At 37.5% G+C, this 288,358-nt stretch overlaps 1 protein-coding gene and 1 long non-coding RNA gene across 2 annotated transcripts; both read right to left on the bottom strand.

Annotated features, from left to right (window-relative positions):
* Window positions 1-61,801: 61,801 nt before the first annotated feature.
* On the bottom strand, window positions 61,802-63,478 carry LOC149919511 (uncharacterized). Its single transcript, XR_016463621.1, has 3 exons — window positions 63,367-63,478; window positions 62,668-62,754; window positions 61,802-61,937 (listed from the first exon to the last, which is right to left on the bottom strand). It is a non-coding gene; the product is annotated as an uncharacterized LOC149919511 (long non-coding RNA).
* Window positions 63,479-77,598: 14,120 nt separating this feature from the next.
* TRHDE (thyrotropin releasing hormone degrading enzyme) lies at window positions 77,599-285,772 on the bottom strand. Its single transcript, XM_031589702.2, has 19 exons — window positions 284,696-285,772; window positions 279,732-280,005; window positions 247,034-247,160; window positions 201,421-201,575; window positions 195,753-195,866; window positions 185,473-185,610; window positions 168,716-168,781; window positions 151,605-151,670; window positions 149,342-149,529; window positions 125,754-125,842; window positions 118,078-118,211; window positions 117,927-117,982; window positions 100,965-101,112; window positions 98,969-99,066; window positions 98,372-98,479; window positions 84,538-84,705; window positions 83,917-84,057; window positions 78,936-79,017; window positions 77,599-77,910 (listed from the first exon to the last, which is right to left on the bottom strand). Exons 1-19 carry the CDS (start codon window positions 285,511-285,513, stop codon window positions 77,767-77,769), a joined length of 3,114 nt encoding a protein of 1,037 aa, XP_031445562.2. The 5' UTR covers window positions 285,514-285,772; the 3' UTR covers window positions 77,599-77,766.
* Window positions 285,773-288,358: the final 2,586 nt, after the last annotated feature.

The following is a 288,358-nucleotide window of genomic DNA, read 5'->3' as shown; positions in this document are numbered from 1 at the left end:
GACAGACCAGACCATGTTTATAGATGAAATATTTTCTAGTACAATAAAGAACAAAGCAATTTCTCAATGAGAGGTGAGGATTCCATACTCTTGACCAGTATGGAGCCTATGGCTTGCAGTCTATATGATAGATTGAAAGGCCATGCAGGTTTATTGTGATCAGCGTATGCTTGACAACACAGGTGATGCACTGGCTATCTTTATTAGAACATGATACATTGTTATGGATTGTTTTAAATATGAGTATGCATATGCATGCTTGGAACTACAGGAAAATAGTTAGATACCAACCCACTCAGTAAATGTGAGCTAAAGTCTATTCACTGCCTGAAAAGAACAAATTGGAAAAGGATTGTGTCTCTGGGTTGATCATTGCCAAAACACAGACTCCTCCCCTCTTTCTCTCTTTTGCATTTCCCCAGTCACAGCTCTTTTGACAACATCCACTCTTCAGCCTTAACTCACATTTTGAGATAGGTCAGTGAATCCATTTCAATCCCTGTAATCTTGTGCCCTGTTAGTGTCAAGCTGAAGGAAGATGAACAGAAGGAACATGAAGTTTTCCTTCCCCTGGGTTCACTCCCCAGAGAGGATCCCTAGTGAGAGTATCAGTTGGCATCATTATGATTTAATTTTCTGTAATTGCATCATTACATGCATTTCCAAGTATCTGGTGTTCTGCAAATGAATTAGAAACACATCAGAGTTCAACAAAAGGAGCAATACTCTCTCTCCTCTACTTGCCTCTTCATGGACTCTCTTAAATAGACCAGATCAGGATAATAACTTGCTTGGGGAGCACTGCCTAGAATAATCAGATTTCTCAGGGGAAGGTAGTGATAATTATCAGGGCTGGACTTCTGTCTGACCTTCACACATACCAATTGTGCAGAGGAAATCTAGTGGAATCAGTATAATTCACGAGGTTTCTCTGCTACATCAATGTATTTCTAAAAATATTTCATTTGCTTGAAGATTGGCTGGGAGGCTGCTATGCTTTGGTTTTTGTTTGTTTGTTTAGAAGATAAAATACACCTTGTTGACAAGAAAATGTTGCCAGGTCTGAATTAATTTATTAATCACACGTTAAACATTGTCTAGTATCTGACAGCTTAGAAAGCATGCATTGCTGATGCAAATGGAGGCAGGGTGGTGTTTAGAGCCCAATTGGAGCCATCAAAAAGATATGATCAGTACAGACTAAACAGCAGTGCTGACATGTTAGTCATAAAATCTGATAGAATCCAAAAGATCAGATGTAAGCTGATTCCTGGAATTTTTGTTGCATAGGTGCTGACTACAACCCACTTATTAATCCCTGGATCTCTAGCAGTAAGGTCGTGCCTGATCTGGTACACATTTAAAACTACCTTTGTTACAGTTCTTAAATGTGGATTGCTGATTCCATAGACTACAATAATAACCCTTCCTGTCTTGTCAATGCATATGTATAGTCTCTTTAGAGAATTATTGATTCTTTAATAGATCTTGCATGCTTATGAACCCTTTCAAATATACGCTATTGACTCATATGTCTGCACATTGAACATGTGACTTATTCTTAGCAAATATTTAAAACGTTAATTATTGACAACTAAATAGATCACTGTAGCACCTCTGGAGATCCCAGCTTCAGTCAGAATAGTTGCCCTCAATGCACACTGAGAGACTCTCATTTAGGTGACAAATTTCAATTTTTTCAGCAGAATTCTCAAGTATAGGTCATCTGATGTATTCCTAAAACAGTGTTTTAATGCAGTGTCACATTTGAGCTTTTGGTGGAATTCAGTGGGCCAGAAGTAACTTGGACATGATCACAGGAACTCACACACTACCAGTTTTTCCTCTCCATACTAATAACTGATGTGACTCATGGATCCCCCTCTCCCACTCTCTCCCTCCCCCCTCGCCCCCCCCCCCCCCCCCCCAAAAAAAAATAGGCCTAATAACAGTAGGAAATGATTTTACACCTATGCACATGCCACATTCCCCTGACAGGGACACTTAGGAAGCCCTTATCCGTTTTGAGTCCCATGTGTACACTGTATAAACAGTATGAACTGCCTCAGTTGCTTATTCCCACCCATGGCTCAGCTGGGACAGCATATAAAGCCATTCACAAGAAGTATAGGTTTTGGCTAAAAAGGTTAAAGAAGAGATCCCTAAAAAGAAATTAAGACAATTACTGTTATTCTGCAGACTGGAAACATGGATTCTTTTGGTCTCTGATTCTTTCCAGACTTTTTCATCCAAATTTATTTCAAGTTTCTGCATATATTAAATGAAATCTTCCCCTTTATTTTTTTCAAAATTACTCTTGTAAAAGAAAATTAAAAAAAAAAAAAAACAGAAGTGCTGTATGAGCAATTTCTGAATGAAACTATCTGGAAACTTTCTGAAATTTGTTTTGTAAAGACAAAATATTTTGCTATTTTATTTCATGGAAATGGTTTTGGATATTTTCCCTCTCCAGTGATGCATGAATGTTATCTCTTGCTGAAATCAATTATAGAACAGCACAAATTTGGTTACTAACATGAAGAATGCCTTTCATCTAGTAGAGGAGTATAGCAGAAGGGGGTAGTCTATTTTTTCTCTCAGCTCCACATCCATAAATGGGTGCAATGACTCAGAATACAACCTCCTCTGTTCAGCTTCATGAATGGAAAGATTTAATCACACTGGAATGGGGTCCATGAAGACAGCAGGCTTATCATAGGGTGCATTTTGAGAACCACTTAGCTGATGGAACATGTCCTTTAATCAGCCATATCAGGGGAACATTCCTTGGACTTGTACACACTGTTCTGAGCTCTCACTTGAGATTATAAGACAGAACTTTTCCTTTCAAAAATTTATTGTTGTCCAAAGTACATTGCAGAACAAAATAGAGCTCTCCTTGAGTTAAGTTGTTGACCATGCCCATACTCAGAACACGACAGCCTTGAGACATTGTTCGTTTTTGCATGAATAGTTTTAAAATCTCTGAGGAGAACGTCTTAAACGCTATGCTAACACCACACCAGTCCTGCTTAAGGGAAGGTATTGCTGATTTGCAATTTTCCCAGGAGCTCTTTTACTGTACTCTGCCCTCAGGGAGTAAGCTGTGGTAAGCAGTCTCCTTAAGACTTAAGACATACACTTCCATTCTAATGCTTTTATCTACGGATTCTTTGCTGTAAGCTAAGTACAAAGGTTCCCTTCAATTAGGGACTGAGGACAGGTCACCTTAGTCCCACGTCAGAGTTGTATTCCTCAGGATGCCTCAGGAGATTCACCTTCTGATTCACTGATTTTCTACATACAATATTCTACATTCACAGCAAAGTGGACAGACAGACTGGAAGAAGTGGCCATCTGGTCACCCTAATCTGCTCACATGTCCACATGCTGAAGAAGTATACATCCCTTGTAGGAAAAGGAAGATTAGTCCCATCTATCCCAAAATCTCTTTGATATTTTTAGAGAATCCATTTAATGTTGTATAGAACACATAAAAACTAAAAGCTTTGTTTTGAAGGAAAACAGCAAATTCATTTTATGTGGGTCTGAATCTATGAAGTGCATCTGGAAAACAAAAGCAAATGGGGTCCTCCGTATGATACAAACTGAAGACCTCAATACTCTGCCACATGCAGGTAAAAATGCTGAAGTTATTTACTAAAAAAAAATCTATGCATCTCCATGGTAAAGCAGCATTCAAGCCGAAGACTTAGGACTGCAGTTTTAGAGGCATCTAAATCTTACCTACATCCATTAAAATTTTTCAAACAGTTTTGTATGTGCTTACTCTCAAAGAAAAAGTCCACATAAGAGAGAAGTAACATAAATGGTTCTGTCTACATTCACTTTTTTTCACCGGGAATGTAAGCCACAGTTTAATTGCAGTCTCTTGAGACTGGTAGATCCTGCTGCATTTGCAAACAATTTCATATTTCCTCCTTCCTGCATAAAGACTTTTAAACATGTTTCACTGAAAACAAATCTTATCCTTTTTATCTCTTATTGCACCTCAGAAAGCTGAAGCATTTTAGATCTTCCCATGAAATTTAACCCATTTTGGTCATATGCAAAGTTTGTATTATTTATACAAATTTATTATGTAATCTTAGATATGCATACAATTTTACAGAAAATAAAGAAAGAGCACCTGCTCCAAACAGTATGAAGTCCAGGAATGCTGCTTCCTTGATGTCCTCCTTCCAGCTGCTGTGTCATTTTTGCTCCTATGTGAATAGCTCCTACTGGGATTCAAAATCAAATCAACGTTAAGGTTGAACACAATAGTAACTGCAAAAAATAAATTTACCCTGAAGTTGTGTTTTGTTACTGCTGTGTTAGGATTTTTTCCTGTAATTAAAGATTTTCCAATCTGGTAATGAATTCTCTCCTTTGTACCTTGGACAGAGGGCAGGACAGAAACCTGGAATCCTCCCCGTTCTGGAGAATCAAACAAAGGACTGGCATTGAAAATTTTCCCCTGGGACCTTCCAAATTCCTAAGTCCCATGCAACTGACAGCACAGTTAAGATATACTCCAGACCTCTTCTGCTCCTGCAGCACCTGGAGTTCAGGAACATGTGAATTAAACATCTCACATTTTCCTGTTTTCTGTGCCAAGTAGCAAATGGCCAGCAAACCATCATTCACCTCCCACAAGGCCTGGTCATCTCATGGGGCCATGCATGGCCCCCAGAAAAAGAAATACCTCTGGGCATACCCTCTCCACCAGGTGAGCCAAAGCCCCATCACGTGAAGCAAAACCCAGGCCTTCAACAGTATTTATGAAAAAATATCATAGAGCATGAGTAAAAAAAATCAGAAAGGAGTTCCTTTTAGAGGTGCTCCTACTGCACCAATCCCCAGCACACCCTCACAGCTTGCTGTGTCAAAAATTGATTGCCATCACTTATTGTTCCTTCATGTCACCTTCTTCTTTGTGGAATCTGTCCAGCAAATTTCTGTGCAGCATTTAAGAAGAGATAAGAGAGATGACTGTGATTGAGCTTTTCCTTTGTATCCAGATGGAACAAAACTTTCTTTAGAGAAACATAATTATTCCCATGTAAAGAAAAATACTCTGGGAGTTGTCCCAGGGGGTCAGACCAAGGGGTACAGTTCATGCTCAGGCACAGATCATGCAACTCCACTTACAGCAGAACGATGAGCCCTCATCAATATCAGCACTGTGGAACCTGCAGTCAAGTGCAAACCAGTACACAGGTGTCTTGTAGAGCCCTGGGGGGAAAGGAGTATGAAAACAAGGGGAAAAAGTGGAAGAAGAAGAGTGCTTGTAGGAGCCTCCTGCAGCATGTTCACAGAGAGCTGGGAAGACAGTCACATGGACTCTCCAGTCACTACTACAACTAACTTACATTTTTACTCAAATGCCTCTGAAGTGTTACCTCTTCCCTTGTTATTTTTCAGCAGACAGCAGCATACTCTAAAACTCTAATTGTATATGTAAGTAATAACACTCTATCTGGAGGGCATATCCTGTGGATTAATGACCAGCTGGGAAGAATGTGATAGCCAGAAGTGCAGCTAGAGGCTATTGCACATCCTTGATCATTTAACCACTTAAACGCTGCTGAGTACATGCTGTCCATGGGGTAGACATTATCAGATACTTCTCTTTGTACCAGACAAATCACTCTAAGTCAACAAAGAGCTGGAGCTGGTGCTTTAAAGAAATGCTGCTGCATCTCCCACAGCAGCACTGAATCTGTGACAGAGCACAATAAAGATCCCCTGAAAACACCCTGTGCCATACTCATTATTGCTGTTATAAAATTAAAATGTTGGATAGGGGAATAAGTATAGTAGGCCACAGTTACAATGCATTAAGCAGGGAATAACACCATTAAAGACAACACCATCCTGCTGCTCTGAAATCAGAATCACCCATTGTTGATTTGCTTGGTGTGATATTCTATTTTTGCAGTCTGTGGCATATGCGTGCTTTGCTGCTATGGTCCTTGGTGCTGTTGTTCTGGGATTTGTGCACAGAATAAAAGTACAGTCCTTGACCAAGAGAGTTTACAGTAGTTTTAACACGATTTTGCTTGAATATCTCTAAATAATTAATTCAGTGTAATCTACACAAGCCATTTCAGTTTACCAGAGCTACCTTATAGCACTCTACCTTGCTGATGACCATCATTACCTTTTAGAGCAAAATGCAACCAGCAGTAAGTTTGTTTTGTAGAGCTTTGAACAGTCTGAATGTTAAAGAGCTTATAGAGCTTATTAAAGAACAAATTGCTAACAGAAAATTGTATTCCCTCCTATCACTCATCTTAGAAAAAAAAAAAAAAAGATGAAATAACAATGTGTAAGAAAGGGAAGATTTATTTTCCTAGTTCCTGAGCTTAGGCAACAACATCAACAAAAAAAGATCATATAATTAAAATGTCAACTGGAATATTTAGATCTGAAGCTAGAAAAGGAGACAAGAAGCTAAATTCTGATCCAAGCTGACATTGTTTTAAATCCTCATCATCTCCACTGAACTTAGTGAAATCACTCTGGATTAGCACAGCTGGTAATTGGGTCATAATCTGGTCCCTCTGTACATGGGCTTCCTACATGACATTTCAGCAAACTTACAAAAAGCTTTTTACAGATAGATTAAAGATCCCAGGGGCACCTCTAGTTCACAAATCAAAGCCCAAATCAGTACTGGGCTCAGAACTTATCTGACATAAATTCAGCCTTGGAGCAAATGTCTATAGCCACAGCTTGAGACTTAGTGAATGACAGGAATGTTAAGGGTGGCTAGTCTTGCTGTCATTATAAGAGAAGGGAGACTGCAGGCTTTGCTTTGGAACATCTTTAATCCTTTTTAAAAAGTACAGTGCTTTAAACTCATTACTTTGTTACTTTTAAAATTTCATTGAATTTAACATCTTAATACCACAGCCATTCTTGCAAACAATAAATAGTGGTCTGATTTGGCTTTGTTATGTTTAAGCCTCAATGAAAGTTTTGTCAGTTTTAGGGCCAGCTCTCCCATAGCATACAGACAGAGATGAAGTCCCCATTGTGTGCAAAGATACATACACAGATCCTAGCTCCTCTGATTTCATCTCAAGATCAAACTCATAACTGTGTGGGGTTTGCTGTGCCTGTACGCTTTGTGTTTAGTCACATAGAGTTCTTCTGCCCAGGCCCAAGGCTGTCAAAATGTATGAAAAGGTCAGAGAGGAAGAAAAAAATGCTTGCATTCCTTCCTGCTTTACCTGTGCAAGGACCTGTCAGGTCTGTTTCTGCATCCACGCACTGGACCTTGTCCAGTGGGCCATGATGAAAATGAACACATCTCTTGCTTATCGCCTGCCTCAAATGAATGCTGTTCTCTCTCCTGGAGATGTCTAAAGTGCTGCCATGCAGCAAACTTCTTTGGATGTCCTGGTTATGACAGGTGCCTCCACGGCCAGGCAGTTGTTCTTTGCTGGGTTCTCAGTACAAACAAGTCCTGATCTGTCACAGTAAATGCATTCTCAATGTGAGGACCATGAATGTCCTTATAACTGTTCTCTTTTTTTCAGGGCTTTTTATCTCTTTGGGGACATGTGATAATGTCAGTGAATTATATAATTTATTTTATTTCAAGAGAATTACCTTTATCTCCTCAAAGCTAAAATATATTATCGGGTAAGCAGCTGATGTTGAGAGGCCTATACTTTGACAATCTGACATGGTGTTTACGTTCTGGAGAACCTGCTAGAGATTTTGTAGTCCCAGCCCCTCCTTGTGATTTTATGCTATACTATTTCAGCAGTTATTGTTAAAACTTAGAAAATTGATGTTACTGCAATGGAATTGAAAGAGTTAGCAGTCTGGAAAATGGAGGTCAGCTATCTCACCCAAAAAAAAAAAGGAGAGAGAAATATTCTGTGCTTTCATATTGCCACACATTTCATTTGTTTTCTGTTTGTGTGTTTTTTTCTAATTTTCCTAATAAACCTACACCAGCTGTCTGAATACCACAGAGGCCCAAAGAAAATTGCAGTTTCCCTACTACGTACTGACCTGCTACCGTGTTTTAAGTCTAGTCAGTGAGGGAAATGGTAATTGAAATCACCATAAATTAATTGCTCTGTTTTCAGGCAGTACAGAGAAAAATTAGTACTGGGTATAACAGAATGCAGAACAACTCATGAAAAAAGGTGCAGGCATTCTTACTAAGTGACCCTTATCTTTCTCTTTTGTCAGGAGAATTATTCATTAGCAAAGAAAATTTGCATTCATATATCAGTGCCCATAGCTATATTGTGCTTCACCAGCCATCTTCTGTATTGAACCTGATCCCACAGATATGTACACATATGTTTAAATTTACTCACAGAAATGGTCTCAAATAAATCTAATGGGGTCATTGCAGAAGTATGCTTTTTTGCAGAACAGTTTACAATAATGTATCAGAGCTTTACATATTGGGCTCACATTTGTAATCAGAGATTTTTATTCACTAAGGTAGAGAAAGCAGATTCATATTACCTAGAAAAGCCCTGATCTCCCCTAAAGAATATACACCTAAGGAAATCAGGTGGTTTCTATTGCTATCCTCTGTATGAGACATAGAAAACTTAGTTTCTACAGATTTTTTTGTATGTTCTGACCCACCATGCTAACTTCAGCATATGTACTTGCCACCTGTGCCCTCTACCCATCTTGCTTCATGCCCATGTGGAAGAAGGATGTGGCTGTTTCATGCTTTCACTGTCTTCTGCCTGGCAGACACTGTGGTCTTGGAGATATGCCCTGTGATTTTCTCCAATAAAAGTCAGTAGAAATGCAAGATTAATTCAGACAAAGAAGAAAGCTACATATATAAATTAACTTGATTCATCATAATGAGCATGACAGAGTACTGCTAAAATTGGCCTCTTCAAACCAGCAATTAAAGATTTATACTGTGTGCAAACACACTTATTAAAGTATTATGTAAAGTATCCACATTTTACCGATTATCATGATAGATTACATTACAAAGTTAGAATAAAATACCCAACAAAGAGACTGGATTAGTTAATCATTTTGCTGAACTTGTATAGATTAATCTCCTGTGATGGTTTTATCTGGAAATGTAAGGCTAAATTTCTGTATCAAAACTTTAATTTTCCCAAGCACGACAATTAGCTGTGAAACATGGGGTACAATCATAGTCATAACTTTCCCTTTGCCCTGTCTTCTTTTGTATCTCTATCTGAACACAAAAAATACCCAAACACATAATAATAATTAAAAAAAAAAAACAAACCAAAACTGACTCCACGTCAAAGGGATTTTTTGAATAAATAAATGGTTTAATACAATTTAATAATGGAGAAGGACGAAGGAAGAAAATGAAATTAGAGAGAAAAAGCAGAAGCAGTATTAAAACCCTCTTACTGTATTATGAAGTAATACTTCTGCCTCCTGTATTATGAAGTAATACTTCTGCCTCCTGCCCAGGCTGAATGGACCCTTCATCATTTTGATGTTGGCTCCACTTCTAGAGATGGTACAGAATGGTTCTCCAGGTGAGGAGAGCCTTGGAGGAGACTGGGGCTGCTATTCATTCACAGTTATTATCAGAAACTATTCCCAAAAATAGGGCTATGTCAGTGCTGCAGGGTTATATATCAGCTTGTTAGGCTGGGCATTTTAAGAATGCATTTATATTTTCTTAGCAGCTTCTCCCCTGTCACACTGTTTGGAATGTGTGGGAGAAAGCAGGTCCACCACAGAGACATAACAATCTCCTGGGGTTCACTATGCAAGACAGGGCCTCGAACCTCACAAATGGAAAAGGCAAAAAGTGGGAAGCAAAAAAGAAAAGAAAAAAAAAAAAAAGATCTTAGGTTCAATTCTTTGATTCAAACGTAGTCAAGACTTCATTTATCTGTGCACAAATGTAAATATATATGGGTTTATCTGGGTAACATCCATAGGGGTCTTGAATGCAGAGAACAGCATTTTCCTTATTGTGGAAGTCTCTCTAACACATTATGGTACTTCTAAAGTGCTAACAGCTAACGCCCAGTATTTTTTTTTCTTTGGCTAGCACTTCTGAATCTGTGGAATAAATGAAACATGAGCCATGACTGCAGTCAATAAAACAGAAATGTGTGTGCTGTTTGTGGTTTTGTTCAGCACTCTTTAGGATTTAACACAACTGATGATCTGTTTGCTTTCTTTAGGAGTAGCTTTTACTCTACACTCTGCAAGAACTTCTCTGGTAACATTCCGTCCTTAAAACAAACACTGTGTGAATGGAGTGGGGAAAGCTCATTGGTTTTATTATTTGTTTTTCAACTTGTTTCTAATAGATCATCATCTCTTACCAGGACAGAAGAAAACTTATTCTTGCAGCTTACAGGTATAAAACAACGACTTAAGCATTTCAGTTTTAAAGATAGAAGAAAGCTTTCTTTTTTCTTTTATTTTCAGAAAAAGTTACACCCACTTAAGGACCAGCAGATTTGCAAAAAAGAACATGCCCAATGTAAGTTTCTTCAGAGAACTGTACTAGAGAACATTGCCACACAGGGATATTTTAGACTTGATTTTAGACTTTTGTTTGTTAATGTTGCTTGTATTTCATTTCCTGCTAATTAAAATCTGTACTGTCTATTGAATTTGTACTAGTAGCTCATGGAACAATAATAAAAAGTAACTGAATTTCATCAAGGAAAGAAATGAAAATTTCTACTCTGGATCATATCACAAATTCAAAATGTGCTTTGTATAGATTAGGGAATGTGTTGTAGGTTGGGTTTTGGAATGGTTGGAGTGCTTTGATTTTTTATTTATTTTATTTTTTTTTTCAGGAGGGCCAATTTTGCATTTAAATAGAAACTGCTTCAAACTAGAAAATATTTCATTGCAAGCTGCATCACCTTCTGAAAGGCATTTCATGCTTTGTATTAGAAAAGCTTTATTTGAGAGGTTTGTACCCCAGTACCAGCAACAGAGGCAGTGCAACAAAATATAAGGATGGAGTCCTGAGAAAATACAAACACAAATTCTGAACCAGTTTTCCTGCCTGATTTGCTGCCAGATGAACTTACCCCATGTGAACACTAAACTGGCCAACTATAAGTCAAGTCTACTCAAAAACAGAACACCTGCATTTGAAGAGTTCTCAGTGTAATGTTCCTGTCATGAATGTATGGTTTCAGTAGAAAATGGCAGCCAGGTCTGTGGGCATCCGCTGGTGGATGAATTACATTAGTAAAATTTGTCAATCTTTTAGTAAAATGACATGGGAACAATTCACACTGAGTGCTGTTCAATCTTCATACCCCAATCAGTCTGGTATTTTAGATTTAAAAATGCTTAATGAAGGAAAAGATTAAGGAAACAGTGAATCATTACCCCTGCTATGCTGGGTACAGCCTGAGAAAGAGAAATATCATTGGTTATGCCTTAATAAAGCAGTAGTGAAACAATTTTCAATCTTTCTGAAGCTATTAAAAAGACAAGTTGGTACTTATTACTTAGATTTAACACTGTAGTAGCACCTGATGACATCAAAGGTCAGAATCTCAAAGTGCTCTGCATTGTAGCAAACACAATATGAGACAGCCCTTTCCTCAGGTGGTAGCCCAGACAAAAAAAGAATTGTAAGAGGAAAACAGACATTGAAGTGTCCATGCTTAGAGAAGTCAGGAGGTTTGTGGCATAACCAAGAGTCTCTCAGATCTTCAGACGTTGAATGTTGCACTTTTAAAAAATTCTTCAAGTATTATTTTATATATTCTTTATGACTTTCTGGGATGGCCTGCAATTAGCAAGGTTAAAGCTGCCAGAGTCCAACTGTACACATGGCTCCATCAGCTCCTACTGTTTCCATGGACACACTAGTTAATTTCTTGACTTTTTCTTGATGCTGTCTTATTTAGAGGAAATTGGAAAGGAGGTGGGAGAGGAAATTTGTTCTAGAGAAGTGAGCGTTCTGCAAAATCCGGTGGAGCCTGCTGACTTCTATTGGGTTTTTATGCCTTCAAGAAATAGAATTTTCTTTATGTGTCCTAAATATTTTCACCATTTACCTTTTATCTTTATTTTAGTCTACTGTGCATTTGATATACAAGCATTTGAGCTCTTAATCAGCTATGCAAAGTGAGAGATAATCTTGTCATCTCATTTTTAATCTCTTTTGATTCTGCAAATTGCAAAGGCAAAAGTAGTACCTGAAGTAAGCTCCTGGCAGTGGCTGCAGCCTTTTATGGCCCATGTTCACAGCTATACCCACTCTGATTTCTTTACTGTCATCATTTACAACATCAAAGGGACAGTTAGCTCTCTTCTGCTCTGTTAAAAAAAAAAATCAAAGCTAGTTTATTAAATTATATATACATGTACTTGACAAGTTGTTTTAGATGTCTAGCTTTAATATTCAGAGGAAAGTAGCTTGCTTTAGCATAATTAGTGACTAATGTTTTTTTTTAAAAAAAGGAAATATATTTTTAAAATTTATGTTTTGCATCTCAGACTGAAATGTTTTTTTCTTACCCTGATGGAAAAAATGTGAACTCTTCACATCACTCTACAAAGCAAGTACAACACTTAATTCATTTCTGTGCAGCTAGAGCTGCTTTATGAGGCCTTATGAAGTCAAGAGCCTTCCAGAAATCACAATTCATGCTCTGCTTTGAAGAGCTTCCAGGAACAAAAGGAAAATGGAATTACTTGAAGGGTCTCCATGGTCAAATACAAATGGATGTGCATCTGCTGAAGATAAGACAATGCTAGAAGCTCTTGTTGAGCATTTAGTAGAAGGACACTAAAATAAAAATATTCAGTCTCAGGCAAACTAAACTGTAATCCTGCTCACCACAGGTGTCATGTGAATATGGACTATGAAATGACAACATGACTCAAGATGTAAACATTGAATGTAGTTTTGACAAAAGTAGATTGTGCCACCATAGGTCTGGCCACCTGAACTGAGGTACTCTGATGGTATATCCTTTTAAAAGGGTTTCTTTTTATTTAACTACAGATTTTTTTTTCTGACTACAATAAGCATTCCTATCTGAATTAATTAAAAAAAAAAAAAATCTGTTAAATATTGTAACAGGTATATTTCAGATCTTCTTGCCTAACTCCTGAAAAGAAATAATTCATGTCCAGTTCTTGCAGTGGCATCATAAAAGTCTAACATTTTGCCATCGAGTTTCAAACCTAAAATGACACATCTTCAAAGATGAAAAAGTTACTTTTCTTCAAGAAGAAAAATACATGCATAAAGGTCCATCTCTCGTCCCTTATTGTCTTTGGGTATTAAGACCATGACACTTAGATTATTTTACTCACAATAACTATTTTCTTTCAGAATTTTTTCTTTCTTTCATGCACTCTCAGCTGCCTACCTCCTCTGCTATTTCTTGCCAGTGGTATTTGCTTCTATTGACAGCATGAGAAGACTCTCTCAAGGATCCAGCTTGGCCAAGGCCATATTTGGTGGTTAACAGAAACAGAGAAAATAAGAAGACAAGGGTTAGGAGTTGAATTCATGTCTATGAATCAGGGCAACTCAGAAATATAAGGGCACTGTGATTTTTATCAGAGATACATCTCATCCAGGATCAAAAGGAAAACATATGTTATGAAAGCTAAACATAGTGCATGGGAAAAAGGCTCCAGTAAGAAATGACAGGGAATTTTTAATGTCATGAACTAGTTGTTGATGACTATTTTTCTAAGTATAGGACATGACAATTGGAAATATACATTCTGATTTACATTATTTTCAGAAATGCTGTAATTAATGTGTATGAAAAATGGTCAACAATACAGAGCTAAAAGACTGAAGACCCAGAAGATGTCCCGGATGAGACTGTTCTATCTCAAAAAGCAAAAAATACGTGAAGCTGGTGATACTGTATGATGTGACAAGGGAGTTCCACATAGCTTCCATGGGCTCCACTCTTTCTCCAAAGGCTGGCATTTTTGCCAAAACAAGGAATGATAGCAACATGAAAACCGCATTTCACCTGTCAGACAGTGAATAAATGTGCATAGTACTCCAGTGGCACATCAATGCATGCTTCCATTTAAACAACAAAGGAAACAGAAAGTGCAGAGCAATAGTACAGCCTTACACCACAGGTAAATCTGTATCCAACACCAATTCTTTCACTTTATCCCTTTGAGTGATTTAAAGTATTGAGTGGCTTATGAAGAACGGGGAAAGGATGTCCTCATTAAGCGTTGAAAATCAGCAGATGACACTTGACCTGTATGTTATCATTACAGCCATTTTTTATTGATGCAGTAATAGTAGAAGACATCCCTCTAGTCTATGTGCACCTTCAGAGTACTGTCCATTTTTTCTCTGCCCTGCCTTTCCCTCAGCTATGTTTCCACTGATGGAGAGGACTATTTGTTCTCCTTGCATAATTCAGATTGGAAAAAAGGTTTTTATATCACTTTGTTTAGAACTACAGCCTGGGTACCCCAGTGCCACCACCATGCAAGCAGCCAGTGACAAGAAAGCTCACGTCTTAGCTTTCTCCAGGAATCTCTATTGAGAAAGAAAAGTCCAGATGTTGAAATGAGAAAAAACAGTCTACAAAGAAGCACAAAGTCACATTAGGTCAGTCACAGCTTCAGCCCCCTCCCTCCTCACAAATACACACAAACAGAGAGCACCTAAATAGCTCTGTGGTTAAAATAACAGTGGTTTAATGGGATAGGGTTTACAGAAGACTAAAATATGCCTTAATAGGTTGGCTATGAGCTCTCTAGGGACCTTGGATAATTAGGCTTTCCTAAGAAAGCAAGGCAGCAGGATAATTGCATGACTCTTAGTGGAACATTAGCCAAGAAGAATTGACCTTGACTATTTTCTAATACTTTTTCAGCTAGAGCTGGAAACGATTTCTCAGTGCAGATTAGAAGTGAAACCAAGTCTGTTTGTTTTGACAATGATGATTTGTCAACACATTTTAGAATGAGTTTAAAGCTGTATTTCATCTCTGCCAGATGTTCTTCCTTTAGTTGCAAACACAGAGGTTTAACATTAAATTCTGAAAGAAGTAACAATATGAATGGAAAGATGTGTAAGAGCTTTTGTCTTTTAGTAAATCAAGCTGTTTATACACTTTACATTTTGTTATTGGAACTCATTAGCAGTAAGAATATTGTCATTTAAGAGTGTTGTTTTCAAACAAAAACAGATCTTTAATAAAGACAAGTTTTTTCTACTGTTCTACTGCCTACAACTGCAGTCATAGCTATTGCACATAATCAATATTCACCAGTTAAGCAAAAGATTTATTGCATGATAAATTATCATCCTTATCACAGTAACAGTATTTTGCCTATTTCCGAAATGCCTGAATTAATTCATGTCCTTTGGGAAACAACATTTTTTAAATTTATTCTTCCTGTTGCTTACAGATCAATAAACATTTCAGTAATGTATATGATTGCTGATTGTGACTGATATCATTTTAACCACTGTGATAAATATGAAATATAGTCATCATAAGAATAATGAAAATGAAATGAAAGGCAGGCAGACCTGCAATAAAGGAAGGATAGCAAATGCCAGAAGAGTATTCCTATTAGATGTCAGAAATAGTGTCATATAAAAGAGGCAAAGTTAAATGCTTTACCATTACTGTAATTTCAATTCAGAAAATGAAATGAGTTTGCTAACAGCAGCTACTGCTGGAGGGGAGAAGACAGTTAATTAATTTAAACTAGCTAACACTGATCTCACAGGATCACCTGGGGTCCAGTCTAGTTCCCATTGAAGACAGCAACAACAAGGGCAAGCTTTGATGAGGTTCCTGATATCAGTGTGATGTTTGCTCAGTTCTAAGAAAACAAATTATCAAAGCCACAGGAATTTTTAGCCATCACCAAAGCCTGTGTTTTTCTCATAGCTAGATATGAGATCTCTAAAAACTGTCTTTTTTTCATAACTAGCCAGTGTGTAGGAATTATTCACGATACTGCATTGTTAATTACTACTATGTAAAAAACATTTTTATCAAAACTATATTGTTGTTGTAAAATGTATTTCTGACTAATTGAATTTCCTCAGATACTGTTGTTTCCATGGAAATGCACTACTTTTAAACAAAAATAAGTTCTAAATGCAGAAAAGCTCTCTCAGACATCCCTTCACGTCCCAGTTCTCCACCATCCACTCTTTCCATCAGGCACAATGCTTTTCACCAGCAAGAGATGGTCCCTGTGGGATACACAGAAAGAACTCCCTCTGAGAGGCCACTGAAAGAATTGGGTATCTAAGCCACTGCACCAAGAGTTCCCAGTAAACAGTATGATGGATCTCACAGAACAACAACAACAAAAAAAAGTAATTTTCAAGTAATTTTCCAGCAGTTTCCTAAAAAAGAAAAACAATTTTATAATTCTAGCTTAATATGCCTATTAATAGAGTAATTATCTAATGTCACAGTGTTGGAAGGGATTCTAAGCCACTGATCTGGATAGGGTCCACAATATCTGAGACTCAGCAAGAAATTTCTTAAAGTTTAATGAACAACATTATTCAAAATGGTTGCTATCATTATACTGTTGGAATACTGTTCACAATCATTCCTTTTAATATTAAAATACTTAGAATTTTTTTTCATTTCAAACTTACTCTATTTATTCATTTGACAGTTAAAAAACAATATGAGCCAACATTGTGTTCTTGCAGCTCGAAAAGCAAATGGCATCTGGGCTCCATCAGAAAAGGGGTGGCCAGCAGGGACAGGGAGGTATTGTCCCTCTGTATTCTGCTCTTGTGAGGCCCCATCTGGAATACTGCGTCCAGGTCTGGAGCCCCCAGTACAAGAAGGACAGGGAGCTGTTGGAGAGGGTCCAGAGGAGAGCCACAGAGATGATCAGGGGACAGGAACACCTCCCCTATAAAGACAGGCTGAGGGAGCTGAGCTTGTTCAGCCTGGAGAAAAGAAGGCTGTGGGGTGACCTAATTACAGCCTTTCAGTACCTAAAGGGAGCCTACAAACAGGAGGGGAGTCAACTCTTGGAAAGGATAGATAACAGCAGGACAAAGGGAAATGGTTTTAAGTTGAGGGAGGGAAGAGTTAGATTGGATGTCAGGGAGAAGTTCTTTACAGAGAGAGTGGTGAGGTGCTGGAACAGGCTGCCCAGAGAGGTTGTGGATGCCCCCATTCCTGGGGGTGTTCAAGGCCAGGTTGGATGGGGCCCTGGGCAGCCTGGTCTAGTATTAAATGGGGAGGTTGGTGGCCCTGCCTGTGGCGAGGGGATTGGAGATTCATGATCCTTGAGGTCCCTTCCAACCAGGCCATTCTGTGATTCTGTGATTCAGTGATTCTGATTCCATTCCTGTTTTTAAACAGCTCTTTTGCTTCACTGCTGTTTGCATGGATCCTGAAGCAGTAGCACTATGTGGTGGTTTTTATTTTGTTTGTTTGTTTTGCCCAGTAGTTTAAAAAGATCCTGAACTTTTAATCTCCCCTAGAAGTGTTTCTTCATTCTTTCTCTCTTCTCATTCCCATAGTTCCTCACTGTGTTTCATAGAATCATAGAATGATTTGAGTTGGAAGGGATCTTAAAGATCATTCTGTTTCAACCTCCTTCCATGGGCAGTGTTGACCCCCACCAGATCAGGCTGCCAGGGCCCCATCCAGCCTGGCCTTGAACACCTCCAGGGATGGCACACCCACAGTTTCTCTGGGCAGCCTGTGCCAGTGCCTCACCTCCTTCTGAGTGAAACATTTCCCCCTAACAACTAACATAAATCTTTTGTCTTTTAGTTTAAAACCATTCTCCCTTGTCCTATCACTATTTGCCCACATAAGATGTCAGTCTCCCTCCTGTTTATAAGCTCCCTTTAAGAATTAGAAGGTTGCAATGGGGCCTCCCTGGAGCTTTCTCCAGGCTGAACAAACATATCTCCCTTAACTACTCATCATACGAAAGCTGCTCCAGACCTCTGATCAGCTTTATGGCCTCCTCCAGATCTGTTCCAAAAGCTTCACATCTTTCCTGGCCTGGATGCAGTACTCCAAGAATAGAGGGGAACAATCTCCTACCTCTCTCTGATGGCCTCCCCTCTTTTGATGCAACCCACAGTACAGTTGGTCTTCTGGGCTGCAAACACACTGCTGGCTCATGTCCACCAAGAATCCACAAGTCCTTCTCCCCAGGAGCTCTCTTTTCTCAATGAGTTCTTCTCCCATTCTGTACACATATCTGGGATTGTCCTGACAAAGAACAATACAGGCTGCCTGCATCATTTTCTGCTCTTTTTTGACATCTTCGTCAGCAACCTGGATGAAAAGGTAAGATTGTACTGTTAGCAAGTTTGTTGATGATTCAAAGCTGGGAGGAGTGGCTGTCACACCAGAAGGCTATGCTGCCATTTATCAAGACTTGGACAGACTGAAGAGTTGGGAGGAGAGGAACATCATGAGGTTTCACAAGGGCAAGTGTAGATTCCTACACCTGGGAAGGAATAACCATGTTCATCAGTAAAGGTTAGGTCTGACCTGCTGGAAAGGCCTCTGCAGAGGACATAGGTGTCCTGGTGGATGACATGTTGATCACAAGCAAGCAGAGTGCTCTTGTGACTCAGAAGGCCTACTGCAGCCTGGAGGATTATCAGTATTTTTAGAGAGGTCGAGGGATGTTATCATCCCACTCTGCTCTGGTGCACCACATCTGGACTACTGTTTCCAGTTGAATCTTATTAGGTTCATGTATAACCATTTTTTTACCTTGTCCAGATCCTTTTGTTTGGCATCTCTTCTATTTTATCAACCTCACTGCTCATCTTAGTGTGATCTTCAAATTTTTCCTGAGGGTTCTCTCGATCCCACTATCCAGATCATTGATAAAGATGTCGAAGAGTACCTGTCCTAAGTCAGACTCCTGGGAGGGATCACTCATCATCAGCCTCCACCTGACCTTAGAGCCACTGACCACAGCCCTCTGGCTGTGACTATCCAACCAATTCCTTATCCACTAAATAGTCCACCCTTCAAATCAGCCTTTGCAATTTAGAGATAAGGATGTAGACTATATCAAAGGTCTTCACACAGATCACACAGAATCATAGGGGTTGGAAGGGACCTCCAGAGATCATCGAGTCCAACCCCCGTGCCAAAGCAGGCTCCCTACACCAGGTCTTGTAGAAGTTCTTTGTCTTTCTAGATGACATCAGTTGCTCTTCCTTTGTCAACTGATGCTGTCATTCCATCAAAGAAAGAGACTAGATAGGTTACGCATGATCTACTTGCAGTGAAGATGGGCTGGCTGTCTTGGGTCACATCCTTGTCTTCCCTCCACATAACTTCCAAGAGGATCTGTTCAAAATCTTCTCAGACACAGATAGAAGGCTCAGCACTCTGTAGTTCCCTGGGGTATCCCTTTCTTCCTTTCTTAAAAATGAGAGTGATGTTTCCCTTTTTCCATTCACAGGGGACTTCATTGGACAGCTGCAACTTTTTTACTATTATGGAGAGTGACTTGTGAATTTAATCAGCCAGTTCCTTCAGGACATGGGGTTGCATGTCACCTGACCTCAGAGACCCATTCAGCCTCACCAGTTGGTCTTGAACTTGCTCTTTGCTTTCAATGAGAGGGATTTTTTCTGCCCCAACCTCTGATAGAGGTCAGGTTCCAGTTTGTATACATGTATTTCTTTGTACATATTTCCCAAGTGGGACAATGTCCAAACCAGAATCTGTTTTGAGTTCATAGATATACTGAGTTCAGCTATGTCTCTTTGCTCTTTCCTCTGCAAGCTCTCTTCCCAATTCACATCCTTTCTGCTTACTGAGCGTTTTCTCATTAAAAATAAAAATAAAAATCCTCATCATGTCTGGATATCATTTTATTTTTGTTAAAACATATCTAAGTCATTAAGTTCTTTCTATGTGAAATCTTACTCCTCTGTATGAAAGAAGACTCTGAACTTCACACGAGCAACAAATTCATGAGCACTCTGACACTTCTGGTAGCAAGGACATTTCTGAAAATATTAAAACTCAATTTGACGGACTTTTTAAACTACTCCACCAGTAATTTCCTATGAACCTGACAGGTTTTTTTTCTATCAATGCATCTTGTTCTCATCTTCTTTTAGCTAGTTCTTTTAATGCATTACAGTTCTCCTAGTAACCCTCATCTTCACCCTCTAACTCATTATTTCCCATGTGCCACAATGCTGAGAGTTTTCCTAACATTAAAAAAAAAAAAAAAAAAAAAAAGTGTTCTGCAGCATTTTCTCTGTCTTCAAATCTAGTTCTCATAAATAAATAAATAAATAAATAAATAAATAAATAAATAGATCTGTTGAGAAAATCTGGCAAAACTTCTCTAAATTTCAAAGGTTTTTTTTTTTTCCATTTACTTCTGTATATACAATTTAAACAATTTCTTCTCTTTTCTTGAATCTGCCTGCATGATTTTTTTATTCCCCAGTCATATATTCCGCCTTTCTATACAGAATTGGTTTGCTGAAAAATATTTCATAGCAAAACTGTGATCTGACAGAATTTTATTATTAAAAAAATTATAGATTTTTTTTTCTTTTTTCCAGAAGAATTACTTTTTTTCCTTTTAATGTTGAGTGCTTGGGGGAGAACAGTGTAAATCCATTAGTACCACTACAGTCATGGATTCTCCTTCTCCCGTGGCTCGACCTTTCTTTATTATTCATTATGTCTTAGCAAAAGAGGGATTGTTAAAGGACTGTGCTAGACTAATTAAATAAAATTGGATCATATTAAAATTTTTTGCCTTGTGATCTAAGTTTAGAAGTGCAGCTAAGGCTTATGACTACTTTATCTAAAATTGAATGACTCACAAATTCAGATGGGAAAAAAAGTGAAAAGCCAGTGCCATTTTTCAGTAGGCCTACCACTTTGAGATAGCAGTACCTGAAAATATTCTTTGCTTAGTGGCATGCCCTCGGGCCTGGAGATGACTTCTCTTCACCTTCTTTCACAGAATGTCTTGCTCTTACTCTAAAGAGTAAGAAAATCAGATTTTTTGACAAGTAATTTAATGCTGGTGTTTGGTGATTTCTATTTTAGAAAACTGTTCTGAGTCCTGATATATTTGAAGAGTCACCCTGTGTCCCTGAACAGCTCTCATCTTTGCTCCCTCAGAGACTATTTTCTTCTTTAGTGCTCCCACCGATGTTGTGCATTTGAACTCCACAAGTCTGGCCTCTATAACTGTTGGAGCAGAACTAACAGCAGTAAAACTCTTCTACAAATGTTGGCAATTTTTGTTGGATATCTGCAAGTTCTTCAGTTGGGAAGTGCAGCTTCTTAGCCTTCTGGAAAGCAAAATTTAGAACTGCACTACAGCAAGCTCTACAGTTCTAAAGCTGGAGGGCTTTTTACTGAATATATTTCCCCAAGATGTGCATGCGTTTTCTTGTATCAAAGACTCCTCAATTTGTAGATAGGTTAGTCTATAGTTCCAAAAATACAATGGCTTTTTAACCTCGTGGTAACCGTTTTCCATCATCTGAAAGTTCACAATTCTGAACAGGCAACAGATGGTCTCTGAAGGAAATATCTTTCCAGAAACACAGATTTAAGATCAGCTTTGGAGAACACTTTCAAACTTCTCCACACAAAAGTTCTAAGTTAATCTTCTGACAAGTTCTGTCAGAAATCACTAATACTGATTGTTTTTAGGGTCATTTACTTTGGGGTGCAGTGGCTTTTTTGTATAGTATTGACATACTAGTTCTGTTTCTATAGCATTACATAACACCATACTCAACAAGTAGTTTCCTGCTAGCAACTGGTTTCTTGATTTCTCCAACAAAAAATTTTTTTCCTGTTATATCATAGGGCAGTTTTCCAATGGATAAATAATTTTTCTAGAGAAACCTGAAAAACAAAATAAACTCTCATATTTTATATGTTCTGTTATCTGTAAGGTATTTGCAATCCAGCTCCATCATTTTATTTCACTTGATGCATTCACAATAAGCGAAGAGGGTTTCAACAGTACCACTAATTTGGAGGTTTGTTACATTTGCTTAGAATTTGCATAGGGTGTGAATTCCTATAAGTGCACTTTTTTACTGTTGAAATAAGCAAAAAAAAAAGCTTTCCTTTGTCATTTCTTGTCTGCTTTTATCTTGGAAATAGTGATCTAATAATCTGCATGGGCAAAATTCTTTTCTTATCCAGATGCATGAAACTCCTTTTGAAACAAATGAAAGTTCCTAGTGTACATATTAGACTAGAATTCTGGCTACAGAGTTTGAAATGAAAAATATCTATTTGTTTATCTAATCTAGATTTCCTTCAGATCAAGTAAAAGATGTAAAAGTTTGCCTGTATTAAAGAAATACTTCACTGTCTACCAATTTAATTTAATGTGGTTATAATAAGGAAAGTATCTGAATTTAACAGAAAAAGTCAGATCTTAATAATTTTAGTGAATGGCTTGAGTTGGAAGGGACCTTAAAGATAATCAAGCTTCAATCTCCTGTCATTGGCAGTGTTGCCACCACCAAATCAGACTGCCCAGGGCCCCATCCAATCTGGTCTTGAACTCCTCCAGGGATGGGGCATTCACAGCTTCCCTGGGCAGCCTGTGCCACTGTCTCACCACCCTCCAAGTGATAAAATCTTATGTGTAAGCCAGGATTAGAACAATAAGTTATACAAGCCAGTTTCTCAGAAGAGAGCAAACTTGATGCTGAACAAGTTGCACAGCTTATTCAGAGTGAGGTGCTGGACATCTAGATTATCAGATGCTGGAATGAATATACATTGTTTCTATGATCAGAGGAAAGAGATTTTGGACAAAAAAAAAGTGTGGTTTTTTTTTTTTTTTTTTTTGGAGAAATGTATTTTTTAATTCTCAAACTTTATCTGTAACAAAATATTTTTAAAAGATATCTAAATATTGGATAAACCTAATGACTGACCATACTGTTCAAAGACCGTATTTTCCACTGTAAATCTGAGTATTGCTATTTGTTATATTCTTCACAGAAAAATATTTGTAACAAAATTATTTTCACCAACACGAAATCTACTGTTGATTCCCAAGCACATTTTCTAGGCGTTCTTTTGAAGTTCATAATGCAGTTCATATAAAATGTTCCATCACAAATGCAAATATGTATAAAAGGGAAATATTTAGCAATACTTTGAACCTCGTTGCACAAATGACTGTCAAAAAATGAAGATAATGGTACTGCAGCATATCAATAGTGTTACGCAATACTTCAGTCCTACATTTTTTTTCCTGATCTTGAGGGGAAGTATTTGGCATTTCTAAAAGTTAATTAATTCAATACAGAAAAGAAGTTTGGAAGTGAAAGTTTAAGTGAGTTTATAACCAATCCCAGAAATCTGCATATACTAAAGGAGGAAAGAATTTTTTTTTTAATTTTATCGAAGAAAAATATGTCAGTACTATTTCAACAACCCCGAGGTCATGTTGATTTTAGATAGCTCCACTTTGGTCATACTCAAAAAGGGCAAATAAATATTTAATGAAAAACGTTTCAGATGTTACCACAGAGTGCTGTTACTTGAGCCAAATGAGAAAAAAAATGAGGAAGGCAGCCACCCTCACTGGCATTATCAAAGAGAGAGATGGATCACAGCGAATGCCCCAAAGATCAATGACTGAGCTGTGTCACTACAAAGTTCAGCAAAACTCTTCAGGTACCCAAGCTTCCAATTTTTTTCACTTTAAGACCATAGATTACTAGTTCAAATGTTTTTATTGATCAAGCTATCAGGTGAGAAGCCAAGTGCCCAGTCTTATAGTACTTCACAAGTCAAAAAAACTGTAATCAGGAAAATGTACAGCTTTAAACATTGAGATTAACGCAAAATAAATTACTGTCAAGTATGTTGTATTTTCAGTGCTACTGAAAGATGGCTAATGTATATAAGCCAAGCAGAAATGATTGTACTATACACATTCAATTTAGTGAGCCAGTGATGACACTGATCACACAATTTCTGTATGTACTCCTCGTGAATGATTATTAACTCTCTTGAAATCTTGCTTTATCTTTGCATCTTATGGAATCTAAAAACTATTCAAATATTTTGCAATAAATCTTAATGACAAAAGAACACACACACTAACTAGGAAATAAGCTTGTGACCATGGTAGAAATACCAAATGTCTTCAAGTTGCAGAATATACATGATAGAATATTTTACTAAAGCAAATCTCAATACACAGATGCATTTGCAATAGAAATTCAAATAAATAGTGGTCATTAAACAAAATTTAGTATATGCAAAACATTTAGTACAAAATAAAAGTCTGTTTTTAAAAAATCACTTACCTATATTGATTGAGTCTATCGCAGGAAAGGCAGCCTGTCACTACAGAAGCCATATTCAACAGCAATATTTAGAGAGAAGAATATATATATATATTTATGTGTATAAATGGTTACAAAATGACAAGCATTTGCTAGCTCACAATCTATATGTTACAAGAGTGTAGCTCTTGTGCGTGTAAAAGAGCAACAGGAACTGTACAAGATTAAACTGCAAAACATACAGATTGAGTCTGCATGAGGCTGTTTCACAAACACAGTGATAAGTATATGTTCTGCAGGGTTTCTGTCCTTATCAAAAATTTTAAGTGGTGAACTGCACTTTAAAACCTTGAAATTGTTCTCACCCTTCCAGCAGGGAGCATGGGCCTGGTTATTCAATACAGGCTGAAATAGTCCATTAAGCTGTCCTCCTTGTGATCTTTGGCAGAGGACACAACACTGCGTGTAGAGAAGGTTGCATCTTTATTTTTAATTAATTTTCACAAAGCACAGGTTTTTGTTCTAATCCCATGATAAGAACTTGCATTCACCCAGTCAGATTTGTACTTCTCCACCAGAATTTTTAAAAGCAAAATGTCTGTAACTAAAGACAGGCAGGAGCTCAGCTACATCCAGAAGAAAAACCTAGCAAACACAAAAAATACTTTTTGGGTTTTTATTGAGATTGTGGGCAGGCATCGTTTAATTTTTGATAAAATCAAAATATCAAAAACAATATTCTGGTGCTAAATGATGCTTTAGCATCATACAATACCCCCATTTTTGTGCAAGAATTGCAGGTTATCTGGATGTCAGTTTCCAAAAAACACCTTTTTCTTCCTTCTCTATATAGAAAGGAGATATATGGAGTTTGCCTATGTGTTACATGAATTTTATTTATTTGTTGATTTGAATAAATGATCAGACTTCTTAAAGAAGGGAAATATTGTAGTGTGAAATTTTTAATTTAATCATACTTTCTGCCCAAAACCAAAGTAATCCCCCCAAAATTTCTGTGTTTGAAAGCTTGTAGCTGACTTTATTTCAGAGTCAAGCACTTCTTTAAACAACTCAGGGAGAAAAGGATGAATGTTCTCTCCATTTATTATGGCCAGAGAAAAGGAGTTCATTGTGTCACATGATATATGACACAAAGTGTAGTTTTATCTCTGGCTTTTGTGGCCTCTGATATCCACAAATTAGTCAACATTTTCATATGTTGTTTGTTTGTTTGTTTGTTTTCCTTTGGCAGCAAAAATACATGAAATTCTTTCAAAAATCTTGCACAGAACAGTCTTGATTTTTCAGATTCTTTTATTGTTGCTGTTTCAAATCTGGAAAAAACTATATACAATGTAGTATTATATATTATATACAAAAATCAAATTAGAAGACATAAATGAGAAAACATGAACAATGAAATCTGAGGTAAATTATAGATACTGAAGTTAAATTGTTGAAAGAAAATATTATTTTCTGGTTAGTGATAATTATCAGTGCCTGTGTATACATAAGTCACTCTGAAACTAATGCTTCCTATTTATTTGCACAGCAACTACCACAAACACAAAGAGCACAGTAACTCTATTTGATAGAGCAAATTCTCAGCTACAAAGCACTCATGTTCAACAGTCACCTCCATTAGCTATCCATTTTCACCAGTGATGATCAAGAGCCTTCATGCTGCATTCATAAACATTGGCACCAGCAGAAGTGACCCATTGCAACTGTCACCATTGCTGAAACACACCACTAAAAAGTCTATTGCTCATGAGCCATATAAAAATAAAAAATTAATGCCTTCTCAATATATTCATACCTTGCAATTGTTATTTATAAGCTAGTGATTACTCTCCTACAGCCCCCAAAAATATAATGGCAAACTTTAGATGTTTATAATTAGAATACATTGTTCCTCACCACTGTATTCTTTTCCAGTGTAGATTCAGCAGTCTAAGCTGGGAAGCTGAGGGTTCAGTTTGTTTACCTTTACATTTATAGAATCATAGAATCACAGAATCACTCAGGTTGGAAAAGACCTTAAAGATCATCAAGTCCAACCACAACCTAACCATACTACCCTAACTAACAACCCTCCACTAAATCATGTCCCTGAGCACCACATCCAAACAGATTTTAAACACATCCAGGGATGGTGACTCAACCACCTCACTGGGGAGCCCATTCCAGTGCTTAACAACCCTTTCTGTAAAGGAGTTTTTCCTGATATCCAGCCTAAACTTACCCTGGCGCACCTTGAGGCCATTTCCCCTCATTCTGTCACCTGTCACCAGTGAGAAGAGACCAACCCCACTCTCGCTTACTCTTGTAAGCACCTTTCAGATACTGGAAGAGAGCAATAAGATCTCCCCTTAGCCTCTTTTTCCCCATACTGAACAGCCCCAGTTCCTTCAGTCTCTCCTCATAGGGCACATTCTCCAAGCCCTTCACAAGTCTTGTTACCCTTCTTTGGACCTGTTCCAGCACCTCAATGACCTTTCTGTACTGAGGTGCCCAAAACTGAACACAGTACTCAAGGTGAGGCCCCACCGGTGCCGAGTACAAGGGCAGGATTGCTTCCCTGGTCCTGCTCACCACTCCATTCCTGATACAAGCCAGGATGCCATTGGCCTTCTTGGCCACCTGGGCACACTGCTGGCTCATATTCAGCTGACTGTCCATCAGAACACCAAGGTCCCTTTCCATCAGGCAGCTTTCCAGTCACACCTCCCCAAGCCTGGGGTTGTTGTGACCAAAATGCAGGACCCAACACTTTGCCCTATTGAAACTCATACAGTTTGCCTTGGCCCATTGATCCACTCTATCCAAGTCCCTCTGCAGAGCCCTTCTCCCCTCAGGCAGATCAACACTCCCTCCCAACTTGGTGTCGTCTGCAAACTTACTGGGGTGCACTCAATCTCCTCATCAAGATCATTAATAAAGATATTAACAGATGAAATGAAAACAGTTCATGAAAACAGATGTTTTCATGATCTTTTGTTCATCAGTCACAAAAACTTTAATGTTTTCTTTTCTGCTTAAACAAATATTAATGTGTCAACTTGTACCTAAATTTCATCAAACTTCTGCACTTACTTTTAAAGAACTTTGCTGATATAGAAAGATGTATTCCAACCATGAATAATGAATAGGTAATAAAATATATTAAACATAAAGGATGACAAAACTGTGTTTTAGGTATCATTAAGACATCATACAGTCTTCCCTTCCTCTGCTACATACAAAAGGCCACAGTGAACAGCAAAACTTGATAATAATGTCAAAGAAATTCTACTGCTGGTTTCATCTATGTAAAACAATAATGAAATTCTAATGAGTACTGAAGGTTTCTTTGAGTAATACAGTAATAATCAAATGTATTTGTGACTGAAAAATAACTTAGTCTGCATTTATACCATAACAGAAGACTAATTTTTCAATGATTTTTTATTTTATAGATAGATGTATTCCTATATTCCAGCCACTTAAAACTTCTGAAGACTGTGAAAGCAATTAATGGCCCCCAGAATATCAGATTTGAGCAGCTGTAACTACAGAGAATGACTATTTCTTCTTCAAAATAATGTCACCTCTAAAGGAAATTTTAACTGAACATTTGGACATCTCTGGTTCAGATAACACTGTCTGCATATAATTGCTCACATTACTGCAACCTTTTTCACAGGGATGAATTTTGCCCTTAGGCCCTAAGAGAGTGCCTTAAGAGCATATTTTGTATCACAGTGAAAAACTTGTGTGAACTGCCATATAGCAGAACTTATGCCATCCTATTTACATACTGGCTCAAAAATGCTGCAGGGAGTGCTTTTCAGCATGTCAGAAACCACGCTGAATCCATCTCACAGTCTAGCCTGAGCAGTCATCTCTATCAGTATTTCTTAAAAGATATCTGTCAATCTTCTAATAGCCCAATTTATTTTTATTAAGAAAATTACAGCTAAATGGCTATATATGGATGTATATTTTATACCATAACAGTATTTAGAGCATCTACTGAGATACAGAAGAATCTGGGCTAATTTCCATTCATCCTCTGATGAGAGATAAATCTATTTCTCTAAAAGATTAAATATTCATTATAATACTGGTGATTCTGGGTGTGGTATCTCCAGATGTTGATACATTTTTTTATGGCAAGCAAAAATTTTTTTCTGTCAAAGGTGCACACAGAAAACAAGCTCTCAGTTGTTCTATATGGGGAAAAGACAGATCCCAGACTCTAGCAGCAAGTTTCTACCTTGCCCCAGGCACATTCTCCCACCACTTCTGGAATAAGCTCCCCTTATTCCATTCATAGTTGGAAACAACCTGTCTTGGGACCATCTATGTCTGTAAGCATCCCTCATGTTCTGGTACACTGCCACAGTTCAGGATTTCTTTGCCACTTGATATGGTAAAGGAAATGTACTACTACCAGTAATGTTCAAACTAACAACTACTTCTTTCAGCTTTCCTTATATTTTACAGATGTGAGCATATATAAAATCTTATTGATAATTAATTCCAGAGACAAAACAACAGAAGTGATATTAATAAATATTTATACTCCATACCTTTGAATAATTTCAGGTATTCTTATTATCATAACAAAGCTAGAGAATTCTTTAAAACTCTACTGAAAACAGAAGAAAGTGAGTAGTGTATGAAAACTTTGGATTGAGGTCATGCTTTTCAGCTCAATAAAAGCATTTTAAAATATCTCAGATCAAAATACACATTTCAGATTGGATAAAGCAGCTGTTTAAGAGACACTACAATTTAGCATGTAGAATAAGGATCTAAAAGAAAGCATTTTGTGCAACTCCTGCTGTGGGGTAGAAAATTGATGAATAACAGTTCTGCAAATAAAAGTTGAATGAATGGCAAATACAATCTCTACATAGCAGTGAAGACCCACTTGAGCAAGTTTTGGAGAAAGATCAAGTATTAATAGAAATCTAGTTTAGTAGGTGAATAGAACTTAAAACCTGAAAAAAACACTGTGAAAATATGTAGGCAATAGGATCTCTGATATCTCAGTGCTGCCAGGGATAGTCCTTCAAATAGTTGTCTGAGAATAAAAAAATGCTTATGTGAGAAATCGAATCAGATCTCGACTCTGATCAGACTTAAGCATCTTTCAGACTTTCTTCCCCTAAAGACAGCACCAATAAGAGAGCCTACCAGGGGAGGTGCCCTGCTAGACTTGCTGTTCACAAACAGAGAAGAACTGGTGGGAGATGTAGAGTGTAGGAGCTGTCTAGGGCAGAGTGACCATGGAATGTAGTTCTTGATTCTTGTTGAAGTCAGAAGGGAGTCACAAAACTGCTACCTTGGACTTCTGGAGGGTGGACGTGGGACTGTTCAGGACACTGGTAGGAATGGTCCCTTGGGATTCTGTCCTGAAGCGTAAAACGGTCCAGGAATGCTTCATACTCATCAAGAAGGAATTCACAGTGGCACAGGAGCAATCTGTCTGCCTATACAGATGTAAGATGTACGATGATCCAGCATGGAAGAAGATAAGTGTGGATGAACAGGGAACTTTTTCTGAGGCTCCAGGAGAAAACCATGGAAGAAGGGATGGCAACTTGGGGAGAGTAGAGAGAAGCTGTCAGGGATAAAATTAGAAAGGCAAAAGACAAGCTTGAATTCAACTTGGCCACTGCAGTAAAAGTGAACAACATTTTTTCAAATATATTAACAGTAAGAGGACTAAAGAGAAGCCTCACAATATATAAATTTAGTTTGAGTTGCCTTGTCTATAATTCCCTGCGCACAACTGGAGCTTCAGAAGCACCAAGAAATATTCCTAATCAATTCTGATATTGTTTCCAAATGTGAAGGAGTCATTTCTTCTTCTGAACCTCCAGGTCTGATGTGGAGCTTCCGCAGTAACAATGCTCACTATCCTTTCTCATTTCCCAATACTTTTAATACCTGAACCTAAGAAATAAAACAATGGAGTCATCTGAGGTTTATCAGTGATTATCATAGAAAGGTAGCGAATTCCGATCATTCATTAATCTGGCAGTATTTGAGCATGTATGAACATTTTGATATTTGTTACCTGAAAGTTTTAAGAGAAACTCAAGAAATATTTAACAGGTATATGTATAATTTAAGTATAGACCTTCAAAGCAACTATTTCTACAGAAATCATTTCAGAACAGGAGTATTTATTAGATATTTGAATTATTCCTGTTGTGGAAGGGAACAAAATAAAAGCAAGAGGAAAAGATGAATCAGAGCAAGAAGAGAACAGAATGAATAACCAAACAGAATAATTAGAATATGATGATTAAAGGCATATTGTTATTTCTGATTATTGCATAGCATGCTATATATATAATGTATTTTATCAATGTATTAATCAATACATTAATTTATTGCTGTGATAGTTTTCACTTCTAAATATAATGACTTCTGTAAGAATGTTTTATGTGATCTTGTTGTTATCACACCGTATGTCTGCAGAAGCTTGGAATGAGCCTAGTCTTCAAAGAAAAGCAAAGACTTACTGTATCTTTTATCATATTTGCTTACTGGGCCTTTAAATAGCCTGTAGAAACCACATCAGTATAGTTAACTCATGATTGACTAATTAGAGATGTAATATGATTCTGTGCAATTTAGAGATGTAAATGTCTTTTACATTGATAGAGAATCAAATGTTACTCAAAGGTGATAGACAAAGTAAAAAGAAGAGCTGTAAGTTAAAAGCAATTCAAATGAAAAGGTCAAAACAGGATTTTCTACTCTTTACTTAGAATTACATCAAAGAGGAGTAACTAGATCTAAGGAAGCAGTATAGAAAATACAAGCCTTTATTTAAACTTGGCTCAGTGTTCACACTGAACATTTTCCACAAGACAAAATCTCATGTCAAAAAGATAATAAAAAGAGTCAAAATTAGAATATTAGGAGAGCCATTCTATAATGAAGGGAAATGGTCTAAAGGAAACCCATTTTCACTCCTATGACCACTGGAATGCAGATATCTGGTAACCAATAATCACCTTGAAATAACTAATGGGTTGAATATGTGCTCTGAATATGGAACACAGTGGATAAGACAAGAAAAGAATACTAATATATATATATTAGTTTCCAAAGATGAAGTAGACTCTGTAGCCCAATGAATTAAAATAGTTTATGTTGCACATACAGAAGTTTCTTCCCAGAGAAACATATGAACCTTAATTACAAATAGTGTTGTGAAGAACAACTTACAAAACAGTTAGCAAAAAGTCCTGATTTTTTTATATAAGCACTGCATTTTTTTGCTTTTTTAAATTATTTTATGTATATTTACTCTATGATAGCAATATTTTGAAGTGCTACAAAAGTATTTGCTCTAGCAAGAACATAAAGAATATTTCTTATTTTCTGCTGCACCATGGGACACAGCTATTTTGTAGGGATCGTATGGAGGGAAGAGGGTAACATAATTTACCTGGCAGCTTTTTTAAATAGGATATACAGAGAGCAAATATTCCTTTGTTCCCTTCCACATCATTTATATTGAGACAAACATCATAGAGAAAATATTAGCAACGAGTAAAGGTGATTGGAAAGACTTTTGCCACACTGCAGAGGTTCTTGTAATTTTGATACTTTTTCTGTTTCACATTACAATTAAAATAACCATAGTTAAATGTCTGCTTTCACATCACACTCAAAAGTGCTGCCATGAATCCAGACAAAAGGGAGTTTTCTAACAGGGAAATCTCAGCCACAGAAGAGAAATCTTTCTCAGCAATTGTGTCAGTAAAAGCAGTCCATGTTCCCAGGAGTTTAGGTTTCTGTGGGTAGTACATTTAATTCTCAAACAGCTCTAGGAGACCAAAAGTCATTCTGTACCATACAGTAGCTTGCCAAAGATTATTAAAGCACTGAACCAGTGCTTTATACAGTTGTGTTTGAAAGAAAAAAAAAAATACTTTTGTGACTATAGTTTATTTTCTAGGAAGAAATGGAATAAATTATAGACAAGACTTCCCTTTGCTGGCACAAGCTGTCTACACAGAAAACATTGCCACTAGAACTGCACAACCTTACCTACATCAACAAACTTGCTGTACTATATAAAAAACCTAAGACAGGCACAATCACTCTGAGAGCTGCTTCTGCTGCAAAACTGGTCTCCTAGCCCTTAACCTTAAATATATTCTTAATTGCAATCCAGTCTTTATAAAGCATTGTATTATGTGGCACCATCACAATAGGCAAAATATGCATAAAGGAATGCATTCATGGGCACAGAAATTAAAATAATAAAGAAACACAACAGAATATAAAGGCAAGAACAGGTGAGCAATCCAGAGGAAATGCTTAAAGATATGCTTTATTCTTATTAAATTTACTGTCAATACTTGTTATTGTACTGCTGGCCTTTGTACATGATTTGGTCTCTAGGCTCTTTTAATGGAAGAGAACAAAGAATATCTTAGAGAAGACAGTTGAAAATGCAATTTAGAATATTGCTGGAAGACCTTCCTCTTTTCTTTTCCCCTTTAAGATTAACCACTTAACTGCCTTCAGATTATAAGGAATAGGATTTTTCCCTTAGTTTTCTTTGTTTCATAAATGAATACTCCAAATCTAATTGAGATGAATAATGGAAATATGAGACTAAGATACATTCAAAATCAAGTGGCTTGACTTCATGTTAGTGGAAAAAGTTATATGAGTACCATGCAGATCATTAAGTAGTCTCTAGTATATGACCAGATATATTTTTGAGATTTCCATGGAAATGTTTTCAGCTATTGAATAAAAGTTGTTGTCTATTGATCCTTCTATATTTATACGTTCTGTTTAAAAATCTATCAGCCAGTAACTGAGTGGAATCAAAATCAGCTGGACTGAGTTGACTAATCACAAACTATGAGTAACAAGTGTTTAAAATGAAATGTGTGGCTCCTTTGAAAACAACTTGTTTCAACTGTGAGTTGTTAAGAGTTATGGAACATAAGATGATGCTGTGTTCCTAAAAGCCTGAAGCTTTGAGGGTCAGTGTGTTCCTGAAGCATGAGATAAAGTAGTTTTAGTACATAACACTCCTTGGCTGAATATATGTAAGCAATTAGTGCTAGATCTAATCTGCTTCAGCCAAAGCTTGCTTACTGAAAACCATTTTCATAAGGGCCTGCAGGAGGACTACAGTTGCTTAAGGTTTCAAAATATCCCTTGTTGCCCATTTACGTCCAGAAATGCCTATGCTGGCATTTGTGATTCAATTTCTATTTTAATTTTGTTTAGTTTTTAAATGCTATTTGAAAAGACCTAAGACCTCCAACAATTTTCTAGGCATTGTAAATTTTGCTGGCTTTCTAATAATTACAAGAAGTGTAATACTATCTTGGATATGGTAAATATAGAGTCACTACAGCAGCAGTCCTTTTTCCTCAAAAAAAGTTGAGGAAATCTATTTCTAAAAGATTTTTTTTTTTTTTTTTGTAAATTGTGACATTTCTGATAGAAAAACAAGAGACAGCAGAGTATTTTTCCTCTTGTGATTACATCTTAAAAGATGAAAATAACTTTTGAAGATTGAAATAAGTTTCTTATGTGAGACAAACGATCATTTATATTGGGTTGTACCATAAGGGGAAACAAGTGTTCCTCAGGATCAGAGTGTGATCCATTCAAAGAACGAAAACTATAGATAAAATAAATGCATAGTAATTATTTAAGAATACACTAGCCTGCTGTAAAATAAGTCATCTCTTTTAAAGGTATTCATACATTTCTTTCAATTATGTAAACTCTAGCCAAGGATTCCATTAAAGAACTGCTAGTGAGTGTTCTGCCTTAAATCAGAACCATAAAAGTAAATAGATAAATATGCATGATAACACTAAATAAACATTGAGACTTTCAAGGAATTAACTGGAACAGGCACCTTCTTAAGAAATAAATTATTTTATTTACAAGTTTTCTTTTTTTCTACTTTGAGAGAGGATCAGAGCTTGTATACAAGGAGGCTGAAAATGCTTCTTTTTACAATTCCATGTCTCTCCACACTAACTTGCTGTACTTCAAAGGCTTTATGGATGAGATGTGTACTAGCTTATACTGAGTTCTTGCACAATAAAGAGACACCGAGTGTTCTGCAGCAGAAAGAGTCCAAGAACATCTATTATTCAAGGCTACAACAAAAAGAAGGAAAAACCCTTACAGTTCTTGAAGTACATGACCCTAGAGAGGACAATGTCCTCTATTCTGTTTTTTATAGTTTTTTTCTTTTTCAAATCCATGTAACAAAATAGAAAATATGATTGCAGATGAGATTAAACGATCTGCCAATGTAAACTAAATCAGTGAATAGATGCAGAACAAAAGAGTTCTCTTTCTTGCTGGTAATAACATGGAATTGCTGCCAAGTTTATGAAAGAAAAAGAATTGTAACAATTATTTAAATCAGTGAAGAATTCAGATGTCTACAGGTGGCCATAAGCAAAGCAGTTACAAGAGAAACATAAGTTTGTCAGTTCCTTAATGCAGCTCCCAGACAGAATTCTGGAAGGAGATGCTCAGAGGTTCCACATGTTTAAGGAATCCAACTCCTTTCATCTTCTTTATACTGACTTGTGCCTCCAGGATTCTGCAGGACAAAAAAGCAGATCTGGCTTCCCCTGTGCTGGCACCAGCAATGCACTGTCTTCAGAATGAAAAAATAACTTCACTAATACCTTCAGCACTCACCAGCCAATCTATCACAAAATTCTAGATCCCAGCACAGCATTTCTTGCTTTCTTTACCACATGAAACCATATCTGGAATTCATTACAGAAGGCAAATAAAAATCCTAAAATGGCAAAACTGGCTCGCAACTCGGACAACCTGATATCTGTCATTTTTCTATCAGGAATTTCCCAGTTTACACACACACGCACACACAACTTTTTGAAAATGTATTTTCTATTAAATTATTTTCCAAGTTGTTTTCAAGTTCAGATTTGGTTTATGGTTTAAAAGAACATAGGGAGCCCAACTTGTCCTAACAGCTGTCAGAGCAGGGCCAGTTTAGATTAGATTCACATTCTCCAGTTGTCACTCATCAACAGCAAAAGATAAAAACACAAATTTAAAGTGCGATTGATATCTTAAGTGCTGAAAAAAAAAAAAAACCACCACCACCACCAACAATAAGAAAAAAAAAAAAACAAAAAAAACACCCCCACCACCAATGGCAAAAAAACAAAAAACAAAAAACAAAAAACAAAACAAAAAAAAAACATAACAAAACTACAAGCAGAAGAAGAGGAAAGCCACAGAGTTTATCTCCAGACTTAGATAAAGAGATTGTAAACAGAGTTAATCCCCAGATTTAGATAAAAAGATTATAAAAAAGCTATAATATGAATGTGTTAACAAGATGTGCACTATATTGTAATAACAACATCCTTCTGGAGCTTTATGAAAGATACATTCAAAGATGTGGTGGTGTATTTTCAGAACTCTGAAAAGTAAACTGTGTAAAGAATAATATACAACAGAGTGAAGCAGCAGCTGGGGCTGCTGCACATAGGCACATCACATCACAATCACAGTCACATAATGAGCTTGCAATGTACTGCTGCACCTCTAAAACTCAGACTTGTCATCTTTTCATTTAATGTAATAAGAGGACTGGGTAGTTCTTGTTGAAAGTGGGGAGCAGAAGACTTTCTTTGTTTTTTGAAATGTTTGGTAAATTACTACATTTTGTCCACTTTAAGCACTTTACAATGCTGTACTCCATGACTCATTGGGCACTTGAAAACTGTTTGCTGAAACAAAGAAATATTTCTTTTTTATTATTATTATTTTTATGGACATAATTTATCCCTGGTCAAAGCCAAACACTAGGAACAAGAAGTGACTGATAGTAAAATAGTGCATATATGTCTGGTAAAAGTTTTCTGCAAAAGATACAAAAATATGTGGAAAACATTTAGAAAAGAACTATAGAGTTGATCTCAGGTCTGGAATAAAAATACCTCTACACTGACAGATTTAGAGCATACAATTTGTTGAGTCTGTCAAAAGAAACAGGAGCTGGAACTTGATTATAGTATGGAACTGCCTTGACAGGAAGAAAATAGGTTCCAACCACCTTTGTAATCTGTATAAAGTGCACACCAAGGAAAAGCATTTGGAGTCTGGAGCTAAACAAATTAATGAAAAGAAAAAAAGAAAAAAAAAAACCCAAAACCTGTGTATTTTTCATTTGGGTTCCAAAATAATGTGTCTGTAGTGTCTGTCTTGTCCATATGTCCATCTCTACCTGCTTGTTCTTGAACTGCTTGATAAATCACTGCTGTTTTTGCCAAAGAAGCAGGTTTATTATCTCAGAAGTGCTGTTTCAGAAATAAGTAAGTCTATTTAAGCTGCCAGAAAATAAGGAACTGAAGGAGAAAGACTGCGTAGATTCTCCCCAGCAAGAGAAAGATACACTCAGCTCCCATAGGGCAGTAGAAAATCCATACTGGAAAAGCCATTTTCCTTGCTCTCTAACAAAAACTTGCATGGCAGTGTTATCCATGCTCTCACCATAAGAAAAACTTCCATTTCATCTCATACACTCCTAGATACTGGAGAGTCCAACTTTGAAACATTAATCCCCAGCAATACAATATGTAACTTCTACTATTTGAAAAAATAGCAGCTGAAAATGTACTAAGTTAATTAAACTCTGGGATAAAATAAGGAGGAAAGAAAAGCACCATTTTATTTTATTGGCATTTCCAGTAAGATCACATTAGTCATTGTATACACGTGTAACAAGAAAGAGTGTTTCTCCTGAACAGTCTCATATCTACACAGAACAGAGTATCAAAGAGTAGAAAAAAAAAAGAAAACAACTAAGAAGCATCAGAATTGCAGAGTCATTATGTCATTTAAAAAGGTATGGATTTTTTTTCTCAGAAAGTGGCCAGGAAAAATGGAACAATGAGCTATTGCCCATCTCAGTGAGAAAGATAATGCTCTGTTGGTCATGCATGCATTGCAGGAGACTAAAGCACTGCACCCTTCACTCATAAGAGGAAGGCAGAAATATATTTGTTGATATAACTAAAAACAGGATGGTAATTTGAACAACAACAGCAACAGCAAGATTTGAAATGGCTAGATTTCCTTGATTATTAGCTACATAGAGAGTAAGGGGTGAATAATGAATCTAAGATCAAATTTTAGCAAAGCTAATATAGCTTGAAAGCAATGCATAAGTTCCCAAGGATCTGTCAGCAATGCGTTACTGTGTCCTGGGTGAATCTCTGAGCATCTTGAGAGATGTCCCTACTCAAGGGGAGATTCTGGTGTGCAGACAGCTGCTTCCAAGGAGATCTTTGCAAGGGGTTCTTAGGCTGCTTGATGTTTATGGGGTAAGATAATCGACTCATACAACTTTTACAATTCATTCTATCAAACCAGGTGTCTGTTTTCAGGAGTCTAAGCACCAGTGGTGAAAACTTGTTACCAGTTCCAAGAATAAGGTCTTTTGCACTTCATTATATGCACTATGCCTTGGACATAACAACCAGGCTTGTTGGGGAGAGGAGGGACAAGGAGTGAACCAACACAACACACCAAGACTGTGGTTGAGCTACAGTTCATATACTACCCTCACTGTTTTTCTTAAACGCAATGCATACATGCTGAGAGTTATCCACCCAGAAATAGCTACTGATTGTGACTCAGGAAAAACTGGTTCCAACCAATTGAAGTGTTGCCTAAACACTTGTTACAGTGTGTACAGCTAACTAAATAGTCTCTAATGGTTATTATAATAACAAAACATAATGGAGATGATAATGAAAAATAAAAACTACACAAAGAAGAACATACAAAAATGATAGTTTGTTAGCTTCTTTTATTTATATAGTGTATTTTTTTCCCCAAAGGTTGAATAAATTAATCCACTTGGTTCACCACAATGTTTTTTTTCAAGAGCATCAGCTGATTTTAAAATGTCAGCACTGCCTCTTCTCTCTTCAGAAAGATGTCCATAAAATACCTTTTTTTCCTAGTATTTACACAGCCACTAAAAACAGCTTAAAGATTCTTGGTGAAGCTTTAAAATTGTCACTGAGAATAGATCAAAAACCATTGTGCACCACAAAGCAGAGGCTGATTGGAAAGATCCAATGAGCATTAGTAAAGGTTAGAGATTGTCCAACTTACTATTATGATGTAGTCAAAGTCTTATCTCAAATTTCTGTCACAGCTCTTATTTGAATGACAGCAACAATCTATTTCTACACAGATCTGCAACAAGATTATAGCCAAAAAACCACAGAGCATGTGGGGTTTTCTGTTTCTTCTGACTGGGAAGCAGTAGTTTGCTTCACAGACTGCTGATTTCTCTGCTACAGTAGTTTCATTAATACCTGTCTCTTGTTAAAAGGTTGCACCCTCCCCAGCCAAGAACAAAATCAAAAACTAAGGAAATAACATTGAAGATCTGTCTATGTGATTTTTTTTTTTTTTTTTTTTTTTTTTTACAATAACAATGAAAGAGAAGAGTAAAAGTAATTGTTTCTTGCTATCAATTTGACATATTATAAACCAAGCAGTTCTGGAAGAAATATTAGCAATCCAAGAATGGATTTGCCCAGCATGGGCACTCATGCACTAGAAAAAGGCAGTGCACAAATGTGAGCACAACCATTTGAGAATTAGCATGATCTCATGTACATGGATGGGCAATAACGTGGGGAAAAGTAGGTTCAAATATTCATTCAGTATTCTTCATTTTGCTCATCACTCCAGTACAGGGTTCACAAATATTTATGACCCTCCTACACACAAATACTCACAGAAGAAGCTATAGTTGCAAAAATATTCAAAGAAAGGAAAGTGCTAGTAAAAGGCAGTGCACATCAGACCTTCCTGCCTTTTAATAAATATATATAGGACAGTTACAGAAGCCAAAACAGAAGGACAAAGAAAATAGTCATGCAGAGAAACTGAGATGCTGTGGATTTTGTTCCCTGAATGTAAATAAATTATATATTCTCACTTTCATAATTTTTTTTGTACGTATATATTATCTTCAATGATATAAATCAAGTAACACTAGATCTATGCCAGACATAAGTTAGCTTTGGCATTGAAATGGAAACCAGTGGAGAATTTGCCTTTATTTGTCTACATGGGAACATTTTCTTAGGTGTTCATGAATAGATCTTGAAAGCTATTTGTTGATTTCAGAATCACTCAATGAGGAAACAGAAACATCCCACTTCTCTTTCCTATTCTTAGAGTATGATGATATTGCAGAATCTCAAATACTATTGACAAAAGTTGCTAGATACAAGTTCTCCCACGAATGCATCTTGCCTTCTTTCACAGAGAAATTGTCAGCTATCTCTGTGGCATTTCCTGTCCCCTCAAAAGCTGGTAGGTAAAAGACATGCTGTCAAATAAAACTGCTACCATATGATTCCAAGGAAACTTTCTGGTGATTAACTTGTGCTGCACATTCCAGATATGATAAAAAGCAAAGACCCTGGAAATTTTGATCCTTCAAGTAGCCTGGGGACCAGGCTGATATTAATGAGCAAACATCCTTACCTTTCCCTCTCACTGACTAATCTGAAGATCTGCCATGATCACAGAAGAATCCTACAAGCTGTGATTCCTCTGCTTATAGGGTGATAATGAATAGCTGTTATGAAAATGCCATAAACTACTACTAAGAGAATTTTTTACACACTTCGCAGCCAGTTTTGCTAAATGAACCACACCAAATATAATGGGCCTGATTTTAGGTTGCCTTAAACTTTTAGCCACTGGCCACTTTTAGCCACTTTTAGCCACACTTTGCACACAAAACTCCTTGTAAAGCTAGGTTTGTGGTAGATTTCTTTTTTTTTCTATTTAAGTCTGATGATGTCCACTATCATAACTGAAATACATACTAACACAGTTTTGTAAATTTTTCAGAATAACACTTTTGTAAGTACTTGCTTAGTTTTCATAGAGTGGGATGAGTTTTTACAAAACAATTATTTTTCCCTTTTCCCTTATCCCTTCTATGTGAAATCACTCTCCTTTTAGTGAATTTTCTATTAACCTGTGAAGTCACATTAGAATGCTTTATAGAGAAGTCCTGCTTGGTTAGCTATATTGCTGCTAAATTTCTCTCTCCCATGTGATTAAAAAATAAATATTCAGACACTTTATTCCCAAGATAAGCAACTATATAATTAATAGCTCCTCTTTGATAACTGACCTTATAAAAAAAATAGTTGATTTTGTTGTTTCAAATGAGCATAAATAATTCAAGAAATGTTTTTCTAAGTAGGTTGTCATCTATTAAGATGTTGCTTTTAAGACAACCTTTAATATAAAATATGTATAACTGCTATATGTATTATTAACAGGCACCCAAAATTGTTAACATAGTACCTTATTACCAGAAAAACAAATGAGGATTCTGGTACAGTCTTCTGTATCTAAAGAAAGATGTGAAAACAGACTGGTTTTTTTTTATTAAATGTATCTGCTTTCCCTTCATGGGAATTTAACCAACCTCCGTGTAAGAGCTTCGCAATGTTTTATCTCATTATTGCAAGTGTAGAAATAGCAGGAGAATATAAAATCTAGTCTCACTGAAAGGGAAAATGAAAACAGGTCTCACTAGAAGGAAAAATAAACATATTTGCCATTGAGAGGACAATCTGCTATTTCATTCTTTTGATGCAGTTCGTGTTATGATGGTCACAATGTCAGGATTAATTAGACCAGAGGGTGGTGTAAATGCCAAAAGAAAAAGTTGCTGTACATCTGTTCTAATTTATCTCATGGATGTTCCTTCACCGAGTAAGTGAAGAATGTAGCTTGGGCCATCTGTGACCCAGATAGAGAGAGCAGGACAGCATGTTGCCTTGCGGGTGCCAGGACAGGAGTTGTGAAAAGAAGGTCGAAGGACGGTCTGAAGAGTGCTGGAGTATTTCCATTTGTTGTGTGTAAACTGCTCAGTGGAGTGAGGTAGGAGAGACTCTCAGGTGGCTTCGGTGACCTTGGAAGTGTAAGTAAGGGTTGGATCCTGTCAGATAATCCACTCTAGGATAATCTCCAGTGTGTTAATAAAGAAATATACACAGCTGATTAGAGCCCATTTACTGATGTAGCATCAGGAAGAAACCCAGCCAGAAAACCTCTGGGAGGAAGAAAAAATTGCCTCTAACATTCTTTTTAAACAGAACTTGAGACATTGCATAGGAAATAAAGAAAAATGGCAGAAGATGACATTTTGAGACTGAACAGCAGTTTTGTACTTACATGTACGTCCAATATAAACTTTAGAATAAATAAGATGGGGGTGACTTACAAGATACAATGAACAACGTGAAAATACTTGTGTGTTCAGATCAGCTGCATATACATTCAAAAGAGCAGAACAGCCAAATGTGCTAGCAGAAAGGCCACTTCCGATTTTCAAATAGTGAGTGGATCATACAGGAAAACAGTAAAATCACAGTCACCTTGAATATATTTTTCACAAATTTTTCTGATACTTACAGGTATCAGAACAATGTCAAACGGGGACATCAATAATTTGTGGTTTTATCAATCAATGCAACAGATATTTGGAAATAAAAGAGATTAAAAAGAAAGAAAACAAGAAAAAATAACCTATTTGCGAGATGAGAAGGCACTTTTTAAACAGCCAACTGGAGTTGCATTTGTAATAAGCAATAATGGCTGTTAGAAAGTCAGCACAGTTTTGTTTTGAATAAGGGATAACATCCAGCAGTTTTGGTTTTTTTCCATGTGCTAGGAAAGAGTTTTGAGAGTTGCAATTAACAATCATGCTTCTACAGAGGTCAGTCAAAGAGAAAAATAGTACAGAGAGTGAAAGGAATTAGCTAGAAGGGCTGTAATAGTAATGGGAGTAAGCACAGTACTTGGAGAAAGAAAGAGAGAGAGAAAAAAAAGTACTTTAGCAAGGCATCTACATTAATTAGTATAACTACGAAGGGACAAGAAAAAAAAAAAACAAAAAAAAAAAACCATAAAGGACAAAATTATATGAAGCAGCAGGAATTTTAAGTGAATACTGTAAGAAATCGTCCCACAAGTGGAGCCCATGAAAGTGAAGAACAGCCTCTTCAGGAGCTGCTGAACCATATGTTTATAAAAAGATCCAGAGAAAGCATTAAAAAGACAGGCAGATGGAGTTAACAAGTTTTCATTACAGGTAGCTAAACTAAATAATACCTGCCTAGAGGTGATTTCCATCACTAATATTCTATAGTACTTCATTTAATTGAATTAATGAAAAATTGGAACTTTCATTCAAAAGCTCATTGAAACAGACTTAAAATTGTTCCAGGAAGGCTTTGCTTAACTATTAATTTGCTTTACTAGTACTCTTCTGAGCAAAAGGATTACCAAAAGATCCTACTCAAAGAAAGAATTGGGAATAATCACTGAGATCTTCCCACAGGCTCAGAGTTACAAAATAATCCTGACTTTATTTTTCAGAAAGCTTCCGGATTCATTCAAAACACCAACAGTGCTGAATTACTGTGTTATTGTTTTCTTCCTAATGTCTGCTATGCATCAGTGGTTATAATGGAGAGAGATTGATAGAAAGCTGAGATTTAGTAGCAACTCAGCAATTAAATTGAGCAACTAGTCTTTGTTCTACTGTTCCCTGGTGGATGCAATCCTGTTCATTAATCTACATGTTGATTATAGCCACTCCACGATATTGATCTGTGTTTCACAGGCCTGTGGTTGCAAGAACACGCAGTTTCCAGGGGCAGCTACAGCACTGCACATACTCTGAATTAATGCAGAAATATTTAAAACCAGAAAAAAAAAATCTAGTTGTCTTTAAGCTGATTTGAGCTTGTGTTCTTTTGCCACAATGTTTTATTTTTTCCCTCCACTCGCTGTTAACACAAATTAATTTAGACAAAAGAAAAAAAAAAAAAACCACAAACACCTGTAATGTTATTTGTCTCAGTAAATTGTTGAATCAAGATTCAGTCTTTACCAGAACTTCTTCCCCTTGTTTACATAAATTTATGTGAAGAGGCACAAGGAAGCCTGATATTTCTCATTTATTCTTCAGGACATATGAATGCATTTCTCCTCCTTGAATATTCACTCTACAGTCTGAAACATCGTAATTTTTATTTGGATTTGCTCTAATTTAACAAGTGTTTCGTTTATTATTTGTTTATTTAAAGAATGTATGCTCATATGGAATAGTCCATCTGTGGATTCATCCATGCTTGAATTGGATAATTATCCTGCCAGCTGCCTGCTCTGTACATTCACACCACCAGATACAAGACCAGAGGTGGAAGCTCCAGTGTGGAGAAGGCCCTCACACCTCAGATGAAAGAAAATATGAAGAGTCATGTAGGGGAGCAGTCTGAAGGAGTGGCATTATACATATTGTTATGCAAGGAGACAGAGAAGGTGTTGTAGAAGATATGCAGGAAAGTACAAGACAGATCATAACACCAAGGCTTCCTGGGAAAAAGTGTGTAATGCAGTAACACAAGAAAAGCAGCATATATCATCAGCATATGCACCTCAGGAGTTCAGCCCCATCTCTTTGAGGGAAGGACCACTGTGTGGTGACTCACCTCTAGCAAGACAGAGAAAACACTCCTCAACTATTTTTCTTCCAGGTATCTCCTGTGATGGAAAAAGACCCACTGGAAAGAAAAAAGAAATGTTGCTGAAAGGAGAACAGAAGAAAGAAAAATGACTGGAGAGAAGAAATGGTCTGATGGGGGGGGGGGGGAGGAAGGAATTTGAAATGAATAGAAGCAGCAAAGTACAAAAAGTAGAGGAGGGAAAGTAACATTAACCTGAAGATGGAAAGATTTTTTGCAATATTCATCTTTAAGACTAAAGACAAAAAAGGATCCATGAAGCTATAAAATTAATTAACAGGAGGAAGGCTATCTATAATGAGATACCAGCCCAGTGATGAGATATTGATGCATTCATAACCCAAGGATTTTTTCTTTCAACCAACAACCACAAACCATCAGATTTGACAGTATTGGATTTGGGCTCTTGGCTTCGCTGGCTTAGTGCACAGATTTCTACACATCCATCATATGTTCATGTGCAGGTGCTAATAAATGTAGTTCACATGCCATGAGATCCTTATCTGAGCCTGTTTCAAAGATTTTGCAAAGATTCTTCAGTACCTTCTGCTGGTGCTATACCATTTTATACAGATTTCAATTATTTAAAATATGCACTAGGTCAAGAAACATGTGAAAGCTCTGCCTCACTTGCAATGAACTTGCTAATGGCTGAGGTGGTTTAAGACCATCTTAATCACTGTTTAACTCAACATTTCACCAGGGATTACAGATCAGGCTTGATTAAAGTGAACCCATACATTGGCCACTGGAGTTCATAGCTTGACATCTTAATATAAACTCACCTCTATCAAGGAAGTTACATGAATATGCTGGACTGTGAAATGAAGCGTAAGCATACATTTGCTTTGCACTATTTCTTGCCAGCAACATTTGGCAGTGAGACAGAATAGGCAATCAAGGACAGCAGCATCTTAAAGTGGAGCTGGATCCATACAATTCTATTCAAGTATTAAATCTTGATGTGGTGTTAATAGTAGCCACCTGAGAAGTGACTATCCCAAATCACATCAATTCCAGAGAGAAGCAGAACAGGTATTTACCCCTTGCATAGCTCAGAGAACTTTTCTATGTATTGTAGTATTCAGCTCTGTTTTTTTAACAATAGCTTCTGTGAATTTTTGAAAATATTTCCAAAAAAACAGATCAAAATCCATGGTGTGTTTACACTTCAGTGAAGTAGAGTAGATTGTTTTCTGCTTTCTGCTGGGCTTCTGAAGCATATAGACACCTTGTGCAGAACAAAAAAAGAAAAGAAAAAACAACTCTAAATGAGCCAGACACTTTCTCTGACAATATTTTTTCTCTCAAATATTTGGTTGAACTCATTTTTCACTCTCTGTCTGCTTGATTCATTGTCAGTGGTTCTTTGCCAGTGGAAACATCCACCCCAGTGGACAGCTAGTAGCAGCATGAATTTAAACTCTGCCAGATTTCGTGTTGCTCAGCTGGCAGGAATCACCTGGAAAATGCAGGTTGCCATCACATCTCCTGGCCATGGCTGCAAGCATCATGGCCCCCAGGCCCTGCATGAGTTCCTGGGGCCAGAAGATGCTGGGACTCCCACCCTCCACTAATTAGTTTCTTAAATTATGGTGTTTTCACACTGCTGGGCAGCTTATTCCACTTTACTGCTCTGTCACTCCACTTCTTCAGAAGGATAGGGGGAGAAAATATAATGAAATATGGGCTGAGAGAAGGACAGGGAGATCACTCACCAGTTACTATCATAGGAAAAATATACTCAGCACTGAGAAATGAATGTACTTTTTTAGCTATTACTAACAGACTAAAGAGGTGAGAACAAAAAGCAAACTGAAAAAACTGCAACTCCACATAGTACCCTACGGACTGCAGGGGAACAGCCTGCCCCACCATGGCCTCCGTGGCTTGAGCACCTCTGGCCCTCTTCCTGCACTGACCTTGTTGGCTTCAGGGCTGCATCTCTCGCATTGCTTGCTGTTTCTTCCCAGATACTCTTGTACAGCAGTTCTTCTCTTATATCTGCTTTCCAAGAGTGCTCCCAGCATCGCTCACAGCCCTGCTGTGGCAGCAGTGGGGCCCTGATCAAACTGAACAGCGCTGGGCTCCACTCACAGCAGAGCAGCCCCCCACTTGCAAGGTCTCACCATGTAAACCCCACAAATCTAGCTTCAGTCCTCTTTCACTGCCTGTTTTCCCCTTTTTCTAGAAATGGTTGTTTCCATGCCTGAGTTTGCTACTTCTGTTATACATTAGGTTTAGCCAGTTCTTGCCTTCTGATAATTTTCTTCTGTTTTCTGACCTAATATTTGTTTGATGAATCTCCTCTCACTTTTTTATTTATTTTGCTGTTTCCTCTCTCCAACAGCCCTATAGATGTTGACTGTTACTGCCTTTGCCATCAACCCGGCACTTCAGGCTGCCACTTTCAGCTTCTAGAGCAACACTTTTCCTGACTTTGATCCTAAATTACCTCTTTTATGTGAAGCTCATGCAAAAGGCTTTTGGAATTCAGATTTTCTGAGCTCGATATCTCAGGGCACTTCTTGAGAGAAGAAAAGCCACCTGAATTTCATTAATGTCAAAGGGCTTGGACAAGCATGCTGCGGATCATCTGATCCTTTATAGATCAGACCTGCATCACAGTTCCTGCTCCCCCAGCTGGCACCAGTGCCCTTCATCCCACTCCCAGTGGCAACCTCAGGATGCTGAGGTGGTTGGTAGAGTCTGGCCCTCTGTAAACACGAGCATGTGATGTTTGACCTTGACCATCTCCTTGCTCTTAACAAATGCAGCACCTACCCTTCTACAATTAGCCTTAGCTATGCTCTGTGCTTCATATGTGCTCATAAAGCTTCTCTGTGATGATGCAGTGTATCCTTCCTTTTATTTATTAGCTTTAGTCTTTTTCAAACAGTCTATCCAGCCTTACACCCGGAAGGTTGATTCACCATCTGTTTAAAGTGGAAAACATCAGGGTAAATAAGATTTGGGTAAGGAGGCTCAGAGTAAACAGGCCAAATCTTTCTCAAATGTTGGAGATGACAGCACATCTTAATCATCCAGTTCTCTTTGTATTGAATGCAGTCGTTTGCTTTGGAAGTTTTATCAGTCCTTAATTTTGTACCCTTTCTTCCCTTTCAGCACAGACTACAGCAGATGAGAGAGATGACTGAGAGGCAGGAGTAGGGAGGGAGGAGAGTTAACAAGTTGAAGGCAGGGGCTTTACATAAAAGCGAGTGTTACATATTTTTCCACATCAAAACACAAAGAATGGGCACTGAAATGAACTAAATATCTTTTTACAAATAGGTGCCTCAGGGCTAGTGGATTTTAATCTCAGATGCACAATGCACATGGTTGTCTATCTCAGAAAATCTGATGCTCTTAATGCTTGAACATCTAAGGGGATAAATTTTATGCGTTTTTCTGGGGTATAGAAGTGCCTGGAGTTTTGAAACTAAACCCTAATTTGTAGACTAAAGAAACCAAAACTTGCTTTACCTAGAATTGCCTTTTGCTTGTTTACATTTTAGGGAGTGTTTTGGTTCCAGAATTTAGAGGATTAAGTTCTTCCTTTAATTATTACAAGTGACCAGGAATTTATCTTCCCATTGTCGACATATTGAAAATTATGCAATTTACATTAGGATTTTAGAAAAGAAATCATTATGTTCCCATGATAAACATGCCGTCTATCCTTCCTCACACTAGGGAAGCCAGTCAGGGGAAGTTAATTGCCTGGACTCGGCAGTGCGAAGAATAGCATTAATAAATGGGGTGTACTGGCTTGTATAAAGGACAGATGTGAGTTTTCTGCTCCACTGTACGATGAATTAATTCTCTCTCTTTTCTACTTTTTCTCAATTTATATATTGCAGTGACCACTGAAGAGCTGTGTTTACAGCTGGTTTGGTAAAATGTTTCCAGAGCCAAATCCTGGCCACATCTCGGACTGTGTGGCCATATCCTTCATCTTCTGCTCTCACCTCTGATCAAATCAGTCTGGGAAATTACTTGATTCTAAATAATGAGTGACGTCTGTGTTGAAGATGGCATCTGGTGAGCACAAGGATGAGAAAGGTTTGCAAGTCCACCCATGCCTCATCTCACCTCCCATCACCTACACCTCCTCACCCTCTGCCTCTCCTCTGTTACCATGTGTTCCTGGAGACCAAAATTTTTGAGCTTTGTTATAGCCCTCACTGCAAATGCTTGCTTCAGTGGGAAAGATACAAAACAGAAAGTGGTCAAAATGGGTTTTGGCAAACCAATAGCGCTTCAGGCTAGGCCAGCTTCTGGCAAAGATTCCACATAGTCATCATCCGTGTGCTGGAACACAGACCCTGCAGCACTTCTGGCTTTCCACTCAGCTGAGGGAGGGTAAGATGTTGTGTGTGGCTTTCTGGCTCCTCTAGCTCCTGCTCACAGGAGCTTGTGCTTTCGCTGATGAGGTTGAAAGATTAGGGCAATTCAGCTAGTCCAGAGGGAGGAGGCAGCTGGCATCCCAAGCAGATTTGCAAAGCTAACGTGGCAGGAAGAACAAACAGACAACATCATCAGGGACGGCCCAGCCCCAGTTTGCTAAATGACTCCAAATAGCTCTCATCATTGTAGACACACCGCACACCAATAAAGATGCATGTTCCTATGAGTAGAGAAAGTGTTAACTGGCAGCATGCTTGTTCATCATGTGATTATTGGGCAGTAGCTATGAACGCATCACGCCTTCACCCCTGAGGTGAAAGTGGACTCTTTTATGCCCAAAATCAAAGTCATAATCAGGTTTGATATAATTTAAGGTTTAAACTTCTTCTTTCAGAACTTTCCTATCATTTAAAGAGGCAGAGTATGTAATATTAGCCTTTTCCCGCTTGTGTCACTAATAGTTCTTCCCCATTTTTGCAGGGAAATAGCCAGACACTATTTAAAAATACGTAGTCTCATTAAAATATATTTTTGTCAGCAAAAAAAAAATAGCTAAAATTATAGGAACCTCATCGCAGCCTGATGTGCAGAGGATTTGCAAAGGCTTGAGAGTGAAGTAAGCATAAATCACATACCATGAGAGTCAAATCTATATATTTAAACATATACTCAATAAAATTTTTAAGAAGTCCCTTTTTTAAACATCTCCTTTCAAAGTTTCCATTTGCCAGGGACAAAGTGTGCCATTCAGCTGATAATTTCACATTGATTTATTTGATCTGCTGCAGGAGCCTGCAGCTCCCCACATACATGCCATGGTAAGTCTGTGTGATCTTGCGGTACATCCGCAGGCTAGATAAGATGTACAGAATATGGATTGAGGCTTCTACCGTACAGTGCTCTTCCAAATTCTTTCAGAATTTGAACTGAAGCCCAGCAAAATCAGTAGGTCTCTTGAGTACGATTTTAGTGAGGTCTGGATCATGCAAAATATATAGACATTTCAGAACACGTATTCGCCAAAGACATCCCCAGTAGTCTTTTGAGACTAGGGAGTGAAAACATGAAAAAGGTATAGATGTTTGATCACATGTTTGGGGGATTTTTTGGTTGTTTTTTAGAAGAGCGAGAGAAAGATTTGAAGTTCCAGATCTGAAGCCCTAAAACAAAGAGGCTGCCCAAATTTCTTTTGAACATGATTGTTTTTAACGGAGAATGTGACCTGTGCGTTGGCATACTGACCCCCTGAAACAGAATTCTAAAGCAAGCAAGCTTGAAAAACATAGCTTCCACTAGGTGTTTAAGTTTGGGTCAAAAAGCTTTTAAAACCTCCAGTGGTCTTTCCCATCAAGTCTAACTTGTCTAATGCACCATGCATTGTTTGATTAAAATTAAACACATAGCCCACCTCTCACTGTCTCACCTCTTTCTCTTTGCTGCTATGACTGTAGGATTTTCTGATGTTCTGGCTTAAACTCACACCTCCTGACAGTATCAAATTAAACAAGCTGCTGTCACAATTCCTCTTGCTAAAAGTAAAATATGATCATATCACAAAGAACGCTCTTTTAATCCTCTCATTAACACATAAAAACACATATTCACACTAATAAAATTACAAACACTGGCTAGTCTGTAGTGCTTCTTTCCCCTTCCACACGTCCTTTGGGAAAGCGACTGTCCTATTCCATATATTTTATATTGGATGCTATTTCATATTCCATTTACAGTGAGATTGATTTAATCTTTTGCATAAACACTTAGTGCCCAGTATTTTCTCCCTTTGGAGGTTATTTTAGTTTTTAACTTTGTAGCTGATTAGCCCTTTCACACAGCAGAGCATTTTCTGGACATACACACATGCACACACACACAAGGGAGGAACAATAGCTTTACTATAAATTGGTAGAAAAGGAGTAAATATTGACATTAGAGCAAATTCCCAAGTCTCTGTTGAGGACTGTCAAGCTGCCATGACTTGTAATGTACAAAAAAGGAAAATTTAATTGCATGGTACAGAAGAGAAACAAAAGTTATCATTCATCCCTAGACAATATGTGTCTGGACAAATGCATCAGTGGGCTCTTCAATGTTTAGTGGTGCAATTACATTCCATATTATCAGTATGTAAACAATTATGGATCATATAATCCACAGTCTTTTATATATATATATATATATATAAAATATAATATAATATAATAATATATATATATATACATGTTTTAAAATACTAAGAAGCAAATCCTGCCAAAGCCTGCAGGATATTGTCTGCAGCATGGCTCTCTTTTCCAAAATAAGAAGATGGAGTCTTTAAAAAATAATTTTGCATAACTCTAATGTTATGGAAAACACCCTATCTTCTTGCTATGCTATCCTGCTCAAATAACAAAGCAAAAGCTGACCCCATTTATCTTACTCTGCTGTTATTTAGCTGATCACTACATTTGTAGCTTTCTGTTTTGTTTCTAAATCATCCAAGTTGTTATACAACCCACTCTGCACAAATGCTACCAGCCATCTTTGGCTACCTGGGCCCTCAAACACTAGCCCAAAAGCCTTGCATTCTTCAAACACCTTCAGCCATTCCCTGATATGCCCAACAGTATGCAGCACATACCTACTTCTGTGACAGAAAAGAATACTTACTTCGTGACAGAAAAGAAAACAAAATCAGTCTGGTAGACTATTGCACAGCCCTCACATTATTCCAAATACTTTCTTTGAACTGAAGAAAATAACACAGAGAAAAAAAAAACAGTTATTTCCTAGGTCCATCTGCATGCATGCTATGCAGAGTCCAAACAAGGCATGAATGCAGAGCATGAACACAAGGTGACTAACCTTGAGCAATTTAAATAAAAATGTGCTGTGATTTAGTTTGGGATCAAGATACTGTTTCCTGAAGCAGATGTCTTTTAAGCAGTGTAGACATAGCCTAGAGGTGGAATATGTCTGTGCTGAATCATCCAAGACATGAACATCACACAGACATCTTAAAACAGCCACCAGAGTTTGTATGCTGTGAAAGAGATGGGGATTCTCTGTAAGGTCCTTAGATATCAGCAGCTTCAGAAATTGAATCATTGCCCACAGAAGTGATGTGTTTGGAAAACAACAGCAGTCATAGAAATGTCCTTTCAGACCTTAACACCATTTATTTATTCCTGAACTCTTCACTGAAGCAACTCATCTCCTCTATGCCTTCATCCAGGGAAGTACTTGTAATTAGAGATTGTTTCCAGTGGTGAACAAGACCACCTTCTGGCCTAGAGACAAGAATCAAATCTGGAGTGAATTATGCATGGACTCCTGTAATAGCTGCCATAACATACGAAAAGACACAATTTAGATCTGAAGTTGCTAGCTAAGTCACAGCAGGAGAGGAATAGCTGGGATATTATCTTGGGGTCTGTGTGCTCTGCAGCACAGGGCTTTGTTGACTGCTAGCCACAGAGCTCACATTAGAAGCTATAACAGTACAGATAAACGAACAGATAAATATATGAAAATGTGCAAAACACTACACAGTACTCCATAGGTTTGCTATTTCACTTCCACCACATGATCAGAAGTGATTATGGAGATAAGAAGGAGACAGCTTTCCAAGAGCTGTTCACCAATAGTTTCTCACGTTATGACAACCTTGTGCATGGTACAAGATCAGCCACGTGCAAATCTGGATTCCACCCTGGGGTGAGCTGTGAGCACCAAAATGCTCTGAAGTCCCTGACCACAGCAAAACAACCATCTGACCAGGGGAAACAGAGAAATGCTAGGAGAAAAAAGTAAATCATAGAATCATAGAATGTCTTGATTTGAAAGAGACCTTAAGGATTATCAATTTCTAAATCCCCTGCCAAAGGCAGGGTTATCAGCCACTAGATCAAGTTAAGATTGCCCAAGATCCCATTCAGCCTGTCCTTGAAAACCTCTCGGGACAAGACAGCCACAACCTCTCCAGGCAACCAGGTGTTTCAGCACCTCACCACTCTCAGTAAAAAACTTCCCCCTGATATCTCATCTAAATCTCCCTTCCTTTAGTTTAAAACCATTCATTACCCCTTGTCCTATCACTATCTACCAGTGTTAAAACTTGATTTCCCTCATGTTTATAAACTCCTTTTAAACACTGGAAAGCTGCACTGAGGTCTCCATGCAGTTTTCTCTTTTCCAAGCTGAACAAGTCCAGTTCCTTCAGACTATTTTCATAGGAGAGGCTATCCAGCCCTTGGACAATCTTTGTGGTCCTTCTTCAAAAGCTCCATATCTTTCCTGTGTTGGGGGCCCCAGACTTGAATGCAGTACTGCAGCTGGGGTCTCACAAGGGCAGAATAGAGGAGGACAATCACCTCCCTCACCCTACTGGCCACTCCTCTTCTAATGGAACCGAGGATACCACTGGCCTTCTGGACTGCAAGTGCACATTGCTGGCTCGTGTTAAGTTTTTCATCAACCAGGACCCCTAAGTCCTTCTTGCAGGGCTACTCTCAAGGAGTTCTCCCAGTATGTGTATGTCTGGGATTACCTCAACTCAAGTGCCAAACCTTGCATTTTGCTTTGCTGAACTTCATTAATTTCTCCAGGGCCCATCTTTCAAGTTTATCAGGGTCCTTCTGAATGGCGTCTGTTACTTCTGCTGTATCAACCGCACCACTCAGCTTGGTGTCATCAGCAAACTTTCTGAGAGTGCACTCAATCCCATCATCTATGCCACTGATAAAGATGTTAAAGAGTATCAGACCCAAGGCGGATTCCTGGGGGACACCTCTCATTACCAGCCTCCACTTGGACATAGAGCCATTTACTACAGTCTTCTGGCTGCAGCCTTCCAACCAATTCCTTATTCACAGAATAGTCCATTCTTCAAACCCATATCTATCCAATTTAGAGATAAGGATCAGTGGGGACCACGTCAAAGAGTTTGCAGAAGTCCTGATAGATGACATCAGTTGCCTTCCCTTAATCCACCAGTGCTGACACTATATCATAGAAGGCCACTAGACTGGTCAGGCATGACCTTCCCTTGGTAAAGCCATGCTGGCTGTCTCAGATCACCCTCTCATCCCTCAAGTGCCATAACATGTCTTCCAGGAGGATCTGTTCCATGATCTTCACAGATGAAGCTCACTGGCCTGTGGTTTCCTGGGTCCTCCTCCCTCTCTTTCTTGTAAATGGGAGTGATCTTTCCCTTTTTCCCCAAGGATTCTATCTAACAGCCTGTCATGGAGTTAACTAGATCAATCTATGCCCATGACAGAGGGCCAGTAAGCCCCTGGGCCCCCCTGGCCCCACAAAATGGGAAGGAAAAGGGAAAAGGAGTAGGGAAATGGGAGTTGGGCTCAAGGAAAGAGAAAAAAAAAATCAGCAGCAACGATCTCTGGAGGAAAAATTATTTTACTGATTATGGTATCGGAATAATAAATCAAATAAAATAGAAGAGAGAGAGAGTTCCTGAGACCAAGTCAAATCTGAAAGCTAGGAAAAGCATCCTCCAGCACCCACTGCAAGGCAGTAAGAGACCACCCAACCAGGAAGGGCCAGATCCCATGACTTCTGCGATGTACAGCTCCATGAACTTGTACACATAGATTTAGAGGCTTTGTTTATTTGAAAGACAGAGACAGTACATTAGTGGACAATATAAAATGGACAGCAGCTGACTGTCTCACCCTGATTCAGTGTCCTATCCTATATTTACAGACAATTTTCAATGCATTCACAGCATAAATGACTAAATTTATTCCATTAAGATTAGCGGCTTACAGATGTTTCAAGTGTTATTGAAGAAAGTAAGGTTTCCATGGTAAATGCACACACATTTTCTGTGCAGCAAACAAATAAAATCCAGGTAATTTTTTGTGTATAGGTATTTCCTGAACATTCAGAACAAGCACCAATGTTACTTCTAAATATATAGGAAAAAAGATACACACTACTCACATTAACATTTGAAATGACCAGTGATTAAAGTCATTAACATTTTGTATGTCTCATTTCAAGTGCTTGACAGAGAGAAAATGTGAAAAGTGGGTTCAGGGTTTAAATTTGTTCAATTTGTATGTATTTAAGAGTTTTGAGTAATTAAATTACCTCCAAGTAGCACTGCAGTACTTTATTATAAAGGTGATATTCTTAATCTCTGTACTGTTTTCATATTGATTCAAGGCCACTGATTTCAAAATAATCTTTATATGCAAGCCGTGGTACAGATATAAAAAACCACTGTTTTATTTTTTCATAATATTAGACAATTTATATATGTATGATGTATGAAGGTGAGATTCAATAATATCCTGTGTGTTTTAAGTATTATGATCGATATTAATCTCTTCTCATGTACTTTATTGCACCTGTTCCATCTCTGCCTGATTGTCTAGACTTTCTTCATGGACATTACATGCAATTTGTTTCATGATCACCAGAAATATTTTAGATATCTACATTAGAATTTGATGAATGTTTTTCTTCAATAAATTTGAAAAGAGTGGGTGACTTATTCAAATATACACTTATTATTGTCCCTATTTGCACATTATTAAACACTATATTCACCTGAGGAACCTCAGTATGGGAACAGCTGTTTACAAGGATGGATAGTGATAGAACAAGGGGAAATGGTCTTAAACTGAGGCAGGGAAGGTTTAGGTTAGATATTAGGAGGACGTTTTTCATTCAGAGTGGGTGGCACACTGGAATGGTTGCTCAAGGAGGTTGTGGATGCCCCATCCCTGGAGACATTCAAGGCCAGCCCGGTCTAATGGCTGGCAACTCTGCACATAGCAGGAGGTTGAAACTAGATGATCATTGTGGTCCTTTTCAACCCAGGCCATTCAATGATTCTACAATTCTATGATTCTATGAATTTAAGACAACAAAATGTTGATATTAAATTTCTTCTTCCGATAGCACTAAAATAATAACAGTTTTATGGTTTTCATGTGATCTGTTTCAGAGATTTTTTGTGATTATTATGCATATTCTTAAATTGAAAAAAATCTTCAATTCATTTTAGTTTTTTTTTCAATAGTATAACTAACAACAGTGAAAAAAATGGCTCTGTATTCTAAAATAGTAGCTATTTACGGTAGTAGTGCCTTTACAGTTTTACATTTTTTAAGTAAAATATGTACAATATATATATAAGAAATATATTTTTAATCAGCTTATGATGAGAACCTTGAAACAATACTTGTACATTATTACTAAAAAATCAGGAATTGAAGAGAATCTCCCATCATTTCCCCCCAGATTTTAGCACCCTAATTCACAACATGAATCCACACTGGCAAGCTTCAACTGGATTCCTCCTGTAGGAAACTGATCCAGAAGATGCACTCCAGTAGCTAACAGGACTTTAGGCCATGGAAGGAGACCTGAGCTAGGCTAAAATTCCTGCCAAAATTTTCACCATCATCCTTGGTGATGGGTCTTGTTTCTCTCTACAGAGATATTCCTAATGCACACACTAATTGCTGATGTAGTCTTGGCTGGTGACTCACTGTATCACACATGAACATGACACAGTGATGTAATCCTGAACCATATCCTTCTCCTTTGTATATATACACAATTTGAACAACTTTGTGATTCCTGAGGAGACAGTACTGCAGTTTTGCTTTACCATAGATTGAAAAACAGGGACAGCAATCCTTTCATGAAACAAGGTGTCAGAGTTCAACCTGCACTTCCCTTTGGTTCAAGTGCTTTGTGCCATCTGTATGCCAAAGTAAATCATTTAATTACTCAAAATGTGGCACGTTAAAATGCTAATTCTATTACTTCTTAATATACATAATACTTAAAATTCTATTTGCACTCTTCTCTGTCCAATGGTGCATACTGTTGATAAAGATGAAAAATTTATTAATATTTTGACAATATGTAGATACTGTTAGTGTCACTTTGGACTCCAGACTGTAAACTTTTACATTTGCTTTCTTCTGCATCACGTGATGAAGATTATGAAATTTAATTCCTGAGTTTCAACGTGGTAACATTTTATTTTGTAGAAGAGTTAGTTTGGCAAGGGCTGTGTATTTACTTCTAGCTTAATTAGACTCTTTAAATAGTTCATGTGCAGTATTTCAATCACTCATTATTTTGCCTCACTGTTTTCTTCAATTGATTAAATCTCTACTAATCAAAAATGCTGTATTTTAGGCATACTCCTTACTTGAATACATTTAATTGTTAGGACTGATCATTTAATAAATATCAATTGGGCAAGCTCCTCAGAATTCTGTATCTCATGCATAAAAATATACTGAGATTGTAGTAGCTGTGTGAAATTCTGCCCCCAGAGAATAAATATAAATTTGCAGTTAACCTTATGGGAATAGAATTAGGAGAATGCCTAACAATATTTTCTGAAAATGGTGATTGCTTTGTCTGTCAAATTGCAATCCCCTTGAAAACTGTTCTGTTACAGTCCCAGTGTTATGTGGTCAAAGAAAGAGAAGACAATGTAGTGTAGAAAGAACTCTGCAAGATGTACACTTGGAGAGCTTGCAGTGGTTAATAAAAATGTGTCCATAGGCTCTGTAAAATCTACTTGTTTAATTATACTAATAATAGGAACTAAGAGTATAAACCTGAAGTGCTGCAAGGCTCAAGATTTGTTTTCATAGGAGTCCATCTCCAGGGAAGAAGAATATAATTAAAACTTTATTTTTTATTGAAAATATCGAGACCTGAAGAAAAATAGAGGTTTGGAGGAAAGTCATTAGTCTCGACCAAAGTTCTTTGATAGAAAATGACAATCTTCCTTTTCTAAATGTTCCTGTCTACACTGTAAGAAAAATGACTATATTAATGTTTAATTTGACTTTTTTTAAAGATGATCTTTATGTGTATTATTCACAATCAGATATTCTAAAATATTATTCTTGAAGGCAGTTAACATTATTTTGGTGAATATACTTCTGTCTAGTAATGTTAATCACTGAGAACATTTTAATGACAGTAGCCAGAATATCGCCACCATTTGAAGATGCAGTAAGTCATCTGTCATGACTGCATCTACCCTCTTTTTGAGAGTTCAGACTTGACCCCATCATCATTACCTGGTATTGGCTCTGGTCTTCCAGAAGAAAAATGTGAACTAGAGCTTTTCTGCATTTCACAAATAGAGTTTATGTTGTTAAAGATTATCACCAAGGAGAAAATAACTTTGAATTTTCCCTGAAGCAGAAATGACATTCATTGAAATGATGACATTTGCATGGCATGAGGAGAGTCATTTCTAAATGTAAGTCTTCTCTGGAGGCTCCAGAACAAGAAAGATTCAATTAGGAACTCAAAAATGAGCATAGTATGAAATTGGACTATACTAGACTACAAATATGAGCAAAAGACTGTAAACATCAAGTGGGACCTGCCTGTGGGCTGTGCCTAAAGTTTTTGGATCAGAAGCAGCAGGAAAGTATTGGCTTATTTGTCCTATTATGAGAGCTACAAAGTTAGCTTAAAGCTATCTATAATAACACTTGTGTGGTTGCAGTGTAGGCATACACTTTGATAGGAAGCCAGAAAGATTTCTTACATGAAGGAATTATCATAATTTTGATATTGCTTTGAAGTGTTTCTCTGATCAAGCAGTGCTGCTCTTCCCATGAGATCACAAGCTACTGAAATTACTGCTGCTTTGTCAAGACACTCTGGCCTGAAGCAGAGCACCAGAAGCCAGCAAGAGGTGCTCTGCTATTGGATTTCTTTGTCTCCATCTTTCTGAAGGGAAAGCATGTGAAAATATTTGGTAGGAACCTTCTGAAATTGCACTCGTCTCTCTTTCAGGCTGTTGTAGTCTTCCAGTAACTCCTGCAGCAAATCAGCAGTGTCAAGCGTTGGGTAACAGATGAATGTGTTAAAAAAATACTATCAGATATGTTGGACCAGAAGAAAAGGTTAACAGGTGTTTCTACTGTGGAAATATTTATCAGCCACCTTTTACATTGAGATATTTGGCAAATTATGGCTGTTAAGCCTTGATGTTAAGAAACTGGGACACAAACGTAAACAGAACATAGCCCCCCTCACCACGAGCTCTGCGTCAAAGAAAGAAGTTGTCTCAGCTGTCTTCAGGACATACAGAGTCAGGGGCTCAGCAGACGCTGGCATGGCCTGATGGTGAAAGCAAGGAAGACAGAAGTAGCAGAGGGCTCAGCTATGGTCTCCACTACTGCCACAGCAGCCATCTAGTAGTTGTCCTCTACTGCTCCAAGGCTGCTAGGCACTCCCTCCCAGGCAACCTGAAGTTTTCTCTTGCCCTCTGCCAGTGAACAAGAATCCCAGCAGTGGTGCTTATTCCCTACTTTGACTCTTCCGGAGATGTTGCTCAGGATCCCCTCCAACTTCTTCATAAAGTGCCAAGACAATTCCTTACATTAGAAGGCATCTGAGAAGGTCAGCTTTCCAAGTTAATTAAACAGCACCACATTCAGCACAGCTACATACAGCTCTTGTATGTTCCTTTTAACTAGAGTTATATTCTCCAAGGCCAGCACCTCTGCCAGTGATCAAGTATCTGAATTATTTTCATTTTCTTTTGTGATTTCTATTATCCATTTTCAGAAAATATATTACTCCCAGTATGAATTCTTGTTAAAGTGCTATAGATTACAGATCTTTCATAACAATATTTTGGACCTTTAATTCTAAATACTGCATTATTGTAAAAAATAAGAATGGAGATTTGCAAACACAGTGAGGATCTTGTTGAATTCACTCACCACATACCTGTCAGTCCAAACTTGATCAAAAATAAGATATCTCCAGAGTAGCAGCTATTCATCTATCCATCAATTTTCACATCTTCTTTTAGCTTTCAAGTTAGAAACAGTAGTTTTAGCATTCACTGATAAAGACATTGTGACGGTGATGGATGGAGTTCCAGAAACATGTGCTGAGGGTATGACTGATGTCAGAGATTTACATAAGTTAAGCAAAGAGATTCTATTCAGTCTAGTGGAGCCAGTGTCTTGATCTCAGTGCCAAAAGGAATCTCACTAAGCTATGCAGTCATTTATCAGATGATATGGTAATTCAACTATTGTCAGCAAGGCATCTTGGCAGTCACTGCTGAGTACACAGTTCGTAAATTTTTGCAGAGGTATTGTTGTTGTAGCCAGAATTGTTTGTATGATGGCTGGTGAGCAGAAATATACCTCCTGTTCAATCTTTTGATAGAGTTGGAGATAATCCCTAAGATTTCAGACACAAAAGCTCTTCTTTAATTTTGAAACAGAAGAACCTACCGATAAATTGAGATTGCTGCAGTGTTAATCAGTGAGAACAGGAGAACAGAAGTTTGTTTCTGAAGCAGAGAAATAAGCTTTAGATATCTAGCTGCACTGGAATAGTGCAGCCTTAATCTGTCAAGCTGGGTGCAGTGGGGAAGTAGAAAGGCAGCTGCTTCAGGCTGGGTGGTGAGCTGGGCAGCAGGGATCACAGTGTTGTACTGTGTTCACAGATGTACCCAGGGCATCTCTGGAGACTGGGGATCTCATGAAATGTTCTCAAGATAAGCTGTGTTCCCATTTAATAGAGATTGTTACATTCCTTTTGTAGAAAAATTTGTGTTAGAATAAGTGACTTGGGGAGGTATTAATCTTTTGTTCCAGAGATGATATTAGTGATAGCTGGATACAAAAGTATAAGTGACAACCTTGTCTATACACAAGGAAATTCACTAGCAGATAGGAGGAGGAAACAAGCATTAAGAATAGCAAGTAGCAAGTCACCATCTTCTTTCCCACAACGGCTTGCAAAAACAAAGCAACTTCACATAACAACTTTCACAAAAGGCTCTCTCAACTTTTCTTCACCTTTCAATAATTAGACCTCCCAGTATCCCTTGAGGGGAAAGTATTACTTTGCAAAAACTAAATTACTTTGCATTCTTCTATGGATAAATTATTTGCCTACAGGCACAAAGCAAATCAGTGGCTTTGATTTATAGCTCTGATCTGGCCTGACTGTAGGGGAAGACATTTCTGGATTTGCATGGAGCCCCACCAGAGAAAGATCCAGCACAGGGCCAGAATCCAGCAGTCTGAGCCTCAGTATTCTTTCTAGGAGAAGGCATTCACCCTTTTTCTTGCCCAAGCTACTGCTTTCAGGGTGATGTCTGCAATGTCTTTGCATTATGTATTTGACAGAAGAAAATAGAATACAGTAAGAATACTATAATGTGATAATGTATGTTTATAGGCATTGACACTCTTCTTAAAATTGTGTTTGAGCAATCTAGCTCTAATATTTCTTGTTTCTATAGAACTCTTCACTAGTTAATTTTGTAAGTGTGTCTGATCGGGCTCATTTAATTCATCATTTTCGTTTGACTCATTAATCTCTGCCTCTCCTTTGAAAGATAATCTGCATTTAATGGCTATGTTATGTAATATGCAGCAAGACAGGAATATCTTGCATACTTTCAGAGGGCAACATTGTAATGTTTCGCTAGATTTATCTATGCATCAAAAACTCATTTTTAAGATACCCAAAGTACTTTCAATTACCAGTGGGATGATTTTAAGATTTAAGCTCTGCTATAATTTGTTTCTGGGAGAGTCTAAGGATTAGAAATCAGAGTCATGTAAGAGTTTTTCAAGGTACAGCTGCAATTATACCCACAAAAAACAAAGGTGGGAATAAATTGAATGATATATTTTAAATTTTCTTAACAATAACTACTCACTGTAAAACCATCCCTTCTGACAATCACTGTGCTAAGATTTTTCATAGAGTGATATATGATTCAAGGCATTGGCAGGGGGAAGGTGAGCTCAAACCCTCACTTTCCCCACACTCATTGCAGGTCTTCTCAGGAACACAAAGTGCTTGCAGTTCTGCTGTCAGCAGGATTGTAGAATTCATTTCCAGTGGCAGATGTCAATCTGCACACCTTTTAACTTGTGAATGAAGGTGTTCAGTGTTCTTCAAGCTTCTCTTAGAGACACAAACTGACAGCAGCTGGAGAAATTTAAAGACATTGCAGGGCAGTAAATCTGCCCCAGTATTGATTTGGATTCCTTCGTAATATTTTTCCCAGACTGGAGACTCTATAGAATGTTGAAGGAATGCTTGCAGACCTGGATGCTCACCTGGGTCTTCTTCTGATATTTCTTCTCTTAACTTCATCCCATTGCCTTTACTGGAGGATTCACCATATCCATTCTAGGAAATTTGGGATGCCTACACTGTGGTGCATCTTCCTCCTCCTCCTGTTGCCTCTAAAGCCATATATCACTGGAGCTGATGTAAGAATCCCCATACTAAACTTAAAATGATAGAAATAACTAAAGATGACATTGCAGATATACTCTTAATGGCATTAGGACTCATCTTAAGATACAATCGTAGAAACTTCCTATTTTTTAATGAATTTATGTTACTTATTGATTAATCTGTGAGACTGTCTTTCATGGGTCTTTCTTTTAAGATTTTCTCTGTTAACTTATATACCGTGTACATTTATTTGCTTGGATACATTTTATTTTCCTAATCACTTTGCTCAGGATTTCATTTTGTTAACAAATCGAGATGCCTAATTAAAGCAATCAAGTTCCATCTCCTTAAATCTTGTTTTGTTTCTCATCTTGAATTCTTTCCCATTTTAAATTCTGTTGGAGAATGAAAAACGGAATGTATTATTCCAATTGTAGTGAAATCAGAATTGGAAAAACATAGATTATAACTCATTGCTCAATGACAATGTGTATTAGAGTGTGATCCCAAAATGATGCTAGCTCATTTTGCTACTGTAACTCATTGCAAACTTGTACCTGCTTTACTCTGCTAAGTCCTTAGACTATTTCACACTAATGTTATTCAAGTTTCTCCATTCTACTGATTAATTGAATTTGTAAATTATTTTTTCCCAGGAGAACAACCTTGCATTTAGAGGTGAATCTTATTTTATTTTTCTGCTCATTATTCAGCTCTCTAGGCCCTTGTAATTTTTTCCCCATCCTTACTGTTAACAAGTCCATCACACTGTAAATTTCATTAATGGGTTGTTTTTTCTTCCTTTTTGAGAAATCATTAATGAAGATATTAAAAAACTTAAGCAAACCCAGGCATTCAGTAGCATCTCACCCAAGTCTTACAAATTGCCACTTCTCATTATCTTTTGTTAATAGGTCTTCAGCCAGCTTCAGCCCATGCATGTGCTGCTTTGTTCCCTAGACAATTTGAATTAATTTTGAAAGCTGCTGATGAATGCTTTATAAACAAACAAACAAACAAACAAATAAATAAATAAAAATGATAGCCACAACTCTGAATTCATCAAAAAATATTGATATTTTGTATAAAAAACAACCAATCATGTTTGTTTTGCAAGATCCATACTTTGTAAATTCACATTACTTGTTGCTGCTTCTTTCATCATCCTCCAGAATTTTAGAAATCCTTTTTCCGTAGCATTTCTTTAGCATCCTAAAGATCAAAGTCAAATTTCTTAGAGCATTATTATGGTTGCATGTATATAACCACATTGTCTGGATGCCTTCAACTTTCTGAAGCCCAGTAGTAGATAATAATTGTTTAAAATTATTCAATTTCCATTCTTCTGTTTGTATGATACGTAACCGATAGTGGTTTGAAATGAATGTGGAAGGTGTAAAGCCTTAAAACTGCTTCCTGTCTGGTCTTGTTTCTGTAGACAATTTCCAGATTGTTGACACAACACTGTACTTTTTCACTTTCATACTTATATCTCAATATCTTCCTTCATTGAGTTTCCTGGTGCTATTTTCTGTTCCAGTTTCCCAGTACTATGCTAACCTTCTTACTTTCCAATGTGTTTTTTCAAAGCCATAATAGTTTGTGTTATTATTTTATTTTTCTGCAAATTAATTTTTTTATAGCCACCTCATTCATAACTTATTGACAGTTGCCTTTGCTGTGAAGAAGATAGTTGTGCGATCTTCCCTGTATTATTACATAATACCAATAAGTTTTTGTTCATAATAATGTAAGACATTGCAAATCAAAAAGATCTGGAGCATATAAAGTCTATTATATATCAGACAAGAAGATTTCCCCTACCATGACATCAAAGACAGGAAGAAATGGTATTACTCGTGAATAAGGCAGAGATGATCCAAGACAGCACGCAGTACTCCACCAGGAGCAGGTCGTGCCTGACCAACCTGGTGGCCTTCTGTGATGAAATGATGACATCTGTGGACAAAGGGAAGGCAACTGATGTCATATACCTGGACTTCTGCAAGGCCTTTGACATGGTTCCCCACCACATCCTTATTTCTAAACTGGAGAGTTACGGGTTTGAATTATGAACTATTCATTGGAAAACGAGTTGGTTGGAAAGTCGCAGACAGTCAGTGGAGCTTTGTCCTAGAGGAGGCTGGTAGGTAGTGGTTTCCCCAAGGATCCATCATTGAAACAGCGTTCTTTCACATTTTATTGATGACCTAGACACTGGAATTGAAGGTACCCTCAGTAAGTTTGAAGATGACACGAAGTGGAGTGACGCAGCTGATGGAATGAACAGTATCCCAAGGAATATGGACAGGCTTGAAGAGTGTGCCCATGTGAACCTAATGAGATTCAACAAGGTCAAGTGCAAGTTGTTGCACTTGTGTCAGAGTAATGCCAGGTACAGGTACAGACTGGGAGAAGAACTCACTGAGAGCAGATCTTCGGAGAAGAACTTGGGGATTCTGGTGGACAAAAAGCTGGACATAAGTCAACAGTGTGGCCCAGAAGGCCAGCAGTGTCATGGTCTGCATCAAAAGAAGGATGGCCAGCAAGGAAAGGGGCATTACTGTCCCTCTCTATTCTGCTCTTGTGAGGCTACATCTGGAGTACTGCATCCAGGTCTAGGGCCTCCAATACAGGTAGGATGCAGAGCTGTTGGAGTGGGTCCAGAAGAGGGTCAAAAAGATGATCAGAGAATGCTGGAGCATTCTCTTATGAAGAAAAATTAAGGGAGCAGAGCTTGTTTAGCCTGGAGAAGAGAGAGCCTTGTGGCCTTCAAGTACTTAGCAGGAGTTTATAATTAGGAGGGAGACTGACTTTTCACATCGTTTGATAGTGATAGGACAAGTGGGAATGGTTTAAAACTAAAAGAGGAGTAACTAGGGTTAGATATTAAGGGAAATTTTTTCACACAGAGAGTGATGAGGCACTGGCACAGGCTGTCCAGAGAAGCTGTGGGTGCTCCATCCCTGGAGACATTGATGGCCAGATTGGAGGGGGCCTTGAGCAATCCTGATCTAGTGCCTGATTTAATGGTTGGCAATACTGTCCATGGCAGGGGAGTTTTGGTTTTGACCATTAGAGTCCCTTCCAACCCAAGCCATCCTATGATTCTATGATTCTACGAATCAAACAAACCAGAACCTTACACAGAGAATGCATCTGCTCTCTGCTCTTTGAATATTTCAAGAACTTCATTCGTTTTAGTCAAAAGTACTACTCTGTATCTTTTCCTGAGTAATGTCATCAAGAAACAGTCAAACCCTAAATATCAATTTAGGTATTGAAAGTTACTATTCTACATATCGTGTGGAAAAAATTTGTCTTGAAATCAGTCATCAAATTTGCAGCAGTGGTGGACTATTATCTGCTATCTGTAAAGTGTCATAGTTCAGAACAGTGTATATCCATTAGTATACTTATTTTGGATCACATGCATTTTGACAAAAGAAGTTTGCAGAGAAAAAGAAAAGCACTACTGAGACTCCATTGGTTTGATGATTACTTTTTTAATGCATGTTCTGATCTTCTCCCTGAGTTCATCTTCAACTACTAATTTCTTCTACAGTAAATGAAATAACATTTTCCATGAAGTGTATAAATCACTTTGGGTCATGTCTTAAAATTTCCTACTTAAATTAACCTACTACTGAAATTAATTCATGATATTAATCTTTTCTGGTCACCTTACTGCATTAGTTGCATATTTTATGATGTGATACATTGTTTTTGCTCCATATTGAGTAAGAGAACCTTGGTAACAAGCTCAGATTTAGCCATCTATCCAGCAGACATCTAAACTTAGCAAATCTGACACACACTGTAGGAAACAGACTCTCTGGAAGTAGTGCATTCCACTGGTTTGTCTCAACTGTTCAAATCTCTGTAGCTGTGGTAAAATAGGACTGGATAGAACATTAATTGAATCATTACTACCAGGACACATGGAAGTCCCAGTCCTGCTCTGCCTTCAGGCCAGTGGATACAATTCTTTTCTCACTGACTTCAGTACAAATTAGAAGTTGGTAGCAAACACGGAGAGAGTGGGTGTACTTATTCATTAAGAAGACAAACTACCTTGACCAGCTGAAGGTGAGTCCACTTCACTTACTGAAGTCTATTCGCATGCCTACACTTACTCTGCTGCATTTTATAGAATCAGTTCTCAATTTCTTAGTTTTAGCAGATGTTATTTTTTACTTTAGTTTTCAAATGTAACACAGTTAGTATTTTGTACATTTATGCCATCAGGCTTATATCTGGTCAGCAGAAGCTGCTGGTATAATGTATGTAGGAACGAAATAGCAGACTCTTAAACAAATCACTTAGGCACTCAAAATGTGTAGCACCATTTTATATCCTCTTACAAAGTACAATTGCTGAACACAAATGAAATGCTTTTAAAGTCATAACTGCAATTGCACACACAAGTTTGAAACTATGACCTTCATTTCCTCGTTTATTATATGCATAATTTGGAGTACCTGGCCTCTATAGCAGTTCTGTGCAGATATATCAATTAAAAATTTGCCCATTTTTAATTGTGCCATATACTTGCACACAAAAATATTAAAACGCCTACCTCATATACGCCTTTGAAATTTTGATATTGGGCAAGGTCACAGAGGAATGAATTATGTTAAGAGAGAGACAGTTTTTATGAACCATGATCCCGTTTTGTTTTTTTATTCAGCTGACTGTTCTTCCCAGGCTGAACTGTGTTATTGAAAAATGCCCTCAGTGATAAGGAGATTTAAACAGAACAAAAAAATTCCTGAGTCAACCATTTATCTGATACTGAATTCTATGAACTAATCTTAGCTCAAGCAGGAGCTCCCTTAAGCACTTTGTATATTTTAGTATGATACAAGAACTCTCCATACATGGTACAACCTGTGGCTTACATTGTTTTAAAACTAGAGGCAAAAATCTGTACTGCATGGCACACCCAATGAAATCCTCATCCAGCTCCCAGCCTAGACCAGTCACAGTAAGGCACTACTGAAGTCTTCAAATTTTACTGCTTCTCCACACTGTGAAATTTAGTGACAACCATCATCAGCTATTGATCTTAATTTAGACATAGCTTGTCTTGTGTTACTGATAAGTACAGGAAGAATATCTTAAAATGCATGTTTCACTGATCATTGGCCAGTGAAGAATAAAAACTTGAGCTCTCTCCTGTCACACTGGTTCCGCTGGAGATAATCGCAACTGATTAGCATTAAATGGAACATATTGATGCAGAATAACCTTCTCTATTTTTTTTTTTTTCCTTTCTTATAGTCAAAATTTATCCTAAATCCTCTTTTTATTAGCTTTTTGCAGAGCCAGAGTCTCACTTGTGTCTTGTTCATTTGTTCCAGCTTCATTGGTTAGAATTTTCCTCTGCCTGTCCTTTACAGCTGCACAGACTTTCAGAAAACAGTCAAGAAAGACACCCCACTCCCCTTTTCCCATTCTCCCATGTGCCTCTGCTTTTCAAGTTGACGCAACCTCCTTTGGAATTACCTGCCTTGAGGTTCTTATGTGCTTGGGTTAACCTACTGTGACATCAAATATCCAAAAACTTAGGCACTTTGAAAGGGACAGAACTGCTCTGATTTAAACTTATACATATGGAAACACATGCTGATTTTTGTGTTAAGCCTTCTATTATGACACAATTATGCTAACTACAGAAATGTGTTTCAAATTCAATCTGCTAAGCAACTGAGTGGGATGGAAACAAATGGGTTACATCCATGATTGTAGAGCAGAAACAATACATAAAAATGCCATTTGGGATATTAACTATAAATAGTTAATGGATCTAAAAATGCATTTCTGAAAATGATACCATTTATTGAAATCATATTTGTGAGCTGTTTCATCTTTTTAAGGGACTGTCTCACATTTGTGCTTGAGCTCACTGCAACCTTCTGACAGTTTTATCGTTGAAAAGTTCAAGGTACATCTCATAATTGCACCAGGAACATGCATTTATCACTGGCAACAGTTCTGTGCCACATGAAATGAATTAGTGTAATAGACATGTCATGTAATAGCATCTCATTATCCTCCCCCTCTTTCTCCTCTTTCTTAACCTTCTGCAATGAGCAGGTCAAAAATGATGGTAAGTATAACAAACGCGATTCCTGACTAAGTTCCAGAAGCATTACTTTGCTAAAAGTAATGGTGTGGCAGTAGAGTGAGTAATTAGCATCACTGAGAAAGGAAAGTGCAGAAAGTGCCATACAGGGGTTTGAGATGTAATGCTGCTGCTGCTGCGCCTGTAGTTCAACAGATACTGAGGCACTTTGGTGGGACAGGGACAGCACCATGCAAGACCAGGGCCACTTAGAACCCCCTGCACTGGTTTCTTTCTTGCAGCCTTCTAATTACTGCTTAGAGACAAGCTGATACAAAGACAAAAACATACAAAATACACCCAGACTCTCCCAGCTGTTCCTAAAGTTGCTGTGGCCTGAGAAGGAGAGCGGCAGGTCTGTGTCAGAATGAGGAAGTAATACAAAAGAAACACACCTGAGACTTAACTCTCCCTATGGCCCTGTTGATGCAGTTCTCATTCGGCCTTGCCGAATTAGCCCCTGTTCTACTGTATGTCCAATTGGCATAGACATACAGTACATAACAAGCTAGGTTCAGTACAGAGGAGTTTCTGTAATTTGACATCAGCAGAAGATGAAAACAACGACTACAATCACTTGCAGGCATTTCAGTAGTGTGTCTCTTTCTAACTATTCAGCAATTTGTTTGTTTTAATTAGATCGCACAGTATACGCAGCTGTGTATATGGCTGCAAACTCAAAGACTAAGCTTCAACATAATGAGGCTTTAATTTCCCAAGCACATCCTCATTATTTCACATCAAATCAGCCTTACCTTCCTTGCACTGTTTTGACAACTGCCTTTGTTCTCAGCTTCCCATCCTATCCACAATGCAGCCTTGTCCACCAAAATAGGTTGTTCTCAATACCATTCCTCTAAAATGTGGTTTATGCGTTTCATTCTCAGAAGAGCCAGGATTACCACCAGCTCACAGAATGGTTTCTTTCATTTCATGAGGCCTTGATCCTGCTCTGTTCCAGCATGTAGGAGTCAAAGTACCTCTAATAGCAGTCAGGCCCTGCACGATGGCTTCTATCCAGAAAGTGCAGATTAAAAGAAGCTAGATATTTTTTGCTAAGTATAGGAGGAAGCAGGGAATTATTCAGGAAAAACTGATTTTCCGTTATTAAGATAGATCTGAATAAGCAAATACTCAAGTCAATTTACAAACCAAAGTCTCTAACTTCTCTCCCTTCAGCTCAGCTGCTGAGCTTTCAAAGCAAATGAATGTCTTTAAAGTTCTGCTCTGACTGAAGATACTGAGCTGAGAGCAAATAAACAGCTCTTCATTTGGTCTTGTATGAAAATGTTCAACTTGAAAGCAGCTCAGCCACTGACTGAAGTGCTACTGATTGCTGTGGCTGCACTGGGGAAGAAAAAAAGCATGTTCTTTTTGAAGCATGATTAGGAGATGTTCTGCCAGTGGGATTTCAGAGGGAAGTGCCATTTCTCACTTTTCACACCCTGCCTCCTTTGCTAAGGATGCTTCCAGGGTGGCTGTGCAGCTTGTCTCACCTGCTTTAACTCCCACAGAGAAGTTTATGTAGTAGAAAAGGGAAGGACGAGGCCCCCCTTTGGGAGGCAGTACACCCTAGCCTTCCACTGTTCATTCTACATACCAGGATCCCATCTTAATGTCAAGCCTCTGTACCAGCTCCCAAACCACCTCTTCGGATGTCCTGTATTTCTGTGTCAGAACTGAAGTTAGGAGAAAGACATGAAGGATACATTTCCATAGTTCATAGACAGGTGCACATAGGAAGGTCACAATTCTAGTCCCACCGGAACCCTGTGAAGTGTTCCATGGGTAGGATGCTATGTGCTCAGGTAGGACCCAGCTCTGCTTACCCGCACTCAAAGCACCTGTTGTGCTTTGCGAAATCAGGACCATACAGATTCCTATTTATTTTTTTTTTCAGCACACTAAGGTGTGCAAATACAGAAGAAAACATCTTTATTGTAAAAGAAAGAAGACATTCTGTTCTTGAAAAGTGTATTCTGAAAAATACAGTGTTGGCTTTTACTGCCAGTGATGTCAATGTCAAAGCTCCAATTGACTTCAGTGAGAACATGATTTTATCCAATGGGTAAATAATTGCACATATTTCACATCTCACATTGTTACTGAAAACTGTTCTTCAAAAAAGCAAAATAATCGACTGAATTCAAGCACTCTATTAAAAAATCATTTGATTTGCATTCCAGTTGAAATCACTTTTAGCAATGAAAAGATATTTTTGCTTATTCAAAATTTACATAATTAGAAAACCACAAAAGACAGGCACTGCTCTCTATTCCGGTCTCAGCTTAAAAATATTTCCAAGCCTGAATTTTGTATTTTCTCAGGATCTCTGCTTTTTACTAATCTCAGCATTTTAATGCTTTGAAAAATTCCTCTTGTCAAAAAAATACATTTTCTTGCGTGTTTTTCTTTGTAAAACCTCAGTGTATCTATTCAGCATTATTAAACTGTTATCTCAACTGAAATGGGAACATAATCAAAAGGCTGGGTATTATTTATCTTAGCTGTGTCTCCACGTCAGAAAATTAAGACAGTGATGAATTACACATTCCTATAGAAAATTTTATTATCAGAGACAAAATTCAAATTTGTTCTGCTAAAAATACAGAAGATAAAGCTTCTCATTTAAAAAAAAAATCCATTTAGTCAGTTCTTGGTGTGGAATAAAATTTTATGTTGAACACATTCTGGTTTCATACTTATGGAGTCATTTTTGAAGGCATATCATAGAAGAACACTTCTCTGGTAAATTGTAACATAAATTCATATATTTTATCTTGTTAGTGGTTTAATTTGCTGGTTAGTGTTGTATATTCAATAACTAACATTATAAGAATAATTTTGTTCATATTCCCAAATCCTAAGATGTTTCAAACACTAAATGAAAAACGCTATTAAAATTGGCATTTTTAGATAACTGAGAATCAATTAATATCTTCTCTTTATATGCAAAATATGTTTTCCTACAAAAATGAAAAGACAAGAAGAGGAGTTGGCTCAATAAAAAAAAAACTAACGACTCTAAATTGAGCACATCACTATATTCTGAGCTTGAAACCAATGACTACATCACTTGCCAACTTTACATAATTTGAACCACATGATTAACTCCACAGAAATTAGGGGTACTGGCTATCTGCCTACATACACGGCTGAGCTGTGGTCAATTGCTTTCCTGAGCTGAAACTTTTGAGTGAGAGGTCTAACTATGAATAAGCAATGATAGCTTTGTCAAAGCAAATGATCCAGAATTAGAAGCTATATATGCATGTATAGCTGGTACGTAGAGACAAAACTGAGATAATGCAGTGATCTGTGTTTCCTGTAAATGGCATTCTGATCTTGCAAACACTTATTTGTGTGAAACCACCAGTGAATTGTATCTCAGCTGAACAAGCTCCACCTCTTACTTGACAAAGAACTGAACTCCATAAGAGTACAGATTTGAGAAGTGACGGAAAAATATGTTCTTCTAATTACAGTATTCAGAATTAATCTAAGGGTGAGACAGAATTAATAGAGAGATTCATCCATTATAACCAGCATTAATAGCTGCCGGACTTTTTCTTTCTTCTTAAGGTGTCAAAAGATCTTACGTGTGGAGTCTCTTGGGAAAAAAAATGCAATTTATAACCAAGCCTTTATTTTCAATATTATAGTCCATTATGTCATTGACGCATATGTAGTGGCATAGATCATTACTTTTCAGGGAAACAGTTTATGTATGTGTTTATCTTCTGCAAAAATAGAGCAAACAAACACCTTTCAGTAAAACATCAGACAGGAACTGCAATCTGTTTTTATAAGGCTGTATGTCTCATCCACACCAAAGTCTATTGTCCCTTGAACATAAAAACAACATAGCAAAATTACATTTACACATATAATAAAGCTGTCTTTGTACAGGGTAGTTATACAGTAATTACAATGATGTTTCTGTTAGGAACTGCTCGGAATATTTCTCCACATAATGTCCAGGGAACTTCATCGTTGCTCAAATCTACTGTTTGCAGGAAAGAGAGGGTCATTGCCACACTCTTCACAATACAGTATTCTGCAGTTCTCCAAACATATTATTATAAAGCTTTATCACACTGGAATCAATCACAAAGTATTACTCTAACAAAGAAAAAAAAAAAAAAAAGCAAAAGAAAAACAAAACAAAAAAATCTGTCATCAAATACGTGCTACTGAAGCGTACACACAAACATGTGAACCAGTCTGTACACCAGCCTAGCAGGCACCTCAGGGCTGCTCTGACAGCAATGGGTTAGATCCTCAGCTGCAGTTCACATCGGTCACTTCAAGGGATCTGTCTCATGCTGCGCTGTCTGAAGAGCCATGGCCACACGTGTGCCATCAGTTCAGTGAATTTCATTTTGAAATTACAGAGATGAACAAATTAGCTGTATCAAAATGGATTGCACAGAACAGAGACTGCATCTCAGTTCTTGGCCTCCTTTGCACCAGGGACATCCTTATCGGGCAAACCCACATGGTGCTGAGCAGGAAACGGTGGGGCCTTCTGGCTCACAGCCCCTGCTGCACCCCATACTCTTACAGTGCTGCCCATCCACATGCTCTTCACCAACATCACTCCATAGTAAACAGTGTACATAAAATAAGCAAAGTATTCAGCAACAGTACTTTACCACTCCACACTTAATCACTCAGTACAAATCAGCAAAGTATAAACGCTGTTTTCAGAGAAAGGACACCAGCTCCGAATCCACAGCACTTGTGCATGTGGGTGGTTCTCCTTAAACACAAAGCCACCCTGAAACCATTCCACATAGAAAGTGTTTTATACAAGCTGACCTCAACTGGGTTACAACGTAGGGCATTCTGAGATGAAGCTGCCCTCCACTGCCAGCATGAAGACACAAGATGCACTTCAGTTCCACCAGATTCTTCAAAATACACTTGACATTAAAATTCTGCTCCAACCAGGGCATATGGCCTTACTTCAGTAAAAAATCCTCATGCACAGCACTGCCTTCCTCTCCTTCCTTCTCTTTGAAAAATAAATTCCTTATGTCAGCAGGGGTTGCTCACACAAGTCAAGTTTTTCTGGATTTCAGAAGATAGGCAGAAGCTCCCACAGTTGCATGAAAAACAAAATGGCTCATTTTTTAAAGTTTTAGATGTTAAAAGGGAACTGCACAGACACCAGTGCCACACATGTTTGTACAGACACCTGAATTTTTTGGTGGTATTAGTACACTAAGTACTACTAAAGCACAAAGAATTTGTAGTGGCATCTTTCCAAATCCTATGTTAGAAAATGGGCTGAACTCATGGCACATTCTCAATATTAACAAAAAATATCATAAAGATTGTCTGCATTCTTACGCATATTTGAAAATTTAATGTATTTTTGACTGTTTGAAATGATTTCTCAACAACAGACACTACAATATTTGAGATCTTTACAAAGATTTTGGTCACCAGTTTCCAGTTGCAGTGGCTGCAGTGCAGGGATTTGGATTTTTCCATTCAATGCAGACTCACTAGCTGGACTTGTTTCCAAGGTCACACGAGGCAATGATGCTAATCTCCAAAGACCATCCACAACCCATAGCCAGCAGAGACCTTCTGTCCCTGCCATCTAGCTGACAGAAACTTGGATGGAGATTCTTTGCACTCCAGCTGCCCTCCTGATGCAGGCAGGCTCATGGGCAGTGGATGGTACAGCCTGCAGTTTACAGGCTGTTCCACCTAAAGCTGGGAGAACAGCCTGCATTCAGGCTGCTTAGCAACAGGACAGTGCTTTTACTCCTTCATACTCATACTGACACTGTGGCTATAAGCTCTGCTTTAGGACAGGTGGTCTGATATGCTAAGTACTTGTATCAGAAGTGGTGGTAAATATATTATATTACATAGACAGTTTCCAAAGTCACATTGCTTTTCCTCAAAGAGAAAGTTTCACATTTGACTCAAAGTCTATTTTCACTGCATGCAGTATTGGTTATGGTCATGTGGAAAACAAAGATCTTATTACACTGGTACTTAAACAAAGCCACCCTCATCATCAGATATCCATCCTATTCTATCCAAAGAATTAGACTGACTAACATTTTATGGGAAAATTATCTTTACAGAGGACCTTTCACACATATATACGTACATACACATGACATTTTCTTCTTTTATTTTTTTGCAATTTAGATTTAGGTTTAATTGTATGGTTTAAGATCCTTGCTGTGAAAAGTCCTCTCTGCATCAATGGTGATATCTCCTTTGACACTCTAAAGCCCAATGAAATATCCACAACAGCCAAAAAGCTACGTAAAATTCACCTTCAGTTCCCATCGTAGTATCAGAATTCTTGCTATATTCACTGAAAAGATCATCAAAGGTCACAAATTTGAAAGAACTTAATGACATATGAAGTTTTTCCATCTAAATCAGTCAAACTTAATGTTCAAAGTACTTTCAGTAATGGCAGAAGTGACATTTCATTTCAGAAGCAAGCTTCCTCATTGTTCTGCTCTAGTCACAATTAGCAGCAACTATTGTTTTAATAGCTGTCAGCAGAGGATATAAGAATAGTATTTCTACCAGCTACAAAGTAATAAGTTGAGAATTTTTGTAGTGGACAGTGTTAAAGAAGTACAATATGTTGCCATATTATTATGACAGCATAAAATTGTGTCCCTATGCCTTCCTATACGATTTAGTAAGCTGTAGGAATTAATAAGTGCAAGGAATCTCAAGTCACACAAAGGCCTCATCAAATCTCTATAAAATGACTTCTAAGCTTGAATAAGGGCCATATCCACACTGGTTTCACATTTTGCAGCATCTCCTCTCACTAAAAGGAACAGATTTACATTCTGTACTTGAAAATGCTAAGAAGTTTGGGGTATTTGGTTTATTAATCCTAATCCAAATTATAAAAATGTGTCCATCTGTAAATGAGGACAAAGGAAGAAAAGGACTGGTAAAGGAGAAAAAAATATCAATCAGATAAATATATATATGTATATATATATTTTAAGAAGACTATTAGAGTTTCCCATGAGGTATCAACTGTCCTTTTAACACATAGCTGTGTGAAACTTCCTACAAAATAATTCTTAAGACATATGATTAAATACAGGGGGATTGAATATTGTAAAAAAAAACTATTTAAAAAAAAAAACTATAATTTTGTTGGATTTAGTTCATTTAAATTTCATCCTGATTCAGTGTGAAACAGCTTAAATAAAAAATATAAAAATAAAAAGAATAGAAAATTACAATGGAAAGACTAAGTCAACCTTAATTAGAACTGTAATACAAACATCATTATAATACAACAATTATAAGCAATACATCAATAGGTATGTATAACAAATACATGTAGGGCTTAAAATTTGTGATAGACCAGTTGCTCAAGGTCACTACAATATTGATTTGCATCCAAAACCAGATAAATGTGCAAGAACTTAAATTCTAATGAACAACAATGGAAGTTTCTGTGCACTGTGCAGAATACACAGGCTGAATTAAATTTTCAACTTTGAAACACATTGTTAATTTGCCCTTTATCAGTGGAAAGGCCCAAAACTTCTATGTGCAGTCTGGAGGTATGTGGCTTAGTCTGTGGTAATGAAAAACAAAAGTCATCAAAGACAGTCTTGAACAGAATTTGAAATGGGAAAACCATTATTCACCTTTCTTTTCTCTGAAATCCCCAAAGTAACTCACGTTTGAGTGCTTGGCTTTCTGTGCACTCTTTGGAGATTATAACTTTGGGCTTCATTACAAATATAAAGAGTATTTGGCTTGCTTTTTTATAATAACAAATCCACATACAATTTCATTCAGTAGAAATTAAAAGTGTGACACTTACATAGTGGCATTGAGGCTGAGTTTAGTCAACCACATAAAATAATATTCTGCACTTTTAAATGCCTTTCTTTAGAGGATATTCAAGTGCTTTGCTAACATTAGTCAAGCCTCACAACATGCCTGTGAGGTAGGTAAAATACATAGGAGGAGGAGGATTTCATTCAACATGGATACAATAATGTCTCTGGGCACTAGGTTCACTAGTACTGCAACACAGCACAGAGGTTTAGGGATTACTATAAGGCAAAGAGTTAACAGTACAAGAGAACAGGATTACCCCTTCTTTTGGTTATATGTGGTCAAGCTAACGTACCCTGGAACAGATGACCACTCAAGCATTTCATGCACTTAGTCTGCAAACAGTACCTTGGTAATAACACAAAATAAGAGGCTCAAAATGGCCCATGATAGTGGTAGGACAGCTTAGTTATGAGATATTTACCAGTTCTTGAGGGAGAGAGTGCCATGGGAATGCAAGCCCAGAAATCAATACTGTCTCCACACAACTCTGATAATAACTGAAGATGCTGGGTTTTGGTTCTTTTTTGCACTAATATTTCAATTCACAAGCAACTCACTAGAGTTAAGAAACTGATAGTATAAAACATTTTGGTAATTTCCATGCCCTGTGAAGGAAACAGCACAATAAAATGTGCATCCTCTAATTTGCCTGACCACATGTTTTCGGTGTACAGTGTACAGGCAATGATGTGATCAGATGGTTGAGATGGACAGGGCTGGGATAAAGAAACACTTTTATACATCTATAACCACCCTCTGAAATTACTGCAACCTGCCTCCTGTAGACTCAGTAGTTTTATTATTTTTTTTTGTTTGTCTTCCTCCATCGTGGAGAGGAGAGCATTTGACCCCAAGATGAATCAGTTTTGTCCTCATCAAATAGCACCAATGGTGCAGATGGGCACTGTGCAACTAACATTTCCACTGCATCACTGACCACTCAAATTAAAAACTCAGAAAAAAGAAACAAACAAGAAAAGTATCACTCATTTAGAACACTTCTATGTGAAATACAAGGAAAGAGAAAAACCGTGTTTGTGGTATTATCCTATACAAATACATACACACGCACAGATTTCTTTCTCCATATTTCAGTTTTCTAAGTTGGCATCAATGGCACAGTCCATATTTGCACAGACACTGCCCACATGCAGAATATGATTTGTCTGTCATAGTAGGTCACTACTGATGCTGGTCTACTGCATGCGAGACAGTGGTTGGTTAATTTTTGTGTCTTTGAACGGAAGATATTCTCCTCTTTTCCTAATTTCCATTTAAATCCTATGTCTACTTATAATATTTGTGCATTATCAGCTGCATAAGTTATTACTGCACAGGTTAGGTGACCCATCATGAATATCACTGCCTTGTAAATTTGCTCAGAACAAGTGATTCACAGATTTTATAAAATCAATGCAAAGTTCTCTTCATAGACACTATGTTCACAGCTAAAGTTACACAGTTTCACTGATCAGCAGTGAATAAATTTATAATTATAGTGCATGAATGAATGAATGAAGTCCTTCTCTCTCATTTTCTCTCTCTCTTCCCATGTAAGATGATAATTTAAATATGGGAATATGGAAACTGCAGCTACAACAACTGGCAACTCAAAAAATGAGCTGGCACCTTTGTGACAATCAAAAGGCAGTCTAAATGGTGGACTAATTGGCAGCTAGTGAGAAAGCTGAATTTATATCTCATACTGCCCTAATTTGGAATCCTTCTGCATTTCTTCTTCCTTCCCTTCTTTTTGTTCATTGCAACGCTGATTGTCATAGAGAAGTCTTTGTGCTTTGTATAATGCCCATCTTTGATGTAACTGGAATTCACATATAAAATGTGGCTGTTATACATAAGCATGCTAGAATACAGGCAGAGACAGTAAAAGCATGCACAAAATAGTCTTTGAAGGGTTTTTTGTTTGCTAGTTTTTCTTCAACATTTACATGCACCACTTAATATCATGTTTGGTTGTGTACACTGAGGATCAGATTTCACAAGCATTCATGACCTTCTCTTCTGAAAAGCTTATTGACAATTTCACAACAGCCCAGTGTAAAAAAAAAAAAAAAAAAAAAAAACAATCAAACGAAACCCCCCATAATTAAGAAAAAGGAAAAAGAAAACTCCCTGCAATTTTATCTTGTCTTCATGATTTTAATGCTGATCATTTCTTAAACTTCTTTTCCTTTTGTAGTGCTTCTGGCTAAAAGTTCAGCTGGAAAGACAGATTAGTGTGTCAAGGATTTTCTTAACCACTGGAATAGTTCTTCCTTATAAAGTCTTTGCCACCGCACATTGGCTTCCACTGTTTCCACAGCACGAGAGAAAGAGGCAGCAGCTCCCTCCTCATAACTCTTTATAAAGTTCTTTAGCTGGAAATACAATTTAGCAAGTTAAATTTGCAAGAACTAAAGAAAGCAAATATTTCCAGTTCACATAAACAAGTCAGGCATTTAGGACAAATCTGCATAATCACTACTGAAGTATATGTACTATCACATACAAGGATTTAATAGGAAATGTAAAAAGACAGTAGATTGTCAATTATATATGAAGTAAATGCTTCAAATGGCACTGGAAGGTACTGACATGTCAATGTTGGATCACATTAATACCATTTCCTCTTTCTCTCCTGTACTGCACAGATAGCTGATCTGCTCTGAACTTGTATTTTTACCTAGGAAACTTAGCTGGAAGCACTGTAAAGGATTCTAACTCAGGTTTATTTGTAAATGTCAGCAGAATGCAGCCTTGATGTCCTTTTGTTTAACCAAACTTTATACCAAATTGATTTCAAGAGTTTATTTACCAAATTGATTTGCAGAATCCTTTTGATGATATAATACAAGCTGGTTGTTTAGAAAAGGAGTGGCTGGTTACAGTGGGAAGCGAATAGCAACAAAGCAAGCAGGTATGCGTTTGATGAAAGCCTGAAACAGATTCTTTCCCTTATGATAAAACTTTGATCTTTTTTCAACAAAGCGAAAAGGTCTCTGCTCTGTTCTCATGTATACTCAAATTATAGCCCTAGCCTCTGGGCTATTATAGCTGATGGCACTGGTGTGCTTTGAATTACTGTTCTTTTTAAGTGAGAGCTGCAAGGCTGATCTGCACAGTACATTGCCGGTTATATTGACTTGTATAAAATCAGGTAGGTTTAGCCACTGTTATTCACAATTAGTATATTTTTGTTTCCTGATAATGCCAAATTCACCTTGTGTATTTAAAACTTATTTTCAGCAGCTTTTCTATGGGTTAAAAAGTGAAAAAGCCAGTCCTTTTCACACATTTTTTCAGCTTCTCTGTCCTTAGTAGCTGCTGACACATTCTTGCTCCTGCCCTGCTTCATCCTTAAAATAAAAACAGCCTCATGGTCTGGAAGTCATTCAAAAATTACCTCTCTTAGTTCTTCTTCAGTATTAAGGAATTCTGTGACTCCACTGATAAGCTTTGAATTCATAAATAATGCTTCTCCGTACCTGCAAGGGCAAAGAAGATGCATGAAGTCAGTGCAAGAGCCAGGCCAGATGAAACTGAGAGAGTAGTCTTCTGTTACGCAAAGGAGAAGACGTGGGATCAATTCTGGAGATCCAAGACAATAGTAGATAACTTTTAGTCAGCCACTACTAAGCAGTATGGGTTTAACCCCAGTCACAGATGAGACTTCCAAAGGAGGGGGAGGACCAAATTGGAAGAACATCGCACGTTTAACAAAACAGCCTTCCACATCATGACACCAGGCAGCTCAAAAGCACAATTGAAGGAGAAGAGCAGCATCTATGGAGAAATATTCTGAGGAGCCCTCCTAGCTCTACCATCACAAAAGACTTTTGAAGTACTGCAGCTATCCCTGTATTTTCCATTTATCAACCTCATCTGCATTACAATTAACTACTGGATAAGAGAACTGAATGAAATTCCCTTGTTCCAGTACCAGATTATTAAAATAAACAATGTTGATAGAAAATAATAGTGCTAAAATAATCCCCTGGGCTATCATGTAACATCTTCAAAGAATCAACTTGTCAATGAAAATTCAAAATTTTGGGCAAAGAATAATTAAAAGCTGATTTGTAGCTGGGCTGTTCAATAACAATCAGCAATGGCATTCTGTGGGAAGCTGCTTTGAAACTGGCCATTCAAATACTATCCTTCCATCTTGTTCTCCACAAGCTTTTTTCAGCTTCTCAAACATAGCAACTCAAACAGTATTACATCTGAAGTTTTGCATCACATGTTGGAACAGTCTGTGGGTTGTTATTTTTTTTTTCTAATGTCTTCAGTATGGTGAATGCAATTTCATTGTAAACCAAAAGCAATTCTTTTCAAGTTAACTGTCATTCAGCACAGCAAGAAGCACTTCACAAATAGTTATCTTTATCTTTATCTGCACATATATCCAAAGAAATATGTAGCTAATTTGAACATGACTGCTCTGAAGATATGGAATTCAGCTCTCCTGTCAGACATGCAGAAATAATGCCAATAGACCTCAATGCAATTAAGTTTCTCTGAGGGAATAATTCAGTTCACACCTTGCTTTTACAAAATGACTGAGAAGTGGAATTCAAAGTTCAAAATGAAATGAACTAGCAGAGTCACAGCTTTCTGTTCTGCTTCTATTAGCCTGAAATTAATTACTCTTACATACCTAGGTACTGTAAGCCAGACAGTCCTTCCAAAAGGGAAGAGAGAAAGAAAGAGGGACAGCATGGGGGAGAGGAATAAGAGGGAGAGAGAAGGGAAATGCTGTTTTTTGAGAAATTTCTGTTTTGAGGAAGGTATATACCATGTTTCTCTCTGTCTTGAGCTTGTGTGAAGGGAAACACTGGTTCAGGGATCAAAAATCCTATTCCGTGAGCACTAATAATTTAATTCTCATGGGTATTTCAGAAAGTACATGCCTCTTTTTAAAATTGCAGCCACACTAGTGTATAGAGTCATCCAGAGACAAACACCTCCTATGGGAAGCATGGATTTCATGGTCCTTTAAGCAAGTTTAGGCTTTCTAACAAAGCCCTTTATTATTAGGTTCTCAGTTTAGAATCATAATTGACTGCTTGGAAGATTGGAACCTCCTCTTGATGGAGTCTTTTGACAAGGTTACCAATCCACTTTACAGAAGTGACCTCATAAAAACCATTTGGGGGTTTTTATTTTTCTTCAGTTCTTTATTGAATCCACAGCATGAACAAGAAGTAGCAAAATTCCTTCCACTGAAAACTATAACTTCATGTAGAACTGACCATTATGTATATTTGTTATAAAGTCAGTCACTAATAGCAATTATAAAATGGGCTCTATTGGCAAAAATTACAGTAAAGCTACAGCCTAAAATGGCATCTTGCAAGTGTGAAACATAAAAATACACACGTGCACGTGAGAAATCTTGCAAATATCAGTCTTTTTACTCTTCACGGAAAAAAAACAACAGCACTGTAGAAGCAAAACCTTAAACATTTCAGCTCCCGAGTCAGGGGTTCTCCACCTGCTCCTTTACTTCTGCAGAAGCGATCCTCTGATTCCTTACAATTGTACAGGCTCTGCGTTTGCATGAACTGAAACTGAGAGGCAGCATATTCCATCCACTTTGGACAGATGTAAATGGTTTCCCAGTTATTGACAAATCTCCCAAAATTGAGGGAACTTGACACTTGGCACGAAGGAAAGGAGGAATTCTTGTAGGTAGCTGTCAATTTTCACACACAGACACTATGTGCATGCATGATCAAAATAATTTAGAAGTCCAATTGCATGTTCAGGTAATAGGAATTTGAGCATAATGTTTTCAATTCTCTTCTTCAGAATTTTTTAAATCCTTACAGTCTTACTCTCACTGACTTCTCACAAAGACTGGGTACCTTAATTTGTAGGTAGCCTATGTAAAAGCAACATGAGTGCTTTTAAAGAATTCAGACATTATTGATATCTTCTGTGCAATGTGAATACAAGCATAATGTATAAATAAGAAGGGATGACATTATCTGGCTGTCATTCCAACTCTTTGATATGCAGTGTTTTAAAGTTAGAGGAAATATCATTATAGCATAATTCTATTGCCCTCAGCTATTTCTTATTATCTCATACATCAACATCTTCTCCAGTAAATTCAATGGAAAATACCATAGAGATATCACCTTATTAAATTAATGTTTATTACAGAGTATTATAGTTTTACATAAAATTAAATGATTAATTATAATGGTAGAAAAAAAATGTCTTGAGACAGAGTACACTTGAGCTATAATTCAGCAATAAAGCTTGCATTTTAAAAATGTAGTAGTGTAGCAAGCTTAAATCAGAAGTATAATTCTGCATTTTATTATGTGTTTCACTGGATATTTTAAGGAATAAAGTGTTAGAACAATTCCTCATTCTGAAATACTTTCGTAGAAGATTTTAATCCGTAATTACAAATTGAAGTTATTTTCAATAAACACTGTGTAAGTGCAGCTTGTATGAAGCATTTCACTCCACTGCATTGAATCCTTTGGCAATTATAGAAATTCCATTGGACGTCCCTGTCAGAAAAAATGCACAGGGCGAACAGCAACTGCTACAGTCCTTTTGTTGATTCTGAATTGTGTTTGGAGATCAAACTCTTTATGAAATACAAAGTCAGTGTTGTGCAAAGAGATAGACTTTGTTATTTTCTCATTAAAAAAAAAAAAAAAAGGACATTAAAAGATTTTCAATGAGGCCTTGCTGATTGCTATGAGCTCAGATAACAGCAATGCATACAAAGAGAGATAAGTAAAATTACAATTTTAAGCACACATAAGCTATCAAAAATTAAAACACACTAAAAAAAAAAATCTGGCATCAAGCTTTGTTTCTAAATCTTGTCCATTTGTCCACACCGTCTAACTCTGACCATGCCTAATACCACAGCTGTTAGCTAAGTTGTCAGATGAGCATACCCAATGCAAATTTTGACAAATTTATGCCCAAATAGTTTAGGCATAAATCCCTATATCCCTTCTGAAGGAAGAAAAAATACAAGCTGCTACTCTGAGCATATTAAATTGCACTGGGTTTCATAATAATAATGGCTTTGCCATGATCTTTCTGAGTAAAAGTCCAGTTCTAGAATAATCATACCAGCAGTGGAGGACTATTGATTTTTAAACTCTTAGTAGTCTTACAGCTTTCACAAAATATGCTCCTGCGATGTAAACTCCCCAAGCCAAATTTCAGTTCAAACCTGTTTTCCTAGCCAAACTTCCTCTACAACCTTTAAAATATACTATAAAATATCATCCAAAACAGAATGAACAAGTTTTTTAATTTTTAGGGAAGTTGCATAATCTCCGAGTTTCCTTAACTCTTCTTTTGATTATATGAAACACTGCAAGTTTGTGCATCTAGTTAGTAAGGAGAAGGATTTAGTTAATTAAAAACAGCATTTTAAATGCATCATTTAAAATACTCTGTGGTACAACAGAAGGCTTCCCATGGGTCCAGAATGGAACAGTTCTCCTACTTCATCTGGCAATATCTACCAAAACCATGAGGGTGGCCTAGCCTGAGGTCCTAATTTCTTGGACATCTGCTTTTGAGAACTTGAACTTCATCTGAGCTATGGTCCTTTCTAGTCTGTCAGTATGAGTTGTGAAATCTTTCAGACCATCTGGCTGTTCATAAATAACTAAATAAACTTCTTATTCATTGAATTAATATCAAAATCTTCATCAAAAAATGATTTTCAAACGTTGACTATGCATCTGAGTAGGAGCATGTTGCACACGTTCAAAGGATTCATAGTGCTCACGGTATAAGGAACAAACCCATCTTCTTCCTGCTCATTTATATTTAATTCCAAATGTTGCTCTTCGGTTACTTAGAACTCAACTGAAACACAGCACGGAAGAAAAGCATCAGAAATCCTTTTGAAAACAGAAATTTTCAAAAAGAGCTTGGCTTTGTTCCCTACCCTCCACGTCCTCAATGGCAGTTGAACTACTGTGCTTGAAAAGATTTTTTTCTATCAGACTTAAAACCAGCTAAATTCCTTTGGGAACTCCTGCTTTTTTATCTACGTGGAAGTAAAATTGCAGCAATTTGACACAAAGGCAGAATTCATTATCTTAAGCACAGACACAGTACAGCAATAGATATACACACAGATGATCATTAAGAGAGAAATGTTTCTAGGTATGATAAGAATAAATGTATTTGTCACTTACATGTATGTATTTCATATTTAGATACATTTCTATACATAGAAAAAGAGAATGGATTTGGTTCAGGAACATACATAAATACATACACATATATAAATACATACACATACAATACTTACACAAACTACACAGAAACAAGAAAATGAACATAAATTTCATGGTTTTTTTTTTTTTTTTTTTTTTTTTAATATTTACCTGGCATTTAATATTTTCCATTTTTCTCTGAAAAACTTCCAAGCAAGATCTCTTCCATGTGGATTTCGAGCAACATGGATTATCACATCAATTGCATCCTGATCCAGGACAACTTCTGAGTTGAGAGACAAATTCAAAAGTCTGGTAGGAAAAAAAATGAAAAAAAAATCCTTTTTAGTTCAGTCAACACATACTCTAACAACAGCATATCTAAAAACTCTGAAAAAAAATAGCTACTGTCAAATGATTTTCTTAAGTCTCCAAGTAAGTTTTGTGGTTTATTTCTGAAGATCAGACACATCTATGAATCAGATGAATCTTGAGCTTTGGTATTGAATGCTGGTACTCCTAAAGACAGCATAATTGGAGGGATGCAAAATATTTCAGTAAAAGCTGAGTAGAATCTTTCATGTATAGTTTTATGAAATCAATAAAATCAGACTGGTCAATACATTTACAAAAAGAGTATGCCAACAAAACAAAACAAAAAATATTTTAAGATTTCAAACATTGCTAAATGAACTTAAGACAATTCAGAAATAAAATAATGTTTTATATTTCATGCTTATTAATAAAATAACATGAACATTTAAATAGAAATCTGTACATAATTTTTTGTACCTGTTAAGCAAGTTTCTGTCATCACTGCAAGTTAAGGCTTCTAATAATATTTTCTTCTCAGAAACTGCTAATGTAGAATGAAATTTCATCCAAATGAACTCCCATACATCTTCATCCATCAGTGAAACTCCTGTACAGTAGACAATGTCTCTCACATTAAGTGGGATTCTGAAAAAGAAATCAGCAATTGCACTCTGATAAATAAGCAGCCTCCTGATGTTGGAAACTAAGGAAGAACATCGCTACTTTTAGGAGATTCCAACTGTTTTCGTGCAAAACTACATTTATATCTCCAAAATGCACAAAAATTTTCCCAGACATCCTGATGGATTTTCTAATTGATAATGCATGTTTGCCATTCCTTTCATAACCCTGTCATAGTGGCAGAAGAACATAAATCATGGCTGTCCAGTTCATCAACATGTAATGTATCATGTAACCTGCAGGACAGGTAACATAAGCTCTGCAAATTAATATGGGATCTTATCAGCCTGCTGCTGGGCTCTGTGCCAAAACTCCTCCTTCTTTCCTTAGTACTGAGGTTTTAAAATGAGAGCTGATCAATTCTCATTGCTTGTGCTGCGAAGTGCTCCATCTTCGTACAGTAACATACAAATAAAGAAAAAATTATATCAAAAAGTGATATTTTCAGAAGTAAAGAGATGTAGAATTGTGGTCATTTACTCAGCTTATTAATACTAATACAAAAACTACTATGCTATAGGATGGTTGTAAAACAATATGCTACTCCAATACTATAAACTCAGACTACGGTTCAATGAAACAGCCTCTTGAAGCCAAATTCAGAACTTATATAGGATGTGCATTTATACCATTTTCTTCTAACAAGATCTCAGCCGAGGTTTCAATTTCCTACTCTGCTTATGCTTCATATGCAAGCATAGAAATTAAAACAATTGCCAACTGAAGGGTGTTCCTGGAGATAAAGCTAACCCGTTCTCAGAGAAGTATGACATTTGCAGAAAATGCACCCTTCATTTGCTGGTAAATATTGTACCAAAACACCATTCTCTAGTTACTAGAGGCTGGCTTGAATCACTTGTAGAAGTTCGCATGCAAGACCTCTTCAGAGAATCTAGAAGTACAAAACCCTTCTGTCATCATCTGGGCACTAATATAGTCGGATAGAGAATTAAATTTCCACTGTAAAATTTGATGTCAAATCTTACACAACACAGAAGGTTTCATCACAATTTTAAGACTTTTACCAATGTCTCACACCTCAGATTATATCACATCACTCAAGAACCAAAAAAGTTCTTTAACTCTTATCTATTTGACCTCCAGGAAAAAAAACCTTTCCACTGAAACTTTCTATTGTCAGCCTTCTTTAGTGGTGCTTTTGTAAAAATAAAAATAAAAAGCTTCAGCTGATCCTTTCGATCATGCTTGAATCCATGGAAAATGAGAACAACCTTGTTTTTAACATTTTGAAGTTTTGGCTGCTCATCACTTCTGGAGGCAGGAGGCCATATAATGGTGACTGTGAAGGGATGAAGATTGTTGTTAACCAGTCCCAACAGCTATGACCTCTCTTGAGAAAACAAATAAGAATATGAAGCTAAATGAAAGCAAAATGGAAAGAAAAATTGGATCCCCCTTCTCCTTCTGGCTGAAGACCTTTGGGTAATCAATGCCCACCGCATTTCTGCTATGCTTTTTTGGAGAAGCTACATTTTGAGGCTTTATTCTTGTTCTCTGGTAAGCAGTCATCAGATCTGCAGGTGCATCTGCAGGGTCAGATGCAGACTGCCACATGAATTTTGCTTATGCGGAGTGGACAAAGCTCATGATAGAGCTGCTTCTTGGGGAATTTTTCCTCACAGGTCTGTCTATATTACTGTTAAGGTATTTTGCATTTTACACAGACAAACTCAAATACTTATTCAAGAAAAAACTCTCCAAAGACAAGCTAAAAGAGTAAGCAAGAGAAATGCAACCTATTATAAAATTCCAAGTAATATGAAACATCTAATTATACTTATCACATACTTGCAGTTTTGCCTTCTAAGGAAAAATTAGAGGTGCAATGGCTCACCTCTGTAATGAACTTTTGCCATGTAGCCAGGGCAGACTGGAGTTATACTGTAGATTCTGGCATGGCTCAAGATCTGTTTGTTTCCTCTTCTCCCACCACTAACTCACCGTGTGAAAACACCCCCATCCCCAGCTGTCCCGCATAATCACCATCGCTGGGATATCTCAAACACTAACGATTCTCAACAGAACAACTTACTTACCAGCTAATATCTTTTTTTTTTTTTTTTTTTTTCCTTTTAATTTGGGATTTAGGTTTTAATAGATTGGAAAGAAACGTAAGAGTAAATGATAAATTAGAGAAAGTAGGGGACCAAACAACTGGTTGTCCCAAATCTGTCTTGCAGGTGGTATCCCATATGAAGAACTGAACCCAGCCAAGTCTTATTTCACTGCCAGAAGGGCTTTATATCTTGACACATAAACACTAAATCATTTTTTAAAAGCACATGTAGTTTTTGCTGAGCTTTGCCAGAATACTTTCATTTACTGCAAGAGATGCAATTCAGCCAACAGATACTCTAAGGAACCATAAGGCACCTGGAAAAGGCAATTCTTTTTAGACTGATTGTGCCATTAATTCAGGTAGGAAGGAAGTGTATGCTGGAGGGACTGTCACTCTGGTTTTGGGTACAGTCAGCAACAAAGGTAACTCAAAGAAGATGCTTTGAACCCCAGAAAAGTTGGCATTCCTCACTCATGAGGTTTACATTTTTTCAACTTGCAACAAAACATATCAACTCCACAGGCTTTTCCAGCTAGGCCATATTAAGGGATGTCCCTTATGTCTAAAGGGATTTAAGTGAGTGACCATATGCTCCGTTGCATGCTCTGAGAAGCAGGAAGGACTTAGACAAGTGATGGCTCTGATTCCATGCTTGCAGTCTGGTAACCAGGCTTCACGCTAAAAAAACTACTGTGACTGCAAGTGAATTTGGGCATCATATTCTCAGCTCTGCAGTCACTCTAGGGAAAATTTTAGGTCTCTGTGAATAAGTCAGTAGGACAGTACGAAAAAAAAAATCAACCCCCCACAAGTCAAGATATGAAAAAACAAATATTGATTTTTAAAATGCTATCTTTAGAAATTATGAAACTTCAAACTGTGAAAAGCTACAAATTACTCCTCTGAGAGTTCTGTAATCAGAACTGTAGACAGTGAGTTCTTTTTTGTGGAAATGAAAATTGTTTATGGAAATGTGAATATCCCCAAAGTAATTTCTCTTTAACTATTGCCTCAACAGAGAGCCTTCTAATTGAATTTTCTCCATTTGTAGAGATTTTTGCTCTTTCTCCTCTGAAATCATTATGGGCCAGTATTTCATCATTATCTAAACGTGCGAAACCTCCCTAGTCTATAGTCTTTTTAAATTATATAGCTTAATGGAAAATGTTTTTCCAAAATTGCAGTTCCATGCCATTGGATCAGCACATGGAACGTTAGCCCACTGTTTTAACTGAATCAAGTGGATAAAATTAACTATTGTTTCAATACTGCTTAGGAAGTAACACTGCAGAACGTATCCCCTTGTTACATTAAACTTCATCTGGGCCTTCAAGGATGCTTTCATTTTTAAAGAACTAACATGATTGATGGATACTTCTGAAGAATAAAAATAAAGATTAACTTTTGAAAGCATCACTTTAAATGGCTTTTATTTGAACAGTGATTCAATTTACTAAACTTTATTTTTCTTGCTTAACAGATATGAGTCTGAGAATGAAATATGTGGCTAACAGAGCTCATGTTTAAAAATTAAATACTTTGGGAAAAAAGTGAAAATTTAAACGGCTAGAAAAAAAATTAATTAAAATCGTGCTGTGCCTTTACAGGGATTTTTTTCAAGAGCAAATAATAAGGCTCTACAATGAGCTAAGAATAATCTTCTAAGTTATAATTAATTGGTACATACTTGCTCCCATTTAAAGTATGTTCTAACAATTGGAGATACATTTATAAAATTGAACCATAATTATTTATCTTCTGGGCAAACTGTGTTCTAATTTTTTAAAGTATAATTGCACACATTTTAGACTCCTTTGATTAAGAGACAAATTTCAATACCATTTAGGGTAATATTTGACAAAGAACATTAATCAGAAACATTCTTCTTTATTTTTGGAGCTATTTAACATTTAACTTAGGTCTATTTTTCTTGATGACTGTATTTATAGTCTTGTTTAATAGGCTAAAATGCTCAGATAAGAATGCAACAATGGATATCATTACTTTGTTTGCAGATAGCTAATCCAGATTCTGTTACAAGTAGCAGCACCACACAAATTCTATTTTCTGTGAGGGCAACCCCAAAGTTTGTACTTTTACTCGCTATTACAAACTCCAGGAGTACCCCTGTGCACACAAAGGAGAGGAATGTTCTCTGCCACAGCACACATTCAGCCAGATAATCGAGGGTACAATTTTCCCTTGAAAACCAAAGCAGAGTTGTGATGGACATGATATTTAATTGCTATTCTGACACAGAATCTCTGGGATATTAACTGACAACTCCACTTTGTCTGGGATGCATTGCCCAGAGAGGTTGTGGAGTCTCCCTCCTCGGAAACGTTCAAGAGCCACCTGGACACAGTTCTGAGTAATCTGCCCCAGGTGGCCCTGCTTGGGCAAATTTGGACTAGATGACCTCCAGACATCTCTTCTAACCTAAAACACTCTGTGATTCTGTTGTTATATGGCTGCTCAGGGTGGAAATGCTATGAATACCATTTCTCCTCATTCCCAGTGTGCTTCAGACTTTCAGGAATCACATGGGTCTGAATGAGGCCTGCAGAGAACACATAATTCCTGAGGTGATGCTTACTGCTATTGGTCCTTTCCCTTCCCGTAGCAGAAATCCCAAAACTGAACATGATGCTAGCACACTGAATATATTCAACACCAATTTCAGTGAGTTAGAGGTGAGTTAAGCACTTCATTGTGAGACTGAGCAAAAAATAGACAGTTCTTCCTTTGTCCTTTATGAACACTTATTGCAACAAAAACTATGGTCCTTTCTGTTCAATTTTTTTACAGAGTTGTGGAGAGGTCATTCCTGAAAAATTGGAGGAGAAACTATATAGCTTCTAAGGATCTTGGGCTAGTTATTGCTAATCCATAATTGCTATATATAGGGTCCCTTTTTTTTTTTTTTTTTTTTTTTGTGATCACACACAGAAGTTAGAAGATAAAAATGTTACCTGAACCCCACAAAACGCAGTTCTGCCTTTCACAAGACTAAATCCTCCCACTTTTCAGGCATACTACCCATACTACCCAGATGATCTTTCAGTGTTAACTCCTTGATTAACTTGCACATTCAGCACTGCTTTCTTCCTCCTTAAACAGTTTTATTGATTGAATTGCAAGATTCTACTCAAATGTAGCAACAACCTATTAATTAGCTAAATCATTTCAGCAGCATCAGCTGACATCAGCTGGAAAAGCTCCAATAACATTTCAAAATGCATGAATAACTATGCCTGATTTTTTTATTCTCAGTAATTAAAACTTCTAAGGCTGGAGAACACAACAAGGGATGCATTTTATTGTTTTATATTTATCAGACATTCATGTGTGAAAAAAATTAAAATAACTCTCATTTTTTTTTTCCATGTTTGCTACTAATGATATCCAAAAATAACTGCTGGGTATCAAACCTGCAAAGAAAGTTAGTCGCTTTTCCAAGCAACTAACAAAAATAATTAACTTGCTGGCCACATTTCCACAAATATTTATGTAGGTTGTTAAACTCTGGTACATTTATAAGTTGTTGCAAGATGGTAGCACTAAAACACACCTGTGAAACAAAGCAACACAACTGCATGTCTCAAATCATTAGAGAGAGAAATAAGGGAGGAGGAATAGAAAAGAAAAAATGCTTTGTTTGGAAAAACATTTGATTTTCTACCACTTAAGCCAGGCTTCATTGAAATTGATCTCTATTAATGACTGGTAATTTGCGTTATTTACCATTCCCTCAGATCTATGGACAGTATCATTTACAGACATGTTACAAACACTCCTGCAGCGTAATTTGCTTTTTTTTTTTTTTTTTGGTGGCATTTCCATTGAGCAGTTAAAGGTCCATCCAAGTAAGCAGACTGTCAATTTAGGCAGCTGGATTAACGTGAATCCATTGTCCCTTACAGAGTAAATACGAATTCTGCACAGCAAGTGTGGGGATTTAGTCAAATAAGGCTCATTGGTTACTTCTGTCTTTGTTCAAATTATGTGAGGGAATTCATCTTATTTCATTACTTCCATCTTTCTTATGACTGATAAAGAATAAACTAGTGTTCCAAAGAGTTCATGTTTAATAACTAAAGTCTTTAAAATGGCAAACATAAAAACTCGCACATGCTTTATTACACTTAAAAATATAAAATGAGGTAGTTGAGTTGCAGAATGCAATCATCCAAGACCCTGATTTTATTTTACTAGTAACCAAAACCAAAAAAAGTTGATCTGATCTACATAAAGACACTTGTATGTTTCCTGACTTCTAACTCAGAGACAGAACAAGAAAATTCAAGGCATATTCTCATTCTATATCTCTGGCCCATCTCAGTACCTTAAAAGTCTTCAGAATTGATTAAAGACCAGAACAGATTTGAAACATCTGGATTTGCATTCAGCATTTTCTAGCTCACTCAGCTTTTTCCTCAATCATTAAGATAGAAGAATGCAACTTTAATTGACTAATGGGGTACAGAATGGATGCTGACTTCAGTTCACTCCAGTATAGCAGTCAGTACTCCACCACAAACTTTATCTATTCAGTAAGCACTGCTTTTATTAAAAAAAGAAAAAAGAAAACCAATGCCTTCCTATCTCTTGTTAGAAAGAGTATACTGAAAGTATACTCAGAACTGTAAAAAAGAAAAAAAACATATTAAAAAATAAGTATTTTACATTACCTCTGCCTATGAAATAACACAGTAAAGCTTAGTTCTGATGATTAAGAATTAGTAGATTGTTATCAACTGTAAAATCAGCATAGCAGGTCCAAGGACAAGAGATACCCAATATGCAAACATCAGAATTTCTTTCAATTTATGCAAGGTTAAAATATTAGATCTTCCCAGTGTTTTCCACTGATGATATCTGCAAGGCAGTATTCTTATGCTAAAAAAAACAAAAACAAAAAAACCTGATCACAGCACTTGTGACAAAATAATTGAAAAACATGTAAAAAATGCATTAAATCTAAAATCTCTCCAGGATGACGTAAAGTCCAGATCAAAAAATTGAATCTATTAGAAGTCTTCAAGGAGTATTGAGGAACCAGGGCAATTAATTATGTTAATTACTTTCTATTTAGAAGACAGCAACTAGTAAATAGTATTTTTATAGCAAATTTGTAACAAAGGAAATATAAGAGCAGACCAAAGTTGCTCTGAATAGGTATGGGACTTCTAGTGACTTCAGCAGTGTCTTAGAGAAACACCAACATGCAATTTAGTCTATTGCAATACAGTCATCTCCCACTGCTCACTGCTGCCCATTAGCAAAACAATAGCATCATCATAACCCTAGCAGAAAAAGAATACAAGGATGTCTTTAATTGCTGTATGCAAAATCAGTCATCTCAGTTCAAAGCAGCTTTTTCACTTGTGCATGTATTCACACTAACCTGTCTATCATTAATATAGCATATCTCCACAGTCCATTTTGCAAGCAGAAATACATTTGTGGCAACTTGCAGCTAATGGACGGTAACAGCAACTGGATGAAAACCAAGCCTGCAACTCACAGAGAGTTCTGCAAAAACACACTTGTATCTATAGATAAGTTATGATTTGAGACATCCTACTGTGTATTAGCATGTTAACCATTGTACTGATATCTCCTGTCAGGAGTTTACAAATTGCAGCTCCCCCATACATTCTTTCCTGAACCTCAGAAATACATATTTACTTAGTCTAGCCAAGGCAGAAAGACTGAAAGTGCTAATCCTCTTAGAAATGTGTTTTTCATTCAGAATAGAAATGCAGTGAAGGTTAAAGGGGTTAACAAGGATGATTCTCAAGCTCAGGCAGGCATTGTATGGTAATTTTGTTAATTTTTTAGGCTGAACCACAATGCTGTTATATCTAAGGAGTGTGAATAATGTATTTCTTCACACATGAAAGAGCTTCACAGGGATGAGCCCCGTTAAATGAAGGTAAAAGCAAACATCTTAATTTTCAGCCAACAGTAGATTCTCTTGTATAGCATTCTGCTGTTGACTGAATTCCAGTAGCCTTATGTTCTCAAACTACTAGGGAAATTTTAATGAGCTTACATGTTTTGAACTGATCTTATATTCTAAACATCAGCAAAGAAGCTTCAAGTGTTTCCAGTGCATCAGTAAAGGAATGGCATATATCCCAAGCTGGCAGAGCAAAAATGTTAGTCTTTGTATTAAGTCAGAAGTCAGTGCAGACTTTCAAGCAAAACGTTTCAGAGACTTCAGCCATTTTAGAAGAGAAAAATGATTTCAATTCCATGACTAAAAAGACAATAGGCCATAACCTCCAGTCTGATCTCAGGTTTTCAGCTAAAAGAAATAACTGCATCTTTTTTTACAACTGTAGGGATTAAAATATAAAGATAGACTGGTACAACCAGATGTCTTGTCTTATTAGAACTACTTAAATGATATGTCTTTGGACTGCTGCTTCTATCTAGAGCCACACCTTTTTTTAGTTATGTTTCTTATTTTTCCTTCTAAAAATGGTAGTGAGTAATACCACCTCAAATCCTTTACATAATAAGTAATCTTGATATTTCAGGTATTCAAGCCTTCTTCTGTCAGATGAACGCTCTCATTTTTAGGCAGGAGAGATGAATTATTTCTCTTGCTAACTAAATAACACACAGTAACAGAGCTTCAGTTAGAGGAGTAAAGTGTGCTGCGGTGCCTTAAGTCAGCCCCAGACATTGACAGACAAAAAGCTTGAGATGAGTCAGCACTGTGTGCTTGTAGCTGGGAAGGCCAACTGTACGGTGGGCTGCATCACAGGAGGAGTTGCAGCAGGGTGGGGGAGTGGACTGTCCTCCTCGTTTGCCCTCATAAGGCTCCACCTGCAGTGCTGTGTCCAGGCCTAGGATACACAGCACATGAAAGACGCAGAGAGGTTGGAGCAGGGTTGTGAACAGGCTGCCCAGAGAAGCTGTGGATACCCCATCCCTGAAGGCATTCCAAGGCCAGGCCTGATAGCATCCTGGGCAGCCTGATCCAGCAGGTGGCAACCCTGCCCAACCCCAGGGGCATGGAACTGCATGATTCTATGACTGGATGATCTCACAGAGAAGTGATGAGGGTGGTCTTCTACATATAGCAAAGGTGGGCTGAGGAATTACACTGAAGCTCTACTGCAATCTATTACTGACTAATCACAGTACTGCTCCTCTGTTGGTTGTGTTTGGAAAGCAAAGAAGTGGACCTCTAGTGACAGTTTTGAAAGACGTCTGTTGAAAGCATCCCTAACTCTATAACTGCAGTTTACACACTAGTGCTGGTCCCTAAAGAGTCACCATACTCTCTTCAGAGTCCCTTTTTAGGAGGCTCTTCACTCAGCATACCAGCTGTCATCAACCTCATTAAGAGGTTCCTAAATCTCCTCATAGGAAGGGCAATTCCAAGCATATGATTCTGCCCAGTGCGCCAGGCATCCAAAAATGAGGCACTGCAACACTGAAGCCACTTTACAAATTAAAGACTTTCAAGTCTCATAGGTGATTTTTACTTTTGTGCATGAAGGCTGATGTTGCAGATCACTATTATTCACTAATTCCTTAAGAAAATCTGAACTGCTATGTTTGGAATGGAAACCGAATGGCTTTTTTCAAATAATGCTGGAAATACAAAGAGGACTTTTGGCTTTGTGTTATAAATGACCACAATTTTACTTCATGAACAGTGGTAAATTATTTGCACAGTAAAGAACATGTAATTACAAAGTACAAACAGTAACTGATAATTATGATTATTTCAATACCCTATAGTGAAGAGTAGCTGGTAATTAATTTCTGGACCTACCAGACTAAATATAATTACTAGGAACCACAGAAACTGCAGGCAAATGCTGGTAAAACAGAGTTAGACATCACTGTATTTTTCTATATTACCTAACACTTTATCCACAATAAATGACACCAGTAAAATAGAAACTCATTTCGTAAGTACTTCTAAAAATCTAGAGATTAAAAACATGGCAAAAAGTTATGAATTTTAGTATTTGTACACCATTAATAATTAGGCATTCTGTTATGCTCATTAAAATTTGACTGAAGTAACTGCCAGAGAGTCAACAACTCCCTTTTACATGGTTTACTGCCTGTACACTTATGTGAGCATTTATACTCAATATTACACTGATTTTGTATTGATTAGGATCTTGGGACACAAGCCTAATTCACTAGTCTCATTCTAGAGTCTGTTGCTTGTGAATTACTTCATAGTATGAAACATCTTATTTCTTAAAAAAATAAAAATAGGCAGAAAAGTTGCAAATTAGTCTTTACTTGTGGTTTCATAGTCAAACTATAACTAGACCTGTATGCCATGATCTTGAAAATACTCCTAGCTTTCTTTTTACACAAAGCCTCTCCAACATTTCTTGCCGGAGACAGTACCACCTAATTCCCTGCTTTATTTTCAGATCAGTTTAAACTGAACAAAAGTGATAGGTGGTTCCTCTATGCCAAAGGAATCTGATCATTCATAAGTGAGAACACACTGACAAATTTTAAAATATAGGCTGACTGGTTGTCTACAGAGTTGCTAATAGAATCATAATATCACAGAATCCTGAGAGTTGGAAGAGACCTTTAAAGATAACCTAGTCCAACTCTCTGCAGTCAACAGGGACATTCACAGCAAGGTCAGATTGCTCAGAGCCTGGCCCAGCCTGGCACTGAAAGCCTCCAGGGATGGGTACTTTTATCACCTATCTGAGTGACCTGTTTCAGTGCCTTACCACCCTCACTGTAAAAGACTTTTTTTCTTATATCCAACCTTAATTTGCCCTCTTTTAGTTTGAAGCCAGTTCCCCTTGTCCTTTCACCAAAGATCCTGCTGAAGAGTCTGTCCCCTTCTTTCCTGTTGTTTCTCTTAAGATACTGAAAGGTCACTCTCAGGTCTCACCAGAGCATTCTCTTTTCCAGGTTGAACTGCCCCAGCTCTCTCAGCCTGTCCTCATAGGAGAGGTGTTCCATTCCTTGGATTATTTTTGTGGCTCTCCTCTGGATGGGCTCCAATAGGTCCATGTCTCTTCTGCACTGAGGATTCTACAGATGGATTCTGTACTTCAAGTGAGCCCTTATCACTACAGAGCAGAAGGGTAGAATCACCTCCTTTGAGCCTGCTGGCCACACTTCTTTTGATGCAGACCAGGCCACAGCTGATTTTCTAGATTGCAATGGCATATTGCTGACACACATTCAACTTACCATCCACCAGTACCATCAGGTCCTTTTCTGCAGGGCTGTACTCAACCATTTCATCCCCCAGCTTACATTGGTAGTGGAGGTTGTCTCAACCCAGGTGCAAGACCTTGCACTTGGATGTACTGAACTTCATGAGGTCCTTCTGGGCCTATTGCTCAAGCCAGTCTAGGTCCCTCTGGATGGCATTCCATCCCCAGGAGTGCCAAATGCACCCCACAGCTTGGTGTCATCAGCAAACTTGCTGATCCCACGGTCAGTGTCATCGATGAAGACATTTAAGAGTACTTTGGTCCCAGTACTGACCCCTGAGGGACACCTCTTGTCACTGATCTCCATCCAGATGTGGAGCCATTGACCACAATTCTCTGGATACTACTAACCTTTTCAACATGCGTAGATACTAAATGAATCTGCACATTTGTTAGTTATATTCAGAATGTGAAACTGCTCTGAGAATAGAATTTGGGTGAGGAATAGAACAAATACTATAATCTTTGTAAATAAATAAAAACGTATTTCTGTCTTCTTTGCAGGTAGTATCTCTATTTATCAGCTGAGTGTCAATCCACATTCTATAATTACATTACTTGCTGCAGCTATTTTTCAAAAGCATGCAGTTTCTTTGGAGAAATGTACTGCTTTAGCTTAGTAGCTATTCTCTTCCTCTGCCCTGCTGTGATGCTTTTATCATAATACTAGTCATATGCTGGCAGCCACAATCTTGTGCTCCTGAGAATGGCCTCATAGAAAGGCTAAGATGAATCTTCAGATGGCTCCTTAAATTTATGCCTTTCCTCTCTTGCTATTGTTAGCAAAGCAATAAGGTGTTTGTTTTGTTTTGTTTTTTCCCTTTTTCTTATGACTCCTTCGATTCTTTTCGAAGGAATGAAGACACAGGCTAGGAGAAAGCTTTGCTGGGTGGCAGCATCTTAAAACTGAATAATATACTACTGTGCATGCTAATAAATGGTGCTAGGTTTGACTATACAATTTTGTAAATGAATATCTAAGTAAATTACTTTTCCAGATTGTTCTCGATTATTATTTCTCTATAATTTCCTTTTTGAACAGTTTAATACATATCATTGCTGCCTAAGCGTATATATAACTTAGGGCGTATATTTCATAGTAAATGTATCTGAAATCATCTTACACAAGAAAATTTTAACCCAACCACACAATGTTTAAAGGTACATAGTCATAGTTCAACATCTGCAGAGGTTTCAAGTTCTTACAGAAATACAATTTCCAGTCATGCTCATTTCATGGTTGTTTTTAAAAAACACTGAGGTACTATCAAGTACTATGTAGTTGGGTATGCCTGCAAAGGATTTTCAAAGATTACAAAGGGAGAGAGACAGACATATTTTGATAAATCCTAAATGCCTATATGTCTACAGAGATCTGATCCTTTTGAAGTTCTAACACAAGATTAGGACTAATAAAGTAAGACTTTTTCTCTTTTTCTCATTTTTATGAAAGGCGATTTTAAATCAAAACATCATATTTATACAAATGCATACCTCTACACCCATATGCTACAGAATGAGAAAATCCATCGTTCTTTCCCATGAACTCATAGTCTTAATCTACAGTCTGTACTTATCTCATTGTCTACTGATCGCTACTTGTATTTTCAGTAATTTAAAATTATTTGTTTTTTCGCACTTAAAAGATAAATTTCATATACTGACCGTGGCCTGTGTTCCCTTGCCTTAGCTGTGTAACCCCATGCCAGGACAGCCTAAGAAATTTTCTGTCAGACAAGCTCTATGCTGTTAGTGCTCAACACATCAGTTATCATCCTACCCTCTGTGAAACCCTATATGAGATTTTCCATCTATTTCTGAATCACATTTAACTTCGAAATCTTCACCTTTAAGTACAGTATAATATTTCCCTCACATATATTGTTCCAACTCCTTTCTTACTCCTCAGTCCTTCTGCCTCTAGCCTCCCTCACTTTTCCTATCATTTGGCACCTTCTGCTCTCTGGATTAGACAGATCTGTATTTGTCTGCTGATGCAATGCTCTTTTATCTTCCTTCCTTTAAACTCCTCCTGAAAACTCTGTTATTTTGCCCTCTAGCATATCATTATTTGACAGCAAGTTATCAGGAGCGAGCAGAGGCTGCATTGGTGTCCCCTCCACTCAGTCATACATGTGAATCAAATTATTCATTTTGAAGCCCCACAGACTTTTAATAATGGCCGATGACCTCTTCTTCATCCCATATCACTCTGCAGAGTTGGGCACTATGGGGGGTCATGAAAGGAAGAGGAGGCCAGCTATACTGACTCTGAGTAGGAAAAGAGGAGTAATAACATTTATCTTCCACTTACCGGTTTCTATTGCTAGAAATCCAATCTGAAATTAATGTTGCAGCCTGCTGGTGACAGTGTTTGTTACCAAAGCTGCAGGCCAACATGATGACTTCCCGGCGCAACTCTCTGCCCAAATTAAAGAAAGCAATAAGGTTCCATTAATATATGCAGTAAAAAATTTACAAATATGCATTTCTTATAACATAGTGGCAGCAGCTAATAGCTGGGTAACAAATCAAAGATAATAATCTAGTTATAAAATCAAGCCTACAGCTGCTGCAACAGTAAAGGAAAGGTTATGCATCAAAATTAGATTTCATTTACATTTATTCAGTTTTCCAGATCTCTTGTGGTCAAGAGTCCAACTTCTTAAATATCCAATGCAGACAAATATTAAATTAATGCTTAATGAATAGTGTTCTTCAAACTCAGGAAGACAGAATTCATCTCACAGCATCTCATTGCTCTCTTTTTAACCCCAAAAGAAAAACCAGAAGGAAGAGAGAGCTAGGAAAGTATAACATGCTGAAGATCTTTTTGTGCAATATTACATCTACATTCTATATGAAAACAAATAAATAAACAAAAACCAATAACAAAGAAATATAACAGTACTCATGTTGGTAGGATGCTTGAACAAGTGATTTGTTTAAATTATTCGTTGGCCATCCAAGCTTGAGATACATTGATGCGACTTGTCTTAAAATATACTCCTGAGGAGGAAAAGAATATTCAGTGTTAACATTTAGTTTTGATTTTTGGTTCAAACTTGAAATACAATCAACAGTAAGCAAAGTAGCATGTCCAAATACAATTTCTTTTCATTGGTATAGTGAGAAACAATCTGCAGAAAAGCTAATTGATCAGACACTTCATATTAGCCAGTTTATTGTCATAATAAATATAGCAACTTAGAGTTTCCTACATGATATTCTGAACTCACAGTACATGGCTGGAAAGTTGCAAGAATGCCAACAGCCTTACATATAATCTACAATTAATCTCAACTACACCTAGTCTACAGTTAGTTTCAACTACACCATGTATGTTCATTTTTAAAAGAATATTGTTTTGATAGTCATAGCCAGGGCAAAAATGGTCCATAGGTACAGTCAACTGACCTCAGAATATTGAATAACGTGGCTGTAGATGAGCTTTGTACCATTTAATGACACTATATTTTAAGTTCAGGTTCTTGGTGTGCTTAAACAACAAAGCCAGCACAAGATGTATTTTAGCTTATTTTATTTTTTACACAGGAGATGTATTTACATATTCTGACCAGTTGTGAAGAAAACAACTGTCATATTCAGCATAATCTTCTGCCAGTGAAATTCACCAATTTGAAAAACAGAACTGAAATATAAAGAACTGCACAGAATAGCATCTGCTTTATTATTATAGATGCATGGGCACGTATATGTGATGTTAGGACAAAAGGAGATTCATAGTGCCACTTTCTCTAGCAGATACGTTATTCTGTGACTAAAATGACTTTTTATTTCCTCTGCTATCACCTCTGCTTTCAAAGCTCTCATCAGTAGTGATAAAACACAAGCCAGCTGTGAATTTTACTGTTTTTATTTATTAAAATTGTCTTTTCTTTACACAGGCATGTTTAAAAGTGAAATACCAATGGCAGTCTGGTAAGAATTTTTCTGTGTAGTTAATAACAGACTGAAAATGCAAATTAATTCAACATCATTTTATGATATGGCTCTGGTTTGCATGTAGGCCTACAATGTAGAGAGCAGGTAGCTCTGCGTATATATTTATATGTGTATGGAGTTATATATACATACAGTCACCTCTAGCTTCCTGCTTTCTGAGCATGTGTGTATAAACACGTACACACACACGAACAAATACACATCTAAGAAGAAAAAAGCACATCTAAACATTTCAAGCTTTAGGGTGTTCTTTCACTGAAATATCTTTATTAAATTACACAACATTCAAAATATGTAAACTACATAAAATTCACTGTACTTTCATTAAACACATTTCAGCATAGCTAGGATTTTCTTTTTTCCCTCGGTACAATATTTGTCATGTCCATCTTAATTACCTATCGTTAGTTGCTACTGCTGTCCCTTCGGACCCAATTATGAATGGGCTTCTGATTCAATGGTGATCTAATCCTTGTTAATTAAGGTAACTGCATCGAATTCACTATTGCTTTTTGGAGAAAATAATGACTACAAATCTTTACTTCAGTGGCATGCATCCTGTTTAAGTTGTGCCTGCATTTGATGTTCTTGCTGAGCTTGGGCATCAATCCAAATACAGCTGAGGGGCTCCGCAACAGATAAAAATCTGCAAATAGATTACTTTGTCTCTTTTAAGTAGAATACTTTATTTGTTGTAGTATTCTGTAGGAGAAATAATTACTTGTCCTTCCATTTATCATATGCGTCTCGAACAAGTCATTATTGTTCAAATGCAAATGTACCAAAGCTTGACAACCGGTATGTTTAAATAAGGAATAATTAGGAAGGAAGTTAGTATCCCTAGGTCACTTACAGAATCTAACTGGAGCATAGTTCACTTCTTGGTAATAAAAGGGAGTGAGGGAAGAGAGAAAGAGAGAGGGAGACTATGCATCTCTTACACTGAAGATGTTGTAGTTTTCTGTGCGGTCCAGTAATTTATCTAGAGGATAAAGAGCTTGGCTGGCTGCATGCCAAGGCAGAAAATCCTTTTCCTCTGAAAGGTATCTGATAATCTCCAAAGGAATATTCTGAGGCAAATAACCAGCTCTGCGCAATAAATGAAGTTAGTATTAAATTGATTTTGCAGGAGACACATTATAAAGCAAAAATGACTTTTTTTTTTTTTTTTTTTTTCCAAATGACATTAAAAGGCAGATAAACATGATAAACTCATCACACTATAATGACATAAAAGACAATCGTATATAAAAAAAAAAACACACTGTCTCTCCCAACATGTGTGGAAGCCTACATACTGGATGAAGGAAGGTATGAAAAAACATGAAAGAAAACTAAACAAGCTATCCTTGATACATACAGATTTTAGTAGGTATAGAAAATACAAACAATGAAGTAAAGTTGTCTGCATAAAATCAAGAAGTCAAGGTATATTGTTTCAGAGATCATTTCAATGGCCACAGTCAGTTTGGAAGAACTAATAGTGAACAAGGTTTCTTTAGTTTCATAGTTTTCCTCCCCACACTTTTCTCTCTCCTTCATAGCTGCCTTGTCTTCTAACTGTAAGCCATTTTAGAACAACTTACTGTATTAAACTGAAGTAGCATCCAATGACATATTTTGGTTAAGAGTTTTTCAGCACTTTCCATGAAAGCAATTTTTTTTCCACAGGTTTATCAATCAATCAGGTAAAATTTTGCCCTGCTCTTTTACTGACATAAAAAACCTCTTCCTGAAAGGAAAAGAATTCAGTAGGGTTTCAAGAACTTTTGTTTTTTTAATATTAATAGTTTTAGATTTACAAGTAAAGTGCAATACAGCATTTGGAAGCTGCTTTTTAGATCTAAGTACTGGAAACATCACATTTTAGGATTTGTACTCATTTTCTTTTCCAAAACAGTATTTTTTCTTAACTACGCAGACTGCAAAAACAAGGTGTAACCCTGTGGGTGTAAACTTGCCAGAACACACAAGTCTGTTCTTCTGCTGATGCATGTGTTTAAATCCCACAGGAGTTCTCTACCTGCCTAGAGAGGAGATAATGATTTCATTTTCATTAAACACTTAAACTCAGGAAGCTGGAGTCTACAAGTTTCAGTTTAACATAGGCTTCAGTATGATATATATATTTTGTCCTTGTTGGTCACCAATGGTTCTCTTAATTTCCATCACATGGAAAAGATGCATACTTGAATGCTTGTTACAGCAAATAAAGAAAATTACAGATTATAACAGAAATTAGTTGATACATACATAAATTGTGAGATAAATTGTGATCTCAGTTGTAACATCAGTTCTTTTAAAAACCACTTTGCTAAAATCTTTGAAATAGACTGATCCAAAACCAGTTTTTTTCTAAAGTGCAGCATATCCATTTAAGTCACTGTGCTTCGTAATCCTCTTCCCTTCAAATTCTTGTGGAAGAAGTGAGTTCATGTATGATATTTCAAAATTACCCATGCCACATGCTCATAACATGCTCTCCAGTATGCTGTCATCTTTGTCTCCATTTTGTCAGCAAGGTTCTCAGCTCATTACAGAGCAGACTCAAGCAAGGAAAGTTGAGATCACTTGAGTTCACTAAGTCACTCAGCCACTTAACGGATGTGAAAGGAGAATGGGGCTCTCAGCGTGGATAGTGACAGAGTTCAATACATCTGAAAACTGAGAAAGTAAGCTAAATAGGAATTACTTCATCTTTACAGGCCTTTCTTATTTCTGAAGCAGTATGAATTTTAGGTCTTAACACTTTGTAAAGATGTGTAACTATAATAATGGGAGCCAGAAGCAAGCTTGACTGCAGAGCTAAACATCTTGGAGGTAATGTTAGCAAAGAGGTAAACTAGCTCAAAGTTCCACATATGTAATTAGATCCTAATGGGATTTGTGACTATTGTTACTGATAATTTGATTGACATGAGAAACGTGGAGCAAAGAACAAGAAGAATGGCTCTAGAAAACATGCTACATAAAAAATGTATGAATGTTTATTATAGCTGCACTAATGGACATTTAGAATCATGCCTAAATTGAGTCTCTCTATGCTAATCACAAAAGGGAAATCATCAGTGCAAAACGAACAGATTATTTCCTTTTCTTTGTAAGTTTAACTTCTCCATAACAAAACAAATTCATTGAATTCGGAGATCTATTACTTATTCATGAGCTTTTGGCTTTCCTAATCAGTTTTAGAATTGTGATTCTAAGCTGATGCTACTCATCCTATTCACAATGGAAACTGCTGCTCTCATCATCTCACCATTTTGAACTTCCATTCTTATCAGATTATAGCAAAGACTGAGCTTTTCCTATTTCATCCTGAATTTCCTTCTCTTCCTACACCTGACTCTTGAAAAACACCTATGCACAATATCATAAAATCAACTTCCCAGATCAACAGAATCAATGCTAAGAGCATGTTCTTGTGGAAGACATGCCAACACATTTCGAAGAAGAGAAAATTGTGACAGTCCTATCTTTTCAGCCTCAGCCACTAAGTCCTGTTCATGGACATTCTACTCTGAATACATTTCTTTTCCACATTATTTGCTAATGAATAGTTTCTGTCAAGAACTTGTGATAAGTGCACTAATTGTCTGGCTTTTTGTGCAATATGTAGGATATAACATATATGCTATAAAATCTTTGATGTATACTACAGCTTAAAAAGTTTGAGGAAGATTGTCATTCAAAAAAAAATGGAAAGAGTTTAGTAATAGGTCAAAGTCAAAGATTGCTAATTTTTGGCATTCATAGATTAGAAAACAGAGTAAAAGAACATCTCACTCTAAACTGAATAATAATCATTTTTTTTAAGGGTAAACCATGAACCATAACACTTCTTACAGTTCAGAAATCCTAAAACCTAAATCACAGATCTAGGAGTTGTGTGAGCTGTACTGGTGGTAATAGGACTGCCACATCAAATGGCTCAGCAAAAGACAGGAACCAGTCAAAGCAGAATGACTGATCTACAGTGATCAGCAGGTCAAGGGAGGTGATTCTGCCCCTCTACTCTTGGAGGACCCCACCTGAAGTACTGTGTCCAGTTCTGGAGCTTCCAGCACAAGGACATGGAGCTGCTGGAGTGAGTCCAGAGGAGAGCCACAAAGATGACAAGAGGACTGGAGCACCTCCTCAATTAGGACAGGCTAAGAGAGCTGAGGCTCTTCAGCCTGGAGAAGAGAAAGCTGCTGGAGGACCATATAGTTGCCTTCCAGTACCTGAAGGGGACCTACAGGAAAGCTGGGGAGGGACTTTTCGGAAGGGCAGGTAGTGACAGAACAAGGAAAATTGGTTTTAAACTGGAAGAGGGTAGATTTAGGCTAGATATCAGGAAGAAATTCTTTACTGTAAGAGTGATGAAATCCAGTGAAATTGTGGATGCTCCCTCCTTGGAAGCATGCAAGGCCAGGCTGGATGGAGCTGTGAGGGACTCTGATGGATCTAGAGGGAGGTGTGCCTGCCTATAGCAGGGGGTTGGAATCAGAAGATCTTAATGGTTCCTTCCAACCCAAACCACTCTGCAATTTTATTATTCTTCATCTTCACAAAACCAAGAAGCTATTTCTTAAGCTTTGCATTTTTGTATAATCACTTTATTTACATTAAAAGTTTTTCCAGCACTAACACTGATTTCATGACTCCCCCTGGAGACACTGAATCCAGCAAGACATACTGGCTCACTTGAGCAGTGGAAAATTCATCTGTTAGCCAAGGTGTCCTATTGTGCACCTAGGATTCTCCTTCACTATCTGTGAATAGTGAAATATTTTCAAAAATGGTTATGTAGAATCCAGTTGGCGAAAGCGAAATATTTGTCCCTGCTAAAATAGGAAGGAATGGTCAAAGGAATGAAAGTGAAAGGACTTGTGACAAAGAAATACCACCAGCTGGCTGACAACTGCTATTTGAAACCACTTGTCTCACTTATGGAGCAGGATGACAACTAAGATGAAAAAACAAGGCAGAATACAGAATGAGCCTGTTCTACATTTCTCTGCAAACTCATATTCAAACCTGTATAAATTTTTAACAGAATATTTAACAATTATCATTACAACAAAAAGAAAAGTAATAGTAGCAACTTTCCCATCAAGGGGAAAAACATAAAATAATTTCCCTGTCATATAATTGTCTGGTATTATTTATTCAAATATAGCAAATATCCTACGTTAAGTTTTTCCCTCTACACATGCAGCTTGATTTATCAATCTTTTCCATCAGTGTCAGTGGAACATCAGTGACAAAAATCCGTATTTTTCTTGCGTCCTTTTTGCTATCATATTTCTGTCCTTAAAGCCCAGCAGAAGTACCATCAAATAATGCCTGCCAAATGTACCAGAGCAAAGAGATGAGGTTCTTTTCTAGCCTATCCATGTTAGAAGAAAACTGAGAAATCATCTGTCCTTCAGGAAGTAATTGATTATAAACTATACCAAAACCATGTAACAAACATAAACACCACAGACATATTGTGATGTGAAATCATATGACTGGTCTGAGACACCATACTGTTTCTCCAGGTGTCTCAAGCAGCACAAATCTACAACCAAAATTCTGCAAAGAAATTTGGGATAGTCACTGCAAGCATGCAGCAAATGAAACAGTCAAAACTCACTGCTGATTTATAAACAGTGGCTGAATGCAAACTAATATTGTTTAAGTTAAGCATTTCTCAAGTGAAGCCTAAAAATTTACAAAGCTACACCTGGAATGAAAATGTTGGAAATATCCTTAGGAACTCATCTAGTCCCTTCCCTTCCAACGCAGGTTCTTAGCAAAGCCATTCCTGTAAGTAATTTGATTTTGTTTTTATAGGCCTGTAGTGATTGATGTCCTAGAAGCACTACAATTTTGTCACTCCTCTTCCCAAGGGCATGGTGATACTTTAATTCTGGTCCTTCTCCCAATAACTCTTCATGGAAGAGTATTAGCAGATCCATGTACATGTTCTAAAATGAAATGTTATTTAAGTAACTTCACTGTAAAACATAAAAAGCTTGAGTCTTTATTGCATTCTAGATTAGAAATTTTTGATTGGAATCACTGGTCACACAGAGAAGAGCCCATGTTTAGAAAAAAACCTCTACAAGTTCTAAGCCAGCCAGCCTTCTTTGTACTGTAAACTTTGTACTGAATGTAAAAAACATGCCAATGAAAGCAAAATTTGACCAAAATGATTACATTTGAGATGATTGGTTGTTATATCACTCTTTATGTAACTGTCCTTATCCAACAGTTTTACCAGCATGTCAACCTTTCCATAGCCACTGTTGCAAAAAACTTTAGCATCAGTCAGAAACAGGGCAAAACATTAGGTTTGTCTTATCGTCCACATTCCTGGATTTCACTTTTTCCTGATGAACTAAAGAGGAGAACAAGAACACAGGCAAGCAAAGAAGTCTGTTTTAGCCATTAGACAAATTACTTCTAAAAAAGAATCCTGACCCAGCAGGTTTTCATGACTAAAGAGGCTGCTGACAAATTGTGGTAAAAAAAATTGTTACCTATTTTTATGACAAGAGCAGAGAAAGACAAAGACCTCTCAAAAGCAATATGAATATCAAGTTGTGTAGGACATTATATATTATCATAAGCACCGACCCTTGAACAAGCTACTATTCTGCTTACACTGAAGAAACTGCTACAGTGACCATTGCTATAAAGAAAAAAAGACAATAAATAGAAAGCAATGAATATGGTAATGAAATATTCATCACAAAAATATCCCACTAAAAATCCTATACCAATCCAAAATAATCTTTACATTACATGAGCTCTTAACAAGTCAGATAAAAGCTAGAGATCTAAACTATATTATGAAACATCAGTGTGTATTCAGCTGCATTTTGACCTTGATTTGTTCTTTACACTGAGCCACTGAACTTATGGACAGATCCCAGCACATTCGTTTTCCCCTTAGGGACAAAGTACCAAATGGTAGTGTAATTGCCAAGGGAAAATTATTACTCTGTTCTGAATTATTTCTATCATAAATCCAGCACCAGTCAAACAGACTTTGTCACAAAAACAACAGTGTTGCCTTACAGTGATGAGAATCCCACATAGGCGTGTACCATCAATCCCTTAGTCCCATCGCCAAACAAAGCCATTATAAATCTTGTGCTTAATTCAAAATTAGAAAATCCAAGCTGGCAGCAAACTGGTCGACGTTGTTGAAACAATGGAAATGAAGTGATTTACTTGCCACTGGTTTAAAACTCACCCTGCATCATCTGTTTCCTTTGAAATAACATATGACTAGCTTTCTGTTTGAATAATTTTAAAGATGAAAAAAAATGCAGCTCTTCAGAACATAGATGTGCAACTCAGATCAACTTCAGCTACATTTCTGTGCATACGCAATGTATGAATAACTGGATATATTCATTAACCCACAATAGGGTATTTTAAAATAAGTCAGACTGTTGTTCACTGACTCATTCCTTTACCTTTAAGGTCAAGCATCTGGATTATTTTATCTATTCAGGATATATTTTCCTACGTTGCTTTAACAGCAATTCTGTGGCAGCTCAGTAGGAACAGTAGGTTGAACACTGGCATGGAAAAAAAGCTTTGAGCAAGACAACCTGTGCAGGAATGAAATGAACTCCTGAATTCACGTATGTCACCTTCCACTTCTAAAAGTCTGGATATTCAAAGATTAAAACCTTAGAGATGTCTGTCATCCATATTCAGGAAAGGAAGCTGGAAAAATAATGCTTTTGCAGAGAAAGCTGATAAGCAACCTGTAAAATGGTCCACATAAGCAGGACAAGAATGCACATCTGCTCTTTGATAAGTACAGCAGCACCATTTGGCTTATAAGCTCACTGTAAGTGCTAAATTTAATCAGCATTCAACCTCTCTAACATCAAAGGATTCAGAAAGTATGACAATGTTAAGTGAAGCACGCTTATTATTGTGTTTTCTTACATGCATAATATTTGAGGACTTTTCAAGTGACGTTCAGCTCCACACAAGAGCATTTTAAGCATCCTGCACAGAATAGTTTAAATTCAATGCAATTATCAGTATAATCACATGGTTTAAATTATCTTTCATAGATTCTGAGTTGCTACATAAGTGAAGGCTACTGTTAATTTTAATTAATCACCTTTGTTGAAAAGAGCAAAAAAAAAAACCCAAAAAACAAAAAAATCACCTTTGAAAGCCAGCATTTGTAAAAATAAAACAACAAAAAATCCTCAGATTGGGCTTAGTATCTCTTCTTTCCTCTTCTTTTCCATATGGGAAAAAAAAAAAAAAAAAGAATTAAAGCAGAGAAGGAGTACAAGATAAAAAGGAATGATCTTACAGCTGAAAATGAACACTTTGCAGCAAGTTGGATAATGTAATGTTTTTCATCACTGCCAAAACCTGATTTTGTAGGTGTGTCTGTCACTTAAATTAACTGATGAAATTTGATTATATTTCAGGAGCTGATGGAGTTAATTTTCAGATGGCTAGGTTATTAAAAGTGTTACTTCTTTATTTCACAATGATTTTTTGGGGGGGTAGAATGAAAAAGCCCTTTTGCTCCTAAAGTTGTCAGTGAGCAATGATACCTACAAAAGCATGTTTGAGCACATTCAGAATTGGATTCATTTATTATTATGCACCAAACATTTTCATATCTCTCTTTCCTTCCCTGTTCTAATGTTTACAATTTGTGCATCAATCAGCCAAGTGAAATTTGTTTTTAAAAGCCAGGAACTTCATATGGAAAGTACAAAAGTGTGATCTTGAAAATAAGCATACAATCTGAATTTTGTTTGCCAGAATATCTACACAGTTGTATATTATTTCTGTAAAAGCAATTATCTAAAAACATATTTATAATAAAACAGTCTGTGAAATTCTTATAACCCCTCACCTATTCTCTTATCTTCATTTTACAGAGAGAAAACTGACACACAAACAGTTTAAGTGATTTTACCAAGGTCACCGAACAATTCCATAGCAGAAACAGCACCTGAGATTTCTCTAGTCTCTATCCAGAGCACTACTCTTTACACAGTCCTTCCATTTACTGCTTTACTTAGAGAAAAAAAAAACAATTCTAGCCAAATATGATGAAGACAAATTCATAAAACATTAATTCTGAAGAGTTACATTTCACTGAGAAAAGAGACTTTACTCTTCTATCTGAGATACCAATAAATCCTAGCATATACTTTCAAGAACTTTATAAAATCTTTATAAAATCACCAAATGATCACCAAAAAACTTGAAAGCAAAACCTGCACTTTCAGTTCAGAAGTGTATCCTGGCAGCTACTTGGGTATGTTCAGCCAAGCAGACAGAGCATATACTGCCAAAGATCAAATCTCTTCCAGATGATAACAACCGTGGCATAGTGTAACTGGGTGAGCCCAGAAAGTAGCATAGTTTCTGAGCTCCAAACTGCAGGCAAAGTGTTCAGCAGCCTAAGGTGGCATATTTTTGTTTACTGATGATAGTCCTCTCTAGCTAGAAAAGTTGGTTCTAATTCATACTGCCTTTGTTGGTGCTCTGTTGGTTAAAAAGGGAAAGGACAGGATATTTAGAGCCTCCCTGTCACAGGGAGAAGCAGGGTCTCTTGCTTTCTGCTCTGGTCAGAAAGTAATGGCATTCTAGAAGAAGGAAAAAAAGCTACTTATTATAAGAGCAGAAGTGAAGGAGATGGGGAAAGGCAGTGAACACACTTTCAGGAAAGAGAAAGGGTGTTACAGATGAAAGCAGACACACGGAACAAACAGCTAAAAAGGGGATAGCAGAGCCCCCATACAATGGCAGAAGTTGTGAGGATGGACAAAAACTTGAACTGCATCACAAACACATACATTGTATTTATATTTTTCAGCCCCCTTTCCACTACCCAAAGTTGCTAAGAAGCCTTCAAGAAGCTCCACTCACACCACCTTCCTCATTCAACTCGAAACACCAAGCTGAGCATTCTCTCAAAGTGAAATTCAGAACTGTTTTGGTTAACCCTTCTAAAGCAGATTCCACAGACTGTTCCCTTCTGCTTTCATTATGCAACAGTCCATAGCATCTGCACTGCAACATGAATACACCCATATCAAGCTAATTTCAGCAAGCATCTTGAACGGACCATAAGCATGAGTTGAAAAGACAACAGGCTGACAGCCAGCAGCTAAAAATAATTCTTGCACTCCCTTGAAACTACTGTCACGCTTTCCTGAAAGAGTTTGTTCTGGTCTTCTGCTAAGGACAGATTTAACATATGTTATGGGACAAAATTATTGCTATAATTGTACAAGGAATGAACAATGCATCAGAAATTTTGTGGGAATGTAGATTAACAACATCACCCACTTCTACAGGATAGATGCACGTTACATCCATACACCCATACCTACCCACTGCACTAAATTCTACAGAGAACTGAGATCTACAACTTCTCTTTTGTGCATGCCGAAGACTCTTATTCAACTTCTTCACTGCTCTCACTAGGTTTTTCTATTCTCCAGAATGCTCTTGTAGTGCCAGTGATTCCCTGAAATGTGTTGTACAATTTGCTGCATTGCTCTTATCTACACAAGAAAATTAGATGCAAAAATGATACATAACTCCAACAACAGAACTGACTTTTAGAATGCTTACTGTCAAGAATCAGTTTGATTCTTCTTTTATGAACATATGTAAATGTAAGCTGAAAAGTTTATCTCCATGTAAAGCAGATATCAAGGCTGTGATATGTCAAAGAACATATGGATGGATACACAGCATATGGAATGAATGAAGGCTACCTTAAAGTATTTGTGGCTATTATCTCTAGGAAAGGTACAACTGCTACGATTCACTGAGAGAGTATTTATATCAAAGGAAAACCAAAAACAACTCTTGTAGGAAAACATATCTAAATCAAGCTCATGTGTAGAACCATCACTAAAATTTTCATGACAGTGAAAAGTTGCCATAGTATCTGCTGAAATAATTTTAATGAGGCCTTATTTATTAAAATACTAAGTCTATACCACTATTAATCAAGCATGATGCAAACTGTCTGTCTAATACTTGCTCCATTAACTAGTACTCAGAGACACTAATTAAAGGAGCTACTTAACATATCTGTTGTTTTTCTCTGTTGAATTACCAGCAAATGGTATCAGGAATAGTAATGAGGGCTAGAGTTAAACTGCACAGTTTATTCATTTAAATAAACTCCACATGATTGTTTATGAATGACCCAAGTCAAACAAGGTCAATAACCCCGGATATGGGTGCTGAAATTTGGAAACAATCTGATGTTCAGTACTTAGGCTAGATGAGAACTTCTATCTTTGTTGCCTACTTGTTATCTAGACCCAGAGTTTTAAATGTGCCCTCAAATGCCTTGACTTTTCCTGACATTACACTGAACAGGACTCTAAGTAACATAATCAAGTGTAACATGGAACTAATTATGCTAGACATGCTGGAAGACTTGCTACAAATGCTACCATAAATGACATCTTAAGCTGTGGAAAACAACAATGAATATTGCTTCATTAATTTTGACATGCACATATTTCATAGAATCATAGAATCACAGAAAATCTTGAGTTGGAAGGGATCCACAAGGACCATAAAATCCAACCCCTTGTTCCACAAAGATTGATAGTTTGCATCATGCTTGTCCCTCTCTGAGAACATTGTTCAAACGCTCCTTGATCTCCAGCAGCTTGGGGCTGTGCGCACTGCCCTGGGCAGCCATTCCATGCCCACTGCCCTCTGGTGAAGAACTCTTCCCTTACCCAACCCAACCCTCCCCTGACACAGCTTCATGCCATTCCCTCTGGCCCTGCTGCTGTCACAGACAGCGAAACACAGTGCTGCCACTCTGCTCCCTGTGGACACCACAAGGCCTTCCCTCAGCTCTGTGCTGAGCACATGAAGGGACCTCAGCTGCTCCTCATACATCTTGCCTTCCAGACCTTTCACCATCTTTTTAGCCCTCCTTTGGACGCCCTGCAATACTTTACGTCCTTTCTGTGCTGGGGTGCCCAAACTGCATGCAGTGTTCAAGGAGATGTCAAACCAGTACAATGTAGAGAGGGACAATCACTTCCCTCTTCAAGAAAATATTCTTCAAATTTATCAGTAAAATTGTGGATGCATATACTCTCATACGAATTAGATCATACAAATTGGAGATTAAGTTACACAATAACTAGTCAGGAATTCCACTGGTCAGCAGTTGCTTCTGTGTGAATGTTGGTAATACTGCTGTAGCTGATTTCTGAATTTTACTTTTGGAACCAACCTTGTAGTCAAATACCTCATTTGTTAAAGACAAATTTGTGTCAACTTAGAGAGTCTGGATTTTGATCTGAAAGTCAGGTTGACACTGTCCTTTTCCTTACCTTCAGAATTTGGTTTCTAGAGCTATCAGAATTCAGAACTTGGAAAAAAGCAAGACAAGAATTGATTAAAGGCAAGAAAACAATCAGCATAACTTATTACCTGCCTGCATCAGGCTCCTGATTTTGGTCTGGTGAGTAAGATTCTAAGAGAAACTTTCATGAAAGCCAAACAAAAAGGACAGCTCTTTAGTTCACAGCTAATTCTGAAGGTGTGTTTTTTTCTCATTGCTTACTTCTGACATCACTCTCTCTATTTGTGAAGTCCACAGGAACAGGCTTGCTGTCCTAAAAACAACTTAGACTGGAGAGACAACAGCTTCCTCTCCTCATAAGCTGTGAAACAGGCAGCACTGCAGTATGGTCAGGCTGTTTCTTATTCTGCCAGTAAGAACAGCCCTTCCTCACTTTTACTAATTTACTCATCTACTTCTGCAAACACTGAGTCACTGTCACACCATTTATTATCCCTCAGTTACATAGATTCTAGGTTTTTCCTCTGCTCTATGTTGATCAAGGACATACAGGCTTTCTCTGCTGTTCTCTAATGCTCAGAAAGATCCCTCAGAACTGAATGCCAGGAAAAGAGACTTCATGGACAGTGAAGAAACCCCGCAGCAGAAAAACAATTAGTTAACAACACCACTTCATGATTTTTATGAATCCACTTAAGAAATAGTGATAAGAAATACTCAAAATGTACCACCAAATTTTACCTCTGGCTTTTAGCAATGTGTAATCAATGAGTTTAGTCTTGGCATATTCCACACTGTCACTAGGCAATTTGAGCTGTCAGAAAAATGTGAGTATCCAAAAAACTACACAATCTCTTCAGTGACAGAAGGCAAGATATTGATCAGTAGTAAGGTAGACTGTCAGTATCAGAACCTCATTTAGGAGAAACTGTCCTGCAAGCCAAGCAGCTATCACTTTAACATGACTATAACGAAAGCAGGAAAGAGGGGTATTAAGTACACTTTGGGTTTCAAGAGACAATACAAGTGGCTTCTTTCAAACAGGAAGGAACAATATTTCAAATGAGAGTAAAATAGGTATCCACATTCACATCTGATCATCTGATTCAACACTGATTAGCACTGAATAAAACCAGATATATTTCTTTGACATAACAGTGGATTAATTCAACCAGTTTAATGAGTGGAAGTGAATATGAAAATTTAGGGCTCTGCAAATAAGAACTAGGGGTGGCACAATGCTTGTGGACATCAGGAGGGTAATTTATTTAGTTCTGTATTAAGTGGCTTCAAGAGGCCAAGTGCACATTTCTTTCCATTATCTGTCAGTGCAGTCCAGGATGATGCGCTCAGATTTACAGGTCTACCTTTGGGATGTCTACAGTAAAGTGAGAAGCATCCCATCTCACATATTCACCAATACCGTACTCCAAGGAAAGAGAAAGACTGGACAACCTGACAGCATTATTCACACTCTCAAGAAATTCTTTCTTCCTGTGACACTACCTTTGCTTAATCAAAGCTCAGAGGAAATACAGAGTTCCATTCGTCTTCTCCTGGCTATCTCACTCTATTATCAACACACCCAGCTCATTTAATACAATCAACACCACTTCAAATTGTTCTGAAATCTCACAAAAAAAAAAAAAACATTCCAAAAAGATAAAGGATCACCAATGAGATGGAAAGACAAAGAGCTAAGGTTTGGTTCCAGCTCAAGAATTTTGGGCATATATTTCCCTAAGTGATGTTACTGCCAAAGCTACAGCACTCCAGATCCTCAGGGTGCATGTATGCACTACAGCTGAGAACAGAATAATGCTTAAAAATTTTGAAAAAACAAACAAGTTTGTGAGAATTCAAACACAGTGGGCAAGCTGTAGCTTTCTTTTATTGTTATTATTCAGTTCAATTCTGCTTGATTGATTTTATGGAACTAAAATACACCAAGAAGAAAGAAGGAATATATTTACATAGAAAATGGACAAAAGCTTAGGAAATTAAATTTATAGAGCTTAAAATATTCCTTGAAGTTATCAATTCATTTATACTTATTTTTGAGAAATCATTATGCTGGACAATAAAAGGATAAATATTTGGAGCAATAAAATCAAACACATCTTTTGAAAAAAAATAAAAAAATGTGCTCAAAATAAATTATATTTTTTCAGCTTTCACCAGATCTCAATGTTTTCCTAAACATAAGACATGTAAATGTTTCAGAAACAAAATCAGTTTGCATTAATAGTATATAGAAATACCACATTAGGACTCATCATACTAGGACACTGGAAAATTAGAGTTGAACCTTTCTGCCATGGAGAGGACATTATCAAGTTCAACAGCACACTAGGGGGTACTTCAGAAATCTCTAACTACAGGGCATTTTAAAGAAATACAGTATTTAATACAGTAAAAAGCCTGCTTGCATTGGAAACTGTTTTAAGAGGGACATGCACAGATTTAAGAAGTTATGTTTTCATTTATACGTTATTTTATCATAGAAAATAATATCTAGGGATTAATATAAAAGTATATCTTCCAGAGCTCTCTCTTCACTCAAAATGTCTATGTTTATAGAGGTAGACAAGAAGATAATATATCTGTACCACTAGGGACTACATTAGAGGACAGAATTAGCCTTAAAAACAGCAGTCTTCTCCAAAGTCAAGTCTAAACTACCAATTACTACCTCTGTGCTTGGTCAATAAGGTTACTCACCTTTTCGCATGTTGCAGTCAAAGACAATTGTCTGTGTTTAATGTCCCTATCACACAACATTATATAGAGAGGGAGAAACACAGTCTGTGCATCAGACACTAGATTGAATCAGTGCTGAGTCCACGAGGCAGGTAAAATCCAAAGCATGGCCCTGTTCTGATAAAAAGCGAAGCAACTTTCTGCAGAGTGCCTTGCAGCCAAGAGTAAAAAGTAGGCTGCTCTTAGGCTAATGGTGGCCTTCTGAACATGGACTTTTTGAGGAAACTGAGAGTGTCAGTGTCATTTAGATAGTCCTCAGGGCTTGTTTTAGAACACTGCTGAGCATCTGACACAGAGAGGTCACTGAACTGTAGTGTAGCACAGTGTGTGAGTCCCAACCACTTGCCCCCACAAGAACTTCCACACATCCTTTCGTATTCCCACAGGTGCTCTGCTATCTAGGCCTGCCCCAAAACACTCCTAACTCTCTCAGTGCCTCTCTAGTCCTTCTCATGATAAAGCAAGGAGTAGGTCTGTCCCTGGTCTTTCTTTGTCTCAGAGAGGGGAAATGAAAACAAAAAATAACAAAGTCTTCTTACAAAGCTATACCAGACAGACAGCTAGCCAGTAAGAGTATTTTAAGCATGACTACAATCAGTTGTGGATTTTTTTTTTCTCTAGAAAAGTGATAGATGAATGAAGTAAAAAAAGATTAACAGTACAGCCTACATGCCAAGCTTAGCCAGGTCTATGTAACTTATTGCTACCCTCTGAATACTGCCTATAAATTTACTAGTTGCAAACATGCGCATCTCTACATCTCTATTTCAGACAATTGTGTCACAGCAAGACTGGCTTGTGAGTTGTGTATTCAAAGTAGTATTAGTGACAGGAGTCTGTCCAAAAATTTAAAAGAAGCAGGAATCTATATGTGTATCTCTGTTAAAAGAGTATTACCACTTAAGTACAGCTACATATGAGTATACAGTGCAAATATTTAGTACAACTGATGTTTTTTCCACTGTGCATGATTAGCAAATGCAGTAATAGACCACTGCAACTCAACATTAAAAACAGAATGAAATCTTGTGAACAAACTCACAGTGTTCTCACAAAACTACCTGTGGAAAAAAAACCCACCTTGATCCAGTATTACCATCAACGTGCTTTGGAAAGCAGGTTGGGAATGAGCTTCTTGTCTATGTCTGGGTGTTTTTTAGGTAGGAAAATTTGGCAAGATTATGCAGGTTGCAACATTAATCAAGACCTCGTCTTTATGTTTCATAAGCATTGGCTTAGGATAAAGAAAAACCACAACCTACAAGAATCAGCTTCAGAAACAGGCTTTTTTCAGTGCTTAGATTTTCAGTAAAGTAAAATTACATCTGACTGCATTCAGCTCTTGGAAAAAGAGAAAAGCCACACACTGATTCCATACAACCATAAATTACTTCAGCTTTATTAGACAAAAACCAGCTCTGAGGTGCCAAAAAGTTAAAAATTAAAAAATAAAAAATAAAAAACTGGAAGAGACTGTTACATTGCTAAGCACACATCAGTTTTTGCAGTAGTTTAGGTATTTTGGAATATTCTGTAGTATTCTTCTAGCCAAGGAGTACATGGGTCACAGTCCAATGAAAACTGAAATGGTGACCTACTTCTAATCATGTAGCATTGCTGAAGAAGCTAGAAGATAAGAATGAAGAGCAGTGCAAAAAGAAAAAGGGTGCTCATCTTCTCCCTGTGATGCCGCCTTCTCTGCTACATTGTCAGACTGTTAAATAAGGGCTAATGCTAGTGTACATCATGTATATGGAATAACTGGCTGCAAGAATGGAGTAATAGGGCACACAATTATTCTTTACTGCAAAGAAGCTGGAACATCACAACCATAAATTCAGTGACATTGTCCCTGAATCTCAAAAATCTCTGATGACCATTTCTACTGAAATGTACCTCCATTCTGCCAATTCTTTCAAGCTGCTGCTCAAATATGGCTATAAATACATTGGGTAAACATAAAAGCCAGTCATATCAGGAATTCTTCTCACACAGACTTCAACATCACAGCGTTTCATTGATGCAGCGTTCCCAGGAATCTCTAAAATCTCAAAGTTTGAAAAGTTCCTCTACTTTTTTCTCATTTTTCACTTTGACTACCAATGTACTGAATGTTTTGAGTTCAAAATGGGGATGATCCAATTGTCTCAGTTCATAAAGAAAGCATTAACCAGCACTGAGTGCATTAATTTACATAAGTCTAGTCATACTAAAACACAAAAAAGCTGTATAAATTCCAGAAACAATCAACAAAACTCAAACTTTCCATTCCATGTGAAAAACATAATACAGAAAAGTAGTCTCTTTTAACAGATTACAAGAAAAGAAAGATATTGGAAAAATGATATAACACCATAAGTCAGAGCAAAAAAAAACCTCCTGGAGCTTGAAGGTGCTTTTCAACACAAATAAAATACAGCAAAAGGGTCACTTATAAGAAGAAAAAAAAAACAAGGAGAAGGAGGGAGGGAGCTTTAGGGAGAAAAAGAAGAAAAAAAAGAATTCATTCCTTGTTCATCTGAGAAAGTGGAAGGCGATTATTTACTTCCAAAGTGTTAAATTGAACTAGGTGCAAAATTGATCAGACCTCTCCAGACTGGGAAATACCCTACAGCAATTATTGATCAAGAGCAGTGAATGTGCTACTGATCACATTTATGCACTATACACACACACACACACACACACACAAAAGGAAAAGAACAAAAGTGCATTTAAAACATATTTAACTTCAAAACACACTCTACTGCTGACTTAGTGATTGCATGAGTTGTTGCAGGAATGTGTATGAAGATAGATTATCTGCAAGCAAACATACCTGGCTAGATTGAATGCATCATCGATCAAGCCTGCTCGATCGCTGACAGAGATAACCTATGAGGAGCAACCAGAAAAATGGAACCATTTAGGGTGATAAAATAATGAAAGTTCACATATCAAAGCAGATTTTAGGGTTGAGAAGAGCTTACCTCATGGTTCCTTGTCAGCTGATTAATCAGCAGCCTCCAATTCCTAATATCATAATTAACTCTGAAGTAGCCAGTCTGGTTGATGTTCCCCAGCAACCAACTTGCCTCTTCCAAAGCAGGAATTCTGTGGTGTTCTGGAAAGAAAGAAGAACATGGGAATGGGACTTAGTTTTATCTTTAAAAATTCTAGAGATGTATTTGTTAAACTCTGTCCTTCTTTAAGTACTCATAATCTAGGAAGATTAATTTATAAGCTAGTAAAATAAAACTAACAAAATCATTGGGGTTAATAATTTTTTTTATTTGTACTCATATAGAGACACTAGTTGAGGCTCCTACATAGATCCTCTGCCAACAAAAATCTCCAAGAGCTCCTTTTTCTGGCTACTAATATTTATCAAAGACATGCTCATTTAAATCTGGTACCTGATGCTAGCCAAGCTACAATAGCTTTATACAGTTCTAGTCATTCAATGGATTTGCTACATAGAGAGATTAAACCTGTGATTAAAAAAAAAAAAAATCTTAACTGTTTCTGCATGTAGTCAATGAAACTTTTGTTATTGGATTTTCCAGTTGTGTAGTTTCTAGCTAGCTAACCACTGAGAGGCTCTCTTCTAGAACTATACCAATTAACCTTGCATTTATTAACCTGCTCTTCCTCCTTCCCCTCTTTTTAAGTAATCAGCTAGGGACTGAAAGCATATATTCCAGTATTTTTACAAGCAATAATGCAGTTAGTCCATCACCATTTGCAGGACTAAGAATGCCCACAACAAAAATACACTGAAATCACATCACATGCTTCTTTCACTACAGGACGAATCATCACAGACTGAAGTATCAGACATCTATGTCTCTTGAATAATCCCTCAATTCAGTAAATTAATCTGATATAACTGATTATGAAACAACTTGAAAAATTCAGCAACACCTTTTTTCTGCTATAATAAAACTAGCATGCATGCTCCTGACAAAAGGAACGATCTCCTCATGGATTTCAAAAGCAAACAAAAAAAAACCCAACAAAACAAAAAACAAAAGGCCAAATTTGTTTCAAATGTAATTCCAAAAGGAAATTGTTTTGTATGCTTCAATTCTTCGAAAGTAACTAATGGAAAAAGACAAGCTTACAATACGGTCTTAACAATTCAAATACACTATCTCATACCTAGACTTACTAAGGAAATGAAATTGTTTACAGCCTTTCTTGGAAAAAAAAAGTAATTTCTGAGGAAATAATAGATGATTAGAACTACAGATAAAAATTATGGTTCTCTCTTGACTAAATAACAGTATCAAAAAGAAACAGCTATGGTATAAAGGTGCAAAAAACGCAGAAAGGAACGAGATCCAATTCTAAAAACACCAAATAATCTGTTTATCTTTAAATTTATGGAGCTGTTTTTTGCATATGAATTCAGAGTAAAGGCTGAAGGATTAAAAATAGAAGTCCTCTTCTCATCTAGGTAGTCCTAACATCATTAAAATTTCTTCAAAATACCCTGCTTTGAAATAGTACACCTAGAAAACTCAGTTGTTGCCTACCCAATTTAATTTGTTACTTTCTTTTAGAGTTTGTCTAACTGATTTGCACTAGCTCAGTCTAATTATGCAAATGATTGAGAAAAAAAATAAACATTCTTCTATTTAGTTAAAATATTTATTTTATCCGTTTAGTTACCTTAGATAAAGTATCAACATAGTCTTCATATGCTGAAATAAGACTAGTTGAAAAAAAACAAAACAAAAAAAGAAAACAGAACTAAGTCATAGAATGGCTTGGGTTGGAAGGGACCTTAAATCTCATCTACTTTCAACCCCTATACCACCTCCCACTAGCCCAGGTTGCTTAAAGCCCCATCCAGTCTGGCCTTGGTTGCCATCCTAACAACTCTGTATGATCACCAAAAAGCTTGAAAAGAGCAAGCCCAGTGTTAGGTGGAGAGACATAGCTAGCTAAGACTAGAAGGTACAGGGTAACTAAATTGTAGCAGGATCTTTAAGAATCCTTACCACGATATGCCAAGCTCTAGCCTTCCAGGAGTGACAGAGCATCTAAACTGTACGTATACAGCTCTCCAGCTCAGAATTTACAACCTGTGCCCTGCAGACTCCTGGTTTACAGCATACCCAGTGGATAAACACTAAGCTGTTACTGCCACAATCTGATTTGGAAGAAGATTTTAACATCAGGTGCCTTCTCTTCCACAGAGGTTTGTTAAACACTGGGCTGCAGCTCAGTTCTAAAAAAAAAACCTCTCTAAGACTGTTCAACTGAGGTTGTTCTTCTACTTAAATACACTGAATACTGGACCTGAAATCAGAATCACCAGCTGTTCACGTCCAGCCTCACAAAAGACTCAAATCCTGGTTCCTGGTTTGATTGTATAAGATTCAATTATTTTATACAAAGAAAAACACGCATAGACAGTCTGTAAAAAATAGTAACAATTTACACCACAGTGCTAAAAGCACTTCCTTATAGAGGATTTGGTTCAAATAACTGCTATAAAACAGAGAGAGAAAAAGGAATTTGAATCTGGATCTACCCCTATCCTATTTATTATACCCAGAATGGTGCTGTGAATAAAGTCTATCTCAGCTATGTCCTGAATCAAACTATTGGATCTCTTAAAAGCAACAGCAAAAATACCCACTTTTTTATATTGGAGAGGCTGCTAGGGAAACAGAAACTTTTAGAATATCCCTGGGTCTTCAGGGATGTATTGTCTTGTGGAGTCAGGAGGAGACTTTTTTTTTTACATGGCAGAAATTCATCCTGTGCTAACGTTGTGCTGCTTTCTGTCCATGTTTTTCTACTGCAAACTAGCCTTTAAATGCCACCTTAGCTGGAAAGAGCTACTTGTAACTGGATGATCCCAGCACCTCTCTGACACCTAAAAACCTATCAAAACGGCAATGAGCACACAGTAATCCATTCTGGGTAAAAAGAAAACCAGAAAACAATGAATAGAAATTTTCAAGATCACACATACTTGTATTTTTTCTCATTTCAGTACCAGCATTGTTTTGCACTCTGTAGTGAGGAAGTCACTTTTACTTTAATACAGTACTGAACGATATTTGTCAGTCAAACATGAAAACTTAAAAAAAAGCCCTATTTTGTAAATAACAGCTGTGGAACTCCTCCAACACATACAGCTTTAATGGAGAATGGTATCATTTCAAGGCCTGATGGCATTATCGTTGTTTTGGTCAGTTTAAATCCACCCATTACCACTTGCTATTATTTTTTGAGAAGACCACTCAAGCGTTGACCTCCTCCTGAAATACAGGACAGAAATCATTCATGTCTTTCCAGTTTTTGTAAGCAGGTGGTTATTTTAAGGGACTGCAGGATGCATGTACTTCTTATAGTTCTATATAATTTACTGGAATTTGATGTTTGAATCTGCCAATCCTCATGCCTTCGTATTAAAAAAAAAAATCTTTCTTTTGGTGATTACAGCACAGAAAATTTCTATCCACCTGGGCAATTTCTCCATTTATCACAAACACATTTATTAGTTTCCCATTTAAAGTATCACAGTTAGGGAAAAGGTAGTCATTCAGCATTAAACCCCATATTAAACCACTCATGACTTCCTAAACAGTGACTAAGATTTCATTTGGGAAGAAATCTATCTTTGATGGCTTTGGTTCACCTTTTAAAATTCAATCTTAAATATATATACAGTATATCAGTTTAAAGGGATTTGTTTTTTAATCTTCTTCCATCAAAAAAGTGTTTTCCCATGGCCATGTTTTGCGTGGATACCTCAGAAAACAGCACTGCTCTGAAACTTTCAGTTTTGCCTCATGTATACACGAAATATTTAGATGGAAATAGTTAATTTTTACAACATTTATTTTGAAGTTAAAAAAAGAAAATCAGTTAGGGTCTGATTCTCATTTTCTCTGCTTTGGAAGTGTGAGCCAATTCTCCAGCTGGTGCTAACTTCAAGTGGCTTGAAGTTTGAGTTCTCACAGCTCTCCAGCAACTTCCACTCCATTAAAACCAGCAGGCATGATGAAAGCCTGCTCCTCCAAACAGCAACACAAGGCAGCTCTGGGTGAAGGGCACCCTTCTGCAAGAAACTACTCCCGTGCTGACAAGAGCGTGGGCTGAACACTACCACTTCAAGTGTTTAGACTCACAGTTGTTATTTTCTTTTAACTTTTCATTTTATACAACTCTTAGCACACTGGGAAATTGGCTTGGTAGAATCACTATTGATGGAGCAGACTCCATTTTCTTGTAAAAATAACTACAGAAGAATAACACAATTTCATGCCAAGAACAGCAAGTGAAAATTTTCTGAGAAAATGTTCCATAAGGAATTTCATCACAATAACTGTTAGTTTTTGTTTTTTGTTTTTTGTTTTTGTAAAGATACTAATATTAACAAAAATCTGCAAAACTTTTTGCAGAATTCATACAGAGGTTCATAGAGAATTCAACTTTTCATACTCAGAAAAGGCAAACCAGAACAAAATATTCTTTCCATCTCACTTGCCATGTTGCCTTAGTTCCACGTTGAAAAAATACTTTAGTATAGCGAACTCTATAGTAAATTGATCATATCAGCAAATACAATCATGTTCTGTTTCACATAGTCTTACCTCAGACTACCCTACCATAATTTAACATTCCTACATAGTGGAACAGCTAACAGCTATGGTGATGTTACACAATTGTAAGCAGCAGTTTCCTGTTAGGATCTTTACTGTGATAAAGGAATGAAAGTTGGGACAAAGGGATTAATTTTTTCCTCATCCTGTCAAAATTGTGCCAGTATTGTAGGTAAGTTGATACTTGCTGATGGGAAGGTAATTGTCCTGCAGAACATTCTTTCCTCCATCTCCTGGCAATCCTGCACAAATAATCAGAGGATTCTGAATGACTCATTTTACCAGAGGTAGAGAGGTCCATCAGAGAACTGCCTCCCTCGGACATCACAAATGAGTCAAGTACAGGAGGTGAGAATGGAAACTTCAGTCAGCAGCATCTCCCAAGTCTTATTTCCTAGCTGGAACCTGACTGCCAGAGCACTCACGCCCAGAAAACAGCAAGTATGCCTTAGTCCACAGCTTTGCTTTCATAATTGAAATAGATGCTAGCTAAGCCTCCTCGCTTAAGACATGTCTATGCTTCTCTTGGATATGCAGAAATGTAATGGATGGAACTGTTCTTTCACACTTAGTACTCTTTCAACAGAATGGCCTGAATCTTCCCTCAAGCCCTGCAATTGTTGTCTTGTGGAGACAAGATGAAAGCTGATTCTTGACTTTTTACCTACTGTACATCATTACAGAGAATAGGAAAGAGGGCACATACTTAGAGGAAACAGAAAGAGGCCCTGGATTTATGACAGAGCAGAAGTTCATAACAATGATAATTTCCACTTTAAACTTCAGCGTTAAGGGATCATTTTATTTCTCTTACAATACTAGATCTTGAAGAAGGTCAGATAAATTTGATCTGAGTGTCTGTATTCAATTACACTCACTTGAAGAGCACTGTGATTGATTCCAATCTTCCAAATGCTCTCTGGAATGCTTTGTTCCACCTAGGACTTGCATGGCTGTTCTTTGGCTGCTCTTTGGAACAACATAAAAACATGTATGCTTGATGCAATGGAAATTCTACAGGATTATTCCTGCCCAGACAAATCAGTCCTGAAAACTGCCCTTTCCAGTCTCACAGTCCCTTCCAGATCCTCACGAAAGAAACATACAAGCTGCAGAAATCTCCAGGAGTGCAACAAAAGAATCTATAGCTGCCCCAATATATAGTAGCATACACAATGAATCAGATACTGAGCACATGTAGAGACATACTTTTAATGTTGAGAAATCCTCCAAGTGAACTAGACAACTACATCCTTGCTATACTCATCAGTTTACAGTCTCATTTTAATGAGATGTAGCAAGTAAGTGAGAAAGTAATGACAAAGAACATGGATAATGGCAATAGATCACAATGACATTGATCTGCTACACTGGAAACTGATGACTTAGAAAAGTTCCTCTTTAATTTCTATATAGCAGCCACACCAAAATGATTGCTCACAATGGCCATCACAAATTGTTTATTTCTTGAACACACTCCAATAGGAGTAAGTAGATCTTAAAAAGAGTGGGTAGAGGTTTTACTATCTTGTTCCTTCACAACACTCTGCAAGCAAAAGGCAACTGTGCAGATAATAGTGATATACTGAACTTTCAAGGCAGGAGTGAAGGGAAGGAGGCATCAAGGAGGCAACAGGAGCACAATCTAATGAGATGAGTTGAGATGATCAACCCTCTCTAAAGTCAATGGAATCTTTCTATTAACTTCAAGCGAGTTCAGTTAAGTCCTAAAGGACAAGAATGGAGCAGGTCATTGAGGCAGACTGTGAAAGATCAAAGAGGTTTTTCAAGTATTCCTAAGGTGTTCATATAAAGAAGTACAGCCAATGCAATATACTTCTGCAAAACAGGACAGCATCTTAATACACTTTAACTAGAGTATGTTTCCCAGTTAAGAAAAGCACCCTGGTCCCAGGCACATTTTGAGACCATTACATCAAACATGCTACATTCTAATGGGCTGCAAATGATCAGGGCAAAGGAGCACATACTTTATATCACTAGAAAGTTGGTTTATTCCGATTTTTACTAATCTTACACCATTCATCTCTGTTTCTGCTTGTTGCTAAGCACTATGTGACTACTACCTTTTGGTGACTTATAAAAGAGAAAAAGGAAAAACACAGACACACACAGGTTGACACATTCCTTGCTCCAGTTAAGTATCTGTTGGAGGGAAGGTTTTATAGCCTTTTAATTTTACAAGAAGGCGTAAGCTCACCCTTTATAATTCATTGGGGACATATGGCAATTTCTTTTCCCACCCTTACACTCATTTTACTTAAGTCTCCACGTTTGTTTCCTCATCCACTCCAATTCCAGTCCAAAACTGTCAGCTGATGTACCATGAACTACTAAGGAAATAAATATTTCATGAAATTTTTACAGTGGGATTCCTTTTTTCAGATGACAAAAAACCACTGATATCCAGCCCTAGCTGTTCTCAGGACAGTAGCTATTATGATCATATAAGAATTGAGAAGGGAGAGAATAAGCTGTAAGCAGAATAATGCAATTTCAAGGTCCAGCATCTGGTTATTTAATAAGAATACAAAGTATTTTGGCAGATCAATAAGGAAATGTTTTAGCAACAGTAAATATTTCTTTGGCCTGGTTCAGACCATGGATTGGAGTTACAGAATGACAGAAATGTAAATGTTTTGCATTTACTATGTCATACTTATCAGATACTTTGCTACAAGTATATTACATTTAACTTTCACAAATCAGTAAATTGAATTGCATTCATCAATAATTTGATATGTATTGTAGATACAAAATATTTAGCACTTAAGTACACAGTACTATGTAAAAACTTTTCACTGTACTGTCTAATTTCTGTGATAATATAAAACTTGCTTGCTGTTTATCCTTCATTCCTCCTCCCTCCCTTCCCAATACTTCCTTAGTAATTCATTTCAGGTAGCTGAAAGTGGGTGCAGAGCAACTAAACAATTATCTAGGATCAATTCCAAAGAAACAGTTGAGGAAAACACAAGTATGCTTTATGAGATTCCACTGGGAGGAAAGTTTAGTTTTACCTGATTTGTTAGACACCCATATAATTGCCTCTGATGAGATGTGGCTCGTATTTCCTACTGCAATTGTTAATGGAATCTGCCACAAGTAGCTGCAAGACAAAGGAGGGGGAATCTAAGAACAAAAATACTGAACTGATTCTTCTCACAGCAATCAGGGATCATGTCAAAGAAATCAAAACACAATTTCAGTAGCAGTGTAAAGATGTGGATTCTAACAAGTTATTTTGATTTTGAAATGCATTTGCTAATAGCAGTAAAACAATGAAAAAGTCATTTTTTTTTTTTAAAAGGTAATTTACATTTTTCACACACTATCATTATATGAGGACTTTTTTTGCAAGGCTTTCCTAATTTAACAAAAGAATTCACAGAAGAGGAAATAATGATATCCTATAGAATGAAGAAACCTGGTTACATTTAAAAATGTAGAGAGAACTTCCAGATAAAATATCCTTGGATTTACAGGGACTTCAAAGTTTAAAAATAACATACATATTTAGCAACTTCTTAAATAGGTATGATGGGCTTTTATAGCTGCTGGTTTATAAAAAAAATGAACAAAATCGATTCTCTGCTTCCGTGCACTGTTTGTTATCACTGATGTGTTTACAACCTGGACAAAGCATGCTAAATGTGGATTTGGAGATAAGCTGGTATAATCACAACCACAACTTCCATCTGGGGTATCAAATTTTTTCTCATTTGGAATAAATGTTATAATTTACCTAAGTTTTTTATAATATATTTATCTCAACAAACAGAAATTGACTGTATGAAGCCAATCTTTTAAGGCAGATGGAAAAGAGGAAGCCTTGCATGTCTTCATCATTATCTCTACTCCCAAACTACTGTGAAAGAACAAACACCTCCCTTACAGGGCTGCTTTGTCATTTGGTGTACTGAAGGAAGACACTCAGTAATGGTTTGCGTGATCCCTGTATCCAGGGAGTACATCTCCATTAGCAAGGCAGCACAGTAAGAAAATCGCTCCAACTCAGATATCACTGTAGATTACTGCTTAGGTACCAAGTAAGTATATCACTTTAGACTGACAATTAAAATGGTGCAGAGATGAATGGGGGCAAGTTCTTGATGTCTACATCAGCTTTCCTCTTGCCATTACTGCAGATAGCGTACAGTACCTAAAAAATTAGGTTTGCTCAAATGTATTCCACTAAACAGTAAGCACGACCCAACTGTGCCATAACTGGAGTCGGAGTGTGCTGGTCTGCAAGGACTGTGCCTGAAACCACACCTGTTGTTCAGTACTGGAAATCACACGGGTCATTCACATGCAACACTGAACTCCTTCTGTGCAGATTCAAAGACAGCAGACTTCTACCACAATTGCTATTCTCTCCCAGATTTCATTAATAACACAATGAATATTTGGTTCTGTTACTTCAAAGGCCATATCCAGCATGAACGTCCATAAATGCGTAACTGCACATTTCATGTGCTCACTGTGAGAGCAGCCTTGTTCTGGGAGCTTTGGCTGTCAGATTTTGGGGTCATGTCCCAGCATGGCATTATCTCCAAGGACCTGCCCAGTGACTTGGACTCCAGGCTGAGTCTTGCTGCCACTCCATGCCTGTCCTGCTGCCTTGCCGGGGTCTTGGCTCCCAATGTGTTCACAAAGAGCCACCCCTCACTGTGCCCTCATTCCTGACTCCTCAAGCATAGAGTTTTGCAGCATGCAAAACTGGATTGTATGTGTTGAGAAGCAGTTTTCAGTACAGCAGTGATTCAGCAGAGAGGGGGAGATACTTGGAAAACTGCACAGCTGAAAGAGATATGAGTGACAATGGAAAAAAAACATGGCATTTATTGCCATATGGGAGAACAAAAAAGTCTCAAGTGATTCTGGGTTATCAGAATATAAATATCATGACACACTGGGAAAACTAATAGATTGATTTTAATGCACCAAAGAAATGCTTTATGTGAGCACATGCTCTGGCAGATACTTTCTGGATAATTAAGTTATGGCATCTGAAGATGCTACTGCCCACCCATCTCTTCTGCTGGAGATTACCAACTTCTATAGCACAGCCAGCAGAAAAGAATGCCCACTGATGCATTCTCTTCTCCAGTTCTCAGTCTGGAGTCTTCACACAAAATTAGCTTCACTGTTGACCTAACTGCTATTTTGGACTCAGAACTGGGCTAATTAGGCAAAAAATGTACTCTGTTCTGATGCTTCTGTTACAGTAGTAATAACTTCTGGGTTCAATAAGTGAAGGCAGTCAGAAGATGTTGTAAAGTGATGCACTGGAGAATATGCACTTCTCTCTTAAGCAGCTTATACCTTACTAGACACCTATAGTATATTAAGACTCGATCTTTCCTAGAAGTATTTTTTAGGAAATATAACATATTTAAAAGCACACACAGTTCTCAACAGTTAGATCTCCAGAATGAAAAAGACACTGGCAGACTATGATCAAGAAAAATAAGGCAAAAATGAGCTCAAAGCCAATAACTCATGTGAAAGGAAAGAACTTTGGTATATGAGAAACTTGAAAGAACTGCATTTGCACAATATTTTTATGACTCTTGAGATAAAGACCTACTGAAAAATTGTATATTACCAAATAAAAGATACTGAGAATTGCCTACATTGCTGATTTAAACACATATAAACATATACAGATACATGCGTACAAGTATATACACAGACACTCATAATTTTGAGAAGGAACATCATAAAAAGATATTTTTTGTATACTGTAATAACTATGCAGAGAAGAATTTTAAACTACTTTAGATTACTGTGTTACCCCCAGTTAAGGAAACTCCCACAACAATCTCTAAGAGGAGATTTTGCTATGGAACTGGAGTCATACAAGCCACACCTTCTCAGAAAATGTGTGGTTTTAGTTGGCAAGATCAGCATTGGTAGATTTAACTTTTATATATACTTCATCAAGATTTGGGACTCCTAATATTCTTGACACTCCCCAGAACATCCAAATTTCATCTTCTTGGTTATTGATTTACCAGGGGAACCATAGATTTCCTTTCAATGGACCTCTCCAGAAGCCCATTTTTTACTCCTGTAGTGCTGCTGTTCTCTACATGTTTACCTGCTTTTTCCTTCCATTCATCTTCACTCTCAGAGAAACTTCTACTACTGCTTAGAACAATACTTAACAAACTATCTTATTTATATTTCACAGAGACGTACCTGGCTCACCTGTCAAGTATTTCTATTAGCAAAACTTCTATATGCCATCTCTGAATGATCTGTGTGGACTATGTCCATTCACCTCTTCTCTTGTTTTGACTGTGAGTAGCAAACATCTTTTGATTATTCTGTTACATTCCAGGAGAAACGCCATTGTCCTCTATGTACGTACAAAGGCTGGTCTGAAAGTAATGCCTCCTTTTTTATTACATTGGCCCAGAGGCAGATGTTAGTGGTATGGCAGCAGAGGGGCAGACTGAAAGAATGGAGTCTGACATGGAAGTGTATATAAAGCAAAGGTGTGGAACTGAATTTCTCCATTAGGAAAAAAACTGTATTTGCTGACTTTCATTGATACTTCAGAACACTTACGGAGGCCAAACATGGGATGCGAGCACAGTGAGGTGTGGGCAGTGTGTTTCAGCAGTGGCAACAGCAATGTGAAAGACAAGCCATGTTCTGGACAGCTATGCATATTTTTATGAGTGCAGCACACAGATCACTGTTGGTGAAAATGTATTGCTAATGGTGGTGGTTATGTTTAAAAATAGTGCTTTGTAGCTGAGAACGAGCTCCATCAAAAAATAGTTTTATTTTGTTCTTTGTATCTGTCATAGTTTTCATGGAAATAAATAGGAGGCATTACTTTCAGAGTAACTGACCAGGGGAAAAAGGGATCAGTGTTCTTCATTTTGCTGTCTGCTGCCTGCTCTGACAAACCAATTCCAGTGAAAATAAGAATCCAGTCTTGAAGTAGTGGGATTGGAAAAATCCATGTGGTCTTCCTATCCTCAAAAGTACATCTGCAAGAATTGGATGTCTGTCAAAGTAGCACACGGTGCCTGGGTGAAATGAAGTTAAGAAATGATGCATCCAAACTGCCTGAGATGCTGCAGGGCTTCAGAGACATCTGTATATAATGTCCCTCAGGATAAAAACTGGATTGCCTTAACAGGGAACTCAGCGCAGATTTCCCAAATTTTGAGGAGTTAAGGATTATTTCAAAAAATTAAGGAATTACTTCTAAGGGTGAAGGAGGCATTTAAAACTTGAATATTTTATATGAACTGTGTTGTACATAATACTGTTCAGTCATATAGGAAGCGATGGAGGAGAGGGGAACACTGTTAAAAGGTAATATAAGAATGGATACAGGATAACATTTACAATTAAAGAGAAAGCATTGGTACCTTTTGTATTTTTGGTAGCATCATATCAATACATAATATCAAAGTGTGTTAGTATTTTGTTAGTATTTTCATTTAGCTTACACAATAATTCTGGGCAACTTGCTTCATTTAGCAATACAAACTTGCAGATGCCAAGATGCACATAATACCAGAGGGTAAATAATTATGCACTGCTTGGATTACACAGATTTTTTTTCTTTAGCCTTACACTGTGACTATATAGCCTGCATTGAGGTATTCTGTCTTCTTCAAAAAATTATCATATCTGTGACAAGTTCCTGCTTATGCCTTGACTTCCAACAGATAAGAACTGGGATCCCTTTGTGGGTAAATCTTGAGACCACGACATATTAGGCAAGTGTGTTTCAGATTCCTGCCTGTGATAACTGGCAAATTTGGATTTTCAGTGGAACATTTTGTTGGCTTCTTTGTAAAGAGCTATGCAAAGCTTAAAAAGTAGTTCACTTCATAGGGTGACAAAACAAAGATCCTAGGTCATTAAAGAAGAAAATGAAAAGTTCCTGGAGTTTCAGATTTTACACATCTCTTCAACTACTTTTCCACATTAACAAACAATTTTGCTGAGATGTAAACCCATATGCTCTCCACCCACTGCCTGCAATGAATGCTGCATTTTTCTGATGACATTTCTTCTGCTTCCCCCAGACTCAAAGCTAACAAAGGAAGTTCAGTTGGTCCTAGTCATTACTCACAGAAAAATAAATGTATCCACTCAGTATTCAGAAGACTATTATCATTGGCTGCATTATAAAGAGTATACAAGTAATATAATTGCTTTACATAAGCAGAACTTTGTAGGATCTAAAATACTACCAGAGAATTTAACTAACCTGCTTTCTGAATGGGAGAGAAAGTGAAAAATCACATCTTGGGCTTTTACAGACTTATACTCCCTAAAGCCATCTCTTTTTCTGGATTAAAGACTCTGGGTCTATTGTATTGTTCTAAATACAGCAACTATACTTAATGCCTTTTGTTGACCATCTCTTTGTTTTTTCTATCTATTATACTCCTTTCCAGTCTAGAAAATCAGACTTGTCATCGGTGTTTTGAAGGCAGGTCTACCATGCAATCAGTGTGTCATAAGTCTTTACTCTTCTATCCTAACATTTCTTATATGCTTTCTTTCCTGGAGGCATTCAAGGCCGGGCTTTATGAGGCTCTGAACAATCTGATCTAGTGAGTGGCAACCCTACCCACAGTAGGGGACAAGGAAACAGCTTGTCTTTAAGGTCCATTCCAAACTCAAGCCATTCTATGATTCTATAATTCTATGTTTCTACAAGTCTACAGCAATAGTTACCCTGTTCTATTTAGTTGCTTGATGGTATCTACCACAACTTCTTGATCTCCTCCTTGAGGGAGAACAGTTTATTTTGAATTCATCCTTGAGCATCTAAGTTAGGACTGTTTTTCTCATGTGTATTATTGCTATACTCATCAACGTTACTTCACCTGTCATTTTATCACCATGTCAACCAGCACTGAGGGATGCTTCTTCAATCTTAGTAATTGCCTCTTGTTTTCACTATCCTCACAAACCCCATATTACTGGAAAATTGGCAGCTTATTCTTCCATGGCCTTTATCAATTAACAGCACCAACTTCAACATGATTTTCTCAAGAATTTCATGTGTTATTGCCTTCCACTGATAAATTTCAACATTTAATTTCTCACTTTTTGCATTTTTTTCATAACTGGGATCTTATTCCCAGTTCCTCTTATCCCAGAACAGATTACTTTCTCCAGGATTCTTTAATGAGAGAATTGGACTTCCAAAAATAAAGAACAGTTAAAATTACAAGAAGCCAGATCTATCTAAAAATAGAAGACACCTATTAATAGTTTTTGATTATACACTTAGAGAACGAAAGGAAAAGAACCATGAAAAGGTAGAAAAAAAGAACAATGTATGGACTTCAGGAAAAAATACTATTTTTTAATAAATCTAACAACAGAAGAACAGTGGACAAAATTAAAATCTTATGCACTAAAGTATGTTATGTGATCTTTCTCCCAGCAGGATATAGTAAGCATAATTTTTTTAAAGAGCAAGGACAATCAGGAAATTTAAACATAGGATGATTTAGGTGGAAAGGGACCTTAGCAGATCCAACCTTCTGCTCAAATGTGCTAACAGCACAGGAAAGCAGAGTTCCACTGCAGCTAGAACATATGATCAAAGGAGAATGCAAAGGCTATACTTTCAGCTGTACACCATGAAGTCAGTAAGATGTGGCAAATGAGTTACCATCTACTTTTTTTCCTAATCCTTCCTATTGTGAAGCACATACAGAATGATGTTCAAAACAATCTGGACATCAAAATCTGTATGTACCTTCAAACAGCTTATTAAGCTGAGAAACAAAATTCTGAATTGTCCAAACTATCTGAGATTAGTAAAATACAAATCATCCATCTTCCATCAGCTGTCCTAGAAATCTCAGCCATCATTTTGCTGTGACTTAGTTTCTCTGGGTTAAATTGAGTTGTAAAAGATTACTGAGTTGCCGAAGCATACCTGAGCTGCCAAGGGATGTGCAAGAAGGCACAGCACCTCAGGATGGTCCTGCCCATGTAAGAGGCAGCACAACGTCAAACAAAGTACCTCAGGGCATCTCCAATGGCAACAGTTACCTGCACAAGCAACTGAACTGGCCTGTCCATCTGCGCAATGTTGGTAACTTCACCTTCCACAATTAAATGTAAGCTTCTCCAAAAATGGCAAATTTTCAAAACAAAGCATTTCATGAGAAAAAAAAAGTCTTGAACATATATTTTCAGTGATAACATTTAAAATAGACATTGCTTAAACACAATCATTGTTTTAAATAAAAATTACCAGTTTACTGATTCAAAATCTTGGCTTGAAATGACACATTAAAGGAGCAAAATAAAATAAAACTGAAATGTAAGGTTCTGACATTACAGAACTGAAATGAATGTTCTAAACCAATTTCCCTCAATCTTTGCTTTGATTTTTGTCCTGATTCAGTACAGGGAAATGTTTTGATATATTGAACATTTCTGTGGGATGGGAATCCATTTCTTGCTCATCTACAACACTAACTAATCTTAGTATTTTGAGAACATAACAATCTAAGATTGAAAGATACGATTAAAGCTATTTAACACAGAGATAAAGCAAGGCATAAAAATAATTTAGAAGTATAAAGGATAAAAAGAATATCTGAGAGTAAAACAGGCTGGTTAAGACGCCTGCCTCCTTACTTTAACAACCAAATCTTATTACCCAGAATGCCTACCCTATCTCTTCAGTTAAAGACAGAAGCTGAGAAGAGTGGCTGACGCTGAGAAATAAGGAGTAAGGTCTATTTCGCATTTGTTTCTCATTCTCATCTCTCCAAATGGAGAGTGCTCAGACTTCATATGCGCAAAGACATGATGCTTGGGTAAGCAGTGCTGAGTCTGAGAGGGCAACACGTCCCAGAGGTGTTATTTACCAATAATCACAACTCTTGGAGTATTTTATGATACTGACAGGGGCATTTCCTACAGAGGGAATACCGTGGTAGCCATCCACATGATGGTTCAAACAATCATTCAAACAAATGAACACAAAAGCAAAGAAATGAGAAAATGTGGCATTTGAAAGCAAACAAGTCTTACGGAACAAATGGAAATCCAAGACTTAAAGATTGGTATTTTTACTTCAGTTGCATATTTGGCTAATTTGCAAGACTGGTACAGATAACGGCAGGAAGAAGAAGCATCCAACTGCAAAGCTGCAGAAGTTTCTGACTAATAATCTGGAAACCTATTGTAAAAATAAGGGACAGAGAAAGTTGATGATAACTTGTGAACTAAAAGATAGCATGTAGTTTGGACATTACACTGGGATAGTAAAAACACTTTTTTTTCTCCTTTTCTACTACTGTTACTATTACCAAGGCAAAAGAAGGCCACAGTATTATGCAAATTTTGAATATTAATTTTTGAATTTGAATGGAAAGTTGAAAGAAAAATTGTTTAAGGAAAACCTGAAAGTGCATTCAAGTAACCTACGAAACTACAAGCCTTGTTGCTGTGACACCTGGAGGCATTTATTACTAGGCTGAGAGCACAAATAGAGGCAAGGTGTTAAGTGAGAAATAACTAATGCTGTTCAACAGTATAACAGCTTTAGAGCTTCTGTATACAGAAAGAGATCATACATGAAGTAGAATTCAGCAGTACCGAGGTAAAATTTTGTAAAGCACTCACTGTAGACAGATAGTTTTGGGAAAGGCAATTTAAAACATCACAGAGATTTTTTCAGATTGTTTATACAGTAGAACATCTAATTCAGTAAAGAGTATTTCAGGTTTCAGGGGAAGCTCATGTGAATATCACGTAATTTTCCTAAGTGTGATTCTATAGTGCATTTGTTCTGTTTAATGGAAAATGAGCTGATGATACATTCACGCTGTGAATATCATTCTCATAAGAATGTAAAGATTTCATTAGATTTAATACGTGCCAGCAAAGTAATTGTAGGCTGTGCCCAGAGGCACAACACAACAGAAAAGGATTTTATACCCACTCACACAAGCATTACACATCCTACGCTGTGCCAGAGTGTCAAGGGACTCCAAGAACTCAGCATGGATGACAGCAGATAGGAAGGTAGCACTAACTTTGTAGGAAAGACAAATAAAAGATGAAAAATGGATAAAGGATAACAATTTGAAATAACTGACTACAGCTTATTTACCTGTCATCTGGACATGTCCAGTGTTAACTCTTAGGTTCACAGCAACAAGACGTAAGTGGAAAAAAAAAAAAGTGAAAAATAAGAAGTCACAATTAGCCATTTTGAATTCTGAAAGTACATAGGTTTTACTAACTGAAGAAAGCCTGCCTGTGGCCGAATTGGACAGGACTTCCACAATACCAGTGGATGAAAAGCTTCTGTTTAAAATGACATCAATGTGGAAATGAAGACACCAGGACATGGTAATGGTGCCACATTAACTGTGGGATGCATGTCAGTAATTTTATGGACTTGAACAAAATTGGGAAAACATGGTGCTAAGGTTGGGATTCTTTTCGAATTAGAAAAAGATTGCAATAAAAAGATTGAGGAAAAGTTCATTCCAAAATGATCCTGGTCAGTGCTAGGCAGATGTAATTCCAGCTCCTCAACAAAAGCGAAGGATACTTGTTGCAAATCATAGGGTTGAAGGATCTCAGTGCGCTCACCCACTCTATGAGTTCAGAAGAGTTACAGACCTCGGTTTTTGCAGAGTACCACGAGCTATGAATTTTATTAGATGTGGAATTCATTGATGCTTCACAGATGACCAGAAATCAGTAGCTGGGTCCAACTATTTTTTCCATTTCAGATGGAAGTAAAACTTGAGGATTTGGAAGGTATTCAAAATTGCGGGCCTGTTATCATTTGAATATAAATTATACTTATCTCCATGCACGACGGTGACTACGGATCATATTTGTAAGCTGGAGAAATACTTAAAATTGCATGACAGGATGAATAAGAAGTTTATATTCTAGTCTTGAAAGATGCTAGCACTTTCTGATGGTGAACCTCTTTACTTGCAGTTCTGCCTCAATCCAGCTGCTAATTTTATATATTCTTCTATTATGTATGATTTCATTTAGAAATTCATGTTCAAAAATGCAATCATATTGGTATAATGTAAAATAAGGCTTGATTGTTGTTTCTAACAGAAACTATTTCTAGGATAGATAATGGATTGTGTGCTTTTTTTTTTTTTCTTCTGTATTTCTAAATACAAATGTATGGAAGGAAAATGATTTTCAGTGTCAATATGGTATTGCTGAAAGCACCAAACAGATCATGTATTTTAATATTATCACTGACACTAGAATTAATCTGTAGACAGAGCAGTAATTACTATGTTTAACAGCAACATATTAGAGATGGAGATTTTGTGGTTCTCCTTCACATTGCCATAGACATAATCATTCCTGGATTTTACAAGAATCTATGGAATACTTTTCAGCTATAAATAAGTACTACAGTTAGAACAGGGAAAACAATCTATATTCTTCAGGATATTTAAGCCAAATATAATTCCCTTACTAGTGCAGTGAAACCAGTAATTCCTACACACAAATGTTTCAGTGCCCTTAGCACCATCATGAAAGAACCCATGTGCGTCTCTGTGCTTTGAGATCGCCTTGTGATGAAAGCCCATGTATTCTGTTAGAAAACAGCTACGTGTCTTTGGCCATCCTAGATAAACCCTACTCTCCCTTGGTAACTAAGGGTCAAGGTAATTTAAATGAGTTTATTTCAATTAAATTATTCAATCTGAAAAGAATTACGTTGTCTGAAAATAACATACTACTATCTTATAATTACAATTATTGAATCAAAGAATCACCAGTTGGCTTAGTTTGGCAGGGACCTTAAAGACCATCCAGTTCCAACCCCCTGCTGTAGGTTGGTTGCCACTCACTGGAACAGGCTGCCCAGGGCACCATTCATCCTGGCCTTGAACCTAGGGGTGGCGCATCCACAGCTTCCCTGGACAGCCTATGCCAGTATCTCACAACACTGAGTAAAACATTTCCACCTAACATTTAACCTAGATCTCCTCTCTTTTCGTTTAAAACCATTTCCCCTAAACCTATCACCTGCAGGCTGTGTCAGTGTCTCTTCACAAGTGCTAGATGGCCACAGTAAGATCTCCCCAGAGGCGTCTCCAGGCAGAACAAGCACAACTCCCTCAATGTGACTTCATAGGAGAGGTACTCTGGCCCTTTGATCATCTCTGTGATCCTCCTCTGGACACTCTCTGACAACTCCACATCTTTCTTGTGCTGGGGTCCCAAGCTCGGATGCAGTATTGCAGATAAGGCCTCGCGAGGACTGAGTAGAAGGGACAATTTTCTCGCTGAACCTTTACAAACTTATGTGTAGTTTTAGCTTAACATTTCATACCAAAACAAATTACAAAGAAAATGGTTATAAATGTTAAGGGGCTCTTTAAAACTGACTCATTTCAGTGTCAGCACCAGTACAGTACCTTACTGAATTTAGAAAAATGTTGTGGGCAAAGAACAAATACTACAAATTCTTTCTTCTCCCTACGTAACCTCTTTACATCAGAACACAAAAGGCTTCATTTTTGAAAATGACAAGCAATTTTGGGTGCTGAGTCAGAGACAGATAGAAAGAAGCTGTTTTTAAGGAGTTTTAAGTGTGTACTCCAACAGCTGCCTCTTTACCCTCCAGTAAAAGCTCTTCATCTCTCTCTGCAGCACCCTGTGTAAGGTCTTGCTCCAGTGTAAAATGTCCTTGCAGAATTGCACACGTGGTGCTGACCATGCAACCTGCTGTCTCTGTGCTGTACTTTACTCAAGAGCATACAGAGCGCAGATCTGAGACATCTGAACATTATGATGAGTGGAAGGATGTTTTATGGGATGAGTAGGAACTAGTACTGCCTATGATACCCTTGTCAGCTACAGGAATAGGAGTAGCATCAGGAATATGAGTAGCATCTATGTCTATTGTCCTCCAAGATGTTTACAGAAAATCAGGTCCAAGCATTTTTTGGCGTGTTCAAATATTTGACTTTGATTTTTACCCAGAACATTATGAGTTTAAGCAAGATTAAAATATAATTCCTATGGCAGTTTCTGCTTCCTCAGTAAATTTCCCTAACAACCTCCAACCAAAATATCTTCTCAATAAAATCTGAGATTCTATTATTGACCCTGAAGGCTCAAATACAGAGATAACTTCCCTAAGAGATTTTTTTCCCCTTAAGACTGCAACAGGAAGAAGCAGTAAAAAATGAAGCATACAAGTTATTTCATCAAACCCAAAAAAATATGATACTCATCCACCTTCATCATTCCCATTACCTTTCCGTCATTCAACCTTTCTTTACTTTAATAAAGCCACTAACCTGACTGCCTTCATTTCCCTGGTTCTCTGCATTTGCCAAGTACAGCTCCACCATTTTAATGCTCCAGGCTGTGCCTTGCCACACTGCATTCCCTTTTCTTCTCCTTGAATGTTGGGCAGCTCTCCACTAACACTGTCACCCCAATTCTTTGATTCACCTTCTCATCTTGCTCTGAATTAAAATACATTGCTTGCACTCAAGTACATACTCCTTTTCTCACTATGAAACCGATCTAATTAATGTGTGTTAATTAACTTGTTTGGGTATCTAGCAATTCCCAGGAGTCAGTATAAGCAAATAAGATGAGGAAAGGGACATAGTAATAAATATAAATAATAAAATACACCAGCAGCTTTTCATTGTCAGCCTAACTTCTGCCAGGATATGAGTGTTGCCACCACAAAGGAAGCAATGACACAATATCCCATTTTTATCTTTTCTAGCATTCAGCAAATTATAACACTGAATGCTGCCTATATTCTGCACATCAGAGCAGCTTGGATGTTTGCCTAATGAAAGTGTTTCTCATAGACAGAAGCTGTGAATTAGTTTTGGAAATAAAGTGTTAAATTAAAATTGGCATTTCTGAGATCTTTGCTAGCAGCAAAATCTTCCTTAAGATACATCAGCACACAAAAATGCATGAACACATTTTAAAAGCGCTCTCTATTCTGATTTAATAATACCGTTACAATGAGAAGAGGCTTCAAGAAACAAAGGGGCAAGACACAAGACCGAGGACCCTTCGTTGTCTTTCAAATGAAAATAAATAAACAGACAAATAAATAAATAAATGAAATTTTGCAGCAAGCTAAATGTGAGCTACAACTATTGGGCTAGCAACTGCAATCATCCAAAAGTAAGAACAATGCTCCCACAGGTGCCCAAGGCAAGCAGGGTTCCTCTGGGTTCCTCACAGAAGCAGTGCTATGTCTGCTGGTTTTGAGGAAAAGGACTCTACAGGCATGTGCTCTGTCAGGTTGCTGGGATTAAGGTCCCTAAACATAGTGAAGGATAAAATCTGCTGGTGTCATAGAGCTGTACCCTACACTAGTGTACACGTAAAAAGAAGGAGCTCCCCATGCTTTTTCACTCTTCTGTAAGAATAAATATTTTCAAGCACCTGCTTGACCATAAAAAAAAAAATGGTTAAATCAGTATCTGGCTGCGCTCACACACAGTGCTGTGCTTCACTAAGGCCTGTTGATTTTTAATCATTTTTTGATCTTACAATTTCCTCTGTCTCTACTACGTAAAGTACATTCTTCTACCCAATCCCTTCATTGTTACTATAGCTGATAAAGAGACATTCAGGTTAGACAAGATGAACCAGAGTACCACATCTACTCCCTAGGTAACAACACACAAGTGTTTCCTAGTAGAAATGCTGATGTAAGCTTATTCTTTCAGGTGTAGCAAAAAGGAAAGATTCAACAAGAAAACACTCAAAGAACATGAGAAAATGGAGGATTAGAGAATATTTCCCCGAGATGGGGAGGTCTTTCCACTATGAGAAAATATTTGGTAAATAAATCCTCTGCTTATAAAACAATATGGTCCATACTTCTGTTCCTTTTAAACACATTATAAATACTACATATGATACATTATTCCACAATTGCTATAAGACGTTTATGTTTAACCAACCCTTCACCTGATAAGTGGACAGTGCATTTTTTCCCATTTCTGTTCATTATATCGTTATGCCAACAAGAATACTCACAGCAATATCTAAACACAGCGAGGCTTTCACTATTCAAATAATTACCAGTAAAGGGATAAGCACAGCCTTTTTCCACAAAGCCTGCATATATGAGCTTTGTGTAAGAAATTCAGAAGAGAATTGAAGGGAAATAATTCTGCAGTTTATCATTCATCTTCAAGTGGAGTGACTGCTAAGCATCTCTGCTGCCAGTTGTTATTACTACATGGTGCTAGATGCAGGAATCCAGTTTTGTTAGTCATGTCCCTGTCTTGTACCATTCCACTAAATTTTCCCTTGACCAACCACATGGAGAAAGGCACCAAGGATAACTGCACTTCAGCACATATGAATACGTTGTCCACATCCCAGTTTGTACCTTTTTCTTTTTTCTCTTTCCTCACAGCTAGCTCTATTCAGTGTCTAGCAAGACATTTTCCCTTGGTACCTTATCATGAACAAGCAAAGATTGGCTACAGAAGTAGTGTGCATGATAAGAACTCTATACAAGTTAATATTAGCTCAGCAATGTGAACTTAATTATACTGATAATATTGAAAAGGTTATTTCTCTTCTTTTGAGGAGACAAGCTCTTCATATTTTTAAAATACAAAACATATTCATAACCAAAAAGCTCTTGTCTACTCTTCAATACAGTGTATAAATGGCTTATGGATTTCATCAAAGCTGATTAGTTCATTGTCTAGACCACAGATTATTTTTCATAAGATTTCTTGTCATATCTGTGAGCCATTCTTGCAATGATGGATGAGTCTGGTGTCTTAAAATCATAACTTTCTCTGTCAGGAGAGAAAACCACTGAACCCTGTCAGATGGAATATCACCTCATCCCCTGTAGCCTCACATGATGTAAGTGAATAATCCATTCTCAGAGAGGTGTACATGAGTGCAGGATGGAACCTACACATACCAAAAGGATTGTTACTCAGGGGAAGAGTATGAACTACACATCTGTTATTGGAGTTTTAAATTTTTGCTTGGATAAACTGAAATTGCAGCTGAACTGTTCTACTGCAGACTTCGATGTTTAAAATAAAGCTCGGTGACTTCGTCCCTTTTGAGGAATGTTATTCCTAGAAATGGTATCTGTCGTTGTTAGCTTTTTTCTTCACAAAATAAAAATGCTTATGATGTAAAGGTATGACTGTCAAGAAAAATCTATGCTCAGTTTACAAATAAGTGAAACTGTGTACCTTCTGTAATTTGAAGCTAAGCATTAGTGCTTGCAATGCCATACAGTCAATTCTAGGCATACAAATAAATCACAGTAGATGCATATGTGTGTATCTTGAAGCATACTTTTTTGCAGTTGCAGGGAAGACAATTTCAATTATACAAAATGTGGAAAAATCAACTATTTTTAAAATTAAGTATATTTAATCATTCTCTTCCACAGTAAAATTAAAGACACTTATAGTAATGGATTAGAGGTAAGACACTATCAAAGGTATCAACAGTTTTTATTTTAACTATTTCTCATTCAGAAAAAACTGCCTGCTCATGTGCATGCCTCTATAAGATTTTAGGGAAAAAAATGGAATGTGCTACTTTGAATTTCATTTTAATAGTTAATTGCTGCATAAATATATAACATGCATAAAAGCACAGAGATTTTATAGAAGTTATATAATTCTGAATATTCATTTACCTCTTGAACTCCAGCAGTTTAGGGCCATGCTCACCATCCTCTGGTGCAGACCCTGTCCCCAGCCCCCAGCTGCCCTCCCCTGACACAGCTCCATGCCGTTCCCTCGGGCCCTGTCGCTGTCACACAGAGCAGAGCTCAGCGCTGCCCCTCCGCTCCCTGTGAGGAGCTGCAGCCGCCATCAGGCCTCCCCTCGGCTCCTCTGCTCTGCGCTGAGCACACCAAGGAACCTCAGCTTCTCCTTGTATGTCTTGCTGCCAAGCCCTTCTCCAATTTTATATCCTCCATTGGATGCTCTCTAATAATTTTAAGTCCTTTTTTCATTGTGCTGCCCAAAGCTTTCTAAAGGAAAGCAAAGTTAAATTTGCCTAGAAAGGGACTTCACAGCATTGCTTTTAAGGTAACAGAACCAACAGAATCACAGGAGTTGGAAGAAACCTTTGAAGACCATTTAGTCCAAACCCCTGCCAAAACAGGTACCTTACATCAGTTTGCACAGGTAGGCATCCAGACAGGTGATGAATATCTCCAAAGAACCTCTCTGAGCAGCCTGTTTCAGTGTTCCGTTACCATGACTGTAAAGAAGTTCTTCTGTATTTTAATACAAAACTTCAAGCTTTGGCCACAAGAACTTGTCCTATTGCCATGCATCACCAAAAAGAGCCTGGCTTCATCCATTTGCCTCCCTCCCTCCTTTAGTTATTTATAAACATTTATCAGATCCCCTCTCACTCTACTTTTCTCCATGCTGAACAGATCCAGGTCTCAGCCTTTCCTCCTATCAGAGATGCTTCAGGCCCTTTATTATCTTTGCCGCCCTCTGCTGGACTCCCTCTAGGAGATTCCTGTCGTTTTCGAACTGGGGAGCCCAGAGCAGTATTCTAAATGTAGCCTCATCAAGGTAGAGTAGAGGGGAAGGATCAGCTCCCTCCATCTGCTGGCCATGCTCTTTTTAATGCACCCATTTATTGCTGTGCCATGCTAAACTACAACCCCACCTCTGGATGATTTATGACTGTGCGGCAGATGCATGCTTTAAGAACCTTCCCTTGAGCCTTCCAGTACATATTCTGTTGTCTATTTAGATGATAAACTCCTGGAAAGGCTTGCACCAGTACATTTTGCTGTGTTTTGTACAGTCCTACTATTTACAGTGTTTAAAATTATAATCATGATTAATTGATAGATAAACTATCCTAACAAAGTCAATGTCACGTGCTCTGCAAGAGCAGAGCCCCAAATGTGGCATAAATGCAATCTGATCCCCACTGTTTGTAGTGACTATTATGGCTCCCCAGGAAGCCATCCATCTAAGGCTGAATTCATGGGTCACAGAGGGAGTCTGAACACTGACTTTACTGCACTAAGAGATAGGCTGCTGACACATAACCCCCAAGCCTGCAGCCTCACGTTACATACATCTCTGTGCCTCCCATAACACCTATCTGAGTTATCTGGTTCCACCAAAGCCTTGCAATTCCCTGATCATAATGACCAGCAAGACTCACACAGGACACTGCTCTAAGTGTCCATCAGAGTCTTTTTTCAATTCCAGTTATTGCCCCACATTGTGTACTTGCAGAAAAGTTAGCCCCTTTTATTATTTCACACAAGATCCAGTTCTTGCAAAGTCAAAAAAAAAAACTGGAGCAATATATCACGAATTATCAGATGACATCCCATTAGTGTGATTTTCCCTGTCTACCACTTTCACAAGAATAAAAAAAACAGTGAGTTTTTCAATGAAAAAAAAAAAAAAGAAAGAAAACAACAACAACAAAAAGAACTGCTGACAGAAAGATTAAATTCATTTTGAGTCTGTCAATCTTGCTTTTCCACTTAATTCGATGGTAGGAAAGGACATTTAATGACATGAGGGCATTGTGCATATCAAATCACATGCGCACCAGTGAATGGTAAGCTCATTTTTCTAACACCTTAGACTCTTATTTATAACTAAGTCATAGGACTTTAATATAAAATGGTGAGTGACTTTTTGAAAGATGGATGGAATAGGAAAGTTTCATCTTTTGCTAAAAGCATATGGCTCCTGCTCTTTGCTTTTTATACTTATGTAAAATGACTTTCAAATAACTAACTGGGAGGTAGCAAACTAGCTCCATCATTTGACTTTCTGGAGTAAAAATTTTATCTGCAAAGCCTTCCCTGGGCTAGCAACCTCTCTCATTTGAGGTTAGAATACCATGGAAGCACAGAGAAAAGCAAATCTGAGGCAGGAAGAAGACAGTAAACAGACTTGCCAAAGAAGATACACATATGTACTGTATTGTCTATTTGGACAATAAGCCAGAGCCCATTCTGATACTTCCTTTTTCTGTGCTCTACATTGAACTGAATTTCACATTGTTAAGAACTTCCAATTATAATAAAATTTTTAGGCAAAATCACCTAAGGACTCAACATACCTTTCTCTGTTGGTGCAGAACACTACCCATCCACATTATCTCCAAATAACAGTTTGAAGTTTCATAAAAAGAAGTGTCAGGTGCTTGCAGTGGGTCACTTTTAAAAGTGACCAAGGCTCCCCTCTGCCAGCCTGACAGGTAGTCTCAAGATGTCTACTGCCTCCTGGAGCCAAGATTCGAAACATTGATGAAAGGGTGTCACAGTTCACCAAGAGCACAGACAACTATCCCCTATTGCTGTTCCACGTGGGTACAAGCAATGCTGGAAGGCAGAATGTGAGAAGAATCAAAGACGACTATAAAAGCCCTGGGAGCACAACTGAAAAACAGTGGAGTCCAGGTTATCTTCTCTTCCTTTTTACCAGTTGGAGGAAGGAGGGAAACCAGGAGTAGATGCATAATACACATAAGTCCTTGTTGTGTGGCTGGTGCCATCGTAAAGGTTTAGGGTTTTATGATAATGGGACTTTCTACGAAGATTATAAAATATTAGGGAGGGATGGCATCAGCCTGTCTAGGAGGGAAAGGGCATTTTTTGAGAACAGGCTGGCTAACTTAGTGAAGCGTGCTTTAAACTGAAGGAATCGAGAGGCAGGGTACATAACAGCAATGCTATTGCAACAGACTGAGGAATGAGCCAAGACAACAGTAACAAATGTTTCTTAGCTGCCTCTAATGACAAAAGCCAGACGGCTATCCACCTCGAGAGTGAGTATTCCTACATGAAATCTACTATCCCTGTAGGGATACCTGCACCCTCTTCCCTAAAGTGCCTGTATACTAATGATGCAGCATGGGAAATAAACAGGAAGATCTAGAAATGTGTGCAATCACAGAGCCATAATATCATGATCCTGGAGACATGGTGGGACAGCTTGCATGACTGGAATGCTGTCATGGATGGCCACATCCTTTTTAGGGAAGGATAGGCTGGTGACAGGCTACCTAGACTTCAGCAAGGCCTTTGACATTGCCCTCCCCAGTATTCTCCTAGAAAAGCTGGCAGTCCATGACTTGGATAGGTGCACTCTTTGCTGGGTAAAGAACTGGCTGGATGACCAGACCCAGAGAGTGGTAGTGAATGGAGTTAAATCCAGCTGGCAACCGGTCACCAGTGGTGTTCCCCAAGGGTCAGTACTGGGGCCTGTTCTGTTGAGTCACCAATCCTGGAGGAGTTCAAGAAACATTTAGATGTTGTACTAGGGGACATGGTTTGGTGGGGAAATATTGGTGGTAGGTGGATGGTTGGACTGGATGATCTTGGAGGTTTTTTCCAGCCTTGGTGATTCCATGATTCTATGAAATGGTGGAGTTGCTCTCTATGTGAGAAAGCAACTAGAATGTATCAAGCTCCAACTGGGGGTGAATGATGATGGAGTGGAGAGCTTGAAGGTGAGAATTAAGGGGCAGTCTAATATGGGTGACACTGTTGTGGGTGTGTACTATAGGCTACCTGATCAGAAGGAGGAAGTTGATAAGGCCTTCTACAAACAAATGGAAATATCCTCATGATTCCAGACACTGGTTCTTAGGGCAACTTCACCCATCCTAATATTTGTTGGATTAGGAACATGATCAGGCATGCACGACTGTGCAGGAGGTTTCTGCAATGTGTTGAAGGTAATTTTCTAATGCAGGTGGTGGAGAAGCCATCAGGGAGAGGTGTGCTGCTGGACCTTGTTCTTACAAGGAAGGGTTAGTTGGAGATGTGAAAGCTGGGAGCAGCTTGGGATGCAGCGATTATGAGATGGTGAAGATCAAGATCTTGTGTGGAAGAAATAAAGCAATAAGAAGGAGTGCAATTCTGGAATTCAGGAGAGACAACTTCAACCTCTTCAAGGACCTACTTGGAGGTATCCTACGGGCTAAGAGCACTGGAGGGAAAGGGAGCCCATGAGAGTTGGTCAGCACTAAAACATCACTTCTTCCAAGCTCAAGATCAGTGAATTCTTAAGAGTAAGAAATGAGGGAAAGGGATGAGAAAATCCTTGCTCATCCATACAGGCAGGATGTGCAAGGAGCTAATGGATAACAAAAGAAAGAAGAAGGTTCACAAAAAAAGGGCTTGTCCACTTGGGAAGAATGTTGTTAGGGCATGTAAGTGTGCAATGAGAAAGGCTAAGGCCCACTCAGAATGTAGTCTGGCAAAGGAAGTAAAGGAGAACAAGAAAAGGTTTTTAAGTATGTCAACAGTAAAGGGAAAACTACAGAAAATGTCAGTCTGCTACTAAATGAGGTGAGTGCCCTGGTAAGAAGGGATGCTGAGAAGGTGGTGATACTGAATGTCTTCTTTGCTTCTGTCTTTACTACAAAGACTGCCCCCTGGGAATCCCAGATTCTGGAGATAAGAGAGAGAATCTGGGAAATTGAAAACTTCCTTTTGGTCAAGCAAGATATGGTCAAAGATCTTCTATCCAAAATATCCAAAATCAATGTACACAAATCCATGGGCCCCAATGGGACACACCCATGTGTGGTGATGGAGCTGGCAGTGAGGACTGATGAATCACTGTCTATCATCTTTGGAAGGTCTGGGAGAACAGGAGAGGTGCCCGAGGACTAGAGGATAAACAATGTCATGCCAGTGTTCAAAAAGAGCAAGATTGACTAACTGGGAAACTACAGGCCAGTCAGCCTCACCTCCCTCTCTTGAAAGGAGATGAAACATCTTATTCTGCATACCATCTCAAAACAATTGGAAGAGAAGAAGGTTAGCAGTAGTCAGCATGGATGCACCAAGGGGAAATAGTGCTTGATCAACTTGATAGCTTTCTATGATGTTATTATTGGCTGGGTAGAAGGGAGAAGTAAATCTTGCCTTTAGAAAGGGTTTAATACTGTATCCAACAGCATCCTCGTAATTAATCTCAGAAAGTGTGGGACAGATGAGTGGATGGTGAGGTGGGTTGAGAGCTGGTTGACTGGCATGGCTTAGAGAGTTGTGATCAGTGGTATAGAGTCTAACTGAAGACCTATACCTAGTGGTGCTCCCAACAGGTTAGTGCTGAGTCCAGTCTTGTTCAACTTCTTCATCAATGACTTGGATGATGAGATGGACTCCACCCTCAGCAAGTTTGCTGATGATACAAAGCTGGGAAGAGTGGCTGACATGCCAGCAGGCTGTGCTGCTATTCAACAGGACCTAAACAGTCTGGAGAGTTGAGGAGACAGGAATCTTATGAGGTTCAACAACAGCAAGTGAAGAGTCCTGCACCTAGAGAGGAACAACCACATGCACCAGCAGGGTTAGAGGATGACTTGCTGGACAGGTACTCTGCAGAGAAGGACGTAGGGGTCCTGGTGGATAACAGGCTGGTCATTAGCCAGTAGTGTCCCATTGTGGCCAAAAAGGCTAATGGTATCTTGGAGCGTATTAAAAAGAATGTAGCCAGCAGGTGGAGGGAGGTGATCCTCCCCCTCTACTCTGCTCTGGTAAGGCCACATCTGGAATATTGTGCAGAGTTCTGGGCTCCTCAATTCAAAAAAAGACAGGGATCTCCTAGAAGGAGTCCAGTGGAGGGCAACAAAGATAATAAAGGACCTGAAGCATCTCTCATATGAGGAAAGGCTGAGAGACCTAGGTCTGTTCAGCATGGAGAAAAGAAGACTGAGAGGGGATCTGATAAATATTTATAAATATCTAAAGTGCGGAGGGTAATTTGATGAGGCCAGACATTTCAGTGGTGTGTAGTGATAGGACAAGGAACAATGACCAAAAATTTGAACATAGGAAGTTCCACACAAATACATGGAAGAACTTCTTTACAGTGAGGGTGACGGAGCACTGGAACAGGTTGCCCAGGGGGGTTCTGGAGTCTCTTTGGAGATATTTAAGACCCATCTGGATGCTTACCTGTACAACCCACTGTAGGGAACCAGCTTTAGTGAGGAACTGGACTCGATGTTCTCTAGAGGTCCCTTCCAACCCCTGCAATTCTGTGATTCTGTGAATTCTGAATTAATGTCACGTGTGAAAATAAAACTATTAAGAGTCTACTTCTCACTCTAATATTCTACCATACAAAATGCTTTCATGCCCAGTAGTCTTTACTCATGAATTACAGTAGCAGTTAATACAATCAATGCTGAATACCTGACAAAGCTGTTTAAGAATATCTCCACAATACTTAGAAGGCTTAACATCTCTATTAAAAATATATGTAAATATGTAAAATTATTAATATCTGTTTTCTGAGTAATAAATCCACTAATATTTTATATGGAAATACATGGGTGCAGAAATTAAATTCTTAAGTGAAGCTTAAGAACTGCTGCACTGAACTGTGAGTCAAGATCATTCATTTCCAACTGTCTACAGTAACTTGTTTTATATAGTATTAGAGGTCCCTTCCAGCCCCTAAAATTCTGTGATAGTATTCACAATCAAACTCGTTTCAGCCCAGGACTTAAACATATGCTTAATACCATACTAGATTGTTCCAATGCAGCCAGAAAAAAAAGTAAATTAAAAAAAAAAAAAAATTACTGTGCCATGTTTGAGTTCTACAGTATTTGTTTTATAAAAAACCAATGAGTTAGTTATAAATATTTCCCAATATATGTTATTATATTTTTACGCAGGAATATTCTATAAACTTCAGATGCATCAAGCAAAATTCAGTATTAATTATTTAAATCTATGGGACAAACATGGAGAACTCAAGGTTCAGAGCATGCCTTCTCACACACTAAACAAGAAGCAGTGAATGTGGAAGCTTCTAAGCATGAATTGTTATTCTCTACAAACAGCTCTAACTGCTTGGCATTAAAATATCACAGTAGAAATGCTTTGAACAAGATGAGTATTCTCCAGTGTGATCAAGGAACATCACTTTGTTCCTGGGAAAAAGGAATGGAGTGGAGTCACCTGAGAGTGGCAAGGAATCAATCTAAGAAGTCAAGAAAGGAGAGAGGTGGAGATGTGTCAGTGCTTCCTGATTTTGGTCAGTGGACCTGCGAACCTGCAGAACTAATTCAGTTGATTTAAAAAAATGGAACAACTGGAACTCCCTGTCATGTATAGCAGTCCAGCATAGCTCTTGACTGCTTCCCATGTCAAGTGATGTATCTAGCAATATGCAGTTACATCTTCCTACTTAACCTATAAGTGTGAAGATGTCTAATACAAGCAATTCTTAAAAAAATATCAGACCTTCCAACCATATTCCAAGTTATTTCATGAAGTGTGACAAAATCAAAAAAGGTGAAGAGGAAACAGATGCATGACATAAGACTGCATAGAAGTCAGAGATAGAGCTGTCAGAATGCAAATGGACTCATTAAAACTTTATCTTGTTCCATCATTCTAATGATTTTGGTCAATTCTTTTAACTAGCCTAATCTTTAACAAAATTCAAATGGAAGTGACAAAACATGCTACTAATTCCATGCAAAGCACAGCTTTCTGCAGAGGCAACTCTTCAAAAATACACAAAAAAGCACATAAACTACTACAGATTCTTGAAAGATATTCATTGAGAAATATAAGTACCTGTTGTCTCCAAGGCCAGAATCCTTGGTTTTAGTATCACTATCATAAACAAAACGCTCTTGGGAGATTACTATGACATTGTCCGTAGTTTCGTTTCCCAAGATGGTGATAACAGGATAACCCATCTGTAGTGTCCATTGATCCATTACTTCTTGGATATTTACAGACTTTCCAACCCTTTTTAAAGCCTTCAAGAAAAAAGAAAAGTTTTGGTATGCTGAAGCAGAACCACAATCCAACGTGTAAAAGTTTTTTTTTTTTCGTCCTAGAAAAATATAATTAATTTCAGTGGTTTCATAACTATCACACATGCGCGCACACCCACATTTATAATCAGTAAATATACACAAACTATAACATTTCACCAACACTGTCTGTGTATCTTAAGTATCAAGCAATCTTCCATAGAGAAAAGTCAACATTTTTCCAAATCATTAGAGCACTTTTTCTGGAAAGAAAGAAACAATCCACTTTATAGGGTGTTTACAAGCACCACAGAAGTACTGGGTGTCTATTTCCAGATGATATTCTTGACCAGACAATGTTAAAAAAAACCACATATTTTTAACAGTATTTGTGCGGGTATTTGCAATAAGGCACATTTCAAAGTGTTTGATTTCTGAAAATACAGAACTTCTCTGTTCTGAAAATTAAATGTCTGCCCTTATTTGAAAATACTGTCCCTCCTGTCCAAAGTGAGACCATGCATACAACAATATCCCCCAGCTCCTTCAAAAACTGGATGTCATAACACTGTAGGATTAATGTGTTCATATTTGATAGAGTATGTCAATGAACTGTTGCTTTACAGTTAGAATTTCATCTGAAATAAAAAGAGATGCTATAGCTTCATGGGAGATGAGTCTGGATATGAGAATGACAGGCATCAGTTGCTATTCAGTGACAGAAATATGTCTAGCTGAATAGTCCTTGATCACAGACGAATTAACCTCTGATGAATATGAGCAGAAATCAACAAGAAGTCTTCTGAACTGGAGAAGCAATTGCAGTGTATTAGGAACAAAGAGGCTGACAACAAACATGGTTATAGGTGAGAGAAAGAAGTAATTATTAGGCTTAATAATAGTATTAAGCATACAATGTAGCCCTAGTGTTTAGGGTCCAGAATGAAGTCTTGTTTTTGTTCTATTAGGTGTGGGTTCTTCTGCTCTTTCAGGAGTATGATCATCCCCCTCCCCTCTCATTGCTCAGCATTTCCCCAAAGGCTTTACCAGAGGAAGATACCAGAGCTTATCTTAAAGCAGCTAGTGGTTCAGTTTTATCATCTAGTGACTAGTCAATTGAATCATTGTCTATACCCTGCTGATTATATTGACTAGGTTTTTGGAACTCTAGTTGTTCCTATTTAATAAATGTCAGTTGAGATGTCCTACAGCATTCAACACATCTTCACAGAACTGGTACAGACAGAGCAGATATGGATATCTCTTGTAGCTGGAAGACTCGTAGATACCTGCTAATCTAGATAAACATATATATCTTAAACTCCAGCTGGATGCTAGCTTTGGTGTCAGTGGTTATTAGACAGCCATGTTTATATACAGCTTGAGTTGGTACTTGTGCCCAAACTTCCTTTCTGTCCTCTACATTTACTTACACTCTGTCTCTCTTCTGGGGTGTCCAGACTAGCTCTATAGGCAGGTAATCTAGGCATGGTTGGCTCCCTCTTTTGAAATTCAAGCTCTGCCCTTAAACACATACTTCTGGAACTGAGACTAGAAACCAAGTGTGGCTGCAGCAATGAAAGGGAACATGGACATAGAAACTAGAATCCTCTGCAGGACACCTAATGTTACAGTAAATAGTAACCTGTTTAGAGTAAACTTTAAAGCTTTAGTAATTTTTTCTTTCACACAAATCATAACTCCATACAAAAATAAAGAACACAGCTGATGTAAATGCCAAAGCGCAGCATTTTCATGCACTTTCCAGCTTATGGGCCTCAACCTGCTGCCACTAAAGGCAGTGATAGCAGATTCCACAAACTAGCTTTTACTGCACATCAATGACACAGCACAAGCAAGGAAATATATTCTGACGTAATAAAGAACTGAAATACTGAAGAAAGCATATTTCAGTGTTGCCACTCTGTTAACTCTAATGGAATTTCTTTGCATCAATTTTTAAATTTGCTCTGGGGTCTAAAGATCTCATTATGCTCTATTCAGTCCTAAGCTTACCAAGAGAAATACCACAGTATATTCCTGCTTCATCCTCAGTGCAATAGTTTAAAGCATTTTACCTTTGATAGTGTGTTCCAGAGATCATTTCTGGCTGCATTGCCATACTTGTGAATGGTTAAATAGTCCTACAGAAACAAAATAAAAATACAAATCAGTATTACTATACACAAGCCAAACAACTAGAGCTGTGAATCACTGCTAGTATAAGTTAAATCACATTAATGTTTTCATTTGTCAAAAACCTAGAAATATACAATATGTTTATCCTAAGGGAGAAAATAAACAGTTTCTTTAGCTAGTTTACAATGCAAAAAATTGTTGCTAAGAATTTCATTTACAACATTCAGTGTTCTTCTTTTTCTTTGCAAGTCACTCTATAAACTAAAAATTTTCAATACATTTTTTTAATAATTGTCTGTTCTCAGAATGGATTCCTGGGCAATTGTCACAATGAAAAGGAGAAGCTTCGAAACTTAGTTCCAATCACTGTTTGAGACGGGGACATTCTGTGTCTAGTGTTAAAAATATGCTCACTCTGATGATTGCTAGATTTGTAACAGAAGACTTAACTGAGCAATAGGTTATCATCAGAACTACAAACTCTTACATAGAGAGATTCTGGTATTTCAGTGTCCATATACCTAACGTTGGTAATGTAGGATATAACACTTTATCACAAAGGTTCTCCACCTTCACAGTGGAAGAATACAGTGAAAAAGGGCTGGCTGGAACAAAGCAGGTATACATGTGTGTTTTCACTGCATATATAACTGAAGGTTTGAGGGGATAAAAATTGAATGCTTTCACTTATTAACAGTTCCAGTGGCTGAGGGTCCATTCTTCTCCCACAGAAATATAATGCTTGATATGCTATAATCATAACAAATTAACATCCAAAATTAATAGTTTAAGCGTATTACCAAGTTGAGTCTGGGCTATTCAGGCACAAAATGCTTCTTTTTTTTTTACAGTCACCCGGAGAAACAACACTGTTTCCTACCTTCTTCTGTCACTAGACAACAGCTCGTTCATTTGCAGTAGTGAAATTCAGTAGTGACTGTTTGAATAACAGATATTTCCAGCATTTTGATTGGAAGAATTAAATGGGAAAAAAAAACACCACATAACAGAGGTGGTAGATCAATGGATTTTGTTGCACTTGAATTTTCACCATCTTCTTTTTACACAATGGTAAGAGACAAACCCTAATTTACAACACAATGATAGAACTGAGATAAATTTGCTGACTCTGTTATCTGTGCTTCAGTAAAATACTTTGGGAATAATTAGTGTTTGGGAAGCAAATTTTCTGATATACATACTGTAGCACCTGTGACAGATTTAGCTTTTGTCACACGACTCATAGTACAACAGGCAGCAACTCCCACTTAATCACAGGCTAGGAAGGCTAAAAAAGAACACTGACTCTCTAAATGCAGTGCCTAGTCTTCACAATGTCACGAGAATAACTTGGAAGAAAGACAATACAGTACAGGCTGCACCTATAGCACACTGCTTCCATTTTGTCTAAAAATATAGTAATCCGAGACACAGTGAAATATGCAATACCTTTCAAAGCTGAAGAAGTTGAATTCCAAATTAAAAAGCTAAAACAGGAATAAACAAAAGTAGGGCAAGGTAAATAAATAACAACAAATATACGTGTGCACTCTAAGTTGTGCTAGAAAATGCAGCATGTATTGGTTCTTCTGAGAGTTGTTTTCAGAACTGTTACACAGGAAAATAAAAGGAGTGGGACACTTGAGGATTTATGCGATACAGGCAATCAACCTTTTTACCAGTCTACCATTCAGACATTATGGCTTTTGCTTTTTTGCATCCAGAGAAACCACGAATGGATTAAATGCTTCTTTCCTTTTATTTTTTTAGCTATCAACACACACACTGGTAGGTTTAGATATAGATCATCACTCACTTATAAAAATTCATTATCCTCCAATCTAACATGTTCATTATATTATGGAAAACAAAAATAATTATAACATTTATCAAGAAATAAAATACAATCAACACAACATAAGAATACACAGTGTTAACAAAACACAACTTGATTGTAGATATTTTAACTATTTCAATAAAGATACATTTAGACCATATGCATAACGACAACATAGGAGTGGTACCTAATACATACTATACAAACAGCAACCTTGAAGTGATAATATGCATAAACCTCAATTACAGTGTGCAGTTTTGGGTGACACAACATAAGGACATAAAACTATCAGAGAGCATGCACAGGAGGGCTATGAAGGTGAAGGGTCTGGAGGGCAAGATGTATGAGAAGTGGTTGAGGTACCAGAGAAGAGGAAGCTGAGAAGAAGCCTTATGGTGGCTCCTAAAGAGAGGACCAGAGGGGCAGCTCTCTGGTGACAGTGACAGGACCCGAGTGAACAGCAAGAACTGCATCAGGGGACAGTCAGATTAGGGATTAGGAGAAGTTTTCTCACCATAGGGGAAGTTGGGCACTGGAACAGGTTCCCCAGGGCAGCAGTCATGACCACAAGCTGCTGGAGTTCAAGGAGTATTTGGACAATGCTCTCAGACATAGGGTTTAGATTTTGGGGGGTCCTGTGTGGAACTAGTTGATCTTTGTGGGTCCCTTCCAAATCAGGATATTCTGTAACTCTATGATTCAATGATTTTGCAAAGATACTAAGTCAAATCAAAAGTCCTCAGCTCTTAGTGTTCTGTTTTCAATAATAACCAGTAGCAGACACCAAGAAAGGGTATAAAACTGGCAAACATCCCCACTATGCTCCGCCAGCATCTAATACATCATGGCACAATGAATCTTGAGCAGATTAATCTTTGCTTTCAGAATCATCTTCCATGAATTTGGCTAATCACTTCCTGAGCCCATATAAATGTTGAGCATTTCTAATACATTACAAAAAAATGTCACACTGTAGAGAACTATTGTGTGAAGGTAGCTTTGTTTCAACCATCTGTCAGTCTGCTGGTTTCATCTGCTGCTATCTAGCTCTGACACCAGAAGAGACAGTGAACTGCTGTTTCCTATTCCATTCTCTCCAAATCATCGTTGCTTTTACAGATTTCTACTATGAGTGTCCTCATACCAGAGTTTGATTTTAAACTGAGGAATCCACCAGAACTCTCCACTACACTGCCAATTTACAATTCAAACTAATGACTTCCAGCCTAGATAGGGTTACCATGACCCAGTCTTAACAAATTGGTAGTCCCTTTTGCAGTACCTATCATGGACAGTCCCTTAACATAAAATAAGAAGAAGCTTCCACACATCTACATCAAATACATTCCATGAAGTATTAAAACTGCTATCAAAGTTCACACCTTACTTGTCAGTTCTAAGGATGGAACAAGCAGGAACATAATCCATTGTTCCTTTTGGGGATCCATATCAAAGCCTTAAGTAGCTTGCAAAGGGACAGAAGACATTCTCATTCACTGTAATTCTCAAGGGCAGGAATACCTGCCATACCTTCAAATCTACACTGAATAAAAAAATAACTAAAGCAAACAGGAGATGCAATCCACAGAACATGAAAGAAAGAGGGCACTAAAACCACAGCTGCCTGAATATAAGCTGTGCTCAGCACTGCTCCAAAGGTGGTAAAGTGACTTAAAGCAGCTTTCTCATAACCATGTATGTCCAGAACCATCTGGCTGCAAGGCTGCTTCCCATCACAAAATTGCATGTCTAGCATCTACAAAAGCTGTTCTATCAACTGGAGTATGCTGGAGGATGCAGAGATGCCTCAGCCACTTTCCTATAACCCTAAGGTATGTAAGGAGAAAAGGTGGCATGAAAACCACTTTAACAACTCAAGATTCAAAGCAGCTCTTCTACACATCTGCCTCTCTCTCTCCTTGTAATGTCACTTTTAAATGTTTTCTTTGTCAAGGGGAAAGTAGAAAGTTCCTAGACCCTGCCATGATGTCACTTAATATGAAAATCAATCACACACCCCATGTTGCTTTTACCTCTATCAATAAAATATGTAATCAGACAATGTGGTTTTGTGACACTTGTTTCAGTACTTTTAATATCAGATACCAAGAAGAAATCCAAAATCTGATGTGCAAAACAAATTCCAACTATTACACAAGCAGAATCAAAGATCTAGCAAAAAAATCCCAAGCTTTGGATTATTATGTAATGTTTTGTCAAAGAGTAATCTTAATCCTCCCCCCAAAAAATAAATCAAAACTATTTTATTACTAGAATTTGTTTTATTACTTGAATATTGAAACAGATGGCTTGAACAGCAGTAAAAATGAGAACATACCAAAAATTGCTGAAGGATTTTGAAAGATGTTTTCAGTAATATTATATTGATTAAACTTGTAGGCCCTTCCTTGCATTAGACTTCTTTTAAGAAAGGAAGATTATTTTAAAGGAAAAAGTCTTTTATCCCTCTGCAATCTTAGTTCCCATAGTGCTGCTAGTGTTGAGCTTGGTTTTGAGGAAATGAACTACCCCACCATCCAAATATGATAACACTCACAACTACTAAAAGGGAGTTACTGAAAAATGTGAAGAGGTTACAAAACTGCAAGGGGGAAATAAGCCTCCAAACATATATCTTACTTTCAGGAAGACTTCAGATCTATAACTGGGACCAAATTCCTTTCTCAGTTTATCTGTATAAAGCTGACTAGTTGACTGAACGAATCAATGGATCCTGACTTACATGAGCGGTGCTGAGATCTAAATCAGATTAACATTGAATAACTTTTTCTCCTAAAGATAACTGGGAGAATTCTGCTTTACGACACAAAAGAGGAAAAACTAGAAACATATTTCATAGAAACATTCTTCTGAATGTCTGTATTTTTCAGGGCTCAGGAAACAGTAGTCCTGCCCCTCTCTCCCTCGTTTGTCTTTCATGCCTACTCCTGGATCCTTATTCTCTTTCCTTCAATTTACTATGTGTTCTTGTTGAACATTTTTATATCTAACTGCTGTATCTGATCAAAGATTTAGAGTAAAGAAAAAAATATTTAGTTCGGGTGGAAATCAGGCTCTAAGGATTTGATTCTGGCTATCAAATCCAGTGTGTTAGTTTTCTAGGAATTTCTGTACTTAATGTTAGGCTACCAGATGTCACCTAGCGGACACTGACAATTAGATGCCGCTTTTTTTTTTTGCCCTTGATCTCACACTGCTAACATCAAAATTGCTATCTCATATTATCTTGACACTAACTAACGTTCAGATAAAAAAGCTTCAGCAAGGGACAGAGAGTAGAAGATACCATATATGAGAGAAAGAACACCAATAGGAAAGCTAATATAACCAACTTGTTTTGCAGTATTTTTGAGCTAAACAACAGACTAACCCTTGAAGAGAGCCTGATGGAAGAGACATCAGCACTCTCATAGCTAAGTAGTCAGACAAGGATTACAAAATAAGGAGTACATAAATTCACCTTATTGGTCCTGGAAACCATTGTATCAGGCAAATTAGACGGATACTGACAGTATTTGTGTCAGAGCTACCTATAAACCCAAAGAACAGGTGTGAAGAAACCATGTATCGAAACAACACTGAAAATTCAATAAAATAAACACTTGGAAACAATTTTTTTCCAGGTTATATAATCTGAGTAACTTCTTCATCTTCTACATCAGCTTCATTATCAATGTACAAAACGTATTCCAGATAGTCTTGTCAGAAACTGCTAACCTTCAGGACATTCTGGAGTCATACATATATTTAAGATTTCAAGAGTGAATCCTATCAGAAGATCAAACATCCAGACATCCTTCCTCCACTTTAAACTACTATTGCATTAAAATGTATTCCTCCAGTAATAACAACAACAAAAATGAAGTTACCCACTGGGCAACAACCCAAGAATTATATAAACAAATTAATAAACACATGAAAAGCATTTTAATCTACAGTAATAAAAACAAGCATCAAAATGATACTGAAGTGGCAAGCATGAAAGGCCACGCCTGTTCACACCTACTAGTAAAACTCTCTCATGCTTCATATACAGACACAGCATCAAATGTTTCAGCATTTCCCTCAAGCTACAGTCTGAAGACACTTTGGTACAGCAGTCAAATTAAGTGCCTTCCATAACAATGTCTGCTTCTCCTTGCCCTAATCTCCTTGTTTGCAAGGCAATTCCATAAACAAGAACTCTGTGATGACCTGAATAGTAGGTACTGTTGTCATTTTGTGACAAGGGCATTTACTTCCTTGACTAAGTTTATCAAAAAGAACTACAAAGTCTTCCAGTACAAACGAAGGGGCACTGAGTGGTTTTACCTGGACAGGAATGAGCAGCTGGAAGCAACACTGAGGAAAACAAAGTGAGGTACCTCATGGAGCTACTATCTGTGAAACTGAATGTTATGAAAAAGATCAGACAGGAGAAAATGTGGTGATTTTAGAAGACAGTTAAGAGAAAGATGATCGATGAAATCAGAGATTTTCATCAACAGTTCTCAAATACTTAAGGGAAAAGTTTACCTTGAAATGCCCTTCTCTAAAGGAGATTTTCAGACATGCTTTTAATACTAATAGTTGATGTTACCATTCCTCATCAATATGCTAATTTTTACAACTAATTATTTAACGTATGCTAAACCTTATTTATGGACAATCGAACGTAGAAGTGAAACTGACAAAACTCAGTAACACTGACTCACACTAAAAACATCATGATGAATAAATAAATGAAACAGCTTCAGTTTTGAAAGAGTCCACAAGGGACTTTAATGAGGTTTAACTAATCCAATTACGATTCACACCTTCAACTACTATGAATTAACTTTTACGTGTTCTTGTATAAATCCAACTTTAAACTTGTTTATTTGATATCAGAAACAAAATTCTGAATTAGCATTTTACAAAGATTTGAAAAATCAAAGCACATTGGTGCTATTTTTTTCTCCTTAATTCTAATAATTCTGCACACACCTGTTGAATTTCCTCCAAATAAAGATTACTTGGGTAACATTTTGTAAGGTGATTAGTGACTCTGCCCATCTTTTCATTTTTCTGAAAGTGGATTCCTTGTAAGACTTCCTGGTCTGGTGGACAGAATTGCTTTTTAATTATTATTATTTTTTTTTAATCTTCACCAACTCATTTTGTCTTTTTTTTTTTTTTTAATAATTACATAAACGTAATACTTTAGCTGCTCATTATACAATCATGCTTTCTCAACTGCTATTTTATCCAGTTTGTATTTTTATCATTAGGTGCATTACACAAGTAGAAATTCTTAACAGCAAGTAGCAATTTCAGTGTTCTTAATAATTCTATTGAGTTACCACAGCAGAATCACGTTTAAAATACCTTATGTATCAGCAACATCTTAGCTAACTTACAGATACAAATGCAGAATTGGTTAAAAATTGCAGCCTAAAAGGCGTTCTGTGTACTTCAGATCTATCATGCAAGTTCTCACTTCAGCTGTATTTTGCCTTCTCTTTGGGATAGTATCTTAGGCAATGCATAAAATCCTGGAGATGGAAATCAGTAGAATCCCATCAATGTACAGCAGCTGAAATCCCAGACCTTTATTTTTTTCACACATAACAGTGATAGAATGCTCACAGTCATCAGCAACTGGAAAATATCTGCTGTCAACATGTCATATATACAATTAAATCATTATATGTGAACAGTAAGCTGTAACTACTAATCAGGAAGAGTGATACGGGAACCACATCCAGAAATAAATCTTAATTTTCTCTAGAATCAATGATGCTGAATATACAAGCATAATTATAGAATTATTTTTCTTTGTAATTCATTACTCCTATGTGTTATAGCAATCATCAGATCAGCAGAACTGACATTTTTGGAGCTATATGGGTCAGTAGGACTTTTACCATTAATTTCAGTGGGAATAGAAATAGGGCAATGCTGAGAATATTTCATCCGTGGTGTTGCAAATGTGACATTCATTTAAAGGAATGAGCCCTGTCCTAAACAGCTCTCTATTCAGCCTGAGACTCAAGAGAAATTAGTAAGAGAAAGGAGGAATAGAAAGCCATCTTTAAGTCATTGGGACTATTTGCTTTGTGCTGCTGCTTCTTGATAAGAAGAGAGCAGAATTGTAATCAGAAGTAACCCAACTGAAATCAACGTAGCCTTGTCATTTTCATTCCAACATAAGAGAAGAATCAAATCTCCAAATACTTTCAAGGCACACGGTTTTATAATTAATAAATCTCCTGCCTTACAACTCCGTGAATTCAATGTGAATGGGGCATCTAAATAAAAGATTCAAAATTTGTACTCAGGCAATTTTTCAGAGTCAAAATTTATCCTGCCTTGCTTGGGATCCATATTGAAAGATCAAGAATTATTATATGGAGAGCTTCATTTGCCTTTCTGAATTCAGCTTCACCTATTAGCTATTAACACAAAGAAGGAGGTTCTTTTTTGAAATATAACAATAGCAATCACAGGGTGGTGGCAAAACAATTTGCATTAGAAGTCCAAAGGGAACTGTTGGAAGGATTGCAGAGTTATTGCTGAGCAGAGTCTGATGGTGTCTGCTATGCAGTGAGACAGTTGCTAGTATATTAAGTTTGGCTTTAAGAAGAAATGTATTTGATGTATTATTTGGTAGTGGCACTAAACTACTGAACTAAGAAAAAACCTTACAGGAATAAAGTACTCTTTGAAATTGAACTGCATATATTTGACTGAAATTGTTCATTCATTTTTGTTCTGCCTTGTTTGGTTGCACAATGCATTTGAGCCTAAAGCCAGATATTGCTCAATAAATATATTTGCAACAAAAACAAAAAGTGATGGAACTTTTTCCAGAGATATTTGGACAGCACCTGCTAATTGTGACAAGTTGGCTGCTCATTTCTCTGCATTAACTTGAAATATGCCCAGGGATTGCTAACAATGCAAAAAGTCTGTGCTTTTTATTCCACAATATTCTTTTCTGTAGAAACCCCAAAATCAGAAAGAAATCACTACTACTTACTGTGAAGAGGTCACCATAAATCTCTTAAGAAAACTTAAACTTAAACTTAACAGTGAATAACAGATGGGGAAGCAGTAACAGCAGAGCTTCAACTTTGCTATGTTTTATGTTGGTTATGTTGATCTAATAAACACGGGGCAAAAGACTATTTTGCAAAATGTAGAATCCTTTAAAAATCATTATCATTTACATCTGTCTACAAGCTACTACGTCTACCTAATTCTATTTGCTTCCTTAACAATTCACTTCGTAATCCTCATTATTTAAGTAGACTGCACTATAACAAGTAGTAAAAACTGATACATTATATTGTCATATTTTAAGTCTGTGGCCTCATTACTTCAATTTACCTCAACAAATTTCGTCCTCAAAATTTAGTCAAAGCACACCTATAAATGAAACTATTCCAGCTCAAGACTGTGGAGGTCCTCAGCTAGACAGATAGACAATACAAGAACACTGAACTGAAGCCTTCTTTTTGGGACACTGATGAGGACACTCTGCTTAAGATGCTAAGCTGGGAAGGAAAACAGCAAGATCCTGACAGGAAGACTGTCTTTGCTTTTTCTCAAAAGTGATCAAATCAAAATTCAACAAATGACAATGAGTGCGGAACATGAGTATGGAGCAGCACAGGAACTCATAGGAAGGCACTGAGGGTACTTTCTGGTATGGTTTGGAGGTATGTCCTTCCCATAGTGTTTACACTGGTTGGACTGTAGAAATTCTACCTAAGACTCATCCCTAGATTTCTCTTGCTGTGGCATGGATATATTACTGGCTACTACAGTAACTTAACTTTGAGTGTAAAGATTTCCAATGACAGCCTCTTTTTTTTTCAGTAGGGATTCAGCTTTATTTTGTATGTCCTCCATCAGGTAAAACAGAAGTAGACTTATTTATTTTCTCATGTGTACTAAATATTAACTTGGAGTTCAATCCTGCAATCTTTGTGCTGGAAATATTCCCACTGACTTCTAAAGAGCTAATGGAAATTTTGATTGCACAAGGATGCCAGAATCACAGTAAAACACGTACTTCCAGCACTGTGTAAATTCCATTGTGCTGCTTCATAGCAACAGAGATGAAGTTGCTAGTAAGCTTGTACTGGGAAAACAGTATAATTTTATTCCAAAAGAAAGCATTTTCTTAAATAGCCACTCAGCCTGCTGATGTTATCTGAGAATTCATACCTGCAATTCCTTCTCTTAATAATTCCTATAATAAAAATGGAGAAAATAGCCATAACTGAATTTTCCATGCAGCAAAATAAGGAAATAAAGCTTACTGAAAGCATACCAAATGGATATGTACGCATTATATGTAATATGGTTGACTGTAATGTTGTAAAGGGAGATCATGTTCTGAAGAAACACATTTAACAACTTAAGCTGTGTTTACAATAACTGTCTTTCTTTTTGGAAGAAGTTCTAACAATGGAGAAATAAAGCAACATTTTATGGTAGCTGAACAACAGCATGATGTCCTCTTAATGAACATGACACTGACTGTGCTCTGACATTTGGCACTGGGAACTTCACGTGCTTCTGAGGTTTAGCTGCGCTTGTCATTACAACTCCTTACATATAGCACTCCCTGTTCTGACTTCTATTTGGCCAGAATGTAATTGCCTGAGCTGAAATCCTATCTTCAAAATGTTTGTCCCAGACTGAATATTCAAAAATGCTATTCAACAGAATGAAAGTATGGAAAAATAATAAGTTTTGGCTTTTCTTGGCACTCTTTTCTTTGAAAAGCTCTACCATCTCCATGGACTGCAACAGAGATCTAAAGGCAAAAAGGAAAGTGATCTTATTTCACAGATGTGATTTTTCTTAACATGATCAACTTTAGATGGTCTAGCAGAAAGAGAGTCCTACATTCCCTCTACATCAATAATTCACAGTTCTTTCAGCTTAGGATGAGGTTACAGCCTTTAAACAGAAATCAAAGAGTCCAACTTCCTCATCTTTCAGCAATTCTATGGACCAAAGGCACTCTGATAGTCTGGGAAGAAAAACACGTGATTCAAATGCACAGGGAACAAAAAGAAGATCAGGAAGTGGGGAAATACGTTAATATAATCAAATGGGAATATCTTTATAATGCAACAATTTAGGAAGAATTTTTCTCTGCACTACAACTATAGGATACCTCTACAGGCTGAGCTGCAGTCATGTTGAGTCCCAGCAACTGAAGATGAAACCAGAAAGAAGCATTTTGAACACACAAACTGCTCTGATCTGTAAGTGATGAGAAGCATAAGAGAAAAAATGCTGTATTGGTTATCTCTTATTGTATATTCCACAGATATGTAATTTTTAACTTACATTTCTGTGGGCCTAGATCTCCTTTACAAATAGGCATCTAGCATCACTGCTACCCTTCATAGGAGGCTGATGTCTTCTGTCCACTGATTTTAGTAATATGCTCTGAAACCATGCTGGCTGGCAACTAAGAAAACCATATGCAGTAGTTACAAACAGGGACTATATGGTGAGTGAAAAGTATAAGGGAAAAAAAAGGCACAGTACAATTAAGTTAGCATGGTGTTGTATTAGGCGCCCACGGAGGTACGGGATGTGATGTGTCAGGACCTCCCCTGCTCAGTGATTGGACAATGCATGCTTAAGGGGTGTAGACGAAGTAGAAGATGAATGTATTTAAACAGATGCCACACGGTAATAAACGCCATTTTTCTGTTCACCACATTGGTGTATGCCGGCAGTTCTTGGTCCTGATAGGGGGCTGATCAGTTAAGCAAAGGGTGATACAGCGTGACCGTAACATGTATGGCAACAGCATGGTCCACTTTGTGAGTTGTATCAGACATTGTCATGTGTAGAGAATACTGGCAATTGTGTAAATAGAAGCCCTGGCTAAGACGTATAAAAAAGAGGAAGCAATTAACTTTAAATTACCTTTAGCATTTCTCAATAACTCTACATCATGCATCCTCAACCATAATTTTTCTTTAGGCAGAAGTATTTTGCTATATATGTGGAATACTCCAAATCCACGTGAGGAAGAACTTCAATTTTCAACAGAGATATTGGTCTGGCCCTTACTATGTTGCACATTTCAATGGAAAAAAAAAAAAACAAACAACACGATGACCTGCAACATACAAACGATTCACTAGGTAAACTTTTACTGAGCTATTTAACTCTTGGTGCAAAAAAGCTACAGAAAAACTTCATAGCACTGAATTCATTTAAAAATGTAAACCTAAAATCCAGAATGATGTAAAATGGAAGAACAATAAATGCTGAGGGGCCAGAAAAGGCAAAAGATGTTGTCAGTCTCCTATGACATGCAGTGCAGAAAACAGTGATGTCAGCTCCTATGAGACTTCCTATGACTTCCTATGTCCTGCTTTTAACAAACTCAAGCTGTTCTGTTGACAACTGTCAGTAAAAGTGGAAGAGTTTAAAAAATAAAGGGATCAGTAGCAACTAAAGTACAGCTCATAGCCAGTATGACCCATGATGTTTGTCAAAGTCATATACTCTGCACTCTTCTAAAGCCAAGCAAACGGATGCTGAATTAGCGGAAAAGTACTTCACTCAGCATCTACTAAATGCACCAGACAGCAGAACTGCAACATCAGAAGACTGCCATCTGTGAAGGTGCTACTGCCTGGTAGCAAAAGTTGTGCCTTCTCACAGAGCTGAGGAAGACCCAAGAGAGTTCCATGTTCACTGTTGTTCTAGGGACAGCATCACAGAAGACTACTTCATTGAGCCTAATCCTAAGGTGCCTGACTTCTTGTTTTTACAGAAAACTCCATTAATAAGTCTTTAATGATGTTCAATTTTTAACAGTATACAGCTGAATTGGGAATAAAGATGTAATAAATAGGTAAGATAAAATGAGTACGTTTAAGTCTGTTTAATATAATATATAAAGTAGTAGGCTTTTGGATAGAAGCAGTGAACAATATTGAAGGTAGCACATTAGAGATCTATTTTAAATCTAGAAAGTTTTAGATAGAGATCCACATTAAGTGCTGCAACAATTCAAAGAGCATAGGTATTCACAAAGGTATCTAAAAAGTAGGAAATACTAAGCAGTGTAAATGAAAGAAGCTCAGTCTAACTAGCCAGCTTTATGACAGTAAAAAGTGTCTGAAATTTGAACCTTCTATATTTAACAGCCTGCATGCCAGATTTCCCCAGTCAGATCTTCTGAAAGGTTGATCAATTTCTTTCATTATGGTGTCCACAGCACCAAAAAAAGACAGTGGCTATCCAAAGAACTGTATGGAAATTTTTGTTCACAATGTGAAGCCTAAAGTACAAAAGCAGTTAATTTATCACAGAAGCAGGGATTCCTTTGGTAACTAATTCAAACTGCTGATGATGCACTAAATCAGAGTGAGTGATGAACACATACATAGCAGCAAGTGAAGTTCAAAAGGATACAGATCTGTGTGATCAATGAGCTGCCACGTGGCAAATGAAATGCGGTGTTGACAGATATAGAGTAATAGAGATGAATCTCCAAAATAATCAACCTAATATAAGAAAAATGTAAATTAACCACTGCAGAATGGTCTCTTTACAGAGTTGAGGGTGTTTCTTTACACACATCTAAGTACCAGACCTTCAAATCATTAGGCTTTTTTCTCTGATAAGAGAAAAAAATAAAAACACTGATAACTTTAAAAGATGTCTTGTAGTAAAGCTATAAAACTTTCCTAGAGAAGTAATACAGTAACACAAGTTAAGTAGCAGTAATTTGATCCAAGCACACAGATTAAGAACAACAACCCACAGATGAAAATCTCATAGAAATCTAAATTATATTGCATATTACTGAATAAGGCCAATTTTGGTGCCTTCTGCTGACCAAGCTTCTCCATACTCCCAACTGATGTTCTACCAGATTAATGGCATTTTGACTGAAAAGCAACACTTGGTAAGAACAGTACTGGTATTTAGTGACATTCACCCTTTCAGCTTCCCTGGAGCACAGTACATTTGGCACATCAAGAAAGAAGTCAGGACTTTTAACAAGAAATGTATCACCCAGTATGAGAAGGAAGGGGTCCTTAGATTTTTTCTACAGGAAGGATAGCTGTGACTTTTTTGTATCCAACAGTTACCAGCTGTGGTAACAGTTACTGTTTGTATTTAGTCATTAAATATAAATAGATTCCCTCTTGGATTTGTCTGTGGCATGCCATCTGAAAGCAGTGAAAAAGATCTGTCTTTGTTACTAAATCTTGTGTTTGATAATGTCACATGATTCAAGACATCTTATGTTTCTGAAGGGCTTCCAGAAAATCATATCTTCATTAGGAATTCTCTTGGCTGCACTTTTACAATGGAAGTTCTATACTATATATATTCACCATATATTTACTGTGATAGAAATGGGCCAGTTACCCTCAGTAGATATGAATCTCTCCAAACCATATATTCTATAAAACTGCCACTGTTAATATTTTATATCCTCACAGACTCATCAGTAAAATGGTTTGCTGAATTCTGGGTGTCATGGGCACCTTTGTACACATTCTTCAGTTCACATTAATTATCAAATAATACCCAGCATTGAGCCATATTTCCCTTCACCAACTTTTTAGTTTCATTTTTAACACAACTGATTGTTTTCTTTGACAGGCTATCTTGACTTCTTCATAATATCCACTGCCAGGTGATAGCATGCAATTAGATTCAGCAAATGTAAGTGGCAAGGAACAAAAAAGGTAGACATCCCACTAGCTTCTTGCTTTAAACTTTATCCTTTCCTCTCCTTAAGCCAAAGGCTTGTTAGCATTGTATAAAAGCTCTAATTTTGCAGCTCTTAATTAGATGATGAATCATACCTTGACTTCGATGAAATCACAAGCATTCCACGCAAATGCATATAAAAGGTTGTTCATTTTGATCTATGGTGGTGCAATAAGACTACACAAATACTCTTTTTTTATCATCTATGAAACATTAGGGACATAACTAACTCACTAAAAAGAACTGAAATAATGATCATATTAACACTGAAGTGTTTTACATTCTGGAGGCTAATAACAAATAAGGTCAATAAGATAAAGCGAAGGTCTTTCAGAATTCAGTTTCTCAGAAAGATATTAGAATGAGCAGGAATGAACCAGCAAGTACATATTTGTATTTTTGTATTTACTTGAAGAGATTTCTAAATAATAGTAACAATGCTTTACTTTTGCAGCAATATGTGAAAAATGCCACTTAGCTGCTAACACTGGAATTCCATAATAAAACTGGATGCAAGGGAACGTCATACTAAATCCCAAGTAACAGTACTGGGGCTAAAGAGCTAAAATGATAGAAAGGGTGAATCAGTTATACAATTTCCCATATCATTAGCAAAGCTAGCATTCCAACTCTACAGAACACAGTCAATGTTATTTTGTTACATTCACAAATAACCAAAAGAATTAAATGAATGACAGACACTTCCAATTACATAACTTGTAGCTTATGAACAGGCTCATGAACATTGTGCTTTATTTTGTTCAACTTGGAGTCAGACACACAGAAAATCCCCATCTGGATTTCCAATAGTTTTTATAAACAGAAGCAGAATATCATCCTACTGAACTGATGCCAAGACTTTTACAAGTTAGGTTTTCACAAAGTTTTCACTGACTTTGATAAAGGAAGAGTTTCTATTAGAGCAGAAACAGTGAAAAGGAAAAATAAAAGGAAAATACTAGGAACACCAACTCTACTACAACTTCGATTTTTTAAATTATAATCATTTTGTTTGATTGAAAGTATTTTTCTTTAACTTATTCCTTGACAACTTTAACACTGTTCCTGGCAAACAGAAAAAGGAGTTTGATATATATGTATAAAAATGTTCCCTTTCTCCAATCCTCAGTGAAATGCCCTTTTAGCAAAACTGAATCTCCTTATGAAATGTAGTTGAAAAATAGACTTTGCTGGACTAATGACAGAAATCTTCTTGGCTTAAATGAGATGAGGATTTCAATATCTACATATACAAGATCTTATGAAAAAAAAAAAAAATCTGGATGAAATTAACTGAGTGATCAGACCAAATGTTATAGCTAAGGAAATGATTTAATTGGGTCCCAAGCAAAACACGAATGTCCTATAAACTCTCCAAAAAGCCATATTTTCCCCCTTTCCTTACATTGCCTACAGCATGGAATACACCTCTCTGCAATATAACTGATGCATTTCTGGAACTTTGTTTTATATTTTTGTCTTTCAATTCATTTTGGTTAGATGTAGAATTATTGTGTTAAAAAATGACCTGATCCCAGACATAGTTTATTTAAATTTCAAAATGAAAAGCTTACTAAGAACAGATAAGATTGATTGCTCTTTCCATCTTAGCATAATTGTATTTCAGGTGAACATCAATTTACTTTAAAGGACACTTCTAAGTAGCAGGCTGCATCATACATAATTCATCAATCACAGCTGCCTGTAACATGATTTACTCAAGCAGAATTCCATGGAATATAGGGAGTTGCATTGTTTTTTATGCTTTGGCCTGTTTGTTTTTAAATAGTTTATGAAACAGTCATTTGCACTGAATTATTGCTGAAAAGAGTTCGTCCTTAGTAATCAGCATGTTGAATTTCTTCATACAGAATTGTTACCTCCTCAGATTTCTTTTAAAAGGTAAAGTGAGTTTTGAAAACATTGTTAAGGTAGAGAGCACTCCATGCTTATCAAAGGCAAAAATAAAGCTCGAGGAGTTTTATGTGTAGGGCAGGGAAAGGCAAAAGTATTTATCTGAAAAGCATTACTAGTTTCTAGGGCTATGTATTTTCTAGCTGCCTTGACTTTCGTATCAGCATGCAAATGTAATTGAACAGAAGTAGCTCCTTCCTCAGCTAGCCCTCCACACAGCTGTCACATGGCTAAAACGGCCTCTACCTGGCAATGTACACAAACCAGACACAAAATAGTGTGTCAGCTAAAGCGCAATATCTATGTACACCAAGAAATAGAGGTGAAGCTTTCATTTATAGGGGCACCACCTCGTGTGCTATACCGCCTAGTGTTTTCTGTCAAAGTCAGCTTCAGGGATATGTTGGTGCCTCTGACAGTCCTGAATTAAAGAAGCATTTTCGCAAATATATGAGAATGTAGTTTGAAAAGAAAAAATGTACGAGTGAGACAAGCTGCTAGAAATACACACTTGGACAAAGACAGAAATATCTTACTTACTTGCAAGCCCATTTGAAACACAGAGTGTCCCATAAAATTAGCCAACATTCGAATTAAAGCTGCACCCTGTGGGAAATAATTCAGAAAAGTAAGTTGTTATTGTTAAATATTGATGTGCAAAACTAATAACAATTTGAAGTATGCAGTTGTATCCAATAATATCATCTTGGAAAATTGTTAAAGATTATTATAATCTTTAATTGCAGTGAAATTAAAAAAATGAGATAGAAGATAAGACAAAGATTTACAAGGAAAAAATGATCAGGTTGTCCCCAGCCTCATGTGCACTTAACGCTATTGTGCAATTTTCAGTGAGAGCAAAACATAATATCCATGATAAAATATACAACAATGATTACTCATAATATTCTTATTTTAATTACATTATTGTAAATCAGGATTTAGTGATAACACTTTCCTTCAAAAAAGCCTTCAAGATGTGGTGATCTTGAAGTGGATCATTTCATCTCCATTTTTAAGATGTTGATATCCATACTTGACTTCATTAACAGTCAATTTAACTCCCACAGTCTTCCAAAGATGTAAGTATTTGTATAATATACTTACTCTACTTATATCAGTTCTATCCTCATGTCCCTTCAGGCAAAGAATTGAGATCTAAAAAATTTCTTTTGTTTTACAAATGATTCCAATTGTCAGTACTTACATCAAGAACCACAGACACACTGGCTTTCTTTAAGGCACCCCATGGGCTTTCTTAGTCCCCCTCAGTATGACCACAACTTCTGTATCTTTTCCACTTGCACAAGTGCTCTATTTCAAACAAAAATACCTTTGCAGAAAAGATGATCTAGTTATAATGCCTTACTCTGCAGTCAGATCAGGAAAATCAGCCTCCCAGTCCCATTAATCAAATGTTACACTTAGTAATGATCTCTATATGAGAGGGAGGACACTTCTGATTTAAAAACAGTGAATCAAAGGCTGCAAGAAAACACGATGTTGGAATTCAACAACCTCTGCTACAGATGTAGGTTCAGGAATTAGACTAACGCTAATTAGGGGGGGGAAAAAGTTACATTACACAGATTCAAAAATTATCAGGTACTAAAGTCAAAAGGACTGTTCCAATAATATAATCTGACTTCCTGCATTAATAGAGGTCAAACAGCAACCTAGACAAAACCTTATTGCTTCTCTTCACACAACAGCACCTATTTTAGAAAGATTCTAGAAAAGGAAAGTGTTTCACAGTACTACATAATGTGCCAAAACTAATACTTACTCCAATGGTTAAAATGTGCAATTTTTTTTTCTAATTTCAATTTCTCTAGCTGCAACCTTTAAAGCCATATCTAATGGCTTTTCCTGTTAAAGTTCAGATTAGTTTTGGAATTCAACAATTGTCCAATTTTTAAACTGTTTAACACATATAGTTCATAAAGTAAATGAAGGGGGAAAAAAGGAATGAATTCAGAAAATGATTGTAATTGCTTATAAGAAATGAACACTGCATAAAGCAAAAAAAGAAAAAAAGAAAAAAGATGCTTGCATTATTAACACTGTACTGTGTTTTTATGGTAGTACCTTATCTTACTGAGAGCCCAATCATATCAGGAACACACAGCAGTATGGAAAATTCTTCCTGTCCACACAGATTATTACCTGAGCAGCCAAGACTATAGGTCAGGAAGTGTTATTACCCTCATTTTACCAGAGGAACTGAGTGAGTAAAGTTCTCTGAGATGCTTAAGCAGATAAATTGCAGATAAATCTATGTAAGCAGATAAACAGCAGACAGAAAAGAATCTAATAAGCAGATAAATCCAATTTATCTGGTAAGTAACTTAGGCAGTGCAACCAAAAATATTTGAAGCAGAACCAAAAAAACGCAATACATAAAATATATCTGTCCAAACCCTTAACAACAAACATATTCTTTTTGCCACTAATTTGTCAGTATTCCCTCTGTTCATTTATCAGCATCTAAATTTCACATATTAATAATGGATGCATATTCATATAGGTACCTTAGCTCTACCAATGTCTGTGAGAAGCAAGCAAACAAATACCTGTGATCTTTCCCATACAGTCTTTTCTATCCAGGAACCAAGAACCATCAGAAAGACATGAGATAAATATAAAATTGCACTCATAGCTCTCATTTAGTCACATCATGGATGGAACTTTGACTGGCCTTTACACAGCAGATGAAGTAAAAAAGCAAATAAAGATTGAATAGGAGCTCTAAGATACAAAGACAGGAATACTCTCTCCAGATCTATTCATTTTCACAGATACTTTAGAATTTCTTTCTAATTACCTTCAGGAAACCCAGAAGTCCATTTATAACATCCAGAACAACAATGTGCTTGTCCCAGTTCTGCTATCTTCCCCACACAGCTTGCCTATCTGGATGACTTATTTGCTGAAGAATAGTATAGGAAACAAGAGAGAGAGAAAGGAAAGGGATTCTAAAGAAAAGAAGAAAAAGAGAAAACCAGACAACCAGAAAAGGGGCAAGAAACAGAGGAGCAAATGCAGCCCCTGGTGTGGAGTGAAAAGAGATGGAGGGAAGGAATGGGAGAAAACCACGTATTTCACTATTTTTTTTTTTACCTTGAAAGAAGACAGAAGAGAGAATAGTGATACATTCCAAAGAATTTGCAATGGATACATTCCCCAGCTCTGAGAGGGAAAGGAAAAGACAGGATACACTGATACTGACTGGATATAAAAAGAAATAAATTTACAGAGAGAAGGATTAAAAGGTCAGAGTAAGTGAAATAAAGAAGAAGGACTTCCTAAAAGATAGGCATGGAGGATGACCCTAATTAGAGGATCCTAAGGAGGGAAAGAAGGTATGTACAGTATCTTCAATTAAAGGAGCAATTTAATACATAGCTTTTGGATTATCTGAATGGCCCAAATGCAGGCATTTTCACTGTATATTCAGCTAGCAAGCAGTAAACTACAGAATCCAGAGAACTGCTTTCATACTTCTGAAAGCTTCTCTGACATAGACCTAAACCTACATATGTATAAATCCTAAATCACAACAAACCTGTCCTGCTGCAGAGGATGCTCTGGAACCTGTCAGCATTATTCCCTGAATGCCCTGACACGCAACTGATCTGCTTCCCACTTCACTCTCAGGGCTATTTCTGCTCTGCCAGCACTTGTCCAGCTGAGGAATGATGTATGGAGTCTTGAGAAGTGGATCTGGCTCCCTCACAGGGCACCATGACCACTTACTGATGATTTAAGTGCTTTCCTCAAGGCAGTAGATGACTCAGTACTCTGTCAAGAGGTAAAGTGCATTGGCTTTAACAGGTCTAGTGGAAAGTAATTATTTCCTATTCACAAAATGTATCTATGTTCCTGACAATACAAAAGCTTACTCAAGCCAGGGAAAAGCTATGTACCATGCTTTAATAATAGTTCACTCAATGCCAGTGAGTAATGGCACTACTGGTTCTGGTGAAATACCCTTCATTAGTAGATTTCAAAGTGCTTTGTGAGACACTGATATCAATATCCTTGCCATTACATAAATGGAAATTGAGCAACACGACAGTGAAGTCATATAATGAGGATCACCTAGCATGTTCATTCTACAGACTGTGACACAGCTGGAGCTTCCTTAGCTTCAGCAATGAGGCAGATGCTATAGGGAAGGAAGGCAGAAAATCAGCTGTCCCATGGAAATTAACTGCATGTGCACTCCTTGTCTGCAAAGCGCTCCTGGGAAAGCAGGCTCATGGACAATTAGCCAACAGTGGCTAATCTGCTGTAAATTTATGGAGTAAACGTTATATAAATTTCTTTCTCTGAACAAACTCACACCTACACTATGGTAAAGATCATCCATTATTAAAACGAGGATCAACATTCCTTTATATGTGAGCTGAATTTGTCTTTGATATCCTGAAAATGCAGAGGCACAGTTAAGGCATTCCCCCACATAAAAAGTAATAATGAGATTGTAACTTTGATTTCAGATTAAATGAATTTAATTTTTAAAGACTGACTCCTACATTTTGTGATTCTGTGGCACCAGTACAGGTTCACAAATGCTGTAAGTTAATTCAATTCTCTAATTAAGTGATCTGATTTTACAGTATTTGAATTCTTAAACTAAGTATTTCACTTGCAATTTGCATCTTGTAATCACTTCTTATACAAAAGAAAATACTAAATGGAATTTTCATCAGTGGGGAAAAAAAAAAAAAAAAAACAAGCATGTTTTAAGTTTGAAACCACAAAAATATCACGACTGCTTACTACAAAGTATTGTTTCACAGCCACACAGCATGGGATTCCAAATACAAGTATCTGTAGCATCTCTGTCTACAGGTAGTTTAGTTGTTTAGACTTTTAGATGCTGTCAATGGACAAAATCCGTCAATTCTGGGTGCACTTTATCTCAAAACAGATGAGTTGTACTCTAAATGCACTATCACTTATATTTGACTCCAAAATTACCCTTGGATGACTAGCTTATATGCACTAATCTGCACTGCAGACATCTAAAGTTAGGTGAGATTAATTCAACTGCACTGCTCTAAAAGGCCATACGCAGATTGATTCCCCACTGTTACAGGAGTTTTATACTAGTAGGTAGTTCCCAAGAATTTCTGAAGAATTAAGACACAAAACTGGTGGGATACCATCTTCTCATATACAGAGAGGCAAATAAGAAATCATATCTCAGTTTATCATATTTTCTCATGAGAAAACCACAGCCAGGTACTCAAGAGAGTGTCCTGAAGATAAGGCAGTGTGCTTTTTAGATGGAGGCAGATGTTCTGTACCAAACAGGCAGTAAATAAATGTACTAAAAATAATGAGTGAATGAAGTCATTTTGGAGAAGCAGATACTGTGACAATCAGCAAATCAGTACACAGAACTATGCAGAAGCTAGGCAAGGACAAGGGGCTACCTGTGAAGAGATACAGTTGACTTGAAAACTCATCCAGCATTATTATTTTAAGGATCAAAAATTATGTCAGTATTCCAAAAAGAGCTCACGAGAGAAAAATGTCACCACAGAAAAGAAACTGTGAACTACAGTTGACTCTCAGAAGAGCAAAATAATCTATCATTTTGTAAATGAGCTGGAGTAGGGAAAGACAGAGAGCATAAAAGGCTAACTAGCATAGTTTTTCCATCCTCATTCCCATCAAATTTTGTCATTTTTTTCTCTAGAATATCATCTCTTTTTTCTTCTTTCTGCTTCTGCTTTTGTGAGTTTTGTTGTTTCTTTTAACTATAGGATGGAGGTTCATGTGACTGAATGCAATGCCTACACTGTAACTACCCTAATGCTTACTCAGTTTTACACAGCTGAGCCAGCTGCACAGATTCCTTTTAAAGGCAATGGAAAGAGAAGCAAGCACTTCAGCTACCTTTGATTCATTTCATCTGAAGAGATATATCTGAAATAGCACAGATAAAGTGTAAACAGTGCAAAAACACCTTCCTGAGTTTGTAAAGTCTGAGAAAGTATCTTGCAGTCTCACTAATAAATTTATTTTGAGTAACATCAAATATCAGGAATAACAATCATGCAGATCTCACTATAAATTTTTCTCACAAATGTTCACCTTGCTGCACTTGTTTAGGGATAAAAGCCAATTGCTTTGACATAAAAACTAAAATCAGGAAGTATCTTGTTATGTAAACCACCACCATGGTACCCAAGGTAAAAGAGCAAAGTGAGATACTGAGGAGAAGAGCACTGGACTGACAACAAAAATACATAACTGTATTTCAAAGAAAAAATCTAATACACCAATTTTCTACAAAATCTCCAATGGCTCACTTTGCTTTTGCTTCTCTCACTAAAAAAAAAAAAAAAAAAAAAAAAAAAAATCACATTATTGTTAGAGCTTTTATTACCAATAATAACTTCTTTTACTCACCTTTATCTGAAGTGATAATAACAAAGCTCAGATCACATATAGGCACTAACAAATATTCCATTCTTTCCTATAGCTATTGATTTATTGATTAAGATTAGAATCAATACTCAGTTTGATTGCTACTAACCTATACCTAGTATATACCAGTATTTTTTTTTATATATCAATCAGTTACGTTAAACATATACAAACATTTTCCTTCATAAACTATTTATTCTGTGCCATACTACAACTGAATATAACTGAAAAAGTTTTTAGAAGAAAGATTTGAAGGAATAACATGGAAAGCCCATCACATTTTGGAAAAAATATTCTGTGGGCAAGTAGAGACAGGTGGGAGACAAGGCCATAAATTGTATTTATTCCAGATCATTTGCTCATTTAATTTCCAGTCTGTAAAAGGACCTTCCTCTAGTCTGAGGCAGCCACTAGTTGCTTTACAGCTGCATGTAGGAGTGTCAAAAGCCTTTGGCATGGTGACTGGCCAAAGGATTTCTGAAAACCCAGTGTCTCCTAACTTATAAAGATCAGAGCTGGATAGGGAGACAAAATCTCCTTTTGCAGAAGTTAACATTAAAGCCACTTAGTTATACATGTACTGAGTTATTTATCCTTCACACACTTTATAGACCGCACCTTGCTGAAATAAGAAGTTGAACTCATCAGACTATAGAGAATGGGCTCTAGGAGAAATTCTAGGAACTAAACTGCCCCCAGCAACTCTCCGACAGAGCCTGTTTGCAAACACACCCCACTTCCAGAAGTTCTGCACTCAATACTTGGTTACTTCCAGAACATGCAGATGGATGCAGATCCGATGCAGCTTCAGACTTTCTAACAACGGAGTTATTTTGATTAGTATTTCCCATACATCTACCTCAAATTGATAGTTCCTGCAACCTGTTCCTTCAGCATGAGAATCAAGCAAGTCCAATACAACTAATTCATCTTAAAATTCTGAGTTCCCCTTCTTACACATTGGCCATCAAGTGGCCCCTCGCCCATTAACCCCAAGGTATGCTTGCTGTCTGCATTCAAGGCATGAACAACCTTAACAAAATCAATGAAGATCACACACTGAAGAGGACACTTCCAAATTTTGACTAAAATGTTCTGAATACTGACTGAAATGCATCTCTTCTTCATAAAACATGCCAAAGAAAGAAATTTTTTTAGAACTCCAAATGTAATAAAAGCAGCATTTATTTTTCTTAAGAATGTTGAATATTTTCTTAAGAGTGTTGAATATTTTTACACCGTTCTGTCAAGTGGAAGCCTAAGGATATCCACAGTCAAATAGGTTTTTAAGAAAATGAGTATAATTTCATTTCACCTCAAAGTTCCTGAATTCATACACTATTCTGCATTTTTTTAAATACAGAATAGATAACACCATGATTCGAGGTTCATTTAAAATATTAAAAGAGCATGTTACAAAGTACTCATACAAAGAACATACATTTGCACATTATTTTTGTAATCTGAACACTAGCCAACATGTAGTATCCAAGCCACGTTTTTCAAAACAATCATTCTTTCTTGGTACTAAGCAACCACAGCTGGAGGCTCTATGAAATTTAGCTTATTGGGAAAAACACAGCATGAATTAAACTGAAAGAACAATGTACATCAGACATGTAACAAGAATGTGACATTTAAAGAAGAACCTTTACATAAAATTAGGAACCAAAATGAAGTCTGTCAAATCTTGCAGAAAATCTGACACAAAAAGTATGTTTTGACTAAGTCACATCTGCAGAATTTATTTCATTGCAGATACAGAACGGTGTGCATTTGAGTAAACAACTTTTTAAAAACCTGTTTGACTGAATCGTTGTGTTACACCACAAGTACTGCACTGAATTAACTACCACCATCAGCATTTTAAAGAAGAGGACTGAGAGATGTGAGTAGCTTGGTGCAATGTTGAGCAACAGGTGTGACCTTAAATAAATCAACTGACATCTCTTCAGTTCTCCTGTGAGAGCAACTAACAGTTAGGTAACCACCATCAAATCCAGGTTGTTGCATTTAAATTGTGCTTTCTAAAGCAAGCATATTCGCCATATACACTTCTTTTTCCACAAAAGAAGTCCAGTCACTCCTCATCTCCCACTCAGAAGATCATGATGAAATAAGCTCTGCCTTCCTATTTTTGTAATTTGTACCAACTTTCCTGGTCAAAAGCCTCACTGATAGTCTTGAACAAGTACCCTGTTCACACTTGCCATTTCAATATGGTACTATGGGCAGCTCTTGAGACACATCTGTTGAAATTCTTCCATGAAGCACAGATCACTGCAAAGCCTTCTTGAAGTTTCTGTACCTCATCTCTGGAAACTTCAGAAGTACTCACAGATAAATTCTTTTCAGGGAATGAATTAGACTGCAACATGAGGCACCAGCACTAAGTCTTTCATTTTCAAAAACTGATCACCACAGTACACCAGTGTGACTAATTTTCTGTATTCTCCAACAGCACATCAATGTACTACAAGAAAAATGAAGCTTAATACAAATGAATTTCATGAATGTGAATGTTTCCTTATTAGATTACAATAACATAATGTTATCCTAATATATATAATATGGCAAAAACATAACATATTTGAATTAATTCCTAGAAGCTTTCGCTTTGGAAAATCTACGTAAAAGCCTTGAAAAAAGTGAGGAAGGTAAATGCAGACTATGTATACAAGTACAAGATATGACACCATGAGCCCAATGCTTAAATTCTTAGTCCAGGCCATCATTTAGTGACACACTGAATCACCTTAAAAAGACAAGTAATTTAACTTAAATTCCACAGCTTACACACAAATTAAACAAGAACTACACGATCAGCCGAATTTGAGTCTGACTGATTTCCATGATCTCAGTAATGAATTATTAAAAAGTGGCCACCCACACTGAAAGCAGTTAAAAAACTACCTCTTTATTTTTTATTACACAGATAGAGGAAAAAAAAAACAACCAACAGGTATTTTTGTCTTCTTTCCTTTATAAAATATAATTTCTAATTGATACTTGCTTATCAAGCAGTGCAACCCACATGTTAACCCACAAGTTAACATGCTGCTTATATTCAGCAATAAAACCAGGATAAATTTTAATAAACAAATTTATCTTACTCTGTTCTTAAAACTTTACTTGCAGTCTAGTTGAGTCGATATTTTTAAAACCAGCAAGTATACCTATAAACCTGTAATTTACTGTGCTAAATCATCTAAGATGCATAACAGCATCTTATGTTGTTTTTATAGACTGTATGGCCATTTATCTGATGCCAAAACATCACTGAAAAAGCAACATTATATTCAAGGAGAGCTTTTCACTGAGAAATCATAATCATTTTCTATTCTGACAAACACAGCTGTTCTAGGCTTGGATAATATCAAAACGGTCAGATGGCAAGATGAGCTTTGGTGAAATGTTTGTCTTAGACAAAAAATTCTCTTGTAAATTTTAGGAACATGACACAATGAACAAAATTCAGGAGTAAAAGACCATCATGTTCTTCAGGTGTTGTCATACCACTTTCTTTGAATAATGAAATGCTTCAGTCACCTAGACGGAGACTCCATTTACAACTGCAGTTTTAGTTAGCCTGGCCACCAAAATCTGTTATATGTGCTGACACTACCACCAAGGAAAAAGCAGTTTATACTTCTTCATTATGAATGAGGAAACCCTCAAGAAATTATAAGCAAAAAAGGTTGATGACATTATTTACATAGATGGGCCATCATTATAATGCAAGTAAGAAGTGAACGAAAGAGTGTGGCTTAAAATCCACTGTATTAAGGATCTCCTCTAATGATAAAACTAGCTCCACAACTCCATGTCTTCCATTAGAAGTAATAGATGAAGATTTTCCCTTTTGTGATGAAACATTTACTAAAGTGTTTCCATGATCACTGTTGCTTTACTTTAAAGAAGAAACATATCACCATTTTGCCAACCAACTCCACTGAGAATCTAAAAGCAAATTAAGTAAAATAAAACTAAAAATCTGTGATGATTCTCCAACAGTTACTGCTGTGGAGATTGGTATTATGAGATAGCTATCTATTAATCCAGTCAATGTGTTCTGTAGTGATACCATGTAGCACTTTTTTTTTAGTAGAATATTTTGCTATAATAGATCAAAATTTAGAAGTCTATGTTTCTACACAATTTGTCTTTACCAACCACACAATTAATCTCATCAAAGATTGAAATCAGGTCTGTTTGACCACATTTATTTTTATGAAGCATGAAGATTAGCATTCCTGCATATTTTTAGTTAAATAAGCACCACTTAAGCATCTCAAACCATTTGTCTAAAACTGATTTATTTGCAACTAACTATAATTAGGCATACCATCCTACTTCTTCTCTTTCAACATCTTTTAGGCTTCAGAAGTTCTCCAGAATTCAAATATTCCTTTAAAATAACAAGAACAAAATAGTATTGCTAAAATTGTTCCAGACAGCTACATCCTTGAACGGGAGTCCTCCAGGCCTGCAAAATCTACGAGTAGTCTGTTATACATAGGCTGCTCCCTATAGTAATTTCTTCCCATGGAAACTACAACAGATACAAAGAGCACAATAACACTATTTGAGCAAATTTCCAGCTACAAATCAGTGTTTCTCAACACAGACACCACCATTAGCTATGCATTTTTGCCAGCAATGAATGAACACCCGCATGCTGCACTTGTAGAGGTCTGCACAGTGTTCAGAACGTGACTTGTCTTTCATGTCATTGCCATTACTGCTGAAACACACCATCCACTACCTCACTGTGCTCACATCCTCTATTTGGTCTCCACAGATGTTCAGCAAGCATCAATGCATGCCATTTTTCTTCATAGAGGAACTCAATGACACACAATTTCTTCATACACACTTTCATGTCAGACACCATTCTGTCAGACTGCCCCTCTGCTGCCATCTGTCACACGGCAACAAAGTCTGATAGGATACTGGTGGGAAGGTTCAGCCTCTACTTTCACACCACTGACATCTGCTTCTGATGCTGTGAGACAACATAATAAAAGAGGAGGCATTATTTTCAGACAGCCCTCATATTTTTGGTTGACTTTTTTTATCTTTTGCTCTATGTAAGTTACCTACAATTTATTTTCTATTTCCAATTCTTATAATTTGTACACGATTACTACAACATTTGTAATTGTTGCCATTCTTTCATCAATCTGAACTTGGGAATCTGCAAAATTTATCCCTCATCTTCACTATGGAATCGTTTTTTTCTCTTTTTTTATCACTGTCAGGGAAAAAAAGCAGAATCTACCCATGAAGGCTTAAGAAGGTACCACACAAGCTTTCTGTTTTGTCCTTTGCTAAAAATTACCATTACAAAGTAGAATTGGGGAGACAGAAAATGTAAGTACACTTCAGGAACTCCAGTGCATAGGTATGTACTTGGAGCTAGCCCACCTTCATCAACACTTATGCCATGAACACATCTGAGCCACAGCCAAACAGTTCTGCTTCTTAACTCCCCACTGGGGACAGAAGCATAACAAAGGATGGCAGGGCACATCTTGAGGAACTGATGCAATTTTTTGCTTTGATCGCCTGCTCTAAGCCTCGATAGCTGTCATTTGTCTGTGAGGAGGAACAAGCAGAAGACAATCATAGCTGGCTCTTCCTGATTGCTCTGCCTTGCACTGGCCTGACCGAACATTCTAGTCTAATGCACTCCTCTTTAAAATAGTGTTTTGATTAACATTTGTTTTCCATTGTTATTACTTTTTCTATGCATAATTTTCCCTAGCACGGGGAAACTAGTACTCCTGAATCACTCTGGGTTTGTAGCTGCTTATACATCTCACACAGAGGTTTCTGTGATTCTTCTTCAGAAAACACTACACAACCATATGTTTAGCAGTGCAGTAGGTTACTGACTGTTTTGAGTCAGGAAGATGCTCAGATGTACCTGCTTGGCTTTACACACTAGCACCCCATAGGCTGGAGCAGGATTTCCTGCATACTTGAAGTCAGGCATTCTTGGGACTGCTCTGAACCTAAAGATTTCACCAACTTCACATTCCCATGGCTTTCATACTGGAAGCTATAAAGACCTAAAACATTCTTATCTGAACAGGAATTGTTTTCATTATAAGATACATCTACCTTCTACAATCTGGGTACTGACCTTCTGTGTTAGCAAGTCAAGGAACAGACACCACCATCAGACGCACTCAGATAGCTTCATGACATTCATGGGTTACATCACAGCTAAATTAGACAGGAAGAACAAACCTGTACACTGTAGAATGGGAATGGGTTGCAAAGTGACCTGAAATCTATTGTAAGAATTTTAACTAGCTAGCCAGATGTCATCTCAACGTTTCTGAATTAGTTAAGTGAATAATTAAAAATATAATCTGCTTTACTTTATTTTATTATTTGTTAGTGTTTCTCTAGTATTTCTTATAGTGTTCATGAGCTGCTCTCACTTTCAAGTGCTCACTGCACACAGCCATTTTGGTAGGCAAAGATTGTCACAATATCTTTACTTATGAACTGAGTGGATTTCATACCAATACTAATATTGGTTTCACTGGTCAAAATAGATGTTTTGTTTTTTATTTGTTTATTTCAGTGTTAGGATCCGTCCAGTTTTTCAAGGAAAAGAAGTGAAAAGAATGAAGATTTTAGAGAGCCTTTCCACTGACTGTTCTTGCAAAACGTGATACACTGAATTTTCAGAGAGAACTATAGAGAGAGCAAGTCACTACTTCCAGTATCTTAAATCCTCTTTTGCCAGAACTGTTTCTTGTGACAAATGGGAAACTGATCATTTTTCTTTGTGTGGATTTTCAGTTGTATAGTTCTTCTAACACTGCCCTTGGGGGGGGAGAGGGGGGAGGAGATGCCTCCCCCTTCCTTTATAACTGTTAGAAATACATCCTCCTTCCATCAGACTGTTGCAGAAGGCAGGAAAAAGCTTTTTTAAATAAGTGGCACAGAGTTACATGGAAAGAGAAATTATACAGACAAATGTTTAGAAAATAATTACTTGGGTTGCAAAGTCTGGGCCAGTAACGGATATCACTGCAGTAGCTCATTTTGCTTACAGGGAGGAAAAGTTGAATATTCTTCTCTATTCCAACCATACTCTTCCATGCTTTGATTATTGCTTGTCACTTGCCAAGGCATATTCTTCTGGGAGTACACTTTGATAACTACACTCCAGCCTACTGGACTTGCCTCCTCTGATTGCTACCAGAATCAGCTACCAGCACACTTCAAAACATTCAGAAGCATGATGGAAACAACGTCAGATATTATCTAACTCTCTACACTGTCTTTGGTGCCCTTTCATCTCTTCTCTTATCTGGCTGTGACTGCTCATGTACAGTATGACTTCTTTACTTCTATCTGGGATATCTCTCTAACACTGTTCTGGGTCTGGTTGTTCCCTCTGTTATGCAGCTGTCTTGTTTCTCTGTTTCATTACAGCTGGTTCTTCCTTGCTGATTTTTGTTCCTCATGTTATCCTTGCTGCACTCTCTCCTCTGTTGATATAGCTCTCCAGGGCTGATTCCTGCTGTCAGTTATTTCTGGTGTGGAAAGGCTGTCACGCTTTTTGCCTTGATTTAATAATTCTCAGATCCACACTTGTGTTCAACAGGCTATATTTCCTGCTGCACTTGGGATATAACCACTTTTCCTGTCATTGTGGGAGGACACTCTTACTTCTAGCTGCACTAGGAAAATATATCCGCTCTCTCATGTGAGCTGAGAGCCTTGAATCATCTACCACTATTGTTTGCTTATTAATGTACTATCATGGCTTCTTGTTCATTTCTACACATTTGTGGCCTTAGTGGAGGATGACATGCCATGCTCTTATGTGAAGGACTGCTATGATAGTGTTTGGCTTTCGAAAGAGGCAAGCACCACTGTCAACAGCATAAGTGGAAATACTGTGTGCTGCTTGTTTCACTCTGCTAATGGGATTATCTGAATACCATTTTTCGGGGGTTTAGTCATGAACCTTTTAACACATGCAACCACTGGGGACAAGAAAGTGGAAATGAAAAGTATATTCAGCTCCAAGGCATTTAAATATCACAGTTTCAGTGGTTACCTCTGAAATGTATAGGAAGAGTAATGACAGCTAAGTGTCTAGCAGACACAGGCATTTTAATGGTTTCTAATTGATTTATGCCACATTGATGACAGAAAAGATAATGAAACGACAATGACAATCTATGTCTGTCATTTCACTGCACAAAAATGAAATGGGAGAAAGTTTCACGATTTCTATTTCAGATAGAAGATACTATGGAGAAAAGAGATCCCATGGACAACCTAAGGTCCCAGGGAATATCAGGTGGATATTTTGAATAAAAATAAAAAGAGAACAAAAAAAAAAAAAAAAAAAAAAAGTAGGGAAAATATACTGTTTAAAAATTAACATTTTAATAAAGACAGTAGAAAAGACCTCACTAATGGTCCTGACCAAAAGTTTACTAGAGTCAAAAGCAACAAATTCTCAAGAACTTGGTATTTTTCACTAATTTTAAAAATAAGTCAGCAGTCAACTAAAAAGCCATCCATGAAATACCAGCAATAACATCCCTTGCTCAGGGCTCACTGTGTAAGGAGGGCTTTGAGGCACTGGAAAATATTTGAACAAACACCCGATGAGGTACATTTTGGATTTTATTAACATACTATTCGTCACAGTATTGATATTGGCAGAGATTAGAGAGCTAGAAGGATAGGCAAAAGTTCTAGCTATCTCATAAAAGAGTTCATTTCATCAACAAGCGAATTGATTTTAAGTGCAAGTTGTGCATGCTTGCATACAAGATTACATAGAAATGAAAAAAGAATGCAAGACCTACAAAACTTTCAGTTTGTTCTAATTTATTCTCAGAAGGAAACAGAAGCTTAGAGGAAAGTACAGAAACAGGGAAAAAAGCAGCTATGAAGTCACTGGTAAAGTTTCTTCTGATGAAAGACTGTATTCAAAACAAAAGGATGAATGGCTTGACAGAAAGGCAGATGGATAACTTATTAGACAGCAAACAAAGAATTTATGGGTGAAAGTGTCTGTGTTTTAGTCTCCCTGCCTAAGAAAGCACAAAAGTAAATTCTTTCATTGCCATTTCTCAGGTCGGATTGCTAGATCAGATAAATGAGTTAAAATTTACAGGGACGGGCCCTGATATGAACTCACTCGACATCACTCAGGGCTCTAAGAGAGCCAACCACCAGAGAAGCTGACTGGAGATGCTGCCTTAATCCACTGAGCATGGCCACTGTTACAGTAAAAATGAACCTCTAAATAAACAGACAGATACAATATGCAGATTGTACTCTAATTCACAGACAAACCACAGTGATCCTATTGGCATATATAAAATAGCTAATAGTATACAGATGTGTTTTAGAGTCCTATTTATCATTTCAATGTAAATAAAAAATTCTTTGTGTTTGTAAAATGTTCAAATGATGAAAAGATTAGTGCTAAGTATTACAGTGTACTGTGTGATATTACTATTATCATATTAATTAGAAAAAAATCATTAGCTTGAGATATTAGGATACTGATGTGAGATAAACCTTTGAATCAGCTGAGGTTCAGCTATCACCAGCAAACATGATTAAAATATTTAAACAATGAGAACACTTCAATAATCAAAAACCTGCTGTTTATTATCAATTAATTAACTGAGAATAATATTTTCAAAGGCAGCTAAAAATTTTTTGAAAATGTTATTTGGGCTCTTGATCTACTCCAGTATTTTAGAGTATTTTCATAGGCATTTTATGTTCAAATATTACATTCTATATCTATTAAACATTTATACACAGATGCTCTCATCTGTCCACCCCTAAAGGAATAAGAACCTCTAACAGAAGACAAACATCTTGAATTTGTTGCTGATGGGAATAACTGGTGACTGCAAGAGAGAATATACTCTCTTTTAGCCCTAAATATCTGCTAGATAAACTGGAAGCTCAGCAGGCAAGTCAGTGCTATGCTGCAGCTGTCTTGTTACAGTCTGATACTAGGCAGCTAATGGTGCAGAAGGAAAATATTATCCAGTACAAGGGTAACAGTCAAAAGACTTATTGTCTGGAGCAGAGAGATCCAGTACAACCTTCCTAGTGGAAAGCTGCAGGAAACAGCATCTGCATCATGCATCAAGCACATTTAGTCATGAAACTAAAGCACAGTATTGGACACCACACCACACCAGAGAATCATCATGTGGTGTGATGGAAACCTCCAGTTTTTGGGTCATAGGCTAACAGCAAGCCCTATCATAGGATGGAGAAGGTGGAATTGTACATCTCTCCCACTCTTCCATAGAAGTCCCAAAGTTAGTTGAATCATTCCTATCACCAAAATACAATTTGAAATTGCCTGAATTAATACATAGTCCTCCACAGCAGAATTCCATTCCTCTGCTCTCACTCTTCTGCAATGACCTGAGTTTTCATTGGTTGATAGAAAAAAACATCTCATACGTCAAAAAAAAAAAAAGGGGGGGGGGGAGGAAATATTAAATTCAGTACTTGAGAAATCTTATTAAGAGTTTCAATAGGGTAAAGACTATGTATCCTTTTGCTTTTTAAAGCATTTAACACTTTTCAGACGCTGCCACAAAATGAATAGTAAGTAAAAGAACATTAACACTGCTCTGTTGAATGTCATGGGATAAAATTACTGTAGTGACATGCTGTAGTATGTCACAAACATATTCCACACAAATTAAAGTTTACCACCTAGTAACAATTATGAATGTATTCCTGAGCATTTGTTCTACAGACAGAACATAATCTCCTAATAGCTACTGACAAATCTCATAGAAATAGATAAGTTTAATTAGTCCCACCTTTTTATATGCAATCCAGTCAAACACCCTGTCAATGTCTGTGGCTTGCTGCACCTCCTGGGATACTGGATGCGAACTGGTCAAACCATCCAGCAACATCACTTCATGTAGAACATCTGTCAGAAATCTCTGCTTTTCCTGAAATACAGCATAAGCAATAATATCACATACACATTTACAATAATGTAGAAATGATGCACAGTTACCAGAGGCAGCCTCTATATGACAGTTAACTAAAACGTGACCTTCTGGTCTGAATGTAAGCCACTATTACATCTTAAAATCTTGAACAGTTCTATAGAACAGACAGGAACTAACTGTAGCATCAGAGACCCCTCTGACTCGAGATCATTTGCTGAAATAAGTTAGTTGAAATATTACAGACTATTATTAAGTGAGTCAAAATGTATCTACATTAGATATATTTATTTAGCTACATTATATTGTAAACTGCAATTCTGATTATCATAACTATTCACATCCAGTTACTCAGGCTGGGGACAAAGAAGAAAGTGGTATAGTCTTCAATCACAAAAACCTATGGATGCTACAGATTAGCACTCAGGGAGCTCACTGCATACACAGGTACAAACACTTTTGACAAAGATGAGTAAATATAATCATTATTGCTTTATTGTGTAGATCAAAGGCATAGTAAGGTTTAAGTCACTTGACTCTTAAAATCAAATTCACAGAGCAGGTCAACACTGGATAGAACGATGAACAGAGCCCAAAGTGTCACAGCAAATATCTGCATCATCTTTCTTAAATTCTGTAAAGAAATCATTTCTCCACATGAGTTCATTTGCTCTACAAACATTATCTCCTTTATTTCATAATCTCCATCCAGAGAAAACCACTATTATGTCTCTTTACAAGTGAGACTACCGCTACGTGTAGAAGTCAAATGACATAGCCAAAGTCACAGCTTCACCAGAGGCAGGCGCAAACCCAAACAATATCTAACATACTACTAATTCATTCCTATATCCTCTATAAATATGGATTGCAGAGGTATGTCAAAACTGCTGCATCTTTACTCTGGCAGCAACATTAATTAAATGTTCAGATATACTCTATGAACTGTGGCGCGTTCACTCTTAGAGTACAAGTAGATGTGACTTTTTCAGTTGAGAAATGACATGCTGTAAAATGTCCTCATATTGCATTCATATAGATGTCTCTACTCCAACATGCTGTGTCAGGAAAGAAGAGCTTCATTTCCTCAGTTTTCAAGTCACAAATAAATGCAAAGAGTAAATTAAAAATTATGGAAGATTTTTTTCCCCCTGAAATGACATATCTCAAACTTTATGTAAGTACAATATTTCCTGCATTAATGCTCCTCTAGTGCCATAGTGTACTCTAGAGAGTGGTACATTTTTTTTTTCCCAAAAGCTATTTTGATGTCCACAGATAAACTAGTCACACAATTACGTAATAAATTCTATATTTAATTTCTTGGGTGGTAAGGTTTTGGTATCAATGTGTTAATTTAAATCATATTTATAAGAAGCTGAAGAGCTGTTTCAATGCTGATCCATCTGGAAATAAACCTCTACGTTAAAATTCATTAGAGCACAAGAAATGTACCTTGAGTTGATTGTATATTCAGGCAATTAAAAACATGGGATGCAGGGAAGCCAATTACCCAACACACATTTAGTGTTCTCAGCTGGCTGCATGAGGTAAGGTTTGTGAAGGGAAAAGTAATGTCTTGTTCATATTATTGTTCGTTACCAAATTTTCTCAGGCATGCACAGTTAGTAACTGTCCTTTTTTATGGGAAAACAAGAAGCATAGGGAAACAAGTATTATGACAGTCCCATTCAGGGGAAAACTACTGAGGTAGAAAGGATTGCAGATGCTTTGGTTACATCTCAGTCACGTTCTCTATTAGTAGCAGAAAACCTATTTCATCAGAAGTACAATATGTAACTCATACAGGTATAAACACACATAGGTATAGATCTGCCTCCAAAATTCATGTCTGAATATCACAGTTAATGAACAGGTGTGGGAGTGGATTGTTGCTGTTCAGAATTTACTCATCAAAAGGATATTTGTTAATTACACAGGAATACTTAAAGTATATAATACAGAATCAAGAAAATGAACACCATAAAGTGAAGCTATAAAGAATATTAAAAATATTAAAAAACAAAGGCTATACTATGGTTTTCTGTTGTGTTGTTTTTTTTTTCCTTATATTAGCCTTTGATGAGCAGGAAAAGAGCATTTTAGATTCATCACACTTCACTCAAGTTACCATAACTGGAAAGTTTTCCTTAAAATTTATGGCAGACCATAACATTGACATACAACAGGAATATCTACTATGTCTTCAAACACGTTTGCACTTACTTCAGTGAGAATTAAGGTGGCTTTTGAGCTATAAAGCTGATTTCTTTTAAACAAAAGAATTTCCAAAGTATTCCCATCTTTTCCCTTCAATATACAGCCTCTGAGAGTAGATTTCAAAAGGAGACTCTAGTATCTGCAAAACTCCAGGGAGATACTGAGAGAAGAGTTTCCCAGTTGAGAGCAGGCATTCAGCTTGAAGAGACAACAGAAAACTGAACGGCAGAAAGAAACTAAAACCGCCTTAATTATTTTGTTGAAGAAACACCACTTCAGCTATTAGAGTCATAGTCGAACATTAAGGGGAAAAAGGCAACACATGTGACCAAATTGCTTATAATGATAGAAGAGGGGCCTTTTATTCCCTAGTAATTTTACCTGATGCAGTACACTGGAATTGATCTGATTTAGCATGATATCTACCGGACTAAAGAAACACATAGCAGAGAAAAGAAAATCAATTTTGGAATGCATTTAATGAGGGCAGTGAGCTGTCAACCTGGTAAGTGACAGGTTTGCAGCTAACATGAAACAATTACAAAATGTTGTTGAAGATCACTCTCCTCCAAGGGAGTTCAGCTGCAAGAGAGAAGCCAAAGACTGTGATTCTCCTGTAAAGAAAAGGAGGCTTCAGATAAGTCTCTGGGGTTTTGTCTGGAAACTGTTAGTAGCTGTATATAAGCGCAAGGCAGTGCACCGAGCAAGAGTTGGTACAATGACAGCAGAAGCCTATTCTGAAATAAGACTGAAATAAGGGCAGAAATGCTTCCACTCAAACCTATGCCTTTCGTTAAAGACAAGCAGGAAGCTACTCTATTTTTTATCTTCCTACTTGGCATCCAGCCTCTTTTCTTCTCCTTGACACCTTCCTGGATCTGAAGGTAGTCAATTCTGGAAGGGCAGGTTTTCTTGCATTAAGAAAGAAAAGAGATGCTGATTACTTTCTGTTGCTTTCCTTCTTGTACTTCCAGATGAAGAGACTGGAGTATTTTTATCAGATCAGCATGCCTTTTGAACATTTACATGTTCAGATTTTTGCCCAAACACCAGTGGTCAGTAGATTCACATGTGTCTCTTCACAGCAATTACTTGTACTCTTGGCTGGTAAGACTTTCTCTGTTTGGTACATGGTTGTCTTGAAATGCCTGGTCCTTCTCTGAGTTTTTCCTTCCTTAGCCAACTTTTAAACAATATGAATATTCAAATTTCACTGTTATGGGTGAAAATTATATGGATAACAGGTTCAGAAACTATATATTGCTATAGTAGCTATAGCAATTCTTTCACACAATGGAAATAATCTGTAGATTTTTAAATGTGGTTCTATAAATCATTCCGTAGCAATAAGAAGGAGGAATAAGAAACCAGCTGACCATGTAAAAGCCCTCTTGTTCTGTTTTGTTTTCATTATGTTACAGGGAGGAAGCTTTATGGAAAGGCTGTGGTCACCCTGTGTATTACCCTCCAACATGCTGACCACCATTCAAATAGTCTATCTCTAAATGGAAAGAAATAACTTGTGAAATAACATTTTTTGGCACAAAAGACTGTATCTTCAAGAGCCAATAAAAATGTTTTACATGTAATAGGTTAACAATGATGTAATGGAAAGAGACTGAGATACCATATTGAGACATAATGTGCAAGTTAGTTAGCATGACAATAATGTAATTCTTTTTAGTACATAATTTCTAAAAATTAATATAAAATAGCAGGGAAAATAATTAAAATAAAATAAAATAAAATAAAATAAAATAAAAAAGATAAGAAAACATCCAAGAGTGAAACAAAAGGAATGACACAATAAAAGCCAAAACTGATAATTAGTACTCAGAAGAGATCAAAGGCCTCAATATTAAAGGCACTGCCTTTCTTCTGGGACTGCCATTCAAATGGTTCATGGACTGAGAAATCTACATGAATAAAGCTTAATATTGGTGTGCAAACCTGCAAATGATTTCTCTGACAAACTTGCTGGAAATATCTTATCCAAATTTTACTAGCCATCAGCAATACAAAGGAGATGAGTGATCTCTCGTGCCTGACAAAAATCAGCATTTGCAATATGCGGTACTTCAGTTTATAGGGAAAGCACACCCTAGGGAAAAAGAAATAAGGGCAGATTTTGAAAGCAATCAAAGAATTCTAGCATACACAATACCAGAAAGTTGCAGTTCAACTACAGTACATTTTAGGGTGAAGCTTAATAAACTGCAAGGGAATATAATCCGTGAGGAAACCACAGGTTCAAAAAAAAAAGAAAAATACCTTAAGGCCAGAAAAGATCCAATGGGGGCCAAAATAAAGTCCTTCCCATCTGTATATTTAAAAACACCACACTGTCATAGTGTAGGATATCTCCTGAGTACTTGCAAATGAACACAATATTTTTCTCTCTTTCTCCTCCCAACTGTATTTTGAGAAGATTACAGACAACTTTTTTAATTTATATCTCTGCATGTGTGCCTCAATTATGTGCATAGTTTGTTGAAGGAGGCCTGCAGCAGATTCTACTTTTATCAACTATGAATATGTCACGATTCCCATGTCTACCTCCATAACTCTCTTATATCAGGAGAGAGAATTTGAAATGTATATTCTTTTGAATGAAATGCCAAACCAGATAATCATGACCCCCCAGGTGATATACCAAGTGATAGATCACCTAGGAGTTTTTGTGTAGTTTCACAAGCTACTTCAACTGCAGTTTCCTGTCATCGCTCTGTTTTTCAAGTGTAACTTTCATTTGGTTGTATACCAGACTCAATTTGCCAAATATGGACCTACAGAAACAAAGGACACGGTACAAAACAGTAAACATTATGAAAGGAAACATCCTCTACTTCCCCAAAATGCCTTATGGAAAACTACTTTTACTCTTTCACTCAAAGAATCTGCTTTGCTATCTTGTATGTAATTGCCTTCAAAGAAATAAGAGTTAAACAAAAATAAGAGATTAACACAGATCTACTTTATCTTCATATCTTTGTCTCCAAAACATTTTTAGAAGTTAGGCAACAAGGTACAAAGTTTGTCTTCCAATGCATCCACTGAGAGAACCTGTAGAGAAAAATCTTCTCATGCTTAAGAAGCAGTAAGTATCTAAATAAAGTCACTTTGAGATATGTTTTAGTTACACTGAGGCAACTTCCAGCTACAACTGGCAGATGCAATTACTATTTAGAGTATTTTTCAGGTGCTCTAACATTTGCATGCCTAGATGTTACCATCCTGAAAGTGATGAGGCTCAGCAAGCTGAGCTTCGAGGGCACCAAACATGTTTTGCAGAAACACCAAAAGTTCATGTTTCAAGTAACTGCATGTTGCACACAATGTTAAAACAAATGAGTGCACATTCGCAACACATGAAAATGCAAAAAGCAGTCTTTCAGTAAGGATGCCTCTCATTACACATCTAATTACTTATCCACTGAACTTCCCACAGCAACTATATTTCCTGAAGTGTGTCTCTTTCTTTCACTAGGGTTGCCCTAAATTGAGTCCATGCCTTGATCTTCCTCCTATACGGAAGTCAAAAGTTGTCACAAACATTCTTTCTCAAATTACTGATAACAAATTGCTTTAAAAAATCAAAATTATGTGAAATTCAGCAAGTTCAGTGAAGTTTCGTTCTGAAATATTAATACAAACCCTGAACTCAAAAGAATGAAAATCATATGACTGAAAAGCTTTCATAATAATGCAATTTCAACTGCTTTCTGAAGGTGAGCCTATGATGACATGAAGAAAGAAGAAGCATTGACATTCTCCAAAACTATACTCAACCTCTTGAATAAATGTGTCATCTAAATGTTGATATTCATTTGTCTGATCTCTAAATGTTAAGAATATAACTATTTAAAGTCAAGAATTCCAACTAATGCACCTTGCCAGAGCATATAAAATGCAATGTAAATCAAAGCACATTAAAGATAAGCATGTGTTTAACGGCAATATTCACTTTTATTACTTCAGTCCTGTCAATAAGAAGAAATTAGGATCATTTATCAAGGATTTGGGCAGAGTGTTCCACGACATTCAAAGTGCTTAATGTAATGAAGTTTAGTTAAACAGCTTTCTATTAACTTTCCAGGCACAGGTAATTTCTTGCATTTTAAAAACAGAAATGTTGATATGTAACATCATCATTATTATTTTCAGCTGCCTGTAATAATAACAGAGCCACCTATCCCAGAATTTCAACTGACAAAGAAGGAAGAGGATTCAAAGTAATCACAGATGTACTACACCTTGACTTATCCAATAAAGTTTTCACCAAAGCCAACTTTCATTTAATAATAATAAAAAAAAAAAGGGGGGGGGGAGGCTGGGGGGAAGGCAGTGAGGCTCTGTGAAGTGCTTTCTCAGCATCAAACAAGGTACTGACTGCTAGAGTATTTGACACTCATTTGATGGATGAAAGGGAAAATTACATGTCAGTAATTCCTGCTGTCATAGTCCTCAATACCTAACCCTGTGCCAGAGACTTTCAAGGACAAACATGATGGTTCCTTCCACTAGTAAATAAGGAGCAAAAAGATCAATCAATAAATTCATGGATCTGAAAGTCTCTGTTGAATTCCTTCCCTTACACAGCCATATACAAAGGAGTTTAACACCAGAAACAAGCAGAGAGAAAGAAGGAATATATAGTTGATGTTGGGCCTCTGAAAGGAGTAAGGTGGATGAGAAATGACAGGGCTATGAAGAGCAAATTAGCAGTACGTAATTTTTCAATTTAATTTTCTCCTTTTTCTGATCCTAAAAAAAAAGAGCAAAAAAAACCCTTCACAAAGGCAGGATTTCCTTTATTGTACCAGTCAGAGGATCTCACATCTCAAGAAATTATATTCAGTTGCTGCTCCTTTTTATGGCATGAAGAGATAACCAAAACTTTATATGGTACGCTGCTAATACAGAAACCTCATCTCTGAATTTCAAAGTCATGAAACAGCAACAGACAAGGCACTTGCATACATATGGTTAATTGGAGAACACATGATTAAGCAATATTCTCTGATCTTTGGGGAAAACTGCTTGCAGCATAAACTTTCTTTATAAAACAGTCTTGACAACACACAAAAAAAAAAGCTTTAAAATTCAAAGTCCTTGAAGAATGAGATTTCAGAATAAGATTTTGAAACAGCTCAGAATAAAAATTTCAAAAAACACTTAATTTGGGGTATAGGCAAGGTAAAAGGCTAAAATGGGAAGACTATTGTAAATGCCTAATGAGTAGCCAGTAGCAATATATCTCTTAGAAAATCAAAGGTAGCTTCACCTTCAAGAAGTAAAAAGTAACATGCAGGGCCTTAATTTTTAGCTGAGGGAATTAAGTGAGACTTTCTAGCTTTGACCTGAATTAACTTCAATTTTAATTTAAAAAGGACATTAAAACCAATGGTGAGATCATGAAAGCTCACCTTTCTGTTTTGAAACTAGCAAAACTTTGTCCACTTCTTCAGGAGAGTTCTGATGAACCTTACATTAACTGCAACAGATAACAGAAGTCTCTGTCAGAATGATTCTTCTCATTCTGTTCTTGAAACTGTTTACCCAAAATTTTAACACAGTATAAGAATGGACAGAGTTTATTAAAAATTGGACTTCCTTTCTCATTAAGTTTACACATCCCAGTGAACTACATAAATACCTTGTGAACAAAACAAGAAACTAAACTTTCTGGAAGACTCAATAAGGTATAATAGTTCATGTCCTGTGGCAGTTTTGGTAATCCTGTTTTCTAATCATCTATCCTCTGGTTAAAGAAGAGTTAATGGAACAACTGAGGGAAAACTGATGAGATCAAAAAAATTAGAAGAGGAAGAAATGTTTAAGCAAGCTAAAGAATGTAGAGAAGAAAACGATACCAAATCTATGAATTCCACAGAAAATGCACACTGCAAAAAATACATAGCTTCACTAAAGAGTAGCATCTCTAGACAAGAAGTAGCAAAATATTAGGAGCTTATGTCATTTCAACAGTAGAAGCCAATAAACCTCCTACAATTTAGATAGGAAGCTGCATATATTTGTTTCAGATATACCCATACTGTCCAGGTTGCATTTCTAAACAAAAGCCCTTTTCCAGGAATCTGCTTGCAGACTTCTGTGAAAATATGACAAATATTCTCTAATAAACTGAAATGAAACTCAATTTGACATTTTAGATTATGGACTTCTTAAAGAAAGTTCCAAGGGTAAAATTTCAAAACTGCAAGACAAAGAAATAAACTAACTTTTCCCATTCTTTAGAAAGAAAGAGGATTTTGGCATAGCACACTCCATTTTCTTGAAACAAAGAGCTCTATCATCATACACCACAGTATCTTTTATTTTTATTTCTGCTGACAAAACACCAACGAGAATGTTGGAATATGGTCTGTTTAACCAACATTATAGAAAATAAGATTTGTAGTTCTTGATTTTACTACTGATCCATGAAGCTTGTATCCTTCATTTTTGAAAAAAAATCTAAGTTGTTTGGAACAGCTTTTCATTTTATAAAGGCTCATTTTTTGTTTGTCCAACTTAATAAATGTCTCTATGATCTAAACAGGAAATGCTCTTTTATATCAATTACAACAATATCCAGCAAGCCAAATTCCAGTTACAGTAGCTTTTGTTTTCTCTTCTTACAATCTGTATAAGGCTGAAAAGTCAGAATATTGATTTCTACAGTAGTCTGCAAAAGAATGCAGCATATTTAAATGTTTAACTCAACAAGTGTTTCATCTTACAACCATTTTTCTAATTATTTCTAATTATTATTAACCAAATGTTTATGAAAAGTTTATTTCTACCTTCTTTTTAATATAGGGGAAAAAACTGACAGAACAGTATTTTTCCAGGCACAGACATATTACTTCAGCTAATTCTAATTTATGCAGCATGTGTCTAATTTCCAAGCTTAACAGTCATACCTTGTTCAATCCATTTGTTTTGCCTGTATTCTGCTAAGATATGAGGAGTTCACATGATGGGCATGTCATTTGCATAACACTGAATATTATATTCATTCCACAGAAATCTCAAGCAAGCATTCTATATTCCAAATGACTTCTAAAACAAAGTTATTCCACATTTGTTGAACTGATTATGTGAAGAACAAATGATGGATGATTTGAAGATAAAATTCAGTGTATAAACATTGTCATCTACAACATTTCACTATGCTAATATCATAAAGGACTGCCAGATTCTATTGCATTCATAATTAGAATGATTACATTGTAATTCAGGATGTGTTTTTCATAAAGATTAAGAGAATGAGTTTTAATACAACCAAAGCCAGGTGAACCAAGTAAGTTTACCTATATAAGACAGATGTCAGTTCAGATGAAGATTTGTTTTCCTACTTCAATTATAAATTTTCCTACTGCAATTATAAATCTAAACTTACACCTACAACAAAATATTAAAATACTACAACGAATTTGAACTGCACAAGAAGCATATATAAACAAGATTACCCATACAACAATAAGGGTAAACTTAGAGAGAAAAGAACAGAATACTCTAAGAAAACATATTTTCAAGTTCACAGTATGTTTTAACCAAACGTCTCTGTTACATTTTTGATCTGGATTAAATTCAATGTTCTGTCTATTTTCCTAAACAGTCCATGTTAAATCATAACAGCTGTAATCCAAAATGTTTTTCAGCAAAGAGACAGTAGTTATTTTAACACTGGGTTATGATAGACATGACCTTACTTCTTTTGTAATAAATTGCAGATTACACTTTTGGAATGCTTTCAAATTATTTCACACCTTGTGAGTTTGCTTTATTGGACATCTGATACTTTCATGCATCATTTCTTATTTTTCAGCAGTCCCTGTCTATAACAGAAGCAGGAGTACACCAGGAAAGAAACCTTGCTGTAGAGTTTCAGTAAAAATGAAATAAAACACACATACCATGTTCCATCCTGGGTAGAGGTAGTCTGTCCCGATAAATTCAAAATAGTGAGCAAAACCCTCTTTCAACCACACATCCTCCCACCAAACTGGAGTCACGAGGTCACCAAACCACTGCAAAGAAAGTTTAGATAAAAAAAAAAAAAAACTTTTAGAAAATCATGCTTGCATATATCTCACTTATACAGAGAAGATTCTTCACAAGTTTCAATAAAAGCAGTAGCTTATACAAGCCATTCAGAGGACAAGCAGATTTTTTTCATATAGTATTGAATTAAGCCTTTTTACAGGATGCACATAAGTTACTTAAATAAAATACTATAAAAGAACTAGTATGCATGGCATTGCTTTACTTATCTAAAGTAGATGCTCACCTCAGTTTAAGGAACTAACCCATACAATGAGAGAAAAATGTGAAACCAGCTTATTTGAACTAGGAACACCTGGAAACTTCACTATGTATAGTGTGAATATTTAAGAACTGGAAACATAAGCTCTCTATTCCAGGCCTATATTTTACCATTTCTTCCTCTATAAGGTCTGCCTGTTAAGATTTACAACAATACTGACATTCATTGGCCACTTTGCTAAGGAAAGCCAATTCATTCAACCCTTTCTGTGAGTAAGCCTCAACCTTCTCGAAGCAGGGAGTTTAGCTGGGGTGTAGCCACAAACCTATCATGGCAGAGGACACATAGATGTCACAAAGATTTTAGCCAGAGATAGAACGATCGCCAGAAAAGGAATGGGGACAAACAAATACAGGAATTCAGACGTCATCAATTCTACTGCTCACAAATCACTCTTATAAATGATTGTAACGACTCTGGGCAACCTGGGAACATCTTAATACAAGTGACAATAGCAGAAACACACACACATTATTATGGAAAGTTACTTCACAGTCTCCGGAAAATCTTTTGCCAAAAACCAAACTTTTGCTCCTGGAAACAAACTTATTTTTAATGTGATTAGAAGAGAGTCATTATTAATCAACAGAAATAATTTTGAGCTTTCATGTAGTTTTAAACTGATAATAAATAGAAAGGGAGAAAATATGTATTTGAGAGGAAGGCAACACATCTGAGGACAGGTGCTGTCGCTGAGACAAATGCGAGAAGAAAATGAAGGAACATGGGGTTGGCCAAGTAAGCAGTTTCTTTTCAGGATGATTGGCATATCTGAAGGCTTTGTCCAGCATCTCAATGAAAGATCTTGCTTCTGTGCACATCTTTGTTAAGGGAGAATAGCGCGCGGGGAGGATCAATGCCATGACTACGATCCTTCATGAAATGAACACAGGAGCTCCAAAGAATAGATGACAGAAACAGAGATTATCAGATTGCCACACAGTGTTAAGTAAATAGGATTTGAAGGAAAAATGAAGCGAGATGAAAAATGAACATCAGCAGCAATGAACTGAAGAATTTCAGGGTAAAAGATGAGGTTGACAAAAGTCTTATTCACATGCTAAGTGAAACAAACTTACTGGATAGTGGATGAACATAACATAGCGAAGGGTTATTAAATTAACTCTCTACAGGACCAAAAGAGATAAAGATTGATTTTAATAATATTTATCTGAAAAGGTAAAGAACTACTGAAAATCTGTTGATGTATGTAATGCACAATTTTAAAAGTAAGAGTACTACCAAAGTAGTACAAAAAATATACTTTTCCTAGAACACATTGGCTAAATGATTTCTAATGCTAAAAAGCTTAAACACAACATTGCAGTGTTTGTGTCTTGAATTACAAGACTGCTGAACAAATTAGAAACCAGTAACAGTCAGGGTATGCTACAACTACTCAGAGAGAGGTTTAAACAGTAAAACTTATCAAGTTTGTAATACATATTCTTACAACTTAAAAGAATTTGTAAAATTATTTGTTAAAGTAGAACAGTGAAGTATTTTAAAGTTAGATTTAAAAAAAAAAAAAAAAAAAAAATTTGACTTAAGAAGGAGCCTAGCTTTGCCATCTTAGCTGAAAAGTGGAAAATATGAATTTTGCTGCGTTCCCAATATTTGATGTCAGAATCAAGTATTTCATTTATTCCTGTAGGAGATTAAGTGCTTATTTAGTGATGACAAAATTAAAAGTTTTCATTGTCATTTAATCATCCAGGAGGAAAATTACTTAACAGGAATTAAAACAGCATATAATACCAGTATGAAAATGTAAGGAATTTGCCTAACTAGTCTTGAATATCATAGAGAATATGACTGTTAGAGAAAGCAGTCCCAGAGAATGCAATTAATGAAGACCAATATTCAAGAAGAATTGTACTGTTATCATCCTAGGTGTTACGTGTCTGAAAGGGAAACATTAAGTGAAGCATTTCATTTAAGTAATTGCTCATTTATTTATTTATTTGTGTGTTTGAAGAGGGACTCTCTTTGCCCTGAATGACAATGTTATTTCTTCTCATTTTCAGAAAGAAAAATGAATTGAAATATATTGGTTACATAAATTGCTTGTTTCCCTCAGTTATTGTGTTTATCCTGATACAAAAGGCATTTACCTTCATTACAGACACACTGAAAAGGTACTCCTTCCCATGCACTTTTCTTACAGGTTATTAAAAAAAAAAAGCAGTGGCTTAGGGTTTTTTAATTTTCCTTCTGCATCCATGCATGTTTAACTCAAGTTTTGTGCTCAGGGGGGAGAACTAACAAAAAATTATGGTGATTAAATTCAAACAACTTTTTCTTCAAAGGCTGTAGGTGGGGTTGATCTGTGATATGCAAATAAAATGGATTGCTAATTTAACAGAATTATTTTAATAAATTATGGTAATTATTTCGAGCTATTAACTTAAGATGCTATAAATATGTGTGTATTGACTAATATATCATTTGTGTTCTGGGGATCGGAGAGAAAGCTTTAATGCAGAGATACTCCACCTTCTGCCAATTATTAATTTTTTATTAAATACTTGAAGTGTTCTAAAACATTCAAGCTGTAATATCAAGCACTAATAGCCTAAAAATGATGAAACTAAAGCTAGCTGCATTAAATACATCCTTCCTAAAACTTGTACCTAAAATAAGAATCTAGTCAAGCATTACAAAGTCACCTGTGAAGAAATCAGGCAAAAAATTCTCTTTTGAATTCTTTGCACGTGTACTTTGACGACCACAGAATTTCTTTGTAATTCTGCAATGATGCCTCTCTGTTCTAAAAACTGCAGTTCACGACCAAATGCATATAAAGTGCTCAATCGGTTTAGGAATTCCAATCTTAAAAAGTCACACCTAGTTTACAATCCCAATTCTTAATTTTATCCATTTCTTTGAATCTCGGGAATATCATTAGCAAAACATTTGCTGTGTTTCTGTAAGGGACAAAGGTATCATATGGCGCAGTTCCATACTGTACTACAATATGCTGTGTATGTATTCAAATAGACTTTAAAATCAAAGAGCACTGTATGATGAAACAGGACGACGATATAGTTCTTCTTTAATAACAAAAAGAAAAAAAAAAACCACATATTTTAGGGCAGCTCCCTTTCATCTTATTGAAATCTTCAAAATTACATTAAATATAAAGTAAAACTGTAGACATAGAATCTACTTTTGGCAATGTCAGTAGAGATTTTCATTAGTCCTTGTTTTTCAGTGTATAAAAATCAGTTAAGCAATATTCCTGAACCACCACAGTTTAGAAGATTAGGCTATGAACAAGAGAATGAAAAATATATTGAATAATTAACCATTAAATAGCAGAGGCAAGAGATCCTGGGCCCAATCTGGCCTCAGTTCAACATACAGCAAAGATAATATCATTTATGCTCCTAACCTACATGAGCCACAGTTATAGTTTCTTTGATGAAACTGCAGCAGAAAACACTGGCTACAGAATAAATGATACTGTCTTGGCGACATCAGTGTTTTGTGGCATGCATTTTTGGAGGGCTTCTGTCTTTAAATTTTATTTGCAGTTGAATGATCTGTATTCTATGTGACTCAATTCTGCATTTAAAAAGTAGAAATATTATTTCTTCCCTTTGAGTATTAATTATTGTATCAATTTGCCCACTAAGATGGCTGAGCAAGGCCTTGATATGTCTAATACTAAAACAGAAACTGCAGCAACAAGAATGAAGGAAGATACTTCTGATTAAGTGAACATTACTGGAAGTAAAATGAGAACAGACACTAAATAAGTTTCTCATTTGCACTTTTAAGGTCACTTAAGAGCACACAGCTACCATAAAATAAACTCACATACAGTCTTCTCCAACTTCGATATCCTCTGATGTTCCCAAAATAATACACCGACAGAGAGGCTCAATGAGAATCAGTTTCAATGAAAATGAAACAAATAAACTTTGCAAGCTACTGATGTTATAATTACCCACATATTACATATAAACTGCTTTGGAAGGAGAGGAAATTATTTCAGCAGTGAAAAAAATAACTGGAAGTAATGGAATGACTTCAGAAAAAGGAAGACTTGAGCAGAATGCAAAGAAAAATTTATCAACTGTTGGATTTAAAGAGTTACAGAAAAGGTTCTGAAGGAGTCTGCAAAAACCCTGTACTCAGGAACACTGAACCCCACACTAGAAAAAAAAACACTACATGGTGGAATGTAATACTAACCAGAGTTGGGATTTGATGACCTAATATGTGTTTTCCACATCTTAATCCTCAGGCACCGTGATTTTTCTAGCTGAACAGTGTGCTACTCTATTGTACTGCACAATAAAGAGCATATAACAAAATAAGATGATCGCACTGAGAACAAACCAGCAATAACTTTCAATTAAAATGTCATGTTTTAGCTGAGGATTTAATATTCATCTACAGATTTAATGTGAAACATGAATACGAACCAAGCATTATTATTTCCAGGTTCATCTACCATAACTCTATTATGAAGGCTCCCTTTTATATGGTACTTATATTTTCAGAAAGTGTTAAGAATATGCATTGCATTTTAAAGAATACTGTGTAAAGCCACAGATGTAAGCCATGCTGATTACACAGTGGGATTTTAACCCGAGGGCTATGATTATGCCTGTTACAAGTATAAGAAAGGGTTTCCTGGCCCTCAAGCACATTTCTTCAATAACATTTGCATTCAACTCAATATTACTAAACAGTCGTAATGTGTTTAGTTGGAGATAAGATGGAAGAAATGTGAAACAAATTGTAATATGGATTTATTACAAAGTTTTTTTATTGATAAAAAGGTTTCTGTACGTATAAAGACTCAATTGTCCATCATGAGTGAACGGAGGGTTAATACCAAACTTAAAAAAGGCTAAGGGAAGTGCATGTGTACGTGAGAGGAGCTATCAAATTGATTTCAGCCAAAGCATTTTTTGACATGATTGTGTAATTCAGTGTGAATCGGCTACAGTTCTGCAATAAATTCTTTTCTACAGTTATCAATGCGTATAATCTACCGAACAGCACACAAAACACATAGGTTAAAATCGTACAGAAGATAAGCAAGTTCTTTGTTACTAATTTTCTTCTTTATCCCCATTCTGACTCTTTCCTGTTTTTGCATTCTCATTATGTATCTTACAGATCCTCCCGTTATTTGGACTACACTCACAATAAAAGTTGTAACTGTGCAAATTCATTTTCAGTTTTGAAAAGGGACACATGGTTTCTGATCTAAGTACTGTGTATCTGAACAGTTCAAATACCTGATGACATAGCTCATGTACAATGACCATGGTGACATCCAGCAGGTATGATATAGAAGAAATGCTTGGATCCAGTAGTATCCTTTGCTCCACAAAAACACTCAGTCCCCAGTTCTCCATAGCAGCATAGGGATGTTTAGGCACAGCTAACAGATCTGAAAACAAAGAAAAAATATGTTAACTTCCTTTGAAAGATATTTTACTGAAGAGCTATTGTAGATAAAGCCATAAACAATCATTAAAAACATTTTAAATAACATAAACGTAAAAACAGAACTGTTAATTTCAGCTCTCTAGCATTTCTACTTAGGAAACATTAATAAAATATCAATTTTTGTTCTTATATCACTACCTGTTAATGATAGTTATTTATGTAACAGTATTTAGTATTTTTAATTGAAGAAGTTATCTATATAGAATATAGATTATTTTAAAATATCTTGATGTTGATTTACTGATGAGTTTGATGCTACTTCTCATGTTTACTACACCACAATCAAAGCAGTAATACAGATTTTAACAAAAGTATTGTTTACCTTTTCATTAAAGTGACTTCTTTATGAATATTTTTCAAGTCAAACTATATGTAAGGATTTACATTAGGGGAGAACTAAAGAAATCTTGTTTCATAACAATCAGAAAGTTCACAAGCTGTTCAGAATCCCCTTGCCAAAACGAGGCATTTTTCTGTACACAGAATTGCTAGCAGCCCCTCTGAGGATGGAGTAACTGACAGCCCTGTTTCAGTTCCACAGGCTGGAACAGTGGTGCTAGATGCAACCAAAGATGAGTTACTTCAGCTTAATATCCAGTAAGAGGTAAAAGAGTATGAAGAAGATGGGAAGGTCTTCCATCTTATTTAAAAATAAAAATAAAAATAAAAATGAGTGACAGGAAATTTCTCTCAGTGGCAAGAGGTTCAAGAAGACAATATTACAATGGCTATCCAGATGCTAGTAAAATCTTACAGAAAGTACCTGAGAAGAAATTCAAATTGACCAGTCTGGAAATAAAATTAGAGTAAACTGATATAAGAAATAAACAAATACGCAGTGCTGCTCCACTGCAAAAATACCTGAAAGAGCCTAGAAACAGCTTCTAAGTCTACAAGAAGCCCAGTGCAAATCAGCCAGACTTTTGGAAGCTATACTATCACGTCAGCATGGTGCTCATTTCTAGGTGAATTAATTAGCCTGGCTTCTTAATTAATTAGCCTGGCTCATGTACTCTTCTCATTTGGCTGTTACTTCTGTTTCCAAAGCCAGTTCATTCATAATCAACACACGTAGATTTAGGCAGTGCTTCACTGTGTGGGATGAATGATCTCTGGATTGACTTCTCCCAAAGAAGTGAAATTATGACTTGCTTATAGACAGCAATTCTATTACAGCACACACATCTCCTACATTTTCCTATTTTGGTTTGTTTAAATACATGGTAGAATTGGCTTGAAGAACAACCTGACAGCAGGAGCTCTACTTCAGGATTCACAGAAAGAAGCCACGGAAATATCAGGAGTAGATAAAGAACTGAGATATATTTCAGTATTCCCCAAAAGGGGAATAAAAAAAAAATTTTTTTTCAAGTAGTAAATAAAACACAGACCTCAAGTGGAAGCACAGAGAGAGCATAGCAACTACTTCCAAATACATAAAAAACCCTGAAAATAGCCAAATTGCAGAGAAACTACAGAGGATAAATAACAAATATTCATATAAAGGCAAACATTAGAACAAGAACCTAATTAAAGAGAGCAAAGCAAAAATCCAAAGCATGGTGTTCAAGAAGAGATTGCCAGTTAATTCAAATTTACATGCTTTAACTTTCTTCTTCAGTTGAAGCTTGAAACATACTACTTTTATAGAATAACTGCAATTTGTTATTACTAACATGAAAAATTCCTGTCTGTTATACAAAGGAAGGATAAGCATTAAAAGATGACACAAAGGCTACAGGGTGAAATCACTGAACTTAATGGCAAATATTCATTAAATTTAAACAGGGACCTTTTCTATTCTTAGCTCTGTAAAGAAAGCTGTAACTTTTCCTGCAGTGATTAAACTTTCATTTAAAAAGTATCTTCAGAAGAACAGAAAGAATGATTCTAATTTACTCCCAGTTTTCAACAACTCCTTTCAAATCAGCAAAATGATACACAAATAAAACTACCACAAAAGAAAAACTATTTCATACTTGCACTGATTGTTTTGCTTCCTTTCTCTCTTTTGCATTCACTTGAATTTTCTGGTCTTTCTTGTCAGTCATAGCAGACACATTTTGTTAGTGTCAGCAAATAATAAAGTGAAATAACGCTGTGGCACTGGGAAACTGAGGTCTCATGCTGTTCAGGAAAGGAGTTCACCCCCACCTTAATACAAAAGTATTTATTTAGCTTATTACTGACTGTTTCAGTATTTGTTCCATTGGTAATGGTCTGCTGGCTTAGATGGATGCGTGGTAGCACTGACATACCTGTAAAACCCTCTAGTCTGACTGATGGCTAGCTGCCTTCCAGGCAGACAACAGCAGAGAAATACTTTCCTCTTGCACAATGCCATTGCTCTGCAAGCCTTGACATTCCTTTCACTCATCAGCTAATTCACTGTAATGCCAAGAAGACAACTTTCTTAATCTCCAGCAACTGACAAACTGGACTCTGAATGTACTTGTTACTACAACATGAGAATTCCTTTTCTTCTCATTGTCCATGTCTAAAATCAGAATTCCCAGTCTTAATGTTAATTCAGAAACAAAATTCTTCAGAGGTCAATCTTGACTGATCACCAGATTTCTACCACCTTTAAACAAAATCCCCAATCTGGGTCCAAGACAATCGTCTGTACTATTATCCGAGGAGCAAACATATTTCATTTCAGAGAAACAGTGCTTGATGTTCAAGTCTCATCAGAGGAATTTGCATTTTCCTCTGTCTACTACACCACAAAAGAACTGAGGAAGGTCTCTAATGGTCCTCAAGGTGACACCCACTAAGGCTTAAAGATAATTTTTGAGGAGCAAGGTACAAAATGAGGGATGATGATGAACATTTTGATACAAACATTATTCACCCATTGTATTGCTCAAAAGCATTCTACACTAACTGCAAAAATGTGAACTACTGAATATATAACAGCTTGTGCACATGCTGTATCCAGTTACTCTGCACAGTATTTAATTAAATTCTTTGTAAAGCACTCGTGAATGTTTGATTATGTAGATATTGCAGGGGAAATAGAAGTGCTTGTTATTGCTTGCAGAGAATAATATCCCCATGCATCATAAAAGCGTTACTTGAGATTTCCTGATACAGCAGTGCAGAGTCCTGTGCACCACTGGAATAATAGAAGGTTTCCACCTCTTGGCCTTCACAGAGACTAAATTCATGACTCTGAAGTAAAAACTAAACAGCTAAAATAAAATCACCACAAAAGCCATCCAAACTAAAAGGAGTCGGAACATCACATTAATGTATGACAGTGGCACAATTACACAGATTCAAATTATTCAAATACAAACAGATATTTCTGAAATATGGTCCTGTGCAAATCTCATTTTTCAGCAGTTCAGGTTACAAGAACTGTAAATAGCTCAGCAGCTCCTTTTACTTCCAAACATTCAATTAAGGCATCATAACTATGTGAGCTTAAATCAAAATATAATTGTCCGACATTATTAGCAAGTATCATCATAGTACAAAATAGAAATTAGCAATTCATCACCTAACTTGGTCACAAAGAAAATCCACTTTCAACGTGACTACCTATTAATTTAACATTGGTATAATATGAAGATATGACATTGTTTTTCTCTTTTTCTTCTCGTTTATAGTATTAGATTCCCCAACATCATTCTAACTTTAAATGAGAGCAGAATTAGAATTGAATATGATTAAATGCAAAACAAGATGCAACTGTCTCAGAGTACCCTGAATTTGAAGTTTTTTCTTTCACTTCATCTTCTCCACCTCTATCATAACAGTATGTTAACCATCTTTGTTTTAAATGTTTGAACACACATCCTTACTATACATGACTGTGACTGTGTGCACAAACACAGTTATCCACACAAATGAACATATTTACCAGTAGATACACTGTGATCTTGTATTAGCTGCTCAATGAAATGTAATCAAGGGATAGCACACAGCACACAGAAAGAGCATTACATTTCTTGTAATCAAGGAGAAAGAAAAAGCAACTACTGAGGAAAAAAAAATATATATATAGGGACTACAAGCTTTCTGTAATCAGATATGGTAAGTATCCCAAATGAATGTAAGAAGCCTAAAACTCTGCAACTTTAGACAAGAACATACAGTGAGAAAAAGTAATTTTCTGACACACATTTTTACACATTTCCTTAATAAAATTAGGAAGCATACAGAGATAAACTGTTCACTGTGTGAACTCCATGTTTTTCTTTTCTAAACCTCATATCTACTTCAAAATTTAGACTAAAAATCTGAATTTACCCACATGCCTCTTAGAACATTGTTTTCACACTTTTCTTCGGAGAGGCTTTCTTCAACATTTCAAATATAGATTTCTTGATACTAGGTATTTCATTTTTTCATAGTGACTTTGACTAATTAAGGGAAACTTTGTCTAGTATCAGGTAATTTTAATCTTAATAAATGAAAATCTCAAGTACGTTTTTGCCCTTTCACAATGCTGCATAATGCAATCAATAGATTTATTAAACCTCCCTGAAGGTCTTGTGCAAACGAATGCTGTTGAACAAAAATACAAACTATTTACTAAAAGAGTTTATATTTATGCCACTCAGATGCCTTAATCAAAGGCATTTCTTTATTAATAGTAAGTAGAACGTGCTTTTCTGAAACAGAATGCCATTCAATAATTTGAGGAAATTCAATGATTTTAAAGAAAAAGCCAACTACCAGAAGTGGCAGCATGGGTTAAAAATCATTATGCCAAATGGTAGATACTGTAAGGAAATATACAGATCGGTGACTCAGAAAGAACTGATAATAGCCCTCATAAGAAGCGTCAAAATTTGCCACTCAAAAGCTTTCTTTCCTGTATTGTTTTCTTAGTATAGCAGAGAAATATGTACCAAAGAAAGCAGGTTTTCCTGATATATGTACTTTCACTCCTTTAAAAGGTCTTTAGGGAAAAAAAAAAGCCATTCCAGGCCTAGAAGAAATACTTCTGAAGCCAATAGGAGGGTCTCCACCTGACTTCAACTGCAGAACAAAGCACAACTAATGGATTCAAATGCGTACTTTGAGACATGTTAAAGAGACTGATTTCAGGAAATACTAAGTATACGTTCCCTGAAAACTAAATCACTTGTATTACCTGACTTCAAGCACTTAGCAGCTGGGTATCCTAAATTAGTTGTCTTTTTAACTTGTATTTTTATTTAAACCACTACTAAAGAGTATTTTGGTACTTTCTGTACGTGAATTATTCAAACACACAGAAGTTGCAGACCACCTGGATGACAGGTGACATGGGAACTTTTTGAGTAACACTTCTGTTTGCCCAAATGCTTTTCCTGGCACGGATTGTATCTTTAGGGCTACAGCACTGATGTCCTTCTACAAGCATGACACTTAGCAGGTGCACATGGATGCGAGCCTGCAGAGTTAATGCAAAGGTCTAAACCTGTTTGCCATTATTTCAGTCAAATCAAATTGCTTGTTGCAGACCCTGAGGAGAAATCACTGACACACAGCAGTTTATTGCTGGTATTTCTACTGCTTCTTATCGTTGTACAAAGTATTACTTAACATTAAGTGACATAAACAATGGGTGGATTTCCAGCGTGGTTGATGTGAATAGCGGATGGTTAATAAAACGTGAATACCAAAGGTTCCAAGAGGGAAAAATAATGTGGGAGAGAAGGGAAGAATAAGCAGAAATATAAAAAGAAAACTGCTATTCTTCAGGCGATGGAGCCTTGACTCTGGATGATGGCTGGTATACAGCTTAAGAAAATAGAATGGAAACCCGTTGATTTTATTTGACTTGCATATTATTAAATTGCTTTCAATTTTCATAATCCCAATCTATAGATCATTGCTTTGTTATTTCAAAGTGTATCAAATGGTTCAATGTTGAAATGAAATATGAATGCAATAGCCCATTGAGGCTGAATTATGTATCATCTTGGTTGTATCGATCTCTACATGAACAGTGCCTTTCATCTAAATAATACTTAGATCATTATGAATTGCTGCACAATAACAAACAGGGACAAAAAAAAAAAAACATCTTTCACAAAATTTTTAGTAAGGAACAACACAACAGCGTGTCATAGAAACCTTTTTTTCCTCAGCCCTCAGCCAGATGTAGGTACTCTAAACTCTTCTCATACATTCACTGGAAAAAAAGTGTTACACAGAACTAAGACACAGACTGAAACAAACTCAGTGTTCAGTTTCTCTAAGTCACAGTTCTAGGTACAGAACACATACCACATATGAACAGAGAAAATGCATTCCCATTCTCAATACCAAAATATTTGGAGAGAGGAAAAGATGAGAGTGACTTTTGTTGCCTTCATAAATACCATTTCTAACGTAAATACTAAAAGCATTGACATGATGGAAAATTGCCAACAGCCATTTTCCTAACACCACGGTTAATAGAGCATGAGGACTCCACTGCTGAAAACAACACACTGCTGATTACTGAACACTTACAGTATGAATACTGCTGCAAAGAAAACGATCAAGGGTCTCTGCTTTATTCTTGTCACTGCAAAACCAAGGTGCAAATACACAGAAAACCTCCAGAAATTCTTATTAATTGAGAATTACAATACAATAATTTTTTCTTCTGCCATAAATGACATAAAACTGATTTGCATCACAATGATAAGGACATAGATATTTTATTAGAAACATACTCTGTATACTTAGATTTACCTCTCCTGTTTGCTTCAAGTAAGATTATATTCGCAGACAATGGGCACATTTTAACAACAACAACAAAAAAAAGTATGAATAGGGATTTGGGAAAGATAAGTAGAAGTACTGCATTACCATTGTCTCACAATATGTAGCACAATATTCCACTCAGAGAGCAAATTACAGTGTAGCTGATCACATGCACTACATCTGAAGGCAATGTTTTTGTGGATAATGTGTATCATTTCTCTTCTCCTCTCCTCCAGAAGACGAAGGAAGAATGGACTGACAAAAACTCAAGGATAGCTCCTCAGATACTAATTTTGATCTTGTTGCTTACAGTAAGCTCTAAAATAAAATTTGCCTTATATTTCTACACAAATTCTTTAGACAATAGATCACCAGGATAGATTTTCACAGTATGAACTACTCATGCTCTACTCTTGCTGAATAGTTAAAGTTTAAAACATTTTATTAGAAAACTTTTCTTATTAAAGTGAGCACGTATCTACCCTACTCACAGGTTTAATACAAGAATAACTTTCTGTGACATATCACACAAAAATATTATCCTGAAGACTAAAGAAATACCAGTAACAGAGGACACAATCATTCTGTTCCCATGCAAACCCACTCCGTCCCCTCCTTTCTTGTGCTTGAGGATGTAACAACTTCCATTAAGTCTTGGAGTAGAGTTGATATTCATCCTGACACACCTGAAGGCTGTGCTGTCATTCAGTGAGACTTGGACAAGCTGGAGAGCTGGGCAGTAAGAAACCAGATGAGGTTTAACAAAAGCAAGTATAGAGTCTTGCATCTAGGGAAGAATAATTGCATGCACCAGTACAGGTTCAGGGATGACCTGCTGGACAGGAGCTCTACAGAGAGGGACCTGGGTGTCCTGGTGAATGACAGGTTGGCCTTGAGTCAGCAGTGGCCAAAAAGGCCAATAGCATTCTGGGGTGCATTAAAAAGAGCATGGCCAGCAGGTCGAAGGAGGTGATCCTCCCCCTCTACTCTGCCCTGGTAAGGCCTCATCTGGAGTACTGTGTCCAGTTCTGTGCTCCTCAGGACAAAAAAGACAGGGATCTCTTGGAAAGAGGCCCAGCAGAGGGCCACAAAGATGAAGGGCCTGGAGCACCTCCCCTATAAAGAAAGACTAAGTGAACTGGGTCTGTTTAGCCTTGAAAAAAGAAGACTGAGAGGGGACCTGATCCAGGTCTATAAATATCTAAGGTGTGGGGGGCAGAGATGCGAGGCCAGGCTCTTCTCAGCAGTGTGTGGAGACAGGACAAGGGGAAACGGCCAGAAACTGCAGCATAGGAAGTTCCGCACAAATGTGCGCAAGAACTTCTTTACTGTGAGGTGACGGAGCACTGGAACAGGCTGCCCAGGGAGGTTGTGGAGTCTCCTCTGCAGATATTCAAGACCTGCCTGGACACCTACTTGTGCGACCTGGTGTGGGGAACCTGCTTTGGCAGGGGGGTTGGACTCGATGATCTCTGGAGGTCCCTTCCAACCCCTACGATTCTGTGATCCTTTCAAGTGGCTCACAGGGACAACCCACTGAGCCAGTAGGGACAAACTATGAAAGTCAAAGCTAACCTTCTTGGTGCATTGAGATATCCTGAATACATTTATTCATCCATTCTCTTCCAGATCCGCATAAACACAGGCTACCAGCAACATGCTGTGTGCACTGTTACCCATCACGTATGAAAAATCACAATAAAAAGCAGGAGTGCAAGAGTCTAACAGAAAAAAAAAGCAGCATTCTCCACGTGGTTACTTGGGATATCTCACAGCTCTTGAAGGGCTAGAACCTGAACTTTGAAAAAATGCAACTTCTCTGATGCAGCAAAGGCAAAGAAATAAGCAGAATGAAAAAACAGAGCACCTGAACTACCCATTGGGTCTGAAAATCTAAGAACAGTAAACAATGGTAAGAGATTTAAATGGTGACTCATTCTGTACCTGGAATCAATAGGGGAAGAGAAAGGCAGTTGTGGTTTCAGATATATGTGACATGTTTAATAGTTTCAATTATCTCAGAGTAGAACCCAAACGTGAAAATTCATTACAAAAAAATGGAAGGATACTGCAATCCACATAAAAACTAAACTCTAGAAGGAACATATTTTAATCCGAAGTTTTAAAAGAAAATATGCCATAGAGAAGTTGGTGACTACTGCAAACTTAAGCATACTAAAGAAGCGTGGCAAGGAGCTAATAACAGCTGAGAACAGAAGAGGCTGTAGCAGAACTTGGAACAAGGACACAGAAATAAGGAAAAGTTGAGTCTGCCATCAACAGCAGTCATCTGAATAAAGTATATAGAGATGAGAGATTTCTGACACAGTGAATAAGACTGATAACCCAATATCCCACCAGAAATGAAATCTGAGAAAGAAAATCATGCAGAGCTCAAAGAACACAGGAACTGCACACCCAGTGACAATCAGGACTGTCAGTGAGAATAGTGATCAGTGTGAGGGAAGAAATACTGGAAAGATTATAGGTTAAATCACTTCATGGATGAAATAAGTATATGCTGTTGACAAAAGGTGATAATGACAGCAACACCAACTATCATTTCCTGGGTATTTCTATGATACCTAAATGCCCTAGTGTATGGAATTGTTACACCTCAGCATAAAACACGCCTTGTTAGTTCCATTAAATTACATTTAAGCCAAATTAAGGTCAAAAGCAGGTAAAATTTTTCAATAATTTTCAAAACAGACAGCTCTGTAACAAATGCTTATGACAGGCTCAGGTCTGTCCTTTTCAATACCTTTATTGACGACCTGGATGAGGGCATTGAGTGCACCCTCAGTTAAGTTTGCAAATGACACCAAGTTGGCAGGAAGCATTGATCTGCCTGGGGATAGCAAAGCCCTGCAGAGGGATGTGGATAGGCTGGATTGCTGGGCTGAGGCAAGACCAAGTGCCAGGTCCTGGGATGAAGTTCATCAAGACCAAGTACCAGGTCCTGCACTTTGGTCCCACCAATCCCAGGCAATGCTACAGGCTTAGGGCAGAGTGGCTAGAAGACTGTGTAGAAGAAACAAACCTGGGGGTTTAGTCGATGGTTGGCTGAACATGAACCAGAAACATGCCCAGGTGGCCAAGAAGGCCAAAGGCATCCTAACATGTATCCAAAATAGTGTTGCCAGCAGGAGCAGGGAAGTGATCATCCCTCTTTACTCAGCTGTCATGAAGCCACATCTCAAGTACTGTGTTCAGTTTTGGGCCCTTCACTACGAGAAAGACATTGAGGTCCTGGAGCATGTTAAGAGAAGGGCAACAAAGGGTGAAGGGTCTGAGCACAGGCCTTATGAGGAATGGCTGAGGGAGCTGAGATTGTTCAGTCTGGAGAAGAGGAGGTTCAGGGTTACCTTATCTCCCTACAGCTACCTGAAAGGAGGTTGTAGTGAGGTGGGAGTCAATCTCTTCTCCTGTGTAAATAGCAGTAGGATTAGAGGGAAAGGCCTCAAGTCATGCCAGGGGAGATTCAGGTTGGACATTAGAAATGTTTCTCTCCATGAGAATGGTCAGGCACTGGAATGGGCTGCACAGGGAGGCAGTGGAGTCAACATTCCTGGAGGTATTCAAGAAACATTTAGATGTCATACTGAGGGACATGGTTTAGTGAGAAACATTACAGACAGGTGGACAGCTGGACTGGATGATCTTACAGGTCTTTTCCAAACTTGATGATTCTATGAAAATTACTAACAGATAAAAGAAAAAAAATCTATACTTGATATATTTTCACTAATCCATACTCTCATCTGTCCTCAGTTGGCACTAATGAGCAGGAAATCATGGTTTCAGTTCTTGTGCATTCCTTGTGTTTCATGTTTTCACTTGCATTGAAAAATGATTCAGAAGTCCTGGTCTGAGAACTCATCTGCAAGAAAAAAACTCAAAGACTGTTTCAGGAGCAATCCTCCCATCACCCTCAGATCTTCACATTCCTCTATGTCCTTCGGTCAAGTGGCAACAGGCTTTTAGCTAATTTTATATTTGAAATGTTCCTGGGACCCAAATGGACAATATTTTATCTCAACACCTTCTATTTCTCAAATTTCCAAGACACAGCCTGTCCATTCTTCTTAAACATACTTGTTTACTTCCAGGGATATGTAAATAATTTTTAGTCTAACAAAAAGGTATCTTCCATATTAAACCGGCTAGTAAGTAGCTTTTTAGTTCAGCCACTTCGATGAAGGGATAAAAACATTACATCCTTCCTTTTCTAATTCATATGCATTCTTCAGGATATAATGTGATTTTCACTGGAGCCAACATTCTGCATCAATCTCTATATTATGCAAAGATCTAAAAAGAACAAAATGTATGCAGCTCATTACTGACTGCTAAGTGAGACCACGTACAACAGTAATGAATAACTTTGGGACAGCGGTGGGCTTGCAGCAACAATCCCCAAGCAAGCTCACTGCTCTCAAAATCAGAGAGTACTGTAAGGAAACGACAGGATCTAACAAGATAACAAAAAAATCACGTCTTCCCTTGCTTCATGCATAATCCACAGAAAATATACTTTTATTCTTTGGAATGATATCATAGCTGACCAAATTTTTGCAAAATGTAGCTTTTTAAATAAGTGATTACTGTAAGTAGTACCAGGAAATTCCACTTGTGGACTTCAGAGAAGTCTAAGGAAAGGCAAGAATTGGAAGTATTAAACAAAGGTCTCCCTGTATTCCAACAGCCAATTCAGAAGCAGTATGACAGGAAACATAGTGCTTGGGTATACTTAAGTAATATCAGTAAAATGCTCTAATAAAATGTCTGAGGTTGGAAAGGTCCTCTGGAGGTCCATCAGGCCCAAGCTCTTGTCATGGCACTGGGCTCCACTGAAAAAAAGTCAGCCCTACTCTCTTAGCCATTCCTTGTACGTGAGAAGCTCTAACCTCTTAATCTCAGAGGCCCCTTAATGAACACTCTCCAATAGCTCCATACCTATCATGCACTGGGAAGCCCAGAACTGAACACGGCACTCCAGCTGCAGTCTCACCAAAGCTGAATAGAGGGAAAAGTTCACCTCAACCTCACCACACTAAATCCTTCTGAAGCTCAAGATACAACTCACTTTCTTTCTTTGGTATGAGGAGGCAGTGCTGGTTCATGCCCAGCTTAATGTCCATCTCCAGGTCCCTTCTGCAAAGCTGCTTTCTAGCTGGGCAACTCAAAACACGTGCATGTTAGGGCTTTGTTTATCCTCAGGTGCAGGGCTTTGTGCTTCCCTCTTCCTGAACTTCATGAAGTTCCTGTCAGCCCACTTCCTGTACCTAGAATTTTGTCCCCAGAATTTTATCTGTAAGTGGATCTGCTTCCCAGACAAAATTAATACAAGAAGGCATTCAGACAATGCCAATTTTCTGGTCAGAAGAGGAAGTTTCAGATACTTGTGAAAGTTAGATATCCTAGATTTAACACAATTTACACAATAGATACTTTAAAACTTCAACTTGTAGATGAAGTTCTTCCTCTAACACATCTTCCAAATTGTAGGTAAGGTTCTTCCTCTAACACATCTTTTGGTTAATAGATACTGGAGGCTATGTGCCTCCTAGCTGGAGGCTAACTAGTTAAAAAAGCAAATACTAGCTCACTAGGACACTCATAGGTTTTTAATCACCAGCAGTTTCCTTGTTATTCTGGCAAGCCAAGGTGCATTTTCTGAATTTTTATAGCTTTAACCTGTGGAAGGGGAGACAGTGAGTAAGGGAGTGGCAGGGATGAGATTTATCTGAAGCATAAAAGAGGAAATGAAGGCAGAAGACATGAGAGTGCATGAAGTATTTTTCTGCCAGTTGCCTTGCAAGCTTGGGTTTCTCTAGGCAATTGCCTCCCCAGAGTGGTATTGCTTTTAGCTAACCAAGAGAATGCATTTTGGAGTATGTATAATGTACAGACATACAGTGAAGAGATTACAGGACTGACCCTTGTCCTACCATTGCAACTTCCATTAGCATTACCAGTTCAAGAGGCTGTACTTTCACGTTTTAAAGGAGCATCCACAAAGAGGAAGTCGTACAGTTTCTCTGCTCAAATCAAACCTAGCTGCATCCATCTTTTACCTAAAAATTTTGTAGCTTGAGAAACATCTATTCAGATATCATTTTTTTAAGTGTAATTATGTAAGAAATGCTGAATAAAATTTGTTATTTACCAGATGATACACTACCAATTATTTTAGGGTTTTTTCCATTTAATTGGCTTTAAATGGAGTTTGGAATAAAAACTCAAAATGCAGGAAAACAGCATTTTTAACATGAGTTTAATAAAACAATTTAGCTTGATATGGACATGGAGAAAAAATAACACTGTATTTATTTAAAATGCACTCATTTATTATCTAAAGTACTACCTATTACAGATGTGTAATGACATCTCAAACTTTTATCATATTGAGAATTTAAAAAGGATCACAGTGCTATTAAATAATTTGAGGAAGCAAAAAGGATGTTTGAACAAGGCTATGAACAGAGCCAGAGTCTTCTCTTTACTGAGAAGACTCTTTCTTCTCTGCAACCTCAAGTTCCCATAGCTGAGACCTGACCCACAGGAAATCCACCCATGCTAAAGACTTCAGTGCAAGTTCACATCACAATCTGTGGCTACAGTCCTCTTCTCCTGACCCCTTTCTTCCAAGAAAATTCTCAAACGTGCCCTTTTGGGGAACTGATTCCAGAACACAGTACAGCTCAGCTCTTGTCAGGGAAACAGACTTGGAGAAAGGTCAAACAAGACAATTATAAAAGACAAAGAGATAAGACCATTATAAAAACTATAGTAATATTTAGCTTCAGCATCTATGACTAATAATTTGAAATATAGAATCATCTACATTCAGAGATGCAGTTCAGTCACACCATTGATGAATCACCCATCACTGCTACCTGCAGGATACAAATTAAACAGGTTTCTTCAGTCAGCATGTCCTTCTTGATTTCCAAACTAATAAATCTCACCCTCTCATAATTTTGTTCTCCAACATAAATTGAAAAAGGAGAGTCAGCTTTCATGTTTTTTCAGCTCTAAGTTGAACAAGTCATTGAGCAGAGTAAATCAACACAAATAAAACTTTATTTTTCCAATACTACCAAAAACTGATATAGCACATCAACGATCCCTATTTTATGGAGTTTAGCAAAATATCTTTCCATATTTCGTAGTCCAATGTTCTTTGAAATGTCAAAAGCAAGATTAAGCAGTTATTATTGTATAATAATTAATATATTTCTAATTTAGAAGAGCATGAAAGAACATAGGTCAGTCAGGTATGGAAAAAAGAAAAACGACTTGCAATCAGTTAAAATTTCAAGATAATTCTTTGTTTGAAATTTAAAATATGAAAACTGTTATTTAAATGTAATGCTTTAGATTACAGTACTTTATTCACTTGTACTGCATCTTTGCTGGAAAACATACTTCTGTTGCTGAGCATGTTTTGTTCAGAATGTTACTTTGGACGGTACCAAGAAACTTCTGTAAGGTTCATATTAAGTTACCTTTTTCTGTACTCAACATCCACAAGAACTGAAAGAGGCTATTCCTGCATCTTCTTCAGTCAATCTGTTTCAAAAATTTTAAAGCAATAACCATAGAGCTGATAAGGTATCTTGGAACACCAGAAAAGCACCATTTTGAGCTAGAAATTGTTTAGTTATTAACAAGAGATGTAAACACTTTAGATAGTCTTGCATTTTGCCTCTCTTAAAATCTTTACACAGAACTGCCACAGAGAAGTCTTCACGAACTCTGGGAACCAATAAAACCTTGGAAGGATGGTAGCTTGAGGATTACTAAAGGAACAGCTTTACATGGTGAAGTCCTATTTGAGAGTAAATTATACACAGAAAAGGGAGTGACAGAGAATGCAACAATCACATGAGCTTCAAAGATGGCAAAGAAAAAACTGGCAGTTAAATAAGCATGATTAGCAGAAGAAGCCATTAAAAAAAAAAAAAAAAAAAAAAAGCAAGTTAAAGTGAAGGAGACAGAAATGTGGTACAATCAACTGCATCTACCCGATAACAGAAACTGAAAACCCTTCTTATCAGTCCTTTTATTGGGTACAAGAAAGACACTAAAATAGGTGTAGCATATTATTCCCCTGAAAGACCATTCCAAGTTCAATCTTGTCTATGTCCAATGTTATACTGCCGAGTTACAAAGTCTTGGAGATAAATACCTTCCCTCTGTACCAGTAGCCCAGTGAATACATAAACATTCCCAAGTGTACAGAAATCACAATGGTTTCCTGAATAGAATTTCATTCCCTGCATCATAGATTTAAACATTAGAGTTATATTAAAATTATACTAACGAACCATGACAAAATTAGGTTCACAAACCTCATCTAAACTTGATGACCTATGAATAATTTACATGAAAATAATACAGTTTTCATTTTAAAGTGCTTCCTTTATAAACATGCTTTTATTTCAAAGTAGTATTTCCATACCATCTTGGTTCAGTATTATTTACAGAAAAGACAGTTTCAACATTCCACTTAAAAGAAAAATAATCCAATTAAAGATTTCGCTGCTTCAGCAGTATTTGAATGAAGACTATAAAAGACCATAGGTGTCTTTATTTTCAGAAAATATAAGAATAACTTGCATGATGAAATTACTGTAAAATCTATTAGTAGGTAGAGAACAACCTGCTAGGTCTTTAATAAAATGACACTAGGCAGGTCACTGCCCATTTAAAGTGTGATCCAAGTCTTCAGATGAGTGTCACACATACAAGTGTTCAAACAGGGTATCTGTGGACATAATCTCTTGAAAGCCACTTGCATTCCCAGACAGCCATAATATTAACACATCTTGTTAACACAAAATAATACTGTGATCATAGTATCACTACTAAGGCTCTTCTGAAACTATGTCAGCACAGCTACAGCCCCTTCTGACATACAACATAGAGTAGAAGAATGACAACAGCAAAATATAACAACAGAAGCCACCAGAGAACATAAAAGCAAAGTTTAAGAATTAACAGCAAGGTTATCCACCTAATTCATCACAGGAAGTCAGTTAATATAGTGTTTCTAGATTTCAGCAAAGTTGAAGATTTCAATACTATTTCTGACAGTATTCTCCTGGACAAAATGTCCAGCATGCAGCTAGACAAAAACACAACATAGTGGAAGAAAAATTGGCTGGCAGCTCAAATGCAAAGAGTAATAGTAAATGAGGCTACGTCAGGCTGGCAGCCATTTGCTAGTGGGATTCCATGGGGCTACGTTATAGGGCCAGTTCTCTTCAATGTTTCAATCAGTAACTTGGATACAGGACCTGAAGGTATATTAAGTAAGTTTTTGGACAGTGCAAAGTTGTGAGGATGACACTTTCAAGGGTAGAGAGGAGTTGCAGAAAATTCTTGAAAAATTAGAGTTCTGGACAATTACCAGACATATGAACTTCAACACAAGCAAGTATCAGATTCTGCACCTTGGACGGAGCAACCCTGGCTACTCTATACAGACTGTGGAACAAGAAGCTGGAGAGTATTCCTGCAGAAAGGAGTCTAGGGGTTCAGGTTGAAAGCAAGCTGAATATGAGTCAGTAGTTTGCCCTGGCAATTGAAAGGGCCAACCATACCCAGGGGTGCAGCAGGCTCAGCACTGCCAGCTGGGTGAGGGAAGGGGTTGTCCTGCTCTGTGCCTCACCTTGAGCACTGTGTGCAGTCTGAGTGCCACAATATCAGAAGGACATAAAATACTACAGTGTCCAAGGAGGGCTACGAAGATGATGGTCTGGAGAATAAGATGTGTGAGGAGCAACTGAGGTCCCTGGCTGTGCCCAGCACAGAGCAGAGGAGCTGAGGGGAGGCCTGAAGCTCCTCACAGGGAGCAGAGGGGCAGCGCTCAGCTCTGCTCTGTGTGACAGCGACAGGGCCCGAAGGAACGGCATGGAGCTGTGTCAGGGGAGGGCAGCAGGGGGTTGGGGACAGGGTCTGCACCAGAGGGTGGACGGGTACTGGAACAATCTGCCCAGGCCAGTGGACATAGCTGCCAGAGTTCAAGAAACATTGGAACAATGCTCTGAAAATTGTTTGAATTTTGGGTGATCCTGTAATAGAGCCAGGAATAGGACTCAATGATCCTTACAGATCTCTTCCATCTCAAGATTTTCTATGATTCTATGACTGATTGATAAAGAAGAGCCTTTCTTCCTATCTTGCTTAAATTTATGAGTGTAACGGCACTTCAGTCCTAGTAGGAAGAACATGAGGAGCTTGAGAGAAGTCAGTGTTACCGCTCACTCAGTTCAGTTACTCAAAAACCAAGAACATCAAAGATGTGAAGGAAGGGAGATGATGGAGAATAAGAAAGGACAAAAGTAAGATAAAAACCTAACTCATTTGCTATCGCGTAATTCCCTCAGCATATCTTCCAATTTTAATCCCATTGCTTCAGAAACGCCTGAACATATTTGACTCATGCCAAACATACCTCAAAGGAGCAGAGATTAACGCAACAGGTAGCTCAAATAACTTGATACCTAAAAGCCAAATTTGCATAAGACAAATTTATTCATTCCATAATAACTAAGAAAATAAGTAGAATGTAACATATTCAAGAAACTGCTGCCTTGAGATTATTATTTTTTTTTTTAATGAAAGAAATATTAGCTAAATAATTTATCTTGAATTAAAATGAAACCACAAAAGAACAACTGGTATGGGATAAGAATTTAATAACCCTTGATTCTAGAACACTTTTGTATTCTGGCTCCTATCAACACAGTTCAAATTACACTGACAATTCAGTGGGCACCATGAAAGTGTTCTTAAAGACCTTAATACCATGCAGAGAGTTCTCACAGTCCTCTAGTGAATTTACTCAGCTAGCAATCCAAGTCATCACATTATCCACACTGCAAGTATGCAAAATTCACACTGAAGTCTACAAATCAAGTTCTCCTTTACACTGAAGACATCATCTTCACTTTCTAAAAGACAGTCTGTAAAATAGCCATAGTGAAAAAGTGGTTTTATGTTCTTCCTGGTCCCTTTTCAGTGTTAGAACAGCACTTAACAGTGTTCGTGCAAATGTAATTCACATTTAATAAAACTAAGAACTTGCTTAAATCAAATGATTAAGTATATGGAAGATCAAAGCCTAGCACTTTACTAGGAATACAAATAAACTAAACAAAGATAGATGAAGACAAAGGACAGACCCGGGATACTTCCATATAAATTATAAATCTACAGGTTTAATGCAACAATTATGTCAATGGAGGAGTCACCTCCTTATCTCAGTTTTACTTGATGAAAGTCACAATACAGTATTTCTATAGGAGAGTTTGTTTCAGTTTAATTTTTTCCTGCTATTATTTAGGTGCTCCCCAAGAAGATACTTTACTCTTAAGTCAATTTTGTTCTCTCTCATTTAACAAATATTGATTTTTTTTCCCCTGTTTGCATTTCAGACAGATCTAAAACAAGAAGGGCTCGTTTTGTTTACTACTTTCAAAGACACTGAAACTTCTCTGGCTATATGACGTACAAATCCATAACTGTGACTAGTTCTTTATGGCTATCCCAATTTCATATATATATTTTTCCGTCTATAATGCTCCCAGAGCTATTTAAAAGAAGTGTGAAGCATTCTTCTTCAAAGACAATAGATATGGTACTTCACTTTGCATTACCAGACATGGTCTCACTACATTCCTTGCTGTCTGCTCTGACGAGGAGTTCAGCTATATGTCAGCTCACAGCTATTACGATGATGACCAAAGATAGTCATTCAGAGAGATAAATTACTAGAGGCTTCAAGAAAACCAGCTACTCTGCCAGAACAAAATAAACAATAAATTTTTTTAGTGAAAGGTCTCTTGCCATAGCTATTTCATTTACCAATGAATATTCAGTGTACAGTAATAGCACAAATTTCAGTGGATTTAATATGCTTGACAATGTTGAAAAAAAATTTATAACTTACCCTTTCAAACTTCAGCACTTGAAGTTACAAGTAAAAAACTTCATAAGCTTCAGACAAAAGCTGAACAGTCCATACCATCACTTCCTAAAGATCACATTCATTCATTTAGTATTCAATGTTGTAGATATTCACCTTTCTCCAGGTAGGTTTTCTCATCAATTCCAATCTAATCTATACAGTTTCAGTAAGCATACCAAGTAGCTTCATTTGAAAACAAATGTTCAAATACAGTGAATTAATTGCACACATTCTATAATCCACTGAAATGCATGGTGTAACACGATGGAAAGTGCAGCAATAACAGCAGAGCAGCAAGGTCCTAGGCTGCAGCAAGTGAGGACTTGCTCAAATGCAACAGCCATGAGTGCAGAAAGAAAAGAAAGAAGCTGCTTACCTTCAGAAGGCCTCAGATATACAGGAATCCCCAACAAGCTACTCTTATCTCCACTACCAACCCTCAAGTGAGGTCTAGGAAGGTTTGATCCTGGCTCCACCCCTTCTGGTCACTCATGAGCATTGCATGCACCTGAGCCTTCCCACCAGGTGTTCAATTACTGTTTCAACAACGACTAAGCATGAAGACAAGGAGCCCTCATAGTAACAAGTTATCAGAACAACTTGCTACTTAGGCTGTACGATAGTATTCTCTCAACAGTGATAAAAGCTGTTATTGCTATAGATCCCATCTACTCAGATGTTTTTTTCGGAGTCAAAGAAATGTCTTGACTTGTCTATAGACATCTAGATTTTTCTACTAGGTCTGCAGAAAATCCAAGCTTTTCCGGATATTCTGGCCTCCTCATAATTCTCATTATCAATTCCAAAATCTCTCTTCCAGCTCATCTTATTTTTTCCTCCCATTTTCCCTGTTGACCCTGTTGATCAGAATCCTTTATTCCCTTTTTGTCTGCTACATTTCACATCCTCAGATGTATTTCCATTATTCCAATTTACTATGCTTGGATGCTGGCAGAGAACTAAGAGAAAAATGAAGGAATAATTGCACCTAGTGTCCCACAAGAAAAAAAAGTAGTGGCATCATCAACCCTCAGGAGGCTTTCTCCTACCAAGTTGGATTTTCCTGTGCTGCCATGAGGTTTCACCACCTATTTGATGACAACTACTCTTGTTGAGGGAGAGATCTGTACATGAAGCCTTAGCACACGTAAGGGATTCTTTTGTAACAAAACAATATGGCATTGTCTCTGTGAATCTGCCATCAGCTAAGATATAGGATGTATACACTCAGGATTGATGAATGAACTTATCTTCTTAAATAGTTTCTTGGAGCAAGTTTCAATTGAGGTAAGGAAGAAAGAGCCGGAGGGTCATCTGTCCTTAATTTCAGCCACATGTATGTAATCATACACATGAAATAATCTTCTGTGTAACAGCTTAATCAGCCTCTCTCCCACAGCATCAGCAATTACATCTTTTTTGCTGCCCCGCTAACATATCACACTTGCTGCCCTGTTAGTGTATCATGCTGACATGCCAGGAACTTCTACTTAGGTCAGACTGGCACAGATCAATAGTAATTTTTTTCTGATTCAGTTTACAAGATGAACCATGAGAAGACTACGAGGCTTATTTGGGAAATTTTTTAATACATTTCCAGATACAATGAAGATTTTCAGTCCTCCCGCTTTCTATGCAACCTTTGAGGCTTCTGCATTTTGTACCAAAAGTTTTAAGTATGCTGTAAGCAGCTGGGAGGTATTTTATGGTTTCTTACGAATTAAACTATTAAGTAGTTACCTATAATTGAAGGTGACTAAATTCATTCACTCATTTGGTTTTTTAGGACCTGATAATTTTGTAACCCTTGCTCCTTTTCCAGTGAGCATATGAAAAAAAAAAAACACAGATATAGATATGATGACATTTGAGGTTGAAGGTCACACACTGACATCAACATAAGACTGTAATTATCTACCACTTCCTTGGCTCCATACCCACTCAAGATCTGCTTTTTTTCATTGGGATACTAGATTCGCTGGAGTCTGTGTTCTTTCAGTTGATACAGAACCACTGACCTTTCTTCCTCCTTACACCGTGGCAAATCTAAAAGAGCCACCCAGTTGCAAAGTGCTTATTTATGACTCTTTATGTCAAGGTTCTGTATAGGTACATGAACAAAGACCTTGTTGGTGAAGTAGAAGTGATTAAGCCAAGGTTCTTGGGAAATGCACCAATTTAGCACGTACTTGAAGCAGCATTTACCTGCACAGTTCCAGGCTGTATCTTTCCAAGTGGCAGTGAAGCCACTTGATGCAGAGAGATGTCTGCCAGCCCACATATAAAACGTGTTGGAGGTGATTGAATGGCTCACCCAAATATGCTGAACTGGCAGGCATTGCCATCTCATTGTAATTTTGCATCAATAAATCAACAGTTAAAAGGCATATAATATGAGATGACTTGAAGTGGTGGTCATTAATTATGTTCTACCTTTTGCTTAGTAACCACCACAACACAGTCTTCAATAAAACTAATCCTAATTACGGTTTGACAAGTTTCCCAAATTATGCTTATGATTTATTTTACCATGACAATTTTGGAAACTGTAAGAGCTGTTCATTCCTTTTTTATTTCATAAGTATATTGAGGAGAGTTACAGTCAGAGATAAACAAAAACATAAAAAGTGTTGTTTGAACTTCCAGCAAACAGAAAAATCAATGTTAGAAGACACTAGTATACCATGAAAATGTTGAAAATAAAATTTGTATAACTACAATCACAGTTTTAGAAACTAATTTAAAAAGTGACAACTTACTTCTGAATTTGTATTGGAGTCAATTAATCAAAAATTCTTTCATTATTTACTAGCAATTTTGTAAAAAATTATTTTACCTGTTTTAAACCAATCTATCACTTTCAATGACTATCACAAGTAGTAATGTTCCATGTAGGACCTGAGGAACAATAGCTCTGCACTTCTTTTATAGCTTTATTTTTCTCTTTAATATTCTCTGTAAAGGGCCCTCCTTAATTATGCAATTCATACTCTAGAAGACAAAACAGTTTTGGATAAACTTAGGGAAGACTAAAAAGAATGGAGAAGGAGAATTTAAGGTGTTTTGTGGGTTTTTTTTTTTTTTTTTTCATTTTTAATTTCATCCCAGAATAATTCTTAATTTGCAACACTTTCCCCCTCAAAATAAATAAATAAATAAATAAATAAAGAGGATCAGTAGTCAGTGCTGAAAGGTGCAGCCAAATTTGGAATTCTGTGTTTATGTGACACAGCTTTCCAAACCCTGAATAGTCAGCATATCAACTAGCTTTCTAAAGTCACACAAGCAGGAAAGAAACTTTCATTCTCTACAGTGGCTTTGCAGAATAAAAGTAGTCAGAATAAAAACATTAGATACATGTGCTACATGAAGAATTTCATAATCACACTTGAAATTCTTGAGTACGTAGCTAATGAAAGAGGTGAAACATCTCTCCTATTCTCTGGTCACTCGTATCTGGCACTGCTCCTGCACCTTGAATTCATCCATACCTCTCAATTGAGAGCTCTTCTGCTCTATTTTGGTAGAAAATGGCTTAATTAAAAAAAAAAAAAACCTATGAAAGATTCTCTCTTTCTGAAGTTTAGTGTATACACATGCCACCCTTTTCCATCATTTTTGTCTTTAGTTTGGCATTTGTCCAAGTGTGGAATATACTGGGGGAAAAAAAAAGATAGAATTTTAAATCAAAACTTCAACTCTAAGACTGATTCCTGAGTGGTATCGACCTCAGAGAACACCGATATTCTTAATGCCTTACAGGGAGGTTGTGAGAAAGTTGTAGGATCAGTTTTCTTTTCTCAGCAGCCTGCTCACACCAGTGCAGTGGCTCTGAGAGTTTTCTCCATGCTGCTTGCATTGATCCTCTGCTGCTACATGATTTGGGATATCACAGATAACGCCTCAGTCTCCTGCAGCATTTGTTGAAAAGCCTTTGCTTGATCTCACTCCCAGCACAAGACGGCCGGCACACCTTGTGATCCAGGGTGAAGCAACAGACAGGAAGGAGAGAAGAAACAGAATCAAAACTGTTCCAGTGTTGTTTGCTCAGAGGTTCCCAAAATAGGCACTGACAAGTAGCCATAGGGAATGGAGGATAGCCTAAGTACTATGTTCTCAGCAAGTACAATGCACAGAGACAGCATTTGAAAACACCCCTCTAGGAAATCCTCCATTTTTCCCCTTTCCATTCCTTTTTTTTCCCCTTTCTTCTTAAACAATTTCAGACCCTGACAAAATTGCCAGAGGCTTTCAACTTACAGTAGCAACCTGGGGGCAACAAATGAGTACTCTGTCAACAAAACTAATCCATAAGCCAAAGAAAAAATACTTCCATTTACAGTTGCTATTGCTGTTCATTGGTTTGGGAGTTTTTGTACTGTTTTTTTTGTTGTTGTTTTGTTTTTTTTAAGTAGCTATTTTCCCTGCAAATGGAAATGTAAACAGATGCACTCAGGCCTCTAAGGTCTACAAGAACCTAGACTTCTACATTTGCTCCAGTACTGCAAATATATACCTTTGTCTTACTCTGCCCCCCCCCATGTATACACATTATGCTTGGCATATATCTCACAAAAATCAGAGAATCACTCTGTGTGCTTCGGTGTGCAGACATCCTCCCTCATTATCACTCATCAGTGGTGGGTACTTCTCCCAAATCAATGATTCAGAATTACCCAATGTATTTAGGGGAAGAAATAGCTTATTCAATGCCCTTGAATATGGAAGGTAGATATTCTATTGATAGGGTATTCCAGTATCCAATTTTTAAGAAAAATTATAAGCAATAGGGAGTGGTATCTCAATATTAGCTAGCTATCTTTAAAACAGTTAAAGAAGTTAAAATAAAAATACTCGTTCTAGATTCAAGCACCAGTTTGCAGTTTACATATATTTTTCAGACATATGTATATAAAAAATGATACCTTAGAAGAAGCAGGCTCACCTCTGCTTCACATTTTAACCATCTTGAGAGTTTTCCCCACACTACGATTTGGTTAGTAAGCCAACATCTTCTCAGTGTGAATTCTGTGGTTTTCATATGTGTCCCGTTTTCTAGAGTAGCCTTCATTCCTCTCAAGGAAAGAGCCCAAATAACAAGATCCATTCATATCTCTGTAACAGAAATCTAACTTTGGAATCACTACCATTCTAGATCCTTCTCTCAACTCTTCATTTTGTCAGAAAACATCTTATTTGTACACTTCAAGCCAGGCAGGAAGAAACTAAGTATCTCCTCTCCTCTTCTTGCTATATCCTGCCTTGGAAGTTGTACACGTAAACTGACAAATTGTGTAACCTGCCTGGACTGTCAGTGAGTGAACTCCGCACAAATAATTTGTTTTGAGGAGTAAGACTACTTCCACTTGAGCAGGAACCATTCCATACTCATACCCTGACACTAACAGAAACATGTTGATCTCTCTCATTTTAAGGAAATAGATGCACAGAAGACATCTATTGCCTACTCAAAAAGCAATGCTGTCTTATTATTGAGAACAGATACAGCAGTAGCAAGTCCCTTTCAGATGATGATGAGCTTAGGAGGTATTAATCCTAATTCTGCCAGGAAGGGCACAATAATACCCTAAAAAATGTCTTAAACTGATTTTGCTCCCAAACTGCAACCAGTCATCACTGGAGGTGACTATGTAACTCTTGCATTTTGCTCTATCCAAATGCTTCAGTGAGTAGCACCACTGGGAACGAATCATTGTAAAAAACACACAGCAAAAAACTTTTTCTCTTTTTGCAGTTACCATCGTCTCTCTCCTTTCTGCCCTTCCTTCCCTGTCAGTCAGCAGAGTTGCGTTATGAGCTGAAGAGGGTTTACATCCCCTACAAAGCCTCAGATAGTCTACTGTAAATTAATGCTTTTATTCATCTGACTTCCTTTTCGCAGTGCCTGCAAGGTTCTGGCTTTGCTGAGAACTGGAAGCACCAGGTTTTATATATAAATCTCCAGATAGAGCATGATTTTTTCTAAGACCCAGCTCTGGGAAAGAAATGCCTGTAGTAATGCTTGCCATGGCCCCAACCAGAACATAAGAAAGAAAAAACTGAGTGGATCTGGAAAAGATACAGAACTTTCATAGTTTGAAAAGGAGAAAGAATATAGTACCTAGAGAGCATACACTTAAATCAATATTCTAGTATTCCACAAAATAGAAAAACATCACTGATACAGTTACTACTACTTCTGGACCTGAGTTGCAACATCTAATTAAAGTGCCAAAAGTAGGACATCTGGATTTTGCCTTTAATGTTTTTTAAGCAGCTAGCAGTCCTGGGAAGAAGTAGGCTACAATATCATGCTTATATTCTCGGACTTTTCCTTGATTAACAGCAGTCCTTTTTCACAGACTTGTTTCTCCTTTTAGCTCCAGTGAGTCAAAATGACTCACTTCAAATCAGTGAATTACCACATCAGGGCTAGGTTCAGTCTTTCCCACTCCTTATAAATTAGTGATGGCTATTGATTCTAAATACTAAACAATTTGTTTGCACACATTTCTGCCATTCCTTTAACAAGTCAGGATACATTTTATGTGGTAGGAAAATATTATCTTTTCAAATATATACACACTGGTTCAAAGTAAAATGTTTAAATTTTCTCCCAAGAAGTACTGTAAAATTAAACATTTAAGACCGTAATGAATTTGAAGAACCTAGATAAAGAATCTTATTGGCCACTGCAACTAGAATTTAAACTCCACAGTATTCACTTCTGTCAAGCAATTTTAAATCCACAATATTCCTCCAGTGAGATTATTAGAAGCAGAAAACTCATAGAAGTCATATGTAAACTGGAGTTTGATGAATTGCTGAAATGTATTTTGCAATTAGATACAAAAATAGGACTGCAGTCACTGAGCCAAGAGGTCCCTTTCCAAACTCTACCTATATTACGCCATTTATCAGCCTGGCCTTCACAATCCCTGCATGTTTTCTGCTGTTTGAGGTGGTCTCACAGCAAGTCCATTTCTTTGCTTTGAAAATAAGCCTATTTAATTATTCCAGGTGTACAAACTATCTCTCTGGGGCTGTTGCCCAGAAGAATAACAAAAGGAAAAGGAAGGGGAAGAAGGAAAAGAGAGGAAAAAAATAAGAAAGGAGAAAAATGCAACCACAATTGTACCCAGAGATAAAAAGCTATTTCTGTTTGCTTATGCAGTCTTCCCAGTCACTTACCTGATGGATGCCAGTAGTAAATATATGCCAAGAAGAGCCAACTGAAGTCATCTGTAGCTTGCTGGGAAACCTGACACCAAAAGGCCTGTTTTACATTTTTCTTTTAACACATGGAGCAAAAAATAACAACTTTGATTCTCGAGATTCTGACCCATAAATTCACCACTATATAAAAGCCACTTTTCTACATGGAAAGCAGACAAATATTATTAAAATTGTTTCCACCGCTTGACATTTCCCACAGTTAGCAAGGGGAACAGACACCATCCCCCATCCTTGACAGATATAACCTAGATGCTTACACAAACACTGCAAAAATGATATATTAACAGGTGATGTGAACTGTACTTTGATCTTTTTCAGTTCCTTTTTTTAATGTCTTCTGAAAGAATACTGCACTAGAGAACATGAACATACTACTTGATGTTCAGAAGGAAGTGACAGATGGGAGGAAGCACTCACTCAGCATTTCCCAAGATAAAATAACCTTTGACCAAAGAATCTACTTTGAGAAATACCAATTCACAGAGTGGGGTGACAATTTAGCAAAAGCAGCAGCAATATACGTATGGCACTGGCTTTGTATCATAGCTCAAGAAGGCTCTTGTCATTTTTGCTCACAATAGCTTGACAGCAGCACCCGAACAGTAAACAGTCTGCCCTGCGATGAGATTTCTAAGCATATACTCTCCACTCTGCAGTCCATCGAGAAATCTCTAAGTTACTTCCTCAATCCAGGAAGGAATTCACATTCACTGCTACCATCTACAAAATTAAAGCTGGAGCCAAATTTGCAGTAAAGGAGGATTCAGAAATGTGTGGAGAGGCTTTGTGCTGTATGTCATGTGGTCTCTCCATGTTCTGCAAACTGCCTCTATCAGTATTTAGAAGTACACTACTAGTGTTCCCTGAGCAGTCCATCGGGCACCTAATTTTCACAATGCCCAGCAGCCCATCTAAGAACACAAAGGTACAGTAGAGTTATTGCACATGAACTACACAAGCAACTGAGGAGAGGCCTATCTACCAGGAGCCCAGCATAGGGTCCTTACACAGCAGGTCATATTTTCAGCTATTGCACAGACACTCTGTGGTCTTAAGAATCCTTTTCCCTGGCCTAACATAAGAAATAAAAAAAAAAAAAAATCAGTAATTACACAAAGTAATTTACTTTTAGAGATTTCTGTAATGTTCCCCTGCAGTAGTGTTCTTAGCCATAGAAAAAGTAACAAAGGCAAAGCAACATTCTTTGGTCCAAAACCAGATTTCTGCTTGGGAAGAAATTCTGAATTTGAAACATTGCTTAATGGAAGAAGAGCGTGGGTTTTTTCACAACAGAACTGTTGCAAGAAATTGGCTTCTTTCATCTGCCAGCCTAAAGCTTTGAAACGATGTCTGTGGACTCCATTTCAGGATTTTCCCGTTGACTCCACTGGGCATGCAATCACACGTCAAACAGCCTGTATAGCTAAAGCTCTAATTATCTGGCTGTACCTGAAGATTATCCCTTGGGCTTTTCTCTGCAATTGTTTCCTCCAGATGCTTTTATTCTACCCTAGAAATCATTTAACAAAATAACACAAATTCTCCACAACACTACAGAAAAGACAATTTGCTTTCTCAGACAGTAAAAAGTCAATGGCAAATCATTCTCTCTCTTTTCACATAGATTACTTGGCATGCAGTAACTTTTGATGTACAGGGGAATATAGCAATTCTCCAGGAGACTACAGCCGTATCCTTCTCAACAACCTTTCTCACTGTTATCTTGTCAACACCAGCTTGAAGAAAGATCTTGCAAACAGAGGGAAAAAAATCACAGAGAAAGAACATTTCTCAGCTGATAACAACTTTGTACCAACAGCACATCCCATTCCTTCCCCAGCTACTTTAACATCATCTCAGACACATGGAAAAGAAGTGACTCACTTCAGGCTAATTTGCAAAAGGAAACAGAATTTTTACTTCTTTAAACAATGCCAATAAATTATCTTTTTTGGCAGAAAGCAAAACAAAATTCACAGGAAAAAGCTGACCAGTAGAAAAAGGGCTGTCAAAGAATCCCAACATGCTTATATATGTAGTCTAGATAAAAGCTGACTCCTGTCCATTTCTTTTGCATTTTGAAATAACAGACTGCAGACACTCCTTCATGAAATATTGGCCCATATTAATGTGCAAATTATTGGGGGAGGTTATTTCCTCTAAGGTAATTTTTTCTTCATGTATCTTTAAAAAGTGAAGGTGGAAATGTATCTGTATCTTTTAAAAAACGTAAATGTCAAAGGGAATCTTTCCAGACAGCTTATTTTAACCTGTGTCATTTCAACATGCTGATTTACAGCAATATCCAATTAACAGTTTTAATTGCCCATGTGGGGAAAAAGCAGCAAACAGTAATGGACTAAACAGTTTTGTAAGCCAGATTCAATCCTGAAGCCAATACATGACAGTAACACAGTTTGAAATAAACTCTGAGAAGACACAACAGGGAAGGTTTCCCGGTCCATGGATTCAAAAAACTCAACTAAAAAGTCCGTTAGCCTGGAAATTAAACTGATTTTTAATTAATGATCATCTGTTTTTGAGAAACATAGGATTTGGTCCTCAAGCCAGTAATTTCAAGGAAATCCAAGTAAGCGGCACTGAAAAGGTTTGCTGGTCTGTTACTCATGCAGCTAATATATGTATTTCTAGGAAGGGAAAATCCTGACAGCCAGAGTGTTGTAAGAGCCATAAAACATAGGATAAGCCTCAATGCGGTCGGAGCCAAGGAAGGCAAACACATTCATTTCTTCAAAAATGAAATCTCTTGCAAGTAAATAAATGTTCTGTTTCAATTTCCTCTTCATTTATACTTTATTTCATGAATTTTAAACATTTCTTCTTGACATCTGTTAGCTACCAAACTTATGTAAATTTAATACCGCTGCAGATAGAAATCACCTATTGGCTTCTACCAGCTTCATGTTTAAAAGCTTAGGGCACTGACATTTTTAAACGTTATGTTTTAGTAAAAAACAACCATCTACTTATTATATTCAGTCAAATACATGATTTGTTGAAATAGCTCCCAAAATGAAACTTCCATTGGCAAATTATTCAATTGAATGTGCAGCACAACACAACTTCTTCTATTACTAACAAAAATAGCTATTTTATATGTTCAGTGATGGTATGCCTGTTAACTGGTTCAAAGAAAACACTGGATACATTTTAAAACTGCTTTTCTTCAAAAAAAAAAAAATTATTGACAGCTGAAAAACTAAAATTAACAGTGTTATTTTCAATGATAAAATACAAGAATATTTATTCAATTGTTATTCAACAGGAATGCCATTAATATATTTAGATATCAATCTCCGCTTTATTATCCATCCCAGAACATCACTTAAATCACTTGTTATAAATCAAATTTGCAAGCTATAAAAACTTATAAAACTTACAACCTCAAAGTCATCACACTCCTTTGTGATCAGAAATATCTGACATTATGAGGTTCTTCCAGAATTACCCATAACTGTATGAAAATATATATAGGGTATAATTTTTTCTGGCAATTTTAGGACGACATAAGACTCTCGTTTTGTAAATATGTACTCTATATATTCAGTAGATAATATACAGAAAAAAAAAATCTGTGAATCCAATTATAAATTTCACTGAAGAAAAAACAAGCACAAATTAAATTCTATGCAAACTATAAAATTTAGCTTAGGTAATAGTGAGTTATGACAGATTTTATGACAATTCAGTGCTGACTTAATCATTTCACTTACTATTTTGAAGCCACTTTGGATTAGACTGGTTTTAAAAGTTGAAGATTTATATAAAATACAAACACAATTTACAGTATGTTGGAATTTGACCAGTGTAAGCATCCATTTTAATTCCTCCCAAAGTGCACAATTATTTTAAGGCATGATGTGCTGAAGGATTTATTTCACTTGCACTTCATCCAACAGCAACAGAATAATTGAGCTGATCAGAAGCAGAACATCACCTACTGAAATAAAAAGACTGTCTTGCCAATAGGACAGCCTCCATGCAAATTTTGATCTTCCTAGTCCTGTTTGATTTATAATAGCTGATGGGATTACAGCCTAGCTGAGGAAACCCACAAGACATAAACGTACTGCTAGTAGCTATGGTACATTAATCAACAGTGATGACTGTAAAAGTATAAAATACTCTAATGTTATGTTTTTGCTCAGTTTCAGTACACAGTAATGAGCAATTTAAGCACAAACCCAGTCATGCATCTCACCTGTACTACAATACAGTAATTCAGAACTCTTCTTCACAAAGTTCTGTATCTATATGCAATACAGGAAATGAATGCTCCCCAATCTCATCTCCTAAAACTGTATAGTATTCTAGTTTTGGATAGTACATAAAAGCATAAGAAATTAAATTTAATAGTAATATCAAGATTTAAAAAAAAAAAAAAACAAAAAAAACAAAAAACATAAAGGAAGTGAATGAAGTCTCACCAAATTGAATAGAGACTCTTAAATGAAAACATTCCAAATGTGTATGATAACCCCAAAGCCTAAACCTAAATGAGACATCATATTTTAAAGATCAAGCAGAAAGAACATTGTCTTCATATCAGAAGTCATCTAAGCTTTTGTACAATCCCATTTAAAAACATCAACCAGGTATATATACTGAGGATGAAGGACAACCAGCTGGCAGACCACAAGCAAAATCAGGTGTTTCATATTGACTCTCAAACTGGCAGCTCTCCAGCCATGTGCTGAATTTCTAGTCTAGCCTCACCTGGGATTTCCAATCTCACTACTGATCACCATGCATAAAAACACAAAGGGAAGAAATCAAGTAAAAATTGCTGTCATGGAGAAGAGCTGCACACTCAAGTTTATGGACAGACAGATGTATTCAACATTAAACCAGCTCCAGTGGACACAAAGATAATACTGAGAGAAGAAAAGGTAAACAAAAGGTTATTTATATGCCGTTAAGTTTTTCAGCTATACTGCCTTCACGGTCAAGTTGGCAGGGATGTAGAACTTCACACAATAATACAGAGAAGCTAGTATTATCCACCAACCACTCAGTCTACCTGAAACAATCTAAACATTCAGGATAAAAATCAAGAAAGTCCATAAACCTACATGTCAAAAGCTAGGATTTTAGGAAAAATAAATAAAGGAAGATTTAAAAAAACAAACAAACAAACTTTATCAACTCTATTTTAGCTATGAAAGAAAAAACTCTTTCTAAGAAATAAAAATAATCTGCTGTCATCAATCAAATTTTGTGCCTATACAAATTCTATACAAATTCTAAATTTCAAGTAGATCTCAGATTATAGCCTTCAACAACTGGGGAAAGAACTCAGATTCAGCTTCCCGTTAGTAGAGTTTAGAAGCCATGTATACATAGGAAATTATCACATACAAATGAGAAAAAAAATTCAACTCAGAGGTGGTTATCATTCTGAAATGTCACTCACAGAAAGACCAGAGAAAGAAGAGGCAATAAGCTCTATAATAATGACACTCAGCAACTCAACAAGCCAGTAACCAGTCTCTACAGTCAGTCCTTCCCAGGAAAGCAAAGAGGGATAAACTAAAATACTTAAAAAAAGAAAAATGTAAGCTGAGGGTCTAATATTTACTATAAAACCCAATTTGTGCATCTAATTTTCACTACCTCTGTTAAGGAAAGAATCTTCGTGGGTACAACTCTGTAATGTAAATGATAACAAATATGTAATCAATTCAAACCAAAACAAATGGATCACAGTTTTCATTTGACAATGTATCCCTTTGTAACTGATATGTGAGAGGATGAAGATGATACCTTCCCTTTATTGGGGAACTTTATTTACACATCTGGGAAATGTCAATCAGAAGATACAAAAGAAATGCATCTGAAGTGAATGCACAATGCATCACCTCCATCACAGCGAGAGATAGACGCTACTGATCGAACTGTTAGAAACTTGAAGAAATGCCACCAGCAAATTATCTTGTTACACTTCCATGACAGAGCATGCTTAATTTAAGGAAGAACACGGTGCTAGAGTACAAAGAAAGAGAAAAGATATTCCTGAAAAGACCACATTTGCAATATGCAGTGGGTATTTATTGAAATCCTATTTTATAGCGGTCTATATGAGAAACGAGGTTTTAGCAACCCGAAGACAAGAAAAGCACTATTGCATGTAAGTGGCAATAGACAGACAAAGACATCTAAAAAGCCTTTAAATAAACCTACATGCAGTTTTTCATTTTAATCCCATGAACTAATTCAGATATTACAGATATTTCCATCTTCACACAAAGAAAGAGCAATACTGCACTGCCTGAACTTGTTTATAATCCTCAGGTCAAAATGCCTTGATCCTGGATGTGCAGCAAAGGCAAACTCCTAGTTAGGAGTGTTAAAATGAGTTTCAGCAAAGCTCACCAGTCTCACAGATCAAAGAATATGCTGTCACAAAACTGGTTCTACATGGAATTACCTTCCAAAATATAAAATAGCTTGGTTGTCAAGTCAGAAGTTTTGATATGGAAAGAGACATTTATATTATCTCCAGTCCTACTATCTCCCTGTGGGAACTCTCTTCGTAAACATGATCACTGAAGTGAAACAATTTTACAGCTTCTGCATCTGTCGGCTTTTACTTACAGGCTACCCAAATAATGGAAGCAAACTGGTGGTATGGTATGAGACAGTTCTTCAGGTGAGTTGATTCTGCCATCTTTACTCTGTTAACAGGCAGCAACCAAGGAGTTTGATGGTGAAGTCCCCTGATTTTTCTAACACAGATATCACTCATGTATGCCTTATGTATGAACAGTAAGTTACTTTAGAATTAAACTTATTATTAGAGCCACTCCATCTGTGACTTCCTGAGGTTACAGTTTTATCAACAATGACAGGTAAGGTGTTTTAAGAATTTCCAGATTACACCCTCAGCCCAGCCACCATCTTCGCATTATAGTTCACTTCAGCTCAGCAGTGCAGTTTAAACTGAGGAACCAGCCTAAAAAACAGATCTCTGGAATGTGTTAGTTAAAAATAACCCAGCAGAAATAAGAGGGAAGAAGATAAGTTATACTACTGAAGTGGTTGGCTCATGAAACTCTCCATGTAAGATATAGACTGCGTGTCTCACCTTTCTCGGATCTGATGAAACAATACTCCAAGGAGGACCTGTAAGTGGAAGAGGCAGCTAGAAAAAGTCACCAGAAAAAGGAAAGACAACAGCCACAGCTGCAAACAGGCTCCATCTTCCTCACAAGACCTTCAGATAAGGGCCCGCAAGAGATCATACTCACTAATGACTCAGTTCTTAAGTATCCACAGCTCCAAACTCATCTAATGACTGAAAGTAAGATTCTGTGTTCCCAGACTCCCTGCTCTGCTGTGCAACCATGTTTGGCTGTGGGATGTCTAATCCCCCCCCCCCAGGCAATCTATTTATCACATAACAGCAGGAAGATGGGAACTATGACCTGAGAGAGCCTCCAGAAACGTGTGGTACCTGCTGGTTGGGATATTATCAACAAAAGAGTATTTATAAAACCTTAATTAACAGGATTAATCATATTATATATAAACAGAACCAAGATACTGAGTGTATGTTTGTATGTGCCTATCTATATGTACATGAGCATGGTTGGAAAAATAGATTAATGTTGAAATAGCACTCAGGCAAATATACACACACTTCTGAGAGGCAAGAACTACTTGTAGGGATAGTTTTGTTTTTTTAAATTGCATTATATTCATTTGTACCGTTTTACTTCTTCACTTCAAAACTGTAACATTAAATTTCCCTCTGGCTAAGTACTTGGATTTTACTATTCTATATTCCATATTCACAAGTAACAGAGTTGCCACATAGCAATGGTATTTTGACGATGGAGAAAGAGAACTTTAGAGTTTTACGTTATTTTTCATTTAATTAAGAAATGGACTGTTGAAAATATAATAGAGTGAATTTTGGGATTGGTCCTTCATCCAACTGTCTCCAAATGCAATAAGGGCATTAGAGGAAGCAGTCTGATTATTGTTACTCTGAACGACTTGCAGAAACTCTTGATATCCTTTGGTATCATCTGACAACACTCTTACCTTTGGAAGATTTTGGTAAGAGGTACATTATAACATTCTGTTATCAATCATAGTGTATACAATTCACATCCTCTTAATCACTTGAAAACTGCTGTAGAATTTCTACAGAAATACCTGGAGATATGTCATGCAGCATAAAACTGCATTCCTGGTGTATCTGGTTGTTACTGAGTAACAGCTATGCTTCTTCACAAAACTGTTATCCGTGATTACCTCAAGACAGAACCAAAACATAAACCATTTCAAGAATATGGATAAGAAATACCTAGGAAACCATGTTAAATTAACAGTTAAAAGCCATATAATATCTTTTTCTACGTGTCTCAGTTGCAGTTCTGACAGTCTTATGAAATTGTATGTATTTCCACACCTGACAGTTAGCACCCTACGAAAAAGAACTCTCAGACTAGTTTTAAAGTAGGAAATGTTGGAGCAACATTTATGTCCCTCTCATACCACTGCACAATCAACGCTTAATTATGAAAAAAATATTCCAACTGCCTTCTGTTTCTTTTCTCTTGCACTATACACTCACATCTCATCTGACAAGTGAACTCTATGCAGGTCTGATAAACAAAGTATCTTCTCCTCTCAGTACTACAACTTTCCACTGTGTCTCTGAATTGTACAACTGAGCCCCAGTACTTCTTCATTTTTGAGGTGCATAATGCGTAAACAGACAGTAGTGATTATAAAATGCTTAGGTATTATGACAATTATGAAAGTATCTGACATGATTTCATATGGGAAATTCAACCACTGACTTGTGTTGCTGTTTTAGGAGGCACCTGTCATTACAGAGCTGAGGGATTGGTGACAAAGCCGTAGACTCAAAAGTTATTCTGACAAGGTTTCCAAAGGTTTATCTATGCCATCAGAGAGATAGCAGTAACTGCAGACACTTGTGACAGAGGTCTTCAGAATACATTTTTAAGTGCTTGTCTTTCATGTGTCTTTGTGTAATTTTCCTTCCCCCCTCCCACTTGCTCTGGGATCCAACCACTCCATAATGTAAAATAGGACAAGTGTGCACAGCCATGCCAAAGTGGAGCACACCATGAGAAAAAAGTGACTCAATCTCTCCAGTCTAAAATATTTTCTAAGTTTAATTTCAGTGAGCAGTAGCATATGACAAGGAACATATTTTTGAGCTGAACAGTGGGAGTTGGTTTAGCTTAATACACTTTCTGAAGTGTGCTATCACTATGACAAATATATATCTTCATGAGGACAGCTTCACTAGAAAGTATTATTGATAAGAATCACAGAGAGAGGGAAGGAAAATGCAGCTTTCGCAGACCTGATCCTGAATCTGGAAATTTTATGTTTTAAATACACAAGCAGATGGCATTTGAATATATTAGATGCAAAGAAAGGGGAGAATTACATGCACAGCCAGGGAGAACAGGAAAAGTAAGTTTAGCAATATCTGCCAGAGACCTCCAGTTTTTTGTTGTTTTTTTTTTTTCCCCCCAAGTGATTCTTTTAATGTCCCGATACCATTTCAAGAAGCTTTCCAGCATGCATTTAAAAAAAAAAAAGAAAGAAAGAAAAAGTATCTACAGCGACAGTTCACTTGTTTTAATGAAAGTTGTTCAGCCATATTAATATTTTCATCTTTATGCTGAAAATCATTGGTTTCTTTAATGCGAAAATGAAGTTGCTTCAGGCAAGGTGCTGCAAAAGCAGCATACTTGATTGCGTTAGGATATCTTTTCGGTTACAATATCCTTAGCGAAAGCAATAAAAGGTGAGCACGTACATCCCTTTGAATTTCAGTAGCTTACAGAAACTACCTAGTACAGGTGGAAGGTTTATAACTAAGCCAACAGAATCTAGGCAGCAGCAATAGGTTTATTCAGCTTGGTAGTTATACAATTCTTCACATCTTTTGTACAGACAGAAATCTCTGGCCTATTTAAGTCCCACTTTAATGTGTTATAATCTTTTCGTGACACTGTCATAATCTCTTGAAAGAAACTCCTCATGCCCTTTCATGATATATGAAAATATCTGCTTTATGTCTGTATCCATGGTTTTTTACAGAATAGAAGGAAGATGTGAAAGCTTATTTTATACATCTGCATACAGACTTTTAACTATTTCTAATATTCAGGATGCTGATTACTTTCCTGTGACTCTCACAGCACTAGTACTGCATAACTCTTAAAAAATAAAAGTAATAATTGTATCGAATGTTTTTGTGAGCACCTCTCACTTATTTTTTTGCAGCGCATAATATCCTCAGTGAAGAAGAATGATTGTTCTTGGTAGGACAATTAAGGACCTTGGTGTTACAGTAAGAGTGAATAACATCGAGATTTTAAGATATGCATGCAAATTTCAAGCTAGACATTAAAAAAAAAGAACAAAAGCAAATACAAGTCAGTTTAAGTGAGTCAATGGTCAAAGTGCTTTCTTATCAGTTTTGCCTAGTGAAACTCATTTCTCAAAGTGATAAGTTTAATGCCTTCAAACCAACAACTAATGGAAAGCAAACTTCGTCACAATACCACATGGAGAGCATAACAAGCTATGCTAAGGAAGACCAATCCTTCTAACACTGAAAACCTGGAGAGCTACTAGGAATGCTTCTCTGTTGCTGCAGAAAAAAAAAAAAAGAAAGAAAGAAAAAAAAAATCCAATTAACTTGTTTTTTATTTTCATTTCTAAATGATATTGATTTTACAAACAATTAAAATCACACATTCTTACAAATTCTAATCAGCATGAAAATGATGGTAGTCTTTTCAAAATTGCTGTGGAATCAATTGTAATCTCGGGGGGGGGGGGGGGGAGGGAGGAATGAATACAGTGCAAGTATTGTTGAAATCTCCTTTTGCTCTTATCTTTTAGTCTTTCTGCATGGAAGCTGTCATTCCACCCAATAAGTGTGTCTGAATAAGTAGAAGTTACAGAGCATCTTTTAAAATACAGCAAAGCCTTAAAACACACATTTAATGATTCTTCAAATGTCAGATCTACCTAGGAAAAGGAAGACAGGGAGCTAAGCAAACTATTAACAGCTCTAAGTACTGGGAGTGAGGGGAAAAGCCAAGAGAAAAGTCCTCAAAGCCTCTCTAGCCTGGGTGAACTGAGAAAGTAGGCTATACTGGTGTTCCTCTGTGAGTTTTAATCTAAATAAGTTGTGCATCTTAAATAAGGTCCTGAATAGACTTTGGCATGGCATTAACTCTTTCAGCTTTGGAGAGCCAGTGCAAGAACCTACAGCATTCAGCAAGTGTTGACACCAGGCAGAGCTGAAACAAGTAGAGAACAAACCAGTTTAGACAAGACTGAAAGAAAGAGTTCGTTGCAACCATTTATAACTCCTGTTAGACTCATGTGAACTTGCTTCCTGGCCTGAAACTTGGTCTTCTTCACTTTCCAAATGAAATGCAAGAGGCCTGAAACCACAATGTTGAAAGAAAAGACAATACCACTGAAACGTATTGCTGTTCCCGTAAGTACAACATGCTTACTTGAATAGTGGCATTATGACCATGCTTCTGTTAGTCTCTTAGCTGTGTTATACTGTTATTTGGTTGTAGATATACAGCCATCTTGATGGAGCTTTTTAAACACCATTCACTGCAAAAGACTGCAGGAGTGAACCATTTGTTTCATCAGGTAAGCAGTCATTTCCCCTTTCCATCAGCAGACAATACACTCAAACACACTGTATAACACCTCCACAATATATTCCACATGTAGAGACTGTCATGTTTCTATCTCTCACACCAGCCTAATACTGAGAAAATAGACCACTATGTTCTTTTATGTTCTCCTTAGTGCTTTAATTAACTGATTTAGACCAACTGCACTACCTACTTCTATTCAACCTGAATATTATAGCTATGATTATTAAAAGGAAATTCACAGTTTAGCACTTCCTACTACAAATCCAGCCTTCCTGCATACTGACCAGGAATCCATATGCAAACCCTCATGAATGTCATCTAATTCCATCCCATTCCTGTTATATCATTTTCTCTTTCTTCCAAACACTTATATACTTGTTTTTTCCTCCACAAAGCTCTAATCTCCACATCCTAAGTGTCATGCTATGCTCATTAAATAGCTCTCCCAATATCCTAGGAACATTCAGCCCCTATCCTATTACAGAAAGTGCAGTTCCCAATGCCTATGCAAACACGAAACTCATGGTGGGGCCATGGCCTAAGCTTCTTTTCTAAAAGTTTCTTTAAAATATAGTAAAGTTACTGGTAAAAAAAGGTTGTAGTTACTGGTGAAAGTATGATGAACTCTCTCAACTCTAAGATTTAGAGTTATTAACAGTCTTCAGTGGGTTCTTATTAAAAAAATATCTTGTATTGGACATGGTCAAGAGGGTTCCTGTTCCAACAATACTGTTTTACAGCAGAGATCACAATTATTCTCGAAAATCTGATATTCATAAGTGAACATCTCTGGAGAAGAACAGTATGATTAAGCTAACAAACAATCACTTGCAGCCCTGGAGAAGACAATCACAGATGACAGCTCTGCTGTAGCAGAGTGAAAAGAGCAATAATGAAAACTACTTTAGCCACAGCTATCTGAAAAGTATTTTATATTCCCGCATTTTTAGATAGTTAACTCTCTCTTACCAAGCAGAAGTTCACATATTTTCCTGGGAGTTGCCATAATTTCTGTAGAGTTTCTGCATCTATCAAACACTTTTGTAACTTCTGTGAAAGAATTCATCCCATCTTTCAGCCATCTAAAAATCAGATGTCAAATTTAAACTAGCCAGATTTCCACTCTCTGCAGCTAGCAGAGATACCTCCACTGGTACCTCTGCGCAGATGATTCATTTCTGCTAATTGTGGGGGAAAAAATAGCATCTTTTTCTGAATGCATCTACATTTCTCACATTTCTACTTTGAGTAGACACTGCTTTCAGACTGCTTAAGTTCGGTGCATCCATTCCTACATTGTTGCCAACTGCTCAAATGCTTCACTTATGAGAAACGTCGGAAAAAGCCTCTTTAAATGCACAGGAAGGAATGAGCACAACGCATTCTCATGACTCAAATAGCTCTGGCATTTCCATAAAGCCTCCAACAATGCCACATTCTGTAGCAATCTCATAACAGCATCACCCTCTCTTATTTTCTTAATTAATCATCTAAAAGCCAACTGGTGTCATAAGATGATTTAGCTGAGTAGCCAATGGGGATGCTGTCAGATTTGGTCACCTTTTCTTTTTTTACTATAGGCTGACTGAACAGCATTACTGGCTATAATGCTACCACTGAGCATTTTCCTTGTTTGAGAGGTTTGGATTTTATTCATGGCCTAATTAAGAGGAGAGGGCAATATCTACATAACGAAAAGAAAGCATTTCACTAGAAGAGGATTATTTCCACCAGTGCCTATTCATCTTATTCTATATAAACCTGCTTTATTTCTCAATGTCATTTTTCTTGTCTCCTGCAAACTGTATCAGATTGAAGCTTGCGTCATGCCAACTCATGGAAGGGAAATCAGCTTCCTCTCAATAAACTTCTGAAGCCATTTTCAATGCCCATCACAATCTGCACTGTACTAATTACTGGAAAGCATCAGCTTACCATTTATCATAGTTTATAGCAATACATTAAGACAAAGTCCTATGTGAATGCTATTTTTTCCCTTTTTTTCTTAACATCATGCTATGGTGATGTTTGTTTGTTTCAGTTTAGTAACTCACAGCTCCTTTTCATACTTCAAAGCACTGTTCAGAGAAAAACATTGTCTTTTGCTAAGGCTGGAGCAGGAATGTTTCCCTCTGGAGAGCTGACCAGTTGCTGTTTTGAAGCGCTCAGAGTTTAGAAATGTTAAAAAAGAAAAGCAGTCTCAAAACAGAAGCTGCAAAGGTCAAGGTAAAAGCGACATAGTTTGTTATGTGTACGAATGTTCTATATCAACCAAAATGTGTGCAGAGCCACCAGACATGTTTCAAATAGCCAGTCAAAGAAGATTCTGCCTCTACTGCTTAAACGTGGATGATAGGCCCATTTGAGATGCTTCAAGTTATTAAAAATATCCATGTAGAGCTGTCAGGCATGAAATTGCCATGGACCAAAAGCATCTCACTTGGAGGCCATGAGGAGTAGGAACTAGAGGTATTCAGGATATTCCAAGGCATTTTAAACATTACCAGATAACTATGTTTACACACATGAATCAAGTTCTAAGTGCCTGCCCTCCCACCTTTCTCATTCCAGAAGTCAAATGCCCCACTTCCAGGGCATCACTCTTTTTGCAGTTCTTCCTTCAAGATTCAGAACACTGTTAATACACCACTCATTCAGACTTTATTAAGTTTAGTGTTCCTTTTCCTTTCTCCTACAGGGTTGTGATGGATTGTCTCTCAGTGAAAGACTGGAAATATTTCAAAAAGATTATGTGCAGCTCAGATAGAAACTGTAACCCTGATCTCATAAGAATGCCATGAAACTTTAGAAGCCCTTGGCTAGAGGTTAGATCAGATCAGCATCTCTTAAATTTTCAGGTTGGCAACCTCTCAATCAAAAGGGAACCAAAGAAAAAACTCACAATCACTTTCAACTACTGTTAAAACAAGACCAGAAAAGTATTGCTTACTGTTTTCATTTTATAGATAGGAAAAGAAAAATGAGCTACCTTACTTGGTGTAACATAGCAATTCCACACCAGAGCTGGACAGGTGGCTACCTTTTTAGGGACAAATACCAAGGACAAGGGTAGAAATTATGAACTCGATAGAACTAACACAAAGAATGCAGGCAAGAACATGGAGTTATGTTCATCCAAAAAGAAGCTATAGAGAGGAGGAAGGACAACCAGAGGAAAGTCAGAAAGTAGTAAAAGCAGAAAAGAGTGCAGATGAAGGGATAGCAGGTCAGAAAGCAATATTCCAATGAATAGGTTGGGAAAATGTTGGAGTCAAGCTAATAGTAAAGTAATCAGTTTTTAACTGATCATCAAATCACTCAACCACCATACAGCATCATCCCAACATTTCATTCTGGACCTCCAATGCATCAGACTGCAAAAGGCAACATCACTTTCACTCATCAATATATTCACTATCAACAATCAGGAAACAGATCAGATACATGCGAGTTTCCTTTAAAAGTCAGAACAGTTCCCCTTTAAGCTTCTTCCTTACATGGCTGACCAATTTCTTAAACTGTAGGAAACAGTATAAACTTCTCTATAATACACTTCAAAATTTGAACTCTGTTCTTCAAAAATATTCTAAGAGTAAATGTTAATGGCTCAATCTTCCATTGTGCAGCATACTCACTGAACATCTTGGAAAAACACTTTCTGAGACTGCATTCAAAACTTCAAAGTGTTTTGTGCTGTATAATGAAAACAAGACCATATCTTTTTTGCACAAACAAGGTAATTAGTACCTTGGATGCACCCATAAAAAAATCATTAAATTATCCTAAATAATCTTAAAGTTGCCATGTACTAATTCTGTTGAGAAAAAGATTTCTTCAACTTCCAAAAAATATATCATTTTTTTAAGATACATTTTAACTTGCACACCACATTATAGCATTTATAGATTAAATATTGATTCATCTCTACAACCCTCAAGACAAAACAGCAAAAGTATTCACCTTCTTCTATCCTTTTTCTGTAACTAAAACTCAATTCACCAACTGTTCATCCTTCCATTTGTCAGGACTCTTACAAGGGCTGCTCCGAAGGTAATGCCTCCTATGTTATTATGTTGGCCCATGATGTCAGAGGTGGATATTGGAGGTATGACAGTTGAGGTTGAACCCTCCCACCAATATTCCATTACGCTTTGTTGCTGTGTGACAGATGGCAGCAGATGAGCAGTCAGGCAGAATAGCATCTGACATGGAGTGCACAGGAAGCAAAGGTGTATCACTGAATTCCTCCAAGTGAAAAAAATGGCACTCACTGACATTTATTGATGCTTCCCGAACATCTATGGAGACCAAACAGTGGATGTGAGCACAGTGAGGTGGTGGGTGGTGTGTTACAGCAGTGGCAACAGCGACATGAAAGAGGAGCCATGCAGACAGACGGCCATGCAGATTTTTACCAGTGTGGCATATAGGTTCTTGTTCACTGCTGGCATAGCTAATGGTGGTGGCCATGTTCAAAAACAGTGTTTTATAGCTGAGAATTTGCTCTATCAAATAGAGTTATTTTGCTCTTCGTACCTGTTGTAGTTTCCACTGAAATAAATAGGAGGCATTACTTTCGGAGCAAGCTGTGTATTCGTTCACATTTTCCTTTGGACCTACGGACTGCATCTAGAATCTCTTTTGACAAGTTTCATAAATCTACCACCTGCCTCAGTAGCTGCAATCTTTTTGTACTGTCTGCACCTGCCTCCTGCCAACCTCACAGCATGGCCCTTTATTCTTCCCTGGAAGAGACAGTCAGCCCCTCCACTCCATATCATTCACAGCTTAAAGAGTCACAACTGTCCAAGCATGAAAAGCTTTTGCTTACCTAATCATTCCCCACAGGAAAACTATTCCAGACTCGAAGATCTCTGCAAGAAAAAGCTCTGCACATATGAAGAAAATGTTTTGTGTACTGCAAACTGGATTAAAACTAAATATGTGACACAAATACAGAAATGTATTTTATATTCAATATCCATAGAAACACAATTAAAAACCCTACAGCATATCTTTTCAGAATTAAGTAAAATCCAATGCCTTATCCACCCCTCATTTTAACTACTGTTTATAATGATATTATATTGGAAAATCTGTTTTTTTTTTAAAGACTTGAATTATTTTTCAGAAATGAAATTCAAACAAGAGCTATTAGTTTAAAACCCTACATGATCATCATCAAGTTCATAGCATGATATGGAAGAAAACTGCATATCTACAAGCTAAGAAGAACGTTTAAATGTGGAAATTGGTTATTCAAATGAGAAAAATCCCCATTTCACATTCATTACCAGAATGCACATCAATTGGCAAATGACTGTACTGTCCCAGCATATTCAGAAGTCAGCAGAGTTCAGAGAAGTCAGAGTCAGTCAGACTCCTAAAAATGCTTGTCACTGGGTGACAAAATGGTTCCCCCAGATTCTCCACAGTTCCTGATAACCATAAACACTGTAAAGAACTCAGAGAAGACCACAACAGGCAACAACAACCACAAATATCTGACAGCAAATAAGTACAGCAAAAAAAAAAAGCCTGGTCAAAGGACAGGCAAGTAGTCAAAACTGTCAGGACAAAATGGTTCCTGTACAGAATCCTAGCTAGTTTACTACAATCTCAGATGACAAGCAATAACTTGATATGCCAAGTGTCTGTGGAAAGGGATGTCAACAACACAAATTTACAAATGAGCACAGGTCCCTGTGATAAAGTAACATTTTCAAAACCTAAATGCCCTCAGGCTATATGCCTATATGCCCTGTAGACAGAAACCTTAATGAAATACACAATGCTCTGCAGTGAGGACAGAAGTATACCAGGTAACAGCCCTTTACAGTTCTTTGCCTCAGAAAGTACAGGCACATTTTCTGTATCAAAGCATTCTCACAATGAGCACTCCCTCAACAGCTGTAGACAATGCTTTTCTTTTTGTCTCTCGTTAGACCCCTCAGATAGACTTAATACTACTGTAAAATCTCTATTGTAGAAATACTGCCGTATTTTCATCTTCTATTCATCAGCCACACTATTGTCTCCAACCTTCCATTTTCCAGCAAAAATAAGTAATTAAATATCAGCACTCAATTGTGTTACAGGCAATAGCATATTCTTAAGCTTAGTGATCTTAGCATTCTCTTGAACCAGGAACAAAGTACTTCACATTCAATTCAAATTTTCAAAAATATTTATATCACCAAGAGCATGTTAAAATTTTCTGTATTTTACATTACATTCCTTTACGCTAAATAAATTTAACTCTATTATAGCATAATAAATTTTGTGTACTATTTTGTAGTGATACTGTAAGACAGCTCAAGTTTTCAAGCAGTACTTCCTATTAACACAAGTTTCCTATGAACACTTGATGGAAAAATATATATTCACTTGTGATTATTACTCCCCCATTCTGTTGCAAAGGGATGTAACTTGAACATACTAATTTCCAATAAGATAGTTTTAAAAGAAATGCAACAGCATAATGATAACCTATAAATCACGCTGAGTTGAAAGGACTTATGTTGCTATTGTAAAAGATATTCTGAAACAGAAACAGCCACTACTGCCTGCTGTTACCTGGCGTCCACAGTAAACTATCTGAAGTAATGATCGGAGTCCCACTGCTCTTCATTTATATTCAGAGAAAAGTTTTTGATTATACTTTTCCTTCTAAATTTTTGGTACCACTAAGTCTGTAACTTACAGTATGAAGTCACCATTACATACCTGAAACTGTGCATCAAAGGGTACTTGGGAAATCTAATGCACATGCCATGTTTAAATCTGTTTGCATATACCACCAGGAGAACACTGCCTGTAACCCATCATTTAAAGAGAACAAGAAACAAATGCCAAAGCATCCCTATAAAATATTCATGCAACATCCTCATCTAGCAACATCAATTACTTTATCTATCCCCTGCATTGTTAGTTGTAAGTCTAATAACATTACTCAGCAGGCAAAGGATTTAATGAAATAGACCCTGAGCTCCTGGGAGGATCACCTGTGGTTCCAACTCTAACACTTCTGATCAAATACAAGTTTCCTTCCCGCTGTTGAGCAATAGGTTTTCCTGGATCTTGATCAAACATGCCCCTAAGTAGGGAAGGTGTAATAATATAGCGTAAAATATTCAACTGTATCAGGGAATAAATGACTGTGGTGAAAGGGAAGAAGAGAGGAAACTATTTCATAAACAAAAGAAATTGACAGCTTCTACTTTAGGTAACTTGAGCTGCAAAAACCAGTTTACACCAATTATTTCAGCAAGCTACAACACAATTAAACATATGTTAACCATCAAAAATTAACTACATGAACAAACACACCAGATACTTCTTTACACAGTTAGAGGCTCCCATTTACTACAAATACTCTTGATTCTGTTCCCTATCTAAAGCACAGACATCAAGATATAAATATTACAAAATAAATGCTTCTCAATGGCTTCCTAATGAAAGCAAGGCTCAAAATAAACAGATTCAAAAAAGAAAAAAGAAAAAAGAAACTCATCAGTGAAAGCTGCCAAGTTCTCTTCCCAGTGTTTCATTGACTAACAAGTCCAAGTGCTGTCTGCTTCTTGCTCCTTTCAGTGCAAGACTGCAGAGGGGACAATTTGACTTCCTTTCCTCTCCAGGAAAGAGAAAAAAATTCCTTACTTACCCTTCTAAGTTAGCCTAAATATTCCTTACTTTGAAGTCTAGTGCATTCCAGTCCTTTAAACAGGCAGGCATTTTCCTGGGCTCTGTGTGAACTTCACATTCTAGGGAAAATCTTACCTAATTTTGGCAGGGAATAGGGCACTTTAAAATAATCTTCATAAAATTCAATGAGTCTTCTTGTAATATTTAGGGCATAGTCTCCTGATCCTCTTCGGATTGCATCAGGCCTTGCGTACAATCGTACCTGTTAAAGAACAAAGTGAAAGACTGATCATTTCAGTGCCTACATAGGAAAGTTAAGCTACCTGAAGAGGTGAAGTATTCTAAGGTGAATAAACCTGCCACCTCACAACAACCTATCTCCAAATGTTACTGTCATACATTTGTCAAAACACACTGCAGCTGAAAATCATAACGTAGACAACTAAGGTTAAAAAGTTGAGAAGTCAAAATCTCCTGCTTGTTTATGTTGCCAAATCAAAGAATTAACACTGCTCGCATCAAAATACTTAAAGAAAACACTTACATGTGTTTGCTAGAGATATGATGGTAGAGTGGATTAGTATAATGGTTCTCTGCCTACACTGAATGTAGGCAAGATGCAGTGGCTCAGTAGGAGAGAAGTTCACGGTTTGTTAAAGGCACATTATAGCAAACTCTGAAAGTATTAGCACTCTGTGAAGAGAAAAAAAACATTCTCCTTTCTTTACTCTGGCAGGACACAGCTACCCTCAGTGAGCTACATAAGACTGCAAAAACAACTATTTTATAAGCTCATTCGCTTTCACAAACAATTAACATTCCCCAGTCTCACACAACTGCTTCAGGTCTCTGCTTTCAGGGAGCAGTAAGTTAAAGCTGCTTATACAAGCTGCTGTGTTCAGTACAGAACTGCTCACACATCTGACTACATGGAACACCAAATGTGCTGACCAGCTCATGTTCAACGAACAAGGTAACACAAAGCATCATGAGGCTATCCATTATTCCCAGTCTTTCTGTTCTTTAATGCTTCCTTATGACAAAGACAACATACAGCTTATGACAACTGTTAACCACAAAGGCTCGGAAAGGAGGGTCTCTTTCAATACTCCTCCCTCACACAGCCTTATGGTCTCAGCAGGAATGGGGAGAAGTGTGCTCTGTCTGTGGTGGCTGGGGCAGAAGGCCTCTCCCTGCAGTTCATAATGACCAGTCAAAAATGAGACTCTATAAAATGACAGTTCTAATAATAACACGAGTCTCTATTACTTCCCGTGGCAGGATTAAATCCCACCCAGGGTTCCAAGGAAAGCAGCAGGGCAGAAATCAGAAAATACCAGTGCAAACATGAAGTGGAAATATCAGTTTTTAAATATTTCTAAATGCTCTATTCTGGACCAAGAAAAACTCATGGGATTTTCAGCTTCAGTGAAAGCATTGCAAACAGTGCTTTACTGCTCATTTTCTGAACCAATATTCAGTTCACAAAGTAGAAATCAGATGTCAAACCTCAATTCTGCTTTAATCCATTCTCTCTTTCTGGGAGGTATTCAGTCATCATTCTTTGCTGCTATCTCCATCATTATATCTTTGTATCACATTACAGAGCCAGTGCACAATCAGCCATACATAGTTAGGATTTGTAAGGTAAAATGGATAACACTGTGTAACTTAATGAGACATGTAATAATGCAGAGTTCTCATAATCACCACCTGAAAGCACATAAAACACCACCAGAACTCCTCCAAGTCACTACTTCCATTTACTGCTTCCTTCCAAAGTTCACAGTGGCTTTATTTTAGACATTCTCTGTCTGCTAAATTAAGAATATTTTCTAAAACCAGAGATTAACCACAGTTACAAATTAAAACTTCTTGAAACCTTTAGTTTATGAAAAGATGGTGGGAACTGCAATTAGATTTGTGATGAACACTGCCATGTATCATTAAACCTTTACACACAATTTTGCATAATTGTTTTACTGGCACAGTTGACTGTATCAGTGTATTAGAAAAAGAAGTCTTGGTCAACCAAGAATGCAAAAATCATTCAATTTGACAGTGGCCAAATGTGTCCGTTATCAAAAAAAAGACAACAGAAGGGCCTCAAATAATGACATACAAGAAAAATCAAAGTTCACCATACTGCATTACAATGTGTGCCTTCTGGCAAATGCAGAAAAGGTGTTTAAAGATGTTTAAGATTGGAGCCAGGTACCAAAACTCAAATAACACAATGCTGCAAATCTTCATTTTCTATCTACTTAATGTTGAACACAGTTTTATTTTTTCTGTACAGTTTCCCTGGTGCCTCTCTGCCTGCCTTGCACAGCTCCAGACTGGCAGTGCTGCACTGCTGAACACAGAGATCACACCTAAGCTTAACACAGTTCAGAAATTATCTGTGTCTTTGCCCAGGTCTCTCATGGGCATTCCCAAGGCATGCCAGCTATCTTCAAATGCCAGGAAAGCTCCACACAAAATGCAGTTAATGTTGATACCTTCCTGTACAACACATCTTATTTGGCTGCTTCACAGGATAGTTATTAGTTTGTTTGCCTAAAACCAGGAAAGACCTTTCAGATTTTAACTTCTCTTGTTTTCTTAAAAAAAAAATAAAAAATAAAAATCAATATTGCATATTCCAAAAATATATCCTAAACAGTTCTTTATGGGCTTTTCTGAACAACAGTGATTACATGATGATGTAGTCTTCATCTAACACATCTGATGGATGGCACTACCCAGAAAATAATTCAAAATTCTGTCCAGAAAGGGTGTGAAAGAAAATGAAGGAGTGAAAATTCACCAGGCAGTGGGGATAGTCATGCCAGAAGGGCACTCACTCTACTAGGATCTGCCTTCCACCTGAGCAGACTCAGAACATAACATGTACGAAGGAACCCTAGACTCAGAAAATCACCCCTGGGTTAGCAGAGAGAATGCAGACATTCTGGAGCATTAAGTGATACAGACTGTAGAGTGTTCAGACAGTGCTCTAACAAGAAGCATCAGCAGATAAAACAGAATGAAGATTGAGACACGAGATTTGTGTTTAGCATATTTTCTTGTTTGCTTGTTTACTGCTTTCACTTCAGAAGGCAGATAAGCTGCATTACTTTATAAGTATGTTGGACTGAACAACAATGCATAATTATTACATATTTTCCCACAGGCTGTTTGATCATTATGCTAAGAATTTGATTTTACATTAATTTAAATAATAAACAAGAAGAAATTTTTCTGCAGGGTCAGACCTAAATATAAATAAAAGTAGTATGTGTCCTGCTAGGAAAGATAAAGGAGTTTCTGGACTAGTTGCAAAATTCATCAAATACTGCAATGGCACAAGTAAGAGAATAAGGACCATTCAAAAAGAAAGGATTTGCAGCATTGATATTCACTTAAAAATAACGTTATTTTCTAATTTCTTCAGCTTTCTTCCATATTTTTGCTTCCTTAATTAGATCTCACACACATTCTTACACGTATAAATCTGAACTTAGAACTTGATACAAAGTCATCTAATAATCTGTTTTACAACCTGAGCTAGTGCTTTGGATGCATGCTCTATTTTTCCTACCAAAGAGTACATGTTCACTCTGTGAGTAGAAAGAGAAAGGTGCCCTAGAAGACTTGCAAAGCTTCTTTCAGAGTAAGGGTGGTTATCTAAACAAATAAAGTCTCTTCTTGAATGCTTCAAAGGCATCCTCCTATCTTCCTAACCTATAATAGAAACTTAGTTGTTCCCTTTAGAAGACCATTTTGGTAGAGACCTAAGACAAAGATACAAATTAGCTGCCTGTGTCAAATGTACTCACATCCAGTTTATGACCTTGTCTTCCACCAAAATCAGTATAATTACTTGCTTATGTCTGGCTGTGTATCACAATGAATGTTTACACAATGGTACAAGATCAGTGCTCACAGTTTTCTGGAGCTTGGAACTGTATGGGCAATGTTAGGAATAATTCTTCATGCCATTAATAACTACAAAACACAACTGTAGAAACCTACAGCCGCAAAGTTAAGAATTTTAAAAAAGTTTATAAAGGTCCACTGTAAAACAACCCACACAACTCATTTCCTCTTGCATACCTGTGCAGTCCTTGATTACATCATCATGATGTCTTTTACTACGTTTGACATTTGACTCTTTCAAGAATAGAGAGTTATTTGATTTTCTTTATTACCCTTTTTATACGGTAATCTCTGAATATGCTACAGCCTTGAAAATATTACTGAAGCTCTTTTCCACAAGCTTTGCAAGATTAAGTGATATTATTACTTTCATGTAAGAAAGTGGAGAACAAAGTAAGACAGAATTATTCTGGGTACCTACCTTGACACCTCACCATGTCAAGTATACTTAACATTTTTATTGCACACACTTAAAGCGCTGTTCCCATTACATCTTACTGCAGTAGTGAACACTACACAGCTCTGAGTTTGGTCACGGATGTCTTAGTTCAGGTATTAAGAGAATTAATAACACATGATTTGTGACTAAATGAGACTGTGTCAGTTTATATAACTTGCTCAGAGGCAGAGACAGTGATGAAATTCAAAGACAGTACTCAGCCTCATGACCACCTAAAAGCCTGCACCAAGTTCCTTCCCAGGGTGGTGATGAGTAAGGTGGGGACCATTCATGCAACAGGCATATTCACTACACAGTGGTGATGCTGCATTGCTCCTCCTGTGTCTGAATGAGGCAAATACTGGAAAGATTTTATGGGGGATCATCCTAGCAATTATATTATCACAGTATTGTGAGTACATGGACAAACCAAAGTTTGTACAAAGTAAATTCTGCTTTTTCTTAGCTCCTCTCCCCCTTTATTTGCCACCATTAGCAATTTTTAAACTGAATTTGTGACTATTATTAAAAAAAAAATCCAACCCCCTTATAAATCTCTTAAATGCAACCACAGTTTCCCCCCTTCCCAACACCAGTTTGAATAACTAGGTTTGCATCTTCAGCCCTATGCTCCTTCTGGCATTTATTTGTTGTTCTTTTTAACAGTACAGCCCCAGATGGAAGACGTGACACATTTTCACTTTTGTGAATAGCAGAGCAAGTAGTTAAGAGTTTATAAATGAAATTGCTGCACTGCGTATTTTCTCCCTCTTTTCTAGCATAGGCAAAACAGCACTGCTGTCCCTAGTTTCTTTTCAAGAAACTCGGGCTAATTTCATTAGAACTTTAGATAATGACAACAGCCACAATCAGATACCACCATGGAAAAATCATCTTTGAAGATTAATTTTAAAATATCAGTTACTTAACTTGAATGACTTTGACAGTATTATCAGTCAAAACATAAAACATTCCCCAAACTTGTGTGGCAAATTTCATATATCTGTTGTACGCACTCAACAGTCTCCCCCTCTATTTTTATTCAAAAGTACTTGAACAAAAACTTCAGTTTCAGAAATTATTTCTATATATTATGACAGCTTACACAGTGTCTTCTAATATTTTAACATTTGATTCTTAAAATATATCAAAGCAGTTTAAGAATCTGTAATGTCAGGTCATCAAATTAGATAAATTTGGTCAAGAGCTGTTTCCCAGAGCGATGGGCTGTTGTGATATATGCTAAGAAACACTTAGGAGATTTAGAACAAACCACACCTAACCAAACGTAGGCTATTAAATACTGCGTATGAGAAAAATCTTCCTGTCTGCTGCAAAAATTATTCATCAACAAGAAAGTCAGCACTTAAAAAAGACTTGCTCTTGTCTTATTACTTCATAGAGTTTCAAAGAAAATGTGAATTAGTAACTATATACAATGGACAATGGACAAATTCTGACAAGTACCAATTGTAATAGCAATGAAAATTATTCTGGTGAATAGTTTGTTCACTAAAAATGTTTCCAATGTACCAAAGACTAGTGATAACTTCAATACATAATAAACAGAGGAAGGTGTTAAGATGAAGTAGAACTGTTCTGTTTTGACATTTAAAAAATGCAACTCTGCTTCTTTTTCATTACAATTGAAGTATGTTAAAAAAGAAAAGGATGAAAGGGATGAAGAATGGTAAGAAAAAAATCATTTTTTCCCCATTCTGTGAAATATTTTGGGTCAGACTGAAGGCTTTTTTCAACATGGAATACATTCCGCATTTTAGCCATGCTAACAGAGAATCAAAATATATTATTTACAGATATCTAAATCTAAAAGGGACTGTTGTTCAGCCTCCTGCCTTTGTTAGGAATCACCAAAAATGAAGGATGATCAAAGAGAATGTACGTATGTTTCCCCTCTGGCACAAGGGGAAGACACAACCAACCTTTGCTAGATGTGCCAAAAGCCTGAATCTGCTCCCCCAAGGAATTAAGGAAGCTTGGCAGAAGTCAGGATGTTACAGGAAGATGCTTGCAGGCCTGAAGCATGCCACACACCAAAGCCTACTGCTTATTTTTGAATTAAATATTTTACATTTAAAGCCTTCTCTTAAAGACATTGTTCTCTACACCATCTTTTTGTTTTGTTTGCATTCCCTTTGAAAAATTTTCACTGGTATTATCTCCTTAGTGGAGGGGCACCTTGCTTGATTTCAAGGTGAATTGGTTGGTTTGGTCTTTTGTGTTGTTTTTTTTTTTCCCCCTGTGCTGAAATAAATTAAATTGTGCCATGAGGAAAACAGTTCTCTGCTGCCTGTAAGCACTCTTACATAGAATTTACATAGTGATGACAATTGCTACATCTGCCATAACACAGAGTACAAGTTTACTGATCACAATAATCCCACATATTAGTCGCTCCAAGAGTTTCTAGATTCAGTTTTCAAGATCTATAAACCCTGAAATAATTCTGAAATTTATCTTTTCTTTAAATTTTTAATCCATCTTTTCCATGATTTAAAGCTCCAATTGCCATTCACTGATGCCCAGGGGGGAGTTATAGCTCACTCAATGAGAAACACAAGGGAAGGCTTGTGAGAACAGATGGCTCATTGGGCTGTAATGACCTAACACAGCGCCTGTTGAACTCAATGGAATGACTCCCATTAACTACTGAGGTTTTAAATCTGGAGGAGACAAGGCATGACCAACTCAATCCCTGGGGTATGGATGCTTTCTCCAACACAACTTTCACCAACAGCAGATGCCCTGTTTCCAGTTCATGTTTTCAGATCACCATTTCAGTAGTCCTTATGCATGAGAAGAAAAAAAAAAAAAGAAAAAAAAAAAGAAAAAAAACAAAAAACATCTTTGAAATGACAGAATGCCAGAGATCATTCAGGCAAACTTGACACGCACAATTCCATGGACCCCAATGGGATGCATCCAGGAATGCTGCAGGAGCTAGTGGACTTTACTGTTAGGCCACTCTGCATTACCCTTGAAAGGTAATGCAGAAGATGAGAGATATCCAGTGACTAGAAGGAAGCCAGCATCACTCCAGCCTTCAAAAAGGGCAAGGAGGTGGAAACTGAAGGCCAGCCAGCCTTACCTCCACCCTTAGAAACGTGACAGAACAGCTCACTTTGGATGTCATCCTTAAGCATGTGGAGGAAAATAAGGTCATCAGGAGTAGTCAGCATAGATTCACCAAGGGGAAGCCATGCTTAATCAACCTGAAAGACTTCTGTGATGAAATGACCAGCTGGGAAGATGAGGGGAAAGCAGTGGAAACTACCTATATTGACTTCAGTGAGCCTTTTGACATCATCCTCCTTAACATCTTCATAGATAAGATCAGGAAACGTGGGTTAAATGAGTGGTCCTGCAGAACATGCTCTAGGTGACTCTGCTTGGGCAAGGTGGTTGGATCTGAAGGCCATCAGAAGTCCCTTCCAACCTCAACAATCCTGTGTGTGTGCATCTGAACGTCTGCGTGCCAGTTTTCTGGTCATGACCACTGATTATTCAGATCACGGGAAACACAATCACTGACTGGATCTCATGTTTATATCACACACTGCATGAGGAAAATAGCTCTCCGCTGCTTAAAAGCATCCTGACATAGACTTTACAAAGTAATGGCCGTTCATTAGTCTCTGCCACAGCATCAGGAGCAACAAGACTGGCTTTGATGCCAGAAAGGGGAAAAAAAGCATCTATAATTCCATTCTGCAGTTCACACCACCTGAGACCACAGACTTTCTCACACAATGGACTATGCAGAAACACTTCCCAAAGTACCCTCACCCACAGAGTGCTTTTGCCTACATCACACCACATAGAGCTATGGGACCACAAGTGATCTAAATTTCACTCTCTCTCTTTTAACTTGGCAACATCACAGCAACTTTCCAAGTCAATGTGGCTGATGTTCCAAGGATCCGTCGTGTATCATTCTCCCATTTTTCTTTGTCCTGAATGGACTGAAAACAAATGAAAGTACGGAAATTGACTAAAGGTCAGATGACAGCCTTAAATCTTGTTTTCTCAGACATAGATTAGGTAACATGGTATCAACATGGAAATCCACAATTAAGGATAGTTTCCCCTCCCAGTAACTTCAAGCAGAATTAAAAGTAACTTTGTCAGGTGTTTTAAGCAGTTCAGAGTGCTCTCACATTACAAAACAGATGTTTCTGCACATCAGCTGGTATCAGCAATACCATCCTGGGAATAATGTTTGCTCTTTAATCTCTTCCTCAAAGCTGGCAGACTACACATAAAGCACAGCTTCTTAGAAGTCCTCTCCAGACTCACTCTCATCATCTGTGTGGCTATACCCACCGGCTCAGCCTAGCACTTGTACATCTGAGGTCTAACTCACAATGATTTAAAAAAAAAAAAATCTCAGTTCAAGAAAGTACTTACACATATGTTAAATTTTAAATGCATCTTCAACCTTAAGCATGTACTTAAGTATTTCAGCAGGTTCTAACATTTCAATAGATAAGCAGCTTAATGAATTTTATAAAGGGGGAGGAAATAGAACTATGCTCTTTACTTGAAGATCTGCAGTACTCCTGTAGCAAGTGAAAGCTGCAAACAAATGCTATTACTCTGTACTTAAAAGCTTTTATTACTTCCTAATTTGAGACCCCTTCTTTTGCTCACTGATTGTACTTCAGGTACAGGTATTATTGTTTTTATTCATGTTACAGAGATAAATGTTCAAATTTATACATTTAATATAATAGATCTCCCTGTTTTCCCTACTACCTCATTCACTGGGTCACTTCAGCAAACTTAGCATTGCATCTCAAGCAAGTTTTAAAAACTGATAAATTCAGAAGAATTAACGGTGACATCATATTCTCTACATAAGTAAATAAGCTACAAGCCAAGCTCCACTGAGAAAGAGTATTAGTTATTTTGCTTGTGTGCATAACTCCATGAGTTTTGTGTGCTCAAATGCAATAAATTTTACAATGGAGCAAGGAAGAAGAAAATGGAGAGAGGAGAAAATGAGAGAAGTACCTGTAGTGAAATATCGAACCTGCTGTAGTGAACATATTTAAACTTGATAATCGAAAAAAAAAAAGACAAAAATGCCTTGTTTCAATTTCCCATTCATTATTCATCACGGACAATACCCAAAAGAGTCTGTACAGTAATGAAATGTGCTCACTGAATACCAAAGGGACAGATCATCTTTATTAGGAGATTTTCCTCCAAACTCAGAGTAGACACACACATAACTACTCTGAACCTTATCAGATAAAATATTTGTGGTTATTAGTATATTACCTCAATGGTTTTTTAATTTTATTTTTTAAATCTAGGTGGAAACCATAAGCCATTGCTTTCTAAGGAAACATCATTTTGCTGGAGATTGGGTGCAACCTTTTTGAAGTAAACAAACACCATCTCTGCATCCTCATTCAAGGCAGCTTTAAATGACTTAATAAGCCAGCTGAAATAACAGCATTGATCACTAAAAATAATGTTTGTAGGAGAGAAGCAGTCATGGATGGAGTTATACTAGTAAAGAGGTTTCTCTGGAAACTAAATGCAAACACTGAGGTCCCTGAACATTGCTGCAGGACAAAAGGAAAGAGGCTTAGAGCAAATGTGACCCTGAAACAGAAAGAAGCGAAAGAAACTTCTGAAACAGCTCAGCTGCCAGTGAGAAAATGAGGACAATCAAGCAAAGAAATTGTCAGGTATTTTCATAGTAGTCAAGACTTTTCTGCATCTCCTTTCCAAATAAACGTGTGTTTGAGAGAAGCATCTAGTTGCCTCATCAATTTCTCATCTGATCAGAGCAAATCCCAGTGTTTGCTGACTGCTGGAGCCAAAGGTGCAACAATATATTCCCCTAGAAGGCAAAACTGTCATGCAGACATGCTACAATTTCTAACTTGAGAAGAGATCATAAAATACTTTCAGAAGTTAATGAGCTGAACTCGTATATAAATCCAACCAATGCTTAACTGGCATAAAATAAAATACTGACTATATCACTGACCATAGTGTTATTACATTAATTTAGAGCACTCAGGATCTGTATCGTACTGCTGAAATGGCTCAGGGACAGAAAGTGAACATGTTAACAACTAACATGTAGCAGATGTAATTACAGGTGCCATTTCAGAGCCATTTAAGTCAACCAAGACTGCCACTATCCCACCCCTTCACATAGTCATTCAGCCTTGACTCTTCCTACATATACATCAGCACTCATTTCATCACAGAGTAAGCTTTCAGCCACGAGTGGAGTAAAAACATCAAGGTAGTATCTAGGCAGTCCTGCTTCTCTGCTCGAACAGCCTTGACATGTTGGTGCCTGATGATGGCAGAATGGCTTTCTCATCCAAGAAGGCCTTTTGCAGTAGACATATCCCAAAGCTTTACATCAGTTTCCACATCCTTTGGGTTGACTGGGATTGGAATTTAAAAGAATTCTCTTATTCAGAGAAGTTTTTATTGGCTATTTTATACTAAACAATATACAAACAGTTAACATCATACATCATTCAAAAATAATTTTTCATCTGCCTTTGGATAAAAAAAAATAACAGTTAGAAAAGCATACAAGTTAAGCAAAAGTGCTGAAAAGTGACCTATGACATTCAACAAACTACATAGTATAGCCAATTTCACTTGTCCAGAGACTGCAATTCCATCTGAAATTATAATCTGCAACTATTATAACTGATTATTTGTATTCTGGCACAGTCTTAAGGCCATCAAGACGTCAGCAAGGCTCTATTGCGCTAATCTAGTTACATAAATAAGAGCAAGGGTTGACTGTTACTCTCTGTCTAAAGAGAGGTTCCTTAAGTTCACTCATGTCTAAGAGCAACCATCCCACACCCATAACATCTTTTATTAAGTGACTACTGTTCTGAGACTATTTAGCTTTAAGGGGAAAGGATATTTTCTTACTCACTTGAAAGAATGACTTCAAGAGTTTTCAACTAAGTGGTCCCCCACAAAATAGCCACCAAGAAGCACACAGCAATTGTCCAAAGACTGCAAAGGAAGTGCAGTAGAGGCAAGACTGTCCTCAACAACAGGAAGGCAATGGCAAAGGCTTTCATGTTCTTCATTAATTCAGGAAAACCTCACTAGAAGTCTGGTGAAGATAAACTTTACCATACTCATCATATATTTACAGTAAACCCTAATCAGTATAATAATAATCTGTGATAATCAAAACATGACAAAGCGCAGCCCTAAGAAAATGCATTTACTCAATGCATAGCTAAAACAGAAATGAGCCAAAGGAACACTGGGAATTATTTTGTGAGTTAAAGCAAAACTTAATAGAAAAACTGTTTGCAAAGTAAACAGTACAGTAAAGCACTCTATACTTTGAAACTTGTTGGCTCTGAGAAGAGTTAGCACTTCATCAACAGTTCTTTGGACTGTGCTGGAGTAACCCATAACACTTTTCCAAAAACTGGCCCCTAAGAGGGAGAAAAATTTGCATACGGAGATTTTGTGCTCTGATTGGTATAAAATCCACCACAAAAGCAAACACACTTAACATCAATAACAGCAACCATATTAACTGTAAGAGATTCTTCAGGCTAAAAACTTGTCAGAGCAGCGACACAGCATTTGCCCAGTAAAAGCAAAATCTATAAATCATGAAATAGGCAAAGAAGAAATCATTCTTTTTTTATATGGATATCTACTAAAATTCAAATTAAAAAAAAAAAAAAAAGTTAAAACCTCTCCATATCTATGGAAAAATATAAAAACTTTTTTTAAAAAAAAGCTGGCTGTGTTAGTAGCATCAAAATATTTTTGCACATCTAGCCTCTGACAAAGCCACAGGCAGAACAAGCACTTCAGCCAGAGAAGATAAATTGGTGGAGGTGGTTATCTATTAATAATGTCCCAACTCACAGCTAGGAGGATTCCAGCCCTATTCTGGGCACACCAATCTCAGGGGAGAACATGGGAATAGGGAGGGGGGGAAGGGGGCAGGGAAAGCAAATTATAATTGTAAATAGAAAAAGCAAAATAGAAGGACTGAATCAATTAGAATACTATTACAATTTGAGGACTCCCATCTGAGAAAGATCAAGGCCACAACGAGGGATCAAAGTGATTAACCACCTAGCCAGCAGAGACTCAGATGAGAAGCAGCAGATTGTACGTACGCAAAGAATGTGAATTGGCAAATAGATGAACTTTGCTGCTTAAGAGAGAAGCTGCAAAACCCAAGTATTCTGACATATACAAACTTAGACCAAGATGATGAAGATGGCTAAGATCTACAGAACACATAACAGCATACTGTTTACATTAAAATGAAAATAATATAAAATATTTAACTGCAAAGTTAATCAAATCCTTTCCAGAATACAAAAAGGTCAGATATTTATGACTATGAAATATCACTTTTGAAGATTTTGTCATTCAAGTCATATTCTCCATCTTAAAATGTCCACTATTTGAACAGCATATTTCCTATCAGAAAGAGGCTAATTAATCAGTGTTATTACCTGCACACCTATGAAAAAAGCTGATTACTGATTTTCAAACAATTTCTGATTATAGTCAAATGCCACACCTGACTTACATCTGGACAGATACCAGTTAGCTCACCAGCTGACATCTTTACTCATAGTGAACTGTTAGAATGTGTTAGATGAATGAAGTTATAAATAAACAGGATACTGACTAAGAAAAAGAAAACAGGATTAGAACCACTTTTTTATTTAAAAAAAAAAAAAAAGGCACAACTTCAGTGCAATTCCTTTGTGGGGAAGCTAACTTGCACAAAGTGCAACATGGAAACGTAGAATGGTTTGGGTTGGAAGAGACCCTTAAGATCACCTAGCTCTAACTTCCCTGCTATAGGCAGGTTCACGTCCTCCTCCTCCTCACAGCCCCATCCAGCCTGGTCTTGAATGCTTCCAGGGAGAGGTCATCCACAAACTCACTGGGCAACCTGTTCCAATGTCTCACCACCCTGACAGTAAAGAATTTCTTCCTGAAACATGCAGGTCCAATAGATCATAGTAAGACAGAAAGAAGAAAAAGATTTCCAAAACCAGGCTTTCCCAACTTGCTGCAAGCAAGGCAGTCATAGTGCTGGCCAAACTTGTACAAAAAGTTAAAAAAACTTAAGTTAAAAGTTAAAGAGGCAATCAATCAGGCAAACAGGAAACCAGAATTTTGTGGAATTTTTGCCACAATCATTCCTTTACTTCCTAGTTCATCAAAACAGACTGCACAGATATGTTCCTTTGCTGACACTGGAGCAGATTGCTGTTGTTTAGTCCTTCCTTCCCTTTTCTCAGCTGCAGCAGAAAGCTATTCCCCTGCTTAGCTTCCAGCTGACACTCATGTCAATGTAACAGCTTCATTAGTCTTTCTTTTTAACACTTGCTTTGAGCCTAAGATAACATTCCCTCTCATGAGACATACCCTAACCGCACAGTACAAAGCAAACCTTTAAAATGGCAGGCTTTGTTTGCTCTCATATCCGCACCCACAGAATAAACAGTGTTTACAGCCAGAGGATTTGCACCTCCAGGTATCCATATTAAAAAACATTGAAACAAGTTATTACAGGCAATATCAAGAGTGGATGAGCAGAAAGCAAAAGCATTTCCACACCTGACCAACTACTGACATGGACAAATGTAAAATCATTTAGAAGCCTTCATGGAATGTAAGTACTGTAAAGGATAAAGTGGGCACTTCCTAAGAAAGCTTTCTCCAGGTTCAGTGTATTTCAGAGTAGACCTTCAGCAGGATTTTTTTCCTAAGTTTCTGGTGCTCGGCTGCTGCTGGCAGGACAGCCAGTGAGCAGGATAAATGGTCTGACCTACCCCTCAGACTCCATACTCTAATCAGTGAGAAGCAGGAGTTTGCTCTTGAAAATTTGATTTCTCTGAGACTCAAACTGCAACTAATGCACCAGGATGGGGGAAGGTTATTAAGAAGAGAACAGGGACTGAAGGAGCTCGGCAGAGAAAGTATAAACTAATACGCAATTGAGAGTCTTCAGATCAGCCTCTGAAGTGAAGGAAACTGCTACCAGAAGCTTCTAAGGAAAACATCTGCATAAATAACACTGACTAATATTCTGCTGCTAGTGTTGCCTAAAGCTCTCAAGCATTTTAGAGGCAGTAACAACTCTGCTTTTCCCATGAGGGTCTTCGAAGCCACAGACTCCTATTAGACAGAGCAATGAAAAAAAAAAAAAAAAAAAGATGAGGAAGCAAGAATGAAATCCCAGGGAGAAGCATCACCGCTGGTTTCTGTGCTCATAGTGCTGACTGATTCCTTCTTAAACAAAAGGGCAAAGTGGAAAGTCCTCCCTGGTTCAAAAAGCAGACAATCTCATTGTGACTGCCCCAGAGGATGAAGCCTACAAGCTCAATGCTGCAGTAAGCATCCAGCTGTGGTATTTCAGGGACTCCCAGCCAGCTGCTGCTCCCAAGTGGCTCTGTGAATTACCCTTACAAATCCAAGCAGGCCTCCAGACTTTTACTGCATTTGATCTTTGCCCAGCTTACTCATGAAAAAATCAGCGGGTTAGTAGGTCAGAGATAATGTTAAATGATTGCCTGGATACTTCACCTCTGCTTTTCTTCTCAGCAAAATGAAAAGGCCTTGTTAATGGGGGAGGAGAAACTGCAACATCAAACAAAGCTACCCAAAGTCATTATGGGTCTGTAGATGGTGATGAGCTTGGTCTCAGAAACCAACAAGCTTTTTGAAGAGAGGACACATGGAGACAAGAGTGACTGCTGCAGAGCAGGGTGCAGAGGAGCACGCAGGCAGGCTGGCATTGCTGCATCACACAGCCCTGCATGGCACAGATGCAGATCTGCGTCGGAGCTAATGAGCCTCGACACAGCACAGCAAATGGCCTAGGATGTGTCGCTCTGCTGACAATGTTATTCCACTCTGTTTCAGAGGTAGCTAAATCAGTGCCAATTAAGGGATCACTATGCTGTACTTGAGCTGTACTCTGCTGAGGATTACTCATCTTCCCCTACAAGAACAGATGTGCGTTATTCATTTTACACCAACGCAAGAAAGGGGTCAAATATGAGCTATACAACAGCTGCAAGTCAGCTCAACAGCCATCATTCTCCAATTCATTTCCATCATTTTCAGCATCTCTACACCATATCACAAGCCCTGGAGCATCAGAAAACACTGCTCCATTGGTCTTCCCCAAATCAAGTTTCACTGATGCACTTATATACATTACCAAGCACACTCACAGCAGACCCTGAGAAGTAACTCTGAATTATGATTTTTTACTTGGTCATTACAGTCAAGATTGCTAAGAGTTTTTCAGATTCTCAAGAAATAGGCATCCTGAAATCTCTAGGATGGTATCAAATGGAAATAAACCAGTTTGATAGCTGGCCCTTGAGCTCATAAAAAAAATGAAGTATCTTCATACACTAGAAAAAGTAGGTATTTCGGAACCAACTTCTAAGTTGCGAATTACAGAAAGAGATCAAGTTCCTAGGTCACTCACATAAATGAGCCAGTAAGCATAGCAATGAAAGATTTTATATCCTTCATTCGCTTTTAGTCTTACAGCTTAGAAAGATGAACCAGAAAAGCAAGTAAGAGATGAAGGAATTGCCTACACTGGACCCCTGGTGGTTCATATACCAATAGCTCTCCTAGCCATACTTTGCACTGCATTCATAAAGCTGTATTCAAAGTTTTAAAATCTAGAACAATCATTATCAATTCAAGTATTTAAGAAGGACAGGAATGGATAGAAGAATGTGACAATTCTGCTTCCTCTAACTTCCAAGATAGAGTTAGTGGTATCCTCAGTTCATTCTGTGGTGATGGTATGAATGCCCCTGATGGGTTTGTACATTTTAATCTACTCTGTTAAGAAAAAAAAAAAAAAAAAACAACTCTGGTGCAGAAGTTTCTTGCACACTTGTTGATTCTGGGATTTGTTTACTAAAATGAAGAAGCTGGAAGGGAGCAACTCAGCAAACAAGCGTATTTCCAGCTGTAGATGGGACTTGAAGGCCATTCACAGTCTTATGTGAGCCATAATAAACAATACAGTACATTATACTACCATGAAATGCTATCCAGAATGCTGAATTTTAACTGGGAAGGGATCTTATTATTGCTGTTATTATGATTATTATATTACTATATTGCAAATAGGTACTGTGGAGACACAGCATCAGTGATTATAGAGTCTGATTCCACAGTAAGCTATTCAAACAGAAAATCCCAGCTTGCAAACAGTTTGCAGATGTTCAACACTACATTCATTAAAAATACAGAGTCAGATTCAATCTGGAACAAAATGCGAGTTTGCAAAACTCTTTCAAAGTTGTTAAGGATTCCTTTTTGTGCTTTGATTCCAGTATAACCACATTCTAGAATGAATTATGTTTGCACTGTGTATTTCCTACAAACAATGTAGCATTATGTCAATGCATAATAATTTGAACTATGAAAATTATTTGCAAATAACAAAAATTACTAATTATTTTGATAAAATCAAATTGATAGTAAATCTGTTCCAATTATTTTTCCACTACTTTCAATTACGGATGTAGCTTGATGATGTGAATACTACCACTATAACCCTCATCAGTAACTACTTCCACCATCCAGGTGTTAAGCAGCCTACATGCCAAGGTCCAGCTCTGATATTGCTTACCTGTGTAACTAACGAAGAGCAGCTACAAGAAAGTCTGTAGGCAGATAAAAACCATGAAACTTACAGACAGAGGTAAGATTATCCAGACGACATTATTAGTAGCTGCGGGACTCATGAAGAAAACACAAACACATAATGGCATAAAAACATAAGAGGAAAAATGAGAGAGGATAGCTGGCCCCACTGGGAATCAATACCTCTAGACTGCAGTGCCATCAGAGATGGTAGAAGATGGCAGCTCAGCAACACTGAATGTCTGCTGAAAGGAGCAGTGCAAGACAACTCTTCCCCTCCTTGCTGCTGCCTGGCCCACAAAGACGTGTTATGTATCTGTCAGCAATGGTGAGCACACTAATGCTGAGCTATTTTAATAGATCATTAGCTCTTAAGTATCTCCTTCGTGCTTTCTCAAATTAATAATTCTACATTTTTAAGATATCGCCTATTTGCAGAATACCCAGTTAACCACATCCAAAGAAACTAAAGAGGGGCTGTAATAGGCCTTATATTTACAACAACAAATTCCATTATTCACAAAACCAGAAACTGAACAGACACTGAACACTGTCGCATATTTTCTCAATACTTTACAGAATCAGGACCTCTATTTTCACTGCTATCAACTAATAAAAAAAGTCATTTATCTTTGTATGAATATGAGAATAAAATATGAAATACATATATTTCACTTAAAACCTTGTCTGAGGTTAGCCATACTGGGCAACTGCACATTGCCAAGCACTGATTTGATTTTCATTATGCTGCACTGACAGGAAAGTCATTTATCTTTTTTCAGCTCCCAGTCTGCTTTTATCTCTCTTTCTTATGTTTCTGTATTTTTCCTCTATCCTGCAGGGTTGCTGAATGCTGATGAGCAGAAAATGGTACAAAACCACAGACAGTCTCTTTCAGATGAAAAGTTCAGGTATGGATGGTCCAACTTTTTTCCATTTTGGAGCTCTCACAGAGGCTGCATATTTGGCATTGTCCAGATACATAGGGATTGGTTAAATACTTTCACTAGCTGTCCTACTTGAAAGACTTTCAGACAAAGATAAGATGTTTCTTTTATGGTTCTAATATGCTCTCTGTTAAGAAGAGAAAAGAGAAATCTTCCTCGCTGTGTATGTCCTGAATGTTGTAACCAAAAAAAAAAAGGGGGGGGGGGGAGTGAGGAGGACGGGGGAATCAATACAAAAATTTTTCACACATCAAAAACATACTTTTTTTTTCCTGCATTCTACTTGATATATTTGTAGATCACTAGCATTTTCTAAAATCATGAAAATAAAAAATAATATAAGAACAAGAATCTTCCCAACGTGAAAGCATCTCACCAGAGATGCGCAGACAACTAACTTTTCAATTCACCAACCACACCTGCCATTCTTAATTTGTTATGACTGAATTCAATTTGCCATAGTGCTGCTTCCCACCAAACCAAAGGCAAAATACATCACATTAGGCAATGCCTTCTTGAAATAAAGGAGATATTTCATTTCTTAGGATTTGTTCAAAAAACAAATGTAACAGAATTATAGTCACAACACCACAACTTATGGTTAAAGTGATGCTTCACAAAGAAGAACCCTCTGATGTCTTTCAAGTTCAAAAGGCCTCTGTGATGTCTGCATACGAAACAATGTTTGTACCACTACAATACATCAACAGAGATCTGTTCAACAAAAGCAGAAGAGGCGAAAAATTGATTCTGAATATTTCAAAACAGATACATCTGCATCTGGGCAGCTGAATCTGACTAAAATACACTCAAAGCGCTACAGATTTCAGTCACAGCAATTGTCTTGCAATCGCTAATGTTACTACACTTGTAACAAGGCAGTGATGTGAACCAATGACTTCCAGTAGCAAACTTCATATTCTCCATTCATTTTTTTCACGGTCATGTAGTATTACACTGTCAAAATCTTCTTCAGCAAAACTTTTCAGTAAGGCTGTCTGAAAGCTTCCTGTCACAAAACAGAATTCACAACTGGCATTTTCTTGCTAGTCACAAACTCTTCTGCCACACCATCAGCGATAAGAATAAGGAATGCATCCAGAATTGGCTCAGACGCATAATCAGAGAAGTGTGCAGTTTGTACAGAATTACTTAGAACAGTCGTACAAAATACTACAGGTGAATCTCATGATACTGAGTGACTGGCTGATAAATCTGCATATGAAATTCAACATTGGTAAGTGCAGAGAAATGCAAATGGGGACAAAATAGCCATAACTGTACATATGCAATAATGGAGTCTAAATTAGCTATAATTCAGGGAGGAATTCTTGGAGTAACTCCCTGAAAATGTCAGCTCAGTGCTCAGCAGATATGCAGTAGGCAAACAGACTGTTACAAATGATTAAGAAAAGAATAAAAAACAAACCATCATTATGCCACAGTACAAACTTACATCTATAAAACTCAAGCACTGCAGGCAGTTGTGGCACCACCCCTCTCTCTTGCTCAGCATATCAAAACAGACAGTGTAGAACTTAAAAGGCAGAGAGAAGGATGATAAGAATAAGAAGAGATGGGAAATGAATCCCATACAAGGCCAGATCAAGTATTTCTGAGATCTGAAAAAGGACAGCTAAGCCATCTATAAAATCAGAACTGGTACACAAGAAGCAAATGAAGAACAACCAGTCATAGATCCTCAAAATGAAAAAAGTGGGTAGCCAAGGGATAGGTGGAATAAATGCACTTAAGTAAATGAGACATGTATGTAAATTACAGATCTTGTTGCCACCAACTGTCACAGAGAGTAAAGTGCAACAGCTTCCAAAACATGTAACATACATTCATAGGAAGCAGCCCATGTATAACAACACCAGGCCAAGATCAATGATAGCTGGGATCTACTCAACTGGTTTGTCATCTCCAAACTGGCCTCCACACAGAGCATGACAAAATACAATCCTGTGTAGCTGTTTTTAAGATAGGCATGCTTTTGAAAAGACTGAAAACAATCTGTGTGATCTAATACATGACTTGAAGGCCAGCTCTGTCTGTGGACCCTTGCACAATACCTCCTTGTAGTGAAGAATACTAAGTTTTTCCCCCAGCTACCAAGACCAAGGCAACTATACTCCAGGAAATAACTGTAGAGGGCTCTTAACAAACAGGAAAGTGAGGTACAAGCAAAGAAAGTGGAAGAAACACTCCTCTGGAGGGTTTCAGTTGTATTCAGCGCACACCAAGCATCTAGCATTAACTTCTTGACTTGAATAATAACAAGAGCAGCCTGAATGTGAGAGGATGACATGCCGAGTCAGACTCCCCAAATAACTGTATAAGTAGATTTAAGTTGCAATTACCTGGCCAGTTATGATAGCACATCGCTAAAAAAGACATTCATGCATTTCCACCTCTTCTTCTCTGTTGGCTGCCTACACACCGTGGGTTAAGTCAAAAGGTTATCAAATTTTATGGCTAGTTTCCTTTGGATTACTGAACAGAACAACCTCACTGTTTAGCCACTGATCATTAGATCCAATACAAACTATACAATAAAAGCATGCAGGGTAAGGTAAGGACAACTCCTCACTGCGTTATGTACAGCATAAAGCTGCAACCTAAGGTTCAACAACATTAATTGAACTTGTTCTACTTTGTGGAAAACACAGGAGTACTTGGACTTGAAGGTCAAAGAAGCTGAAGTGACTAGATACTACAAGGCAGCCACAGAAGAAAAAAGCAAGTGAAAATCTGCGGTTAAGGGTTAGATAGAAGAGGAGAGCCTGTCCAAGTTTAGCTAAAAAAGCTCAGCAATTACAGAAAAACACTTCAACTTGTAAATGTTTACTCTAACTGTTATAGTAATTCAGTTTTATGAAAACACCCCAGCATTAATAAATATCCTGTGAATTTGAGAAGAAGCATTTTTCAGAGCAGATCGATTTTCTACAGAAATTAGTTTTGTTCCTTTCCGGACTTCCTCACATAGATATTTCAAGGTACTGCTGACTTCAATTATAGAGTAAACTGAATAATTAAACACATTTAAATACGTCAAATGCTGCTGAAGCACATGTGAATGTACAAAACAGTACTCAAGATATTTCTTCTCACCCATCAACCCCTGAATAACAGAACTTTGAAACTATGCAACTCTACCAGCTGCACTGTGATTCACTGATCCTTTTTATCCTCACAGTACTTCATGGTAGCATAATCATTTCCAGTCATGTGTGACTCATCAAAGTATTTTGTAGTAAAGACAAGTGTTAATAATATGCCCTATTGTAACCACACAAATTACAAATCTTCATTTCCATACCTAAATTGTGCTTTCTCTGAATTTTTTCTGCTGCTCAAGCAGCTCTTAGGTACAAGCTAGTTAGGTGGTTTGAAATCCTTTCATAGCAAGGAGTCTCAAGCTTTCTCAGCTTCTTTCTCAGAATAGGCTTTCTTTATCCTTTTTCACTTTGTCAAGTCTTGTCATGCTAGCCACTGAAGTTCTGAAAAGGTTCATACTAAGTTCTTAACTCCAAGCTACCACTTCATCTCCTCTTTATGGCTTACAGATTTCTCATGCCAGAAGTCAATGCAACTTCACCTGGCAAACAACTTCTATAATACATCTCATATCAACCCAAAATAATTCAGTGGATCATCACAAGCTATAAAAGACAGACATAAGAAAAAGAATAAAATGTTAAATGTTGGTGCGCTTGTTTTATCATTTTTTCTTTTTAATTTTTTAATCTTATTTCTTTTTATTTGTTTTCATTCTGTTTGGTATTTTTAAACTAAACATAAAAAGCAAATAGCATTCCACATTCTCTGAGGGGTAAAACAGCTGATCCCAATAAAGCGTATTACTAATGATCACTGCCCCATGAGGAACACTAACTAAACTTCAGAGAATTTGAGAAAAGTCTTTGAAAGTAGATAACAAATGTATGCATGAACACAAGTAAGGATTTGTTTCATGAATGTATATACACTCATACATATGACTTTACATAAAGCAGTACATGTTACATTCCCAAATACATAGACTTCTATCTGAATTATTCAGGTAAGACCGAAAAAGAAAACTATATAATTTTCTCACCACATATAGATCAGTCTCCCCTTTTTTTCCTATGGTATTTAAAAGGAAACAATGAATTTACTGCAAAACAACATTATCAAATATTTAGCATTTAAGAACAATCTTCAGTAAAAAACTCAGCATGATCTACTGCTGTTCTACTGCTGTTCAACCATGAACTGTGATCTAATTAGCCAGAGGAATGGAGAACTACAAAAAACGTGAAGCTTGCAAATGATTCAGTAAGTATACTTTTTTTTTTTATATCATTCCATAGGAATCCACTTCCTTTCTTCTTCTTCTTCCACCTTTTATTCCCTTCTTTAATCTTTACTAACCAAGGTATTGCTTGCTGTCCTAGGGAGACCAGCTGTAATTGAGGTTGCAAGCTGCTGTGACTTGTGACTACCAAACTGTTCACTGCTCTTGGGAAAGGGGGATGGGAGGGAAGAAAGTGCTAGCATTCCCAGGGGTGCCCAATGAATGCTAGTAACTACCTTTTGCTTCTTAGGCCCTCCCTAACCGCAGTCATTTCAAATAATGCATTAGCCTTCACGTCCTGTCCTAAACAGCCATACAGCTCTGCTGCATGCTGTTACACAAAACGTGTCGCTAAATATTTTTCAGGATAATCCACTGTGGGATAACTTTTTTAATACACATTAGGTCATTTACCCTTCAAAGAGAAACATAATCTGCTTTCAAATTATACTGTTCCAAGTAAGAAGATAACGGACTCAGTTCCTCATCTCTCACTGCTTTTGCTATGTCTCAACAGCACAGAGCAGCCAGAAAGCTGCCAGAAAGGAGCAATCGAGGATTTCCTAAGGGCATCATTAGGTGGAACCAAGCCAACGCAGCTGGTTCTCTGCCACCTGTCCTCATCCCACTTCTCAAGAAGGGTGCCAGGGGAAGGGTCTGCATGCTGTACTCTAGCAATTCAGCAGCCACCACAAGACGTAACAGACTCAAGAATAAAGACAGCCATCTACAAGGCAGGCAGGAGTCACCACAGCTATTCCCACAGTGGCAGAGCTCAGCCCATGCAAATGACTCCCTTAGAAAGTAGCAGGGGAAAAGACGCAAACCACTGCAGCCAGCCTGCTCCAACTCTGCTCTCATTATGAAGTCCTGCCACTGTGGCATCTGATAAAAATCCTCCAAATGGGTACCTGAATTGTCAAAGAACCCAAATGGAAGAATCAAAGAGTTCTGTTAACACTACGGACACCTTTATGTAAAATCAAATTTATTGACTGGGTCCTCTATGGGCATAACATCACAAACCAGAGAGATTTTTCCATACTCCAGGCAGCAAAGGAAAAGAAAGAAAGGGGGAAAAAAAAAAAAAAAAAAAAAAAAAAAAGATGACCTTTGAGGAAGTTTTCTAACAAAAAAAAAAAAAGCAGGTAAAAGGCAAACCTAGAAAGTAAACATCACAGACACTTGACTGTCAGAAAATTAGGGGTTAGACTGGCAAGAGTTATCAATCTCTGAAATGAGCGGTTATTTTCCCACCACTGGCTATAAAAACTGGAAATAAATAGGCTAAATTTCTGGTTTCTATATGAAAAAAATACATTTAAAACTTAGCTAAACCCTGGAGGAGAGTCTGGTCTATAAATAAATAAAAGTACACATCACTCTCCTCCTTCACAAATGCTGTATCTGTCACTCAACTAGATGTCAACTAAGACACCTGCCTCAGTAATCCATTTTCACTCCAGAGAACAGCTACTATGGTGGGTATACAGGATAACACTGGCTTGACTGACAGATGCTCAGGCTGGGGCTGGAATGCATGCACCTTTATGCCGTCCTGCAGTGAGATCCTACAGATTATTTGGACCTTCATTTTTGCTTCTACAGAAAGAGTATGACTCTTAGAGCAACACGCTAACAGTGTCTAACTGCTTCGATGGATGTCAGAAGAAGAATTCATGCTGACGACAAGGACAGAGACCTTAATGAATAAGTTAATGAAGTCAGATATGACAGCAGAATATAAGAGGCATAAGGAAACATGAGAAAACTCATACAGAGCAAAGCACAGCTAGAGTGCTGAGGCTTCACACAGTACATGCTACCAAACATGTGCTCATTAGGACATGAAAAGAAAATGGTCTTTCCTTCTCCACCTCCTTGCTTCTCCTCCTTATAGGAAACGTAAGGAACTGCAGAGACTTTGAACTACTCCTATAAGCAAGAGACAGGAGAGAAAAGTACCAAGAGTCCTCAGCATTTCTTTCCATTAGCCAGAATAGACCCTAGACAAAGCACTGCTCTTGAAGGTACTGAATTGCAATCAAGCTCCTGGGATGATGCCTGTCACAAGAGCAATCACGAGCTACCTCTCCCTCCTCTCCTTGTTACTGCAAGGCTATGAATTAGCCATGAATTAAGAAACTAATTTGTGCTTTTCAATTAAGTCTTTTTGCTGTACATACAAAGTACATCACTACCACAAGACACTTGATCTTCTTAGCAAAAATAAATAAATTCCAAACTCAAGCTTTGCAACTCAATAATATTATTTGTGGTGTATAGCTGAGTTTGTTAATGAAATAAATATCACATTTAAATATTGCATGTACTACAAGTGCTGACCAAGAGTTTTGTTTTTTTTTTTAAAGCAGTAAGCACAATATATATATACAGTATTTTCCTAGGGCATTCGACTTGCAAATTCAACCAGAAATCAATAACAATGGACTGCAAGTTTGCAATTTATGTTTTTAACAGATTGCCTGGCATATTCAGTTTAGCACAGATGCTGATTACATAGGTTTTTGTTTGTTTGTGGCATATTTTGTAGCTACAGTATTTAAAAATTAATAAACAAAAGTCACTTTCAATATACAAGAAACAGAATAGTCAAACAAATATTGATGTGATGAGCCTGGAAAGGCTACAGTTTCTGTGGATTACTATTGTACTGGAGCTTCCCAACTAACTAAAACAATTCACAATAATAAGCACTGAATTGAGTAGAAAAGCATGTGCAGAACTAACCTTTACTGATGTTACAACAGAGAAAATGTCATACAAGCAAAAGAGAGCACAATGAATCCGTTCATATTTGTGTGTTTTTCTAACTCAATACTCCTACCTCCAAACACATTTTTTGTGACGTGCTTTACTTTTTCTTTTCTTTTTTTTTTTGAACCTGTTGATGAAAGCTATTTGAGGGATGCAAGGGTAGGATATTAGTAATGACAAAAAAAATGAATATCATCATATCACTATCATATCAGCATTTCAGGACATACAAAAATTAAACACTGAAAGTCAGCATCAGGCTTTAGAAATATGTCCAGTGCTTTCTGCATTAGCTGCTATCTGTTTATCAGATACATGTGTGGCCTCCCAGTGGTGAGTGGTGGGCTAACAAAAGTTACTTTTTACATATAGGTAGGTTCAGAAAATAAGGCTCAGCTCTGAAGCCAGGCAAAACTCAGGCTGCAAAGGAAGAAAACTTAAATTTAATTGAGGACTAATTCTATTTTTGATAGCTAAATCAGTCTGTTGTAACCAATTTGCTCATTCACAAAGAACTATCTGGTGTATAATTGCATCAATACTGATTAATAAATAATAACTGATGGAGAGACTATTTGCTGGCAGTTAATAACCAGCAGCAGAAGAGAGGGCCTAAGGCAAAGCCTCAGGCCTTTAACCCAGGCAGTCATTAACTGACAGAAAATGCCTGGTCTTGAGGTCATTATTGCTATTATATACAGACATTAATACATTTTTCAAATGCAGAATAATCTGCTAAAATCTACAGGCGAGGATGTACAATAAGCATGAATTTATTTTAGAGAGAACTCATGGGGTTTTTTTTAGCATCTAACAAATGACAGAATTCGCTGGGGAGAAAGTTATTCTGAATAGTTGTTCAACCTGATTTTCCTATTTTTTTCCAACTATTAATGAAAGAAAGTCAGCTCTCCAGTCTCATCAGACTGATCACCCAGACTGCAGGCAAACTGCACTGCAGATAAGGAAATGCCCAGCCTAGCTCTTCAGCATCTCATGAATGGTCAGAAGCGTGACTGTGATTCCAATTCTCCTGACACAAGCGTGAGTACAGAGCCATGCTCACATGGAGCTGAACCTAAACTAACAATTCTCGTGTGATGCCGGCTGACTGTGACCTATATCTACTGATGCAACTCCATTCACTAACCCTTCCCAGGTAAAAATGACCTTTTACATCTGCACAACCAAGTGACTATCAGTGCACTGATCCCATTTTAAGATCTCTCTCTGTAGTTGAGTGACGCCAAGCCAAATTGAGGGAGTCCCCCAAACACAGTCCTGACAGAGTTCAGTGCAAGGACATGGATTCAGACTCTCTGCAAGCTAGTTAGCTCTATGGAAGCAGTAATTATCTTATCTTCCTTTAGCCAGATTTTTCACAGCTCCTTCTCACTGGTCAGGATAAGACTAAGCTATACAAAAGTACAGAATTAAGATCTTTAGTAACCAGGAGCTTGTGATCTTTGATTATGCCTTAGAAAAAGTATTAACAAAATAACAGCAGTGCAATAACAGTTGCCCTTATTCTGGTATAACTCTTCTCATAAAAATCTTTCTTAGCCTCAAGGTCTTTCTCAATATCATGACAAATTACTCAGCCCTAATGACTGTGCAGTAATGTTTGATAAAACTAAAACCAAGACCCACCCAGCACTAGAGCTTTCCTAAAGATGTATTGTGTATGGATTCAGATGCCCAATGGAGGTCTTGTCCCACACAGCTGACCAAGCTCTGGATTGCCCCACATGCTACCAGTCCTGCAGTTCACACCGCCTTCCTGTTTTGGAACAGGAGCAGGAGCAGCCAAAGAGAAACCACACAAAATTCTTACAGCACTGTCCTCCATCATCAGCATTCTTCCTCCCATTCATCACCATGTTGTCAGCTAGCCACTTTCTACTTACTATTCCTCATTCTCACCAGCTCCAGCACTGCCTGCAACATTCTTCTAACCTGTTCACCCAGATCTTTTCCTGAAACCACTCCTTTCCACATACTTTTCCTTTCTAGCAGATATTTGCCCTGACAAGAATCATATACTTTAAAGCTGCAAGTTGTTTCTTCATTTCTGTAGTTATCTCCACATCCCATCCACACTGAGAGAATGATAGAAGATGAATCTCCCTGAAACATCTCTTCCCAGCAATGCATTCATCTCCACTGATAGACTCTGTCCCTGAGCTTTCACTCCTTCTACTAACTGAAAGAATAAGCAGGGAAGAAAAGCAAGGAAGAAAAATAACCTGAGACAGAGGTGAAGGAGATAGTAAGTTTCCATGTCCACCTGACAAAGGAACAATGAGAAACAGGGTTTGAAGAATAGAAGCACTGCTAAACATGAAGTAGAGTAAATACCAATCCAGATAGGGGAAAAATGAGGCAAAGGCCTGATAAATGGGAAAGACAAATAGAGACAACAAAGAAGGAAAGAGACACAGAGGTGGTGTGACAGATATTACAATACAGCCAGCAATATTTTGCTTTTAAGAATTACTGACAAAGAGCATTCGTATGAGGTATGATAAGGAAACAATATATGAGTAAAAGCCAGCAATCACATGAAAGTATGCAAATTCCTTGGGATTATTTTACTGTGCAAAAGTGACAATACAGATTCCACGAGTTTCACTGACTACAGCTGGCACAGCTGCAGTGCAGTACAGAGCCATACAGAGATCAGCTAAACCTGCTCGTAAGGGTGTCCCTGCTCCCTCAACATAACATTACTTCAGGGAGCATCCTGGTAGAATTGCTCTGCTTCCTAGCAGCACAGGTATCTGCACCACAGTCTCTTCTATAGGAATCAAGCTGCGATCAAACACAAAGGCAGTACCAACGATTTGAATCATTCCCTGTAATCCCAGATGAATCTGAGCAACAAATTATACTCTTGTAATGCGCATAAGAAGGCAATTCTGCTTTTAAATTACCTGCTCTGGAAGGGATTCTGATCAGACCCATACAGACTAAAGAGTTATGGGAATGATTCACAGCCACTGAACTGCGCTCCAACAAAAGCACTACTTGTCTTAATTCCTCTTTCAAATTAATAGTAGTGTATGAAATATAAGTCTCCATGTCTGCAAGAATAATATAGGATATATCAATATTATTTGATTGGCTAGCTCAGTTTTCCAAGTAGGTTTCTACTTTTAACTTGGTATGTATTTGAATCTCATGCATGGATTAAAATTAATTTTGAGGTCAATGTCATTCTTTGAGAAAAATTGAACAGCTAAAAGTTAATCTCTTTTAAGAACAAACCTGCTTTTAAACTCACTGTTTTGTTTACTCCTTAGATAGTTTATCCACCCTTGAACACAGCAGTTTACTAAGAGTGGTCACCCAAGAGAGAGAGTACATTTTAAGCATTAGAGTATCCAGGAGAGAGAGGAGATTTTAAGCATTAGAGTAACATCAAAATCTGAAAGGATACTTTCCCTGAGCCCCTCTAAGCAGTCTGTGAACCAAAACCAAGTTTGTGAAAGTACAAAAAACAAAAGTACACACAAGCTGCAGTCTTTCAGAGATCTATAAAATAATATACATCCCATTAATAGAAGAAAGGCCCCTTAATTATAGAGTGATTTAGAATGGAGGGTACCTCTCTATCTAGTTCTAATCCCCCCACCATAGGCAGGGTTGTCAACTGCTAGATCAGGCTGTCCAGGATTCCATCCAACCTGGCCTTGAACACTTCCATAAATGGGAACATCTACAACCTCTCAGAGCAACCTGTTCACTACTGCTTCACTACCTTCTGAGTAAAAAATTCATTCCTAACATCTAACCTAAATCTCCTCTCTTTCAGTTTAAAGTCATTCCCCCTGTCTTATCACTATCAGATCATGTAAAAAGTTGTCCCTCTCCTGCCTGTAAACTCCCTACGGCTACTGGAAGGCTGAAATGAGATCTTCCCAAAGCTTTCTCCTCTTCAAGCTAAATAAGCCCAACTCCCTCACCTCTCTTCATAGGAGAGGTACTCCAGTCACTTGATTATCTCTGTGGCCTTCTCTGGACCTGCTCCCATAGCTCCACATTCTTACTATGCCTGGGGTGCCAGACCTGGATGCAGCATTCCAGATGGGACCTCAGAAGGACAGAGTAGAGCTGGACAATCACCTCCTCCCTCACCTTGCTGGCCACTCCTCTTTCGATGCAGCCTAGGATACTGTTGGCCTCCCAGGCTGCAAGAACACACTGCTGGCTCATGTCCAACTTTTTGTTCATCAAGACCCATAAGCCCTTCTCTGCAGGGATGCTCTCCATGTCTTCTTCTCCCAGTCTGTACTCATATCTGGAATTGCCTCAACCTAAGTGCAACACCTTACACTTGGTCTTATTAAACTTTATTAGATTTTCATGTGCCCACTTTTTGAGCCTGTCCAGGTCCCTCTAGATGGCATCCTTTCCTTCTGTTGGGTTAGCTGCACCCCTCTGCTTGGTGTCATTATCAAATTCGATGAGGGTGCACTTGATTCCACTGTCTATGCTGTTGATAAAGATCTTGAAGAGCACAGTTCCCCCAGTGTGTCTGGGGGACACCATTCATGACTATCCTCCACTTGGACATAGAGCTATTTACCACAGTCCTGTGGCTATGACCATCCAATCAATACCCATCAAAATGTTTCATCACAGAGGTTAGGTTAATTTTCTTGAATATTCATTTATTTCTAGAAGTTAACTTTGTTTCATCATACATTTATGTTCACTTGCCAAGAATACAGGAACAAGTAAATTTTAGTGACCAAACAGCTTCAGAGGGAACCAAGAAGTTTAGACTTGCCTGCACCAGGAGGTCGAATTTCAAAAATTTACCCCTGGGGTTACAGTATAAAAGCCATAAAATGATGGCTTATCTCAGCAATTCTTATCAACAAAGCCAGCTCTAAGCTGTTTACCACATGTTAACACATAAGGTATTCTTTCAACAAATCTGAACAATCTTACAGGATACAAGATTATCTCAATCTATACAGGCTTTTAGTTTTCAAGCCTTTGTCAAAAACTACCTACTAATTTGCAGCACCTGCTGACAAAGTTCTGTATGTTGGTACACTCAAGGTCGTGGCGTAAACATGTCCTACAAGCGCTGAGCAAGAAACTCAAACGTAACTAAGACCACTGCAGCCATCATGAAATAAATATTTCAATGTTGTCTTTGAGAACAGCAGAAAGCTGTTCTCAAAGTTAGTAGATGTAGTTAGTGTCTACATCACATGAATATGCCTGTCTTCAAGATATCATACATACTCAAACAGCAGAAGTTTACGAGTTATGAGCTGTGAACACTAGAAGAAAATAAAGAGGAAATAGGCTGTATCTTTCAAACTGACGGTCTTGAAGTTCATTCTCCATGTTGCAAGTATTTGTTTACATGATGCTGAAAACTGAACAGCTTACAACTGTTGGGTTTTTTTTTTTTTTTAGATGTGTAGAGGACATGTCAGAGATAATACAGTAGTATTGTGTGTGCTGAACTTGCAAATAATACATTGTATTAGAGCACAAGGAACATGAGATAGCATGTATCAAAAACTTCCATCTTAGAGGAGATACAGGAGAAACAGAAGTAACTGCTGTTTTCTGAAGCAGAAAAATATGACATTGTTCTGAGCTTAAGACCAAATCCTTCACCAGGAAGGATTACAATGAAGATCATCAACTCCAACCTGGATAGAAGTCTGTTTCAGTACTGACTGAGAAGGAGAAAGAAATGGCCTGATATCTCAGCCTGTTCTACTTAGGTCAGTCTTGCAACTATTACAACAGCCTGAGGCAACCAATTACTCATCCCAAGAGCAATGCTTCTTGTACAGACAATCAATCTGAAAGTAGCAGCACTAAGAAATAGGCATCACCTCCACCATTCTCCCTTCTTACGTGTTTTTGCACGGGAACTTTGGCAATCCTTTTCTAAATTAATTCAACTCACTGAACTGACAGAGAAATATCCTTGCTAAAAAAAAAAAAAAAAAAGGAGAAAGAGAGAAGAAAAAAAAGTTTCATTTTTCAAGCTTGTAAGTGAAATCAACTCAACTAATGGTTCAGCTAGCACAGAGCTGTTGCACAAGGAGAAGCAGCTGGTTGCAGCCAGAAGAAGCAGAGCTATGAGCCTTCCTCTTTCAGTAGCATTGAGCTACACAAACAGCACAGCCATCACAGGTAACCAGTGGGACTGCAAGCACAGGCTCAGAATTTCCAACATCATTGCATTCCTCAGAGGAAATAATCTCAAAGAGCCATGTCCTAGCCATGTTTCTTCCTTCCCTTCAGTGGAGCCAAAGGACACTGTATAGGTCTGTTGGCCATTAAATGATAGGGCTGAAGGGGAAAAGGGGATGAAAGCCTCTCTAGTGTCCTCCCCAGCAGTTCCAGTGACAAAAAAAAAAAAAAAAAAAAAGGCTGATTTCCTCATGATTTCAGTATGACCCAAGGGAGAGCCACCAACAAAGAGGGCTGGGTCTAAACTCCTTCATCTTCAGCACAGCCTTGAATCCTTACTAGATCTCAGGCAGTCACACAAAAAGATGGATCAAAGAACCAATCTGCCTGAAAATACATTCTCACATTTTCATTCATCTTTTCAGGTCAGTTCTCAGAACTAGATCGGGCTGTGCAGAGGTGAGCGCTGGCACAAGAAAGTAAAGAAAACTTCTGGCTGATAGGAGGTGGGATCAGCTCCCTTTCCAGCAGCTCAATGCTCAGACTTGCTATAAGTGATTATGGATACATTCCATGTCTTGAACAACAACAGAAAGGAGGCAGGCAGTTCTTCTTTATGCCGCCAAACTACAGCACAAGTAATTGAGCATTTGTAGAAGCATAAAGGTAAAAATGCACTTTGCTCAGGCACACAGCTAGAACTCCAGCCTAGCCCTCAGCTTCCAAAAGTAGATCAATTTTGTTATTCACAGAAACTAAAAAGGAAGTGTTTCTCTGAACATACACCTGAAAAATCAAGATGACAGCACTGTGAAATATTCTATTAAGCTGACAGCATTTCTCGTGTATGTTTTGGCTTGTTATACAGTTCTGTGCTTGATATTTGTAAACAAAAACAAAACTGATATAAATAAAGGATTTCCCTTTTTTCTTTTTCTTTTTTCCCTTCCACAGCATAACTGCTGGAATCATACTGAATTTGGAAACAGCAGCTCCAGAAAATCAGTGCTTCCAGCAACATGGAACTCCACTCCATGGAAGCTGATAGGACATAAAGTCCTGCTTCTAAATGAGTTCTAAGATGAAATACTTAAGCAGCCTCTTAAGCTAGCACACAGCACACCATGGGGAATGTCAATATTAAAAGAAGGAGACTAACAACCCTTCCACTATTACTGTACCACAAACATGGTATTGAATAGGCTGTAGGACAAGCAAGAGAAAACACACTAAGAAAATAAAAGTGAATTGAAAAGAATACCTGAAAGTTTAAAATTTCATCAGGCAGCAAAACCTACCAAACTTAACAGTTAAAAAAGCATTGGGAAGAAATTAAAAAAAAAAAAAAAAAAAAAATCAGGTAAACTTTTAGAAAATGCTCCAAAAAAAGCACACTAATGTTGAATGAGCTGGCAAATTTTAGGAATGCTAAGCAAGAAAATTATTTAAGTACTTGATGTCATGATCCCTTGCAAAAAAGAGATTTTCAAAGTAGCAAAACGTGTCTGGTACAACATCAGAAATACTTACAACTACTCCACTCTTGGTGACGGTTTCCCGGTATGTAAAATTGCACACTGCCCAAGCAAGGTAATATGTGGACATGAGAGGGGTTTGTGAAAAGTGATCTGTAACCCATCCGTCTTCTTCAAAAACAGACGTTTCAACTGGCATGTTGGACAAAGATATATAAGTTGCCTGATGCTTGATGCTGATTTTGAAAGTGGCCTTGTAGATGGGCTCATCAAAGCAAGGAAAGGCTTTTCTGGCATGAGTAGGAGAAAACTGCGTAACACCAAGAAACCTGAAAAAGAAGCAAACAAAAGCCAATGCAGCAGTTACTGTCTGTGACCAGCACTCTATTCATGGGCATAGTAAATCAGACATTGCTTGACTATCGTGGTTTAACAACAACAAATGTAACGGTACAAGTATACGACATTGAACACTGCTTTATCATTGTGGCCTTTCTTGATGTGAATTCTTACTACCTGTACTGTAACACAATCTATATAAAGTAATGGTCTATAAATTTTGTACAAATTAGCTGGCATCATGCTGATGTTAAATAATCCCTTGCCTTCTATCAGACTTCAGGATCTCACAGAAGTTTTGTTCTGTACGTGAAGAAAGTTGGCCAATATCAGTCATAAGCAGCCTCGGTTAAAGCCAGGATTTAGTAGCCTTTGGGGAGCTCACTCTGCCCTCAGACATTGACAGCACACACTGCCTTTCGTTGGACATTAGAACTTACACCCACACAGTGTACTCAGGGGGGTTGTTGTTTTCCACTGCTGATTACTTCTCTGCAAGTGGCACAGGTCTCATACATGCTGTGCTACAATACAGCAGCGCTGCTACTGCGTACAGTCACAAAAAAATAAAATAAAATAAACTATTGAGGGATCTTTGCAAAATCACAAATACAACCAAATAATTACACAAGCACGGAATAGTTTACTTTTTTTCAACATGTGCTTTTCTTATGTGGTATATTCCATAGAGAACAAATACATATCAGTTCACACGGCAAAATATTCAAAGATTTCTGAAGACACTTACTAAGCCACTGTATAAAAGGGGAAAGCTTTAGTTCAATTGAATTATAATAAAAATTATTATTAATAACAGTGATCATTTTCTTTGGAACTAAGCAGATTTTAATGCAGATACTGAAAAGGCACCTTTGCAAGTAGAGACTTTCTCCAAATTTACACCATTCAGAAAAAATCCCACATATGATGATCGCTCTGCAGAAAGGAGCTGCATTTAAAAGTGTTCAATAGGAATATTTTCTGAAGCACACAGGGCAAAAAAATGACTACAGCTAAACTACATAACTAAGTATGAAGGCTTTTGGAGAAGTATTGAATCATGTCTCAATTTTCAAGATTCCATCAGTGGAAATCGCCATGCAATTTTAGATAGCTGGTAAACATTTGCCACAATTTTAGAGGTTGAATAATCATCTGTTACTCCTGTGGAGGAAGAGAGCAGGTGGATACATTTGATAAAATGAAAATGGTGGCACTCATTATTCATCAGTCCACAAGCATTATTCCACAGTACAAATAATGGTATCATATCCTGTATTCTGTAATATCTGATGCTCTCAAACCCTGAGGTGGAAATATAAGTAAATAAATAATCAAGAAACCTTTAAGGATAATTATTTTTTTCTAAAACTTCTTGGGTTTTAGAAATATTGCTAGCATTATTTTATAAAATTCATTAAGAAAAACTTCTTGAAATGTTGCATTTATCTATAAAGCATCCATGCCTGAGAGAACCAGATATGTTTGTAGGCGAAATGATCACCTCTTTCATAAATCTACTAAAAAAAAAAAGATTTTCTCCCCACCACTGAAGGTTTTACCATTGTTTTTTGTTTGTTTGTTTTGTCTAAAACAAAATCTTTATTAGGCAAATCATTACCGAAGGAATTAATCATACTGCATTTGTCTTGCCTCACTATAAAATATGGATTAGTTACATCGTATTTCTGAATAAGGTTGTTCAATATAAGGTAAAAAGTTGGTGCCAGGTATTCCACTGTTAATCCAGGAAAATTCCATTATTATCAGTGGATTTGCACTAGTGCAACAAAGCCAAATCAGCCAATTAAATGAAGCAAAGCAACTTAATTTATATGCAAAGTATTTCAAGTGGTCCTGATTCTGCATTCTAGCCACATGCTAAAGAGCTATAGACACCAACAGTAGCTTCAAGTGAGCTTGGAAACTTGTACCAGCCTGTTATTAATAAAGCCAGAATGATGAACTTTCAGCTGCAATTAACAATTTTAATGAGCTCAGATATACACATAAATGCATAAATGGGGCATGCTGTATATATGCTGATACCCTCTAAAAAAAAATTAAAAAAAAAAAAAAAGGGAACATTTTTCCCATTTTTGGGGGGTCCTATCTGCAGTCTTGTTAGGTGTTAGGCCATTGAAACACTCTCTTCATCAGTGACAAAACGCAGTGACCTCTGCATCCTCCATATTCACACAGAGGAATAGATAACATCCACACAGACGTAACAGGGCAAACACTGGATGGTCGATATTCCATACTAAAAATACACCAGCTACCAGTAACAGTGGTGTTTGTAACGCACGCATTACTATCAAATATCGATTTGCTTACTGTGCCATAAAGTAAAACAAACAGAAAGTTTAAAACTTCTTTCCAAAGACTAAACTACTTAAAGTAAAATAGTCTATGCTTCAAGGCCAGGCTGGATGTGGCTCTGGGCAGCCTGGTCTGGTGGTTGGCAACCCTGCACACAGCAGGGGGGTTGAAACTCAATGATCGTTGTGGTCCTTTTCAACCCAGGCCATTCTATGATTCTTATCATAAGCGTTAGGAAGAACAACAAGCAAAACTTTCATCTCATACCAAAAATGAAGAGCAGGTTGAGTAATTCATCCTCTAGATCCTTCTCTGGGCACTGACATTTTTATCTCCGATTCCCAAGTATATCACCACAAAAAGTTGTACTTCTGGGAATGACAGCCTTGCAGCCTATCTGCTCAGCATACCCACGGCAGTAATTTGCAGGTATTTTAATTCCACCTCATCTGTTAAAGGAAGACGTGTGTTTCCTCAACAAGCTATCTATTTTGACATCTTAGTAGTGATAAGATGGAAGAATATGTCTGTTTGTTTTGTCTGAATAATATAAGATTCTCTTCTCTTTTCATTTATGCCCAAGGTGGATGTTCATTTAAATTATGTGTGCATATTACTACGGTACTCTACAGGAGCTCTGTATTAAATGTTTGTTGATTCCGTAATCAGCAAATTCTAGCACATAATGAAGAATAAGTTTGTAGCTTATCACTTGAATTTCAGCTTTCAATTAAAGTAGCACAGATTGCAGTAAGAAAATAAGTACTTCATGCTACTGTGAACACTTTAGGCTAATTTATGACTTTCACCTATGAAGACCACAGTAAATGGACTAACTTTACGAAGAAAAGAATTATGAAATGAAGGCACTGTTACGCTTGTAAAGCTTCACATTTAACCCATTATTCACTCCTGACGTACCACAAAAGTGAAAAACGATGTTTTAGACCCTTTTACAGCAACTACTCCTCCAGCGATGTCACTGTATTTTAATCGAATATAAAGACGTCAGGAAGCTGAAATTCTGCTGGAACATCAAGGTCCCTGGGAGCAGAAGAGAAGCCTTGCTGCCTGTCACAGCAGAAATCATCCACGTTTCAGGACTACAAATGGTTATATGAGTTACATTAAAATTGGGCCGCTAATCAAAATGCGACTTGCAAGAAGGCACTTCTAATGAAAAAGTTTTGTGGTTTAGAATGTCTATTATTTATTTTGTATCTCGGTCAGTCTTTAACTTTTTGATAGTTCAAGGGGAAAAACAGTGCTCATGTTAAACATCTGAAACTGTAACTCTGAACTGATGCCAGTTTTAAAAACAGCATTTTACTAAAAGAAACATGCGAGCTGATGCAAAGAAAAACCACCACTGATTTCAACACAATACTACTGTACACAAGGTAAGGATCTTGCTGAATATAACTATATTCGAGTGCACTAAAAGCAAAATGCCTTGTATCCCAGAAGTGACACAAAGTTGTGGGAAGGGCATTTTACCACTGCCTTCCACTCCTGTGCCTTAAACTCTCCTGATGGCTCTGAAAACAGACAGACTTTTCTCTTTTTTTTTCCTCCCCAGATCGTAACAGGAGCACTGGCATAGATACACAGAATAGTAACTTTGAAGAAACATCACAGCTGAAGCAGCTACTTGGCAGCTCAACTATTTCCCTAGGAAGCTTAGACAGGCAGGAGCAGAAACTGCTTAAACAACTTCTTGCTGCCTTTGCAAAGCGAATTATCCCCCCTGCTGTCGGCAGCCTTGTCTTACCACGTGCCCATTTCTACACAGGTCTGCAGAAACTCCTGATTGCCCCACTCGCTCACTCCTCTGAGATAAAGGCATTTTATCTGCATCCTTTCCTACAGCCGCGCATTTCCAAGTGTTCATTTTATTTCACTGCAATGACAAACGGCTCAAGCAATTTCAATCCCACTTGCAATTCCAACATCAGACTGGTGAAAACTGCCAATAACCACAAGCACTGCACAAGAGTACGGCTCTAAGGCAGGGGCTGCTGATTTGAACCGGCGAGCGTTCTTTTCCTGCCTTTTTTGGCCAGTTTTCAGCCTTCCTCTCGGCCGCACCGACCGATAAAGGTTCACTTTGGGAGCGAAGAAACCCCTTCTGCCCCAACTGCCACCACCCGCCTTCCCTCAGCCCGAGCGCCTCTCCCGTCCCGGCCGCGGGAGCGGAGCGGGTCGCCGCAGAACTCCGGCAGCTCCGCCCCTCGCAGCGCCGGCCCTCAGCGCCTCCCCGCCTGGCAGCACCGCCCCGCGCCGCCCGAAGTTGTGCACGGGCCGCCGCCGAGGGGCGCGGATTGAGGCGTGCCGCCCGCCGGGCTCCTCCCGCCGTACCTGCGCTCGCCGTGCAGGACGTAGGAGCTGCGGAAGAAGCCGAGCAGCTCGTTCTCGATGAGCGCGTTGTAGATGATCTTGAGGTTGTAACTCCGCTGCACCTCCAGGCTGCGGTTGAGGACGACGACCAGGACCTGGGTCTGGGGGTAGAGGAAGGACCGTGCCACCCGCACGGCGCCCGCCAGCTTGTCCTCGGCCACGCGCACCGCCTCGATGTGCATGCGGTGGGCGTGCAGCACGATGTAGCGGCTGGCGTTGCGCACCTCCAGCTGCACGTTCACCTCCCCGCAGAAGGTGAAGTTCTCCATGAAGGCGCTCAGCATCAGGTTGTAGTGCAGCGGCCGCAGGTGCCGCGGCAGCCGTGGCCGGGCCCAGGGCGGCAGCTGCCGCCGCCGCTGCCACTCCTCCTCCTCCTCCTCCTCCTCCTGCTGCTGCTGCTCCGCCGCCTCCTCCCCGCCCCGCGCCTCCTCCCGCGGCTCGGCCCGGCCGCGGGGCTGCCCGGCCGCGGGTCCCGGCAGGCTCCCGTTGTTGGCGGCCCGCGGGGGTCCGTCGGCGGCGGCGCCGCACTCCTCGAAGCGGACGCTAAGCAGCACGGCCACCATGGTCACGGCCAGCAGCGCCAGGATGGAGACGGCGAAGCCCAGCACCAGGCGCTTGTGCACGGCGATGTGCCGCTCCGTCGTGCGGGGTCGCGGCCCCGCCGCTTCGGTCCAGGGCCCCGGCGGCAGGCCCCGGCTGCCGTTGCGCAGGGCTGCCTCCTCCTCGATCATCATTGGGGTGACGGGCGGCCGCTTCTCCCGCTTCTCCTCCAGGGCCATCACGGCAGCGCCGCCTCCGCCTCCCGCGGGGCCGCCGCCCCCCGAGGGGGCCCCGAAGGCATGGGAGGCAGCGAGCCGGGGGGGCCCGGGAGGCTCCTCTCACATCGCCCGCAGCCCCGGCCGGGGGGACGGGACGGGTTCGGGGGTGCGGCTGCGGGCTCTCCGCGCCGTCCGGCCGCTCCGTCAACTTGTGCGGCTGCTGCGGGGCACTTCAGCACATGCCGGGCAGCTCCCCCTAGCGCCGCCGTCCGCACGGAGCTCTCCTTCCCGCGCAGCCCGAGCCGCCGGGGCCGGGGTCGGGCTCCGCGCCCGGCCCCGGCAGCGCCTGAGCCATGCGCGCCCCGCGCCGCCGCGCAGGGAGGGCGGTGGGGGGTGGAAGGGAGATCGGGAGGGCCGCCCCCGCGGGGCTCGGCCGGCACCGGGGGCGGCGGCACCGGACAGCGGCGCCTCCGCCTCCTCTTCCTCCCTCCGGCCCTGGAGAGTCGCTCCTCGCCGCTCCGCTCTTATTTTGTCTTTTCTGTCTCCTGCAGGTACAGAGCGCTCTCCCGGCTGGCTCGGGCAGAGGCAGCTATATATAGGCACCGGGGAGAGGCGAGGGAAGGGAAGGGATGGGAAGGGGGAGAGGCGGGCAAGCCCCGCCGCCCCTCGGCTCAGCGGCTGCTCCGGCTGCCGGCGGTGACGGCGGCGCCCCGGGGGAGCGGGCGGGGGCGGGAGGAGGGGGCGGCGCGGGGACGGGGGAGGCGTCCCGCCGGGTGACACGGCGGCTCCGGGGGGGGTTGCGGGCGGGGGGAGCCCCGGCCGAGGCGGGAGGCGGACGAGGCGCTGGGAGACCGCAGCCCCCCCTTCCCCGAGCCGTGGGGTTCCCCGCGATCGTGCGCCTGAGAGCGCGCTCGCCCCGTAAATATTGAACGCGGCGCTGGGTCGTATTTATATAGACTTAATAAAGAGCCGCCGAACGCACGTTTGGACGACAATAGCGCTGTCATCCGAACGCGGGGATGGAGCCGAGAAAAAGGATAAATACTCCTACTTATATCGATGGGATTAATATGCCGAGAAGAATCAGCTCTTAAGCGCTGGCTGGAGCTTCCGGAGAGCCTCATGCCGCCTCTCCGCGGCCCCAGGACGGCCTCCCCCCGCCCCGGCCCTGCACACCCGCGACCCGCGCCGCATCCCCGCTCACAGCCGCGGCATTCGGGAATTATGTGAGCGCGGCCCGGGGTGAGCACCGCCACGCGGCTTAATCCCGGCCGGGAGCATGGAAAGCCTCTGTCTGAGCCCGCTTCTCCCGCCTTCTCCCCCACCCCCAAACTTTTGCGGATAGGGATTGTGAAAACGCAGAATTAATCTGCAAAGCGGAGATCCAGATCGATGTATGAAAGCATCGCTCCTGTTCTCCTTACTTTGCTCACATGCTTCGAAAACTATCTCCGTGCCTTTTTTTTTTATTATTATTTTTTTTTTTTTTTTGATCTCTTTATCTCCAATCTCATGAGCAGTTGCCTATCTATCTGTTTATCCACAGCATTCAGTCCTTTGGAATACACGATGTACTTCAGTACGTTAGTTTGCTGAATAAGGGCCTTACTTTCCATGGGGAAAATACAATAACAAAGTCCTACACTTCTTTCATAACTGTAACAAATCTGCACAGTTTGATGAAATGAGATGTATTCATTTTCCCTTCAGAAGGGATGCCTGATTTCTGCCTTCCACGAATCTCCTGCATCCTTTAAAAATGCTATCTGACTTTTTATGCAGTTGCAGAATATGAATAATCACTCACTGACCCTCAAACCGGTATAGATCAGGACAGAACATAGGACTGCTTTCCCCAGAAGGATCTGAGTCTTTGTTTCATCCTGCAGCTCAGTCTGATAAAGGCTGATAGTTTCAAGTAGCCTTAATGGTAAGTGCTCTGATGCTTTTGCTAATGGTGTTTGCATGTCCAAAGAGGGCCAAGACTGCTCCTTAACTTGCACCTGCCACAGTTACTCTGGTGTTATTTGGCTGCCCACCTGTTACAACAGGCAGATGAACCGAAAGATGTTATTATCTGCAGATAGCCTTAGTGATTCGTTGACTGAAGTTGGAGGCAGAAAGGCAGGAAAACTATTGTTATGTGATTTGGAGAAGGAAAAAGAAAAAAAAGAAACAAACTGACATCCGAAGCTACGGATTTTCAAATATCGCCTTCTGTATGTTTCATTAAACCCTTTAAAAGTGGGCACAAAAGAAGTGCCTGAGGTTTTGTATGCAGCTGTCAGCATCAGGCACAAGCAGAGAAGGCAGTGTTTCCCTCTATCGCTTTCTGCAATGGGTTATAAGTTGTGTTTGTTCCCATCAGGGAGACAGTCAGGCAAAGTGCTTCAAGAATAGGCGCGGACTAGAATGAAATGGAACAGTGTGAGTGTCACTTATAAATATTTTTAATCATATTTTTTAATTAAATACAAGTCGAGAGTTACAAATCTCAGAGAGGAAGGGTTTTGTGAAGCTGTCTCAGCGAAGTGCTGAGCTGTGTGCCTGGCAATGGGGCTGTGCTTGTTTGCCAGCTCTGCCGATGTCAGGAGGGATACACGCTGCCTGTGGCAGCATGGGAGCGTCACTCTGGCCTTCTTGCTGTACAGATAACGAGCACAGAACTCTCTGGGCTGAGATCTTCCAGCACCAGCTGAGGGATTCAGTCACACAGCTCCGCTTTGACAAGAGCTGTCTATAAACTGAAGAGCTGGTGTCAGAGAGAGTATGTAAAAGATTTAAGGTGCATGCTAGTAAGAAACCACAAGGCTAATTCCTTTTAAGCCAAGTTAAAATAGCACAGGCAAAATACTGGAGCAAGGCA

Source organism: Phasianus colchicus, chromosome 1, assembly GCF_987193195.1.
Source record: "Phasianus colchicus chromosome 1, bPhaCol1.hap1.1, whole genome shotgun sequence".
NCBI lineage: Eukaryota > Metazoa > Chordata > Aves > Galliformes > Phasianidae > Phasianus > Phasianus colchicus.
This window is presented reverse-complemented; position numbering and strand designations above follow the sequence as displayed.

Coding starts and splice junctions, on each gene's coding strand:
- TRHDE (XM_031589702.2), bottom strand. CDS start 285,513: ATGGCCCTGGAGGAGAAGCGGGAGAAGCGGCCGCCCGTCACCCCAATG. Junction 185,611..195,752: donor TCTACCCAGGATGGAACATG/GTATGTGTGTTT, acceptor GCTGTATTTCAG/GAAAAGCAGAGATTTCTGAC. Junction 168,782..185,472: donor ACTGGATTGCATATAAAAAG/GTGGGACTAATT, acceptor TATTTCCCACAG/GGTGCAGCTTTAATTCGAAT.